This window comes from Tinamus guttatus, unplaced genomic scaffold (assembly GCF_059628265.1).
Source record: "Tinamus guttatus ecotype Peru unplaced genomic scaffold, ASM5962826v1 Tinamus_guttatus_pri_ptg000155l, whole genome shotgun sequence".
Taxonomy (NCBI): domain Eukaryota; kingdom Metazoa; phylum Chordata; class Aves; order Tinamiformes; family Tinamidae; genus Tinamus; species Tinamus guttatus.
In genome coordinates, this window is record NW_028288689.1 from 8,052,313 (window position 1) to 8,282,405 (window position 230,093).

Here is a 230,093-nt window from a genome sequence, read left to right on the forward strand (position 1 = left end):
TTTTTCCCTACTGAATCTTGTTCTTCTCCCTTCTGCATTATTCTCCCAGTCTTTCATTTCTCCAGTTCTCCCTGTTTTCTTTCTTTTTTTTAACTGCTTACCTCTATTTTTTTCTCTCATTCTCTCTCTCTGTGCACTTTTTCTCACATTCTTCCCTAAATGAGACACTAGCTGATCCTTCAGATATTCAAATCACACCATCAAAGCCAGGATAATGAAGTAGGCCTGAAGTTAAGCTACCTGAGGATGCCAGTATACACACAAGGTACATCTGCAGCTAACATCTGAAAGAACTTGGGTGTTTTTTTAAGATGCATTCTGTCACTGCATAAAACTAAACCCCAGCACAACCTTTGCAATAAAAAATATATGCCAGTGGCACAGGTTTTGACACCTACTCTAAAAAACATCAGCTATAGTACTGGTTTTCCCTTTGTTCCTTAGAGATTACAATTCACTCACAGGTCAGCTCCTTAGAGAAGATAGCTAAATGTATAAATAAAGTAATAACCTGTCCTAAGGGAAGAATGTGATGAGAAAAGAAAAGAAAAGAAAAGAAAAGAAAAGAAAAGAAAAGAAAAGAAAAGAAAAGAAAAGAAAAGAAAAGAAAAGAAAAGAAAAGAAAAGAAAAGAAAAGAAAAGAAAAGAAAAGAAAAGAAAAGAAAAGAAAGAACAGCAGTAGAAAAGGTGTGAGAAGAACTTGCAGGAGATAATGAATTTCTGCAAAATAAGAAATATATGCTCAGAGATAGTCCAGGGCATCGTGAGAATTTTAGACAGCAGATCCTGAGTAATGACAAAAGCAGAAAGAAATGAAAAAAATTATGAAACAGAGCAAATTTTGAGGGACATGCCTGAGGACCAGGATGTACATATATTCTCTGCTGTACTTGCAGTGTAGTGATAAAGCACAGTGAGAAAAGCGACATTATAATTCATCTTTTTTTCTTTGCTGGGTATTCCTAGAGGACGGAGCTGAGGAGCTTTCCCCCTGCTTTGAGGGGACTGAGCTTACTTCCGAGCACAAATCAGAAATATTTCAAAGATCTTATGGTGTCTGATAGCAGAAGTTTTGAAGGAACCTGAACATAAATTTGGGATTGGAAGAGTGTAGTAATATCCTCCTTTTAGTATTCCTTTTTCATTCTACCTCGTAATAAAAACTAATATCAGCCTCACACTTTACTGAACAGCAGTTCATGAATACTTGTTAGTATTAGACATCTTCAAAGGGATTGCCACAGAGATTTTTTCCTGCTTCTTCAATTTTATTGTAAAGCCATTGCTTTTCCTTCTAGAGACTGAGATAGAAATAGTTGCTCTTCTTTCTTTTTTCTTTTTTTCTTTAGACCTCCATCAGGTCTATTCATACCAAATTCACTAACTTCTCTTCATTCTAAATGATTCTTGGGGTCCCTTACTCATTTCACTCTCCTCTGAGGCTGAACAGAAAGTAGCTGACTTGTATACTGCACTGGATGGTGATAGAGAGCAGAGAGAGCACTTAAAGGACAGAAAGAGTCCTTTAAAGGTGGCAGTAAAACCATGTTTGATGAACTCTATATGCTAAAATTCCACCTCTACACTCTCTCATTATGCAGAAATATGAAAGGTCTCCAAGAAGGACAGTTCCCAAGGACTTTTTCTGGTTAAATTATGAAAATTACAAGAAAGAGGAAAAAGGATGGAATCTGTAATTAAACATATCCTTTTCCCAATTCATGTTTTATAGTGAGCTTGGTTTTAATACTCAGGGACAAAACATGCTCCAAGATATCATCCATAACTTTCTTGTACCATGAGGTCTCACATGCCTATCCTAGGAGTCATGAGTGAAACTTAGTCTGTAAGGAGAGCCTCTCCAAAGGTTCCAGCCATCTTCCAAATCCCTGAATTTCTTTTTCTGTGTTAAATTCTCGGCATTTCATAGACTATATCACTGTTAAAGAATGTCTAGAGAGAAACTAAATTACCTAAGTTAATTGTATGTAAAGTCCAGGAAGAGAACTGAGAGAGACTGAAGACATAAGACTTTGGACACATTCATAACAAAGAGAATATCTCAAGCAGAAAATCTGTTTCATGGATTTGCAGCACAGTTCACAAGTATGATATAAGGCAAGAAAAGCTGCTCTCAGGAGACTCTTTCTTACCTAAAGTTTTTGAAGTCAATTATTGTGCTAAAGGTAACTTTGAGGTCTGACGACAGAAGCATATGGTCACTTTAGGATAAACTTGAAGATCTCTGCAAAATCTTGCCAATAATTGGAATACCAGCATATTTTTGTTTATGTTTGTAGCTATCTAGGAAGACAGGGTTTTAGTCCCAGAATAGGCTTTCTGGGTAAATTATTTCACTGTTAAAATCCCTCTATTCCTATTACTTCTGCTAATGATTATGCATTTGCAAAGTCCAAAGAAAATGAAAATTCCTGAACCATTTTATCCTTGTAAGGTGAAATTCATGTAATTTTTGTTATTTCCTATTTGAATTACATTCTTATTTATCTTGCCAGCTCTGTAAATGTTGATCACCTGAAGGATTTCTGAAATACCCTCAAAAGTAACATGCAGTCTAGTCTATTATCTTGGTTTTAGCTGAATTGTTTGGGAGAAGATGTAAGGTAAAAGACAACACACTCTGCAAGTCAGCTAAGTACTTTGGTAGTTTCCTGTATCATCACTTGCTGCTTTATTCATTTATTTCTTTGTACCATACACTATAACTTGCAAAGACAACAAGTTCAACACTTGCTGCATTCTGTCTTTTCAGTACAATGAACTTCAGATAAGCTTCTTATTTTCTAAACAGCAGACATGACGCTTTTGTAATATGTTTAATTAACTGCAGTTCCTAGGTCCACATATAATTCTGATTTATATTTTTCTCTGTTTTTATAATATCCGTTTTATAAGAAGCTGATGCCCACATCACACAGGTTAGCGTAAATGCGATGTGTTCATAAACTTAGCCGATCCAAAAAATATTATCAACTGATAAAAGGCTTGAAGGAAATTAAATGTGAGGAAGGAGAGTTAAATATGTATAGCTTATGGAGAAGAAGATGAGGGAGTGAGATATGAGTCTACAAAAATCAAAAGTGTGACAACAATGAAGACAGAAATCTTAGCAGAGACACAGGGCTACAAAACTAAGTATAAAAACAAAAGAGCACAGGGAAGAAGTGAGCAGTATGCAGAAGAAGTGCTGGGGTTTATTTTCATATAGATCTCTGCAAATCCAAACATAATCACAATATAAAAGTATATTCTATAATTGCTTTAGCAGATTTTTGTGAGTATTATGGAGTAGCACAGAGAAAAAAAGTAGACCAGGGAAGATTTAGTAATATTTTCAATCTACTTAATCACTTCTAATTCAATTTTCTCAATTGTAAATCATACTTTAAAAAAAATAATTTTACAGGGAACTACCCCAAATTTAAGGAAAAGTTTTGTAGGTACTGAAAAAAATAACACTCCCAAAACAGGAATTCCAGCTTTTTCTTCAACTTTACACTCATTTAGATGCAGAAAGAGAAAAGGAAAGATGTGAGCAGGACATATGAAGTATTTCACCTCTGCCCTGTAGTTAGATCTTGTACTTATTACTTGTTAAATAGGCATCATAAGGTGAATGATGACTCTTTTGATCATCAACAGATATATGTTTTTGAACTGGCTTGTTTTACCAGACTACTTACTTCTTTATTAAAAGCCCATGGCCTGCTGTTCAGAGGTAACCAAGACATCAGCAATTACTTAATAACTGACAACAGTATTTCAGCTACATGAGGAACAAGAAGACTCACGGGAGCTGCTAATAAACACATAATCATTAAAGCAAGTTGCTTTTGCCAGGAACAGATGTTATTATTTTAGAAAAGAAAACAAGCTGAAGGCAACAGGAGACTTGCCACATATCATACTTAGAGGAAAAAAAAAAAGAAAAAAAGAGAGAGAGTATGTGAAGATAAAACAACTGTGCAAAATAAGAAAGGCTCTATCCCACTGTCCCATAATCCCGAGGCAAGCGCCAGAAGAACTGGGACAGTATTAGCATATGCAGTCAGTATCTCTCTCGAAACAAGTGGATGTTTAGAAAGAGTGTAATGTAACTCCTGGCTTTTACACTAAGGGAAATGCAAGAAGCAGAAAAACATAGGTCTAAGACTGGAAGGGTAACAGAGGACACCATTAAGCTGAGATGAAGCAGGCCAGCTGGACTGTTATAATTTAATTAAGGAGAGCTTGGCTCAGTGGGATTCACACATGGGAGATTACTCTTAGCAAATCTGACAAATTTTGACAGTGATAACAAATACCATAAAGGGAAAAGTCGACATAAAAATGATTTGACACAGTACTGCATACAGTTAAAGTAGAAAGCTGGGGTATATGCAGCATGAAAAAACATGCAAAAGGAAAAAGACTTAAATGAAATACATGAAAACAAAAATTTTAGAACAGATTTTAGTTGACTTCATCTCCATCAAATTATATCTGCCTAACCCCAGAATCTTTTGCTCAGCTAATGGCTGAGGAAGACTACACCTATTTCATTCAGTTAAACTGACTTTCCATGTTTTGCTGAGTTTTACCTAAATGTGCTTAAACTGTACATTACTTAACTGCCACTAATGCTTTCTTTGGTCTAGTCTTGTCTTTTCCCCTTGACAGCTGACTGCCCATCTTCTGTATTGGAAATTTTTCCATTTTTTCACAGAATCACAGAATGCTTGAGGTTGGAAAGGACCTCCGAGATCATCTAGTCCAACCACTGTGCTCAAGGCAGTGTCAGCTACCATCTTTTCCTTAGGCACTGGAGTAGGTCTTGAACATCTTATTCCATAACCTCACCCCATCCCTTCCCTTTAGTTTTTAGTGTGGTTAGCATGCCAAGACTTAAGAGAAAGGGACACACTCCATGCTTAGCTGAATGCAAGAGCTACAGTTATAAATTAAAAAAAAACTTCTGATCTTCTCACGCAATATTTTGGTAACTTATGCCATCTGTGACCTTTGTATTACAAGGAAGTGGTTCTAGTGGAACTACAGGTCATTGCTAGTTACAAAACATCTTAAATGAATGTTCCTCAGCTCTAAAATTCACCTTCCCACCTGGCTTGAAAGAGACTAAGTTTGGTGACTTTTGCCTCAAAACTGTACTTTAACATTGTCAAGTTGTTTGTATAGGCCCAAAACACATTTCTAGATAAGAGTTTAAGGTTGAAAGAACATAGGCAGTCACTTTAGATAACATCAACCAAATATCAAAGAATGTGCAAGTTAGATTCCTCATTTATTTTACCAACAACCATGTTTATGGCAAAGTAATTTGTTACAATGGTCATTTCGAAAGAGCCTGATATTTTGGAGGAAATTAAATGCAGACTTTGACTGTTATCTGTTCTGAAGATCAGAACTGGGCCACACATATTGATTCTCTGTAATAACATTGTGAGTTCAGTTTGCAGAATCTCAGGACTTTCAATTTGGCAGCAAGAAAGCAAAACATCCATCTCTGTCAGGCTGGTATTGCAGTTATTCATAGACAGAAAGGAAGATTGTAGGTTTCTCACTAAGAAAACATACCTAGAGCAATCTAAGTAGTAGTTTTACATGAATTGTAAAATATTTGCAAAATATTTTAGAAATCACATGCTAGTGTGGTATTTGTCTGCATGCATATAGGATACATGTCTTAAAGCTGCATTGCATCATACAGCCACTGTGCCGTTATTCTGGCTCAGGGCAAAAGATGCATAAATCGACTTTAAGAAGTGATTTGTGAATGGAAGAAGAAAGCCAGAGAAGCAGTATTTCTATACCGCTAATGCCTCCAAGTGACAATTAGTAATTACTCTGATGATTTATGCAAATATGAGTATAGCTATTGCTCAACAGACCCAAGGAGGGGATTGTGCAGTACTGACTAAAGGTCAACAAGCAAAAATCACAGCTGCCTGGTGTCAAGGGCATGAAACTGGACGAATTTTCCTGTATGCTCACCATGGACCAGTCATAGCATCATGGGACCCAGCCAGTCTAACAGCTCACCAAACCTGAGCCTCAGGCTCTGAAAATAACTGGAGATTGAGAAGAGGTTGTGTTGGATCTGGGATATGACTAGAATGTTGTGGGGTTTTGTTTGTTTGTTTGTTTTGTTTTGTTTTTTTCCCCAATTTCCAACAATTTTCAATTTTTAAGTAAAATTTCACATCACGTTTGGGCAGCACACTATCTCTGTGCTCTGCTGATATTTCAGAATCTCTGCTCACTTTGTAAACCTGTTGTACTCAGTATCTTGCTGCAGCATATGTTGCTTTGGGAACTTCCTGGACTCAGCCCAGTTGGCATTGGAATAGTTTTGCCAAGCTAGGGCAAGGCTTCCCTAGGGATCCACTGTAGAGTCCTGCCTCAGGCTTCTCTGTGGGATTGTCAAATGCGTCTGCATAGCCCATCCCAAAGCTGTTCCTTACATTTTCTATTCAGACGTGTACCATCCCTTGGCCTCCCACCACTTCTGTGTTGTCTTTGTTTCTACTCTTCTTGACATCTGTGTTGTGACATATGGTATGAAGCCAAAATGCAGATATGTAGAAAGATACTGACTTTTATTACACCATCTCTGCTCATCCTTTATTTTTTTCTGACTTTCATCTACTTCATACTCCTCATACAGTTCTCTATGGCCTGTGTGCAGAATAATGGTAGACAAAACTTTTCATTTGTCCAAAACATCTCTATAGCTTGGTTCAACACCTGAAACATTTATAAAACAACATCCATCTCCTTTTTTAAAATAATCTGTCTGCCTTTGTCTATTCTTATGTGACCTAAAAGCATAGACCTTTCTTATAGTCGGTCTGTTACTGCATGTGGATAGAGTTTACCTTTATTGGTGCTCCACAGAGCAGGTAAGGACTACCTAGAGAGAGGCTTCAGTGAGTTCAAATTAAGACCCAACTTGTAGCTCTCAAATATAAATAAATCACAGTGAAGCATCAAAATGAAGGCAGGCATAGGCTTTGGATAAGAACAAAATGCCCTTGAGCAACAAAACGATGCACAGTGAAGAAGGTGTCAGCAGAACAGACTGATTCGCACATAAGACACGTTGTGAGCTGTGAAGTAAAAGGTGTTTATTGTGCACTGGCACATGCAGTCACATGGGCACCAGTGAGCCTGACTTACCCCATGGCACTGTCACCCTTGATTATAAGGATCTTAAATGACAATCACTCTACAGGAAACTCCTGGACAGTCTAACATAGAAAGAAGGCACAATAAAAGGGGAAACCTGTGCCATAGAAAAGTGATTATCCAATAAATTATTTTCTATCTTTCTCATAGAAGTACAACTCCTACTACCATCTTCTGCTGACAAAGACCCTGAATTAGTTCTTAACATTGATAAATAATTGGCAGACAAGGTGGGGAAAAAATAACAAAAATAAAAGGAGAAATTACTGCAGTTTTTCAGAGGGTTAAACTCCTTAGAAACTCTGGCTTAGAAAACCAATTCTGAAAATGGCTATGTGAGTTTAAGCTTGCACTGTGTCTAATCCATACGAATCTCCCTATTGCTACTATGGAAACTGTTTTTTTTTTAAGAGAAGATAAACACGTCCACTTATCTTCCCTATGGCTCTCTCCACTCAGTCACCCATCCTCTGCCATCCTTGCCTTAAATGTATTACACAGAGGTCCTTCCCTCTGTTATAGCATTGAGATTTCTGGCCTGTTTTCTCTGTTCCCTTTAAGTATCTAGTCCTTTCTTGCAAAACAGTTCCTCCATTTACAAGAATCAGTGCCTATTTCACAAGCATTTCATAGTTTTTATTCTTGTGATGTTTAGTGATTCTGCAAAGAGTCCTATTGCCATGATCTTTCTTCTTTGCAAGGTATTTGTCTCCCTCATGTCTCATCTGTTCCTGACTAGACAGAACTTCACTTCTTTTCAAATTTATTTCCCAACCTACTGTATGCTTCCACTAATTCTGCTAATATTCCTCTCTTCCTTCAGAGTCTCCAGAAAACACTTAGAAAAATCTGTCTGGCCTCATTTTCTGTTTCCTGCTATGTTTTATTGTGCCCTTCAGGCAGTCATTGACCTTTAATGATGCAATTGTCTCTCTCTGATGACCTCTCCCCAAACACACTTTGGTCAGCCACTTCTTAGTTTTAATGTGCTTGAGTTGGAAACTAAACAACTTCAAAACAAAACAAACAAGCAAACAACCTGACTACACCCTAAAAACTGCTAAGGTTAAATCACAGTACGGTACATAAGTAACTGAGTGGGGAAAAATAAATAAAAAAAACTTATGCTACAGTTTCCTGCCAGTATGTGACAACATTTCATGTATACTCCCACAGGAGTGTGTCACACACTTGATTCTATACAGCTTTTTCACTAACACCCAAAATAACACACACTCATAAAAGCTGAGATACGTTATTGGAAGTGCTGCATGTAAGACAAGGGAGGTAATCATTCTGCTGTACTTGTTAGCAGTGAGAGCTTTGATCCTGCTCCAAAAACAATGATACGTTCAAAAAACATAACTTTTTAAAAAAGCATGAAAGAATTGGAATTTTTTAGATAATAAGAAGGTTAAGGGAAAGGCAGAAGCATCTTCTGATATATCAAAGGTTATTACAAAGAAGACAGCAATCGATTGTTCTCCATGACCTCTGAGACAAGACAAGAAGTAATCACCTTAATTTGCAGCAAAGAGGATTTAGGTTATACATTATAAAAACTTGCCACTATAAGCAGAGTTAAGCTCTGGAACAGGCTATCTGGGGAGGCAGTAGAGTTCCTTTAATAGGAAGCTTTAACAACACTTTTGGCTGGTGCATCAGGGATGGTATCAACACATTTATCTGTTCCAGAAGCAGAAACATAGGGGTAAAGGATATTCTAATCTTCTCTTGTACTGCATTTACACATACTGTATGCAGAATAATATAGGAAAAGTCTGTTCATCCATCCTCACTGATGAGCATTTTGACAGAAAGATCAGTGGCAATTATTGTGAGAACATTTTTAAAAAGTTTTGTAAATGGTATCATTGAGTAACCACTCGTTTTTGATATAACCAACCATTATCACATTCTGACAAGGGCCGTTAACAGCAATATTTGATAAGAGTGTTTCATTGCGAACCAAAGAATACTAGAATAAGTTATTTCAAGGCTGATCCTGCTGGAGCTGTCTATCATCTACAACATTTTTGGTAGTGGCCTTCACGATTTTCCACAGTTCTTGTGTGTGAAGTAGTACCTAAAGTACAGGAATGATGCAGTATACATGAAGTCCATAAATGTTTTCATAGCTGTGAATTTTAAGCCATTGATTATGTATTAAAAAAAATGTTGTTTGTGTCTTGTTTTCTTTAGAAATCCTATTTGTCTCCATGTGACACATTCTTGATAATTTGTTTTCTTTTTATTTACTTTGTTAATCTGTGGCCTGCTGCAGTGATTTTTCTTTGCCACTCTGTTTCCCAAGTCCCACATGGTGGCATAAAACATTTATCGCAGCAGCAACTTGCCACTTCAAGGTGGATTTGCATTGCTGGAGAGCAGCCAAAAGCTCCTGGGCAAGCAGTAGCATAAGGACATGAGTTTCTGAATTATTACAGCTCTCCTGCACTGCAGACTCACCCGATCCATTCTCCTGAGCTCCAACCAGACTGATCAGCCATCACTCTCTAATGCATCATGAGCAGCATAAGAAGTCAACGTGCCATTTTTAAAAATCTGTTTCTGACACTGCTTCCTAAACAAGCTTTATTTTTCTGTTGTCCCTTTCTGTGGGGAATGAACTATCACTGACCACATATCCATCTCTGGGCTCTTTTTGTGCCTACTGGTTCTACATCATGGGCTAGTGACTGCTAGTACAGCCTTTCTTCTGCTAATTGCCTTCTCCCTTTACCCAAACCAAATTGTGATACTGGCATCTCTGGTTGCCCAGAACGAGTAGCTGTTCACCTTTTTTTGGAAAAAGGATTACATAGAAGTCTGCAGTCCTTGTACTCAAATCTCACACTGAAAGGATCCGAACTACAGCAAGAAATTTTAAAAGGGGAAAGACTAAAAATCAGAATACTGATTTCAGTAGCAAAATTAGACTGCATAATATTTAATGTGAACTTATGAATAACATACCAATATCTGCTATGCCACAGAAATAAGGTTGCTTGTAGAAGCTTAAGAACAATGCATGAATCATCTTGGTGGAATTTCTTTTTCTGTCTTGCAGCTTCACCTGATTTTCTGACTAGAGGAGTTTGCCAGACTCTGATAACCTAAGGTAAGATGCCACTGTCAAGAATAGATTTGCCCACAGTGTAGACAGTCACCTTTGGGCTAGTTGTCTGGGCTGTCTTTACAGCCAGACAGAAATAGGCCTCTCAAGGGTCACCTCATCTCTTGCAGAGATGGGACAAAACCACTAGAATTTCAGAATAGTTAATTTCTCTCCACTGAATATGAAAAGTGACTCAAAAATTAGATCAGATGCAGACAGGTTAGGTGACATGAGCCCCGCTCACTGCTTCCTAAATTCCTCCCAGCCATTTCTCGTTTGTCCTTTGATAGCAGGGAATACATACTTTCATATTATGCTTTTATTCTTCAGCTACCATTTAAAGATGCCATTTATTTAGGGTCAGCTGTCCTGTCCTTGATACTCTCAGTCCCCAAGATGAGGGGATCAGACCTGAGAACTGTGCCTCCATACTCCACTGTTAAAAAGTGAGCAAATTATTTCTCCATAAGGCTCCAAATTTAATATCTTCTATTTCAGTCTTTAGAGGGCTCATAGCCTTTGAATTCTGCACTGAAGGTGCTGGAGAGTGCTTCTTTCCCAGGCTGCTGCAAGTGTCTTGGTCTGTTACTTGGTTATTTTTTTTGTTCGATTTATTTTTAAATCTTGAATAGCTACTGTTATTTCTTTATCCCATCTCTCCATTTCTGCCTTTTTAATGACCAGTAGTTGACCACCAGCAAGTTCTTCATGATTCTGGGGCCACTGTTTCAACATGTGACCTTATTTTCAAGGCCTTCAATGTTATCCAATATTTAAATTATGTATGTAAAATGAAAGACACTTAGTTCAAGCTCCAGTTTACACAACAAGTGCTTGTAAGAATCTGGTACCAAGCCTAGCAGGCTAGGACTGGAGTCTGGCACAGTTATCACAAGGTAAATTTGCTTTAAGCCTGAGGCACCCTCAGGGCAATGGCAAAACTGTTTTTACTAGGACATTGGGTACGAAAAAAAAAAAAAAAGTTATTTTTTTTACTAGTTATTCAGGACTAGTGTCCAAGCTCAAAACAAGATAATATAATTATATTCCGCTTAGGGAGCTCTTTCTACCATGGGTGCAACAGGTCTCCGATTTGGCTACAGTTGTATTCAGGCCTCAGATATTTTGAGTGTTTCCTTTTCTCTAAAAAAGGCTATCTGCACTTTGGACAGACAGCTGGGATATTTACTCATTACATTAGAAAACAAGGGTTTCATTCAAAGTTGAAAGTTTATTAAAAATAAAAGTTTTAAGTTCACTGAAATTTAAATAGTAGGGCTTGTTTTGAATGAGTGTTCAGAAATACCTAGATTTCTTGCCTGGAGCTGGTCAGAGAAAACAGCTCAAGAAGCAGTATTCATAATCTAGACTAGCGTCCAGCTACATAAAGTCTTACATTAGATATACCCTTCTGAAATTTTTATAAGGAGAGAAAACAGGCATCTTTAATGAAACAACTTATTCATAGTAAAGACTACCACCATCATCAAATACTACATGACATATTTTCTGTAGTACAAATCTATTGCTCCCTTGGTAGCCATTTCCTGATTCCAGTGCAGCATCAGACTTTCTTCATGTCATGGTTCATGTCATTCCTCAGTACTTCTCAGATGTGCTCTTTCAGAATATCTCTTTCAGAATTCTGGATCTATGGAATTGAGTTTTATTATGGAATTGAGTGCCATTTAAAAAAAAAAAAAATCAAGAGCTACCTGCGAAAATTTAATCTTGTATCTATCTTCTCTTTTTCTCATTTTCAGTCAGAGTGACAATGACCAGAATAGCCTTTCCTGTAACCAACTAATCTCAGTCAGACTCTAGGATGACCTCTGGGGAAGTGCAAACTCTTCAACTGTTCTCTCACTTTTATAAGCTGATTTTTTCCTCCCTTAATCTAGCAGAAACTTTTAAATAATTGATATCAAGCCCAAATGTGTATTATCTGGCTGTTTATCCCACAGAAAAAAAAAAAAAAAAAAACATGGACTTGTAGGATAACCATAAAGACAATCTGATGGGTCCTCTTTACAATATTTCACCCAAATTTTAGGAGAATATGCAAGACTAAGACACTCAGTTCTTTTAAATCAAACATTGTTATGCATCTATAAAAGATCTTTCAAATTCTGTCTCTCTTGACTGCTTAAAAGAAAACATTGCAAATGCAAAAATACTTATTTTTCATCATTTGCAGTCAAGAGCTTCCACCTAAAAAAAAAAAGAAAAAAAAAAGAAAAGAAAAAGAAAAAGTAGCGAGAATTTACTTTCACCTCACTCATTTTACAGCAGGAAGTGCACAGCCTATTCAGGACTAAGATTTCAAGCCAAAGTCTGAGAGCAGCTGAGGCTCCATTATTTTGAAACCTTCCTGAAGTTATGGCCTTCTCTAAGATTACTAGCCTGAAATGATATCTAAGGAGCTGATTATTAAAGGATATATTTTTTCTCCCATTTTTCTAGTTTTTTTTTTTTTTTTACTTTTTAAGGGAAAGCTGTTATCTTTTGATATTATAAAATATGCAGAGCATGCATTTTAAAAAAATGCAATGTATTTATTTACCAGAAAAAATGTGGGGGAAGAAGGGACTATTTTAAACATCTTCCTACTATTTAATACTACAGCAACCCCAACATTTACTATTAAAAACAGGAGCTTGACATTATAGCAAAGTAATTATGGAGACTCACATGCACATAGATTCTCTCACAAAGCCCACAACTGACAGCACACATTAAGTCTAACAGTAGAAACCCTCAGTGAGCAAAATAGATTAACACAATGGAGGAAGAAGGCAGAAAGAGAGGGAAAGGAAAAACTCTCCCCAAATCAGACAACAACCTTTCATGCAATAAAGTCCCTCTACTTTCCCCACTCCACTCCCATTGACTGCTCTCTCTCATTAGGCCTAAAGTGTTGATTGGAAGAGACTTTGATCAGGTGTAGCACTAATTGGCCATTAAGCTTTGTATCACTGGGTAACGTTTATGGGTTAAGTGACCACTCTCTCCTATTGTAATCTAGTGAGCTCCGTATTACATCTTACAATGTAAGACCCTCAGCATCACAGTCCTGCTCTAGCCCTTGGGGTGGAGGGGGAAATTACAGAGCTGCAAGTGAAAGGCAGATTACAGGGATAACAAGGGAGCTGCAAATGGGAAGAAATTCTTATTATATAGGTGAAGACACGCGACAACTAAGTCTTTGGTATCTGCCGATTTTGCAGGACATCGTTTGAAATTCAGTGCCTTCTATTAGCAGAGTTATAATTAAATATTTTGTGACTGAGGCAGTCTTCCTCATTAGAACATGTTAAACTCATTCAATTATGTTTCTATTTTTAAAGGTTAGAAATAGAGGTTCATAAGCTTGCAAAATAATTCTCCTGGGTTTCAAGAACCTAATAAAGGAACTTGGAGTTCATAGGCAAAAATATACTGCTATCCTACACAGAAATATTAGAATTTGATCTGTTAGGCCCTTAGATTTGAAGTCTCCAAACACCTATTAGCAGGTGTCACTCTTTCTGTGACCAAATTATTTTTCTATCTCTCTATCAAAGACAACCCCCCCATTTTCTTCTATTCGGAATTTTGACTGCATAGAGAACAAAATTTTCCCTATTCTGAAATATATTAAGCTGTGTATTAAAGAAGCTCAGTTGCATTTAAATGACAAATTCATTTGTAAAATAATGTATTATCCTTTAAAAATAGCATGAATGTGAAGTATTGTAGATAAATCATTAAGGAATAAAATTTTAAGGTAAAAAAAAATGTGGACGCTGAGTTAGTAAGAAATGTAAGATTTCTGACCTGAATCAAAGCAATAATCCCATCCGAGCTGCTCTTTTTCTCCAAACAGTACCCAGTTTCTAGATTCACTGTTTTGGACAAAAGTACATTTTCTTTAAAGGTATGTAAAATGAGAATTCTTGTTGTTTATTTGGGGATCTCCCACAGAAAATGACCAAGAGCATATGTTCAGTGGGGAATATTAAATATTTTCTAAAAGTACCGAACCTATTTTTTAGCAAGTGGCTACATACAATTTTCAGCTACTGACCATTTCTGCAATAACAGAAATTGCAGTTGTGCAATTGTGCACTTCCTGCTGTAAAATGAGTGAGGTGAAAGTAAATTCTCACTACTTATTTTCTTTCTTTCTTTCTTCTTCTCTTCTTCTTTCTTTCTTCTTTCTTCTTTCTTCTCTTTCTTTCTCTTTCTTTTCTTTCTTTCTTTCTCTTCTTTCTTTCTTTCTTTCTTTTCTTTCTTTCTTTCTTTCTTTCTTTCTTTTCTTTCTTTCTTTCTTTCTTTCTTTCTTTCTTTCTTTCTTTCTCTTTCTTTCTTTCTTTCTCTTTCTTTCTTTCTTTCTTTCTTTCTTTCTTCTTTCTTTCTTTCTTTCTTTCTTTCTTTCTTTCTCTCTTTCTTTCTTTCTTTCTTTCTTTCTTTCTTTCTTTCTTTCTTTCTTTCTCTTTCTTTCTTTCTTTCTTTCTTTCCTTTCTTTCTTCTTTCTTTCTTTCTTTCTTTCTTTCTTTCTTTCTTTCTTTCTTTCTTTCTTTCTTTCTTTCTTTCTTTCTTTCTTTCTTTCTTTCTTTCTTTCTTTCTTTCTTTCTTTCTTTCTTTCTTCTTTCTTTCTTTCTTTCTTTCTTTCTTTCTTTCTTTCTTCTTTCTTCTCTTTCTTTCTTTGCAGTTGCACTTGCACTCATACATGCGACACATACACGTGACAAGCTCTGATGTGGTCATTGCCCACAGCAAAAAAGCAAAAAAAGAAACAGATGCTTAATTAGTAATGTTGTTCAGGTGTAAAAGAAATACTGCTTGCTAATGCCTTATATCTAACTGGTGCCCTTCTTGGCCTCATTCATAGTGAGTCATAGTAATCTGCTAGAAAAAAAAAGGAAAAAAAAAAAGGAAAAACAAAGTGAAGTCATTGACCTTGTGACCTTGCTGGATATATTTAAGGAAGAAGTCTACCTACATCACTGTGCATAAAATGTCTTCCACTCACCAAGGAGAACAGTGTACATAATGCAGTTTCCAGAAGGCATCAGCAAAAGCAAAATTTTGCAAAAACAAATGCAAATGTTCCTAAGTCTTCTATAGTGGTACATGGCATTTCATTACAGCTAAAAGCTAGAGACTGATGAAAGAACTTGTGCAGTTTCCCCATTGCATGGTCAAAGTTTCTGCGTGTACTTGTCATGCAGAAGATGACAGATACAAGAATGTCTATATTTTGAAGGGACTGTCCCCACTCACCAGACAGAGAAATGTGAATGGCCACATCTCAAAGTGCTGAAAATGTTGAAATGGAACGCTCTGTGTCAAGCATTGGCATTTTTAACTATTTCATATAACTATTTCATTGCCACAAATCTCACCAATTTACAGCTTCTTCTCACATCTTCTCATGTGTCAAAATCTCCTGTTTTTCTCTAATCATTGCTCAAAGCAATCAGCTTCTGTCTTGGCACTTTCTATGAGGCTCTATTCTACGAATAAGAAAATCAAGGTTAAAAAAAAAGTAGTGTCTTGCTTGTAATGTTAGATTGTAGTGTTATATTAAAGCATACAATTCAGAATAACTGTAGTGATAATGTGAGCGATTTGAAAACGAAGCCACTCTTTTTTTTTTTTTTTTTTCTTTACCAGTGACTGGAAAATCCAGATACTTGAAAGCAGGATTGATTTTGCTGCGGCATCTGCAAGGTCTTGACAATTTCTATTAATTTTCTACTAATTATCTATTATTATTTTATTAAATTATTGGCCCAAAATATTCGTCTGAAATTTTGTTCTACTATATTAAGTATACGAGAGTGCAGAGACAAGGTGACAGTCAATACAGACAAAACATGCAAAAAGCAACAAAAAGATCATTAATATCTCTCTTTCAAAGTCTGGTTCAAAGGTTGAAAGCTGAGGCAAAAAATCCTTGTCTTGTTCTCAGCACAGCTTATGAAAAAAAATGTCATTTACAATAGGCAAATCACTGCACAAGAATTAAAATGCACAAGAATTCCAGTGCAGAAAACCACTGAAGTCTGCATGATAGCATCATGAAGGATATGCCTTAGTGCTTTTGTTCACATGTCTTCATATTTCTGCATGCATAAATCAACTTGGAGCTGATGGTAGATGAAATCAATAACTTCATTCAGGAATAATAAAAGAATTGGCTTGGGCCCCTTCAGAGACTGATAATTTTATCACCTTCTGGAACACTAAATAAAGACTAGTGAAAGAGGATAAATGACATGAATTAGAAAATTATAGGTCCAAAGGGCCTGAAATTTATGCTAGGCAAAATCAAGGAAATAGTGAATATAGTGTGCAAATACTGAAGATTAAAATGAGGATTTTATGTAAAGTAAGTCTTGTCACATAAATGAATGCAGTTTTTTTTTTTAAGGAACATCAGTCTAATTTATAAAGAAAACTGCTAACAAAAGATGCATCAGTTTTTGTGTCTTAGTTCTTACTCAATACTTATCATATATAAGAAAGCTGTAAATTATCTACTATTAAATGGTTTACAACAGGCATAATGAGGCAAGTAACTGTAAATAGAAAATTTTCATCAAAAAAGATGTTTTTCTGAGAATCTCAAGGAGATTATTTCTTCAGCAAGTGCTGCTCAGTTAATAATCTGGAAGAAAATACAAAATTATTTCAGGAAAAGCATGTAGATGGCATATATTGCGTGAACAGAAAATGAGAAGGTCTTGTCAGTATACAGACTGACCTGAATTGATTGGGACGGTGGGGACAACTGAAACACATATACTTCACCAGCGCCAAAGACATCATCTTATGTGATCAGAAATGTAGGTCATGTGTCTGAATAGAGGAATCATATCCGTAACAGCCATCATAATAAAAAGGGCTCTGGGCTAGTTGGCTAATCAGTTCCATTGAATGCTTAGACTCAGTATGTCAGCTAGAATTGTCCCAAGATATATTAAGTGCTGGTCATGGTGCCAGGGAAAGATCAGGAGAGCTAGTAGATGGTTTGGGGGAATGTTTATTTACTCTGTCTTTCTCAATCCTTGCCCCATTTGCCTTTTTAAACTACTAAAAAGGCTGTGAGCTATCAGTTGCCAAAGAGAGAGGTAAATGACTTTTCAAACATTTAAAATGGTTTTCTGAATTGAACTGGGTGACTGAGTAGGTGAGCAAAAAATCAGGTCTAAGTAAAAAATAATTTGGACAGTCTCTCTATTTTGAAATGGACATGGACAAAAATTCAGGCTCACTGAGTTTACCCTATTGAACACTTTGAAATGAGTTGTTGGAGCTGAGGTAGGAAGAGGTAGTATAGGATTTTCACCACCAAATCCTTTATTTTGGCAACACATAGGAAACAAAGAAATAAATAATCTCCCATATGCTTTTATAAAAGGACATAGGATTTTTGGCTGAGCTGCCATATCAGAGGAGAGAACTGGCAGCCCTAACCTTGTCCAGCTGCCCACAGGTGCACACAGATGTCTGCAGAGATATGAGAGAGTTTGGGATGGCACAGGAGGAAAAAGCAGAAAATATGTGAATTTAACACAAGCTCAAACACACCATTACCTGCCATGTGAACATCAGAGCGTCTGGTTTGCTTGCCACCGTAATCCCATCATTGATTAGCAACTCATCTGGTTTTCATTGCCAGCCCAATGTCTTTACACAGAGCAGGTACCAGCAGTCCAAAGCCCACAGACATCCACAGGCAACCATATAGATAGGAGGTCAGAAAGCCTGGACGAGAGCCTCTGAGGTTAAAAAATTTTACTGTATCTCTCCATGTTAAAGTGGAACAACACTTAACAGGACACAGCACCTTTCTAACATTTACCTTGCGGAGCATGTAGCAGGCCTTCAAATGTTTATTGCCACAGCATACTATTTGGGCTACACATTGCTGCATTTGCAGTTTGCCTGTGACCTATTTTTTATTTTCTACCACAGTAGACACTGTGGCACCAAGCAGTTCATGGTGAACTCACTCGCTGTAGGGGTTTTACTTCACAAGTTAATCAATGCAGAGCTAACTGCACCATCAACATTGATCAGGTTGTGAAGGTTTTGGCATTATAGGCACTGCATTATCCTGTTACTTGCAGTTTGATTTACTTGGAGTATGTTTTGCATCAGGCTGTGTGCACATTAATGAACACCTGCACCTACATGGTGTGGCTTGACATGTTCACAGTGGGAGCTCAGCAGTGCACAAAGGGCTCTCAGCAAAGACACCTGATAGGGATTTTAATTCTGCTCAGGTACAAGCAACTGGAGCAATATAACTCACAGGTCAGCAGTTTCTGCCATCAGCCAAACAGCATATTTGACAGCTTTGTGGATGATACGGGCTGTTCATTTTGAAAGCTTGCTTGACCCAGGGGACCATTAGCAAGATCTATAAGCAGAGCAGTCCCCCTTCCTCTGACTGCAAGTAAGTGCACTAAGCATTTAGTGCGCTAAGCAGTTGGTGCACTGGGTTGACCTGTTACATGTTATGTCTCTGATATCTTTCCATGTTGCAGAAGGATTCAGTCACACAGTACCTGCATGTTCCTTGCTAATAAATGTCTGAAATCCCTGATTTTCTCTCCTTTCTGCTTGCACTGTTGGTCAGAATCTAACTGTACGTGACCATCAGAGCCCTTTCATTGAGTGTATGAGATGAATTTTCAGGAAAAAAAATGTATTTTATTTTATTATTTTATTTTGTATTCCTCCCTAAGAACAAAGGAAGGTATTTGCTCTTGGCAATTCTCAATGTATTAGCCATTTAGGGTAAGACAGAGCTTATCTTCTGTATTGCATTTATATTGAGGCTCCAGTAAAATAGGTTAACCAGGCACGGTTATGTGTGTCTTTGGAATGCTCTAGGTAACTTCTCTGTTTCTTGGTAATAGGCTATATTCAGTTATGTAGGGAAATTCCTGAGTCTACGACTAGGTGGTATGATGAGATATACAGACCCTAGGGGGTTAGGAAAAATCTCTTTTTGATTTACCCATCATAAACATTCCTGATCACTTTCTCAAATGTCAGTATCTAAGTACTGCCTAAGCCCCTCTAAGACTTTAATGTTTGCAGACTTGCCTTTTATCTGCCATGCACTAGATCCTCAGATGATTTCCACATTGCAAGGCCTGAGAGCAATTCTGAGTCCCTGTCACACAGACAGATGAAGCTGCCGACAGCTGGGGTTCACAGTGTTGGGAAGAGTCAACTCAGATTCATTACCTGATTCAGGCAGTGTTCATGCTCTTGCATGGCTGTGTCTCTCGCTTGCACTCTTGCAGTGGATTTTTTTTTTCTGTCTTCTGGTATGCTGAAATATCCCATTCACAGATTTTGGCTTTTCATCCTGCTTTTTGAGTCATCATGCTGGAATGGGGTCTCTGCTTGGCATGCCAGTGAAAAGGGCTTTCAATCTTCACATAATATGTTGCTCTATAGGTGTGCCCAACACAATGTATATACCTTATCCCAATGATATCACCATAGGGCAACATTTTTCACACTACAGCCTACATAGGGTATCTTCATCACACAACCCTTCTTCTCCTTGTAGCTCATTATATTGAAGTACAAGTGATTTGAGTGGTTAGAATGAGAACAGATTGATGGCTGTTGCACCTTATGTGAAAATCGGTTTAATACCATCTCTTTATCTGCGCCCTGTTTAGGAAATCTGATTTTCAAGCTTAGTACATTTGTATTATAATGGACTCTGGACATCAGCTTTTAAATGCTGGTGAGCTACTTCCTATCCTTATTCAGACAACAGTTCCATGGCTCTGGACGCTGCTCAGGCAACTGTTTTTAATAGCAGTCAAATAGTGTGAACTGTGAGAGATGTTACTATCTCTCTGTCACGTTTTGGTACTAAAACCTCTGTGTTAGAGTCACTGCATCAGAGCAGTGTGAGCATGTGAAAGGGAATCTATAGCACAGTGTAAGTGCTTTTTTTACCATGTGACAGAACCAATTTAGTAATTCACAATGCAGGACTCTTTATTAGTTCTCTAAGCAGGGTCACCTTGAACACATTGCCCAGGATTGCGTCCATAGGACTTTTGAATATCTCCAAGGAAGGAGACTCATAGGTGCTGCGTAACAACATGACCATGTCACAAAATACATATATATATACATCTACAAGTGCTCTTCAATGTCAATGGATCCTGTAATGAGGGATGGACACCATAGAGAGAAAAAAGAACTCAGGAAAGCTGATAGCACGGCAGTAGCATACCAACAGCTTATGAAAAGCTAATTTATATGCTAGTTATATTGATTTTCCAGTATGTAGGTTTAAGTAGAACAAGGTCATGATTACAGCATCTCCCTTGTTATAACTACACTATGCACTCCTAGCTCGTCCAATCTGCTGTACGAGTACTGTGCAAAGCCAGCCACTCAGGTGCATGTGAGTGTCATACAAGACCTTTTTGTACACAATTTATTGATGCATTGCTTGGAGTATCCTCAGTTTATCCTATGCATTCAAAGGCATAAAATTGCTTTAGGCAGATTAAGCTACATGTGAAGTTATTAAAATTCTGTTCAGATGTTCACTCATTTTTCCTTCAGAGAGATTTAAAGGAAAAAAGGAGGACTTCAGTGCACACTTAATCATTAAAGCCAACCTGTTAATCAAAGGGATGCTTCTGAATATTTACAGGGCTCTTAAGAAAATACTGGACTCTTGGTACCATCTTAAAAAATCTGTGTCAAGGAACAGCCAGTAGTAACAGAGTAACGGCAAAAATGAGGAATCTATTAATTTCTTAGGACTCAAATAAGAAGAATGGCTGAGTGTCTTCCTGAGTGCACCTTATAGGAGACAAAATTACTGCTAGGAGGGGAGTGGGATAAAGGAAGGAAGATTGTATATACTTTATTTTACCCAGTTGTAGACACAAGCTTGGCTATAACCTGGACTAAGATAAGTGAGGCCAAATGTGCAAAAGAAAGGCAGTCCTGACTTTGAATTTTGAGAATGTAATTACATTTAGAGAACAGGCACCTTTAGAAGTACATAAAGCTCTTTCTAACTGAAGCTTTTGGTGGAAGGAAGTAGGAAGAATCATGGAATTTTTTTTTCCTCTATATAAGTTATATAATGATTAGGCAGCTAATAAAATGAGTAGTTTTCCTGTAGGAAACAGTATTTGCAGGAACCTTAAGGCTTTAAAATCTCCAAAAGGGACAAGTCTAGCCAATATGAATTATGTATGTTATATAAATTGTGTTAGTTAATCGTGTACTAATAAGCACTGTTCTATAAAGGTAGCTTACATATCTCCTGGGAAGAAAGTCGATTAACAACCTATCAGCTTCTTCCAAAAATGGAAGTGGTTCTTCAAATACATAAAGAGGCATAAAGAGAATGAAGAGGAAGAGGAAATTAAAGATAATGCTAAAAAATATCAAAGCTGACTGCAATTAATTCCATAATGGATTTTTATGCATGAATTTTGGGAAATGTATTTTGGGCACTACATTCTTCCCTGTACGTAAGATGAGTGGAAAATTTTAATTGGTTGTCCTATGATGTCCTGACCTATATACAGAGCAGAAAGAAACCACAGAAGACTATGTCTTGAAAGTCTAATATAAAATGAGATATTTTCATAAGGACATGATGTGATTAATATACAATATAACTCAGAATTAGAACATAACTGTTCTAAAAATCCATTGTTTGCGGCCACTGAGCTTTTATGCAAAAAACCCCACACTTCCAAAAACAATATACTCATAGTTTAGCACTATGGATTCAACTGGTTAAAATAAATGCTATTTTCCTTTTCAACAAATTCTGCAATACACTTTTGCCTTGCTCATTCTTGATTATCATTGGTCTTGGCCATCTCTGATTCTCGATTCTCATTGTTGGACAGTATTTAAATTTTAAATCTCTAAACTGACGGACAGAATGTGTTACCCAAACTCTGATCCCCAAATCACAGTCCTCCAAAACTTATTAATTCAATAAACCACATTGCTTTCCTCTTCATGGATATCCAAACCCGTGGACAATAATGGTATCATTTGTATATTCGTTTTGAAATAACCAAATTTGATTTCATATATCTCAGTATTCCAGTTATAGCAGAAGATCCAAAGAAGGAAAAATCTTTTACAAATCTGGTGAGACATCTGATTCAATCTCCTGAAAATACAGACTGAATCTGTACAGCATATATTTCATTGCTGCAATCCAGCTTTATTTCAAAGAATTCCAGCAAGAGCATCTCCAGCCCTCTCCCCTGGGAGTTTGCTCTCTCTTCTATCAGACCTCCATACAGGAATGCAGTCTTCATGTATCCTGTTTTTTCCTACCAGGCCATCCAAACAGTCCTAGCTAAACCTCCCACAGTAACCATTTGCAGCAATGCCAGTATTGTCAAATATAGTTTTATGTTTAAACGGGCAAATCAGAAATATGCTGCAGTTCTTGACATGTTCTGAGAGGAGAAAGTCTTCAAACTGGAACACTGATGAAAAATGGAAGAATCAGACTGGCCAGTATAGAGGAAAATGCAAGTACTCAAAAGACAACAGGTGGAAAGATGAGACCACTAGCAGAATTATTGAAAAGTTCGGTTAAAATAAAATAACATAGTAAATGCATTTTAATTACTTTTCCCCTAGTCTCTTATACCTCTGGTCAATTTATTCAATCAAAAGAAAGATGAGATAAAAATGTTAAAGTTTCTTGTAAGAGCTAAATCTGTGTTCTGCATTTTGCCAGAGGCAAAGCAGTTTCGTCGAGGAAAACTACTTTCTGATCTATAGTACAAGACATCAGCACCCTTTGATGTGTTCAAATTAACATTGCAACTCCAGTTTATGAACATTTTGGGAACTCTTGATTTAGGTCACCAAATGGAAAAATAAATTAAATGTACTTACATAGAAAATGTGCATATCATTTGCAAAGCTGAAAAAATTAATAGGTACCCCCTTCCCCTCCATCCCAACACAAGCCTTATGCTTTTTCCTCTTGGAAAGTCTGCAAAACTGAATCAATTCATTTCTTTCTCAAGTAACATTGTCTCTTTTAGTGCTAGTAATAGGAGCCTGGTAGTGAAAGAAGACTCTAAATAAACCACAGGAGGCCATTTGTGATTCATAAGGTTCATGCTCTGTTTTAAATTTCTTTTATTTAAGCCTTACCTTCTGTGATGTCTTAAGACTCGCTGCAGGTCTTAGAAATGAATGGTAATTGACCTATTCTGAACTGTCAGCAGTTTGAGGACTTAAAACATGCAGGGCATGTCTCAAGAAACCCAGTTGTTCTCTTTGATCCTAGATTAAAAGGACTGTTACAAATTTGAGAGCTGTGTAGCTCTTTAAAGAATCTCAGTTAATATGATATTGAGCTTTATTCTGTGAATGTAAAATAAAGTAGAAAACTTATTGGAATTCCCTCATTAGCTATATTCTGTTTAAAAATACATGTATTGGATTTTCTATCCACATCCTCCATCACAGTCAATACTCCATTTATACCCTTAGGTTTAGTAATTCATAGGGCTTTAGCCTCATTGATGCTTATGAATAAATCCCCAAATGCATACATGACTTGATTTAAGAAAGATATTTTACTTGTGTTTCATACACAAAAACTGATAATCAACAGTGGCTTAAAAAATTAACACTACTCCACCTTCTCACAAGTGTACAAAAAAGAAATAATGGATTTACATTCAACAGTAAAGCTTAAAGATCACCCTAATAATAGTTGCATTGACATTCACATACACAAGCACAGAATAAATATTTCAGGATTCTTATAAGAGCATACAGCATACATACAGTACTTGAATTTTACATAATGAGTGTTAGTAGGGTCAGCAATTCATAATCTCATATAAAAGTAAAACTAAAATCAGAAAAGGGTGTGCGGGAGGTAACACCAAGGTACTGCACAGAGCTAGCAGGTTAGTAAATCCATTTGTGTGAGGAGTTCGCTTCTGTTTCTTCATATTAGGACAGTTCATTTGCAAATGTGTATTCAAAGTGCATATTAACGCAAAAAAATTACTGTATTTATTAATACATGCAAGAGGCAGCCCCCAAGTGACCCCACAGAATAAAGCTGTTATTGGCAAGTGGCCGATATAATACAGATGTTTCAGGCAATTTTTCTAAAGCACTTTAATAGCAGCAATTTAATTTATAATGGCTCTAGTCTGACTTCTGTTTGGGTTAAAGGGCATTTTTTTTTAACATTTACAGCTATATTTCTTTATAAATAAATATCTCAAACAACAAATAGCATAGTTAACATGTTTCTTTTCTCTCTCTTTTGCATAAGTGTCATGGAAAACCTCTGACTTTTTCAGAGACATAATGTGCAAAATAATGTTAGAGTGGAAATAGGGACACAGAGCATCACAGTCAGTTACATTCCTGGGATGTCAGCCCTGCCCTTCTTACACTCTGAGGGCTAGCCTTGCCAGGGTAATGCAGGGCTTTAAGGGATAATATTCCCAATGGCTTGGTAAGAGATATAATTTATGGTATCTTAAAAAGCTGTAAATGTGAGGTTTGGTTTGCAGGAGTGTGTACAATACGTCATGTACAGGATTCAGTATTTCCACACAGCTACTTCTCGAGATTTGAAAAGTCTGGTCATCTCCTTTCAGACATTTCCTCCCCAGCCCGAACATCTTTGAACATTTTTGTTCATTAGGTGTTTCCTCTGTTGCGTATTTATCAGCTCTTCTTGCATCTTAAAATCTGATCTCACATCACCTAGCTGACATCTGCACACATATATTTCCAATCAGATATAGGGTGCACAATATTAAAACTTTTAAACCTGTCTATGAGTGTCATCAAGACAGGAGCACAGGAACCACAGTGCAGAGAGTCCAACCTCTCACTGGCTGTACTGTGAAGATTCTCCTTTTCGGCGTAGGAGAAAGGAAACTTGTGTCTGCTTTTTAGATTCTGAAAACAAGCCAGAGTGGAGAAAAAGAGTTAACACCAGACTTAATAAAGCTTTTAAGACAAAACCTGTTAAGCAATTTAGACAGACACTGTGAATTTCCTGCTGATTTTCTGAAGTCTGTACATACAGGAAATTAGTTAACAGTAGGAAGAAGTTGGGAGTTGCTACATAGGAGAAATCTGCCATTATTACAAAAACTGGCTAAGTGGGTTATTTCAGTATAAACCCCTCACTGGTCACTGTTTTCAGTGGTGCTGTTGCCCTTTTCTTTTTTCTCCTGAGTCTTGTTTCCCTTCTTCTTTTTCTTCTTTTTCTTGGTCTCTTCCTTCTTGCCAAAGGTAATGAAGTCACTTTTGTCAATTTGGCTGTTTGGCGGCTCCTGCCGGATGGAGATGATTGCAGGAGATCCTGGGATAATGAATTTGTCTGGCAACTCACCAGGACCACCTTGTTTAGGATTGCCGGGTCCAAATTTAAAGGTCCAGCTGTTGCTGTTCACACCAGCTCCCACTGGGGGGGACACCTCTCCTGCCTCAGGTTCTGAAAAAAAAAAAAAAAAGAAAAAGAAAAAGAAAAAAAAAGAAAGAAAATATTAGAGCATCATTAAAAAACATAGTCAGATGTGACACACACTGTGTTCTTCTATGATAAGGTAGCTATTTTCTCTTTTCTTAAGCTTTGAAAAGTCTTTTAACTTAATATGACTCTCAATTTTGAATAGAAACCATGTATTCCCTTTACTATATCATTTAAAGCACTTAAAGAATCTGGGGAAAAGTTGATGCTTATGCTTTGATTCCTAAACCCTCAAATCTGATAGAAATGTTCCCTCTCTACACTCTAAAAGTGTAATACTACAAATATAGAACCTGTCACACTTGTAACACTCCTGCCTACATACAAATGTTTGAAGTATTGAGTGCAGAGTACCAATAACACAGAATCAGATGACGTTTCAATATCATTTCATTCTGCACCAGTGCTGTCTTGTTGCATAGGCAAAGCTCTTTCAAAGAGGAGGAGGAAGAGGATCCGCATCACTATGAAGAAGGCTTGGAAAAGGGTATGGAGAGGTTCCACGACACTTGGAAGAGGAGGCAGGGCCCAGAAAAGAGGAAAACAGAGTAGTAGGACTCCTTGGTCTCACACTGGAGAAGGAGGGCAGGAAAAGGAACCACAGTAGATAATCTAGGTGGAGATCTTCAGTGTTTGCCAGAGCAGAAGAAGCTATTCAATAAATGTTATGTCCTGATGGTTCTGCACCACTGTAGTGGTAATGAAATATATATGTATATATATGAATATGTATTTGCTTTAGCAAAATGAACAGCATCCCTTGTACTTCTGATTTGTGTTTTATGATTCATTGTCTTCTGGAATGTTCATACAATTATCTACTTTATGAGATAATACGTATGTCAGGCATGCAGACATTAGGCTTTCCTTTTAAAAATAAAAGAGTACAGTTTGCTACTGGACAATCTTTTTCCTGTCTAGCAGCAAAATAAACATCTCTGGAAAGCATCATTCCTCTAGAGCTTTGTTTTTCATATTTATGTCATGGGTCCATGCTCCAAACCCAAATAATTTTGTATACGTGATACATCAGAACCATCTCTGAGGCCACCTGTAAAATATATTTGTTGTATGTTTTGCAAAAAGGGAATATGACTTGACATTGTACTGTTTAATTAAGAAATAGAAGAGCCTGCACATTTCCTAAGATTGTTTCTGATGATGAATATTTGACTTGGATTTCATATTCTTCCCACTATCTGCTGAAGTTGTTTTAGTGATGCTAACCTAGTCTTCCTATTCTCAGATTTCTTTTTATATTTATTGTTAACACGGAACTTCCTGTATTTTTTGTCAATTGTAGCTTTCATGTAATTTTTTATGGCCTTACCTATTGATTTCACTTTTTTTTTTTTTTAAATAATGTTTGTTGTGGGCAATGCCTGCATCCTAACATGCTCTTTCCTACCACCACATTGATACAAGCTTTCAACCTTCATTTCCTCTTAATATTTAGCTACATTTCATATCATTTGTTTCTTTGAAATACTAACTTGCAAAGTAGAACATTGTGTGTCTTGGCCGGCTTCCAAATTATGAACCTATTGTATCTCTTCAGCAACACAAAATTCTGAGCATTCACATGGTACACAATAAATTAAGCCCTATTTGACAAATAAGACTTTTCTACCTCGCAAGAACACCATGCAGCACTTACTCCAGGTAACACTGGCCCAGGTTACTGCTCTTTTGCTGTTAGTGGAGCAGCTGAAGATGCCCTTAAATCAATTTTAAACTTTCCTTGCTCTGGGGAGAGCCCTGTAACAGTGAATAGTCTAGAAACTGCTTTGACATGTATAGGACTACAGCACTTTATGGATCATGGTGCCACTGGACCATATTAAATCGGGGCCAGGACATGAGGCAATGGCAACAACTTTATAATAATGATCCTACCATGTAAATGGGGTAACCAGCAGAACCCAATTAGGGATACAGGTATCCGTGAGGTACAGCGTCTTTTTTCTTTGGGTGAAAACTCTTACTAGCCTAGCAGAGTGTCTATACACGTCTGCATTATTGAAATCTAATTCAAAACAGGATCCTGACCCGTTAATCTGGTTCTGCCTAGACAAATCCACTCACCAGATGAAGTTAGTAGCATTTAGCACAAATCCATCTGACATAATGCAACCAAACACAACAAGCCCATCATATCTACCCTGGAATCACAAATCTGTCAAACTAAATGAAATGGTTTGCCTGAATTTTTGTTTTTTTTTTTTCTTTCTTTCTTTCTTTTTTCTCCCTAGTGCTTGAATGTGTTTGTTGTCCTTATAAACTAAGCATATTAATACTGCTTAATACTCACTAAGCCAAAGGAAACTAATTACGCTTACAGCTGTGTGCAGAAATCACGTACAAAAAGACAGAGGCAGACTGAATGTAATGAGTTAATAATCCTCATTTCCTAGGAGCAGAGCTTCAGTTGTCTTCTCAGGAAATTTAATTTCTGCTTGATTTATCTGATAACTTGCGTGTTGATCTATATTGGCAGGCTGGAAGGTCAGAGTCCAGCTGTACCAGCAGTGCTGTATTTTTAGGCATTTCAGATCAAGGATAAATGTCACTTACCTTCTAGTTTTCAAAGTCCCCTTAAACAAATATTCTGTTTCTAATCAGCGGGAATTTAAGAACAAAAACTTTCCACTTAGATGATGCTTTAAATTTAACAAGATTAGTTATGCTTCTCCTGCCTATTTTCTGGCTCTTATTAAATGCTTTAAAGCTGTTTATTTAACTTAGAGAAATATCTAAATAAAGTAAATCCTTCCTCTATATTTATACCACTTAATTAAAAATGCTATACTTCTTTTCTTCCTGCAGCTAAATATGTTTTTTGTCAAAATCAACACAAAAGCACAGTCTGGATGTTTTTGATGTTTCATAAAAGGTTATTTTGGAGGCTGCTTCCTCCCTCTTTGACTTCCCAAGGAACATGGCAGCCTTCATATTCAGTTGCCATATAATTTATTTTTAAAATGCATGCATGTAGCAGAGCCCTGAATTTAGGCTGCACCTGCAGCTCCTCATGCTTCTTTGCCCATATGTCTGCACATTGAAATGAAGGATGAACTTTTCACCTCTTCCCTTTTTTTTTTTTTTTTTTTTTTTTGTGCTCTGACCAAAATACAAATGTCTCAGCATAATTCTGAGAGAGAGCTACAAAAAGAGAAACTGGTGTCAAGCAGTCAACATGCTTAGTAGGGAAGAAGGACTTTTAAATTATCTTTCAAAATACTTAATTTTCTATCCGGTGACTGTTATCTGAAATGTACAGGTAGGAAAAAGAAAAAAGAAAGAAAGAAAAAAAAACTAAAATCAACTAGCTGAAAGCTTCAGTCACTAGGATGTAGTGTCTAGCTATTTTCTCATCCAGACGCATTTATGAGTGATATGTTGCAGCCTTTTACCTCTCATATTACTTTAAAAAAAAAAAAAACACACAAATTATAGTCACCAAGCATATGTTCAACAAGTCCTAAAAACAACAACAAAACAAACAAACAAAAAGCAAACAACAACAACAAAAAAAGAAAAAATAAACAACAAAAAATAGTGGCATGTAGATACCACAAGCTCAAAGATCTTAGAAAAGGAGCAGGTTGAAAGTGAGATGAGTCTCTGTACTCTGAGAAATCCTGATCTGAACTTTCCTCTTGCTGGTTACAGGGAGCCTAGGAACATACTACAAGGAATGAGATCCCTAAAAGTTAACTTTAGTACTTAAACTGTGGCCATCTATTTTTTTTTTCCCCTAGGTGTAATCCAGAGGATGAGGTTTCCCCATCCTAACTTCAGTAATCTAAAAAGTAGGTATCTAATCTAAACTATATAATCTAGTTCTCAATACAGGCTATAGATAATCACCCTCAGGCAGCAGTTCAACTGACCTAGTTTAAATGCCCATTTTTTTAGATGGAATGAATTATCTGTGTCCCTGTCCTCACTCTCTTGGAGCTGCCTTGCCTTGCTTCATTAACTGCAAACAATGCCTAGACAGCCAGTTTAAAGTAGACAACTATTTTTTGGGTGGCTAATGCAAAGTGCTCTCAGAAGATCTCTCAAAGTGCATGCTCAGAAGGAAAGCAAGCAGCATCATGGCTTGCGGGATATTTTACTGATGACCATGCCAGAGTATTCCAATAAATGAAATAGGAAACTAATCTCTTTGGCAGTGACAGTCATAAAAATCCTGTTCAACAATTTGCAAGATGAGGCCACTTTCTCAGACTAATCTATATATGCGTTTAAGCAGCTATTGCCACCATCTGTTCAGAAATAGCCAAGTGAGATCAGTGATAATGTAAAGGATGCTTCATTTCCACTCCTTAAAAGGCCACATTCCAGTTATGACAGCAATGATACCAGCATAGTTCGGGTCTTGAATAACATTCTGCTGAAAGACTCTGAAATATGGGACTGTCACTGAGATTTACAGTGCTGCCTTTTCAAAGGCAAAATTTGTGAACTCATTTAGTTGAAGGGTTGCCTTTCATCAGCTTGTAAACCACATGAGCTGATACATAAGGGGAGCAAAACTGAAATGCTGAGTGATGGGTACAAACAATCTGAAATTGAAATGTCTCCTGTGGTTGGGGAAAAGTGCCTACTCACAGAACCTGGCATCAGCCCACAAATCCATATCGTATCAAGTCTGGGTAAAGAGTGCAGAGTTTTTAATCGCAATGACAAAGGTCCCTTTTTGAGGGGCTACATGTGCTTTTCCTGTCCCTGTATAGCCCCAAAGCTACAATCTGGTGCTTACGAGGAACAGGTGGTGCTCACTTCCGATAATGTGAGCTGACCGCATATTGCAAGTGTGATATACGTTGCCTCTACCTCCTATGTCTCCGCTGCTTTCCAAAAGAACCTTTGTCAGAAGACGACTAAGTCAGTGTGAGAACAGATGTGTCCTGCTGAAGCAGGGCATGGGAGAGGCACTTCTGTGCAGCTCGCTCTCCCTGTAGAGACATTTTTGATGGCATGACATACTCAGCCAAGACAGCAGCTTGGTTTCATTCCTTACCACCTTCACCATTCACCACTTTGTCTCTAAAAATTTGGTAGCTCACGGACAGAAGAGTTCACTCAGACAAAAGCTTTCAATCACACCATCTAGTCTTACTGAGTTCAAATTAAATCTTTTTGAACAATTTTTCTAGTCAGCAGAAAATGCTGATTAAAGCCTCTATGTGTCTTGGAATAGCCAGTCACTAATCACAGACCCTTCTGTCCCAGGTCAGAGGAGCAATACACTTATTAATTAAATAAATTTATTTGAAATGGAGATCAGGTTATAAGCAGGAAACAAAGTGCAGAGAAAGCTTGTCTTCAACCTGATTTCTCTCTTCCCTGCCTCCTCTGCTGATGCTGTCTGTAGCTTCTGCCTCTGGCAGGTGTAATGAATATTCAGTTATAAAGAGTCTGACATTCTGAGCTTATTCCGAAGCAGCACATCAAATGCAAGCAGCATGCACCAAAAATCATCTCTGTGCCCTCTCTGTGTCATTCTGAGGATCTCTGCAGACATTTTGACTTCACTGATCTTCCCTAAGCCTTCCTGGATTAAAATGTCCATTTAATCTTTTTTTTTTTTTTCCCCCTAAAAAAAAAAAAAGCAAGTAAAAAAAAATCCATCAGCATTAAAAATGACAGATACTGAACTGAAAGAAAGGGAAATGATTCAGCCAGAACAAAGCTGGACCATTTTAACTATCAGTTTGACAAACAATCTTGGCCATCTCTAAGGACCATGCCGGTTTGGATGCTTAAAGAGAAAACACATAAATAATTCTTGCTCTCTTGCCCTTCCATCTGTCTGACCTGTCCTGACTAATGATTTAGAGAAAGGAGGAAAGAACAGAAAGAAATTTTCTCCCCACCAAAGAGTCTGGGCTTTAATCCCTTGTCTGGATTTCAAGTCAGTAACATTAAACAGGGTAATTATAGCACATATGTTGTGTGAGATCCTTAACCCCCCACTGCTGCAGAATCCAGCCACAAAGCAGGGGGCGGGCATGGGGATCATGTCCAGCTCAGTTTCAGGTTACTGTTCATGCTGACATTTAAATTTAATTTAAATAGTGATGATCTATCTCATAATAAGAAAACAATCTTATATGTCTGTGTATTAAACTAGTTATCTAGGTAGCTCTGCCAGTGTATTCTGAGAGGGGAGAAAAAAAGAAAAAGAAAAAAATAAGATTTGCTTGCTAGCACAGACATGCTGCGGCCAGAGCACAACACAGGGAAAATGGCTTCTCACAGCTGCTGAGCAAGCAAGCAGAGTAAAGCTACTGCTGCCCCCAGCTCCTATCCCTCTCTCTTCACAAAAAGAGGCTTTTCCACCAACAAAACCAGCAACCTTCTCAGGTATCATCTTTCTAATGCTGTACTTGCATCCATCCCTGCTCCCACTGGCAGAATTTGCTGGCTACTCTTTACTCAGCAAAAGCTTTAACCTTTTCCTCACCAGAGTGAGAACTACACCTTCATCTGCTGTATTGCTGAAAATGCATGCGCACGCAGCCAGGCTGCTCCGCAGGGTCCTTCCAGCTGCAATCAGGTACTGGACTCTGGGAGGTGCAGCATACAAATATTTGCATCACCCACAAGGGCTGTCAGTGGGAGACAGCTGCTGTAGCCACGGAAGTTAGATTTTTATTTGTTCTTTTGGCAAGATTTTCATCTTAGAAATGCTTTGTAAATACAGTGCAGGCAATTAGCGCCCTTTGTTTTGATGCAAGCCACAAGGCAAAGGGCAGGGAGTAATACAGGAACACAGGCCCAGGTGAGGGGGGCTGCTGTCCCTCTAACCTCTGGCTGCAACAAGGTGAGGCAGGGAGCTCTGAGGTTGGGGATGCCCCTTCCCACGGATCCCCGGCAGTGGATCAGCTTCCCCCTGCCCCAGATCCCTTCCCCGATGGTCAATTTTCAATTGGCAAGAATACAATTTAGATTTTCGCTTTAGGAATAATACCTATAGAAGTTCCTGTACTTTGATAAATTAAACTTGTTCTTAATAGCTATTAGGAGCAAATAGATCTTTCACTACCTGAAAACCTAAAACAAAGTTATGCATTCAAGGCAAAACAACAAAAACATATTGAAAACAAAAAAAGGAATACTAAAAAAAAAGAAAAACAAGCTTAAAGATTGAATATGGACTCTTGTTTAACCATATTTGCTAGCTCCAGCCTTGTCTTCTTTTGAAGTATTTTTTGTTTCCTGCTGTTATCATGTGATTATTGAATTGATGTGCACAGTGCATTATGCAGGAGTCCAGCAGGTCTCTCTCCACTTCAAGAGTCACTCAGGAGACAGAAGGATAATAATTCACATGAGTAGGGGCAGGGAAGGCAGCAGGAAAACTCAGCTTATTTTGTGTTCATATTTAGGCAGATTTAAGGTACTTCTCTACATTGGAATTCCGTTCAGCATAAGCAAATTTGCAGAGCCTTTGAGGAAAGACTTCTGAGTAACACAAGACTGGGCTATCACTATCTTAGGTAAACAAAAAGGAAAAGAATTAGATTGGAAAGTATATAGGTAAAGCTTTTTGTTTACAAAAGCCGGGGCATCATATGAGAACCTCTGTCTGTGAAGGTTATGTTCTCATGGTTTTCATTTAACTGGTACTGTGTAATGGTGTTGCCTCTATGATACAGAATGTGGAAGATTACAAGGAAAGCAAAAGTCATTTCAGAAGCCAGAGCTCCAAACTCTGTGAACAGAGGAGTGCACTGCATGCTCCCTATTACGGAAAGCCAATTCTGGTTACTGTTTTCTGTCAAATTTAAACAAAAAATAATTTAATTATTGCATACAAGCACCCTTACACAGAGGGCAATGGGTTCACAGAACATCATAAATCCTGCTATGGAGGGAGGAAGGAAGCAGCACAGATGGAGCAGAGCTGCTGGCTGGCGCTGCAGCATGTAGCTGCATTCTGCAGACATCCCCTCTATATCCTCTGCTAGATGAGTTAAATCCTCGAGCACAGTAACACTATCTATATAACCTCCTCCGGCCACTGGAGGCCACTCTGCTTCTATGGGGTGATCAGAAGAAAAACAACTTTGACTCTTGTCTGTGGCCAATACAGTCACATCTCATATGTCTATGGCTGTCTGGGACTGATTCCCCAAAGCAGGAAAACTGCAGGAAGGGAAATTCTGGTCAGCCTGAAGGAAAGACAGAAGACAGGGTTAGGTGTTCTCCCAGCAGATAATCCACACCTTTCCTGGACAGAGTCCATGTTATTATGGGTGCATAAAGAGGAAAGAGCCCAGCACAGCTGTTAAAATCCAGCGCTTCTTGGTAAAAGAAATCCCACGTTTTTGACCAAATTATTTAATTATTTAACTGAAGAAATTAATAGAAAGGCAGTAACTAAGAAACCCTGCAGCATCTATTTTAGTCTTTCAAAACAGAACTTCATTTTAAACTACTAATTGGACAATTGAAGTGACGGTGAGAAGAAAAGGGACACATTTACTTCAATGCTTTCAGAAACCTCTGCTTTAAATGTGAATGTTTAGCAAAAATAACAGAGTAATACATCACAGACTCCAAAGAAATGGATCTTCAGAGATAACACTTTTTAAATTCTATGTTTAGCTTACAGGTTTAAGACATTCCCCTCCCATATGTTTCTTATCCCAGCAGCCCAAACCAATATAATCACCAGCCTAGATGACTGTAGTATGAAACTTTCCGCTTGGGTCTTGTAAAAAAAATGCACAACATCTCAGGGAGTGGAAAATGTCTCGTCTCAGAGGTTGGAGGCAGCTCTGTGCTCACAACCTCTGATTTGGCATTTGTTTCCCTCCCTGTGGCACCCTGTGGCTGTGATCACAAATAAAAGGGTAATAATACTGGTTTTTTTTTCCAAGGATTAAGGCTGAAGCTGGTGTTTTCTCTATGGGGACCATAAAGACGAAGGAAAGGTGTTATTGCTATTTAGTGTAGTTTGGGTTCCCACTCCTCCCCCCCCCCCCCTTTTTTTTGGTTACTTTTAATATAAACTATACCATGCAGGTGTTTAAGATCAACGTAGACTTACCAAATCCCCTAGCTGACCTACTCTGGCTAGTTTATCGCAGTACTTGTGTACATGTTATCCCCCTCTGAAAGCCAATTAACTAAATACTAACTGATGTCTATTTTGAATCTCCCTGATTTGGCTGCTAGTCAGCAACCTCGCCTAAACCATGTCTGTTGTTTCAATACCTTCCATAGGAAGCTGAACTCTGCCTGTGAAGATGAAGATACTGCAGACCTCAAAACAGAATCTGTGAGTCCCCTGTTCATTGCACAATATGCGTTTCACATTAACAACTTCCTATCATCTCCTGTTAGGATCATATCCCATTATTTTTCCCTTTTTACTGATGTAGGATGAATGGAGCTAATAATATAACATTTCACATCAGCTAAAAAGGAAACTTAATTAAATGTGATGGGTAACTGCTAATACAATATGAAAAGCCCCCTGGATAAGCATGCTACAAAATTTCTTCATTTTTCAGAATCCATTAAAACTTCTCTGAGGAAAATGTGGAGATGACCTTGAGAAGACACGCCACATTCATCCTCCTACTGCAGGAACAGCTTGGCTCTTTCAAGTGGTCTCATAGCCTCACACTTTGAGGACTACTTGGCTTGTAGGCAAATCCAAATATTGCGTTAATGTGCAGTCATCTGTGCTTTTACCTTTTAGAGGAGATTGTTTTTGTACTGATGAGATGACCCAGATTGACCACCCTGAGAGCTGGAAGTCTGGAACTACTATGGCTTGGCTCCAAACCTTCTACCCATTTGCCTTTCCATCTAGCTTTCTCTTAACTGAGAAGAGAGTACCTGACTGAGCCTTATCAAGGAATTTTGGCATTAGGTTCTCAGTAGATGTGTAAAGATGCACTTCAGTAGAAGTTAAACAGACCTTTGTGCAGTTGTGCTCCAGCTCTCTATTGAAAGATAATTTGTTCAATACTTGTTCTACAGTATATGAATTTGGTCACATGAGCTGCATACTGCTAAATGATGCACTGTAAAGACCATATCATGCTGAAATGAAATATAGTTAAGAAAAAGATTACCTAAGGGGAAATAATATACAGTCAGATTTTTAAAATCTTTAACGTATGGTCATATAAGTAAAGATGAGGTCAAAACTGATGATTACTTAAAATGGATGGCACCACACTGCAACAGCCATTTTAAGGTACAGATCCCATCTGTTCCTCTGTCTCCAGCACTATCCTCTGTTTCTTTAACACTCATCAGATGGTAATGTATAGATTTCAATGCTCAACTTATCTAAGAAAATTGGGTAGAGCCATCTTTGTAATTTTGTTATTGCTATGACCCTTCCAGAATAAAGCCTGTTATGCAAAGACTTACCCTTATAATTCCACTTTAAGAGTTAATAAATTACCTACTTTATATTTTAATCATTTACATCTTAATTATACAGTTCCAGTCAGACTTCAGGCTAAGAATTGTTTCGTCATGACAGAAATGGATCAGACTTCCTTCCACAGAAAATGATGCTTTACATTATACGAAGAAACTGCTCATTTACATGCATTACTCAAGCACTCTTAGCAGTTAATCAGAATGATATTTTAAAAATATGCCTGCCATTTCAGTTGTCCAAAGGAAATATTAAAAGTGAAAGAACTGACTTAAAATGGATATGAAGATCAAATTTGGGAAAGGAATAATTACATATAAAGTTTAGTGGTTGTACAATGAATGCCTGGTAGCCAAGTAAGGAAAATGCACTTTATTTCTGAATTGGAAAAAAAAATCTTACCTAATTTTTAAAAAGTTCACATTTATTGTAGTTATCATTCCTTTAAATCAGATGGGAGGGAGAAAACCTGGATTGATATAATATTTTCTTTCCAGGAAGCTTGTCATATGCCCAGGACAAACCATGAGAGGATACAGACATTCAAAAGATTGTAACAATTACTGAAGTTAAAGGTAATATTGTTTCTTCTTGAATCCTTCACATGAAAAGCAATTTTATACTAACATCTGGTGGAATCTATATGTAAAATATATATTTCAATTTTTAAACAGTGAATGAATCTTTAATCTTTTGATTTCCATTAAATACTGAATTAACCTTTAATCTTTTGTTTCCCATTGTAATGTTATGCATATATATACACATGCACCTAATATTGCTTAATTTGTTTTGAATTATCATTTGATTATTAAGAAGGTGAGTGACTAGCATCTTAATGATTCCTTGCACGCTCTACATGTAAGTGCATTCAAAAAAATGCACACTGCAATGCCTGACAGCAACAGAGATGAACATAAAGTAGCAGCCTTCTGTATGTCAAACTGTAATACTGGCACCCCTCTGAAGAGCAGCAGATGGGGCCCTGTGCAGGGCAGTCAGTTACCAGCATGGGAATAACAGACATGAACACAGATAAAGAAAAGACAAAGCTTCTTTTGGGAACTGCAGGCAAAATGAGATGCTTATCTCTCAGAAACCATTTATGGATGGACTTCAGTTGGAAAAGCAAAGTGAGACTATATTAGTAACTACAACCTGTATGCAACAAGGACCTCCTGCAGGAGTCTTTGGAACCGCTCAAATCTTCTTTCACCTGCCAGAACCTCTCATTTCTGATTCTATTTTCCCAGCATTTTTTCCTCAGTCTACCACTACCAGGCCTGGTAGTGGAGGAAAGTGGGCTTGTTACATTATGGACTCTGTATCTGGAATGGAAGCTTAATGGGTAATTAAGTCCTAGAACGCTTTAATAAATGAGGACCACTCCAAATCACGAGAACCTAAGATGTGATGCTCATCACACGTAACGGGTCATATGATATCACGTATCTATTCCTGCTATACCAAGGAAAGTTGTTCCTTTCCCAGTCAGGAATCCCAAGCGTCAGGCAAACCAATTCATCAGATCTGTCAGATCTGGTGCTGATTTTTCAATATATTCCCTCACTGGAGAGGTAAAAAGCAACTTCTGCAGCAAAAAGTCAACTGACTTTTGCCAGAGAAATCAACATTATAGCCTGGATAGCAGCAAGATCAGCCATTCATTCATCTTGACATGTCTTATCCCACTAAGCACTAAGTATAAATGGCTGCAATCCATACCTTTTTTTTTCTCATATTCTCCTCACGATCCACAAATGTAGCACCGAATCTAGCTTAGATGTATTCCTTTTATGCCAAACTTGAAGAAGAAATGGCCGTGTGTGGTTTGGGGTATCTAGCAGGAACACAGAACCGCAACAAGAAAAAAGCTCTATTTATAGCTTTTCCTGCTGACACATGTAGTAGTGAACATTTCATTCAAGCATACACACAGCTGCTCAGTGGCTGAAATTTCTGCAGTGGTTTATAGACTAGAGGAAGTGCAGTCAAAGCACATAAACTGTGTAGTGAGGGGAAAAGACAGCTAAAGCGTCCTTTAAAATGCTATGTTTGATCAAGTTCATTCTCCTCAAGAGAGGCCCACGATTCTTGATTTTGTATTCAAAAGGATGTGTGCACATTTATTGAAACTAGCACTATCATTTAATATCTCTTCAAGTAAAAACAGGATAATTATGTGTGCAGAATCCAAGGTAGGGAACTATCAACATTTTTGCATCATCAGCTACCCAATTTGTACCTCTAGTGAGACAACCCAGTGAACAGGCAAAGAGATTTGTATCTCTGTGTGGATAAGCAAATCCGCCAGTTGCTTAGAGCTGAGGTAACAGCCTTCAGGAGGGGACAATGTATGGAGAGAGGACAAATATTTAGACTCACTAGCAAATGCTGATATGATCTGCATGGCCTTGCCTACAGTACCTAAGAGGAGCAACTAAAATGAATTATGACTACTATGACATTGCTCTTTTCTTTTTATTTATTTATTTATTTTTTGGACAGAGCTTTGACTTTGGCCCATAAATATTTTTTTAGAGATCTATGTACACTATATAAAGCATAAAAAGTGAGACAGGGGAAGCAAGAAAAAATGCCAGAAAAAAACCCCACATACATTATATATATATATATCTATATAGTATATATATATATATATAAACAGAGAAATAAAATCTGTAAATTGCTCAGTTTCTCTCCTCATCTGGGATCCAATTGCTCATCTAACAATATGAAATAGTGCCAGATGGGATGATTTTTCCCTTTACTGAAGAAACTGAGATAATTTATTTGGTCCAGAACCATACTGGGGCCCAAATTCACCTGTTTAGACCTCTTTAGGCACCTGCATCTGCAGCCAAATCTGCAGTCTTCTTGAGGCAATAAACACTATTTTTCCCACTAAAAATAACACAGGAATCAGCTGCACAATCCTCCCAAATATCCTTCCTGTTTCCCCCTCCTTTGCCTTCTGAAGCAAACCTGAATCACCATTTCCTTCCTCCTAGCCCTCAGCTACCATTAGTGTATATGCAAGTTTTCTGCTGTTCCCCAGATAATTCTGCTTTCAACTCAGTAGGAAAGCTGCATTAATAAATAAAAAACTCTGAGCAGGTGGCACTGCCATAGTGTACGAAGGTCTACACAGAGAGAATGGAGTCAGACTTGTCCCCTCATGACTGCCTTATTTTAATCACAACTAAATAATGAAAGAACATAAACTGCAGACTGGGCTTTCAGGCTCAGCCTGAGCGATCTGGCTTTTTCTGCTCACATGAGATTTTTGTGCTCTAGTCCTTTGCACCATGGGACCAAATCATGCCCATTCACCCTGACAATTATCAAAAAATTAGTAACTTTACTTAAACATCAATAGTTATGTGGTTGTGTCGCACTCTCAGATTTCATGGGAAAAAAAAAGTTATTTTTGACAGTTTACACATCAAAAAGCAAATAAAAAGAACTCATTCTGCATTCCCCAAAAAACACAGAGTTTTAAAAACAATCTCTATTTGAGGCTTAATTTTTGAATGTTTGGTAGCACAGGACAGACCTAGTGCAATTTCATGGTCTGTTTATCCATCCTGTTCTCTGCACCATCATGAATTTAATAACAGGTGCTCTCTCTTACCCAGGCATCTGTGACAAACAGAACATGTCATGCACTACTGCTACGGAGAGAGCAACTGCCTTAAAAAAAATAAACCCAGTCAATGAAGAGCTTGCATCTCAGAATCAGAGTACTGAATAATCAATAATCATGGTTTGCAAGACAGAAAAATACCTTCTGATGGCTTTCTTCAGAGCTATGCGTCATTGTCCTGGCTCTTTTTTCAGAATTCCAGTATTATGCTGCTTCCCTAAAGGCTGTGTGGACCTATACTGCTATCCTGCATAACTGTATCTGGCACATGACCTGAATATGTTTCTCTCGATTAGGCAGTGACATTCTCATCTGGAAACTCTATTTGTACATTCAGACTGTTATCTCAGCATAAAGGTGAACACCAGTTATTCTGAAATCCTAACTGATTATTTATTAGGATTTATGCTCTTAAAACCTTTAGAGGTTTTGGTGATTAATGCAGTTTGGAACCTTTCACTTACAGTCTGTGATGTACATTACACATCCTGGTGGGTCTCTGTTGAGCACTGGATAGAACAAATCTCCATATCACAGATATCTGTGGCAGCATTTTTTTCTTATTAATGACCTTAATAACCCTTATTAACATTAACGCTTATTCACAACGGCTGCAGAAAAATCAAAGGGTGAGACAGGAAAGAGCCAGCAGCTGCTAAAACACGGCTCTTTCAGGTCAAAGATAAGCCCCAAGCAGGTTTGCAAAAGACAGGCGAATTTCTACCCACTTTCACTCCTCTGCAGTAAAGAGCAGACCTTGCTGCCAGGTGGAGGAATTTGCCACCTTTCACAAGCACTGAATTTCATGGAATCAAATATTCTGCTTATTTTAGCCTATGTTATACACCTTCCATATTTACAAAATGGCAAAAAATTGCAGTCTTAGACCACATGTCCAGTATCTGAAAAACCTGCAGTGTTTGCCTCTCTTCAAAGTTAACAGAGGCCACACAAAACACAAACAATCCGCTCTTGTCTCCTCAGCTGCCTGTGAATGTAGAAGTGCTTTCTATAGAGACAAAAATACAGCATCTGAGCTGATCTTAGCTACTAACTCAATATATGCAAAGTAAATAATTGTACGTCCAAAACTGAAGATATAAGACACACAAAAAATGGTATTTCAGCATCAGCACTATATTGTACATTGACTTGACTAGAGTGCCAAAACTGTTCTGGAGAATTGTATTTATACATTCATAATAATCAGTATAATTGGAGACATTTCTATTTTTTACCAGTTGTTATTTCCAAGTCCTCTCATTTAAGACATGATCTATGATGGCTGCCAGATCTTTTGAAGTGGAAGAGACACTTTTAAGGTATGATGTAGGTTTTTTTCTCTGAGCTTTCTTCCTTTTGCACTACAACTAATGGCGCTATTCAGATGCCTTAGAATTCCTCTATTGTCTGCATCAATTGTACTAGAAAATCTTCCAAACCCACCCTTCAAGCATTAGAAATGCCTAACAAAAGCTGGGGCATCGGGTAGCCAGATGAAGCAACTACTTTTGTTTGGCAGAACACAGTCCTTGCACCACAGTCAGGAAGAATGGCTTTGGGTGGATCAGACAGCCTGTTCCCAGGAGGTGGAAATGGTTGAAGATTTTTTCAATGAATGGTCAAATGATATTTCAATTTTTCATCAAAGCTGAATCTCTATCTACCTATAATTTTTGTTTGTGTTTGTTTGTTTGTTTTTAATCAGTGTTCTGATGTTGATCCATTTTTATAATTTTATGGCTATAATGATGCTTCCACTTCACAGATCTCTCAGTTCCTTCTACAGGGGTTTTCTTACATTTGATGGATTTCTGCATTTCCGTACTCATGGACTTGACAGTGGATTTTCTTTTAACTTCAGCTTGCTGTAATAAACAGATCCTTAGAGTGCTTGAAAAGCATAGGTAGAACCCACAATGACTTCTCCTTTCCTCATGTGAACATGCTCATGCAACACTGCGGTCACTTCCAAGGCCTACCCCTGCCAGCTATAAATTCCAAGCAATGGTGTCTCATGGTTAGTAGCTTTCTTCCAGACAGCCTGCAATTGCCCAATAGCCATTAAATAGTTCTGTTATACAACACCAGCATTTGGTCATGTTCTCCAGTTCAATACTGCTGCTTATCTGTGTTGCTGATTATATCGCAGCTGGCAGCACAATCCATCTGAAATTGAATTGGTCATTGATCAAATAGACTAGCTGTGAATATGGCAGCTGAATGCCTGGCAGCTCTCCTCTGACAAGTATATCCACTGATAATGCCTGCATCTGCTAAAATCATATCGCAGGTCTCCACTGGAAGTTTCCACATCACCAGGCACTGCATATGCCTGCCCTTAAATCACCCTGGAGAGTTACAGAATTCAGACTTCGGGTATATCTGTTTCCTTATACTGTGTTTTACCCAACTTGTGTTCCCCAGCAAAATGGAGCAAAATTCTTTGCCTAAACTAAGGATGGAGATGTTGTGCCTCTGCATATTTTGGCCTTTCACTACAACATAGATCTCAACATTTCAGCTAGTCACAGTATACATCTTGAATAACAGTGAAGTAGAAACTTGGTGGACACACTTCATCTAATCTGTTTTAGCCAAACCACATGTAAGCATGTAATTTCTCTCTACTAGAATTTGTTTGCCCAGCTCAGGAGTTTAGGTGACCAACCTGGATGTTGTCATTTACACTGCAGGTGACCAAAGTTGGATAAAAGCAAACTCACTCTCTATTCCTGTCCAGATTCTTCTCTTCTTACATGTTGAGCTGGTATACTTGTTCTATGTTCAACAACACAGCAGACCCCCTATCTTTATGCATTTATGTATTTCTCTGAAGCTGATTTTTTTTTCTGCAATGGCCTCAAAACTGAACTAGATTCTTTTTGTTCACCTGAGGTTGGCCTTAGGCAAACAAGGTAGCATAAATGGGAGAAATATTTGGTATTTTTCCAAGCTCACTGTAATGTGGATGAGCTGTGCATGCTGACCATAAAGCTATGGTATAGCGTAGAGGTAGCCTGTCTCATCTCTACCTCATCTCTACCTAATCTCTAATTTTGAAACTCCTTGCCTCCAGCGCTGGAGGTTCCTCACGTAGATATCTATTCAATATTCAACTTCTTCATCACAAGGAAAAAAACCCAACATATTTAATGATAATTCATCCTGTACAGGGTTACTGTACTTCTGAATCCCCTTATCAAATGCTTCATTCATCTTGGAAATGGTATCTTATTCATTTTTTCTATTCTTCTCACTGAAATAATGAAAACCCTTATCTTTCTTTCCTCTTCATTATCTTTTATAGACATCTCTATAACAAGGTCAGTACTTGTTCCCTCTGCCCGCTATATTTTCACAAGGTTGTTTCTCTACAAGCACAATAGTCCTTTGTTCTGAAGATGCAGTTCCACACAACCGAACAAAGTCTAGACTGCAGCGTCCCTGCTCCTCTTTGTGTCAGGACTAGTTCTCATCATCAGGTAACTGAGTTGAAAACTAACCTTATGAAAAAAATCTCTTCAGCGACATCAGCTTCCTTAACCAGCTAACTCTATAACCAGAAGAAAAACAGTGCCGCTTTGTGAAAGGATTGGATCATGGCAAGCACTTTCTCTTTTGATAAGGCAAAATGAAAAAGCCCTGACTTTGGCTGGTATAAGCTGATATGGAAATACACAAAGCCTGTTCACACGGTCTGCATAGGCTGCCTGAAATGTTTTGTCTACCGATTAAACATAAGCTCTCCCCTACTACTAGCCTCACTATCTTCCTTGCCAGCTGCCACCATATTTCTTGGGGTACAAGCTGGGTAACAGCATGGAATTTTCCTCAGTCTGAAAAATGATTATTAACAAAACATATATGCAGTAAACCTGCAATACTGGTAGGACTACACGCATAGAAACAGAGATAGGCTTCTGTGCGTACCCTCCGAACTGTTCTTTATGTAACCTCTCTTCTTCTCTCCAACTTCCACATACGTCGTCATATTAATCACAAGAAAAAAAAAAAGGGACTAGCAGAAAAATCTTGTCATGCTTTAGATATTCCTATATACTTAAAAAAGAAGAGACTTTTTGTTATGGTTTCCTAGCAACTCTGCAGGCATACGACTTGTTTAACATGGACTGGTTGCAGCTCTTTTTGGAGAGATATTTTGGTCTCTTTAATTGCCTCTTTCTGTCTCTTCTTCAATACATAAGCGTAATGCACTCTAAGGTCTGGCTGGAAGCTTTGTATGTAGCAAACAATGCTGGAGACAGAAACAACTCAATTTCACTTCTACCGGCATCCCAGTTTCTGGTGATTTTTACTCTACATGGAAGAACTGTGAAGAATTTTTAAAATAAAGAGTAATTCTGTGGAAACGAACAAAGGGAAAGAAAAAATCATAGATTACAATGAAATTATCATCAAAGAAGATCTCCAGCCATGGCTGACCTCATTCCATACCTATGAAGGACCTATATGCAGTCTCTATACTGTCCGTTGCAACTACTTGTCATCTGTGATCTCAATAAAGAGAAATACTAGCCAAGTATAAAGATGCTAATTGTCAACCTTGATAAGGATAAAGATGCTAATTGTAAACCTTGATAAGGATTGGGCTTTTAACGTTAGATTTCTGAATACAGACAAACAGACATAAAGAAATGAAGAAACACAAAATCATTATTCATGGATGGGAAGACAAGTTATACTGATAACAGACACTAGGCTGGCAGAAATGATCCACGCTTCCTATCACGCTACCCAGCCAACATGCCTCAGAAGAGATCAGAGGTTGACCTGCATGGATCTGGGCTGCATGTCCCACCCGCTTTTCTGCTAGGACTGCCAATTAGTGTCAATTGTGGTGGTGGTTTCTTTGACGTGGTAAATTGTCCGTGGGGGAAGTGGATTAGCACCATCAAATTATTTTGTCTGTGAGCATAGAGGTGGGGAGTTCCCTTTCCAGTTCTTTTGGCTTTAGCTGCAATTAGGAAGTCTGCACATCGTGACGGAGGCATCAATTTACCGTTTGGACCGACAGAAATGTGTTTTGTTATGCCTCCAAGCTTAACTGCTGAAAATAGTCTCAGCATGTAACTGCACCTGCATTCTTCAGAGAGATGAAGACAGGGAGCCAGGGCAGAACAGCAGTGTGTGATCTTGTGAAAAACCTCTAACCTTTCTTGTCCTGCAGCAAATAAGATAGACTAATAGTAGGAAGGAAATAAAAGGTGATGTTGCCCATGGTGCTTTACTTTTCCCAACTGCACTGAAGTCTGGGGAATAACTGAGGCTGATAAAGCATCTGAGAATAATGCTGCTCACTTCTTTTCGTTCCTGTTTCCAGCCATACCTCTGCCACCTAACCCCTGCTACTTACCTAGCATAAATTTACATAGCAAGATAATAACCTACCAAACACAGGTAATTTTTTTCCTACAAAGAGACAACATAATGCACAATAACTAGAGAGAATAACCCCCTCGGAAACCTGAATTGCACTGTGGTGCTATCACTCTCCCTATTTGGGTTGCACTTCTAGGTTATTTTGTTGGGGCAGCTTAGCCACCTCTCCTAGATACACTTGACTCCAGGTGTTTGGAAGGACATTGATTACAGTTACACTGTCTGCTCCTGCTGTCTGAGATGACAACAGGAGCATTTAGAAACACTGAAAACAAAGGATGCAGTTACTGTGGTCAGTAATTATTACTAGTTAAACACCACTATAGGAATGCATGTTGATTTACCAATAAAATGACAGACAATTGCTCTTGAAAGCCTATAGGATCCCTGAAAAGTAATACAGCCTGGGGCAGTGATAAAGTGACAGCAGAAGGGTGGAGAGGGTAATTTGCAACTGCAGGTTTGAAGAGGTATTTAAGGTATAACGAACCTTTGCAATTGTGTCTTAAATGAAGTACTCCCAAGTTTGTGTGTGGTGCTTGAAAGAACGGTGGGATAGTACATTTTAAAATGTGTGCATTTTAAAATATTAATCTTTTAATTTTAAAAAATTAATATTTTAATATAGTCCTTGACATTTCTCACTACTACCTTTGCTCAAACACTCTGGTTTTACTCCAGGTCTTACAGCATTCTGTTCTTTTCTTAACCTCAGCTACCATATCCAAGTGATCTGCATACAATAAAAAGACCAAAAAAATCGAATCAATAGAATTAAAGAAGGATCAGTATTTGTTTTTGATTGGTTTTGAGCTCAGCTCATGGTTTCTTGATTTCCAAGTGACTCCCTAATATGTTAAAAATCTAGAGGTTAAAAGCCTGAGATTAGTTGGAGAGCTTGCCCTTGGAAGTAATTGTATTATATATATTGTAAAAAAATGAATGAACTTAGAATAAACAATTCATATGACTGGGCATTAGGACAAGGAGGTGAGACTACAGGATAAAAAAGTATAGCTAGAGGGAAAATGCATCAGCCAGCTAATAGCTCCAGGGAGGAATGCACAGTGGGAATGGGGAAGAAACTCTCCTGCCGTTAATTGTCTAAGAGAGCCTAAAAAGATTAGATGCATAATTAGGTACTTATATGGCACCACTCCCAGCCCAGTGTTGTGTCAGCTCTAGGGTTACCCAACTGAGGCTTGGCCATTACTTGCAGCCTCAACTACCTCTGCAGCCCCTCAAACCCACCCCTCTCCACGCAACAGAAAGACAAACATCCAAAAAGAGCCTGTGAACCCACTGGGGCAGGTTTGCTTCCCAATCCACACCCCTTCCTTATTCTGCAGGCATGGGAGACAGGTGCAAGACAGAACTGGGCCCCTCACTAATTGTAAAGATGAAGACGAAGCACTGCGTCTTTTCCCAGCAACAAATTTGATCAAAATGTAAGCAGTTTAGTTTTGCCATGTTCTAAACACAGCCACTGACCGCTGCCCTGGCTCCTGCCTCCTTGGCAGCGTTAGCTGGGGCTGGACTGTTGCTGTTCACAAATTTGCAGTCCCCTCTGATGGTGGGCACAGCTTGCACGGTGAGCTAGGACATGCACAGGATATCGCAGGCTCCGCAAAGGTTCCCCTGCTTCCCTGAGCCTTCTCCTATCTAACCTGTGCGTGCAGAAGCAGCTCACTTTTTTTTCTCAGCACAAACACAGAGAGACAATTTCCACAAGACCACGTGTTTTCTTCTTCTTCCTCAATCCATTTATATTCTGAGCTGTGTCTGCATGCTAAAGCAGGGACGCTTTTAGGGATGGGTGACTGTAATCACACAAGACAAGAGCAGAGAAGCTGCACGCAGATTCATTTCATCCACAGCCTGAGCCTTGTTTTTTTTTCTGATTTAATAAATCCCCATAATGAGGGGGATGCCTCTGCATGCTGCTGTTGCTGTTCTACATCCTTCATTACACCCTCTGAGTGCACACAAGTAATGACTGAATGACTTAAGAGTTTAGATCTTGCAGGAAACTCAGCATCTCCAGGCCAATGTTATGCAAACGGTCAGAGCATGTGCAGAAAAAGCAGGAACGCTAGTGAAGCTCCAGCCTTGGCTCTGCTCCATGCAGCTCTGCTCTTCTAGTCTCACTCCAGCAGACATACAGCAAAGAAATCAGGGAGGTGACCCCAACCACAGAAATGTAACAGCTGAGGAGAACCTGGAGCTCAAGTTGGAGTCAAGTGTTAGAGCCCAGCACTTTAGAAACAGGACTTCAGAGCTGCTGAATGTCTGACCCTGTGCGTGGAGGGTCTGCAAGCACAGCAGTGAAACATGAAGGCTGAGACAGGGATCACACAGGGCTCAGGAAGACCTGACCAAAAGGGCTCTCGGTGGTTCAGCAGGCTGCAGAGCAGCGAGCAAGGACGGCATCAGAAACTTGCTTAAAGCTCTGCTACGCTTTGCTCCCTTCCTTGCTGCAGTGGGAATGTTTTAGAGAGGGCAGATGTTGATGCAGTCCTTGACTTTGCCCCAGAGAATTCTGAGAGGAGATTCTTTTCTTTTTTTTATATACATTTATATATATGTATTTTTAACGGAATAATAATCATTTCATTTCCCTTATTTTCTCAGATTTTGGCTGTCCTGGTCATGTAAATGGCAAATTCCCTAAAGCAAGGCCTTTTTTTTTTTTTTTTTTTTTTTTTTTTTACTATTCATATGGGCTTTTTGTGGGGCTGTCTGACTGAGAGGCACTGCCACCACATTAATAACTGCTGCTGAAGCAGTGCCCAGTTCTGTCTGTGAAGCAGTGCCCAGTTCTGTCTGTGAGGATGTGCAGATTACAAAAATAAACACATGAAAAATACATTCATGACCCTTGTGTGCAGCAAAGTGCTGCAGCAAAGTGCTGCACACAGGCAGATATCCATTAGAAGAGGATGTAATATCACCAAAAGGTCTGCCCTCCCTCACCCTCTGCTTCTTCCATCAGTTGGGATTTAAATATATTTCAGAACAAAATTTCTCAGAATGAGGAGCTTTTTCTTTCTTTCTTTCTTTCCTTTTTTTCTATTTCCCCATTTTCTAGCAGATAAGCAAATAAAGATAGAAAGATAGCAGGTTTTAAATTTCTCTGGGATCATAAATATGAAATGTCAATTTAACATTTTTTTGTCTTTAAAAAAATATCTAACAAGAGATGAATTAAGACCACAGCATTAAACACATCAGTGGAGAAAAAAACAACCAGAAAAGGAGACAAAACAGGGACAAAGCAGCTGTAAGCTCATGTGGAAACAATTTGATTAGCATCAACTCCCCCAAGTACTGACCAGATAAATATTTGTTTAGCTTATAAGTTCTGACAAGATCATAACCCAAGGTAGTACAGCTGCGAGAGAATGAATATTTCTTTATTTAATTATTATTGAAACCCCTGGGAAAATAATAAACACAGGAAACAAAACTCTTGTCTTCTGCATAGCTGCAGAATTTTACCCATAGGCATTCAAGACATAAAATCACTGGTACTATTGTCAGGAACACAAAAAAGGACAAGCCTAGAGTAATGGACAGTGAGACAAATGCAAAAGTTACTTAGATTTGAAAACTAGACATAATTTTTCATTACAAAAAAAATTCCTTCCACATATTTAGGAATCCATTGAATCATCTGACAAATCTGTTGTTTACTAGGAAGCGCTGTGCTCATTTTTGCTTGTTTCCACTGTCATTTGAGATATGAATTACTTCTAGATACTAGGTTAATCAGGAGGCAAAACCTGCTGAACTATCTGGAGCTGTTGGTGTTTTATCTGAATAGTTAAGCAACTATCGGCAATTACAGAGGTAACAAAAATAATCCAAATTAAGTACATTGCAGAGATGTTTGTTCTTTGTTCTTCAAATGAAGAGCAGAGTTAGTAATAGTTGGCAAAAGAGAAGAGTTTGTTCAGATGCAAGTATAACTTGCATTTTGAAGGAGCAAAGGAATGGTATAGGAAAGGATAAACCAAGTAGGTGAGGAGTCACTGTCACACTTTCTCCTAGCCAGCTAGAACTTGCCTGGCAACAGCATAGCAGATATAAGCCCTTAAAGTTAATATAAAGTGTCCTCACTGAATGCCAATTCTGAAATTGGTCATTTGCATGTTTGATCCTTAACAGTTCATCATGCAGGTTTGAACCTCAGTGTTCACTCTGCACATGCTGCTCAGTTTAACTCTGAACAGGACATCCGTGTCCTGAAGACACTGGTTTGGCTGTTTACCTGCAGTAAGCCTGACAGTTCCCATATGCTCTAGTTTCACCATGCATGCACCCCAGAGCTCCTGCACGAGTATTTCTGTTCATAAAAACCCTCATAGAAGCATAGCAGTGAACATAAAGCCCAGTTCTGCATCGTCACTTTTCAACTGCAGGCTGTGCCCTCTGCAAGGCCAACCCCACTTGCCTTTCTCCCATGGCTCTGCATCCCATCTCTCAACACTTGTTTTGTGACCCTTCCTTTCTGCTTTTGTTATATCCCAAGACAGAAATGAAGGTTCCAGGCTGGCTGGCTACTTCCAGGCACTGTGACTTGTACCAGCTTTGAAAATACTGCTCCCTAGAGTGGTTGGTAATTGCCCGCATATAGTCTCTTACCTCCCCACTCATTGAAATAGCAGTCAACAGTTTGGGAATGTGGGAATGTTTACTTCATATTATTCAGTCCTAGAAAGAAACTAGCCTCTTGTCTCCTGATACTCCAGCTTTCATGGGATTTATTTTTTTACAGATATCCTGTATTAATAATATCCCAAATGTAGCTTCTAGTCTTACATAAACCTTAAGAAATCTGTACTGGAACAGTCACCCTGTGTGAAGACTGCAAGTTGGACATGGTCCTCATAGCAGCTGCTTCCAGTCAGAGATAAATACAGCCCTGATCTTAATGAAAGGGTTTTCATGCACAGAGCTTTCACTTTGATTAAATTACATGATGCACAGATATATTCAGCATTGGCCAGGGCTAAGGAGAAAGGTTAATTTTCTAGCATAAATCTTCATAAGAGGTGAAATTAAGAATTCTCCACGATCTATGAAGGCATAGATTCTTCTAGGGCCAGGCTGTTTCATGGACAAAATGAAATCAAAAACTTAGTCAAATATGTCAAATCTTTTCAAGAGAAACAGATAAAACAGATCTGAAGTGGCCAGGATTAGCCGATTAGCCTTTCTCACATTTTGATGAGTTCTCTCTTTTTTTTTTTTTTTAACAATAATCCTTCAAGGACAAAGATATCACACATTCTTAAATCTTTCGTCCATTTAACCTGATCTAGTTTGTTGCCTACACTGAAAAATAATGGGCCCTGCTATAAAGATCACATATATATTTTCAAGGAAATCATTCTTCTTTTTAGAGCTAAGAGGAGAATAACAAAATAAGAGAAAGTAAATTTAACAATAAAGATCATGACTGCAGTTTCTGTAAAATACAATCTGTTGCCCCTCTTTCCATTGCTTACTCACTCAGCTGAACAGAAATTTAAATTAGCTCATTCATTTACCTAGTCCTGGCTGCAAATACTGAGAGGCCAAACTGCTGTTTTAACCATGTTTTGCATCTGGTGAAGCAGATGTGTGCTCCTGGTCAAAGAGATCACCAACTTCTTTAAAAGAATAATCATAATGCCAAGCTGTATCTACCATATAAATATTTAAATCTTTCTGACATATTTTTTGAAAAAAATCTTTCTGATTTCAAATGCTTTTCTTCAGACCAAACAGCATCTGAAATAGTCAGCCTTCTCCAACTTCCAGCGGGCTGTCAGAAATGAGAAGCATTTATCACAGGAGATCCGAAGTTTGATGTGAAATGTAGCAAAGGTCATGTGCGGCCAAGCCAGTGACCTGCTTTTGAGTGCTCATGGAATAAATAATACAGAGAGGAGACACACAGGACAGATGAGTAGGAAGAGATCAGAGTGAAAAGAATAAAGTTCCAAAGAATATGGAAGAGACAGATGCATGCTTGGCAAACCAGAGAGGTAACATGAAAGAGGTAAAAATAGAGGAAAAAGAAGTGGAAAGCAGAGGCGTGGGAAGTGTGCCACAAGTGTGCTGGGAATACAAGTGCACTGAGAATGGGAAAAAGACTGATGCCTGAGCATCACCTCAAATCCTTAAACAACTAGATAGAGTTGACTTGAGACATCGATGATCAAGGTCAAAACATAAAAGGAAAGAATTTAAGCTTTATGCAGTGCTAGCAAATTTTTACTATCTCACTATAGCCTCACTGCGCCAGATCCTACATGGGAAAGTTGGCATGATTTTCTTTTCTGGACTCTGCTGAGCTAGCAGAGATACTGCAGCTCCAAATAATGATTTCAGTGTGATAATGATATTTTACATGATTACAATAGGCTGTGGAGCGGATCTTTATAATACTTCACTATGTAGGGTTAAGATTGGGTTAAACTTCTTATCATCTTCATTTTGAGCATTTATTAAATCCTTGATTAAAAAAAAAAAGAAAAAAAAAAGATTTTTACAAGCAACACTAATGACTTGGCTGTTATGTACTTTACCTATATTCCTCTTTAAAATATTACATCATACAGACAATGTATCTAAGATGTACAGATGTTCTCAGTACAGGTATTTTGATACATAGGTATATTTGGTTTTAAATGCAGGAATCATAAAATTCCATGGAAAATTGATTGCTGAGGGAAATCAATACATAGGACACAAATGAGCACAGCTGCACTTTCTAGCTCTTTCCATTTTAAGCAACTGCAACAAACCAAGATCCCAGTAATGTATTCTGGGTTGCTGATTGTTTATTATGTTTTACAGCCTTAATCAATAAACTGATAAGCCAGATCGGTCTTCTGTGCTGTTTTTTGTAAATTAACCTTTAGTAGTCTCAAGGAAGCGGCACTTTCAGCCCCAGCACATTCTCTGCAGTGACTGCTGGGCTGCTTGAGAAGTCCTAATTAGCCCTTTAGGTAAGGAAGATCATTTGAAGAAGGTGAATGAAAACTCACTGTCATCTAGGAAAATAAAAAGTTCTCCATTTACGACACAACACAAGGCTATATGATATAAAATAAGATATATGCGAGGACTCTCCTAGCACTCCAAGTTGTTATTTTCTTTCTCTTTAAACAGAATTTTTAGAAAGACATTTCAGAAACTAGGATCTTTTGATAATACTGTGGCCTCCCAGGGAGCTGTTACAGCAGTGCTATGCCTACTGAATTTCAAGAAATCTCTCCTGTAGCAAGGAAAGGGTCAAACTGAAAAAAAAAAAAAATCATTCCCTTCCGCAGTGATGCTAAATGGATTCAAAGATGTGGAGAGATCGAAACATTACATTCAGTGGAAAAGAAGAGGCAACCTCAGTGTAGCTTTCTTTCCCCTTTGTCAGAATCTATTGCCCAATCTTAGTGTGACACCTTTCTTCCTCAGGGACCTATTTTGTGTAGTCTCTTAGGAGTCTACTATCCATCCCATTCCTGATGCCATCTGCCACCTATAGAACTTCTATCATTTTCTATTTTTTTCTCTCTTGCAGTTCCTTTCTGCTCACTTTCCTGTTGTCAGCTTTTTCCTCTTCTCTTCTCCATGCCCCTAGATTTCCCTTCTCAGATCTCTCAGTTTCATTTTTTCTGGCCTCTGCTTTGCTTACACTAGTGTCTCCATCTGTTATCTGGGCCTTTCTCATTTCGTTCCACTGCAAGAAAGTGTATCTTTTTTAAGAAATGGTCTTGTTCAATTAGAATTAATTTGCCTGACATACAAATTACTAAGCGGAACATGGAACTATGCTATGCATAAATTCACACTAGATAATTGTAATATTTCCTTCTCCTTCCAAGGCATTCTCGCTATCCCCATTTTTCTTACTCACTTTATTTGGAACCCACCCAAGCCTCCCCTTTCCCTTTCTTTCTTCACAGCTTACTTTTCAGATCATTTTGTCTATATGCTGTATTTAAAGCTAGTTTTAATTCTTATTTTGAGCATTTATCACTTATTCTGCAGTGCATGCTCCATCCACAAATCTCCTCTTCATGCCAGCTAGTTAGAGCACGAGCTAGCTTCAGAGAATTACAGAAATCTATTCCAGGTCAACTGTGGTACCAAGCATAAAACCTAAGAGCACAGACAATCTCTCGGGACAGTCTAAGAGCATGTAGACATGGAAGATCTTAAGCAGTATGGCAAAAAAAAAATGAAAAGATCAGAGAGTAAAGATGTAAGGAACTGCAAGGAAAACAGTGAATAAAGAGAAAAAAACTGGGGTAGAGACAAACTTCAGAGGACAAGTGTTGAAAGACACTTGAGGACATATCTATGAGGACATATCTATCTTTATATGAAGGCTATATACTTACACTTGTGTATGAATATATTAGCATTAAGGTATGGTCCACTTCAGAATCAGACCTGAACTCTGGGTTCCTTAATTACAATATTCTCCTCTACCCTTTACAAGCAGGTATGAAACCCACTGGTAAACTGTCTCTGTTAAGGAATAGTCGACTACTACCACTACTGCCTACTTACCCAAAGGGATAAACATATGCACATATGCACCATGAATTTCCATTATGGAGGACCTCCCACACTGAAGTCCAGAAATTGACTCATTTTTCATCAGAGTGCTTTAAAAAATATGTACCACCGTCTTCCCACAGCTTATTATATTTAAAATATTCTTATAAAAGGAAACAAAAATGACAGAAATACCCAGAAGAATATTCCTACTGCAAAAGCAGAAGCATAAAATTAGCATATCTTAGGACTGCATTTGCCTATGCAACCTTAATTCAGCCTGTCTTTAATATTCAGATGAAAAGGCACTGAAACCCTAGCTTTCTTGAAGTAAGTGGGATCTTTGCCATGAACTTCAGACACACCAGTGTTTCAACCATGATCTTCACCTAGATGTCTGCATATTTCAAATGCCTTTTTATTCCCCCAACATCCTTTTCTCATTCATTCATGTCATTCTCTGAATGGAAATCTTTTTCCTATATATGAAATGTGTGGCCTACTGTCTTATTTACTGCACACAAATAAAGCCTATATCAAACTGAAGATTAAAAAAATGCTCATTGTTGTTTTTTTTCAATCACAAAATATTACAATTCTCCTGAGCGTTATGTTTCTCATGAATACATCTTCAGAATGTTTTTTAAAACAACTTGTATTACCAATTCTGTGTTGCGGATTGGAACATGGAGCACAGAGAAATACAGGCAGATTTATCTAATGGCCACTGACTCAGATCTCTGAGTTTTACATAGGTCTGATTTCTTCCAAAATCTTAGGTGTTGTATGTTTAGAGCATTGGTTTTAGGTCCCATTGATTTTATTTCAAATACGAGCTTCCATCATTTCTGGAAAAGAGGCTACACTTTTTTTGTGTTAGGCATTCAGAATATAAATTTCACAGAAACTAGTGATCACCTACAGAAAGTTTGAACTAATTGTCAAATCTGTTGGATGCCATAGGCCAGAAATCAAAATTCTGCCTGCTGATCCTAGACACACTATGCAGCATGTGAGGTAAATGAGATGCCCTGCAGAGCTGGACTCAGTGTCCATGAAGGGAAGTTTGAGGCTTCTCATCCCACTGTGGTTGGAAGAGTCCTGACCATGAAACTACAATTTCATTGGTGTCTAAGAAAATGTGAAGACCAAGATTTACTCCACCACATGGGTGAAATGCCCCATAAAGTTAATGGGAGTGTTGTCAGTGCAAATAAGGACTGGATTTTGCTTGGATAACATACACTTACTGATACATCACGTGATGATTGGGTAAAGCTATGCCTTAGGAATTAAGGGTTTAGTGATTTAACACTTGACTTGTTCATCCTTCTTAAAGCAATGATGTCCTGTGACATCATCTTTGGATGCTCTCATTGATTAACTCTGAATCTGTCTCTGTGAAGCATCTTAACTGGGAGTTTTGCAGAATGTTAAATTAAATGAAAGATTTAATGATAAAGTGATTGGGAGTAATCAGTTAACTAAAATAACTGCATGGAGCATGTGTGCATGGAATAGAATTGGAAGTCATTTATAGTAATCAGAAATGGAGCCCTGCAGCTGCCATATATGCTGATGATAACAGAGATAATGAATAGCAAGCATATCTAGGGATTTATCTGGACACAGGTGTAACTATTCAGATGCAAATGACATGTCAGGAACAAAAGCTTTGATGACTTTATCAATGTTATATGAATTTCCACTGAGAAGCATTTGTTCTTTATGTTAACCTGACAAAAGGTTAGTCACGACTCTACACAGTATAGAGAACCACGGAAACCGGTATATGTGACAACCTGCAGCTAGATTCATCTAAACTAGAGCAACAAACTGTTAAAAATATGATGTGTGATGATGAACTCAAATGATAATTTAGCATTAACATGTTTTCTTCAGTTCTTCATAGCCATTGACTGTGGCTATGCTAAAGCGCTGTGTGTGGCAGATACGTATTCGTTGTTTTAGTGCTTCATTTACCAGATGGCCAGTATTAGGAAAGAGCAACAGAAGTCAAAGGCTAATGCTGTTTCTCAGACCTGGAGATGTGTAGATTCCCAAAGTGAAAATAAAATAACTCAAAAAGATTAGCACAGAGGAATATCATTAGAGAAATGGGGCTCTAAGACCCAAACGGCAATGAAGATGGCAATGAAGCTCCTGAATACATCCTACTTTTACAAATAGTTATGGGCACTTATAAATTGGCATTACTAGCCATCAAGTATCTAGGTGAATTTTTTGGCCTGATACTGAGTTTGCCATGAGGTAATGCAGTAAGTGCTCAGTCCAAGGTGATTAGTGGAGCTGAAACCTCTTGATAAAGCTAGACTGTATTTGTGGTGACGTTTTCAAATGTATGCTCAACAGTCAAATACATAATGTGCAAAGGTTGTGTCTTCCTGCAAAGTCTAAAATAGAAAAAAGAGCACAGGATAACTGGGTAGTTATAGCCTAGGGGCCAACTATGTCTAGTTTCCAAATCTGTTTAAGCAGTTAACTCTTCTGCAATACCAATACAGGTTTATTAATTCATGCACAAATTGCAAGTGTGAATGCAAATCCTGAATCTACTCTGCAGTTTTTTGCTAAGGTAAAATTCCCATTTAAGTCAAGGGAAATTTTTGCACCTAAAATCATTTAATAAAGCAGCTTTTACATTTTATTCTGCTCGAGAACTGGGCCTTTGACCCAATTCTGTAATATCAGCATTCTGCCCTCATTTGAATTTCTGAAGAACTCATCGTGCTCACATAGTTGTTATACAGAGATCACAACCCTAAGCAGGGTGTCCACCAAGGGTAGACTTTATTTGAGTTATCTCACTGCTCTATTTTGGATGTAACTGTGAAAGTGGCTACCGCATCATTGAGTGGCTACTCCAGTGAGGGTAAATCATCCCGAGACCCAATCATGGAAATTTTGAATCTGAGAGGAAACATCAGAACTCGTTACACAAACGAATATCCTCCAAAGGCAAGGTCAGAGGTAGAATTAATGACTCTCAACTCCAGTGTTTATCTATGCCTGACTAAAGAAAGAAGCATTTTTGCTTGATTACTCCATGCTACCTAGAGTTCACAAAAAAAATTACCAGGTCTTCACTGACAGAGACGAAACATAAGAAGAAATAAGACTGATACATTAAGAAGTGTATTTCAGTTAACATTATTCCCTCATTTATAAAGCCATATTCTCACATCCTTACCTGCAGTAGTGCTGGAGACTGTTGGCCACTGCTGATCAGGCCCTCCTGGTCCTCCACGTAAGATTCCTGCCTCCTCCATATGCACAGCACTGAATAAGCATATATCATGGTTAGATCATACAGTCCCCATCTGCCCTGGGTTTTATAGCACTCTCCTTCTTATTCTTCAAAATGTCATAACTGTTTGTCACTGTGCAAGCATCGTATCATGCTAACAAAGTCTGCTGGATTATTAATTTCTTAACAGTGAGGGTGACAGAGCACTGGAACAGGCTGCCCAGAGAGGTTGTGGAGTCTCCTTCTCTGGAGATCTTCAAAACCCGCTTGGATGCAGTCCTGTGTCATGTGCTCTAGGTGTCCTTGCGTATGCAGGGGGGTTGGACTAGATGATCTCTAGAGGTCCCTTCCAACCCTAAGCATTCTATGATTCTATGATTCTGTGATTCTATGATTTGAAAACTAGCTCTCTTGACTTGCAAAAATCATTTTTGATTATGTACTAAGACATAGTTGTGGCATAATTTATAAAACAAACATATTTCCAGGATGCTTTGCTTTCACTGATTGGAAATTTCTAGCAAGGAAGTCTTTGCTTTTATGACAAATTAGTAGTAAAACAAATTTAAAAAACGGTTCTGTTAGTTCTGAGGGCCTGTGAATGTAGTACTCTAACATACCTTGCTTTCATGGCTTCCTGTATGTGTTTGGTGAACAATTAGAAAAAAAAAAAAAAGAAATTAATCTTATCAAATTCTGTAGCTACCCATTAATTTTTACCAGGCTGCACAGCGAGCAGGTTTTTTTTAAAGCACTATTGCAATTGCTACACATTAATCAGCACCTTATAATAAAGAAAAAGAAAACATATGCTATTTTTTTAATACAAAACTAAGTGCTTATTTGTGTGTGATTCCTTAGAGAAACAGGATTCTGTGACAGTGTTGTCTGTCCCTGTCTCTGCTCAGCCGCCTCTCAGTTCCCTTCCACTTTCCCTGTTGAACTTAATGGGCAGTATCAGCCAATTTGACATATGTAATTGGTCACAATAACACCAAATTCCTACAATTCATATAAAAATCATAAGGTGGACAGATCACAACATCTCAGATCTTGAGATCCCAGGGAGGGACAGGAGTTGCTGATGTGAGAGAGCAGAAGGACACAGACACGGTTTCTCAGAAAGGCTTCACTGGTTTCCCTGCTTGTGGGACCAATTGGTTTAAATGAGCTTTTACTTTTCATTTATTGTACAAGCAACTTCAGGCAAAATCTTGAACTCCTTTTAGAAAAAAAACATGAATCCATAGAGCCAGGCTGGAAATACGCAAGAAGATGCCTGACTCAGTGGATTGGTAGAGAAGATGCTCAGGTAGGCAGGAGAATTCCTGCTTCTGGATCCTCTCCCAGACTCTTTTAATTTTGCAGTATGCAGTCAGGGACTAAAAAATAACAGGAGGAATATAAAAGAAACAAACCAATAAACCCAGATTTTTCTCTGCCCAACAGGCCACAGAATCAAGCTCCTTTCCTCTTCCTTTCCTTCAGTCTCTGAGGTTTACGTTCCTTTTTACACATCTATCCAAAGTCTGCTGCAGAGATGCAGAAGCATATAGGCTCCTGAACAGTCTCGGGGTAGGGAAGGGTCTGAGCCTGAGCATTTTCTTTCTATCTTATGGAGTCTCTTGAGCTCTGTAATGGATAATATTAATGGATAGACAGTTTTCGCCACAGCCCCATCAAACAAAAAATTTGGGGGAAAACATGAAGTGCTGAACATTTAGTGCTATTAGGATTTTTAAAAGCCTTTTAGTTGCCTCTAAACTTGTAATGTGGTCTTACTAATCATGTCAAATTATACCTGAAAATAAGACTATTTTGCTAATTTGCTCAGGAAGAGGAAACAAAGACATTATTTTACCTAAGCTCCATAAAAATAGCTTTATTATACTTTTTGTTTCAGATGTACTGCATAGAAAATTATGGCAGAGAATAGGATGATGAGCAGGGATTTTTAAAGATATAGATGTTTGAAAATGGTATTATTTTGCCTTCTCTGAAAATCTGAGTCTTATATCCTCAAAACATCCTTTTAACTGTGTTCATCACCTTGATTGCACCATATGCTTAATAAAATGCCTGCAGGAGCAGTGTACTTTTATGGTAATGAGAGGCAGCAAGATGGAAAATGCTGCAGAATCAATGTCGCAGACAGCCTATTGAAACACATCAGTATAGATGCAAACAGGGAGCTTAGAAGTAAACATAAAGTGTATAATCACAGTTAAATAATGCAATAATTGTAGCAATTATGTCTTGACATTCAGTATATAAAAAGCAGGAGGTAAACAAAACAAATGTGCACATCTGCAGAAGGACTGTTATAGCATAAGAGGTAGTCAAAATGAATCTGTAATATCTATAGACTGAAAGAGACAGTAGCAGAACTCTGATGCTTTCTGTCTCTGCCTACAGATATCATCGGTCTAGGGCAGCAGTGGAGCTGAACAAAAATAAGGTAGTTCTACAGAAGACACAGATAGAATTGCCCTTCATATCAGGAAGCACAACACATACCTTTGCATTCCTGCCCTGAGGGATGCAGAGTAACGCCAGTCAGGATTAGGGTGTTTTGGCTGTAGAAACAAAAGCCCAAGAAAACATTGTTAATGGGTGTTAAACACGCTGAAAAAAATGTGTTTCTGGCTAGTTTTGTCACTGTTGCCTACACAGAACCTAAAGGCTTCATTGTTACCAAAGTGTCCTAATAGAGATACTCAATTTTTGTGAACAGTTAGAGCAGCCAAATCCTTCTGCAAATCTAAAGAATCTTTTAAATGGACACAAATAAACCATCTGTGCAACTGAAAAAAAAATGTTTGGATGCCAGGACCTTTGACTACAGATGATCTGTGAGGAAAGACATTTAGTATTGGAAACCAGTGGACAATTATTTTGCATATTTGGAAACATTCTGGACAAAGAAGGAAAAAGGTCATAAGCCCATTCTGCTTGTTTACACGATAAAGCAAGGAAACTTGAGCTCCTGGCACTGGATAGCATCTGCATGACTACATATAAAATGCAGTCCTCTGTGCAAGGAGCACGTGGGCTAGTCTGCTGGCTGAGAGGTTTCTGCTAGAGTTTAGTGGACTGCAGAGGACTGCACTAGATTGTATCAGATTTGCAGACTGCAGCAAGTCTTTTATCAAAGGCAGACGTGTTCTTTCATAAAATCAAGAACTAAAACATTTTCCATATTCATAAGAGGGCATAGGAGAAGAGGGGAAATAGACAGCATTTCCTTTGACCGAAAAACTACATATATTGAACTGATGCAGAATGGTGTGCTAAATAAAGAGATAACTAAGAAAGCCCCTGTTGATCAAAAATTCCTCCAGAGAATCTCATTTACATTGTCATAGAACCATAACAATAATTTTTAGCTACAGTCAATAAATGGAATCTGAGATGCTGCAGAATTAATCACTAAAATACAATTCTAAAAACATAACATGTTTATTGGGGGTGGGGAGAGTGGGCAGTTCAAGACTTTATTTTTATGCAATATTGCAATCAGTGCTTAACTTCAGGTGCTTACATTCAAAGTTGTAAGTCCAGAGAAAGAATGGACTGCATTCATTCCTGGTGCAACTTGTACAGTGCCAAAAACACAAATAATGTATGATAGTAATGGTGTAATTCTCTTCAAGCCATTGGAGGCAGCCCAAAGTGAATTTTGTCCCATTACTTGAAAGAGAAAAAAAAAAAAAAAAAGTGTTGAATGTTCTGAATTATTTAAAGCCAGCTCTGCCTTTCCTCTTGAGGTTTGGCAAATGCTCTTCCCTGGATCAATACGTTTTATTCAAATAAAAATGGAGCAATTACAACTTACACCATTGCTCTATCACCATGTTTCCTGGGTCCAGCATTGAGTTTGAAATACTCTTGGATGATGTGCATCTTGGCGTTCTTTATGCTAGGACTTACACAAAAGGGAAGAGGCTGCCACTTGCAACCACACATTAAACATCTGTGCTAGCAATTTCCTTCCCATTTAGGCCCCAGTTCTCAGTTATGCTCAGCTTCTGCTGAGTTTAGCAGAAAATGGCTTGAGAAGGAGCCCGTTATGGTTGCAATACTTTCTGGTTCATTCCATTTTGGCCACAGTCCCAGGGACATTAGGACAACACAAAAGTCAACCACATAGTAATAGACAACTAAGTGGATAGAAAACACCACCCACTGATCAACCTCTCTCTCGGATTTGTCTTTCTTACTGTGCAAAGGGTGCTTACACCAGATTTGACTTTTCCCCCTCTGGGAATTCCCTTGCAGCAAGAGAACTGCCAGTTGAGGCGGGAGGAGGGGAAAGCCCATTTCCTCATTTTTGTAACTAACTGATTTGCACTGAGGTTGTTATTTTGCAGCTGACAGGCAGCCTGAAGAGAAGAAATCTTAACACAGTCCTGGGAAAAACACGGATGAACTGAGCTTACAACAAACGAAGAGCTGGAAAAAAAGTCTGATGCAAGTAGGGTAGGAGTGGGGAAAAAAAAAAAAAAAAAAAAAAAAAAAAACAGAAAGAGGAAGCCAAGAGGTAGAAAGATCTTGACTGGAAAAAAAAAATTCCATGTTCTGGTCTGCCCTACACTTGAGTTATCACAGGCCAACATGCTGCAACTTGCAAAACTGGTAAAGTCCTAGTTTTGCCTGTGTAACCAGATACTTCTTTTGTTCTGCTACAAGTTTTAATTCTTTAATATCCTCTATTCCTAAAAGAAAAGCAGATTGAATATACCTTTAAACAAGATTGGGCAATTAGGAGTGCAGAAAGCAAAAGTGTGATCAGTAATAGAAGTGACAGCATAACAGAAGACAAGCAAACCTGTTCAGTAGCATCATTCCACAATTCAGATGCAGCAGTGTTGCTTCTTACAAGTCCAAAAAGCAATTCATAGTCTGTATACTTGAGTTAGCCTATGTCTCTGTTCATGATCAGTCCACCTTTACCCATAACAGGCCAGCACGACTTTCAGACCTTAATATTTATGGATTAGAACATGACTAGATTTGGTGCTACAGTGCTTTATAGATGCAGACCACAAACTGAAACCTGCCTCATCCAAATGTGCTGTTAGGAGTCGCCATATTCTGCCACAATGTCTCTTCAGCAGAGTCCATGGCATTGCCAAAAGCTGTCAGCAGCTGTCAATCAGGTCCTGTGCAAATCCCCTGTCACAGGTTTTGCTACAAGAAGTGTAGCTGTGTACTAAGTCAGCACCAGGGCAAAGTACAGCTGAGAGAATGGCCAGGAAGTGAGAGTATAGGGAGGAAGGACAAAGAGGAACACAAACTCAGAAGAGGTTGTGTTCTTATCCTCATGCTCTTGCTAGAGTCACATAGTGCTGATGAAGCTAATACTGTTCCTTTTTACCCCTGCAGCTCCCAGCTCTTCACAAGGCTCTGTTTACTACCTTCCAATCCATCCCCCAATTTCAATTTCTTCTTAGACTGCCATCTCCCACAGAGAGTTTTGGAGGCCATGCATCAAATCTAATGGTCCTGTCCTTTCCACTCACCATTGGAGGTGATGAAAATCTCACAGTCTACCCCAGAAATGATCAGTTACACCTTTTTCTGGCTTAGAAGTAGCACATAACAACACACTTGTGAGAAGAGTCAAAAGTCATTCCAGGGACCTATAATAGTGGTTGCTTATTGCACTCTTTGAAAATCTCATGACAAATAACTTGCTCGTCCTGGTTCTCTCAGACACAAGGGCTACTCTCTGGCAACCACAGAACCACAAGCATTAATGTGATTAATCATAAACAGTCAACCTTATTTCAAAGTCTGATAAGCAAAGTGAATATATAACACAAAATCAAGCCACCTTATTAGCAGAAAGGCTCATCACTGAATGATTTTTGAATTACACTGGATGGGTTAACGTAGGGAGGATTTCATCAGTTCATCGAGAAAAGAAATTAATTGAAAATACATTGCTGGAAACACTCTGTCCTGTTTTATTCTTAGTTAATGTTTTAAAACTTCAAGGATTTGTCACTGAAACAAAAGGAAAAAATTAAAACTTTTGATGTTGGCTTGATTGCATATTCATGAAAATCGATGCAAAGCCTCCTATCTGCTACAGTGGGTGTCAGCACAGGGCCTGCCTGAGGTAGAAAAGTGTGAATCAAACATTTATAAACAGTTACCAGATGATGAGACTGATAAAAACATCCCTCTCTCTTCCTGTTTCCACGCAAACACACAACCGAATGATGAGGGATACTTATCAAATATATCAGCCTTGAAGCTGATAAATAATAAAATGTCTTTTAAAATCCCCAACTACATACAGCTCTGCTTATTTTCTGGGGAGACCATGCTGACAACTGTGGAATAACAGAGATTTCTACTGCTGATTCCCTACTGCAAAAGCTTATGATTAATTCAACATGGAGAACAAACTATTTATAGCCTGAACATACATTTACTGTACAAGAAATCAGAATGGAAATGGAAAAAAGACATAATCCAGTAATACACAGTTTGCTTCCTAGGAGTGATCATTTGCATTCCTAACTCTGAAAAAAATTAAGGTGACAAGAACAGGTAAATGCTTCAGGAAAGTTATTTAATAAGTTCCAGGGAGGGAAATCTGCTTTGTCTGCTTAATGCTGGATGTAGATTTCTGCTGGCACAGCAGTAACTCCCAGATTCACACTGACTTCCCTGAAGCACAGAGCACTGCCCTGGCATAGCCGAAAAGGTTCAGATGCTGCTGCTAAACAAAAGAACAAACATTTATAGTTAACCTTTACAATGTCAACAGGGCTAGAGAATTTCTTAAAGGCTTAAGTTCTTGAACTGAGATTGTAAGATATTCCACCATTAATACCTTTAAAGCCCTTGTGGGAAATCTCTGGAAGAGATTGCTGCAGACAATGCTGTGGGCTTACTAGATTTGGTCACTTCAAAACATGCTTGCCTTGAAAAGCAGTATCAAGATGTGTTTAACTCAAGCGCTGATGGTTCTATTCACGTGTTTAGCAGGCTGACTTTGAAGTGCAAAACACGGGGGAGATGCCAGAAGTAGAGCAGTGTGCTTAAAAAAAAAAAAAAAAAGAAAGAAAGAAAGAAAAAAATGCCCACGAATTCCTGGGTCTTACAGCTTTAGTTCTTTCCTGAAAAGTGTGCACAGATCACCAAGCAAAGTTATTCATGAGGATCACATGCAGCTGTATTTCTAAGTCACCCAGTAACCACAGAGAATGGTGGTAAAAAGAAATTTAGATCAGAAGAGCTGATATCTGCTTCTATAAAGACTCCCGAGTGCCTGCTCATTATTATGAGTGTGCTGCCTTCTGAGGCAGGAAATCTCAGCTAAGCCATATGTCAGCCTGACTGCTCATCCTGTATTGAAGAGAGAAGGTTGCAATGAGATCCAAGACATAATCAGTAAGGTTAACTATAGAGAGGGTGAAAACAAAACGGGAGAGATGAAAAGACAGACCAAGGAACAGATGCTTCCCAGTGGCTCTACAGGCACGTGAAGCAAAGAGACTGTAGATTAAGGTGCTGAAACCATTTCTGAAAACAGCAAATCATCACTGCAGCAGTGATTATTTTATTTTTTGTTGTGAGAGGTTCCCACTTGCCTGCCTGGTCATCCCATTGTAGTGATCTTGTTAATTAGAGCACGCTACTCATTAACCCTGCATTCTGACCCTTACCATTAGACTCACACCAGCAGTAAGTGTTTCTAAGCTTTGTGGTGCACATACTAGTACTCTTCCTTTACACAACATCTTTGTTTTGAGACATTCTTATAAACCTATGAAGGACCGTAGTAACAAGCAAGGTAAATGTAGAAGCAGAGACAGAAATAAGCTTCTGCTATACCATTATGACACTACACAGTACAAATCAGAATAACTACACAGAAAAAAAGCACATATAAAAAGCACTTATAAACATATACAAGGAATTCCCTGCCTAACCTTAATACACTGAATTTTCCCTTCCTCTTCATTCATGCAGCAACAAAATGACAACAAAGTTCATCCCATCTTAGCACAAAATAACAGCTTTGACCTTACATTTAAATACGAAAAGGACCAAGCCCTTGTTACACAAAATGTTATTGAAATTATTCCCAAATAACTTTGAGATATCTTCCATCTCACTGTGAAACAGCATTTGCAAAATAGTACTCTGTGAAACCTAAGAGCTATTTTCATGCACAGTATGCATGCATATGAAGCCCTTTCAGCTGGCTCTGTCCTCTTCACTGAAAAGTTAACAGAAGAGTCATTTTCAAAAATTGCCAGAAAGAAAAACCTACTTACATTTTCCAAAAATAACACACAAATCAGAGATTAACTGGATAAATCATTGTAAGGTACAGTAATGCTTGTCACTATGGTTTACAGGTGAAGGGCACGGGCCTCTAAAGACCAATATGAATTCATTATGAATAATAAAGAAAAACATCGCTATCTGAAAAGATCACTGTCTTTAAAAAGAATGCTTTGATGTTGCTAAGCAATGGGTGGCATGTACAGTGTACATCCTGGGCTTGAAACAAGGGAGTACATGATTTTGTAGTACATTAGCTAGGAATTACTGATTAAAAACTATTACACGCACCTTTATCTCATATACAGTCAACACTGATATACTTTTGTGAAATGTACTACCATAAACAAGTTTAATAAATAAAGATCTGGAAAAAAAACATTTGTGATAAGCAGTAATTGTCACAATTTCAACTCTATTTAAATCACACAGAATTACTGGAATAATTGATTTCTCTTCTGGAACACAACTCCACATGGGCAGGCATTTGTATGTTTGTTTGATATATCTCTTTACTTCTGAACTCCAAGTTTGGACCATGAGAGTTGCCTGATCTGCACTGGAGATTTCAAAATTTGCTAATTCATTGTATTCAATAGACTGATTCTTTAAAACGTGACAGAAATTTGCTAAATTAATTTCCTACTGCTCTTAAATCAAGGGAAATTATTTCCAATGATTATCCCTCTATCTTTTAGAAATTCAGATTTAAGATATATATGTATATATTCCATGTTCTGATTCTCTTTCATACATGCTTACAGAGTATATCTCACATAGCCCGCTATGATCAAACAGATTCTAGTTGAAAAACTGTATCCATGGTAGATATTAATAACTACAGCTGCATTGATTCATTGTTCAGCACATTATACTCAAAGTGAGTTTAAGGCACAAAAACTACGGAAAAAGATCCCCCATACCACACCATGGTAATATACAGAGAAACACTGCAGTGATTTTAAGTGGAAAATCACTCTTTCAAAAGAGCATTTTTTTTTATGGAAGCCCTGCTAATCCTTAGGATTTGTATATCTTTAAATACCAGTTGTAAAAGATGCTAACATCTTCCTACTTAAATAGCTATAAATAAACAAAGAAATAGGTCATATTTCTGTGCAAGTACACACAAGCTAGGGTCCTCTCCATCCCCACCACATTTTTTCCTTTCACTTCCCCATTCTTGGATATATACTACACATTAATGCACAAACTGACACATGCACACACAATCCTATGGTACAAACAACTTACAGTATTTGCAAAATGTTCATTTTTGTCCACCATAATTATTCTCTCCGGTTGGGCATTTCTGGATTTGGCTTTATTATCAGTAAACATGACACCGTATAAAACCTACACACCAACTGCAGACTGGCTGCATACTTTACAGAAAGCAACCATTAATTTCTCACCATGGGAAAGTATTGAAGAGGTTAATATACTGCTGGTGAAACCATAGGGATTAAACACTTTTCAGTATCGACTCAGCAGGTTAGAAGTTGTTACACCGCAACATAATGAAGGTAACTTGTTATAATGCTCTAGAAATATGCCACTGGATTATCACAGTCCAGAAAGCACAAAATTTAGTATAATGCAGAAAGATAGTTCTGAAGTCTGTCAAAAGACAGACTGCAGTTTTCAGACAATGAAAATACACCCACACTGGTAAGCAAAGCCCATTGCTGTAGTGATTTAGCCCCAATAACTTTGTCTAGGTATGAAATCAATAAAGTTGCAAATATCTATAATTGCCATAAAGTAGCCTATTGATTTCCAAGCTAATCTCTTTTTATTTTTTTTCCTACAGTACTGGCTATAACATTAAAAATGTAAGACCATGTGTGCCATACCCTAGTGCTCTGTGACAGCAAGCAGTTTTAGATCTCTAGGAGAAAAAGGCAACACTCTATTTAGCACATGCTGAAAAAAAAAATAGCTGACAACAGACATATATGCTGAACTTACCAAATGGACCCTGAAAGCCCCAGTATTTACCTAGAAATAAAATGCACTGCACAGATTAAAATTCCTTAGAGACGGGTTTTGTAGTTATGTTTCAGCAAACCCAAAAGGGAATACAAGGAATTCAGGCCTTCCAGTTTGAATCTCCTTTAAGCATCAATTTGCCCAGAGCACTTGTCATTATCCATGGAGCCTCACCTCGTTAGGAGTAATGGAGTCATTTTTAAGTATAATCAGGTTTTGTGCACTCTGCCCACTCTGTCCTGTCAGATGCCTCTCAGTCATCACTGCAGAGGGACCAGTTCCTGTTGGGCCACAAGTATTGTAAAACATAAAAGTGTCACTTCCTGATCCTGCAGTTAGGCAAGCCTTATAGCAGTAGGTCTTAGTGAGAGACCCGTTGCCCCTCACTTCAATGAAATGGGGCTGCACTTTTAAACCATGGGGCAACCTAGTGTCGATGTTGTTGTTGGCCTGCTTATACATTTCAGCAGGGCACCGTTCTCTGACCCCACAGAAACCGGTGCAGCAGGAGTCCCCGTACAGACTATATCTGTAGCACTTGATAATAGTAAGCCCAATAATTGCAAAAAGGAAAACGAAGGAGATGGCGCTCAAAGCGATAATGAGATAAAGAGTGATTTCTGAGTAATTCCTCGTACTTTTAACATGTCTTCTTGTGTCAGGGATGATTTTGGAAACTCTGTCCACCACAGCAACTGTGATGGCCACTGATGAGGACATCGCTGGCTCTCCATTGTCCCTCACCTCCACTGTCAGGTTGAAAGTAGGTGCGCTCTCTTCCCCCAGTTTGCGAGTAGTCCTAATCTCCCCACTATGGAGCTCCACCCTGAAGAGATCCGAGTCTGAGTTTTGTACCAGGTGGAAAAACAACCAGGCATTTTGCCCTGAGTCCCCATCAATAGCTATAACTTTGGTTACCAAATATCCTGCATTTGCTGAGCGTGGGATCATCTCCAGGGCTGCTGAAGTGTTGGTTGAGGTAGGATACAGGATCTGCGGAGCATGGTCATTCTCATCCGTGACATAAATGTAGACAGTGACAGCGCTGCTCAGTGGTGGGATCCCAGCATCCTGGGCCTGGACAACTACTTGGAACTCCCTTAGTGTCTCATAGTCAAAGGAGCTGACAGCATATATGTTGCCATTATCGGATTTAATAGAGACATAGGAGGCGACAGGTAGCCCTTCAATCTCCCCATCCAGTAGAGAATAGGATACATAGGCATTTTTGGCAACATCCGGGTCGGTGGCTTTGACAGTGCACAGCAAGACCCCAAGGGGGTTGTTCTCAGGTATGTAAACTGAGTACGCAGGTTCCTCAAAGTGTGGGGGATTGTCATTGATATCAGAGATCTCCACATGGATCACCTTCTGGGAGGAGAGAGGGGGTCTCCCAGAGTCGGTAGCTGTAACTGTGATGTTGTAGGATGCTGCCTTCTCACGGTCCAGGTGGCTCTGAGTGACCAGAGTGTAGGAATTCTTGAAGGAGTTGAGTGTGAAGGGGAGGCCAGGAGGAATACGTAGACTCACCTGCTTGTTCAGTCCTGAGTCCTGGTCAGTGACACTCATCAGGGCTACCACAGTTCCTGCCCTTGCATCCTCTGGTACTGGGCTGTACAGGGAAGTCAGCTCCACCTCAGGAACATTATCATTGGCATCCACAATGTTAACTAGCACTTTGCAGTGCCCAGCCATGGAGACAGGGCCCTGGTCAGTGGCTTGCACATAGATCTCATAAAAGGATGCTTCTTCATAGTCCAAGGTACCATTAACCCTTACCTCCCCAGAGTGTGGGTCCACACTGAAAAGCTGTCTCACCTTCTGTGGTGTGTAGCTGCCAAAAGAATAGATCACATCCCCGTTGGAGCCCTCATCAGGGTCTGAGGCATTGAGTTTGACAACTAGCGTGCCAGGTGGGGCATTCTCCAGGAGGCTCACAGTGTAGGTGGAGCGATCAAAGGCAGGTGGGTTATCATTAGTGTCCACAACTCGTACAGAGATCTGGGCTGTTCCAGATTTGGGGGGGTCCCCACCATCCACAGCAGTGAGTACCAGCTGCTGCAGGGCACTCTGCTCCCGGTCCAGGGGCTGCTGCAGCACCAGCTCTAGGAGTTTGCTCCCCCGTTGGAAGCCTTTGAGGTCCAGGGCAAAGTGGTGGCTGGGGCTAAGCTGGTAGCTCTGCACAGAGTTGGTACCCACATCAGGATCCTGGGCACTCTCAATGTGGAAGCGGGCCCCGGGCACAGCAGACTCACTTATTTCCAGCCGGTAGTCCTGGCGAGGGAAGCGCGGCGCATTGTCATTGATGTCCAGCACCTCCACCTCCACGTTGTGCACCTCGATGGGTTGCTCGATGATCAGCTCCAGGCTGAGGAAGCAGGAAGGGCTCAGCTCGCAGAGCGCCTCCCGGTCCATGCGCTCCCGCACCAGCAGCACCCCGCGCTTGGGCTCCAGCTCCAGGTAGTGCCGCCCGCTGCCCGAGGTGAGCCGCGCTCCCCGCGCCGCCAGCCGCCGCGGATCCACGCCCAGGTCGCTCGCCACGTTGCCCACGAAGGCGCCGTGCGGCAGCTCCTCCCGCACCGAGTAGCGGAGCTGCCCGCCGGCCGCGCGGTCGCCGCACAGACCCAGCAGCAGGAGCAGCAGGCCCGGCGCCGCCGCCCCGCCGCGGCTCTGCCGAGCAGCCGCCGCCATGGCCGGGCGTGAGGAGCCCGCCGGAGCCCGGAGCCGCCTCGCCCGGCCCTGGCCCGGCCTCACGCCCCGCCGCCGGCTCCGGGCCGCTTCATGCAAGCGGCGACTTGCAGCCACCGGCCGTCTCCGGCCCCATTGCCGCCGCCGGCCGCGCCGCTGCCCGGTCCATGCTCTCCCACTGCCCGAGACGGCGGCTCCGGCCTTTCTCCCTCCGGCGGCTCGGGGGAGGAGGAAGAGGAGGCGGAGGAAGGAGGAGGGACCGGGAGTCGCTGGATCCGCTTTCTCCTGCTCCAGCTGCTGCGCGGGAGGAGGCGGGGGAGGACGCTAAGCCGCGGCTGGCTCCGGTTCAGCACCTGAGCAGGGAACAGCGACAGTGAGGCCGGCTTGAGGCGGGGGAATGGAGGGCCTTGGGCAGCCAACCTTCCTCTTCCTCCTCTTCCTTCCTGCGGCTGGGCACAGCTCGCCCACGCCACCCCGAGAGCCCCTGCCCCGGTTCGCCGAAGAGAGCGAGGCCGATCCCGGCTCCGCCCGCTGCCCCGGCAGCACCGTCCGCATCCACGTGTTGCGCCGGGCCCCCCTCTCTGCCCGTAGCCGCGCGCTGCGGGGCGCTTGGGGGGCGGCCCCGCTGCGGGAAGGACGCGGAGGCGGCTGCCCCGGCCCCGCTTGTCTCCGCCGCGGTCTCCCTCGTTGCTGGAGGGAGCGCGGGGAGGGGCACCGACTGCCCGCACTTGTGGACCTGCTGCTGCAGTGCAAAAACGCATCCGCCTGGGAGGCTTAAATCAGAGCAGGGCTCCGAAAAAAAAAAAAAAAAGAAAAAAAAAGTGGGACTCCAGCCAGGTCTGGTGCGCTTGCTGGTGCCGTCTCCGTGTTGCTGCAGTACGTCTGATGACCTTCGTGGAGAGCTGCCCCTCTGCTCCCTTGGAGATTCATGCATGCTGCTGCACCAGCCTCCTGCCCGGTCCCTGTGGCCCCCCTCGCCCCACTGCCACCTTCCCCTTCCACAGCATCTCTCTCTCTCTCTCTCTCTCTCTCTCTCCCTTGCTGCAGCAGCCATGCCCTGACAGCAGCGCGACTGGGTGAAATTCTGCAAGTCACACCCAGGAGTTATGAGTATTTAAGGTGGGGGGGGGTTGCTTCAGCTTCTCACCCAGTGCAACAGAAAGGCTCCAGGTGATCTTGGCCAGTTGGAGAGAAGATGTTAGTGCAATAGTATCTGGTTTCTAGTTACCACTTCTTCCCGCTCTGCCCTCATAGTGGACAACTAGCCAAAAATCAACCAGAGCTATGAAATATGAAACTGAACAAACTCAGCAGTGATGGGGCAGCGGAGGGGGTGGGGAGGGGAGGGCACACAGCTGTGCACCAAGGTTCCTACAAGTTTTACCATGATGCTACAAATGCTGACAATAAACTTAAATGTTCATTCATACAGCAACTGAATCACCAACCTGACATGTTCAATGAGACAAACCAAAAGACATGGTCCTCCAGGGGGGCAACTAAGTTGCACTTATTACCTACTGCAGAAATTGCTTCTCCACCAGGATTTTTATTTTCCTTTTGTTTTGTCCTTGCATGCCCCATGCAGTTTTCTGGAATGACTGATGAGTCCTGTCTGGATTGAGCTGGTCTCTCAAGGGGGCTGGAGACACCAAAGTTCAGTTAAAGGGTGTCTCATTGTCCTTAAAGGGGATGGACAGCCACCATCATGTAGAGTGGCTTCTGAAAGCATCTTGGGCTATAAACCACAAAGGTTTTTATTATAATGTAGCTGGTGCCCAAACCTCAGAGAAAAGTTGCCAGCTAAGAATGACTACCCACCTATCAGCTTCTATCAATGACCACTATTATCAGAACAACATTAAGAACACCCCCAAGTAATTGTCCTTGTATTTATTCACATGTCTAGTGTCCAAGCATCTGCAAATACTGCTGTGGCACTACTCAACCTGCTTATATTTTTAAGTAGGACAAATGTACCCTTGTGAGAGTAAGAAGGGCAGATAAAGCTGCCAAGTGCCTAGCGCATCTGGAAATCTGCCTGTTTCATCCAGTTGCCTGAACAGGAGCCAAACACTCAAAGAAAAAGAAAATAGGCCTCAGATCTTTGGCTAAGCACTTGCTTTTAAGATCACAGTATTCAAAGATTCAGAGCAAAATGCCTTGAGGTCCTCATGCAAAAATTCAAATTCATATTTGTGGCCATTTTTGAGTTTTGGAATGCATATCTATAGCAATACTAATACAAGCAGATTAGTTAGCTCCATGTAAAAAACAGCTTGCAGTCATCATATAAAACAAAAACATGAAGGGATAGAGATATATATAACCAAATACTGTCTTCATGCAGACAGTCCACAGAGCATTTCTGACCCACGCTTTCCGAAAGTGTATGGCAACAAAGTCCTGTAACAAATACTGCTCATGAGTAAAATACCAAAAGTCACAAAAACACAGTGCAGCAGGGATGTCTAAAGGGCACTGGCAATGTCTTAGGCCCTAAGGAACATATTTAGCAGAAGTTCTTCAGGAAATGGGAGTGCCCATACTAAGACATGCTGGAAAACCAAAACCGATCTCTGTAGGCAATGCCTTTCTCACCACTAGCTGTTTAGTCACGACGTGTGAACAAATCACAACTACCAGACATCTAGAGGATTTAAATACCATCAAAGATACCTTTTGACTTTGCTCCTAGACCCCAATGATTAACTCCTCTAATACACACTCAGGCTCCACGCTAGTATATACCCGGCAGCATTCCCAGCAAAGAAAGTCTGATGAACCCCAAAAATTTGCTGTAAGTTTACATGCTACCTTGGTTCATCTCACGTCACATCCAACATCCCACTCTGGATAAATAGGACTGTGCACGTCTGAAGTCTGGCAAAACATCACGGAATATAAAATCAAATGGAAATAACACATACTAGACTGAGCCATTTTAGTACATATGTCACAATATATACATTCCCCTCAGACAACATGCATCTAAATACTATATTCTTTAATTTTTTGTCTCCTACTTTCAGAACTCTATCATTTGGCTTCTGGCCTTTTCTAGAAGTTTTATTGTACCAATAAAACAGGTACTTTGATTTCCATTTTATAAATTAATGTCATAGCTTGGTTGGTTACAATAGCACTAACAGCTTTTTTTTTTTTTTTTTTTTTCTCCTGAAAATATTGGTTTTGTATAATTTATGCTGAAAACATACAGTTTATATGTGAGATACTGAAACATGTTCTGAAAACATACTGGGACCAAATAACCATTTGCTGATAGGCTTGCTAATCACTGAATTGATTGGATATACATAGATATGTCTGAATTAACAACAGTGTAAAGCCTAAACAATATTTCTCTGTAGATAGTTCTCTCAAGAGAGATATAATTACACAGAGACATAATTCTGAAGATACAAGTGACATTTGAAAAGGAGTAATTTTGAAACTGCTATGTATCAGGAATGATTTTATTTAATATTGGTATTAGAATCACCTAATTTAGTTGAACTGAAATAAAACTGTGCTCAGGTTACTTCATTACAGAAAACTATACAATCCATTCTCTGGTTACTTATATGAGGCTCACAGCAAAAGGAGAAAGAGATTTTTTGGGGGGCGGGTGCGGGAAGTGACTGTGTAACCGCGCAACAGGTTAACTGAAGAACTCCAGGGCATTGTAACATATGAAAAGACATTTCACTTCTTTTTAAATAATTTCACCTTCAATAAATCACATCCCTTGAACATGGCATCCAGTAACCGAACATCATGATATAGCTCCATTCTGAGCTGACAAGAGGTCAACAACTCCAAGGATTAGGCTCTAGATTACTGCATGTAATCTTGCAAGCGCATAGCTTTTTAGCAATAAAGAGACTTATATAAACACTATATAAACACTCTTGGCTCACATAGATTCTGCTTAGAAATAAAACAGTGTACAAAAATATGGAAACAGGTCTGGGGAATTCATTTAGCTTAGTTATTAACAAACAAGCAAGCTGTGTCTTCTCTAGAAAAACCTGGATTTTGTCTCTGCATATGTATGTGTGCATGCATGCACGCATGTGGGCCTAAGATTGTCTGCCTTACTTCAAATTAAATCAAGTCAAGAGGAATGGCAAAACCATCTTTCACGGCCCAGATTACCCCAAACACAGTGGAAAACAATACTCAGAAATGTAAGGGTAACTTGTACCCTGTCACTCAACCTTGTGAACCTTTCTATTTACCATTTGCCAGTCAGGTGCTGCACCACAGCAGCCTTCTAGCCCACAGGTACTCTTAAAATCTATGAAAAAAAACCACCTTAATATTTTGAACAGATGTTCACATTAATTCCTCAGTCCAGCCCCAGCTCTCACACAGCTCTCCGTGGATTCCTGCATCCTTTTGCATCCTACATACTCCAAACCACCCGTCTTCTCCAAGGAGAATACATACAGAAACTTGTTTCTGGTAGATTCACGTCTCACGTACTATCTTACCAAAAGAATACTGCTTAAAAAAGGTAAGGCAATGTAAAGACAGGCAGGAAAGGGATTCATACCCTACAGTGTGTTTCTGCCTGATAATTTTCCATCAGGTCCTATTCAGCCATCTGAGCTCAGAGATCCTGAAATATGAGTGAGGAAGTTCAGCAGAGTCAGAACAGAGCCACTCAGAAATCCCTTAAACAGCAGCTGAAAAGTCTCTTTCAGCATATGGTCTGGGTTTTCTCTGTTTAGCATTTTTCTGAGGACACAGGATTCTCCCTCCTCCTAAAAATATGACAAAAATGCCTCCCCAGGGTAATGGCACTTTCTTACGTCTAGATCAAATTACTTTGTTCCCATGTTCCAGCTATCTTCTGCACTTGAATTACTTGCTAACAAGTCAACTTTTTACATATACCTTGCCTCTCCTTTGTTTAAAATAGACAAGTACTATGCCAAATTGCTCAGTTGGATCAACTCTTTCATATCTTTCCATGAATTCATCCTTCTCATTGATCTGAATCCAGCTGTTAGGAATCTCCTTTGCAACTCAGATATCTCAAGCCAGATTATTTTAAGCATTGCTGTTATGGGAACCTAGGCTGCTAAACAGGCAAACAAAATCATGCTTGCATTCAGGTCACAATCTCTTTCCTTATGGTCAGCAGCACACTTACTGTTGTTTTAGAAAATGTCATGCAAAGGAAAAAACAAGCAAACAACAAAAATGAACAATCAAAAAACCCAAACAAACAACAACAACAACAACAAAAAAATGGTTGGTTAGGACATGGAGAGGTACGTTGGTGGCTAATCTCAATTCAGACAAACCACAGACAAAATACATATAGCAGAGATGTCTACAAACTTTTTTTTTTTTTTCTTTTTGCCTCTAGTTCCCTGTGTACTCTCAATTATTTTGGTCTTTTGCCCAAAATATAGGGCTGGATATTCCTGATTAATTTTATCTTCTGCTATATTTTTCTGGTGGCTGCAAAGTCCTTCCAGTAAGCATTATGTGACCATAATGTCACACCCTGTGACATTCTAAAAGAGATGACATTAAAGCCTTCGGCATTGCCAAAATAACTTCCACTTTTGTAAAGTCACCACAAGGCCTGAAGTGCTACTTTTACCGCCAAATGTTCTTTTAAGGTTCTGATTAGTATGTTTTCCCTCGTCACCATTACATCTCTCTCCAGAGCCACACTCTTTGTTACTCTTCTCTGCACACTGTGTTTCTTTAACTCAAGCCATCATCACTAAATTTCGGTTCAGTGAACTGTATGTTGCTTTATTTATCCTACTAAACAAGATCTTCTGCTAGGCTTGGATGGTCCTATCAATCTGTAAGTCTCTAGTGAGGACTCCTGAACTCTCCCAATTGGACATCATATTGGACTGACAGCTTTAAAATTGCCCGTATTCTCTACTTGTTCACAGTCTGGTTGTTAAATGTGTCTTGCCCTTCCTGTCTCTCCACTCTTCATACTAAATATGTTTCATATATGTTTCTTTCCCTATTTCTAATCACAGCTTAATTTCAATTTCCCAACTTCTCCACTTGATTCCTCTCACATTCCTTTACCCCCAGTATCTTAGGACTTTTATTCATGACCTTCTGGATGTAAAAGAAATACACAGTGTTCCAAAATGATGCTGATAAGGGCTGCTGATGTCTCCTTCTCCCCTCCCTCCCTGTGTTTTCTGTATACATCTCAAGTAAAGCAGGAAGCTAAGCACCAAACACTGAACCAATGGAAACAGAAACCTAGGTATAAAAATAGAGACCTAGAGACAAAAGTACAGGCAAGGAGTAATACGAGGAACAGTCACCTTCTTTACTGAGAAATACTGAGAACATTTTCTTTAAAGCCTATCAGTGCCTCATTAATCAGCAAAACAGTTCAGAGATGCATTATAAAAGACTCCATCTACCCAAACAGCTAAGTGCTGCCTCAAGTTTAAAAATGTAGCCTGAGTTACATTTAGTAATTTTCTTTCCACTCTCCGCTTACTCCAATGTAACCACCCAAATCTGAAACTTTGGAGTCTGAATCTGAAAAAGAGCTCACAACACTAGATTTTCTACGCCTTGTGGTTACATTGTTTTAATACTGACCTTAGTTTGCCTTTGAGTATGTTAAAAGTATCATCTGTCCAAGCCCTACCTATAAATGATACATCTTGTGATAGATGAGATGTTGCTTTTTAGAACATCAATGCTTTCTCTGCTTTCTCCTTCTTCCTGTGCATTTTTCAGTCTTGGTCAACTGCTTCTCTAACCATTTCTCCTATTTTCTTTTCCTCTTCATTTTCTAAGAGTAATTATTTCCATGAGTTCTGATAGTTCAGGGAAGTATATTAAAAAGTGATAAACACAAAACTAAAATGTGATAAATTCAAGATATACAGAAATTAACCTTAAGATTGCTTGTATTTAAGTTCTTGAGTCCTATATCTAGATAATTCAATTTGGAGCCACCAAACTGCATGAAAGACATTATGTAGGTCTCCTTTCTTTTTGAGAGATGCTCTGCTAACACATTGAGTGACAGGGTAGCCACTCACTATGGATGCTTCATGCTTTTGATACTCAGGGAATGTTTCATTGCAATGTCTTTTTATTGGCCTGTCTGGCTACCTCAAATACAGCAAATCCTCTGCTGAATAAATCTACTCTCTCCCCACAGAAAAGAGACCAGACTCACCCCAAGCTTATGCCACTCTGCCTCCTGACGTTTTGAAGAACTGTTCATTTTACAACTCTAGCTGAAACATGCATTAACCTATTGAACTGGGCTCCTAATGCCAGGCACATTTTCCCTGCAAAACAGACCTACATGCAACCTCAGGCCCATTCAACAGCTTAAATGTTGCTTAAGTGTTTTGTGTTTATTCTCTATACACTGATGCATTTCAGTATACTTCCAATTTATGGCCTAACTCACTCTAGACAGACCAAGATAAAATAGAGATCGAATCTGTACAAAGTAGAGATGGATCAGCCAGCACTTATAATTAAGCAGCCTTCAGATTGCTCTGAATTGCTCTCACTAGCTGAGATTCACAGTTCTGTCTGTTCTTCCCATGGCACATTTCTACTCCAAGGCTGTATGGGAGGTTAGCACTGAGCTAAAAATGTCTGCTCCAAAAGACTATGCTGTTCTAACACAGCAGCAACTCATAACTTGCTCTTGAAGCTAAATATGTAAAGCAGCACTGAAGTGATGAAGGACAGATTTTCTGAATACAAAATCAGACCCAAAATAATACAGTACTGATTTCTACAATGCTGCTCTAAATGTCAGCAATTTGTAAAATTAATAAAATAAATAAGTTGAGTTTAACAGTGTATGAGTTATTTTCCTTTTCAGTGTTGCATTTTAGAATTAGCCGTTTAACTGCTGTTTTCCTGAGGTTGGAAAAAGCCTATGTCAAATTTGCCATGAAAACAAATCATTTGAGCTATGCTTTTTGAGACATAAAACTGAGCCAAATCACCACCTCTGGCTATGCTCATAAACACAACTCCCACGCCTTCTGCAGCTAGGGATTCAGCCAGCACTGTGATAGCTTCTCTAGCCCAGGGTGATCACATCCATGATGAAGAGATTGAGGAAAATCTCTTGTCACAGAACCTGCTGTTTTTAGCATGGACAGGGACAATTTCACCTTGTACACAGTTTGACAAAATTGTCCTGAACAGTTTTGACATGTACCATGTTCTCCAGCGCATGAACAGAAGATGAAAACCTTTAAACTATTTTAAAGAGCAGCTGAGGAGAGCCATAAAATAGGCAGGAGTAGGTTACTGCACTCACCCCACAAAACATACTGATTCTGTGAGGATTTTTATGAGAACAGTAATGTAATGGCTTCTGCTCCACTGTTTTCTGTATTTCATGTATCTGTACAGAAATGGTTGAGCAGGAAAAGTAGGGCAGGCAAATATTTTATTTTGTTTGCTAATTCTCAGCAGGCATTTCTGAGCTTAGAAGATTTTACTTCAAATCCTAATAAAAGAAAAATCCATCTGTCCAAACTGTGTTCTGTTTGGACTATTTTTAGCAGATAACTACATACACGATGGGCAAAATTTTACAGTCCTAGCTTTTGCTGATGTTATCGGACCTCAGGACAAGCCCCATTGATCTCCCTACTCAGCAGAACCAGGAGCATCATTTGACTCTGAATAATCCCCTCTGCCAATGACTTTGTTGTATTTTTGTATTTCTTTTGGGGTCCTGAAGCTCTATGGCATCCCATACCTTCTTTCTCACTCCCTACTCCTCTTTCTTGAATAGACATGCCAAAGTTGGTTCTGGTTTTCCTTTTACTTTTATTTATATCTCAGCCATTGTATGCCCTTCACTGCTCCTTTACCATCTCAGTCATGTTTTCCCTTTAATAAGGTTACCAGAACAGCAGAGAGAACAAAACTCTAACAATGCAATTACAAGTAGTACCTGATAAACTGCCAAAGTACTGTCTGCCAATAATGTCTATGCATAAACACAGGAACATTTTTTGCTTTCTTACTTCTTGATAATATTGCAGTGACAGCTAGAGTGCATTGCATACAACTAATCCAAATCTTTCCTTTCTGTAATTCATGTTATTTTACTTATATCCATGTATCATCTTTCTTTTTACAAGAAAGGATTAGTCAGAAAAATATTAAAATGGGTATGAATGAAATATAAATGTAAGCGTGTGTGAAAACACACGCACACACACACACAAAAAAAAAGGAAAAAGAGGAAAGATATGCATTAATCAATTATCATTCAGATCAAGTGGAACAAAATGGCTTCAGACACAGTATGAAGAAAACAGAGAAAAGGACTGGAGCATTAAAATACCCAGATGAGGCTAACAGGAAAACTGTGAAATTCAAAAGCTTTTCCTAATACTTACGAGGCAGTGAGACTAAAGAAAATGGGGGTGGGGGAATCCCAAACATCTTATTCCTAGAGAGTACTGAAAGCAAGTCTCAAATCAGCCCACTGTCACCAGTTAAGAACCACCCAGGAGACACAATAACCATTGTCCCTTGTATTCTCTGTCACGTACAGGTGATACTTGTTATGCCATTGGGCTCAAAATCTGCGTGTATATAAGGGCAAGTGAGCAAAATCTAGGAGAGGATGAGTGAGAGCAGGAAACTTGCCGAATACCACCAATTTTCCCTTTCATAAGATCTTGCATTCCATTTTCAGTTTTGTTATACTCCTGCATATAAATTTGACATTTTTCTCTGTGAGACAGTGTTTGTACACAAATAGTGCCAGATCCGGAGAGGGTTCAGTCTGAAAGGATGAGACAGAGCAATGGGCAAAAGATACTGTGAGGAAGCAAGAAAGAAAGACTGAGGAGGCCGAAAGAAGAACAGACAACAGTAACTTTTGGAGTCCAGACAGGTTTTGAGAAAGGGTCAAAGGGCACAGCTGGTACCAACTCTCTTCTCCAGATCCACTTCTCTTTCCCCATACAGACATCATCGCCAGGCCCTGCTCCTTCTCCACAGCTCCTCATAGTCTCTGGCACTCGCTGCCACTGTTGCTACTGGAATACAGGGCTGAATGCAGATAAGAACAGAGCAGGAGAGGATGGGGTGCTGGTTGTGACTCACGGCTCACTACCTGAATGGGAACAGCAGCAGAAAAAGCAGCAGTGGCCAATGAAAATATGAGAACTGCAAAATCACATGTAGCATTATTAAAGAATCTGTCACTGTGACATGAAAAATCCTCTGCTGTACAGGCTGAGAGGTCCACCTGTAGGTGCAACAGCTATCAATTCCAGAAGGATAACAGCAGAAAGCTGCTGCCTGCAGCTGCCTTGGTCAGACTCTGCATGCCAAGGTTCAGTGATGGTGAAATAGCTCTGCTCAGATTCATCAATGCAACAATTTCACTTCTGATTTAGAGCAAATGAGAGCATCTGAGACAGAATACCTATAAGTGGCAGCAGAGAGAAGAGGAGAAAGAAGGTGTGTGTGATGGGGAGAGAATATAATCCAGAAGCCCAGAGGAAGAATAAGAAGCAGCGAGTCTCATGCAGCAGTAAAAGGAGAAAAAAGTTCCCTGTAGGCTTTTCAAAACATAAGGCAAGACAAAAGGGAAATGATAACAGTAGCAGCTGATAATGCCATAAAAGCCAGAAGTCAGGAAAACTGGGTCCTGTTCACTGTTACATCAAGGGCTTCATAATTTTTGGCAAGTCTCTTGATTTGTTTCTAAAATGTCAGCAATATCTGGCTCAAATAGCTATGGTGAGGCTTAAAGCACCACTGCAAAGTACACTTGAATATTCTCAAGGAAGAAAGTACATACAATGCAATGTATAATTTATTACTTGTAATGGGTGCTAAAGAGAGAAAACATTTCCTTAAGCATGCATTAAGTAAATCTGCTCTCAAGTTTATCTCCAGGTATCTTAAATCTTAGGCAACACCAAGTATTCATGTTTTGACCTTATTAAAATCTCAGTACTTCTTTCCTCAATATAGAAGTTGGAACTGAATAGGTCAAAGAGGTTGACATAATAAACACCCTTGTAAAAACTATACTATACCCAGTGTTTAGTACTAAATTGCACTGCAGTATTACTGCAGATTTGCTTTAGGCACTTGCAAATTAATTATTGTGTGAAAAGGGAAACCCCATATCATATGCACCTGTTCCTCCAACAGCAGACAATGATTTTTGGATTATTGGATGTCCTGCCTGGTCCTCATCTACTGTTCCAGAAAGGCACAGATGTCCCATGCGTCCTGTGTCCTATTTGCCAACCTTACAGGGACAGCTCAGTAGCCCTTGTCACCCTCAAATGACACCAGACATCCAACTTCAAACTGAACTAAGTTCAGTGTATTTCTTTCATCCTTAAACAGAGATACCAAAGTAGGTCATGTGAGACTCAGAGTATTAAGAAGAGATAATGATATCAAATGTAACCAACAAATCCAATTTCCAATCCTGGTACTAGTCAAAACATTGTTCTCAACAACCAGACATGCTTCAAATGTCTCAGCATGATTCTTTTTTTCATTTGATGTTTTTTTGAACTGTCCTAATTTGGAGATAGATTTAATGAACGAGCATTTGGAATACCAACTATTATTGGCCGCACAGTGAGGAAACCTGAAGTTACAGCATTTTCACTGGAAACAACATCTATCAGGAGTACCAGTGCCCTTCTTCCTGTTTTCTGTAATACACCAAATGATGGTGGAAGGCACCATCAAGTCCTTTCCATGGAGAAGGAGGCCACATTCTCCGATCATTATCAGAGAAATCAACAGACCAGTCTCCAGCCAACAAATGCCATTAATGAGATCAGCAAGGCAGCGTGGCTTTGTGCCTTGGTAACTGTATATAGGTATGGACCGAAGATCCTGGGTCTGATCCCTCTCCCATGGTTTTATACTTTTTAAAACAAATAGTTAAGGGATAAAATAAGCAAACACTTTGGGTAGTAGGAATTAGATCTGAACAAATGGTAAGATGAGATGACCTAGGCTGGCAAGGACATGATGAAGGGAGAAAGAGAAAAACAGAATGTCAGAAATATAGAGAAGGATATCTAGAGACAACCCAATCTGCATTTCTACTCTTTAGGTATTTCAACAATATCACCAGGTTATCTTCAACCTATGCATACACCAGGATTAATCTTGACATTTTATATTCACCAAAGACTAACATTTCACTTCAGTCCTCTGTTCAAGAATACTGGCACATAAACCACCCATATTGAGCATGCTGCCAAATGTTAATACTACTGAGTTATTTTTGCTCTTTTCATATCTATCTATATATGTATATACACATACATACGTACATATACATATATATACACACTGCTGTGATACAAAAGCTTTTAAAGAGTGGGGTTTTTTTTGTATTTTTGGCTATATTTTGTTGCTAGAATCTCTCTAAAATAATGTCTTGACTCTGGGTGCAAAAATGTCATCCATTTGAGACATAGACACTGCCACTCCTGGTACGATGTTGTCAGTTCTCCTCAAGGTCCATTAAAATCAGCCTGGCTGATGCATCTTCTTACTGATGGAGCTTCCTGACAGCTCATGAACAACGTTGCAACCAAAAGATACTTTCAGGTGTTTTCCTTCCTAGGAAACTCATGTCTACCCATGAGCTCGTATCTATGCTGGTTTTTGTTTGTTTAATTCTGCCCCATCATTGTACACCTCTTAACCTGACCACTTAAAGCTGTGTACTTTTTCCTTCAGGACATGCCAGCCTTTCACCTGTCACAACCGCAATTTTGAATTCTATTAAACAAACTACACATATACTTTTTCTGCCACAGTCATAATTTATAAGTATCTGCTTTCGAAATATCCCTCTAGATAAAAAGTTTTGCATCAATGACAGCAATTTAAAGTCAATTCTTTATCTGCTTCAATTTCTCTATCAATCACTGTCATCTTCAGCTTCTTTAATAGCTTCCCATGTGGTACTTTATCAAGGTCTTTGTTGATACCTAAATGAATGGTCTTTCTTCTGAAGTTCTACACACCACTGTGGTTAGACAATCAGGTCTTTATGAAATCTCCTTTCTTCCACTTTGTAAAGAGAGATATATAACAATTTTCCAAATACATACATTACTCTTGATTCCATTTATGCTCTTAGCATAAATTGCTACTGAATTTGGATTTTCATGTGCCATTTTTTCTTTTTATTTCTTTTCCCTTTTTTGGCACCTTTTTCTCCCTTCACATCTTTCTCTCACTCTTTCACCAGTTTCTTTGCTAGTCTCTCAAAGTCCAGCCCCTCAGGCACTTTCCAGCTTCCTCTATTCTTCCTGCCAGTTCTCATCCGAATTTCTTCCCCAAGGTGCTCAGTGGTCACCAGTACTTAGCGCATATTTGGTGCTTCCCATCTGGGTATTGACACTTCTTTGTTTCTATCCTGTCTGTCCTCAATCTCACCCCTCAGTTCCACCTCCAATTCTGCTCTGGATCATAATCATATACAACTGAAAGTGCAGGAAGGTTTTGCCAGCTCTTGGCTGAAATCTGCCTCTATGCTGGCAGGGTTCAGAATGAACTGAGTTTTCCAGCTCTTTCAAATACCTACCAAGTGCAATGAACAAGAATTCTCAAAAGCTTCTAACTCAGCCAATTGGGCAGATCTTAATGGTGACCAAACATGACACAGAGACCACTGCGTAACAAAAAACATGTCCCTCTTCCAAAATGTTACCTGGCAAGGTTTTTGAAAGTGAGAGATCGGCCTCATTTTAAAGAAATAGCAAGACAATTTTTTCACTACCCTTGGTCTGAAGAATCGCCAAACTGTTCAGCTGAACTTGTGTAAAAGATAATTCAAGGCTCACATCCATCACATAGAGCATCATCCCAATTGGCTGGAGGGCTTTATAGTGAATAGCATCAGGTAACTTTAATAGAAAACAGTAGTATGAACATAATAGAAACCCTAAGAGGGCTTTCATTTATTAAGTAATTAATAGAGCTGGAAAATCAGAAGAGTTCACAGCTTCCAGTTAACAGCACGTAACTGTTTTCATTAAACAGAAAAGAGTAGTTGGAAAGTTGCTCACAGTTCTGGAATTTCTTCCATCTGTTACTGCATTCCATATAAGCAGACAGAGTTTCAGAATGACACTTTGGTTTAGCTTCTGCTTAGAGCAAAATATCACCCAGATAAAAAAATACAGGTTTACTATTAGAAGAAAATTCATGTCAAACACAAGACTATTACCTAAAGTGATTACTACTGCCTTGCTTCTCTCTATGACAGAGTTTCCAAAAACATTCCTTTTTAAAGAATTAAAAGTACATTTAAACGTGCTGTATTAAATGATCAGACACTATTTATAATAGTTAGTAAGTACCATCTTTCAGGCAGACAAAAAATTCTCTCAGTTTTATTGGAGGCAAATCAGGCCATGTGCATTAGCAGCAGCCAAATGGTCTTAGAATAGTCTGTTTGTAGAGTAATCTGGCTGATGAAAAGGATAATTCTCCTAGTTCTTTGAAGGTGACTGGAAACCACTGATACACAGAGAATGTTATGTATACTTGTTTGGGATTTTTTAAAAGCATTTTAAATGACAAAAATATGGAAACTTTCCATAATGGACACTAATATCCCTTATGCCTAGACTATTATTTATTTAGATCCAACGTATTTTATACAAATGAGGAAAAATGTAGCAATGTTTTCAGAATAGGAAAATAGCTATTGTAAATCTAGTCTCCTGTTACTTCTGCTCTAACTTGTCTTTTGGTCTACAGGATGAATTAGAAATGAATAAGAACATTTAAAGGTTGCTGAAATTTAGCATTTTTGCCTTAAATGCTTTAGACTGTCATGAGATAGAAAGCCAAATGCTTCAAGTTCAAGGTCAGAAGAAAATGCCATGCCATTAAACAAAAGACCACCTCCCCTCTCTAATAGGAGAAGAGATTTGATGGTAGTTCAGAAAAGCTGCAAACTCTCTTATCTTGACTAGTAGGTCTCTTGAAAAGCTAGACTTTTCTATGAGTCTCAGAGGAATGCAATCTCAGATGAGAACTCCAGTCTGTGAAGTGAGCTGAAACATGCTTGCAGATGTTCAAAGGTTTCTTTCACCACATTTTACTAATGAATAAAAGATCGCTTAAAATACAATGTATGAACAAAATCAGATAAAATTAATTGGAATGCTGACTGCAACAGGTAAGTGAGCAGACAGAAGGGCATTAAAAAGGAAATGTATAGTTTATACATCAAAAAAGACATTTATGAATCATTCCAAAAACATTCTGGCAAGAGCAAAATGAAATTAAAACATTCCTTAGTCATGTCTATTCAGAGGGACATATGTTGCTGACACCACCACAGATAAAGCTACCTCCTAGCTGGTATCAAGGATAAAATTCAGGCTTAGCTCTAGGCAAATACAGATTCATTTTGCAATATTAGTAATTTTTTTTCCTAGTATACTGAATTTTACATGAAATGAGATTGATATTTAATCTACATGTACAAAGGAAAAAAGAATCACACATACAGACTCTGGTATTTATGCCCAGACAGAAAACTCTATCCCATTAACCTGCATCCCTTTTGAGCACTGCTTTCAGCAGTTTCACAAAATGTCATCCAGTAGAGGGAAAAACCATTAACATAACATATCACTAGTTCTTCTAGGTGCCCAATTAAATGTTGAGTATGGACTAGGCCACCACCTCTCTGGACTGAAATTTATAGGGAAGAATTTCTTCCTCATGGCTAGTGAGAATTTCCCTTGTTGAACCTGTGACCATTTTCTCACATTCTTTTATGGTACACCCCTATAAAGACTCTGGGGCTCTGTCTTTTCTGTATTGCCTTTCAGATAGTGGAAGATTGCTGTTAGGTTCTCTGCCTCACCCCAATGTGTCCTTTTTTTTTTTTTTTTTTTTTTTTTTAATCAGGTTTAACTCTGCTATCAGATGCCTTCCGAGTTGGCTTTTTTTTTCTTTTTTTTTTTTTCAAGAATTTGAATAGCCTAAAGAGCACTGGACCATTTCCTAGACGATAAAATATAAAACACAGAAGAGAACTACCTAATGAATAAACTATTAATTCATACAGTGGGGGATTACAGCTTCAGCACCACATGCTTCAGACCACATTTTATCCAAAAATATCTGGTTCCTCTTTCAGTTGCTCAAGTAAAGAAAAGCTTTTCCCTGAAATATGTGGTTGCAGTGTAAAAGGACATCACTAAGAATGCCGAAACGATAATATTCTTCAGTTTTGACCTGTACTTTACAGCTCCTTTCTGAGTCTGACCAAGCTGGCATCTTGCCATGTTCTGCATTAGCCCAAGTTAATTTTTCTTGTAGTTTTACAGATAAGGTGAGACGCATTAGAGAGATTGAATATACTATAGAGAAGTGCGGTGTCATTAAAGAGAAGACAGGAATTCACTAATTCCAATCCTTAGACAAATACATAATAAAATTAAAACAAACAAAGATGAAATAGCACTCCTAAACCAATAAGCCTAAAACCTTTAAAGGAGTTTCAACTGACAACTCAATTAGATTAGGCAGATCTTTTGCTAGGACAATTTTACTTCATCAGACCAAAAAAAAGCAAGACAGAAGACAGTCATAACTTTTCTGATTTGAGGAAGCAATGCATTTTCTTTTTACATCAGGTTTACTTATCAACAATATAATTTCAAAAACAGTATCTCCTAAAGTTTAATTATTTTTAGGGTATGCAGTTGCCCAACACTCATCCTTCCATGTCACCCTCAAAAACCCCTTTAAAATATTGGGATAGGTAATGAAAGCCAGTGGTACTCCGGCTACTAAATCTGAAAACTTCCCAAATAAAATAAAATAAAGTAAAATAAAATAAAATAAAATAAAATAAAATAAAATCACTCTCAACCTACAGTGTTCTAAGAATTATAAATGTTTACAGTATAAAATGGTATGATGCCCTGTTTCAACACTTAACATCATGGTGTTCTTGGCAAAATTCATGCCCTTTCACAAGATTTGGTCACCAAACAGTTAACCTTGAACAGCTTTATTCCTGCTTATTAATATGCACAGGTTTCCCATCTTCTACTAAACAAACTTTATTAAATACTGCAGTTCGAGGTCTAACCAAATGTCAGATGTTATGGGTTCTTATTACCAATGTAATAACAAAACATGTAATAACATGTAACCACATAATAACAGAACATACAGAAGAGTGTATCTGAGCAAACATTAAACAAATCTATGGTGTGTAGAGAATCAAATAGAAATTACTCGACCCCAAAGACCTTTCAGATGGATGGCACTCTCAGAGTATCCAGTGGTTACATTTTTTCTCATGTTAACCCATTTTTCCAACCTCATTTGTTTCTAGATCCCTAGTGCACTAATTTTATTTGAGCAACAATTACCAAGAACATTTTTTGTACAGAGCAGCATGCTTGGCCCATGCCTTAGGCACAAACACGAATGGTACTGGTTTTGGAAAAAAAAAATCTATTATTTTGTTTCTTTGTTTTACAGTTGTTATTCTTTTGATTAGGATAAACAACAGGCTTAAGCTTGTCAAAGTCACAACAAAAGTTTAAAAAACTTTAACTGCCTCTCTGCAATCCTCAAGCTTCTGCTCACATTTCACCAGCCCCTCTCTCAACTTCTGCAGTCCAGTACTGCACCCTCTAGCCCTTCCACAATGCAGGCAGTCAGTTGGCCTCAGAACACTGGGATCAAGGAGCAGAGACAGATCATATTCTGAAATCAGGCTGAATTATATAGCTCTGCTCACATTCCTGTGATTTAACAGTGTGCAGTGAAAGCAGCTATAACCTTAAGTATATTGCAGTAATTGTTATATAGCTGTTTGTTAGAAAGCAGAGTCGGATAACTATTCCAAGTAGATTCCTAAGGCATACAGGAAACAGCTGTATGGTTCAAAAGGTGAAGAGCCCATTCAGCTGTGAAATTATTTTGCTCAGTTCGGTCCCTTACAAAGGGTAACTGGTAAAGGATGAGCAACAACAAAAGGCCTCTTGGAAGCAACAGCCTCAAGGTTCTTAAATGACCATAATAAACCTTGATTTTGCAGAACAATAATGCAAAGGTATTTGACTTCTAAAAGGAAAATTTGGTGGAATAAAAAGGAAAATGAAAAGTCACTAAACAAGGTGCCAGGGAGGAAATAACCATCAGAATGCCCAAAGCCCAAGGAAAGATATAAGAGGTAACAGGACAAAACAAAATCATTCCTTTGGAGAAGATTTGAAGGAACAAGAATGCATCAGTGTGTCTGATAGAGACTGGTCAGAGACTAGAAATTCTTAACGCATCTTCCTTCTCAGATATTTATTTTTCATTGGCTACATTTTTCAGGTCCACTTTTATTACCCAAATACCTCTACTAACATTTTTCTATTGTTCTGATGAGTTTTTCTTTGCCTTAAAAGTCTCAACTGAATCTCTTAATGCTTATGGGCCTTTCATCCACCGCTTTCAGTTTTAGTGTTGCATTTTATTCCTATTCTTTTGATTAATCTCGGATTTCAAAGCAGCCTCAACAAGTTGCACTCTTAGTAGTATTTCTTTCATTGCACTGGCCTTGTATGGCTTTATGAATCAGTCCTAATTTCCCCAAAGAGGAAAAGCATGAATCTGCTATAAAGATAATATACTGAGGTGTCTTCTAGAATTCCCTTGACTACCTGAATCACAGTGTTGCAGTATTTCTTTCGCTCCTCAGACTTTGTTATATCTCAAGGAATTACATTAGTATCTTTGTAATAAATCTTTCAAAGGTTTACTCGTTGTGCCAGTACTAAATACTCAGTCTTTACCAATAGACAGCCTCATGTACCAGTACTCTGCCAGTGCATAGATGGAATACACCCAGCTTCAGTCTGCACAGAGAAAGTTTGAGACAGCAGGATTCACTGGTTCATATATAACTACATAAAGGTAGCTCTGGATTTCAATATCTTCTGAAGACTAGAGCGCTAGCAAGCTCAAAGCAGAGATTTCAGGTGTGTCTCAGCTCAAGCTCTACAATGGGCCTGCCAATCTGCTATGCTGGCCATGGATACAAGTGCCTTTACTCCTTCATACTGAACATTGCTGGTCACATTGCTGGTTCATGGTCAATCTATACTCCACCAGAACTCCCAAGACCTTCTTTACAGAGCTGCTCTACATAAGGCTACCCAGAAGTAGCCTGTGAAGAGAATAAGGGTTACAAAAGTCTTGCTAAGCTGTTTACTGACATTAATTACAAAGCGTCTATTTCCAACACAGTGGGCTGTGTTGCTGGGCTCCTCAGCTACTCAGGTCATCAGCTCAACTAGTGTCTCGGGGAAAAAGAAGGGGCGGATTCAATTCTTGAAGCTCTGAGATGAATTGACTTGATCCTTCCAAACAAAATCTCATTCCCTTCCAACAAAATCTCAGTGAAATATCTATAGCATATACAGTAAAGTTAGCAATTTTTTTTTTTTACTTTGTAAATGCTCTGTGAATATTCTTATACATTAAATTGCTGGATATTTGGAAAAGTGGGTTTGAAATTTGCGTGAGCAAATTTCGGCCTTGAGGTTGCTCAAAAAAAAAAAAAAAAAAAAAATCTGTATCTGCCCCCTTGAAATACCACATTAAGCTGTGTAACTGGCAGTGAAAGTCAAATGGTCTTTATATAGCTGCTCTCTCTCAAGTGGGGCAATAAATATTTCATAACTGCTATTAAAATGTCCTCTAAAATAATTTTGACATGAATTTTTGGAGAAGTGTTAAGAAATTATTCTTCCAGGAACTTTCAGCGCTCTGCCAAATCATCTTGCCCTAGTAAAACATTCACACAGCCCTTTCAGAGAGCAAATGAAAAAAGGTGAGAATTCTATTCAAATAAATGCAGTTTAAGATTTGCTGAAAATATTAGCAGATTTTGCAGTACGGTATTAAGGAGCACATAAGAATGCATGAACCCCTCCTAGAAACGTACTTTTTAAATTAAATGACATATAGCATGAAGTGTTATGTATTTATATTTTGCATTAATTTCTGTGCTTCCACAATCTTGCCTTAAAAAATCCAGCATACAAAACCTTGGAAAATAAGATACATGTTCACACTAGCGTTAATTTTTACTGTCTGAGAGTGAAACCTCCTGTTGTCACCTCCACCACAGGTACTTTCTGACTTGCACCACACTGTTAGGAACCGACTATTGTCAAACACTGAGTCTACTCCATGGAGGGAAAAATCTGTTGACTTTATTTTCCTTTTAAAAGTCCCACAGGATTTTGACCAACATTGTAGCACGATTTTCCTATCCTTAAACACAAATAACCTAACCAATGTCAGTCCCACTGGCAAGATGACCCCCTCTAGTCTTAAAGCAGTAGAGACTCCCATGAATTTTCACCTCTCAGATACAGTCAAAAATAATTTCCTTTCTCCAAGGACATGTCCCTCCCAGGTTGCATCTAAATGAGAACCCTGTCCATCTACTGCATTTAATAACTCCACATCTCTCTGCGGTTATCCTGACATAGCAGAAGAAGCTGGATCAAATACAGACTATTAGCTACAGCAAGCTTCAAGTGAGAGTTGTACAGGAGTCTCTCTCCTCCAAATGGTGTTAAGCACCACCTAGAAACCTTCAGCTGCAGGGAATGAAAGGATGTGCTATAAAACTTACTGAATCACATGAACAAATTTATTTTCACAGCGTTTTTCTGGAATATAATTACTTCTATTTTACAAATGGGAAACTGAGGCACAGAGATATTAAGGTCAATAATCCACACAAAACTTTGTCTATGTTCATAATGTCTACTTTTTTTTTTTTTTTCAAATGAATTAATTTTATAACGTATTTATGCATTCAAAATGTAATTCCAGTTGGCATTAGATGTCATTGTCAGTGTTCAGTATGTTTGCAAGCAGATTTCAAGGTATCAGACTAGGAATCTAGAACATGAGTCACAATTTGGAGCTACCTTAACTCACCCATCGATGTCCTGGAACTGAATGCCAGCATGAGATTTGCAATCTACTTCTCTAGACAGGCCTCAACTGTTTTCATCCCCCCTAAAAAAAGACTTTTCCTTCCTTCCTGTAGTCCTCTAGTTCACCTACTGCACATGTTGAAAGCTTCAGCAATAACAGAACAAGTTATCTTTTGAATTAAAGGTTCCTTCATCATGTAACCCCACTTTTTTGTTGAATTACAAGGTATCTTAGTGCCAAATAGGATAGTGTTGCTGCATCACAGAAGAAGAAAAAAGTGTATAAAGACCATACAATGTACATGAAATGCAGAGAGAAGGAACAAACATGGCCACATAAAGTAAATTTTGGGTTAAAAGCAGAAGGGGTTAATTCACAGAATCACAGAATGGTTAAGGTTGGAATGGACTTCTAGATATCATCTAGATCCAACCCCCTGCTCCAGGAGGGACACCTAGAGCACGCAGCACAGGGTGGCATCCAGGCACATTTAGAAGCTCTCCAGAGAAGCAGACTCCACAACCTCTCTGGGCAGCCTGTTCCAGTGCTCTGTCACCCTCACAGTAAAGAAGTTCTTCCTCACATGGAGATGGAACTTCCTGTGTTTTGACTTGTACCCATTACTCCTTGTCCTATCACTGGCCACCACGAAGAAGAGTTTGGCCCCATCCTCCCTACAGTCACCCCTCAGGTACGTACATGTACTGATCAGATCTCCTCTCAGTCTTCTCCAGGCTAAACAGGCTCAGCTCACTTAGTCTTTCCTCATATGATAGATGCTCCTGTCCCTTAATCATCTCTGTCACTCTGTGCTGGACCCTTTCTAGAAGCTCCACATCCCTCTTGTCCTGGGGAGCCCAGAATTAGCCCCAATACCCAGCTGCAGCCTCACCAGAGCTGAGCAGAGGGGCAGGATCCCCTCCCTCGACCTGCTGGCAACACTCCTGATGCAGCCAGGAGCCCATTGGCCTTCTTGGCCATGAGAGCACATTGCTGACTCATGGTTAACTTGTTGTCAACCAGGACTCCCAAATCCCTCTCCACGGAGCCACTTTCCAGCAGGTCAACCCCTAATCTGTGCTGGTGCCTGGAGTTATTCCTCCCCAGGTGCAGGACTCTGCACTTGTCCTTGTTGAATGTCATGAGGTTTCTCTCTGCCCAACTCTCCAACCTGTCAAGGCCCCTCTGAATGGCAGCACAGCCCTCAGGAGAGTCAGTCACTCCAGTTTGGCATCGTCCGCAATAATTCCATTTAAATTAAGCAGAATTTAAATTAAACAGAAAAATAAACAAAAAAGATGCCTACTTATTATTAAATAGAGAAGTGAAAAGTTTAACACGAACATGGAAAATGCCTGCTATCTTTAAGTCAATAGTGCAAAAATTCTAGAGCTTTCATTGCAAAGCAAAAATCCTTATGAAGAATAATAAAGAAAATAGGATACACGGCTTCTATAATTATTATGGCACAAATAAGCAAAGACTCCAAAAGGACTAGAGAGGGAAAAAAAAAGTTTTCACCAGCTGAAAAAAACAACAGTTGAAAGTCCTGGAAGCATGGAGGAGGGGAAGGGAGAAAGAAGAAAAAGAAAGGAGCAAAAAAAGAAAGAAAAATTAACCCAAGTCAAAATTCATGAAGAAACTGAAGTTGCACAGCAAAACTTTCTCCACTACATTATTAAAAAGAGAGAGAGAGAGAGAGAGAAAAGAGAAAGAAATGAGATGAGACAACTGCAGGAAGGAGTGTATTAGGGAACAAGTTAAGTGCAATCCCCAAGAAACATAGTATAAAGAATTGTTATATTGGGTTACATTAAAAGCACAGTAGACTTTCTGCAAGAGGAGACAGAGGATGCATAGGCAAATAGTACAAAAATGTGGCATTTGTAGACCAATATTTCTCTTGAGACATCATGCTAACTTATGACAATAAATCTGTATTTTTCTCCATTTTCAATATGCTGGGTATGACTGTTATCAAAATGAAAATAAACTGACTCTCAGGTAATGGAAACTGCTACCACAAAGGCAGAAGTAAAATTCTGAGACCTCAGCATCCTGAAATTCCCGCTACCTGATCTCCATCTGAAATTTCAAAAGGAACTGGCAAATGAAATCATGGGAATGAGGTTTGGTTTTGTTTTTCAATAAAACTGTTGAGTCTGGAGTACAAGAATCAGATGGGAAAAAATAAAACACTCAAAAAAGTGTTACATTAAAACCTTAATGATAGCACAAGAAATCAGGCCATTCTAATCACATTTGCTGAAAGCACAATTTGGTTGGCATCATTATAGGAAAAACTTGAGCCCTGTCACAGAAATGGATGACAACTAACAACCCGAACATGAAAGTCCCGCAGGACTTTGTTGCTCGTATAACTTAACACTTTGGAAGTTAGGCATCTAATCTGAGCACTATCTGCAGATGGTCTTGAAGCTCAATGAAAAGAGACCATTTATTTTAAGTCTAAGGTAGACAGATGATTTGCTCTCAGCAGGTGGCAGCAATTTTCTAATATCTAACATCAAACCAAAGAATATTCAGAGGACTGAAGGCATGCAGAAGAACCAATGTCTTTGAAACCACGTGTCTGTCTTCCCTGTTCCCCCTAGAAAGTTCTGCAATCACCTTTGACTGAGCAATCAATATGTTACAAGTCTGGAGAAGGTAACTGCCATCCCATGAAATATTAGGTGATGTATTTCCAGCATATATAGGGAAGCACTCATATCACTTTGTACGAAGCACTTTGAAATACTATGTACAATTCTGGTCACATATTCATAAGAAATATATTTCTGCAAAGGAAGAATGGATACAAAGAAGGGATATTAGCATGATTAGACAAGTGCAGAGATGATCTTAAAGAAAAACTAAAAGAAAATGATTTGTATAGCTTAATCAAAGTCTGATTTTAAAAAAAATGTAGTTGCTTTATAAACTATATGAAGACAAACTATATGAGGACAAGCACTGGATAGGGTCATAAAATATAAATACAAGCAGCAAATAAGGAGGCTAGATGAGGAAAGGATATTAGAAGAACTCTTCGAAACCTAAGAGGAACAGCTTCCCAACAGGAACAGCAGGCATCAAAGTGTTAGTGAATTTTACAGTTAAAAGGTGTTTAAGATTAAAAATTCAACAACTTAAATTTAAAGATTTAAGATCAAGTGTTGTCTGATATAGAAAAAGCATAGACTTGAGGATCCAAATAGCATTTTCTTGTCCTATGGTCTATTGCAAAATGAATTACTACTTGCACATCCACTTATTGTGGGCTTCTCCCACGCAGCTTTTAACAAAACCTCAGTCTGAATGCCCTATCAGTCTCTCTCTTCCCACCCCTCAGCCCAGCTTCTCATCTAAACTTTAGCCTTTCCTGACCGTAATTTCCCTTTGCCCTTATGCATCTCCATACACAGTCACATTTTTTTTTTACACATTCCCTCAAGCCTTTTGTCTCAAGCTATTCCTTCTGTCACTTTCCCTTTCACTACCTCTAAAAATAGTTCTCTGAAGCAGACATCAGACACGCAAGGTTTCAACATCGGCATTTGAAGCCCTTCTAGCTCACTGTTCACTCAATGAACTCTGAAGCGGGACTCTTCTTTGCAAAAGGTAATTGGAGCGGTCAAAAAGAGGGAAATATACAGAATTTTCCTGTGTAGGATTTTTTTTTTTCTTTTTCTTTTTGCTCTTTCTAGGATTTTCTTGGCAGGAGTTCAAGATTAACTTCGGTAGCCAGAAAATTTGCTTACCCAACTGAATTCTTACAGTTTGGGCATGAGGTCACAGTCTTGGGAAAGGTTCTTATCCATGCAGATTGTAAAGGGTGTGAAGGTGCTTTACCATTATACACTTGGCAATGTTATGAAGCACATTCTCATCAGAGGCAGATACAGAAAGACTGTATTCAGATGCTTGGTCTTGTGCAAGTAAACCATTGATGCTTTGCCTACAGCAGTTTAGCCTAGATTGCATGGCACTGTCAAAATGAAAGGGCATCAATTTTTGTCTTGACATGCATGCCACATTGAATAAAATGATTCCACTCCTATTGCAGTTTAGCAAGAAATATTCTCTGTTGCTAGGTATGTGTCTATTTTTGGATGTAACCTAAATATTGCATATAAAAAGCACACAGAGGTCACTACACTCTGAATGTGCAAATATCTTACAAGCCTTTTATGTGGCACAATGGCTAATGTTACTGTCTGCAACACAGTCTAGTAGCAGAGCAGCGTAAAGTGCTTTTCACTCAGCTGTCACATATGCTACATCACACAAAAATGCAGCAAGACATTGAAAAATATACAGTTACAGTTTAGTGTATTGATAATACGGCCATACATAGTTCTATTTTTGGCTGCAACCTAAATAGAAAACGTGAAAGGACAGAAGGGTCTCACTTTCTTATGACTAAAAATAATGTATGTGTATATTTTAATTCAGTAGCAAAAGAAAACCAGTAATAAAGAAATCAAGCTGAATCTTAAAAAATACTTTTCCTTTCTCGAACTTCAGTTAACTCCTATTATATCAAAATAATTTTTACAATTTCTGGGTACTAAAAACTGTAATATTAAATATGTTGAAAAAGGCAGGGATTAAAGTTATGCTTAAATTGTAATTACAGAGCTGCTCCAAGTGTCTTTTAAATATTTGATACTTTCATTCTGTTACACACATATTTTTAGGAAACAATACAATGAGCCCTGTTAGAAGTTCAGAGGGTGATACACATTCACATTTCAAACACCAAATGCATCAGTGTGAAAGCACTTAAAGGCTAAATTTTGGTTATAACCAAACTTACATATTTTATTTTTTTGTGAAGTGATTAGGGTAAATATTGAAAAAAAATCCTACTATTTTAATATAAAATTAATGAAAGCATCAATGAAAGCATTGATCTTTCTGCATAGAAATAACATTTAAGTCCACAGGAATTTACATTAAGGAATACATTCTAAGAATGAGTGATAGTTTCCTTTCCAAACTCAGATCACAGGAAACAATTCCCCAGTATATCTTTAACATGATTCTACCTTATTTTAAGTATTAGAAAATCTAAAGCACAAATAGAGATGAAAGCACACAAACTACAGCCTCCGTCCTTTTCCAATTATTTTAATACAAGCACCTTTTTAATGGTCTGCATATTTTAGAAACTTGTAAGTTATAACGAATATATAGTTGATTTTCCAGTAAATTAATGTTTGCGATCACAGCACCAAACTAACAATAACGGACATCACTTTGTTTCTAAGGATAGGCACAGCTTCACAGTCTCTGACTGTGTTCCCCTGTACACACATTATTCTTGCTTATGTAATACACAGCCTTTGGACTTTCTATGGGAATGTCTATCCACCTCTGCTTATAGGGTTCTCTGCAGAAAAAATTGTCAAAGGTGATATCCATCATTTTTCCCCCCACTTTCAAATGCTTCTGAAAATGCGTACTACATTTCATGCATGCAGTTTAAAAAAAAAAAAAAGTCATCTGAATGAGTGAAATACAGTGAAATCCAATGGGATGCATTTTGGTTGATCCATTTATAGAGATCAGGGATAAACTTCAATTTTTGTTATTATTTAATCTAATAACATGCTAATGACATGAGTTTCAAGATCATGCTCATAGAAATGCAAAACTTAAGATATAAGTCAAGTCAAAGGAATGGCACTACCTGAGCAATACCTTTGGCTCATATTCACAATGGTATTTTTCAGGCACATAACTGCCAACTACACAATTACCTTCGTGCATGCATACTTGGGAACTTCAATAATCCACAGGCAAAGCATTCAAAAACTTCACAAAAATATAAACAGGATTTACTACACTTATTAAAAACTGAGTTTTGGACAAATGACCCAGTGATACCCAGCAGATCAGAGCTACCCACATATCTTGCAGCCCTACGCTATGATCACACTGAGATGTTTATTCCTGCAAAGCCATCCATCACACTATTGAAAATAAACCAGCTTGATCAGAGGAGCAGAATATACTTTGCTTTTAGTTTCACGAAGTCTGCAGGTTGTTTTGAGATAGAGAGATGAGAACTGCAAGTAATATTTTCTAATACAGTACAGTACAGGATACTGAATTCCTGCTATTCCACCACAAGACCTAGACTGGCTACTTAGACCAATATCTCGGCTTAGAAGACTACTAACTCCTCATTGGAAGAACCTCAAGAAGTAGAATAGCACGGTCTCCATACGATATGTATAAGCTTTCCATAGATCAGAAACTAGAGAAGACTCATTTGCCACCCCTACTTAGCTCTCTGACTAGGATGGATGAACTTACAAGGTATTTAACTTTCACTTACACTTTCTTTATGCTAAATGCTTATGAGAGAAATTTTATTTTGCCAACCCATGATCATGGTACACCCAGAGTTTCCGAGTCAGTTCCTGGCTCTGGAAAATACATTCAAGAGTCCTGAAATTTCTTCCAGGTGCCATGAAATGACTCCTGTTGTCCTGAATACAAAAAAAAAGTGTGAGCACTTTCCTCCACACTGACATCAGCCCAGTGCAAACATGGAGTCATATGCCAAGGATCGAAAAAGCAATAGGTACTTACCACAAGAACAGCACTCAAGCGATTACTTTGGACCTGCTGCACTTGGATGCAAGGTCCTGGCATTTGTAACCCGGAGCCACTGGGATGGTTCCCAGCATCACCATTTGGGATGCTGCCATTACCAGGCCCAAGGCCTACGGATGCCCTGTACAAGTAGGTATGAGTCAGTTTGCCTACACCGGTAACTTCCAGCATATCTGGTGTGAAGTGGGCGCTAGGGAGCATGTGGACATTGTAGCAATACTTCTCATGCTCATCCACTGGGCAGCAGTGGCAGCAGCTGCAGCATCCACAGTGATGAGAAGTCCGGCAGTGGCACAGCCATGCAAAGACGAGGAAGAGCAGGAATGCTGCAAAGACACAGGCAACACAGGCAAGGGAAACAATCAGGTAGAGGTTTGTGGTGTTCAGCAGAGGTGGTGGCTCCCCACTGTCATCAAAGTCCGGCAGTGCCTGGGGCAGGGAGTCAGCCAGCAGGATGCCCACAGTCACAGTAGAAGAGAGTGGCGGGTCCCCATGGTCCCGCACTACCACGACCACCTTGTGCTTGAGGAAGTCAGTGGTGCGCATGGAGCGTGTGGTGCGCAGCTCACCGGAGTGTGGTACCAGGTGGAACAGTGTGGAATCAGAGGACTGGGCAAGATGATAGGAGAGCCAGGCATTCTGTGCATTGTCATCATCATCTGCCACCACTTTGGTCACCAGGTAACCCTCATCAGCCAGGCGGGGCACAATTTCCACAGCTACCGAGCCATTCTGGCTAATGGGATACAGGATGGTGGGGGCGTTGTCATTCTGATCCGAGATGTAAACATTCACAGTTATGGCAGTGCTCAAAGCTGGTGACCCATTGTCCTTGGCTTCCACTTGGAAATGGAAACTCCTAAACTGCTCAAAGTCAAAGGCACGTTTTGCATAGATGCTCCCATTGGCCAAGCTCACAGATAAAAAACTGGCCAACGTATTGCCTGCAACCGTGGAGTTCCTCAGCATGTAAGAGACCCGTCCATTTTCCCCCACATCTGGGTCAGATGCTGAAACACGGTAGAGAAAAGCACCAAGTGGATTGTTCTCCTCCACAGAAACGTTACATGCGTCAGCAGTGAAGACAGGGGGGTTGTCATTCACGTCAGAAATCTGTACCCAAAGGGTCTTCTGAGTGGTAGTAGGAGGGGATCCCAGGTCTGTAGCAGTAATGGTGATGTTGTACTCACTAATCAACTCTCGATCCAGAAGCCCACTAGTGATCAGGCTATAGTAGTTTTCAAGGGAGGGTTTTAGCTGGAAGGGAAGGTTATCAGGAATCTGGCAGGTTACCTTCCCATTCTCCCCAGGGTCTTTATCCATAATACTGAGAAGAGCTATCACAGTGCCAGGTACAGCATCTTCGGGGATGGGACTAGAAAGGGATGTAACTGTTATCTCTGGGGCATGATTGTTCACATCAGTGATTTCCACCAGCAGTTTAGCTGTGCTGGACAGGCCAAATGCCCCTTTATCCCTTGCCTCAATAAACATTTCAAGAAGAGGTCTCTGAACAGCTAAAACGCCATTGACTGTCACTTCCCCAGTATGAGGGTGAATTAAGAACATTTGCTGTAGATCAGCAGCAGTGCTATTGCTAAATGAATACCTGATTTCTCCATTTAGACCTTCATCCAAATCTGTGGCATGTACTCGGACAACCAAAGTGCCATTGGGGGAGTTTTCCAAGATACTTGCCCTATAGACTGAGTGCTCAAATTCCGGTGCGTTGTCATTAGTATCCAGCACAGTCACAATGACCTGGACGTCACCAGACTTTGGGGGATTCCCACCGTCTTTGGCTGTAAGGATGAGTCTGTGAGTGGCTTGCTGCTCCCTATCTAAGGCTTTCTCCAGCACCAATTCAGGATACTTACTCCCATCCCCGTGTGTCTGCATTTCCAAATGGAAATGTTCATCAGGGCTCAGAGTATAATTCTGGACACTGTTGGAACCTTCATCCAAATCTTGGGCCGTGGGGAGTGTAAACCGTGCCCCAGGTGACAGGAACTCAGCCACTTTTACATGATATTCACTTAGGGGAAAGCTGGGGGAGTTGTCATTTATGTCCAGGACTTTAAATTCCATCCTATAAAGCTCTAGAGGGTTTTCTAGCACAAGTTCGTAACTCAGAAAGCAAGTAGATTTTAATTCGCAAACCTGCTCTCTGTCTATGGGCTCCTTAATAGTTAAAGCCCCCGTGCTTAAATCTATATTAAAATATTGCTTACTTGAACCGGTGATCATGCGAAATTTCCGTGAAGAAAGAGTAGCAGCATTTATTCCTAAGTCTTTTGCTATATTTCCAATGGACACTCCACGCTCCGTTTCCTCGGTGATGGAATACACTATTTGCCCGCTCGCGGTGCAAGAAATAAGGCAGAAGACCATTAAGTAGACCCGCATTCTTCCTCCCCTGGCTCAGCTCCCCGCAGCCCGTCTCAGCAGTAACATAATCCAATAGCTCGGCGCGAACCTGAAGCTCCCGAGGCCAGAGGAAGCGGCGCGAGGCTGCCCCGACGCAAAGGCGGCAAGTTCGCTGCAGGCGCGGGGAGCGCCCCTGCCCCGCGGCGGCTCCCCCGCAGCCGAGCGCCGAGAGCCGGCAGCCGCTGCGCCCGCCGCGCCGCTCGCTGTGGCGGCCCCGCGGCCGAGCGCGCGGGCTCCGCGCGCGGCGGCGCCACCCAGAGGCCGCGCGGAGAGCGGCAGGGGCTGCGGCTCCCCCGCGCCCGGCGGCAGCTGCTGCTGTTTTCCCTTTTTTTTTTTTTTTTTTTTTCCCCTCCCTCCTTTCTCCTTAACGGCCCTCGGGAGCTGCGAGAGGCCTCTGCCCCCCCAAGTCTGCAGCATGGACTTGCTTTCGTGAGAGACACCAAGACGCGCTCCCTCCCTCCTCCTTGCGGATTCGCAGCAAAGCCAGAGAGAGGATGCGCCCATCTCACGCTGTCAGACTAGCCGGGTGGAAGGGAAATGCGTATGAGAAGTGACAAGCATCGGCTAAACACGGGTCAGCACAATCCCGGCACACTCCAGCTGAGCACAACATCTCCCCGAGGGGTCTTGAGAGCGCAATTAAAGCCGGCAGCCGTCTCTGCTCTTTCAAGCAAAAAAGTACTAAAATAGTAAACATGACAAAAATAACGATAATAAAACTATAATAAAACTCTCGCCTGATTCTCTTTCTAGGCAAGACAAAATAACTTCGATTATTGGAGAAAAGGCTCTCTCGTCTGACTGACCCAGTGTGATCACCTGCAATCACAGAAGAGCTCCATCCAAACCGCCAGAGCAGGATCGGGACAGCTCGGGTCAGCAGGGGGAAACCGGGAAGCTGCAACAATCGAGTTACTTGCACAGAAGTAGGTACCAATGTCAGGGAGGTCTGGGGTTTAGGACATGTTCGGGACCACTGCCGAGAGACAAGCCGATACCACACAGAAATAACAGATCATGCGTGGAAATCAAACATCTCTACTCCCCTGATTTCCCGCACCGAGGGTACAGGTAGCACCTGCTTGCTGAGGGTATGGGAGAAGGCAGAATGCATTTCAAAGTACCTTCCCTAAAAGCAGGGATCGCTCCCTTTCCACAGCAATTTTTATAGTCTGCTTTCAGCTGGTGAAAACTCCCCATTCTCCTCCGTTTCCAGCTTTCTTCTGTGAGAGCCTATTATAGTCATATCCTCATCAATCAATAAAGGAAGAGGCCATAAATAAAAGGCAAAACTTAACCATTCTTGTACCGTCTGTGAATCTATTTATTTCAGATGAGAATTTCCAGGCCACTGAAAAAGAGCATTTCAATTACACAAACTAGCAGTGTCTCTAAAAATAAGAGAAAACCGGGAGCACAGCCAGAAATGATTCATTAAATAAAAATTTGATACATCTGTCTGTATCCTTAGCTCAGCAAATCTTCCAAGAGAGGTCCCTATCCTTCTGGCACTAGAGCAAGCCTTTGCTCACCACAGCACAAGTGTCTGTGATTATTAGGATTTTCCTGGTAATGTTTAAATGCTTCATTTTCCATTTATTGCATTGATGCTACAGCACCTGTGAGAGCTGCAGGGGTGGTTTATATCTGTCTTAACCCACAGACCTTGTAAATTTCAGCAGTTGCCATTGTACACAATATATAACAAACATAATATTTACAGCCTGCTGTTTACCTGGGCTTCTCCTTCCCCAGTAACTGTAGAAATCCTTAATTCCCACTTAATTACAACAAAATTATAATCTAGACACAACACACACGCACACGTTTCCCGATTTCCCCAGAATTCCTACCTACCAGAATGTGATGTTCTCAATAATATGGAAAAAGATACTGTTTTTAGCTCTCTGTAAGAAATGTGAAGTTACTATAAACACACTTGACCGATGTAATATCACCTGCTGAAGTGAAAAAGAAGATACCAAGAGGTTTTCCTTGGCCTTGGCCAATGGCACTAGTCTTTTACTACGTGAGATAATTTCTTCAGCTTTCTGCTACATTTCTTCTTTTTTTTTCCCTGTACTATTTCCTAACATTTGTCTATAAGGCTTTAAGGGGTCCTGCCTACTATTTTTTTTTTTCATAACATTACAGCCCTGCTTCAATATTTTGGCATTTTTTGTCCCGTTGCTTGTTTCCACTATCGACTGTGGAAAGAAAATGATGTCCCTGGAAGTCATACGGTATCGAACATAACTTACCGGAACATAAATATTGCCGGGAATGTATTATTAATACCTAACCGCTCCTCCCATTCCTGCCACTTCCTTTCTGGTCCAGACGAGACGAGTGTCTGAACGGGTTGATTGCACGATTAATATATGGCTCTCGTGAAAAGTCCTGGATCACAGCCAAAAATAAAACTCTTAATAATAGTAATATCTATGGTCAATGTGTCTCGCTCGGATCTCCAGTGTCTCAAGGATGTCACAACATTTAGTCTCTCCACTCTCGCTCTTGTTTGGCCACTCTTTGTGTAACCACTTACAGGTCCCGTCACTTCAGGCTCTGTAACCTTAGGGTGTCTCATTGCCACGCCCCGTTTCTTTCTCTAATTGCTTTATTTGCACAAGCCCCATTAATCACCTTTAAATGCAAACGCCTCCCCGGTAACTCATCATAGGGGACGATGTAACTGCTTCTAAAAGCTTCATCTTTGATGTCGCCTTTGCCTTCAGTTTGCCTTCTCTGAACAGTTTCCTACTCCCTTCCCTCCAGGTTACCCACTCATCGAGCTATTTTGTCACCAATCGCCCAGGAGTCATTTTTTTCTGATACTAAGGGCACATCCTGCATCCTCCAAGGTCTCACTGACAGCTTCCCAATCCCTCCATAATCTGCTCCCAGGCGTGCTCACAGAACACTTATTTCGTGTTCTCCCACCCCTTTGGCTGCTGCATCGTTGTATTTACACTGCCTCGGAGTCCTGAGCATTCCTTACGTCCTCTTTCTCCCGCCCCGTCCTATATTCTCAGTCAAACACGCCTATTTTCAGCAGTAAGACGTCATTTCTCCGGTCGTGCATACTGCGCTTGAAACAATGGCAGTAGCTAGAAGAAAGAACAAAGGGGAGAGTAAAACCGAACTATACTGGAATTCTGGAAGACACGGCTGCACCACGCGATGATTATTTCAACGCCCTATTATCCTAGGGCAATGCAACAAAATCCATGCAGGCACAGATCGGATCGGCGGCTTTAGAGGAGGCTTGAAGATCACAGACACCTCTAGATCTATAGCGAGGTTAGGGAAAAGGCGAGCAACAGAACTTGCTCCGTTTCTTCGATGCCCTCTACCGAGGGCACCCACTGATGCTAGACCAGGTCGGGGCGCTGCTGCCGCAGCGGAGTGTCTGCCGGGAGAGCCGAGACATCAGAAAGGGTTGGATCCGCCCGGAAGAGCAGATGGACATACAGCCCTGCAGTTTCTCCACTAAGGTGAACGCATGAGCACCCCACGGCGGCAGGGACAGCTGGCCCTGGACACGCAGGCAGAACCAGCTCTCATTTCCACCCGGAAAGACACATGAATAAAAAGCTCGTACCCTAACGGGTGTCACGAGAATCCATCAGTAAACCGGACCTGCATCAAGAAGATCGGAACCAGTGTTGGGGCTCCTCGCAGGGCAGAGCCCGAATGCCGGCATGGAGCTGGGGCGTAATAGCTGCCGACGGAGGGACCCCGCTACTGCCTTCCCCCGTGAACTCCCCCGGGCAGAGACGAAGACAAAGGAGGTGACAGCCCGAGCGCCCAGACCACCGGGCTCCTTAGCTCGGGACTCCAGGTGGTCACAGTACCCGCTAATGTCTGTGGCCAGTGGGACCGCGCCGGGCGGCGTCTCTGCCCTCTGTGCAACGCGCAGCGCCTCTGCCCCGCGCATCTCTCGCTGTTGGCTGCAAGGCTGGGGCTGATTTCACCAGGGCTCCGAGCCCGTCTTCTCCCTGTGCGCAGGCAGGCTGTGACTGCTGCCGGAGCGGGTACCGATGTCGGGATGCCCTTCAGCAAACCATGGGAGGTGGCCGTTACCATGGGGGGAAAGTTGGGAACTGAGATTACTGAAAAGGAGCCCAGGAAAATGCCCCATACGCAGAGAAATTCTAGATTTCAGCGACACCCCTCCCCCCCCAGCAAGTTCCTCCCCCCCCCCCCTACATCAGGCAATAAAAACACTCGCACCGTGCCATCGGCTACACCGCAGGCAAGAACAGCATCAGTTCCGAGACTCCTCTATTTATCCTGTGAGACACCACAGAGCTTTCCGGGAGCTGCCGGGGGGCACCTGCGACAGCGGGTACGAGTGACAAGAACTGCCTGTGCAAAAGCGCGACTGCAAGCCGACCACTCAGTGGCAGGTCTGGCCGCGGCGGCGCTCGTCATTTCCGTGCAAAATCGCCTGTTTTGAGGCTGCGAAACAGCCTCCCGCCGGCGGGTCAGTGCGGAGCGCGGGAGCCGCCGCTCCGCCGCTCGCGGCCGCCCCTTCCGCTCCCGCCTTCCGGCTGCCGGGGCCGCCTACCGATGAATGGCTGCAGCGCGCCCGGCTCCGCTCCGTGAAACCGAGGAAACGCTTGGAATTACGCGAATCTCTTCAAGAGACACAAAACTTCTCTTAAACGCAAACGATCACCATTAAGAAATCCCTAGGTTATGGCTTTTAATCTTAGCCCACGGAAACAAGCTGACTCCACGCGACTTCCGCGGGTGGTGGTGTGGATATCACATTATTTTAAAGCCCGTACTCGTTGTGAGGGAATCTCGAGCGGGAATTGTTTTCGCAGCACTTCTAGAAAGAGTAAAAATTTCTAACAATAAAGCAAAAATAATTTCTCTACTAAATTTTCATTTAGAAAATATCGGGTATTTCCCCTAGGAAACGTTTTCTGTCAGATCCTGCCCGAATCAAGGAAAACTATTTTAGCACTTCTATGGCACTATGATAACCCTTGGGGCTCACAAACAAGTGAAGGCAATTCACACCTACTTAAGAAGTGACAAAGGGTAATGAGCCTCTCTCTGCTGCACAACTACCTAATCTATCTAACAGCTAGCTTCAATTAAAACACCCCTTAAAGTACTCAAACAACTCGAAATTCAGGTGTTTTCTAAACGAAGAAATCCAACCAAAAATGAAACGGGGACGCGCTGTAATGTTTTACGGAGAGGTCGGGTCCATCATAATTTATATAGAGTGGACGTAAATATATCCACTTTCTTTACCCAGTTTACCTCAAAGCAACAATCGTGCCAACATGAGAAGAATAGATCTATCATTTCAATTTTGGGGTACCTTTCTTGCCTGGAGTATTTTATAGAATTTCGCCTTCATGGCATTACAGAGACAAACCACCTAGTGAATTCCTCAACCAGGGAGGCAGGAAAAGACTAAGATACATATGCAGGCAATATCTATTAACACGAATCGCATGCACAACCGGATTCGAAGATAATCAAAACCCTATGTGCAATAAGTCTGAGCAGGTGATCAACTTCCGAGCACCGGCGAAACAGGCAGACATAGAAAGTCTGGCTAGATATAGGAACAGCGATGCTTCAGTAAAATCAGTGGGAAAAAAAAAAAGACCTAATAACATTTAATCATTTAACGGTCAAGACAAATGAGTTTTACCACACGAGAAAGACGGGCAATTCCAAAACCAAAAGGAGGAGACTAAATCTGAACCACTCAGATCACAAAAGACGAAAATAAGACACGGACTATACTTGTACAAAAATCAAACAACGCAAGATGTTTCAATCGAAAAATAACAAAAAATAACAAAAAAAAAGACAACACGAAATAAAAGTCCAAGATCAGGAAAGCATATGGGAACACTTACCACACCTGAAGAACAGGGGGTCAGCAACGCCTCCTTCCCAACAAAACCATTTTCTGCCGGAAGGGGAAAGTTGGGGCTGAAAACCATGAGGTCGCTCTTGCCCGCGCCCTCCGCCACGCACACGCTCCGGCTCTGGCGCTGCGAGTACGACCAGCTCCCCACTTCGCTGGCGCACACCAGCGTCGTCGGACCGGGCCCCGACAGCACGGACGCCCGCGGCGACCACCGCGACGCCGCGTACAGCACCACGGCCAGCAGGAACACGCTCGACACCGCGCAGATGGCCACCACCAGCCACACGTTCGTCGTCGCCGACGGGGACGCGCCGCCATCGACGACCAATGCCGACCCCGACGAACCCGCTCCCACGCCCGCCGCCAGCGCCGCCTCGGCGCCCTCGCCCAGCGACACGCTCAGCGTGGCCGTGGCCGAGCGCGCCAGCTCGCCGTGGTCCCGCACCACGATGAGCAGCGTCTGCCGCGGCCCGTCCGCCTCCTCCAGCGCCCGCGCCGTGCTCACCTCGCCGCTGTACAGACCCACGCGGAACGCGCCGTTGCCCCGCGCCTCCTGCAGCTCGTAGCGCAGCCACGCGTTGTAGCCCGAGTCCGCGTCCACAGCACGGATCTTCGCCACCACCTGCCCCGCAGGAGAACCCCACGACGCCCACGCCGACAACGACCACCCCGATGAAGACGACGACGACTCGCCCGCGCCGCCGCCCGCAGGCGGCAGCAGCGACGGAGCGTTGTCGTTCTCGTCCACCACGAAGAGCTGCACCGTGGCGTTGCCGCTCAGCGACGGCTCCCCCGCGTCCACCGCGCGCACCTCGAACTGCAGCACCTGCAGCTCCTCGTAGTCCAAGGGCTGCAGCGCCCACACACGCCCGCTCTCCGCGTCCACCGACACGTAGCTCGACGCCGAGCGCGACCCCGACGCCGACGCGCCCTCCCACAACGAGTAGCTCACGCGCCCGTTGCCCGCCTCGTCCGGGTCCCGCGCCCACACGCGCGCCAGCTCCGCGCCCGCCGCGTTGTTCTCCCGCGCCAGCACCGTGTACACGGCCTGCGCGAACGCCGGCGCGTTGTCGTTCACGTCTGACACCGGCACCCGCAGGGCGCGCCGGGCGCGCAGCGGCGGCGCCCCGCCGTCCTCCGCACGCACCTCCACCTCGTACTCCGACACACGCTCCCGGTCCAGCGCCTCACGCAGCACCAGCGAGTACGAGCCCTCGAACGTCGACACCAGACCGAACGGCGACGACGGCCACACCGCGCACCGCACGCGCCCGTTCGACCCCGAGTCACGGTCCGACACGCTCAGCAGCGCCACCACCGTCCCCAGCGGCGCGTCCTCGGACACCGGCACCGACAGCGACGTCACCCACACCTCCGGCGCGTTGTCGTTCACGTCCAGCACCTCCAACTCCACTGTGCAATGTCCGGTCAGCGGAGCGTGTCCCTTGTCTTTAGCTTCCACTTGTATCTCGTAAACACGAACATCTTCATAATCCAGGGGCCCCTTCAACCTCATCTCCCCTGTCCTTGGGTCTATTACGAACAGGTCTGTCCCAGTAGCAGGGATTACACTGCTCACTGCATACGACACTTGACCATTAATCCCCTCGTCCGGATCCGTGGCGTTAATGCGCACAACCGGTGTCGCCTCTGGGGTGTTCTCCGTCAACCGCACTTTATAGACTGACTGATTGAACTTGGGGGCGTTGTCATTCACATCCAGCACCGAGATCACCAGCTCCATTGTGCCCGACAGTGACGGTCTGCCTCCGTCACTCGCCGTCAGCAGCAAACGGTGCTCAGCCACCGCTTCGCGGTCCAGCGTCTTCGACAGCACCAGAAACAACGATTTCCTGGTTTCATCTACGGTTTTTACTTCTAGAGTAAAATGCTCGCTGGGGCTGAGTTTGTAGGAGAGCTGCGCGTTCGCTCCGATATCCGCGTCCGACGCGCCCTCCAAAGGGAAACGCGAGCCAGGAAGCGTTGTTAATTCCGTGACACTGAGGTTTTTTAGTGGAACGGGAAAACGCGGAGCGTTGTCGTTGATGTCGGTGACCTCCAGCTCCACGTGAAAGACGCGCAGCGGCCGCTCCACCAGCACCTCCAGGCGCAGCGTGCACGGCGCGCTCTTGCCGCACAGCTCCTCCCGGTCCAGCCGCGAGCTCACCACCAGCGCCCCGCTCGCCCCGCTCACCTCCACGCTCGCCGGACGACCCTTCGCCACCAGACGCAGCCGACGCGCCTCCACCTCGCCCGCCTCCACACCCAGGTCCTGCGCCAGCCGGCCCACCACCGTGCCGCCCTTGGCTTCCTCCGGCACCGAGTAGCGCACCTGACCGCCGACCAGCGCCCACGCCGCCTGCAGCACCAGCACCCGCACCGCGGACCGCACGCACACGCCCATGGCCAGCGCCGGGCCCGCACCGGCCCCGCGCGCTTCCCCGACACCCACGTCGCTCGCCGCCGGCGCGGCCCTCCGCGACAGCCCTGCCCGCCTCATCCGGGCTCCGCAGCCTCCGGAGCTCGCGGGAAGACGCGTCGGCGGCTCGGGGAGGAGCTGTCTCCTTTCTCCCGCTCATGGCGCCTTCGCGGTCGACAGCGGCACCGTGTGTTCAAAAACGGCTACGGCTCTTGCAAGAAGACTCCTCCCGTTAGCTTGTAGAGGCTTCGCAGCGGATTCCAGTCCGGTGACATTGAAAAGTCGCTGTGCCCGCTCAGGCGACAGATCTGCTATATACCTTCAGAACATTTCTCTCTGCCGAACCCGTATGTCTTCTAATACTTTTTTTTCCTCGTTCTTTCCTTTTCCTAGATTATCTATTATTGACCACTACTATCAATTGCATATGAACTGCTTGCATTCTCTTGACACGAAGCAGGTCCGTGGCTTTAGACAGAAATCCTCAGGTCTATTTTTTCCTGTTTTCCATCAAGCCTTGCATAAGAGTGCATCAGACATCAGAAATACCTTTAGGTGGTGACTCTTCTCCCACGAATGCTCTTCATCCAGATTCTTGTGCACTCATAGATTTTGTGCCGTGGATTACACTCCTAGGATGGGCTTCACTGAATACAGCCTCCTCCACTTTTGCTCCCTTTGAATGTTGGCAATACATTTCCCTCAGGTGCTGTAACAAAGTCTCTTGGTTTATTTCATTCTTTGCAAAACATCCAGGTTCCCCCTGCACCTCTTGTACCACAGAAGAGTGCACTTTTGGGTCTCTACCCATGGGAAGGACCAAGGTCTGCAGAAGATGGTTTTTGTGCCTAGCACATCATAGCTAAAAACAAAAATAAACTGTATACTGTTGTATTACTTCGTGGCAGTGATGATGATGAATGATTCCATGCATTCACCTTAAGTTTAAACACCAGATAGCATGAGGACATCCTATTGCAAAGAACATTTCTGTCACACTGTGGTTTCAATCTCTGACATTTTGTATGCATAGATGGCATTTTTTAGGATGCCAAAACACCATCTCTAAACACGTTTTTGTTGCTTGTTTTTTAGAGTCTCAACTCCAACAGTGACTTCCAAGTTTTGTAACTCAAACTGAACATTGCCCAAATTCCATAAATCCTCAGAGGGTGAAATAACCTAGCGGGAACCACAGCTCTCCAAACACAATAATCTTTATGTGCCTCAGTGCATTATTTCCTGTGAATTTTGTTTCCCACGTGTAGCTGGGCAATGAAAGTCAAGTTCCTGCTTACCTTTCGAGGTAAGAATTCAGGTAGTGTACAAGAAAGCGAGATTATTTCAATTACCAGTGGGAAGTAGTCCTCATAAAATGTCTCTCATTCATTGAAGTGATCCACACATCACATAACCAAACAAAACCAGAAAATAAAACAAAACAAAAATCAACGGCTACATACTGCTCTGGCACTCTTTGTTTGAAAATATCTCCCCAAACTCTCAGCACATCCACAGAGATAAAGATATCATGGTCCCTTCTCTATAAAAATGTGCGGACTTGCTGCCACGTATGATTGAAGAAGCACGAGTGGGATGAATACACACATTTGTTCATTCTTTCAAAGAAATATTAGTCTCACAACATGAGGTTGAACCAACATAAAGATATTAAATATTAATACTAGTATGTCTATCAAACAAGGATGGCAAGAGGGACAAATTCTGAAATCAGATAGTCAACTATGTTTGGCAACATGTCTTCACCTCACAATTACTGACATAGGTCCTGGGAGAGAAAGCCTAAGTTGTGGTCTTTGCACAGGAAGGGAGAGTATCAATCGCAGTCCAAGCTGATGTTCACATGATCAACATAAGGCAAAAAATATGTTTATTTTTTTAAAAATACTATCAAACACACATATCATACTTACCACGGTAGGTTACATGGAAGGAGTGCATTCAGGAAACATGAATGAGGTGTCTCTATAAAGGCATTCCTCCATTAAGAACGAATCCTCTAGCAGGACATTAGCTTAACATGGCAACAACTACATATCTCTTATGCCTCTCTTGGTTTGAACTCTTCTGCTAGAACTGCTCTGTATTACAAAGTAAATGAACTTCATATTTGGAAATACAAAACAGTCTCATTATCTGTTCCACCTACAAAGTTATTTGTTCTTGAAGTACTGCACAACAAGCAGGGGAAGGGAGAACATCAGGAAATAACAACAGAGGTCATCCAGCATCAAGGAAAGAACGAAACAAAGAAGAGAACTGTGTTTTCAGTAAGAAATAGGACTGCAAACCAGCACTCCGCGGGAGCATCAGCAGACCAAAAATCAAATATATATTAATTACGATTGCATGTAAAACAGGAAGATGTATCCAAATGAGAGCACTAAAAAAAAATGAAAGAAGGCTAAGAGAGGCACTAAGATGTATAATTTAACCACACCATTGTCAGGAAGGCCACGCTAACCACTTCAGCAAAATCAGAAAGTCATCACTGGATTTTGGGTTTTTTCTGGAGAGGGGGTGGAGGAGGAAGGCCATATGGAGTCTCCACAAAGGATCTGAAAGAGGCATGGAGAAGTACATAAGAAAGATTTCAGAACATATTCCTGTATTGAATCGAGTAAAAAAAAAAAAAAAAAAAAAAAAGTCTGCTCTGAAAAACTGTAGAAAAGATTTACAATACTGAAAAACCTGGCGGGAAAATGGTAAAAGAATTTCCATGAAAAACTTGTAAAATCGAGCAAATTAGGAATAAAAGCAGAATTTATAACAGGCTCCGAGTTAAGGGTTTAAAAATCTGAAATTACATATCTTGGATAGGAAAGACAGCAACATGGGTATGTTACCACAGTATTCAGTGAACATCAAAAGGTTAAGACGTTTGAAAACAGAGAATATGTTAAAAAAGGAAGGGGGGAGGGGATCCCATTCCACAGTATGTAAATGCAAGATTCAACGAGGGTTTGAATTCTGCGAGCAGTTCATCACCTACCTCATACGATAAGGAGAGAAGAATGGCGAGAGTTTCAAAGAGGGCGACAAGCTAATCAAAATTTGGAGGAATTTCTGCTTGAGGAACAATTCCTCAAGCTCAAAAAGAAACGAGTAAAACCGGCACCTGGCAGAGGTCTTAACAAGGAGGGGTAGAAGGAAAAATGACAGTAAAATGCGGATCTAGAGTAGAAGATATTATCAGCAATCTTACTCAACTTCTAAATTGTACGATAAGCAAAGAGAGGGAAGTGAGCGAGGGAACTACAGAGTTCTAAATGTCATTTAACATCCCAAATTATGCTCTGGATCTCTCCTTAAACGTATGGTCCCATAAAAAATAAGGAAGCAAAAGCAAACACTCCCGTAACAAATGAGCTAAAACAAGAAGGACCGCCCATGCAAAACACCTCAAGGTGACACTATAGAAATATTTTACAGAGAGAATATTACCAAGGGTCAGAGTCCAAAAGTTAGCCTACTTCTAAGAGCAAAAATAAACTGTGAAAGCGGTGACCATTTACAAGTGAAAGGAGAGAATTCAAATAACGTCGCCAACAATCAGACATCAAAGAGGTGACAAGTACCGGTCAAATAGAGACGCTGAGAGAAGAGCCCACATCCAAGAGGTGTTATCAAAGAAGTCGATCAAAAAGTGAGAACGACTCTTTGCGAAACCGAGAGACAAGAAGGGCTCGAAAATAAAGTGCCACTGACCGTATCCAGGAGAGCAGGGGGATCCTGCGGCGTCTCCTTGGGCGCGGAGCCCGCGGGCGGCGGGAAGTTGGGGCTGAAAACCATGAGGTCGCTCTTGCCCGCGCCCTCCGCCACGCACACGCTCCGGCTCTGGCGCTGCGAGTACGACCAGCTCCCCACTTCGCTGGCGCACACCAGCGTCGTCGGACCGGGCCCCGACAGCACGGACGCCCGCGGCGACCACCGCGACGCCGCGTACAGCACCACGGCCAGCAGGAACACGCTCGACACCGCGCAGATGGCCACCACCAACCACACGTTCGTCGTCGCCGACGGGGACGCGCCGCCATCGATGCCCCATGCCGGGCCTCGCACAACCGACCCCGACGAACCCGCTCCCACGCCCGTCGCCAGCGCCGCCTCGGTGCCTTCGCCTAGCGACACGCTCAGCGTGGCCGTGGCCGAGCGCGCCGGCTCGCCGTGGTCCCGCACCACGATGAGCAGCGTCTGCCGCGGCCCGTCCGCCTCCTCCAGCGCCCGCGCCGTGCTCACCTCGCCGCTGTACAGACCCACGCGGAACGCGCCCTTGCCCCGCGCCTCCTGCAGCTCGTAGCGCAGCCACGCGTTGTAGCCCGAGTCCGCGTCCACAGCACGGATCTTCGCCACCACCTGCCCCGCAGGAGAACCCCACGACGCCCACGCCGACAACGACCACCCCGACGAAGACGACAACTCCGACGAGGGCGACCCTCCCGCGCCGCCAGCCCAGGGGCCCGCGCCGCCGCCCGCAGGCGGCAGCAGCGACGGCGCGTTGTCGTTCTCGTCCACCACGAAGAGCTGCACCGTGGCGTTGCCGCTCAGCGACGGCTCCCCCGCGTCCACCGCGCGCACCTCGAACTGCAGCACCTGCAGCTCCTCGTAGTCCAAGGGCTGCAGCGCCCACACACGCCCGCTCTCCGCGTCCACCGACACGTAGCTCGACGCCGAGCGCGACCCCGACGCCGACGTGCCCTCCCACAACGAGTAGCTCACGCGCCCGTTGCCCGCCTCGTCCGGGTCCCGCGCCCACACGCGCGCCAGCTCCGCGCCCGCCGCGTTGTTCTCCCGCGCCAGCACCGTGTACACGGCCTGCGCGAACGCCGGCGCGTTGTCGTTCACGTCTGACACCGGCACCCGCAGGGCGCGCCGGGCGCGCAGCGGCGGCGCCCCGCCGTCCTCCGCACGCACCTCCACCTCGTACTCCGACACACGCTCCCGGTCCAGCGCCTCACGCAGCACCAGCGAGTACGAGCCCTCGAACGTCGACACCAGACCGAACGGCGACGACGGCCACACCGCGCACCGCACGCGCCCGTTCGACCCCGAGTCACGGTCCGACACGCTCAGCAGCGCCACCACCGTCCCCAGCGGCGCGTCCTCGGCCACCGGCACCGACAGCGACATCACCGACACTTCCGGTGCGTTATCGTTCGTGTCCAGCACCTCAACCACAACTTTACAGTGACCGATCAGCGGGGGGTTTCCCTTGTCCTCCGCATCCACCTGCACACGATAGAGAGGAATGTCCTCGAAGTCCAAGTGTCCCGTAAGACTGATCTCTCCGCTGTTCCTGTCGATCCTGAATATATCCCTCCCAACTTCGGGAAAAATATTTCGGAGCATGTAGGAAATTTCACCGTTCGTTCCCGCATCGCGATCTGTAGCGTTTAATCTAATCACTAAAGTTCCTGATTCCTTATTTTCCACCAGTTGCACTTTATAGACCGATTGGTTGAACTCGGGGGCGTTGTCATTCGCATCCAGCACCGAGATCACCAGCTCCATTGTGCCCGACAGAGACGGTCTGCCCCCGTCACTCGCCGTCAGCAGCAAACGATGCTCAGCCATCGCCTCCCGGTCCAGAGTCTTTGAAAGAACCAGGAACAACGACTCTCCATCCTCCTCGCTTTTTTCTGACTCCAGAGCGAAATGCTCACTGGGGCTGAGTTTGTACGAGAGCTGCGCGTTCGCTCCGATATCCGCGTCCGACGCGCCCTCCAGAGGGAAACGCGAGCCAGGAAGCGTTGATTCCGCCACACTGAAGTTTTTTCGTGGAACGGGAAAACGCGGAGCATTGTCGTTGATATCGGTGACCACCAGCTCCACGTGAAAGACGCGCAGCGGCCGCTCCACCAGCACCTCCAGGCGCAGCGTGCACGGCGCGCTCTTGCCGCACAGCTCCTCCCGGTCCAGCCGCGAGCTCACCACCAGCGCCCCGCTCGCCCCGCTCACCTCCACGCTCGCCGGACGACCCTTCGCCACCAGACGCAGCCGACGCGCCTCCACCTCGCCCGCCTCCACACCCAGGTCCTGCGCCAGCCGGCCCACCACCGTGCCGCCCTTGGCTTCCTCCGGCACCGAGTAGCGCACCTGACCGCCGACCAGCGCCCACGCCGCCTGCAGCACCAGCACCCGCACCGCGGACCGCACGCACACGCCCATGGCCAGCGCCGGGCCCGCACCGGCCCCGCGCGCTTCCCCGACACCCACGCTCCCCGCCGGCGCGGCCCGCCGCGTAGCTGACCGGGCCAGCCCTGCCCGCCTCATCCGGGGTCCTCTGCCTCCAGCTGCTGACGGGCAGCCGTGTCAGCGTTTCGGGGAGGAGCTGTCTCCTTTCTCCCGCCTCTTGGCGCCTTCGCAGCCGACAGCGGCATCGTGTGTCCAACTGCCGCTAAGGCTCCTGCAAGCAAATCCTCCCGCCGGCTTCTAGCGCTTTTGTTGTTCCAGTCCGTTGACGATGGGATGTCCCGTTCGGGAGAAAGATCCCCTATTTCCTTTCAGAACATTTTTCTCTGACGAAAAACAGTCTGCATATTCCGTGTCTCGTCGCTTCTCTTTTCTCCCCTCCACTTTCCTGCTCTTTTTGTCCTTTAACTTTTTTCTTCTTTGCTCTGCCCTCCTCTCCTCTACTTTCCCTTTTCCTTCCTGTTTTCTTTACTTTAAGTTTTCTCATACACACCGTATACTCCACCTATGCTTACCAAATACTTTCTGAATATTTACCACACCCTTTAGGGAAGCAATGGCCATCACACTGCGCAATGCCTCTCGTGCGTATTTGCTCCTATTTCCACCAAAACTTGTGTTAAGTGCTCATTCATTGTGAAGTTCTCAGAACACCTGCTTTTCCAAAAAAACTTTCTCTCTCCGTGTGCCTGTTGACTCACAGATACTGCATCAGGGATCGATCATACTTGAGAAGGCTTTCAGCAGAAGAAACCTACTCTACTTCTCCCTATGACTTTGTCTTTACGAAACATTATTGGGGAGGCTGAGAAGGTATTACCTTTCTTTAATTCCTCCTGGACAGATCATCTCCTCATCCACTTCCTTTACAGAAGAAAAAAAGTCTTGGGCCTCCATCCATGGCAAGATTCAGCCTTCCACCAGAAGGACGGTCACACAGAAATGATTTTTGGCATGTCCTTCATTTTTAGTAACAGGTGGAAACTCCTCCCCCTCCCCCCTTTTTTTTTCTTACTGGATTTCCAGCACTGATGTATTAGAGCTCTGCCTCTGTCTTTCAAAAAGCAAAATCCTAGAGCAAAGAAATCACATTTCAAAAACAACTCTGAGGAAAACAGAAGGTCCCAGCCTCTGAAGCACAGGCCTAAGAAAGAATACCAGTAGTGCAGAGAGGTTCCTATGAGACCAAAACTCCTCCAGTGAGTCTTTAATTTGGGATGTTAGACTGAATATAGACAAATGCGCAAATGCTCAAGGCATAGTGAAAAAATGAAGGGGAACCAAAGTTCTTCAAGTATCCTCACATACCTCGTGGAAGAGCTTTTTCTTCCTCGTTGATTTGGAGCTTCACAGTTATTGTCACGTTTCTTATTATCTAATTGGACATTAATTATCATATTGCACAAAAAAGCCACATTTCATTCTCCAGAGCAAGTTATTCACCATGGAATATCTCGAATACATTAAGATGATCCACGCTTCACATAACCAAACCAACGCCACACAGCTTACACTACTATGTGGGCAAGGACAGTAAGAACATATCTCAGAGCTTCACCACCTGTACAGTCAGGAAGTGCCATCCACTACTTAAGGCAATAAGCCACTTAACACTTCAACTGATATCACAGAGAAAGATGAAAGGGACAATTTCACAGAAATACACCATGCTGCTTCAGGCACAGAATCATCACCCATATTATATGACGCCAATGCAGAAATATCATACCAAGAAAAAAATTGAAGCAATTTAGGTACCACATCTGTCCTTTCATCAGAGATATCAGTGTTTACTACTGCAGTACACATTTCGCAGTTTTGAAAGTGAACTTGGTTTGCTTCTTTGGACGGAGGAAAAAAAATGGTATTTATATCTGAAGGGATTTCAAGGACCACCTTCCATGACAGCTCTTGATGATGCCCCAGGAATAGGACTGGAAAAAGGAAGCTGCTCTTAATTCATTGCCTTATTGCCACAGTTCCTATATTCACTTCAGCAAAGGGGAAGCAGGAAGCCTGTAAATAGGAAACACGTAAACTGGTGGCATTGTGCACAGCTGAACTTCAGCTTGAGGCTCTAGAAGAAGCGCAGTTATCCACAGGGACAGCAGAAGGATCAAATTCTGAAATTGTTCACTCAAAGTCGGAAGTATGGTCATGCTCACAATCCTTGACCCATTTCTGGGGAAATGCAAGCTAAATCATGCTAATCACAGGGGAAGAGAGACTTTTGGGTGTTGTTTCTCTTGGTAGTCAGAAGCCCACTGTAATGCACAAGAAAATAATCATAATCTATTTGAAAAGGCTCTCAGAAAGTGAAAGAAAAAAAAAATCAAAGCCTAGAAGTGCTATGTAACTGTTATAGGCAGGATGTGCTTCTGCTAGAGTAATCAATCACCAAAGCCAAGTCCTTTAGCAATACCGCTGGGCTATTAACAGCACAGAGTCTCTCATTCCTTCACCTACCCTGGGTCATGCTCTTCTGTCTCAGCCTCTGTTCATTACAAAGCACTGTAATATCCTTCATGAAAGGGACTATGCCTACACCTATGTGTGTTCCATCGACATGAACTCTATAGTACTCCTCAAAGTAATTTATGCCATGTAAGGAAGAGAAAGTAAATGCAGAAGTGTGCTTAGTGTGCTGGAGTATTTAAAAAATAGGACTACTGTACAGAAGTACAGGGAGCAAGGGTATGCAGAACTAGCAGCTACCCCATCTAACTTCAGAGTCAGCCTTCTTTTCAGCACAGGATTACACTATAAAGAACAACTCAGCCCCTCAAACCAAGTTATACAGGGTTGTTTGTTCATTCCCCCCATACAAAAAGGAAATGGAGAGTACACCCCTAACCTCTTCCCCCCACCAAAAAAAAAAAAAAGGAAAAAGAAAAAAGAAAAATCAAATAAGCAAACTCAGACTCTATTCAAACAAAATGTAAATCAGTTCTAGTCTTCCTATTCCAATAGTTGTGTATTCCAGAAGTCTTCACATGAGGTCAGACACATCGAGGAGTAGAGACAGAAAATACAAAATAACTTGTGTATTCATGGGGTAAATCAATGGGATGGAAGTACACTGAGAGCAGATCAGTAGCAATTAGCTTCCCAAGACCCTAAAAGTCTCGCAATTCAAAGTCTTGAAGAACCAGATAGGATCCGGGACAAGCATCAGCATGTACCTGTGCTGTTCTACTTTGATATGGACTTCAGCTATCCCAGACTCTTAGAAACGGAATCCACAGCACTGTGTATTTTTTCCTGTTCTTGTGATCTGAAACAGTCTGTGTTCTACTCATCACCATGGGTTCTCTCCACTGATCAAAAGTCACCCTACACAACAGGAGATGCCTACAGAAAAGCACTTACCTCTAGTAGCCCTCCTAAGGCAGGCTCACTGCCATAGCAGGAAGAAATTTCTTTATTCCATCAAGATGCCACCGCATTAACCAAAATTTTGATGCTCACACAGTTCTTGCAGATCGACATAACAGCATATACAAAAACGATTTGGCAGGCTCTCTGCGCTAGATCATTCACAGCTTGCATGGTTGAGATATATCACGGGGAAATGTTACATTGCTACAAAAGACGAGTCTAAAAGCAGTGTTTTGACAGCACTGTTCACCGCAAGATTGACCGTTCACTCCACCAAATGATACAAATACGCCAAATAAAGAGTAAAATTTCCCACAAACGATGTATACCGAGTAGAATAATCCGAAAACAAGGAAAAAAGAGACAAGATGCTCCTCTAAAAAGTAATATATTATAAACAAAACCATTCAGTAAAGCAAGCAAGCAAGCAAGCAAGAAAAAGAAAGAAGAATTGTTTCCTGCGTTCCCATGTCTGATTACAACTTTCGTGAGGAGAAGGAACCGATATTACAAAACAATGAGAAGATGCACAAGCTGAAAAAAACTCTCAAACAAATGATAACAGGCTGAGCTCCCAACAACGCCGCACTCAGGAAAAGGAAGAGAAAACTCTAACTGAAAATGTTCTGGGGATATCACGAGGGAAGACGTTAACAGAAGGAATCCTATCGAGCCCTAGTCTTAACAACTTAGGCAGGGAGTTTAACAAAAAAGCAAACATTCTCTCAGAAACATGAGAGCATTGGTAAGTGAAAGGAAGCGCAATGATCATCTCTGCCAACAGTCAGACATCAAAGAGGTGACAAGTACTGGCCATACACAGGCACCGAGGAAAGAGCCCGCATCCAAGAGGCATTATCAAAGGGATCGATCAAAAACTGAGAACGACTCTCTGGCGATCCAGAGGTGAGAATGGCTCGAAAAGAAAGTGCCACTGACCGTGTCCAAGAGAGCGGCGGGATCCTGCGGCGTCTCCTTCAGCGCAGAGCCCACGGGCGGCGGGAAGTTGGGGCTGAAAACCATGAGGTCGCTCTTGCCCGCGCCCTCCGCCACGCACACGCTCCGGCTCTGGCGCTGCGAGTACGACCAGCTCCCCACTTCGCTGGCGCACACCAGCGTCGTCGGACCGGGCCCCGACAGCACGGACGCCCGCGGCGACCACCGCGACGCCGCGTACAGCACCACGGCCAGCAGAAACACGCTCGACACCGCGCAGATGGCCACCACCAACCACACGTCCGTCGTCACCGAGGGGGACGCGCCGCCATCGATGCCCGATGTCGACCCCCGAAACACCGACCCCGACGAACCCGCTCCCACGCCCGCCGCCAGCGCCGCCTCGGCGCCCTCGCCCAGCGACACGCTCAGCGTGGCCGTGGCCGAGCGCGCCGGCTCGCCGTGGTCCCGCACCACGATGAGCAGCGTCTGCCGCGGCCCGTCCGCCTCCTCCAGCGCCCGCGCCGTGCTCACCTCGCCGCTGTACAGACCCACGCGGAACGCGCCCTTGCCCCGCGCCTCCTGCAGCTCGTAGCGCAGCCACGCGTTGTAGCCCGAGTCCGCGTCCACAGCACGGATCTTCGCCACCACCTGCCCCGCAGGAGAACCCCACGACGCCCACGCCCACAACGACGACCCCGACGAAGACGACTCCGACGAGGGCGACACTCCCGCGCCGCCAGCCCAGGGGCCCGCGCCACTCCCCGCAGGCGGCAGCAGCGACGGCGCGTTGTCGTTCTCGTCCACCACGAAGAGCTGCACCGTGGCGTTGCCGCTCAGCGACGGCTCCCCCGCGTCCACCGCGCGCACCTCGAACTGCAGCACCTGCAGCTCCTCGTAGTCCAAGGGCTGCAGCGCCCACACACGCCCGCTCTCCGCGTCCACCGACACGTAGCTCGACGCCGAGCGCGACCCCGACGCGCCCTCCCACAACGAGTAGCTCACGCGCCCGTTGCCCGCCTCGTCCGGGTCCCGCGCCCACACGCGCGCCAGCTCCGCGCCCGCCGCGTTGTTCTCCCGCGCCAGCACCGTGTACACGGCCTGCGCGAACGCCGGCGCGTTGTCGTTCACGTCTGACACCGGCACCCGCAGGGCGCGCCGGGCGCGCAGCGGCGGCGTCCCGCCGTCCTCCGCACGCACCTCCACCTCGTACTCCGACACACGCTCCCGGTCCAGCGCCTCACGCAGCACCAGCGAGTACGAGCCCTCGAACGTCGACACCAGACCGAACGGCGACGACGGCCACACCGCGCACCGCACGCGCCCGTTCGACCCCGAGTCACGGTCCGACACGCTCAGCAGCGCCACCACCGTCCCCAGCGGCGCGTCCTCGGACACCGGCAACGACAGCGACGTCACCGACACCTCCGGCGCGTTGTCGTTCACGTCCAACACCTCCAACTCCACGCTGCAGTGACCAGACAACATAGGTGTACCCATGTCTTTCGCTTCCACTTGTATTTCGTAAATACGAGTATTTTCAAAATCCAGAGGACCTTTGAGCCTCAGCTCTCCTGTGCTTGGGTTTAGCACGAACAGGTCTAGTCCGCTGGCAGGGATTACGTTACTCACTGTATACGACACTAGGCTATTAATTCCCTCGTCTGGGTCCGTGGCGTTAACGCAGGCCATCAGTGTCCCCTCTGGGGTATTCTCCGTCAACTGCACTTTATAGACCGACTGGTTGAACTGGGGCGCGTTGTCATTCACATCTACCACCGAGATCACCAGCTCCATTGTGCCCGACAGTGACGGTCTGCCTCCGTCACTAGCCGTCAGCAGCAAACGGTGCTCAGCAATCGTCTCCCGGTCCAGAGACTTCGACAACACCAGAAACAACGATTTCCTGGTTTCATCTACGGTTTTTACTTCTAGAGTAAAATGCTCGCTGGGGCTGAGTTTGTAGGAGAGCTGCGCGTTCGCTCCGATATCCGCGTCCGACGCTCCCTCCAGAGGGAAACGCGAGCCAGGAAGCGTTAAGGACTCGGCGATACTGAGGTTTTTTAGTGGAACGGGAAAACGCGGAGCGTTGTCGTTGATGTCGGTGACCTCCAGCTCCACGTGAAAGACGCGCAGCGGCCGCTCCACCAGCACCTCCAGGCGCAGCGTGCACGGCGCGCTCTTGCCGCACAGCTCCTCCCGGTCCAGCCGCGAGCTCACCACCAGCGCCCCGCTCGCCCCGCTCACCTCCACGCTCGCCGGACGACCCTTCGCCACCAGACGCAGCCGACGCGCCTCCACCTCGCCCGCCTCCACACCCAGGTCCTGCGCCAGCCGGCCCACCACCGTGCCGCCCTTGGCTTCCTCCGGCACCGAGTAGCGCACCTGACCGCCGACCAGCGCCCACGCCGCCTGCAGCACCAGCACCCGCACCGCGGACCGCACGCACACGCCCATGGCCAGCGCCGGCCCCGCACCGGCCCCGCGCGCTTCCCCGACACCCACGCCGCTCGCCGCCGCCGCTCCCTGCACCGCCGCCCGCGGCCTCACGCTCCCCCCGCGCTCACAGCCGGGCTTTCCGCCGCACCGGGGCGGAGCCGACGCGGACGCCGCCGTTTCTGAGCCTGCAGCGACACCGTGTGCCCCGCCGCCTCACACGCGCCCGCGGAGCCGCCTCCTTCCGAATGGCAGCTCTGGGACCGCCGCAACCGGCACCTGCCCCCGCCGCCCCGAACCTCCCTGCGCTGCGACACGATCCTGCACCGCCGCTCCAGCAGCAGCGCTGCGGCTGACCTCTCGGCTCAGACGATTCGGAGTTCTCTTCTCGACCCTTCACACGGAAACACCATCACAGATTGGGGACCTCTTCCGGGATATTCCACCTCCCCCGGAACAGGACTTTTTCAACGGCCAGTTTAATCTCCCGGGACACAGTTCAGGCTCTTGCTCCTTAGAAGACAGAGTACTGTCTTATTGCACCCATACAGTCGAGACCGAGCGAGTACCCATTTCTTTTTCTGTCGTTTGTTCCCTTTTTTGCCTATAGCCGATCGAGAAGGACTCGAAAGTGATGTAATACCTGCAGTAGTGGCTCCAATGGGCTGCAGGAAAATACTGGAAAAGATTTGAATCTGCATCAAAAAAAAAAAAAAAACACCAAAGGATGCAGAGAGAAGAGGAATGAGACATCTGGTACCTCATTCTGCACCGGAACGTTATGGCAGGTTATGCAGACAACGGGTAAGCTCCCCCACTTTGTGAAAAGGTCGGGATGAGTCGAAAAGCAGAACAGATGCAGGAGGAAAACCAAGCACGTGAAAAAATCGACTTCCTCGGTCTTGTCTTCCCTTCATGCCGAGATGTCACGGTTCATGCTGGTGAGTTATGCAGTTGTCCTCCTTATTCTGTCATTCCCGACATGTTCTATTCCTCCCCTTCTATGTCCTTCCATTCTCTTCTCACTCCGAGAATGCCTTTTTCTTCTCTTCATTTCTCCTCCTTTTTGACATATTCCATTTTCTAAAGGGTTTTCTAATTTTCTATGCCACTCTTGACATGAACCACAGACAGGATTTCAGGCAAAACCTCTCCTGCCTCTTCCTCATCTTATCTTCCACGAGGTCCTGAGTCATGATGATCCTGAAGTAGTCTCAGATCTGCTTTTTTGGAGAAGTCTCTCTTGTTCTAACTCGCTCTGTCTTTCTGTGTATGAGAGCCAGTGGACTTAGACAAGTTATGGTATGGAGTAACCCTTGAGATGCCTTCAATGACAAGAACCTACCCTCACTTCTCCCATACCTTGTCCTCACTTCTCTGCTTTGCAGACTTAACAGCTCTCCAGGTTTCCCATAGGCCATGCGAAGCCTGCACACTTCCCTAAAACCTCAGCTGCCTTTCTGAAAAAGGAGCTTTCTCTTCAGACTCCAGATGTGGCAAAGATTGAGGCTTGCACAACAAATGTAGTCAAAGAAGAATGATATCCTATTCCCCAATGAGCACTGCTAACAATAGACACAGTTTTTTAACCTCCTGCAAGGTTAGGTTTGAAACACAGATGCTGCTCAGTAGTTTCATGCAGTCCCCTTTGTCATCAGATACTATGGCACAGAAGAAGAAAAACCTATTACAAAGAACATCTCTTATGAGGATACAACAGACTCATCTACCCTTTCAGACCCAGGACACAATCTGTACAGGAGATTTTAGAAATATCAGAAATTCTGTACTTCAGAAAGACAACCTGGATGCACGTTGAAAAGGTAACCCTCGGAGAAGATTGAAAAAAAGAATGTGTAGGTGAAGACCAATAATCTAGTGTTCTATCTTTTGCACAGGGAAGATTTTTTTCTATCTCTTCTTTTCCACTTGCCTGTCTTTGCAGGCAGACATCCACTACCAGGACAACAGAGCCAGCACTTCACTTCTAGGACCAGTACAGGAATTAATCCCCACACGTTGTCTCACACCCATTAGCATCATCCACCCAGCCCGTAAGCAAAAGAAGCCATAAAGGTTGCCCTACTGCATTTTCATGGGGAACATCCACCAACCCTCCCACCACATCCAGAGATAAATGCATGAGTCACCCTCCCACACTCAATCACATGTGCTCCCTCTCCCACCTCACAGTGGGTCAGGAAGCCACTTGGAAGGCCTGAGATCACTCACAACTGCCACTGACTGGGTCAAGCCTGTGGGCATCACCCAGACAACATTACAACCATCCAAGTTAAAGATCCCAGGACTTAAAGGGATCAGAGAGGCATCTGCCTGTCAAGCACATGATCTACTGCTGCAGATGGAGATAACAGAGAAACAAAAATAAAATGGATCATTCCTTCTGAAGGGGTTCCAACAGAATTCTCCCAGAATCGAGAACAAGAATAACTTCCAGAGAAGTAGGCCTTACAAGATATTGCATATCTGGTCAAACTCTGAACTCATTGTATGTATGACAATGTTCCCTTTGCTACTTCTGTGGAGACGCATAAAGGAAGTAAAGCTGAAATTTGATGTTGTTCTCTTGAAGTCTAATGAACTTCCGCACGGGGAGAAAGAAGTTCCCATGCTACCAACACACAGCAATCATTCCAAAATCCCTCTGACATTAAAGTAAAAGAGCCTGTGTCTTGGACATAGACACTGAAACATCTCTTAAATCAGGTTGGCACATGGAAAGGGACTGGTTCTGGAGGGGGTAACACTGTGCCAGCTGGTAAACGCATGCATACCTTCACCCACCAAGATATTATCACAGCATATTTATCTGTGCTCTCAAGAAATCAAGCATGGCCAAACACCCGGGTAGCCATTAGGAGGCACAGTCAGGAGCAACAAGCTTCCACCAGGAAACCCATATACCCTGGTTGAGAGCAACATACTTCTCCCTTCCCACATCTGTAGGGTGCATTAGCAGGGAAGGTAGGGGTTAAATAGCTAATGTAGAATAAGCTGAGTCTTAGAGCACAAGGACCCATGATAACTGGCAGAGTCCGGATGTCTTGCTCATGGCAGGGGCAGAACCCTTGATAGATGGCAGGGTCAGGATGCCCTGCTCATGGCAAGGTCTGGACCCTTGATAGGTGGCGGGGTTAGGGTGCCCTGCCCTCAATCAGGATGATAGGGGGGCTGCTTATCCAGATGTTTTAATTCAGCAAAATAGATAACATTAACAAGAATGCAAAACAGGAAAACGGGAGGGGGAACACTCTTGGGTAAGAACGGTATAAAAGAGGGACGCTCGAAGTGGTCGGGGTCCGTGGTGTGACCCCTGCGTGGGAAATCCCGGACCCCAGCTAGCTGGTAATACTTATTATCTTTCTTCTATTAATAAAAGACAATATATATCTATGGTGGTTGTCTCTCTCCCTGTCAATTCGGATACCGGACCTAACAATCTACCTTGAGATTTTCTCTACTGCCAGTACCCTGTAAGGAACTATGTACATTAGCACTGTCCTGGAATTGAGGCTTTACCAAAGACAGACTTCACTTCCTGAGACATAAGTAAAACTACTGCTCCTTCCCTGGACAGAAAAGAATCTTTTCCACTTCCACCACTGAGTTGCGTAATACAATGGCCATAGGGAAAAAAAAATAGATCTCAAGACACTGTGTAAGCATTCTGTTACAGCAAAGATTAGCTTAACAGGCCTGCCATCTCTGGTATAATGACAATATGTAACACTCTAAGCATGAATATATAGGCAAATGGAAGGCCAGAGAGGGAAGCCTGTACTTCTGTTGCACAAGCGGCACACAGGAAATCATACACAAGGGATAAAATATTCAAGATAACAAGTAAAGATGCAAACTGACCATGAACTATGTCTGTTGCAGTTATATGTACAGAACACCTGGAATGCCGTTCTGCTTCTCACAGGTGATAACTCATGAGTGTAAGTAGAATTTAGGCAAAAATTCTGAGGACTCTTCCTTCCTGATTTCCACCAACAAATTTATTTTCAAGACACCTCTCCCCTTGCAAGATCAGTAAGGCATCCAACTCCAGGCTCATGCTACCTGCGAAATGATCAGGGAAAGGCATCAGTGAGCACTCCTTTTGACTCTCACTCTTCTGCAAGCAATCCGAGAAATGCAAAAGCCATGCTTTCAAAACAAGCAGGCATTCTCCTCTTCTTAGACAGACACATTCCACATCCTCCGTGACACATCCATGCCCATCGGGAAGCCTCTGCGTTGTTCAAGTTCACCCTTCAAACTACGACGTGGCCAGGACACACTCAAGGCCATTCCCACGATGCTAAGAAGTGGGGGCATCTCAAACTCTCTTTCCCACTCCCACGCTGATTTAGGCTTCCACAGGTCCTGACACGAACAGTGACGTTGTCCCCCAGAAAATCTAATGGCAGCGTCTGCAAGATTCCCTCAGACAGAAACATCATTATTTGCAAGGAAGCATCAAATGCAGCTGTAAATACTACACATCAGAAAACAATAACAGGTGTAAAGGAAACACAGCGACAGCTCCAACCATGCACAGCCAGATTTTATTCTATGCGACAACAATCCAAAAGGGGAAGAGCGAACAACAGGTGTTAGGCAACAGGTCGATCTCCTGTTTTTTTTTTTTTTTTTTTTTTTTTTAAACAGGAGTTTTTAAAACAGTCCTGTTTTTTTTTTTTAAAAAAAAAAAAAAAAGGTAGGAGAAGGATCTTGACCTAAATCTTATTGGAAAACATGTCTGAGAAAGAGAAGGTCCCATATGCAAAACTCGATGCAAACTCCCAGCACCACTGCTGACAAGAATACGCCCCCTGCCCGCGCAGCACCGCTACGAAAAGATAGAGGGAAATGCTCGCGAAAAACGTCCCAGGGTTAACACTAGGAAAGAATTTCACAGAGGGGATTCGACCGAGCCCCACCGGCCTCCCTCTCTCATTCACTCACTCACTCCCTCCCTCAGCCCCTCCCTCCCTCCTGCCCCGAGGAGCTCTCGAATCGCCTCCACCTGGCGCCCGAGAACATCAAACACGGAGCCATCAACGCTAACTACGGGCGGCAGTTCCCTCGCATGGCCCATTCACACTCAAGAAAAGGTAAACGCATTACGGATTAATGGCATTTAGTAGAGGCAGGTAATGTCGTTAATGAAGGCAATCGCTTATGTTTCTCTTGCCAGAGGCTGAGTCTTACACAACGAGCGTATTTGCATAAGAAAGATTCATGACTCAGGCTTCACTAAGAATACACACAGACTTTTCCTTTTACTCAGAAATTTCAGGCACGCTGCTTGGCTACCAAAGAACAGACTACAGAGTAACGAAGTCATGTTATAAACAATATCTCAGCGACAACGCAGTGGTCCGCCTTCTGAGATACAATATAAGTGTGGACAGATCCCAGAGAGACCTGACAATTACATAGACTCTGTAGTTTGCAAGTTACACTGAGCACAGACCAGCAAGTGAATGCTAAGAAAACGTTTAACAGGGAAACATAACTCTACGGCGGTCTTTTTCTCCTCCACCAAAGCCGTTTTGTACCTCCTTTATAACATTCGTTTTCATTCAACTCCTGAACGAAAGTCAAAAACTACTGTTCTCGGAGGATCATGCATGAAAAGTGTTTCTCCAAACCTTCCACTGTAGACCTCTAAGCCCACTTAGTATGAGGACCTCTGAGTCTGCGGAGACTTCCCCTGCAGAAGTTACACCCCTTCTCAAAGCGCACAACCGTTCCGAAACTAGGGAATAATTGCAAGCGCAAGGGGGCAAAACAGACAACACTGCCTACAGGCACACATCAAAGACGTGACCGGCCCCCGACAAGAGCCGAAGGAAGGGTCCAAATCCAGAAAATGCCGCGAAAGACAGTGGCATGAGAGGACAAGGAGTCTCGGAGAAGGGGAAGGATGGGGAAAGAGAGGGCAGAGAAAAAAAAAATGACACTGACCGTGTCGAGGAGAGCGGTGGGATCCTGCGGCGTCTCCTTGGGCGTGGAGCCCGCGGGCGGCGGGAAGTTGGGGCTGAAAACCATGAGGTCGCTCTTGCCCGCGCCCTCCGCCACGCACACGCTCCGGCTCTGGCGCTGCGAGTACGACCAGCTCCCCACTTCGCTGGCGCACACCAGCGTCGTCGGACCGGGCCCCGACAGCACGGACGCCCGCGGCGACCACCGCGACGCCGCGTACAGCACCACGGCCAGCAGGAACACGCTCGACACCGCGCAGATGGCCACCACCAGCCACACGTTCGTCGTCGCCGAGGGGGACGCGCCGCCATCGATGCCCGATGTCGACCCCCGAAACACCGACCCCGACAAACCCGATGCCCCCGCGCCCGTCGCCAGCGCCGCCTCGGTGCCCTCGCCCAGCGACACGCTCAGCGTGGCCGTGGCCGAGCGCGCCGGCTCGCCGTGGTCCCGCACCACGATGAGCAGCGTCTGCCGCGGCCCGTCCGCCTCCTCCAGCGCCCGCGCCGTGCTCACCTCGCCGCTGTACAGACCCACGCGGAACGCGCCCTTGCCCCGCGCCTCCTGCAGCTCGTAGCGCAGCCACGCGTTGTAGCCCGAGTCCGCGTCCACCGCACGGATCTTCGCCACCACCTGCCCCGCAGGAGAACCCCACGACGCCCACGCCCACAACGACCACCCTGACGAAGACGACGACAACTCGGACGAGGGCGACCCCGCCGCGCCGCCAGCCCAGGGGCCCGCGCCGCCGCCCGCAGGTGGCAGCAGCGACGGCGCGTTGTCGTTCTCGTCCACCACGAAGAGCTGCACCGTGGCGTTGCCGCTCAGCGACGGCTCCCCCGCGTCCACCGCGCGCACCTCGAACTGCAGCACCTGCAGCTCCTCGTAGTCCAAGGGCTGCAGCGCCCACACACGCCCGCTCTCCGCGTCCACCGACACGTAGCTCGACGCCGAGCGCGACCCCGACGCCGACGTGCCCTCCCACAACGAGTAGCTCACGCGCCCGTTGCCCGCCTCGTCCGGGTCCCGCGCCCACACGCGCGCCAGCTCCGCGCCCGCCGCGTTGTTCTCCCGCGTCAGCACCGTGTACACGGCCTGCGCGAACGCCGGCGCGTTGTCGTTCACGTCTGACACCGGCACCCGCAGGGCGCGCCGGGCGCGCAGCGGCGGCGCCCCGCCGTCCTCCGCACGCACCTCCACCTCGTACTCCGACACACGCTCCCGGTCCAGGGCCTCACGCAGTACCAGCGAGTACGAGCCCTCGAACGTCGACACCAGACCGAACGGCGACGACGGCCACACCGCGCACCGCACGCGCCCGTTCGACCCCGAGTCACGGTCCGACACGCTCAGCAGCGCCACCACCGTCCCCAGCGGCGCGTCCTCGGACACCGGCACCGACAGCGATGTCACCCACACCTCGGGCTCGTTGTCGTTCACATCCAACACCTCCACCACAACTTTGCAGTGCCCCGAAAGCGGAGGCGTACCCCTGTCCGTTGCATCCACTTGCACACGATAGAGAGGAACATCTTCAAAGTCCAGGTTTCCCGTAAGACTTATCTCTCCGGTATTCTCGTCGATCTTAAATAACTCCCTCCCAACTTCAGGAGAAATATTTCGGAGCTTATACGAAATTTCACTGTTCGTTCCTCCATCGCGATCTGTAGCGTTCACTCTTATTACTAATGTTCCTGTTTCACTGTTTTCCGTCAATCGCGCTTTATAGACCGATTGGTTGAACTCGGGCGCATTATCGTTCACATCCAGCACCGAGATCACCAGCTCCATCGTACCCGATAGCGACGGTCTGCCCCCGTCACTCGCCGTCAGCACTAAACGGTGCTCAGCCATCGCCTCCCTGTCCAGAGCCTTCGACAACACCAGAAAAAACGACTCTCCATCCTCCTCGCTTTTCTGTGACTCCAGAGCGAAATGCTCACTGGGGCTGAGTTTGTAGGAGAGCTGCGCGTTCGCTCCGATATCCGCGTCCGATGCGCCCTCCAGAGGGAAACGCGAGCCGGGAGGGGAAGTCTCCGATATGCTGAGGTTTTTTCGGGCGGCGGGGAAGAGCGGGGCGTTGTCGTTGATGTCGGTGACCTCCAGTTCCACGTGAAAGACGCGCAGCGGCCGCTCCACCAGCACCTCCAGGCGCAGCGTGCACGGCGCGCTCTTGCCGCACAGCTCCTCCCGGTCCAGCCGCGAGCTCACCACCAGCGCCCCGCTCGCCCCGCTCACCTCCACGCTCGCCGGACGACCCTTCGCCACCAGACGCAGCCGACGCGCCTCCACCTCGCCCGCCTCCACACCCAGGTCCTGCGCCAGCCGGCCCACCACCGTGCCGCCCTTGGCTTCCTCCGGCACCGAGTAGCGCACCTGACCGCCGACCAGCGCCCACGCCGCCTGCAGCACCAGCACCCGCACCGCGGACCGCACGCACACGCCCATGGCCAGCGCCGGGCCCGCACCGGCCCCGCGCGCTTCCCCGACACCCACGCCGCTCGCCGCCGCCGCTCCCTGCACCGCCGCCCGCGGCCTCACGCTCCCCCCGCGCTCACAGCCGGGCTTTCCGCCGCACCGGGGCGGAGCCGACGCGGACGCCGCCGTTTCTGAGCCTGCAGCGACACCGTGTGCCCCGCCGCCTCACACGCGCCCGCGGAGCCGCCTCCTTCCGAATGGCAGCTCTGGGACCGCCGCTACTGGCACCGGCCCCCGTCGCCCCGAACCTCCCTGAGCACCGACTGTACTCGGCACCGCCGCTCCGGCACCAGCCCTGCGGTGACGTCTCGGCTCAGATGATGCGGACTTCTCTGTTCGGCATTTCACACGGAAACACCACCATAGATCAGGGACATCTTCCGGGATAATCCTCCTTCCCCGGAACAAGACTTTTACACCCGTAAGATTCGCTTCCCTTCATCCAGTTCAGCATCCTGCTCCTTCCGAAGACAGGAAATTTTGTTGGCTGCACCCGTATAAACGAACAACAGATAACACCGTACTGTTATTTTGGGGCTTTTTGTTGTTGTTTTTCTTTTTTCATTTAACGGATTGAAGACTCAAATGTGCTCTAATACCTTCGAATTGCGGCAGCGGGTCCAATGGGATGCAGGAAATCATTGGCAAGGGGCAGAATCTGCACGATAACAACAAAGGATGCAGAGGGAAAAGGAATAAGGTATCTGGTACCTATTCTTGCTTGAAGACCTTATGGTAGACTATGCAGAGACCGTGGAAGCTCCCACTCTTTTCTTTGTAAGAAGATGGCAATGACTTGAAAGAAAAGCTCGCCGGGAAATCAGAGTACGTGAAATATGCCCCCCTTCGGTCTTGTCTTCCATCAGACGTTCTCTCACGATTCATGCTGGTGAGTTGTTTTTTTCTTCCTTTCCCCCCACCCCCGCCTTCTCTATACAGCCTTTCCCTCCATTTCCTACTTCATTACTATACCCTTCCATTATGCTCTCATCCCGAACATTCTCCTCTTCTCTACATTTCTCCTTCTACATTTCTCCCCTTTTGCCAAAATGTTTTGTAAATGCCGATGCCAATCTTTACTGGAAGCACGGACAGGACTTTAAATAAACCTACCATGCTTCTTCCTGCTGCTTGCTCATCATAACCTGCGTGAAGTCCTGAGGATTCTGAAGGTCTCTTGAGAACTGCTTTGCGGGGGAAGTCTCTCTCTGCATGTGATGCAGAACCACTGCAGCATGGAGCACTCCAGGGAAGGCCTTCAGCGATTCGACCCTATGCTCCCTCTGGCCTTAACAGCTTATCCTCATTCCTCTTTGCTCAGAAGGCATAAAATCTCCTGGCTTGCGACGGCCTGCAGGCCTTGGCAAGCACACACTCCACACATGCACCTCAACTCACTTTCTGGAAGATAAGCATGCTCTGCAGTCTCCATCCACGACAAAGATTTGGCTCTGCAATTTCATGCACTCCCTTTAATTGTCAGGAAGAATAACACGAAAAGAAAAGAAAAGAAAAGAAAAGAAAAGAAAAGAAAAGAAAAGAAAAGAAAAGAAAAGAAAAGAAAAGAAAAGAAAAGAAAAGAAAAGAAAAGAAAAGAAAAGAAAAGAAAAGAAAAGAAAAGAAAAGAAGAGAAACTTTAGAATCTGCTTGTCCATAACAGAATCACCCAGCCTTTTGAAGACTGCCCCAAACATGTTTCATGGTCCTAAAATAACCCAAGAATTTCCTTACTTCAAGAAGACAACCTGAAGGCACATTGACAAGGAAATCCTCAGAGAACTGTGTAAATATGTAGGGTCTATGCCAGCGATCTAGCGTTCTTCCTTTGGCACAGGGAAGACGTTATTTCTGTGCCTTCATTTCCATTTGCAGCTGCATGATTCATTTACAGCTCCTGCTTATCATTCCAGGTGGGGATCCACTACCAGAATAGAGACAGGACTTCAGGTCCAGTACCAATACAGGAATTAGTCCCCATGCACTTTCTCACATCCATTAACACAATCAACCTAGCCCATAACATTAAGTCATTAAGGTCATCTTAAGAGAATGCAGAGGCATGTGCCTCTCAGACACATCATCCTCTTTTTCAGTTTGAAATAACAGAGAATAAAAACATATCATTCTTCTGAAGGGGTTCTAACATAATTTTCAGGGAACAAGAGCAAGGATATCTTCCATAGAAGTAGTGCTTGAACAGACGGCACATGGTCTCAGTTTCAAAAGCTCACAGACATCACATTGAAAGAGTCTGCATCTTGCACACCAGTACTGAAACATCTCTTAAATCAGTCTAGCAACAGGGAAAGGGCCTGGTGGGGGAAATATTGTTCCAGCTGCTACATGCATGCTCACCCTCAGTCATCACAATATTATCCCAATATATGTAATTGAACTCTCAAGAAATCAAGAGAGGCCTAACACCAGGGGAGCCATTAAGGGCAGAGTCAGGAGCCATGAATGAAAATTGAGGCCTTATCCAAGACAGAACAGGAGCTTTTCCATTTTTCCACAGAGGCAATGGAAAAAAGTTCATCCTGAAACACTGTGTAAGCATTCTACTGGAACAAATAGTAGCATAACAGGTCTGGCAGCTCTAGAATAATAACAATATATAATATATATAAGCATGAATACATAACCATGTGAACACCAGAGAGGGAGACCTGTCTAACGATCAAACAAACAGCACACAGGAAATCACACAAAAGGATTAAAATACTCACCACCCTTTACTAGCCAACCAGCCTCACACACAGTCCATATGGATGGTCCTAGCAATGTCAGGGACTTGTTACTTCTGCAGATCAACCTGGACACACGTTCTAACGTAATACTCCAGGGATCAAGAACAAGGATATCTTCCACAGCAGTAATCTTTGCACAGATGACACATGTGTGTTCAAAATACTGAAATTACTGAATTATGGGAATAGTCATATCACTAGTTCTGTGAAAACAGATACAGAAAGGAAAGCTCTAATTTGGTGGCATTCTTTCAAGGTTGAATGCTCTTTAATACAGGAAGAGGGAAGTGCACCCACTGTTGGCACATGGCTTCATTTTCAAAAGCTCACAGACATCACATTGAAAGAATCTGCATCTTGCACACAAATACTGAAACATCTCTTAAATCAGTCTGGCAACAGGGAAAGGGGCTGCTGCTGGTGTGGGAAATACTGTCCTAGCATGTCCATGCATGCTCACCCTCAGCCATCAAGATGTTATCCCAATATATGTAACTGTACTCTCGAGAAATCAAGCAAGGTCTATCACCAGAGAAGCCTTTAAGGGCACAGTCAGGAGCCATGAGTGATGATGATGTTCCACCAGTGTAGAGAATTAGGTATGCTAGCAGTGTCCTGGAATGGAGGCCTTATCAAAGACAAAACAGGACTTTGCCAATTTTCCACAGAGGCGAGGGAAAAAAGTACATCTTGAGACACTGTGTAAGCATTTGACTGCAGCGAAGAGGACTGCCAGCTCTGGAATAATGACAATATTTAATATATGTAAGCATGAATATATAACCATATGGAACAGCAGAGAGGGAGACCTCTATTATGGTCCGGCAAACAGCACACAGGAAAACACACAGAAGGATTAAAATATTCACTGCCCATTACCAGTCAACCAGCCTCACACACAGTCCATATGGATGGTCCTAGCAATTTCAGGAACTCATTTCTTCTGCAGATCAACCTGGACACAGGTTGACAAGGAAATCCTCAGAGAAAGGTGAATAAAATGTAGAGGAAGAACAAGGTTCTAGTACTCCTCCTTTTGCACAGGGAAGAAGTGCAAATGATTCATTTCAAACTCTAGTATTCCAGGTAGGCATCCCCACGCAGAACAACAGAGACAGGAGTTCAGAACCCAGCATTCAGGACATTCCAATACAGGAGGAAAACAGTGCTCGCACTGCTCACACTGCACATGTCACTGAAACCTTTCGAAATCCTCCTACCGACAAATTAAGAGAGACTACATCTTGCACACCAATACTGAAACATCTCTTAAATCTGGCTGGGAACAGGGAAAGGGGCTGGTGCTAGTGGGGGAAACGGTGTCCCAGCTGGGACACACGTGCATGTCCTCAGTCACCAACCTATTATCAGAGCATTTTCATCTGTACTGTCAAGAAACCAAGGCCTACCCACCAGGGGATACATTAACGGGCACAGTCAGGAGTCACAGGCGATGAACTTCCACTGCTGTTGCTGGAGATTGAACATGGTGATCAACTTGCAATTAGTCCTTGGACAATGAACCCCAGATGACAGAGCACCATACTTTTTCTTTCCCAATCTTTCCTGTGTCTTGCACCCACCTTCAGATTTGCTCTTCTGCTGCTACCCTGTAAAGAACTAGTTATGCTACCAATGTCCTGGAATCAAGGCCTTATGAAAAAGCAAGCTTCACCTCCTGAAACGTAATTGAAACTCTTGCTTCTTCCTTGACAGAACAGGAGCTTTCCCATTCATCCCACCGAGTCCAAATAATACAGAGGCATTCGAAAAAAGTACACCCTCTGTCAGCATTTTGTTACAACAAAGCTTAGCTTAAGAGGCCTGCCAGTTCCAGGAGGATGACATTAGGTAACATTCTAAGCATGAATATAAAACCATATGAAATCTCAGAGAGGGAAACCTGTAGCACTGTCACACAAAACCCACACAGGAAAACACACACAAGGAATAAAATATTCAAGATAATAACCAAAGATGCAGAATGGCTGTGAAATATGGCTATTACAACAGTAGACTGCATAAGAAACAGCTGTGGTTTTCTCCCACTTCTCACAGGTGGGGACTCAGGAGTATGAGTAGTAGTTAGGCAAAAACTCTCAGCACTCCTTTCTGATTTCCACTGAGCCTTGGGAAAGGCCAAGGCTTCCACAATGAACATGTTTGCGTGGGAAAGATTCATCACTCATGCTTCAGTATGAACAGGAGCAGGCTGCGTTTGAGACAGTGACAGAGCTCAGCAGTTTCAGGGAGTCTCCTTGATTGTGAAAGAACATACCATAGAGCAGGGAAATCATATCACAAACACCACCACCTTGGTTACACTGTGACACAGTGATCCATCTCCTGAGATACATCAGCAACCTGAGAGATGGTCAGGGTGGACAGACTCCACAGAGATTTGACAACTCCAGGGAATCTTTACTTTGATATTTTTATTCTACATAGCCCACCAAGCAAACGCGCAGAGAAGGGTGACATTGAACCCAGGAGGCAACACTCCCCAACACTCTTTCCTTCCCCCAAGTAAGACTCCATACCTCCTTTTCCACTTGCAGCTACAGCATGACAGTCAAGATGCTTTTCAGGCAGGCCTGTGCATGAAAAGGGGCTGTCTCCAGTCTAGAGCACCACATGCCCTTACCAAACTCTGTTAGTTTAAGGCCCTCTGAGTCCATGTGGACTTCTCTTACAAGGTTTTCCCTCTCCATCCACTGTGGATGCCAGATGTCCTTCCATGGCTTCATGAATACCTGCTAGCAGAGGGGGACACTTCAAGATTTCTTTGAAGAAGAAGGGAAGATTCATACAATGAAAGGATGAGGGTGCTTTTCAACATCAAGTACCCTCTCAAGATCAGCAAGGCCTCCACCTTCAGGCTCTTGCAACTGCAAAACAATCACTGACAAGCATTCTTGAGCAACTTTCTCGAATCAGGCTCTTCTCAAAGCATCCCCAACATACCACTTTGGGAAATGGGTTCTCACAACAAGCAGGCATTCTCCCCTTCTTAGGTTATGGTATGTGCCATGTCCTCCCCAACATCTCCACATCCCTTAGGCAGGGCTTGGCACTGTTCAAGACCACCCAAGCCTCATTCAGCACCATTTCCATGCTACTAGGAATTTGTTAGACAACAACCAGCTCCCTCATCTTCCCACTTCCAGGCTGACATGGTCTTCTGCAGATCCTTAGCCTCACAGCAACAATGTCACAAAAAAAAAAAAAAAAAAAAAAAAAAAAAAAGATGTATTGTACCAAACATGCATTTTCAAGCAAACGAACCAGCAAACAGATATTTCATGATTTATAACAAGGGAACAAAAACAGCTAGGATGCCTACTAACAGAATTTGTAAAGGAGATATTCCCGCTCAAACCCCAGTGATAAGTGGTGCAATGTCTAGTTGGAAGCCAACTAGGGCCAGTTGTGTCCCCCAGGGGTCAATACTGGGCCCAGTCTTGTTTAACTAATTCATCAATGATGTAAACGAAGGTACAGAGTGCACCCTTAATTAGTCTGCTGGTGATGCAGACCTGGGAGGAGTGGCTGATACACTAGGAGCCTTTGCTGTCATTCAGAGGGACCTCAGTCAACTGGAGAAATGGGCCAATGGGAACTTCTTTAAACACAGTAAGGGCAAGTGTAAAGCCCTGCAGCTAAGGAGAAATAAACCCTTGCACCAATGGAAAGTGGGACTGACCTGCTGGACAGCAGCTGCAGAAACAGACTGGGAGTGCTGCAGGGACAAAAGTTCACCACGAGCCAGCAATGTGCCCTTTGGCTAAGAAGACCACTGGTATCCTGGACTGCATGAGGAAGAGCACGTCCACTTCTGGAAAACTGTGTCCAGTTCTGGACTGCCCAATACAAGAGAGCCATCATTGCCTTGCCAGCACTGTTCCTAATGAGTTATGGAACAACAGCACTACACTGAGGCAGGCAATGTCAGGTAATGATGCCAACCACTTTCTTTCTCTTAAATCTTCCTTTCTTTCATTTCCTTGGCATGTGAACAAAATTTACATGTTTGCATGGGAAGGATTCATGGCTCATGCTTCACCAGGAATACACACAGACTTTTGCCTTCTGCTCAGAAGATTCAGGCACACTGCTTGGTTATCAAATACCATATGAGAGAGCAGAGAAAACAGGTTATAAACAACACCTCGTTTATCCCATTGCAAGCACCATTACTCATCCACGTTGCCAGGCGTCCTTGACATCATATACCAGGAAACACAGCACCACAAAAAGCAGGTATTCTGCTCCTCGTTCTTGGGGAAAGACACATGCCATGTTGTCTCTCAATATCTCATGTCCCTTGAGTAAGCCTCATTGACACACTTCAAAACAGGAAAAGGACAGGTTTCATTCAGGGCCATTATCACAGTGCCAAGAGATTTCTCAACTGCAACCAGCTCCCACCATTCTGCTTCCTAGTCACAGGCATACACAGCCACCAGGATCATCTTAAAAAAAATGGTATGACAAGCAGCAGTGATTTTACTCAGTGTGACAACAAACCAACTCTGGAAGAGTGAATGACAAGTATTAGGCAGGGGTGGGTTTTTTTGTTTTTTTTTTGTTTGTTTGTTTTGTTTATTTGTTTCATTGGTTGGATTTGAAAACTAAAAAGAAAATGTTCCAGAAGAAAGTCTTCCTGGGTAAGATCAAAGAAAGCTATAAAACTTTTTACAGTAGTGCTGTGACTGCTCTAGTCACATGAATCTTTACCATTCACTTTATCAAATGATGGAAATACATCAAATAATGAAGAGGAAGGGTCCTCACAGGCAATGTATCATGAATAGGATAATTTGATACTGAAGACCCTCTCATGAGCAGCAAGGCCACCAATTTCAGGCTCATGCTACCTGTGAAATAATCAGGCGCAAGCCTCGTTGAGCAACTCCCTCGCTTCTCACTCTTCTGCAGGCAATTCAAGAAATGCAAAAGTCGTGTTTTCACAACAGGCAGGTATTCTCCTCTTCTTACATTATAACACATTCCCCCTGACAACTCCAGCTGCATGCAAGAGGGAAGCCTCTGCATTGTTCATGTTCACCCTTCAAATCAGGACGTGGCCAAGAAATACTCAAGGCGCGACGCTAAGAAGTGGGGGCATCTCAAGCTCTCTTTCCCACTCCCACGCTGATACAGGCTTCCGCAGATCCGAATACAAACAGTGGCATTGTCACAAAAAACTAAAGAATGCATCTAACGATAAGTGCCTGCAAGATTCCCGCAGAGAGAACCGTCAAAATTTGCAAGGAAACATCAAATGCAGCTATAAATACTACACATGCAACAACAATCCAAAAGGGGAAGAGCGAACAACAGCTGCTAGGCAGGAGATTCGGTCAGCCAGTTTTTAAAACAATAGGAAAAGCGTCTTGTCTTAAATCTCGGTGGAAACTGCACAATGTGACGCAACATCCCAGCACTACTACTGACAAGACTACCCCCTCGCAGCGCCTCTAACCCCGCCCCCCCCCAAAAAAAAAAAAAGAAAAAAAGCTCGCGAAAAACGTCCCAGGGTTAACACTAGGGAAGAAGTTCACAGAACGGATCGTACCGAGCCCCACCGGCCTCCCTCTCTCATTCACTCACTCACTCCCTCCCTCCCTCCCTTCGCGAGGAGCTCTCGAGTCGGCTCTACCTGGCGCCCGAGAACATGAAACACGGAGCCATCAGTGTTAATTACGAGCCGCACCTTCCCCGCATGGCCCATTCACACTCAGGAAAGATAAACGCATTAGGGACTAAAGGCATTTAGTAGAGGCAGGTAATGTCTTTAATGAAGGCAATCGCTTCTGTTTCTCTTGTCAAAGGCTAAGTCCTGCACAATGAGCGTATTTGCATAAGAAAGATTCATGATTCAGGCTTCACCACGAATACACAGACGTTTCCTTTTACTCTGAAACTTCAGGCACGCTGCTTGGCAATCAAAGAGCATATTACAGAGTTTAGGAAATCATGTTACTTACAAACAATATCTCAGTGATAACACAGTGGTCCACCTCCTGAGACAGAATATCAGTGTGGACAGACTCCAGACGGACCTGATAACTCCAGGGACTCTTTAGTTTGCAGCTTACAATGAGCATAGACCAGCGAGAAAATTCTCAGAAAGAGTTTAATAAGGAAACACAGCTCTACAGGGGTCTTTCTCTCCTCCACCAAAGAGGTTTTGTACTTCCTTTTTCACTTGGAACAATTGGAAGAAAGTCAAAACTCCTGTTCTATGAGCCTTAGGCATCAAAACGGGTTCTCCACAGCTTCCACTACACACTTCTAAGCTCATTTTGTATGAGGACCTGCGAGTCCGAGGGAACATCCCCTCCAGAACTTAACCACCTTCTCAAAGCACACATCCGCTACAAAAGCGGAGAGCATTTGGAAGCGAAAGGAGATACAACAGCCTAGAGGGAGACATCAAAGTGGTGACAACTAACGGCTCCCCGAAAAGAGACGAGAGAAGAACCCGGAATCGAGAAAACGCCACGAAAGAGAGGGGCAAAAGCGGGCAAGGTGCCTCAGAGAAGGGCAAGGACGGGGAAAGGAAGGCAGGAGAAAAGAAAGTGCCACTGACCGTGTCCAGGAGAGTGGTGGGATCCTGCGGCGTCTCCTTGGGCGCGGAGCCCGCGGGCGGTGGGAAGTTGGGGCTGAAAACCATGAGGTCGCTCTTGCCCGCGCCCTCCGCCACGCACACGCTCCGGCTCTGGCGCTGCGAGTACGACCAGCTCCCCACTTCGCTGGCGCACACCAGCGTCGTCGGACCGGGCCCCGACAGCACGGACGCCCGCGGCGACCACCGCGACGCCGCGTACAGCACCACGGCCAGCAGGAACACGCTCGACACCGCGCAGATGGCCACCACCAGCCACACGTTCGTCGTCGCCGACGGGGACGCGCCGCCATCGATGCCCGATGTCGACCCCCGAAACACCGACCCCGATGAACCCGCTCCCACGCCCGCCGCCAGCGCCGCCTCCGCGCCCTCGCCTAGCGACACGCTCAGCGTGGCCGTGGCCGAGCGCGCCGGCTCGCCGTGGTCCCGGACCACGATGAGCAGCGTCTGCCGCGGCCCGTCCGCCTCCTCCAGCGCCCGCGCCGTGCTCACCTCGCCGCTGTACAGACCCACGCGAAACGCGCCCTTGCCCCGCGCCTCCTGCAGCTCGTAGCGCAGCCACGCGTTGTAGCCCGAGTCCGCGTCCACCGCACGGATCTTCGCCACCACCTGCCCCGCAGGAGAACCCCACGACGCCCACGCCCACAACGACCACCCCGACGAAGACGACGACGACTCTCCCGCGCCGCCAGCCCAGGGGCCCGCGCCGCCCCCCGCAGGCGGCAGCAGCGACGGAGCGTTGTCGTTCTCGTCCACCACGAAGAGCTGCACCGTGGCGTTGCCGCTCAGCGACGGCTCCCCCGCGTCCACCGCGCGCACCTCGAACTGCAGCACCTGCAGCTCCTCGTAGTCCAAGGGCTGCAGCGCCCACACACGCCCGCTCTCCGCGTCCACCGACACGTAGCTCGACGCCGAGCGCGACCCCGACGCCGACGCGCCCTCCCACAACGAGTAGCTCACGCGCCCGTTGCCCGCCTCGTCCGGGTCCCGCGCCCACACGCGCGCCAGCTCCGCGCCCGCCGCGTTGTTCTCCCGCGCCAGCACCGTGTACACGGCCTGCGCGAACGCCGGCGCGTTGTCGTTCACGTCTGACACCGGCACCCGCAGGGCGCGCCGGGCGCGCAGCGGCGGCGCCCCGCCGTCCTCCGCACGCACCTCCACCTCGTACTCCGACACACGCTCCCGGTCCAGGGCCTCACGCAGCACCAGCGAGTACGAGCCCTCGAACGTCGACACCAGACCGAACGGCGACGACGGCCACACCGCGCACCGCACGCGCCCGTTCGACCCCGAGTCACGGTCCGACACGCTCAGCAGCGCCACCACCGTCCCCAGCGGCGCGTCCTCGGCCACCGGCACCGAGAGCGACGTCACCCACACCTCCGGCGCGTTGTCGTTCACATCCAATACTTCCAACTCCACGCTACAGTGACCAGATAACGGAGGAGTGCCCTTATCTCTCGCCTCTATGCGGAAATCGAATACGCTGACCTCTTCAAAGTCCAGAGCGGCCGTCAGTGTAATCTCCCCCGTGTTCGGATTCACGTCAATAAGATCCTTTCCGTGGAGTGGAAGGAAACGCGTGGCTGCGTAGGTAATTTCGCGGTTAATTCCCTCGTCTGGATCCATGGCACTCACGCTCACAACTAGTGTCCCCGCTGCAACGCTTTCTGCTAGCTGCACTTTATAGACCGACTGGTTGAATACTGGCGGGTTGTCGTTCACATCCAGCACGGTGATCACCAGCTCCATTGTGCCCGATAGCGACGGTCTGCCCCCGTCACTCGCCGTCAGCACTAAACTGTGCTCAGACATCGTCTCCCGATCCAGTGACTTCGTTAATACGAGTTCGAGTAGGTTGTTTCGCTCATTCACCTTTTGTAAATCCAGTCTAAAATGCTCGCTGGGGCTGAGTTTGTAGGAGAGCTGCGCGTTCGCTCCGATATCCGCGTCCGATGCGCCCTCCAGAGGGAAACGAGAGCCGGGAGGGGAACTCTCCGATATGCTGAGGTTTTTTCGGGCGGCGGGGAAGAGCGGGGCGTTGTCGTTGATGTCGGTGACCTCCAGCTCCACGTGAAAGACGCGCAGCGGCCGCTCCACCAGCACCTCCAGGCGCAGCGTGCACGGCGCGCTCTTGCCGCACAGCTCCTCCCGGTCCAGCCGCGAGCTCACCACCAGCGCCCCGCTCGCCCCGCTCACCTCCACGCTCGCCGGACGACCCTTCGCCACCAGACGCAGCCGACGCGCCTCCACCTCGCCCGCCTCCACACCCAGGTCCTGCGCCAGCCGGCCCACCACCGTGCCGCCCTTGGCTTCCTCCGGCACCGAGTAGCGCACCTGACCGCCGACCAGCGCCCACGCCGCCTGCAGCACCAGCACCCGCACCGCGGACCGCACGCACACGCCCATGGCCAGCGCCGGGCCCGCACCGGCCCCGCGCGCTTCCCCGACACCCACGCCGCTCGCCGCCGCCGCTCCCTGCACCGCCGCCCGCGGCCTCACGCTCCCCCCGCGCTCACAGCCGGGCTTTCCGCCGCACCGGGGCGGAGCCGACGCGGACGCCGCCGTTTCTGAGCCTGCAGCGACACCGTGTGCCCCGCCGCCTCACACGCGCCCGAGGAGCCGCCTCCTTCCGAATGGCAGCTCTGGGACCGCCGCTACCGGCACCTGCCCCCGTCGCCCCGAACCTCCCTGAGCACCGACTGTACTCGGCACCGCCGCTCCGGCACCAGCCCTGCGGTGACCTCTCGGCTCAGATGCTGCGGACTTCTCTGTTCGGCATTTCACACGGAAACACCACCATAGATCGGGGACATCTTCCGGGATAATCCACCTTCCCCGGAACAAGACTTTTTCACCCGCAAGATTTGCCTCCCTTCATCCAGTTTAGGATTCCGCTCCCTCCACCCTTGTTGGTTGCACCCGTATAAACGAACAACAGAGAACACCATACTGTTATTATTATTTTTGTAGTGTTGTTGTTGTTTTTGCCTTTTTTTTTTTAGCGGATTGAAGACTCAAAAGTGCTTTAAGAACTGCAACTTGCTGTCGCGGGTCCAATGGGGTGTAGGAAATCATTGGCAAGTGGCAGAATCTGCACGATAACAACAAAGGATGCAGAGGGAAAAGGAATGAAGTGTCTGGTACCTATTCTTGCTTGAAGACGTTATGGCAGACTATGCAGAGAACGTGGAAGCTCTCGCTGTTTTCTTTGTGAGAAGACGGCAATGACTTGAAAGAGAAGCTCCCCAGGAAATCAGAGTATTTGAAATATGCCCCCCTTCAGTCTTGTCTTCATCTGAAGTTCTCTCACGATTCATGCTGGTGAGTTGTTTTTTCTTTCTTCTTCCCCCCGACCACCCTGTCTGTACAAGCTTTTCCTCCATTTCCTTCTTCATTTCTATGTCCTTCCATTATGTTCTCATCCCGACCATTCTCCTCTTCTCTACCTCTCTCCTTCCATATTTCTCCGCTTTTACCAAAATGTTTTGCAAATGCTGATGCGAATCTTTACTTGAAGCATGGACAGGACTTAAACCTACCACGCTTCTTCCTGCTGCTTGCTCATCATAACCTGTGTGAAGTCCTGAGGATTCTGAAGGTCTCTTGAGAACCGCTTTGCAGGGGAAGTCTCTCTCTGCATGTGCCTGTGAACGCAGAACCACTGCAGCATGGAGCACTACTGGGAAGGCCTTCAGCGATTCGACCCTATCCTCCCGTCTGCCCTTCACAGCTTATCCTCATTCCTCTTTGCTCAGAAGCCATAACATTTCCTGGCTTCTTGCAGGCCTTGACAAGCACACACTCTACACATGCAGCTCGGCTCACTTTCTGGAAGATAAGCATACTCTGCAGCTTCCATCCGGGATAAAAATGTGGCTCTGCAATTTAATGCACTCCCTTTAATTGTCAGGAAGAATAACACACACCATTAAAAAAAAAATCACCCTTAAAAATCTGCTTGTCCATAACAGAATTATCAAGGCTTTTGAAGATAGGACTGCCCCACACATGTTTCATGGTCCTAAAAAAACCCAAGAATCTCCTTACTTCAGGAAGACAGTCTGAAGGCACATTGACAAGGAAATCCTCAGAGAACGGTGTAAATATGTATGATCTATACCAGTGATCTAGAGTTCTTCCTTTAGCACAGGGAAGACGCTTTTTTTCTGTGCCTTCATTTCCATTTGCACCTGCATGATTCCTGTACAGTTCCTGCTTATCTTTCCAGGTGGCTTCCACTACCAGAATAGAGACAGGACTTCAGTTCCAGTACCAATACAGGAATTAGTCCCCAACACACTTTCTCACATCCATTAACACCATCAACCTAGCCCATAACATTAAGTCATTAAGGTCATCTTAAGAGAATGTAGAGGCATGTGCCTCTCAGACACATCATCCTCTTTTTCAGTTTGAAATAACAGAGAATAAAAACATATCCTTCTTCTGAAGGGGTTCTAACATAATTCTGCAGGGAACAACAACAAGGATATCTTCCATAGAAGTAGTGCTTGAACAGATGGCACATGGCCTCAGTTTCAAAATCTCACAGACATCACATTGAAAGAGTCTGCATCTTGCACACCAATACTGAAACATCTCTTAAATCAGTCTAGCAACAGGGCAAGGGCCTGGTGGGGGAAATATTGTTCCAGCTGGTACATGCATGCTCACCCTCAGCCATCAAGATATTATCCCAATATATGTAACTGTACTCTCAAGAAATCAGGCAAGGCCTACCATCAGGGGAGCCATTAAGGGCAGAGTCAGGAGCCATGAATGAAGAATCGAGGCCTTATGCAAGACAGAACAGGAGCTTTTCCACTTTTCCACAGAGGCAATGGAAAAAAGTACATCCTGAAACACCATGTAAGCATTCTACTGCAACAAATAGTAGCATAAGAGGTCTGGCAGCTCTGGAATAATGATAGTATATAATATATATAAGCATGAATATATAACCATGTGAACACCAGAGAGAGAGACCTCCATTACGGTCCCACAAACATCACACAGGAAATCACACAAAAGGATTAAAATACTCACCATCCTTTACCAGCCAACCAGCCACACACACAGTCCATATGGATGGTCCTAGCAATGTCAGGGACTTGTAACTTCTGTAGATCAACCTGGACACTCGTTCTAACATACTCCAGGGATCAAGAACAAGGATATCTTCCACAGCAGTAAACTTTGCACAGATGACACATGTGTGTTCAAAATTCTGAAATCACTGAATTATGGGAATGTTCGTATCACTAGTTCTGTGAAAACAGATACAGAAAGGAAAGCTCTAATTTGGTGGCATTCTTTCAAGGTTGAATGCTCTTTTATATAGGAAGAGGGAAGTGCACCCACTGTTGGCACATGGCCTCAGTTTCAAAAGCTCACAGACATCACATTGAAAGAGTCTGCATCTTGCACACAAATACTGAAACATCTCTTAAATCAGTCTGGCAACAGGGAAGGGGGCTGCTGCTGGTGTGGGAAATACTGTCCCAGCATGTCCATGCATGCTCACCCACAGCCATCAAGATGTTATCCCAATATATGTAACTGTACTCTCAAGAAATCAAGCAAGGCCTATCACCAGGGGAGCCATTAAGGGCACAGTCAGGAGCCATGATTGACAAGCTTCCACCACGGTAAAGAATTAGGTATGCTAGCAGTGTCCTGGAATGGAGGCCTTATCAAAGACAAAACAGGACTTTTGGCACTTTTCCACAGAGGCAAGGGAAAAAAGTACATCTTGAGACACTGTGTAAGCAATCGACTGCAGCAAAGTGGACTGCTAGCTCTGGAATAATGACAATATTTAATATATGTAAGCATGAATATATAACCATATGGAACAGCAGAGATGGAGACCTCTATCATGGTCCCACAAACAGCACACAGGAAAACACACAGAAGGATTAAATACTCACCACCCTTTACCAGTCAACCAGCCTCACACACAGTCCATATGGATGGTCCTAGCAATTTCAGGAACTCATTATTTCTGCAAATCAACCTGGACACACGTTGACAACGAAATCCTCAGAGAAATGTGAATAAAATGTAGAAGAAGAACAAGGTTCTAGTACTCCTCCTTTTGCACGGGGAAGAAATGCAAATGATTCATTTCCAACTCCAGTTCAGCATCCCAGGCAGGCATCCATACATAGAACAACAGAGCCAGGAGTTCAAAACCCAGCATTCAGAACATTCCAATACAGGGCAGTGCCCACATTGCTGCACATGTCACTGAAACCTTTCAAAACCCTACTACTGACAAATGGAAAGAGACTGCATCTTGCACACCAATACTGAAACGTCAGGCTGGCAATAGGGAAAGGGGCTGGTGCTAGTGGGGGAAATGGTGTCCCAGCTGGGACACGCATGCATGTCCTCAGTCACCAAGCTATTATCAGAGCATTTTCATTTATACTCTCAAGAAACCAAGGTCTACCGCACAGTCAGGAGTCACAGGTGATGAACTTCCACTGCTGTTGCTGGAGATTGAACATGGTGATCAACTTGCAATTAGTCCTTGGACAATGCACCCCAGATGACAGAGCACCAAACTTTTTATTTCCCAATCTTTCCTGTGTCTTGCACCCACCTTCAGATTTGCTCTTCTGCTGCTACCCTGTAAAGAACTAGTTTTGCTACCAATGTCCTGGAATCAAGGCCTTATGAAAAGCAAGCTCCACCTCCTGAAACGTAATTGAAACTCTTGCTTCTTCCTTGACAGAACAGGAGCTTTCCCATTCATCCCACCGAGTCCAAATAATACAGAGGCATTCGAAAAAAGTACACACTCTGTCAGCATTTTGTTACAGCAAAGCTTAGCTTAAGAGGCCTGCCAGTTCCAGTTAAATGACATTAGGTAACATACTAAGCATGAATATAAAACCATATGAAATCTCAAAGAGGGAAAACTGTAGCACTGTCACACAAAACCCACACAGGAAAACACACACAAGGAATAAAATATTCAAGATAACAACCAAAGATGCAGAATGGCTGTGAAATATGGCTATTACAATAGTAGACTGCATAGGAAACAGCTGTTGTTTTCTCCCACTTCTCACAGGTGGGGACTCAGGAGTATGAGTAGTAGTTAGGCAAAAACTCTCAGCACTCCTTCCTGATTTCCACTGAGCCTTGGGAAAGGCCAAGGCTTCCACAATGAACATGATTGCACAGGAAGGATTCATCACATCACTCATGCTTCAGTATGAACAGCAGCAAGCTGCATTTGAGAAAGTGACAGAGCTCAGCAGTTTCAGGGAGTCTCCTTGATTGTGAAAGAACATGCCATACAGCAGGGAAATGATATCACAAACACCACCACCTTGGTTACACTGTGACACAGTGTTCCATCTCCTGAGATACAAAACGAGCCTGAGAGACAGTCAGGGTGGACAGACTCCACAGAGATTTGACAAATCCAGGTAATCTTTAATTGGAAAGTCCTGCTCAATGTAACCCACCAAGCAAATGCCTAGAGAAGGGTGACATTAAACCTGGGAGGCAACACTCTCCAGCGCTCTTTCTCTCTCCTAATAAGACTCCATACCTTCTTTTCCACTTGCAGCTACAGCATGACAGTCAAGATGCTTTTCAGGCAGGCCTGTGCATGAAAAGGGGCTGTCTCCAGTCTAGAGCACCTCATGCCCTTATCAAACTCTGTTAGTTTAAGGCCCTCTGAGTCCATCTGGACTTCTCTTACAAGGTTTTCCCTCTCCATCCACTGTGGATGCCAGATGTCCTTCCATGGCTTCATGAACACCTGCTAGCAGAGGGGGACACTTCAAGATTTCTTTGAAGAAGAAGGGAAGATTCCATACAGTGAAAGGATGAGGGTGCATTTCAACATCAAGTACCCTCTCAAGATCAGCAAGGCCTCCAGCTCCAGGCTCTTGCAACTGCAAAACAATCACTGACAAGCATTCTTGAACAACTTTCTCGAATCAGGCTCTTCTCAAAGCTTCCCCAAAATACCACTTTGTGTTGGTTCTCACAACAAGCAGGCATTCTCCCCTTTTTAGGTTATGGTATGTGCCATGTCCTCCCCAACATGTCCACATCCCTTAGGCAGGGATTTGCACTGCTCAAGATCACCCAGGCCTCATTCAGCACCATTGCCATGCTGCCAGGAATTTGTTGGACAACAACCAGTTCCCTCATCTTCCCACTTCCAGGCTGACACAATCTTGACACAATCTTCCGCGGATCCTTAGGCTCACAGCAACAATGTCACCAAAAAAAAAAATATATATATATATATATATATATATGTATGTATGTATTGCAGCAAACATGCATTTTCAAGCAAATGAACCAGCAAACAGATATTTCCTGATTTATAACAAGGGAACAAAAACAGCTAGAATGCCTACTGACTAAGAGAATTTGTAAAGGAGATACCCCTGCTCAAACCCCAGTGATCAGTGGTGCAATGTCTAGTTGGAAGCCAACTAGAGCCAGTTGTGTCCCCCAGAGGTCAATACTGGGCCCAGCAAACTCAGTGAGTTTGCTGGTGACGGAGATCTGGGAGGAGTGGCTGATACACCAGGAGCCTTTGCTGCCATTCAGAGGGACCTCAATCAACTGGAGAGATGAGCCAAGGGGAACTTCGTTAAACACACTGAGGGCAAGTGTAAAGTCCTGCAGCTGAGGGGAAATAAACCCTTGCACCAGTGGAAAGTGGGACTGACCTGCTGGAGAGCAGGTGCAGAAACAGACTGGGAGTGCTGGAGGGACAAAAGTTCACCATAAGCCAGCAATGTGCCCTTTGGCTAAGAAGACCACTGGTATCCTGGACTGCATGAGGAAGAGCACGTCCACTTCTGGAAAACTGTGTCCAGTTCTGGATTGCCCAATACAAGAGAACCCTCATTGCCTTGCCAGCACTGTTCCTAATGAGTTATGGAACAACAGCACTACACTGAGGCAGGCAATGTGAGGTAATGATGCCAATCACTTTCTTTCTCTTAAATCTTCCTTTCTTTCATTTCCTTGGCATGTGAACATGTGAACAAAATTTACATGTTTGCATGGGAAGGATTTATAGCTAATGCTTCCCCAGGAATACACATGGACTTTTGCCTTCTGCTCAGAAGATTCAGGCACACTCCTTGGTTATCAAATACCATACAAGAGAGCAAAGAAAACAGGTCATAAAAAAAACCACCTCGTTTATCCCATTACAAGCATCATTACGCATCCACGTGCCTTAGGATTTTCTCCAGGCGTCCTTGACATCATATACCAGGAAACACAGCACCACAGAAAGCAGGTATTCTGCTCCCCCTTCTTGGGGAAAGACACATGCCATGTTGTCTCTCAATATCTCATGTCCCTTGGGTAAGCCTCATTGACACACTTCAAAACAGGAAAAGGACAGGTTTCATTCAGGGTCATTACCACAGCACCAAGAGATTTCTCAACTGCAACCAGCTCCCACCATTCTGCTTCCTAGTCACAGGAACACACAGCCACCAGGATCATCTTAAAAAAAAAAAAAGAAAGAAAAAAAACAAACAAAAACAAAACAGAAAAAAAAACAGAAAAAAAAACAGAAAAAAGCAGAAAAAGCAGAAAAAAGCAAAAAATCAGAAAAAAACAGAAAAAAACAGAAAAAAGCAGAAAAAGCAGAAAAAAGCAAAAACAGAACAGAAAAAACAGAACAAACAGAAAAAAACAGAACAAACAGAAAAAAACACAGAACAAAGAGAAAAAAAAACAGAACAAACAGAAAAAAAAAACAGAAAAAATAAACAGAAAAAAAAACAGAAGAAAACCAGAAAAAAAAAACAGAAAAAAAAACAGAACAAACAGAAAAAAAAACAGAACAAACGGAAACAAACGGAAAAAAAAACGGAAAAAAAAAAAACAGAAAAAAAAAGCAGAAAAAAAGCGGAAAAAAACAGAAAATAAAACAGAAAAAAAGAAAAAAATAAGAAAAACAGAAAAAAGAAAAAAAGAAGAAAAAAGAAAAAAAAGAATGGCATGACAAGCAGCACTGATTTTATTCAGTGTGACAACAAACCAACTCTGGAAGAGTGAATGACAACTACTAGGAAAGGGTGTGATTTTTGTTTGTTTGTTTGTTTGGATTTGAAAACTGAGAAGAAAATGTTCCAGAAGAAAGTGTTCCTGGGATAAGAACAAAGAACTTTTTATAGTAGTGCTGTGACTGCTCTAGTCACATGAATCTTCACCATTCACTTCATCAAATGATGGAAATATATCAAATGATGAAGAGGAAGAGTCCTCACAGGCAATATATGATGAATAGAATAATTTGACACTAAAGACTCTCTCATGATCAGGAGGCCACCAATTTCAGCCTCATACTACCTGCGGAATAATCAGGCACAAGCCTCATTGAGCAAGTCCCTCGCTTCTCACTCTTCTGCAGGCAACCCGAGAAATGCAAAAATCGTGTTTTCACAACAGGCAGCTATTCTCCTCTTCTTAGATTATGACACATTCCCCCTGACATTTCCAGCTGCATGCAAGAGGGAAGCCTCTGCATTGTTCAAGTTCACCCTTCAAATCAGGACGTGGCCAAGAAACACTCAAGGCCATTCCCACGATGCTAAGAAGTGGGGGCATCTCAAGCTCTCTTTCCCACTCCCACGCTGATACAGGCTTCCGCAGATCCGAATACAAACAGTGGCATTGTCACAAAAAACTACAGAACGCATCTAATGATAAGTGCCCGCAAGATTCCTGCAGAGAGAACCGTCACGATTTGCAAGGAAATATCAAATGCAGCTATAAATACTACACATGCGATAACGATTCAAAAGGGGAAGAGCGAACAACAGCTGCTAGGCAGAAGATCCGGTCTGCTGGCTTTAAAACAATAGGAGAAGCGTCTTGTCTTAAATTTCGATGGAAACTGCACAACCTGCATCATCCGAGCACCACTATTGACAAGACTACCCTCTCGGAGAGCCGCTACCCAAAAAAAATAAAAAAAAGAATTGCTCGCGAAAAACGTCCCAGGGTTAACACTAGGGAAGAAGTTCACAGAAGGGATTGTACCGAGCCCCACCGGCCTCCCTCTCTCATTCACTCACTCACTCACTCACTCCCTCCCTCCCTCCCTCCGCGAGGAGCTCTCGAGTCGGCTCTACCTGGCGCCCGAGAACATCAAACACGGAGCCATCAGTGTTAATTATGAGCCGCACCTCCCCCGCATGGCCCATTCACACTCAGGAAAAGAAAAACGCATTAGGGATTAATGGCATTTAGTAGAGGCAGGTAATGTCGTTAATGAAGGCAATCGCTTCTGTTTCTCTTGTCAAAGGCTGAGTCCTGCACAACGAGCGTATTTGCATAAGAACGACTCATGATTCAGGCTTCACCACGAATACACAGACGTTTCCTTTTACTCTGAAACTTCAGGCACGCTGCTTGGCAATCAAAGAGCATATTACAGAGTTTAGGAAATCATGTTAAAAACAATATCTCACTGATAACACAGTGGTCCACCTTCTGAGATAGAATATCAGTGTGGACAGACTCCAGACAGAGCTGAAAACTCCAGGGACTCTTTAGTTTGCAGCTTACAAAGAGCATAGACCAACAAGAGAATTCTCAGAAAAATTTTAATAAGGAAAAAAAAAGCTCTACAAAGATATTTCTCTCCCCCACCAAAGAGGTTTTGTACCTCCTTTTTCACTATTGGAAGAGAGTCAAAAATCCTGCTCTATGAGCCTTGTGCATGAAAAGGGTTTCTCCACAGCTTCCACTACACACTTCTAAGCTCATTTTGTATGAGAATTTGCGAGTCCGAGAGAACATCCCCTCCAGAAGTAAACATCAACGAGGTAACAACTATCAGCTCCCCAAAAAGAGCCGAGGGAAGAGCCCGGATCCAGAAACGGCCACGAAAGAGAGGGCCAAAGGTGGGCAAGCTGCCTCAGGGAAGGGCAAGAACAGGGAAAGGAAGGAAAGAGAAAAGAATGTGTCACTAACCGTGTCCAGGAGAGTGGTGGGATCCTGCGGCGTCTCCTTGGGCGCGGAGCCCGCGGGCGGCGGGAAGTTGGGGCTGAAAACCATGAGGTCGCTCTTGCCCGCGCCCTCCGCCACGCACACGCTCCGGCTCTGGCGCTGCGAGTACGACCAGCTCCCCACTTCGCTGGCGCACACCAGCGTCGTCGGACCGGGCCCCGACAGCACGGACGCCCGCGGCGACCACCGCGATGCCCCGTACAGCACCACGGCCAGCAGGAACACGCTCGACACCGCGCAGATGGCCACCACCAGCCACACGTTCGTCGTCGCCGACGGGGACGCGCCGCCATCGATGCCCGATGCCGACCCCCGAAACACCGACCCCGACGAACCCGCTCCCACGCCCGCCGCCAGCGCCGCCTCGGAACCCTCGCCCAGCGACACGCTCAGCGTGGCCGTGGCCGAGCGCGCCGGCTCGCCGTGGTCCCGCACCACGATGAGCAGCGTCTGCCGCGGCCCGTCCGCCTCCTCCAGCGCCCGCGCCGTGCTCACCTCGCCGCTGTACAGACCCACGCGGAACGCGCCCTTGCCCTGCGCCTCCTGCAGCTCGTAGCGCAGCCACGCGTTGTAGCCCGAGTCCGCGTCCACCGCACGGATCTTCGCCACCACCTGCCCCGCAGGAGAACCCCACGACGCCCACGCCCACAACGACCACCCCGACGAAGATGACGACGACTCTCCCGCGCCGCCAGCCCAGGGGCCCGCGCCGCCCCCCGCAGGCGGCAGCAGCGACGGAGCGTTGTCGTTCTCGTCCACCACGAAGAGCTGCACCGTGGCGTTGCCGCTCAGCGACGGCTCCCCCGCGTCCACCGCGCGCACCTCGAACTGCAGCACCTGCAGCTCCTCGTAGTCCAAGGGCTGCAGCGCCCACACACGCCCGCTCTCCGCGTCCACCGACACGTAGCTCGACGCCGAGCGCGACCCCGACGCCGACGCGCCCTCCCACAACGAGTAGCTCACGCGCCCGTTGCCCGCCTCGTCCGGGTCCCGCGCCCACACGCGCGCCAGCTCCGCGCCCGCAGCGTTGTTCTCCCGCGCCAGCACCGTGTACACGGCCTGCGCGAACGCCGGCGCGTTGTCGTTCACGTCTGACACCGGCACCCGCAGGGCGCGCCGGGCGCGCAGCGGCGGCGTCCCGCCGTCCTCCGCACGCACCTCCACCTCGTACTCCGACACACGCTCCCGGTCCAGCGCCTCACGCAGCACCAGCGAGTACGAGCCCTCGAACGTCGACACCAGAGCGAACGGCGACGACGGCCACACCGCGCACCGCACGCGCCCGTTCGACCCCGAGTCACGGTCCGACACGCTCAGCAGCGCCACCACCGTCCCCAGCGGCGCGTCCTCGGCCACCGGCACGGACAGCGACGTCACCCACACCTCCGGCGCGTTGTCGTTCACGTCCAACACCTCCACCACTACTTTGCAGTGCCCCGAAAGGGGAGGCGTACCTCCATCTGTCGCTTCAACCTGTATCTCGTAAACATGAACGTCTTCAAAATCCAGGGGACTCCTCAGCGTCATCTCCCCTGTGCTTGGGTTTAACCCGAACAGGTCTATTCCACTGGGAGGAATTACATTGTTCACTGCGTACGACACTTGGCTGTTTATTCCCTCGTCCAGATCTGCGGCGCTCACACGATTCAAAGGCGTCCCTTCCAGAGCGTTCTCCACCAAATGGACTTTATAAACCGACTGGTTGAACTCGGGCGCGTTATCGTTGACATCCAGCACCGAGATCACCAGCTCCATCGTGCTCGATAGCGACGGTGTGCCCCCATCGCTCGCCGTCAGCACCAAACGGTGCTCAGACATCGTCTCCCGGTCTAGTGACTTCGTCAGCACCAGAAATAACGACTCACTGTATTGCTCGTTTTTTTGCACCTCCAAAGTGAAATGCTCACTGGGACTGAGTTTGTAGGAGAGCTGCGCGTTCGCTCCGATATCCGCGTCCGACGCGCCCTCCAGAGGGAAACGCGAGCCAGGAAGCGTTGTTAATTCCGACACACTGATGTTTTTTCGTGGAACGGGAAAACGCGGAGCGTTGTCGTTGATGTCGGTGACCTCCAGCTCCACGTGAAAGACGCGCAGCGGCCGCTCCACCAGCACCTCCAGGCGCAGCGTGCACGGCGCGCTCTTGCCGCACAGCTCCTCCCGGTCCAGCCGCGAGCTCACCACCAGCGCCCCGCTCGCCCCGCTCACCTCCACGCTCGCCGGACGACCCTTCGTCACCAGACGCAGCCGACGCGCCTCCACCTCGCCCGCCTCCACACCCAGGTCCTGCGCCAGCCGGCCCACCACCGTGCCTCCCTTGGCTTCCTCCGGCACCGAGTAGCGCACCTGACCGCCGACCAGTGCCCACGCCGCCTGCAGCACCAGCACCCGCACCGCGGACCGCACGCACACGCCCATGGCCAGCGCCGGGCCCGCACCGGCCCCGCGCGCTTCCCCGACACCCACGCCGCTCGCCGCCGCCGCTCCCTGCACCGCCGCCCGCGGCCTCACGCTCCCCCCGCGCTCACAGCCGGGCTTTCCGCCGCACCGGGGCGGAGCCGACGCGGACGCCGCCGTTTCTGAGCCTGCAGCGACACCGTGTGCCCCGCCGCCTCACACGCGCCCGCGGAGCCGCCTCCTTCCGAATGGCAGCTCTGGGACCGCCGCTACTGGCACCGGCCCCTGTCGCCCCGAACCTCCCTGAGCACCGACTGTACTCGGCACCGCCGCTCCGGCACCAGCCCTCGGGTGACCTCTCGGCTCAGATGATGCGGACTTCTCTGTTCGGCATTTCATACGGAAACACCACCATAGATCGGGGACATCTTCCGGGATAATCCTCCTTCCCCGGAACAAGACTTTTTCATCCGTAAGATTCGCTTCCCTTCATCCAGCTCAGGACCCTGCTCCTTCCGAAGACAGAAAATTTTGTTGGCTGCACTCGTATAAACGAACAACAGAGATCACCGTACTCTTATTTTTTGTTGTTGTTGTTGTTGTTGTTTTTCTTTTTTCCTTTAACGGATTGAAGAGTCAAAAACGCTTTAAGACCTTCGACTCGTGGTAGCGGCTCCGATGGGTTGCAGGAAATCATTGGCAAGGGGCAGAATCTGCACGATAACAACAAAGGATGCAGAGGGAAAAGGAATGAGGTATCTGGTACCTATTTTTGCTTGAAGACGTTATGGTAGACTACGCAGAGAACGTGGATGCTCCCGCTGTTTTCTTTGTAAGAAGATGGCAATGACTTGAAAGAAAAGCTCCCCGGGAAATCAGAGTACGTGAAATATGCCCCCCTTCAGTCTTGTCGTCATCTGAAGGTCTCGCAGGATTCATGCTGGTGAGCTGTTTTTTCTTTCTTCCCCCCTCCTCTCTTCTCTGTACAACCCTTCCCTCCATCTCCTGCTTCATTTCTATGTCCTTCCATTATCTTCTCATCCCGACCATTCTCTTCTTCTCTACATTTCTCCTTCTATCTTTCCCCCCTTTTGCCAAAATGTTTTGTAAATGCTGATGCCAATCTTTACTTGAAGCACGGACAGGACTTTAGATAAACCTATCATACATCTTCCTGCTGCTTGCTCATCATATCCTGCGTGAAGTCCTGAGGATTCTGAAGGTCTCTTGAGAACTGCTTTGCAGGCAAGTCTCTCTCATGTGCCCATGAATACAGAGCCACTGCAGCATGGAGCACTCCTGAAAAGGCCTTCAGTGATTCGACCCTATCCTCCCCTCTGCCCTTCACAGCTTATCCTCATTCCTCTTTGCTCAGAAGGCATAACACATCTCCTGGCTTCTTGCAGGCCTCGCCAAGCACACACTCTACACATGCACCTCAACTCACTTTCTGGAAGATAGGCATACTCTTCAGCCTCCATCCATGACAAAGAAGTGGCTCTGCAATTTCATGCACTCCCTTTAATTGTCAGGAAGAATAACACACCATAAAAAAATAGGTAGATAGGACTGCCCCAAACATGTTTCATGGTCCTAAAAAAACCCAAGAATCTCCTTACTTCAGGAAGACAACCTAAAGGCACATTGACAAGGAAATCCTCAGAGAACAGTGTAAATATGTAAGGTCTATACCAGCGATCTAGTGTTCTTCCTTTGGCATAAGGAAGAGCTTTTTTCTGTGCCTTCATTTCCATTTGCAGCTGCATGATTCATTTACAGCTCCTGCTTATCATTCCAGGTGGGCATCCACTACCAGAATAGAGACAGGACTTCAGGTCCAGTACCAATACAGGAATTAGTTCCCATGCACTTTCCCACATCCATTAACACCATCAACCTAGCCCATAACATTAACTCACTAAGGTCATCTTAAGAGAATGCAGATGCATGTGCCTCTAAGATACATCATCCTCTTTTTCAGTTTGAAATAACAGAGAATAAAAACATATCCTTCTTCTGAAGGGGTTCTAACATAATTCTGCAGGGAACAACAACAAGGATATCTTCCATAGAAGTAGTGCTTGAACAGATGGCACATGGCCTCAGTTTCAAAATCTCACAGACATCACATTGAAAGAGTCTGCATCTTGCACACCAATACTGAAACATCTTTTAAATCAGGCTGGCAACAGGGAAAGGGCTGGTGGGGGAAATATTGTCCCAGCTGGTACATGCATGCCCACCCTCAGCCATGAAATTATTATCCCAATATATGTACTGCTCAAGGTCACCCAGGCCTCATTCAGCACCATTGCCATGCTGACAGGAATTTGTTAGACAACAACCAGTTCCCTCATCTTCCCACTTCCAGGCTGACATGGTCTTCTGTGGATCCTTAGCCTCACAGCAACACTGTCACCATAAAAAAATATATATATATATATGTATCGTACTAAACATGCATTTTCGAGCAAATGAACCAGCAAACAGATATTTCATGATTTATAACAAGGGAACAAAAACAGCTAGGGTGCCTACTGACTAACAGAATTTGTAAAGGAGATATCCCCGCTCAAACCCCAGTGATCAGTGCTGCAATGTCTAGTTGGAAGCCAACTAGAACCAGTTGTGCCCCCAGGGGTCAATACTGGGCCCAGTCCTTTTTAACTATTTCATCAATGATGTAAATGAAGGTACAGAGTGCACCCTCAATGAGTTTGCTGGTGATGGAGATCTGGGTGGAGCGGCTCTTTTCCACAGAGGCAAGGGAAAAAAGTACATCTTGAGACACTGTGTAAGCATTCAACTGCAGCAAAGAGGACTGCTGGAATAATGACGATATTTAATATATGTAAGCATGAATATATAACCATATGGAACAGCAGAGAGGGAGACCTCTATTATGGACCCACAAACAGCACACAGGAAATCACATGAAGGATTAAAATATTCACGCCCTTTACCAGTCAACCAGCCTCACACACAGTCCATATGGATGGTCCTAGCAATTTCAGGAACTCATTACTTCTGCAGATCAACCTGGACACACGTTGACAAGGAAATCCTCAGAGAAAGGTGAATCAAATGTAGAGGAAGACCAAGGTTCTAGTACTCCTCCTTTTGCACAGGGAAGAAATGCAAATGATTCATTTCCAACTCTAGTATTCCAGGTAGGCATCCCCACGGAGAACAACAGAAACAGGAGTTCAGAACCCAGCATTCAGAACATTCCAATACAGGAGGAAAACAGTGCCCACACTGCTGCACATGTCACCGAAACCTTTCGAAACCCTCCTACCGACAAATTAAGAGAGACTACATCTTGCACACCAATACTGAAACGTCTCTTAAATCAGGCTGGCGACAGGGAAAGGGGCTGGTGCTAGTGGGGGAAACGGTGTCCCAGCTGGGACACACGTGCATGTCCTCAGTCACCAAGCTATTATCAGAGCATTTTCATCTGTACTCTCAAGAAACCAAGGCCTACCCACCAGGGGATACATTAACGGGCACAGTCAGGAGTCACAGGTGATGAACTTCCACTGCTGTTGCTGGAGACTGAACATGGTGATCAACTTGCAATTAGTCCTTGGACAATGAACCCCAGATGACAAAGCAACATACTTTTTCTTTCCCAATCTTTCCTGTGTCTTGCACCCACCTTCAGATTTGCTCTTCTGCTGCTACCCTGTAAAGAACTAGTTTTGCTACCAATGTCCTGGAACCAAGGCCTTATGAAAAGCAAGCTTCACCTCCTGAAATGTAATTGAAACTCTTGCTTCTTCCTTGACAGAACAGGAGCTTTCCCATTCATCCCACCGAGTCCAAATAATACAGAGACAATGGAAAAAAGTACACACTCTGTCAGCATTATTTTACAACAAAGCTTAGCTTAAGAGGCCTACAAGTTCCAGTAAGGCGACACTAGTAAACATACTAAGCATGAATATAAAACCATATGAAATCTCAGAGAGAGAAACCTGTAGCACTGTCACACAAAACCCACACAGGAAAACACACACAAGGAATAAAATATTCAAGATAACAACCAAAGATGCAGAATGGCTGTGAAATATGGCTATTACAGCAGTAGACTGCATAGGAAACAGCTGTTGTTTTCTCCCACTTCTCACAGGTGGGGACTCAGGAGTATGAGTAGTAGTTAGGCAAAAACTCTCAGCACTCCTTCCTGATTTCCACTGAGCCTTGGGAAAGGCCAAGGCTTCCACAAGGAACATGTTTGCGTGGGAAAGATTCATCACTCATGCTTCAGTATGAACAGGAGCAGGCTGCGTTTGAGACAGTGACAGAGCTCAGCAGTTTCAGGGAGTCTCCTTGATTGTGAAAGAACATAACATAGAGCAGGGAAATCATATCACAAACACCACCACCTTGGTTACACTCTGACACAGTGATCCATCTCCTGAGATACAACAGCAACTTGAGAGATGGTCAGGGTGGACAGACTCCACAGAGATTTGACAACTCCAGGGAATCTTTAATTTGATATTTTTATTCAACGTAGCCCACCAAGCAAACGCGCAGAGAAGGGTGACATTCAACCCACGGGGCAACACTCCCCAACACTCTTTCCTTCCCCCAAGTAAGACTCCATACCTCCTTTTCCACTTGCAGCTACAGCATGACAGTCAAGATGCTTTTCAGGCAGGCCTGTGAATGAAAAGGGGCTGTCTCCAGTCTAGAGCACCGCAAGCCCTTACCAAACTCTGTTAGTTTAAGGCCCTCTGAGTCCATCTGGACTTCTCTTACAAAGTTTTCCCTCTCCATCCACTGTGGATGCCAGATGTCCTTCCATGACTTCATGAACACCTGCTAGCAGAGGGGGACACTTTAAGATTTCTTTGAAGAAGAAGGGAAGATTCCATACAGTGAAAGGATAAGGGTGCTTTTCAACATCAAGTACCCTCTCAAGATCAGCAAGGCCTCCACCTTCAGGCTCTTGCAACTGCAAAGCAATCACTGACAAGCATTCTTGAAAAACTTTCTTGAATTGGGTTCTTATCAAACCATCCCCAACATACAACTTTGGGAAATGGGTTCTCACAACAAGCAGGCATTCTCCCCTTCTTAGGTTATGGTATGTGCCATGTCCTCTCCAACATCTCCACATCCCTTAGGCAGGGCTTTGCACTGTTCAAGATCACCCAGGCCTCATTCAGCACCATTGCCATGCTGACAGGAATTTGTAGGAAAACAACCAGTTCCCTCATCTTCCCACTTCCAGGATGACATGGTCTTCTGCAGATCCTTAGCCTCACAGCAACAATGTCACAAAAAAAAAAAAAAAATCAGATGTATCGTACCAAACATGCATTTTCAAGCAAACGAACCAGCAAACAGATATTTCATGATTTATTACAAGGGAACAAAAACAGCTAGGGTGCCTACTGACTAACAGAATTTGTAAAGGAGATATCCCCGCTCAAACCCCAGTGATCAGTGCTGCAATGTCTAGTTGGAAGCCAACTAGGGCCAGTTGTGTCCCCCAGGGGTCAATACTGGGCCCAGTCCTTTTTAACTATTTCATCAATGATGTAAATGAAGGTACAGAGTGCACCCTCAATGAGTTTGCTGGTGATGCAGACCTGGGAGGAGCGGCTGATACACTAGGAGCCTTTGCTGTCATTCAGAGGGACCTCAGTCACTTGGAGAGATGGGCCAATGGGAACTTTTTTAAACACAGTAAGGGCAAGTGTAAAGTCCTGCAGCTGAGGAGAAATAAACCCTTGCACCAGTGGAAAGTGGGACTGACCTGCTGGACAGCAGCTGCAGAAACAGACTGGGAGTGCTGGAGGGACGAAAGTTCACCATGAGCCAGCAATGTGCTCTTTGACTAAGAAGACCACTGGTATCCTAGACTGCATGAGGAAGAGCACGTCCACGTCTGGAAAACTGTGTCCAGTTCTGGACTGCCCAATACAAGAGAGCCATCATTGCCTTGCCGGCACTGTTCCTAATGAGTTATGGAACAACAGCACTACACTGAGGCAGGCAATGTCGGATAATGATGCCAAACACTTTATTTCTCTTAAATCTTCCTTTCTTTCATTTCCTTGGCATGTGAACAAAATTTACATGTTTGCATGGGAAGGATTCATGGCTCGTGCTTCACCAGGAATACACACAGACTTTTGCCTTCTGCTCAGAAGATTCAGGCACACTGCTTGGTTATCAAATACCATATGAGAGAGCAGAGAAAACAGGTTATAAACAACACCTCGTTTATCCCATTCCAAGCACTCATCCATATTGGGAAGAGTCCTGGACATCATATACCAGGAAACACAGCGCCACAAAAAAAACAGGTATTCTGCTCCTCGTTCTTGGGGAAAGACACATGCCATGTTGTCTCTCAATATCTCATGTCCCTTGGGTAAGCCTCATTGACACACTTCAAAACAGGAAAAGGACAGGTTTCATTCAGGGCCATTATCACAGTGCCAAGAGATTTCTCAACTGCAACCAGCTCCCACCATTCTGCTTCCTAGTCACAGGCAAACACAGCCACCAGGATCATCTTAAAAAAAAAATGGTATGACAAGCAGCAGTGATTTTACTCAGTGTGACAACAAACCAACTCTGGAAGAGTGAATGACAAGTATTAGGCAGGGGTGGGGTTTTTTTTGTTTGTTTGTTTGTTTCGTTGGTTGGATTTGAAAACTCAAAAGAAAATGTTCCAGAAGAAGGTGTTCCTGGATAAGAACAAAGAAAGCTATAAAACTTTTTACAGTAGTGCTGTGACTGCTCTAGTCACATGAATCTTCACCATTCACTTTATCAAATGATGGAAATACATCAAATAATGAAGAGGAAGGGTCCTCACAGGCAATGTATCATGAATAGGATAATTTGATACTGAAGACCCTCTCATGAGCAGCAAGGATACCAATTTCAGGCTCATGCTACCTGCGAAATAATCAGGCACAAGCCTCATTGAGCAACTCCCTCGCTTCTCACTCTTTTGCAGGCAACCCGAGAAATGCAAAAGTCGTGTTTTCACAACAGGCAGCTATTCTCCTCTTCTTAGATTATGACACATTCCCCCTGACATTTCCAGGTGCATGCAAGAGGGAAGCCTCTGCATTGTTCAAGTTCACCCTTCAAATCAGGACGTGGCCAAGAAACACTCAAGGCGCGACGCTAAGAAGTGGGGGCATCTCAAGCTCTCTTTCCCACTCCCACGCTGATAGAGGCTTCCGCAGATCCGAATACAAACAGTGGCATTGTCACAAAAAAACTAAAGAATGCATCTAACGATAAGTGCCTGCAAGATTCCCGCAGAGAGAACCGTCAAAATTTGCAAGGAAACATCAAATGCAGCTATAAATACTACACATGCAACAACAATCCAAAAGGAGAAGAGCGAACAACAGCTGCTAGGCAGGAGATCCGGTCAGCCAGTTTTTAAAACAATAGGAAAAGTGTCCTGTCTTAAATCTCGGTGGAAACTGCACAATGTGACGCAACATCCCAGCACCACTACTGACAAGACTACCCCTCGCAGCGCCTCTACCCGCCCTACCCGCCCCCGCCCCAAAAAAAAAAAAAAAAAAAGCCCCACCGGCCTCCCTCTCTCATTCACTCACTCACTCCCTCCCTCCCTTCGCGAGGAGCTCTCGAGTCGGCTCTACCTGGCGACCGAGAACATCAAACACGGAACCATCATTGTTAATTACAAGCCACACCTCCCCCGCATGGCCCATTCACACTCATTTAGAAGAGGCAGGTAATGTCGTTAATGAAGGGAATCGCTTCTGTTTCTCTTGTCAAAGCCTAAGTCCTGCACAACGAGTGTATTTGCATAAGAAAGACTCATGATTCAGGCTTCACCACGAATACACAGACGTTTCCTTTTACGCTGAAACTTCAGGCACGCTGCTTGGCAATCAAAGAGCATATTACAGAGTTTAGGAAATCATGTTACTTACAAACAATATCTCAGTTATAACACAGTGGTCCACCTCCTGAGACAGAATATCAGTGTGGACAGACTCCAGACGGACCTGATAACTCCAGGACTCTTTAGTTTGCAGCTTACAATGAGCATAGACCAGCAAGAGAATTCTCAGAAAGAGTTTAATAAGGAAACACAGCTCTACAGGGGTCTTTCTCTCCCCCACCAAAGAGGTTTTGTACTTCCCTTTTCACTTGGAACTATTAGAAGAAAGTCAAAAGTCCTGTTCTATGAGCCTTGCGCATGAAAAGGCGTTCTCCAGCTTCCACTACACACTTCTAAGCTCACTTGTATGAGGATCTGCGAGTCCGAGGGAACATCCCCTCCCGAACTTAACCACCTTCTCAAAGCATACATCCGCTACAAGAGCGGATCCAGAAAACGCCACGAAAGAGAGGGGCAAAAGCGGGCAAGGTGCCTCAGAGAAGGGCAAGGACGGGGAAAGGAAGGCCGGAGAAAAGAAAGTGCCACTGACCGTGTCCGGGAGAGCGGTGGGATCCTGCGGCGTCTCCTTTAGCGCGGAGCCCGCGGGCGGCGGGAAGTTGGGGCTGAAAACCATGAGGTCGCTCTTGCCCGCGCCCTCCGCCACGCACACGCTCCGGCTCTGGCGCTGCGAGTACGACCAGCTCCCCACTTCGCTGGCGCACACCAGCGTCGTCGGACCGGGCCCCGACAGCACGGACGCCCGCGGCGACCACCGCGACGCCGCGTACAGCACCACGGCCAGCAGGAACACGCTCGACACCGCGCAGATGGCCACCACCAGCCACACGTTCGTCGTCGCCGACGGGGACGCGCCGCCATCGATGCCCGATGCCGACCCCCGAAACACCGACCCCGATGAAACCGCTCCCACGCCCGCCGCCAGCGCCGCCTCGGTGCCCTCGCCCAGCGACACGCTCAGCGTGGCCGTGGCCGAGCGCGCCGGCTCGCCGTGGTCCCGCACCACGATGAGCAGCGTCTGCCGCGGCCCGTCCGCCTCCTCCAGCGCCCGCGCCGTGCTCACCTCGCCGCTGTACAGACCCACGCGGAACGCGCCCTTGTCCCGCGCCTCCTGCAGCTCGTAGCGCAGCCACGCGTTGTAGCCCGAGTCCGCGTCCACAGCACGGATCTTCGCCACCACCTGCCCCGCAGGAGAACCCCACGACGCCCACGCCGACAAAGACCACCCCGACGAAGAGGACAATTCAGACGAGGGCGACCCCACCGCGCCGCCAGCCCAGGGGCCCGCGCCGCCCCCCGCGGGCGGCAGCAGCGACGGAGCGTTGTCGTTCTCGTCCACCACGAAGAGCTGCACAGTGGCGTTGCCGCTCAGCGACGGCTCCCCCGCGTCCACCGCGCGCACCTCGAACTGCAGCACCTGCAGCTCCTCGTAGTCCAAGGGCTGCAGCGCCCACACACGCCCGCTCTCCGCGTCCACCGACACGTAGCTCGACGCCGAGCGCGACCCCGACGCCGACGTGCCCTCCCACAACGAGTAGCTCACGCGCCCGTTGCCCGCCTCGTCCGGGTCCCGCGCCCACACGCGCGCCAGCTCCGCGCCCGCCGCGTTGTTCTCCCGCGCCAGCACCGTGTACACGGCCTGCGCGAACGCCGGCGCGTTGTCGTTCACGTCTGACACCGGCACCCGCAGGGCGCGCCGGGCGCGCAGCGGCGGCGCCCCGCCGTCCTCCGCACGCACCTCCACCTCGTACTCCGACACACGCTCCCGGTCCAGCGCCTCACGCAGCACCAGCGAGTACGAGCCCTCGAACGTCGACACCAGACCGAACGGCGACGACGGCCACACCGCGCACCGCACGCGCCCGTTCGACCCCGAGTCACGGTCCGACACGCTCAGCAGCGCCACCACCGTCCCCAGCGGCGCGTCCTCGGACACCGGCACCGACAGCGACGTCACCCACACCTCCGGCGCGTTGTCGTTCACATCCAAGACCTTCAACTCCACGCGGCAGTGACCTGATAACGGAGGAGTTCCCTTATCTCTCGCCTCTATGCGGAAATCGAATACGCTGACCTCTTCAAAGTCCAGAGCGGCCGTCAGTGTGATCTCCCCCGTGTTCGGATTCACGCTAATAAGATCCTTTCCGTGGAGTGGAAGGAAGTGCGTGGCTGCGTAGGTAATTTCGCTGTTAATTCCCTCGTCTGGATCCGATGCAGTCACGCGCGCCACCAGTGTTCCCTCTGCAGCACTCTCTGCTAGCTGCACTTTATAGACCGACTGGTTGAACTCGGGCGCGTTGTCATTCACATCCAGCACCGAGATCACCAGCTCCATCGTGCCTGACAGCGACGGTCTGCCCCCGTCACTCGCCGTCAGCACTAAACGGTGCTCAGACATTGCCTCCCGGTCCAAAGCCTTCGTTAAGAGGATTTCAGGCAGATCATTTAGCTCGTTCACCTTTTGTAAATCCACTTTGAAATACTCGCTGGGGCTGAGTTTGTAGGAGAGCTGCGCGTTCGCTCCGATATCCGCGTCCGATGCGCCCTCCAGAGGGAAACGCGAGCCAGGAAGCGTTGTTAATTCCGACACACTGAGATATTTTTGTTTAACGGGAAAGAGCGGGGCGTTGTCGTTGATGTCGGTGACCTCCAGCTCCACGTGGAAGACGCGCAGCGGCCGCTCCACCAGCACCTCCAGGCGCAGCGTGCACGGTGCGCTCTTGCCGCACAGCTCCTCCCGGTCCAGCCGCGAGCTCACCACCAGCGCCCCGCTCGCCCCGCTCACCTCCACGCTCGCCGGACGACCCTTCGCCACCAGACGCAGCCGACGCGCCTCCACCTCGCCCGCCTCCACACCCAGGTCCTGCGCCAGCCGGCCCACCACCGTGCCGCCCTTGGCTTCCTCCGGCACCGAGTAGCGCACCTGACCGCCGACCAGCGCCCACGCCGCCTGCAGCACCAGCACCCGCACCGCGGACCGCACGCACACGCCCATGGCCAGCGCCGGGCCCGCACCGGCCCCGCGCGCTTCCCCGACACCCACGCCGCTCGCCGCCGCCGCTCCCTGCACCGCCGCCCGCGGCCTCACGCTCCCCCCGCGCTCACAGCCGGGCTTTCCGCCGCACCGGGGCGGAGCCGACGCGGACGCCGCCGTTTCTGAGCCTGCAGCGACACCGTGTGCCCCGCCGCCTCACACGCGCCCGCGGAGCCGCCTCCTTCCGAATGGCAGCTCTGGGACCGCCGCTACCGGTACCGGCCCCCGCCGCCCCGAACCTCCCTGAGCACCGACTGTACTCGGCACCGCCGCTGCGGCACCAGCCCTGCGGTGACGTCTCGGCTCAGATGCTGCAGACTTCTCTGTTCGGCATTTCACACGGAAACACCACCATAGATCAGGGACATCTTCCGGGATAATCCTCCTTCCCCGGAACAAGACTTTTTCATCCGTAAGATTCGCTTCCCTTCATCCAGCTCAGGATCCTGCTCCTTCCGAAGACAGAAAATTTTGTTGGCTGCACTCGTATAAACGAACAACAGAGAACACCGTACTCTTATTTTTTGTTGTTGTTGATGTTGTTTTTCTTTTTTTCCTTTAACGGATTGAAGAGTCAAAAACGCTTTAAGACCTTCGACTCGTGGTAGCGGCTCCAATGGGTTGCAGGAAATCATTGGCAAGGGGCAGAATCTGCACGATAACAACAAAGGATGCAGAGGGAAAAGGAATGAGGTATCTGGTACCTATTTTTGCTTGAAGACGTTATGGTAGACTACGCAGAGAACGTGGATGCTCCCGCTGTTTTCTTTGTAAGAAGATGGCAATGACTTGAAAGAAAAGCTCCCCGGGAAATCAGAGTACGTGAAATATGCCCCCCTTCAGTCTTGTCGTCATCTGAAGGTCTCGCAGGATTCATGCTGGTGAGCTGTTTTTTCTTTCTTCCCCCCTCCTCTCTTCTCTGTACAACCCTTCCCTCCATCTCCTGCTTCATTTCTATGTCCTTCCATTATCTTCTCATCCCGACCATTCTCTTCTTCTCTACATTTCTCCTTCTATCTTTCCCCCCTTTTGCCAAAATGTTTTGTAAATGCTGATGCCAATCTTTACTTGAAGCACGGACAGGACTTTAGATAAACCTATCATACATCTTCCTGCTGCTTGCTCATCATATCCTGCGTGAAGTCCTGAGGATTCTGAAGGTCTCTTGAGAACTGCTTTGCAGGCAAGTCTCTCTCATGTGCCCATGAATACAGAGCCACTGCAGCATGGAGCACTCCTGAAAAGGCCTTCAGTGATTCGACCCTATCCTCCCCTCTGCCCTTCACAGCTTATCCTCATTCCTCTTTGCTCAGAAGGCATAACACATCTCCTGGCTTCTTGCAGGCCTCGCCAAGCACACACTCTACACATGCACCTCAACTCACTTTCTGGAAGATAGGCATACTCTTCAGCCTCCATCCATGACAAAGAAGTGGCTCTGCAATTTCATGCACTCCCTTTAATTGTCAGGAAGAATAACACACCATAAAAAAATAGGTAGATAGGACTGCCCCAAACATGTTTCATGGTCCTAAAAAAACCCAAGAATCTCCTTACTTCAGGAAGACAACCTAAAGGCACATTGACAAGGAAATCCTCAGAGAACAGTGTAAATATGTAAGGTCTATACCAGCGATCTAGTGTTCTTCCTTTGGCATAAGGAAGAGCTTTTTTCTGTGCCTTCATTTCCATTTGCAGCTGCATGATTCATTTACAGCTCCTGCTTATCATTCCAGGTGGGCATCCACTACCAGAATAGAGACAGGACTTCAGGTCCAGTACCAATACAGGAATTAGTTCCCATGCACTTTCCCACATCCATTAACACCATCAACCTAGCCCATAACATTAACTCACTAAGGTCATCTTAAGAGAATGCAGATGCATGTGCCTCTAAGATACATCATCCTCTTTTTCAGTTTGAAATAACAGAGAATAAAAACATATCCTTCTTCTGAAGGGGTTCTAACATAATTCTGCAGGGAACAACAACAAGGATATCTTCCATAGAAGTAGTGCTTGAACAGATGGCACATGGCCTCAGTTTCAAAATCTCACAGACATCACATTGAAAGAGTCTGCATCTTGCACACCAATACTGAAACATCTTTTAAATCAGGCTGGCAACAGGGAAAGGGCTGGTGGGGGAAATATTGTCCCAGCTGGTACATGCATGCCCACCCTCAGCCATGAAATTATTATCCCAATATATGTACTGCTCAAGGTCACCCAGGCCTCATTCAGCACCATTGCCATGCTGACAGGAATTTGTTAGACAACAACCAGTTCCCTCATCTTCCCACTTCCAGGCTGACATGGTCTTCTGTGGATCCTTAGCCTCACAGCAACACTGTCACCATAAAAAAATATATATATATATATGTATCGTACTAAACATGCATTTTCGAGCAAATGAACCAGCAAACAGATATTTCATGATTTATAACAAGGGAACAAAAACAGCTAGGGTGCCTACTGACTAACAGAATTTGTAAAGGAGATATCCCCGCTCAAACCCCAGTGATCAGTGCTGCAATGTCTAGTTGGAAGCCAACTAGAACCAGTTGTGCCCCCAGGGGTCAATACTGGGCCCAGTCCTTTTTAACTATTTCATCAATGATGTAAATGAAGGTACAGAGTGCACCCTCAATGAGTTTGCTGGTGATGGAGATCTGGGTGGAGCGGCTCTTTTCCACAGAGGCAAGGGAAAAAAGTACATCTTGAGACACTGTGTAAGCATTCAACTGCAGCAAAGAGGACTGCTGGAATAATGACGATATTTAATATATGTAAGCATGAATATATAACCATATGGAACAGCAGAGAGGGAGACCTCTATTATGGACCCACAAACAGCACACAGGAAATCACATGAAGGATTAAAATATTCACGCCCTTTACCAGTCAACCAGCCTCACACACAGTCCATATGGATGGTCCTAGCAATTTCAGGAACTCATTACTTCTGCAGATCAACCTGGACACACGTTGACAAGGAAATCCTCAGAGAAAGGTGAATCAAATGTAGAGGAAGACCAAGGTTCTAGTACTCCTCCTTTTGCACAGGGAAGAAATGCAAATGATTCATTTCCAACTCTAGTATTCCAGGTAGGCATCCCCACGGAGAACAACAGAAACAGGAGTTCAGAACCCAGCATTCAGAACATTCCAATACAGGAGGAAAACAGTGCCCACACTGCTGCACATGTCACCGAAACCTTTCGAAACCCTCCTACCGACAAATTAAGAGAGACTACATCTTGCACACCAATACTGAAACGTCTCTTAAATCAGGCTGGCGACAGGGAAAGGGGCTGGTGCTAGTGGGGGAAACGGTGTCCCAGCTGGGACACACGTGCATGTCCTCAGTCACCAAGCTATTATCAGAGCATTTTCATCTGTACTCTCAAGAAACCAAGGCCTACCCACCAGGGGATACATTAACGGGCACAGTCAGGAGTCACAGGTGATGAACTTCCACTGCTGTTGCTGGAGACTGAACATGGTGATCAACTTGCAATTAGTCCTTGGACAATGAACCCCAGATGACAAAGCAACATACTTTTTCTTTCCCAATCTTTCCTGTGTCTTGCACCCACCTTCAGATTTGCTCTTCTGCTGCTACCCTGTAAAGAACTAGTTTTGCTACCAATGTCCTGGAACCAAGGCCTTATGAAAAGCAAGCTTCACCTCCTGAAATGTAATTGAAACTCTTGCTTCTTCCTTGACAGAACAGGAGCTTTCCCATTCATCCCACCGAGTCCAAATAATACAGAGACAATGGAAAAAAGTACACACTCTGTCAGCATTATTTTACAACAAAGCTTAGCTTAAGAGGCCTACAAGTTCCAGTAAGGCGACACTAGTAAACATACTAAGCATGAATATAAAACCATATGAAATCTCAGAGAGAGAAACCTGTAGCACTGTCACACAAAACCCACACAGGAAAACACACACAAGGAATAAAATATTCAAGATAACAACCAAAGATGCAGAATGGCTGTGAAATATGGCTATTACAGCAGTAGACTGCATAGGAAACAGCTGTTGTTTTCTCCCACTTCTCACAGGTGGGGACTCAGGAGTATGAGTAGTAGTTAGGCAAAAACTCTCAGCACTCCTTCCTGATTTCCACTGAGCCTTGGGAAAGGCCAAGGCTTCCACAAGGAACATGTTTGCGTGGGAAAGATTCATCACTCATGCTTCAGTATGAACAGGAGCAGGCTGCGTTTGAGACAGTGACAGAGCTCAGCAGTTTCAGGGAGTCTCCTTGATTGTGAAAGAACATAACATAGAGCAGGGAAATCATATCACAAACACCACCACCTTGGTTACACTCTGACACAGTGATCCATCTCCTGAGATACAACAGCAACTTGAGAGATGGTCAGGGTGGACAGACTCCACAGAGATTTGACAACTCCAGGGAATCTTTAATTTGATATTTTTATTCAACGTAGCCCACCAAGCAAACGCGCAGAGAAGGGTGACATTCAACCCACGGGGCAACACTCCCCAACACTCTTTCCTTCCCCCAAGTAAGACTCCATACCTCCTTTTCCACTTGCAGCTACAGCATGACAGTCAAGATGCTTTTCAGGCAGGCCTGTGAATGAAAAGGGGCTGTCTCCAGTCTAGAGCACCGCAAGCCCTTACCAAACTCTGTTAGTTTAAGGCCCTCTGAGTCCATCTGGACTTCTCTTACAAAGTTTTCCCTCTCCATCCACTGTGGATGCCAGATGTCCTTCCATGACTTCATGAACACCTGCTAGCAGAGGGGGACACTTTAAGATTTCTTTGAAGAAGAAGGGAAGATTCCATACAGTGAAAGGATAAGGGTGCTTTTCAACATCAAGTACCCTCTCAAGATCAGCAAGGCCTCCACCTTCAGGCTCTTGCAACTGCAAAGCAATCACTGACAAGCATTCTTGAAAAACTTTCTTGAATTGGGTTCTTATCAAACCATCCCCAACATACAACTTTGGGAAATGGGTTCTCACAACAAGCAGGCATTCTCCCCTTCTTAGGTTATGGTATGTGCCATGTCCTCTCCAACATCTCCACATCCCTTAGGCAGGGCTTTGCACTGTTCAAGATCACCCAGGCCTCATTCAGCACCATTGCCATGCTGACAGGAATTTGTAGGAAAACAACCAGTTCCCTCATCTTCCCACTTCCAGGATGACATGGTCTTCTGCAGATCCTTAGCCTCACAGCAACAATGTCACAAAAAAAAAAAAAAAATCAGATGTATCGTACCAAACATGCATTTTCAAGCAAACGAACCAGCAAACAGATATTTCATGATTTATTACAAGGGAACAAAAACAGCTAGGGTGCCTACTGACTAACAGAATTTGTAAAGGAGATATCCCCGCTCAAACCCCAGTGATCAGTGCTGCAATGTCTAGTTGGAAGCCAACTAGGGCCAGTTGTGTCCCCCAGGGGTCAATACTGGGCCCAGTCCTTTTTAACTATTTCATCAATGATGTAAATGAAGGTACAGAGTGCACCCTCAATGAGTTTGCTGGTGATGCAGACCTGGGAGGAGCGGCTGATACACTAGGAGCCTTTGCTGTCATTCAGAGGGACCTCAGTCACTTGGAGAGATGGGCCAATGGGAACTTTTTTAAACACAGTAAGGGCAAGTGTAAAGTCCTGCAGCTGAGGAGAAATAAACCCTTGCACCAGTGGAAAGTGGGACTGACCTGCTGGACAGCAGCTGCAGAAACAGACTGGGAGTGCTGGAGGGACGAAAGTTCACCATGAGCCAGCAATGTGCTCTTTGACTAAGAAGACCACTGGTATCCTAGACTGCATGAGGAAGAGCACGTCCACGTCTGGAAAACTGTGTCCAGTTCTGGACTGCCCAATACAAGAGAGCCATCATTGCCTTGCCGGCACTGTTCCTAATGAGTTATGGAACAACAGCACTACACTGAGGCAGGCAATGTCGGATAATGATGCCAAACACTTTATTTCTCTTAAATCTTCCTTTCTTTCATTTCCTTGGCATGTGAACAAAATTTACATGTTTGCATGGGAAGGATTCATGGCTCGTGCTTCACCAGGAATACACACAGACTTTTGCCTTCTGCTCAGAAGATTCAGGCACACTGCTTGGTTATCAAATACCATATGAGAGAGCAGAGAAAACAGGTTATAAACAACACCTCGTTTATCCCATTCCAAGCACTCATCCATATTGGGAAGAGTCCTGGACATCATATACCAGGAAACACAGCGCCACAAAAAAAACAGGTATTCTGCTCCTCGTTCTTGGGGAAAGACACATGCCATGTTGTCTCTCAATATCTCATGTCCCTTGGGTAAGCCTCATTGACACACTTCAAAACAGGAAAAGGACAGGTTTCATTCAGGGCCATTATCACAGTGCCAAGAGATTTCTCAACTGCAACCAGCTCCCACCATTCTGCTTCCTAGTCACAGGCAAACACAGCCACCAGGATCATCTTAAAAAAAAAATGGTATGACAAGCAGCAGTGATTTTACTCAGTGTGACAACAAACCAACTCTGGAAGAGTGAATGACAAGTATTAGGCAGGGGTGGGGTTTTTTTTGTTTGTTTGTTTGTTTCGTTGGTTGGATTTGAAAACTCAAAAGAAAATGTTCCAGAAGAAGGTGTTCCTGGATAAGAACAAAGAAAGCTATAAAACTTTTTACAGTAGTGCTGTGACTGCTCTAGTCACATGAATCTTCACCATTCACTTTATCAAATGATGGAAATACATCAAATAATGAAGAGGAAGGGTCCTCACAGGCAATGTATCATGAATAGGATAATTTGATACTGAAGACCCTCTCATGAGCAGCAAGGATACCAATTTCAGGCTCATGCTACCTGCGAAATAATCAGGCACAAGCCTCATTGAGCAACTCCCTCGCTTCTCACTCTTTTGCAGGCAACCCGAGAAATGCAAAAGTCGTGTTTTCACAACAGGCAGCTATTCTCCTCTTCTTAGATTATGACACATTCCCCCTGACATTTCCAGGTGCATGCAAGAGGGAAGCCTCTGCATTGTTCAAGTTCACCCTTCAAATCAGGACGTGGCCAAGAAACACTCAAGGCGCGACGCTAAGAAGTGGGGGCATCTCAAGCTCTCTTTCCCACTCCCACGCTGATAGAGGCTTCCGCAGATCCGAATACAAACAGTGGCATTGTCACAAAAAAACTAAAGAATGCATCTAACGATAAGTGCCTGCAAGATTCCCGCAGAGAGAACCGTCAAAATTTGCAAGGAAACATCAAATGCAGCTATAAATACTACACATGCAACAACAATCCAAAAGGAGAAGAGCGAACAACAGCTGCTAGGCAGGAGATCCGGTCAGCCAGTTTTTAAAACAATAGGAAAAGTGTCCTGTCTTAAATCTCGGTGGAAACTGCACAATGTGACGCAACATCCCAGCACCACTACTGACAAGACTACCCCTCGCAGCGCCTCTACCCGCCCTACCCGCCCCCGCCCCAAAAAAAAAAAAAAAAAAAGCCCCACCGGCCTCCCTCTCTCATTCACTCACTCACTCCCTCCCTCCCTTCGCGAGGAGCTCTCGAGTCGGCTCTACCTGGCGACCGAGAACATCAAACACGGAACCATCATTGTTAATTACAAGCCACACCTCCCCCGCATGGCCCATTCACACTCATTTAGAAGAGGCAGGTAATGTCGTTAATGAAGGGAATCGCTTCTGTTTCTCTTGTCAAAGCCTAAGTCCTGCACAACGAGTGTATTTGCATAAGAAAGACTCATGATTCAGGCTTCACCACGAATACACAGACGTTTCCTTTTACGCTGAAACTTCAGGCACGCTGCTTGGCAATCAAAGAGCATATTACAGAGTTTAGGAAATCATGTTACTTACAAACAATATCTCAGTTATAACACAGTGGTCCACCTCCTGAGACAGAATATCAGTGTGGACAGACTCCAGACGGACCTGATAACTCCAGGACTCTTTAGTTTGCAGCTTACAATGAGCATAGACCAGCAAGAGAATTCTCAGAAAGAGTTTAATAAGGAAACACAGCTCTACAGGGGTCTTTCTCTCCCCCACCAAAGAGGTTTTGTACTTCCCTTTTCACTTGGAACTATTAGAAGAAAGTCAAAAGTCCTGTTCTATGAGCCTTGCGCATGAAAAGGCGTTCTCCAGCTTCCACTACACACTTCTAAGCTCACTTGTATGAGGATCTGCGAGTCCGAGGGAACATCCCCTCCCGAACTTAACCACCTTCTCAAAGCATACATCCGCTACAAGAGCGGATCCAGAAAACGCCACGAAAGAGAGGGGCAAAAGCGGGCAAGGTGCCTCAGAGAAGGGCAAGGACGGGGAAAGGAAGGCCGGAGAAAAGAAAGTGCCACTGACCGTGTCCGGGAGAGCGGTGGGATCCTGCGGCGTCTCCTTTAGCGCGGAGCCCGCGGGCGGCGGGAAGTTGGGGCTGAAAACCATGAGGTCGCTCTTGCCCGCGCCCTCCGCCACGCACACGCTCCGGCTCTGGCGCTGCGAGTACGACCAGCTCCCCACTTCGCTGGCGCACACCAGCGTCGTCGGACCGGGCCCCGACAGCACGGACGCCCGCGGCGACCACCGCGACGCCGCGTACAGCACCACGGCCAGCAGGAACACGCTCGACACCGCGCAGATGGCCACCACCAGCCACACGTTCGTCGTCGCCGACGGGGACGCGCCGCCATCGATGCCCGATGCCGACCCCCGAAACACCGACCCCGATGAAACCGCTCCCACGCCCGCCGCCAGCGCCGCCTCGGTGCCCTCGCCCAGCGACACGCTCAGCGTGGCCGTGGCCGAGCGCGCCGGCTCGCCGTGGTCCCGCACCACGATGAGCAGCGTCTGCCGCGGCCCGTCCGCCTCCTCCAGCGCCCGCGCCGTGCTCACCTCGCCGCTGTACAGACCCACGCGGAACGCGCCCTTGTCCCGCGCCTCCTGCAGCTCGTAGCGCAGCCACGCGTTGTAGCCCGAGTCCGCGTCCACAGCACGGATCTTCGCCACCACCTGCCCCGCAGGAGAACCCCACGACGCCCACGCCGACAAAGACCACCCCGACGAAGAGGACAATTCAGACGAGGGCGACCCCACCGCGCCGCCAGCCCAGGGGCCCGCGCCGCCCCCCGCGGGCGGCAGCAGCGACGGAGCGTTGTCGTTCTCGTCCACCACGAAGAGCTGCACAGTGGCGTTGCCGCTCAGCGACGGCTCCCCCGCGTCCACCGCGCGCACCTCGAACTGCAGCACCTGCAGCTCCTCGTAGTCCAAGGGCTGCAGCGCCCACACACGCCCGCTCTCCGCGTCCACCGACACGTAGCTCGACGCCGAGCGCGACCCCGACGCCGACGTGCCCTCCCACAACGAGTAGCTCACGCGCCCGTTGCCCGCCTCGTCCGGGTCCCGCGCCCACACGCGCGCCAGCTCCGCGCCCGCCGCGTTGTTCTCCCGCGCCAGCACCGTGTACACGGCCTGCGCGAACGCCGGCGCGTTGTCGTTCACGTCTGACACCGGCACCCGCAGGGCGCGCCGGGCGCGCAGCGGCGGCGCCCCGCCGTCCTCCGCACGCACCTCCACCTCGTACTCCGACACACGCTCCCGGTCCAGCGCCTCACGCAGCACCAGCGAGTACGAGCCCTCGAACGTCGACACCAGACCGAACGGCGACGACGGCCACACCGCGCACCGCACGCGCCCGTTCGACCCCGAGTCACGGTCCGACACGCTCAGCAGCGCCACCACCGTCCCCAGCGGCGCGTCCTCGGACACCGGCACCGACAGCGACGTCACCCACACCTCCGGCGCGTTGTCGTTCACATCCAAGACCTTCAACTCCACGCGGCAGTGACCTGATAACGGAGGAGTTCCCTTATCTCTCGCCTCTATGCGGAAATCGAATACGCTGACCTCTTCAAAGTCCAGAGCGGCCGTCAGTGTGATCTCCCCCGTGTTCGGATTCACGCTAATAAGATCCTTTCCGTGGAGTGGAAGGAAGTGCGTGGCTGCGTAGGTAATTTCGCTGTTAATTCCCTCGTCTGGATCCGATGCAGTCACGCGCGCCACCAGTGTTCCCTCTGCAGCACTCTCTGCTAGCTGCACTTTATAGACCGACTGGTTGAACTCGGGCGCGTTGTCATTCACATCCAGCACCGAGATCACCAGCTCCATCGTGCCTGACAGCGACGGTCTGCCCCCGTCACTCGCCGTCAGCACTAAACGGTGCTCAGACATTGCCTCCCGGTCCAAAGCCTTCGTTAAGAGGATTTCAGGCAGATCATTTAGCTCGTTCACCTTTTGTAAATCCACTTTGAAATACTCGCTGGGGCTGAGTTTGTAGGAGAGCTGCGCGTTCGCTCCGATATCCGCGTCCGATGCGCCCTCCAGAGGGAAACGCGAGCCAGGAAGCGTTGTTAATTCCGACACACTGAGATATTTTTGTTTAACGGGAAAGAGCGGGGCGTTGTCGTTGATGTCGGTGACCTCCAGCTCCACGTGGAAGACGCGCAGCGGCCGCTCCACCAGCACCTCCAGGCGCAGCGTGCACGGTGCGCTCTTGCCGCACAGCTCCTCCCGGTCCAGCCGCGAGCTCACCACCAGCGCCCCGCTCGCCCCGCTCACCTCCACGCTCGCCGGACGACCCTTCGCCACCAGACGCAGCCGACGCGCCTCCACCTCGCCCGCCTCCACACCCAGGTCCTGCGCCAGCCGGCCCACCACCGTGCCGCCCTTGGCTTCCTCCGGCACCGAGTAGCGCACCTGACCGCCGACCAGCGCCCACGCCGCCTGCAGCACCAGCACCCGCACCGCGGACCGCACGCACACGCCCATGGCCAGCGCCGGGCCCGCACCGGCCCCGCGCGCTTCCCCGACACCCACGCCGCTCGCCGCCGCCGCTCCCTGCACCGCCGCCCGCGGCCTCACGCTCCCCCCGCGCTCACAGCCGGGCTTTCCGCCGCACCGGGGCGGAGCCGACGCGGACGCCGCCGTTTCTGAGCCTGCAGCGACACCGTGTGCCCCGCCGCCTCACACGCGACCGCGGAGCCGCCTCCTTCCGAATGGCAGCTCTGGGACCGCCGCTACCGGTACCGGCCCCCGCCGCCCCGAACCTCCCTGAGCACCGACTGTACTCGGCACCGCCGCTGCGGCACCAGCCCTGCGGTGACGTCTCGGCTCAGATGCTGCAGACTTCTCTGTTCGGCATTTCACACGGAAACACCACCATAGATCAGGGACATCTTCCGGGATAATCCTCCTTCCCCGGAACAAGACTTTTTCATCCGTAAGATTCGCTTCCCTTCATCCAGCTCAGGATCCTGCTCCTTCCGAAGACAGAAAATTTTGTTGGCTGCACTCGTATAAACGAACAACAGAGAACACCGTACTCTTATTTTTTGTTGTTGTTGATGTTGTTTTTCTTTTTTTCCTTTAACGGATTGAAGAGTCAAAAACGCTTTAAGACCTTCGACTCGTGGTAGCGGCTCCAATGGGTTGCAGGAAATCATTGGCAAGGGGCAGAATCTGCACGATAACAACAAAGGATGCAGAGGGAAAAGGAATGAGGTATCTGGTACCTATTCTTGCTTGAAGACGTTATGGTAGACTATGCAGAGAACGTGGATGCTCCCGCTGTTTTCTTTGTAAGAAGATGGCAATGACTTGAAAGAAAAGCTCCCCGGGAAATCAGAGTACGTGAAATATGCCCCCCTTCAGTCTTGTCGTCATCTGAAGGTCTCGCAGGATTCATGCTGGTGAGCTGTTTTTTCTTTCTTCCCCCCTCCTCTCTTCTCTGTACAACCCTTCCCTCCATCTCCTGCTTCATTTCTATGTCCTTCCATTATCTTCTCATCCCGACCATTCTCTTCTTCTCTACATTTCTCCTTCTATCTTTCCCCCCTTTTGCCAAAATGTTTTGTAAATGCTGATGCCAATCTTTACTTGAAGCACGGACAGGACTTTAGATAAACCTATCATACATCTTCCTGCTGCTTGCTCATCATATCCTGCGTGAAGTCCTGAGGATTCTGAAGGTCTCTTGAGAACTGCTTTGCAGGCAAGTCTCTCTCATGTGCCCATGAATACAGAGCCACTGCAGCATGGAGCACTCCTGAAAAGGCCTTCAGTGATTCGACCCTATCCTCCCCTCTGCCCTTCACAGCTTATCCTCATTCCTCTTTGCTCAGAAGGCATAACACATCTCCTGGCTTCTTGCAGGCCTCGCCAAGCACACACTCTACACATGCACCTCAACTCACTTTCTGGAAGATAGGCATACTCTGCAGCCTCCATCCACCACTCCATCCACGACAAAACATTTGGCTCTGCAATTTAATGCACTCCCTTTAATTGTCAGGAAGAATAATGCAGACCATATTACGAAAAAAACAAACAAACAAAAAAAAAACAAGCAAAACAACAACAACAACAAAACTACCTGTCCATAACAGAATCGTCCAGTCTTTTGAAGACTGGACTTCCCCAAACATGTTTCGTGGTCGTAAAAAAGCCAAGAATCTCCTTGTTCCAGTACCAAAATAGAAATTAGTCCCCATGCACTCTCACAGCCTTAACACCATCAACCTAGCCCATAATTTCAAGTCATTAAGGTTAGCTTAAGAGAACACAGAGGCATGTGCCTCTCAGGCACATCGTCCTCTTTTGCAGTTTGAAATACCAGAGAATAAAAATAGGTTCAGAAGACCTTTCTTCTGAAGAGGTTGTAATGTAATTCTCCAGGGAACAGGAACAAGGATACCTTCCATAGAAGAAGTGCTTGCACAAATGGCACATGGCCTCAGTTTCAAAATCTCACAGACATCACATCGAAAAAGTCTGTGTCTTGCACACCAGTACTGAAATATCTTTTAAATCGGGCTAGCAACAGGGAAAGGGACTGATGTGGGAAGTATTGTTCCAGCTGGTACATGCATGCTCACCCTCAGCCATCAAGATATTATCCCAATATATGTAACTGTACTCTCAAGAAATCAAGCGAGGCCTACCACCAGGGCAGCCATTAAGGGCAGAGTTAGGAGACTTGAATGAAGAATTGAGGCCTGATCCAAGACTGAACTGGAGCTTTTCCACTTTTCCAGAGAGGCAATGGAAAAAGTACATCCTGAAACACTGTGTAAGCATTCTACTGCAACAAATATTAGCATAAGAGGTCTGGCAGCTCTGAAATAATGACAATATATAATATATATAAGCATGAATATATAACCATGCGGAACACGAGAGAGGGAGACATCTCTTAGGATCCCACAAACAACACACAGGAAATCACACAGAAGGATTGCCTGGCAACCAACCAGCCTCACATACAGTCCATATGGATGGTCTTTGCAATATCAGGAACTTGTTACTTCTGGAGATCAACCTGGACGCATGTTGACAAGGAAATCATCAGAGAATGGTGAAGAAGATGTAAGGGAAGACCAAGGATCTAGTATTCTTCCTTTTGCACAGGGAAGAAGTGCAAATGATTCATTTCCAACTCCAGTATAGCATTCCAGGTAGGCATGCCCACATAGGACAACAGAGCCAGGAGTTCAGAACCCAGCGTTCAGAACATTTCAATACAGGAGGAAAACGGTGCTGCTCACACCCAGCACATGTCCCTGAAGCCTTTTGAAACTGTACTGCCAACAAATTAAAAGAGTCTGCATCTTGCACACCAATAGTGAAACATCTCTTAAATCAGGCTGGCAGCAGGTAAAGGGGCTGGTGATAGTATGGGAAATGGTGTCCCAGCTGGGACATGCATGCTCACCCTCAGTCACCAAGCTATTATCAGAGCATTTTCATCAGCACTCTCAAGAAACCAAGGCCTGCCCACCAGGGGAGACATTAAGGGCATAGTCAGGAGCCACAGGCGATGAGCTTCCACTGCTGTTGCTGGAGACTGAACACAAGTCCTCGGCCAATGCCCACCAAATGACAGAGCAACATACTTTCCCCTTCCCAATCTTTCCTGCATCTTGCACCTACCTTGAGATTTGCTCTTCTGCCGCTACCCTGTAATGAACTAGTTATGTTAGCAATGTCCTGGAATCAAGGCCTTATAATAGACAAGCTTCACCTCCTGAAATGTAATTGAAAATCTTGCTTTTTCCTTGACAAAACAGGAGCTTTCCCATTCATCCCACTAAGTCCAAATAATACAGAGGCAATGGAAAAAAGTACACACCATGTCAGCATTTTTTACAACAAAGCTTAGCTTAAGAGGCCTGCCCGTTTCCATATAATTATATGCTTCATACAAAGCATGAATATAAAACCATATTAAACCCCAGAGAGGGAAGCCATGTAAGCACTGTCACACAAAACGCACACAGGAAAACACCTACAAGGAACAAAATATTCAAGATAACAACCAAAGATGCAGAATGGCTGTGAAATACGTCTGTTATAAGAGTAGATTGCATAGGAAAGAGGTGTGATTTTCTCCCAGTTCTCACAGGAAGGGACTAATGGGTATGAGTAGAAGTTAGACAAAAACTCTCAGCACTCCTCCCTGGTTTCCACTGAGCCTTGGGAAAGGCCAAGGCTTCCACGATGAACATGGTTGCATGGGAAGGATTCATCAGTCATGCTTCAGTATGAACAGGAGCAGGCTGCGCTGGAGACAGTGACAGAACTCAGCTGTTTCAGGGAGTCTCCTTGATTGTGAAAGAACATACCATACAGCAGGGAAATCATATATATATATATAAATCCTTGGTTACACTGTGACACAGTGATCCATCTCCTGAGATAAAAAAAACAGACTGAGAGACGGTCAGGGTGGACAGACTCCACAGAGATTTGACAACTCCAGGGAATCTTTAATCTGAAATTTTTATTCCACTGAGCCTAGCAAGCAAATGCTCAAAGAAGGGTGATATTAAACCCAAGAGGCACCACTCTCCAGCACTCTTTCCTTCCCCCACGTAAGACTCCATTCCACTTCCATCTCCTTTTCCACTTGCAGCTACAGCATGACAGTCAAGATGCTTTTCAGGCAGGCCTGTAAGTGAAAAGGGGCTGCCTCCATGACTCCAGTCTAGAGCACCTCATGGCCTCCTCAGACTGTTAGTTTAAGGCCCTCTGAGTCCATGTGGACTTCCCTTACTAGGCTTTCCCTCTCCGTCTGCTGTGGATGCCAGATGTCCTTCCATGGCTTCATGAGCACCTAGTAGAGGGAGGAAGCTTCAGGACTTCTTTGTCACGAAGGTTCATACAATGAAAGGACCAAGTACCCTCTCAAGATCAGCAAGGCCTCCAATTCCAGGCTCTTGTAACTGCAAAACTATCACTGACAAGCATCCCTGAACAACTCTCTTGACTCAGACTCTTCTCCAAGCATCCTCGACATACCACTTTCAGAAATGAGTTCTAACAAGAACCAGGCATTCTCGTCTTTTTAGGTTATGACACATGCCATGTCCTCCCCAATATCTCCACGTCCCTCAGGCAGGGCTTTGTACCACTCACGATCACCCAGGCCTCATTCAGCACCACTGCATAGTGCCACGAATTGCTGGACAGCAACTAGCATCCTCATATTCTCCCTCCCAGGCTGACAGAGTCTTCTGCAAATCCTTAGATTCACAGCAACAATGTCATTTAAAAACAAAACAAAACAACATAAATGGATTGTACCAAATATGCATTTTCAAACAAATGAACCCCCCAAAGAGATTTCACATGATTTACAACAATGGAACAAAAATTACTGAACAACAGTACAGAATAGATACACTAGGTGTTTTTGCTGAGATTCAGAGGGACCTCAACAGGCTGGAGAGATGGAGCAGTGGGAGGATCACTAAGGGCAAGTGTAAGATCCTGCAGCTACGGAGAAATAAACCCTTACACCAGTACAAATTGGGACTGCCCTGCTGGAGAGCAGCCACAGAGAAGAACCTGGGAAGGCTGGTTCACCATGAGCCAGCAAAGTGCTCCTTGTGTCCGAGAAACCCAACAGTATGATTAAGGGATTGCAGCACCTCTTCTGTGAGGAGAGTCTAAGACAGCTGCGCCTGCTCAGCATGAAGAAGAGAGACAAGAAGAGTGTTCGGTGGTCGTGGCAAATAATAGCAATGTTTACAAGTATCTGAAGAGAGGGAATAACACCAGCTGCTAAGCAGGAGATTGGGTCTCCTGGCTTTCAAAACCACAGGGGAAGGGTCCTTAAGTCTCGCTGGAAAGCATGTCTGAGATGGAAAAGGTCCCACATCACAACCCCGACAACTGCACAGTTTGTTGCAAAATCCCATCACCAGCACTGACGAGAAGACCCTCCTCCAGCACCGCTAGAAAGAGAGAAGAAGAAGAAAAAAAAATATCCGGGGATAAAGGGAAGAAGTTCACAGAAGGGATCCTACCGAGCCCCTCCGCTCTCCCTCTCTCATTCACTCATGCCGGAGAACATCAAAGACGGAGCCATCAGCGCTAATTACGGGCAGCACCTCCCTCGCATTTCCCATTAACACTCAAGGAATGGAAAACGCCTTACGGAATTACCTGCATCTACTGAATGCGGTTATGCCATTCATGAAGGCAAACACTTTTCTTTGGCAAAGGCTGAATCTTCTATAACGAGCATATTTGCATGAGAAGGATGCACCGCTCATGCTTCACCACGAATAGGCACAGACTTCCTCTGTAGTCTCAGGCACTCTGCTAGGCTATCAGACGTTTTTGTACTTCCTTCTTTGATTTGAAACTGACGAAAGAAGGTCAAAACTCTTACTGAGGCAGACCGGTGCATGAAAAGGGGCTCTGTGCAGATTTAATAAGACCTCTAAGCACACTTTGTGTGAGGATTTCCGTGGGGACGTCCCCTCCAGAAGTCACCCTCCTTCACAAAGCACACATCCGCTCCGAAAGCGGGGAGCATTTGCAAGTGAAAGGAGATACAACAGACAGCACTGCCTAGAGGTAGACATCAAAAAGGTGACAAGGACCAGCCCCCCGACAGGAGCCGAGGGAAGAGCCCGGATCAAGGACACGCCACGAAAGACAGAGGCAGAAGCAAGCAAGGAGTCTCAGAGGAGGGGAAGAACCGGAAAGAGAAGGGCAGAGAAAAGAAAGTGCCACTGACCGTGTCCAGGAGAGCGGTGGGATCCTGCGGCGTCTCCTTTAGCGCGGAGCCCGCGGGCGGCGGGAAGTTGGGACTGAAAACCATGAGGTCGCTCTTGCCCGCGCCCTCCGCCACGCACACGCTCCGGCTCTGGCGCTGCGAGTACGACCGGCTCCCCACTTCGCTGGCGCACACCAGCGTCGTCGGACCGGGCCCCGACAGCACGGACGCCCGCGGCGACCACCGCGACGCCGCGTACAGCACCACGGCCAGCAGGAACACGCTCGACACCGCGCAGATGGCCACCACCAGCCACACGTTCGTCGTCGCCGACGGGGACGCGCCGCCATCGATGCCCGATATCGGGCCTCGCAGCACCGATCCCGACGAACCCGCTCCCACGCCCGCCGCCAGCGCCGCCTCGGTGCCCTCGCCCAGCGACACGCTCAGCGTGGCCGTGGCCGAGCGCGCCGGCTCGCCGTGGTCCCGCACCACGATGAGCAGCGTCTGCCGCGGCCCGTCCGCCTCCTCCAGCGCCCGCGCCGTGCTCACCTCGCCGCTGTACAGACCCACGCGGAACGCGCCCTTGCCCCGCGCCTCCTGCAGCTCGTAGCGCAGCCACGCGTTGTAGCCCGAGTCCGCGTCCACAGCACGGATCTTCGCCACCACCTGCCCCGCAGGAGAACCCCACGACGCCCACGCCCACAACGACCACCCCGACGAAGACGACAACTCCGACGAGGGCGACCCCACCGCGCCGCCAGCCCAGGGGCCCGCGCCGCCCCCCGCAGGCGGCAGCAGAGACGGCGCGTTGTCGTTCTCGTCCACCACGAAGAGCTGCACAGTGGCGTTGCCGCTCAGCGACGGCTCCCCCGCGTCCGCCGCGCGCACCTCGAACTGCAGCACCTGCAGCTCCTCGTAGTCCAAGGGCTGCAGCGCCCACACACGCCCGCTCTCCGCGTCCACCGACACGTAGCTCGACGCCGAGCGCGACCCCGACGCCGACGCGCCCTCCCACAACGAGTAGCTCACGCGCCCGTTGCCCGCCTCGTCCGGGTCCCGCGCCCACACGCGCGCCAGCTCCGCGCCCGCCGCGTTGTTCTCCCGCGCCAGCACCGTGTACACGGCCTGCGCGAACGCCGGCGCGTTGTCGTTCACGTCTGACACCGGCACCCGCAGGGCGCGCCGGGCGCGCAGCGGCGGCGCCCCGCCGTCCTCCGCACGCACCTCCACCTCGTACTCCGACACACGCTCCCGGTCCAGCGCCTCACGCAGCACCAGCGAGTACGAGCCCTCGAACGTCGACACCAGACCGAACGGCGACGACGGCCACACCGCGCACCGCACGCGCCCGTTCGACCCCGAGTCACGGTCCGACACGCTCAGCAGCGCCACCACCGTCCCCAGCGGCGCGTCCTCGGACACCGGCACCGACAGCGACGTCACCCACACCTCCGGCGCGTTGTCGTTCACATCCAAGACCTTCAACTCCACGCGGCAGTGACCTGATAACGGAGGAGTTCCCTTATCTCTCGCCTCTATGCGGAAATCGAATACGCTGACCTCTTCAAAGTCCAGAGCGGCCGTCAGTGTGATCTCGCCTGTGTTCGGATTCACGCTAATAAGATCCTTTCCGTGGAGTGGAAGGAAGTGCGTGGCTGCGTAGGTAATTTCGCTGTTAATTCCCTCATCTGGATCCGATGCAGTCACGCGCGCCACCAGTGTTCCCTCTGCAGCACTCTCTGCTAGCTGCACTTTATAGACCGACTGGTTGAACACGGGCGCGTTGTCATTCACATCCAGCACCGAGATCACCAGCTCCATCGTACCCGATAGCGACGGTCTGCCCCCGTCACTCGCCGTCAGCATTAAACTGTGCTCAGACATTGCCTCCCGGTCCAAAGCCTTCGTTAACAGGATTTCAGGCAGATCATTTAGCTCGTTCACCTTTTGCAAATCCACTTTGAAATACTCGCTGGGGCTGAGTTTGTAGGAGAGCTGCGAGTTCGCTCCGATATCCGCGTCCGACGCGCCCTCCAAAGGGAAACGCGAGCCGGGAGGGGAATTCTCCGATATGCTGAGGTTTTTTCGGGCGGCGGGGAAGAGCGGGGCGTTGTCGTTGATGTCGGTGACCTCCAGCTCCACGTGAAAGACGCGCAGCGGCCGCTCCACCAGCACCTCCAGGCGCAGCGTGCACGGCGCGCTCTTGCCGCACAGCTCCTCCCGGTCCAGCCGCGAGCTCACCACCAGCGCCCCGCTCGCCCCGCTCACCTCCACGCTCGCCGGACGACCCTTCGCCACCAGACGCAGCCGACGCGCCTCCACCTCGCCCGCCTCCACACCCAGGTCCTGCGCCAGCCGGCCCACCACCGTGCCGCCCTTGGCTTCCTCCGGCACCGAGTAGCGCACCTGACCGCCGACCAGCGCCCACGCCGCCTGCAGCACCAGCACCCGCACCGCGGACCGCACGCACACGCCCATGGCCAGCGCCGGGCCCGCACCGGCCCCGCGCGCTTCCCCGACACCCACGCCGCTCGCCGCCGCCGCTCCCTGCACCGCCGCCCGCGGCCTCACGCTCCCCCCGCGCTCACAGCCGGGCTTTCCGCCGCTCCGGGGCGGAGCCGACGCGGACGCCGCCGTTTCTGAGCCTGCAGCGACACCGTGTGCCCCGCCGCCTCACACGCGCCCGCGGAGCCGCCTCCTTCCAAATGGCAGCTCTGGGACCGCCGCAATCGGCACCTGCCCCCGCCGCCCCGAACCTCCCTGAGCACCGACTGTACTCGGCAACGTCGCTCCGGCACCAGCCCTGGGGTGACCTCTCGGCTCAGATGCTGCGGACTTCTCTGTTCGGCATTTCACACGGAAACACCACCATAGATCGGGGACCTCTTCCGGGATAATCCACCTTCCTCAGAACAAGACTTTTTCACCCGCAAGATTTGCTTCCCTCCCATCCGCTCCTTCCACCCTTGTTGGTTGCACCCTTATAAACAAACAACAGAGAACACCATAGTGTTTTTTTTTCCTTTTAGCGGATTGAAGACTCAAAAGTGCTTTAAGAACTGCAACTTGCTGTTGCGGGTCCAATGGGGTGCAGGAAATCATTGGCAAGGGGCAGAATCTGCACGATAACAACAAAGGATGCAGAGGGAAAAGGAATGAAGTGTCTGGTACCTATTCTTGCTTGAAGACACTATAGCAGACTATGCAGAGAACATGTAAGCTCCCGCTGTTTTCTTTGTGAGAAGATGGCAATGACTTGAAAGAAAAGCTCCCCGGGAAATCAGAGTACGTGAAATATGGCCCCCTTCACTCTTGTCTTCATCTCAAGTTTTCTCACGAATCATGCTGGTGAGTTGTTTTTTCTTTCTTCTCCCCCCTGACGCCCCTCTCTGTACAACCTTTTCCTCCATTTCCTTCTTCATTTCTATGTCCTTCCATTATTTTCTCATCCCGACCATTCTCCTCTTCTCTACCTCTCTCCTTCCGTATTTCTCCGCTTTTACCAAAATGTTTTGCAAATGCTGATGCGAATCTTTACTTGAAGCACGGACAGGACTTAAACCTACCACGCTTCTTCCTGCTACTTGCTCATCATAACCTGTGTGAAGTACTGGGAAGGCCTTCAGCGATTCGACCCTATCCTCCCCTCTGCCCTTCACAGCTTATCCTCATTCCTCTTTGCTCAGAAGCCATAACATTTCCTGGCTTCTTGCAGGCCTTGACAAGCACACACTCCACACATGCACCTCAACTCACTTGCTGGAAGATAAGCATACTCTGCAGCCTCCATCCGCGACAAACATGTGGCTCTGCAATTTAATGCACTCCCTTTAATTGTCAGGAAGAATAACACACACCATTAAAAAAAAAATCACCCTTAAAAATCTGCTTGTCCATAACAGACTCATCCAGCCTTTTGAAGATAGGACTGCCCCAAACATGTTTCATGGTCCTAAAAAAAACCAAGAATCTCCTTACTTCAGGAAGACAGTCTGAAGGCACATTGACAAGGAAATCCTCAGAGAACAGTGTAAATATGTATGGTCTATACCAGTGATCTAGCGTTCTTCCTTTAGCACAGGGAAGACGCTTTTTTTCTGTGCCTTCATTTCCATTTGCAGCTGCATGATTCATTTACAGTTCCTGCTTATCTTTCCAGGTGGCTTCCACTACCAGAATAGAGACAGGACTTCAGTTCCAGTACCAATACAGGAATTAGTCCCCAACACACTTTCTCACATCCATTAACACCATCAACCTAGCCCATAACATTAAGTCATTAAGGTCATCTTAAGAGAATGTAGAGGCATGTGCCTCTCAGACACATCATCCTCTTCTGCAGTTTGAAATAACAGAGAATAAAAATATATCCTTCCTTCTGAAGGGGTTCTAACATAATTCTGCAGGGAACAAGAACAAGGATATCTTCCATAGAAGTAGTGCTTGAACAGATGGCACATGGTCTCAGTTTCAAAATCTCACAGACATCACATTGAAAGAGTCTGCATCTTGCACACCAATACTGAAACATCTCTTAAATGGGGCGAGCAACAGGGAAAGGGCCTGATGGGGGAAATATTGTTCCAGCTGGTACATGCATGCCCACCCTCAGCCATCAAGATATTATCCCAATATATGTAACTGTACTCTCAAGAAATCAAGCGAGGCCTAAAGGTCAGGGGAGCCATTAAGAGCAGAGTCAGGAGCCATGAATGAAGAATCAAGGCCTTATCCAAGACAGAACTGGAGCTTTTCCACATTTCCACAAAGGCAATGGAAAAAAGTTCATCCTCAAACACTGTGTAAGCATTCTACTGCAACAAATATTAGCATAAGAGGTCTGGCAGCTCTGGAATAATGATAATATATAATATATATAAGCATGAATATATAACCATGCGGAACACCAGAGAGGGAGATCTCTATTACGGTCCCACAAACAGCACACAGGAAATCACACAAAAGGATTAAAATACTCACCACCCTTTACCAGCCAACCAGCCTCACACACAGTCCATATGGATGGTCCTAGCAATGTCAGGGACTTGTTACTTCTGCAAATCAACCTGGACACACGTTCTAACATAATACTCCAGGGATAAAGAACAAGGATATCTTCCACAGCAATAAAATTTGCACAGATGACACATGTGTGTTCAAAATTCTGAAATTATGGGATTGTTCATATCACTAGTTCTGTGAAAACAGATACAGAAAGGAAAGCTCTAATTTGGTGGCATTCTTTCAAGGTTGAATGCTCTTTTATATAGGAAGAGGGAAGTGCACCCACTGTTGGCACATGGCCTCAGTTTCAAAAGCTCACAGACATCACATTGAAAGAGTCTGCATCTTGCACACAAATACTGAAACATCTCTTAAATCAGTCTGGCAACAGGGAAAGGGGCTGCTGCTGGTGTGGGAAATACTGTCCCAGCATGTCCATGCATGCTCACCCACAGCCATCAAGATGTTATCCCAATATATGTAACTGTACTCTCAAGAAATCAAGCAAGGCCTATCACCAGGGGAGCCATTAAGGGCACAGTCAGGAGCCATGATTGACAAGCTTCCACCACGGTAAAGAATTAGGTATGCTAGCAGTGTCCTGGAATGGAGGCCTTATCAAAGACAAAACAGGACTTTTGGCACTTTTCCACAGAGATGAGGAAAAAAGTACATCTTGAAACACTGTGTAAGGAATTGACTGCAGCAAAGCAGACTGCCAGCTCTGGAATAATGACAATATTTAATATATGTAAGCATGAATATATAACCATATGGAACAGCAGAGAGAGAGACCTCTATCATGGTCCCACAAACAGCACACAGGAAAACACACAGAAGGATTAAAATACTCACCGCCCTTTACCAGTCAACCAGCCTCACACACAGTCCATAAGGATGGTCCTAGCAATTTCAAGAACTCATTATTTCTGCAAATCAACCCGGACACACAAATGACAACGAAATCCTCAGAGAAAGGTGAATAAAATGTAGAGGAAGAACAAGGTTCCAGTACTCCTCCTTTTGCACGGGGAAGAAATGCAAATGATTCATTTCCAACTCTAGTTCAGCATTCCAGGCAGGCATCCATACATAGAACAGAGCCAGGAGTTCAGAACCCAGCATTCAGAACATTCCAATACAGGGCAGCGCCCACACTGCTGCACATGTCACTGAAACCTTTCAAAACCCTACTACTGACAAATGAAAAGAGACTGCATCTTGCACACCAATACTGAAACGTCAGGCTGGCAATAGGGAAAGGGGCTGGTGCTAGTGGGGGAAACGGTGTCCCAGCTGGGACACACGTGCATGTCCTCAGTCACCAAGCTATTATCAGAGCATTTTCATCTGTACTCTCAAGAAACCAAGGCCTACCCACCAGAGGATACATTAACGGGCACAGTCAGGAGTCACAGGTGATGAACTTCCACTGCTGTTGCTGGAGACTGAACAGGGTGATCAACTTGCAATTAGTCCTTGAACAACGCACCCCAGATGACAGAGCACCAAACTTTTTATTTCCCAATCTTTCCTGTGTCTTGCACCCACCTTCGGATTTGCTCTTCTGCTGCTACCCTGTAAAGAACTAGTTTTGCTACCAATGTCCTGGAACCAAGGCCTTATGAAAAGCAAGCTCCACCTCCTGAAATGTAATTGAAACTCTTGCTTCTTCCTTGACAGAACAGGAGCTTTCCCATTCATCCCACCGAGTCCAAATAATACAGAGACAATGGAAAAAAGTACACACTCTGTCAGCATTTTGTTACAACAAAGCTTAGCTTAAGAGGCCTACCAGTTCCAGTATAATGACATTAGGTAACATACTAAGCATGAATATAAAACCATATGAAATCTCAGAGAGAGAAACCTGTAGCACTGTCACACAAAACCCACACAGGAAAACACACACAAGGAATAAAATATTCAAGATAACAACCAAAGATGCAGAATGGCTGTGAAATATGGCTATTACAATAGTAGACTGCATAGGAAACAGCTGTTGTTTTCTCCCACTTCTCACAGGTGGGGACTCGGGAGTATGAGTAGAAGTTAGGCAAAAACTCTCAGCACTCCTTCCTGATTTCCACTGAGCCTTGGAAAAGGCCAAGGCTTCCACAAGGAACATGTTTGCACAGGAAGGATTCATCACATCACTCATCCTGTATGAACAGGAGCAAGCTGCATTTGAGACAGTGACAGAGCTCAGCAGTTTCAGGGAGTCTCCTTGATCGTGAAAGAACATGCCATACAGCAGGGAAATCATATCACAAACACCACCACCTTGGTTACACTCTGACACAGTGTTCCATCTCCTGAGATACAAAACCAGCCTGAGAGACAGTCAGGGTGAACAGACTCCACAGAGATTTGACAAATCCAGGTAATCTTTAATTGGAAAGTCCTGCTCAATGTAGCCCACCAAGCAAATGCTCAGAGAAGGGTGACATTAAATCTGGGAGGCACCACTCTCCAGCGCTCTTTCCTAATAAGACTCCATACTTTCTTTTCCACTTGCAGCTACAGCATGACAGTCAAGATGCTTTTCAGGCAGGCCTGTGCATGAAAAGGGGCTGTCGCCAGTCTACAGCACCTCATGCCCTTACCAAACTCTGTTAGTTTAAGGTCCTCTGAGTCCATGTGGACTTCTCTTACTAGGTTTTCCCTCTCCATCCACTGTGGATACCAGATGTCCTTCCATGGCTTCATAAACACCTACTAGCAGAGGGGGACACTTCAAGATTTCTTTGAAGAAGAAAGGAAGATTCCATACAGTGAAAGGATAAGGGTGCTTTTCAACATCAAGTACCCTCTCAAGATCACACTTCAAGATTTCTTTGAAGAAGAAAGGAAGATTCCATACAGTGAAAGGATAAGGGTGCTTTTCAACATCAAGTACCCTCTCAAGATCAGCAAGGCCTCCAGCTTCAGGCTCTTGCAACTGCAAAACAATCACTGACAAGCATTCTTGAACAACTTTCTCGAATCAGGCTCTTCTCAAAGCTTCTACAAAATACCACTTTGGGAGATGGGTTCTCACAACAAGCAAGCATTCTCCCCTTTTTAGGTTTTGGTATATGCCATGTCCTCCCCAACATGTCCACGTCCCTTAGGCAGGGCTTTGCACTGCTCAAGATCACCCAGGCCTCATTCAGCACCATTGCTATGCTGCCAGGAATTTGTGGGACAACAACCAGTTCCCTCATCTTCCCACTTCCAGGCTGACACAATCTTCCATGGATCCTTAGCCTCACAGCAACAATGTCACCAAATATATATATATATATATATATTTATATGTATTGCACCAAACATGCATTTTCAAGCAAATGAACCAGCAAACAGATATTTCGTGATTTATAACAAGGGAACAAAAACAGCTATAATGCCTACTGACTAACAGAATTTGTAAAGGAGATATCCCCGCTCAAACCCCAGTGATCAGTGGTGCAATGTCTAGTTGGAAGCCAACCAGAGCCAGCTGGGTCCCCCAGAGGTCAATACTGGGCCCAGCCTTGTTTAACTAATTCATCAATGACGTAAATGAAGGTACAGAGTGCAACCTCAGTGAGTTTGCTGGTGATGGAGATCTGGGAGGAGCGGCTAATACACCAGGAGCCTTTGCTGCCATTCAGAGGGACCTCAATCAACTGGAGAGGTGAGCCAAGGGGAACTTCGTAAACACACTAAGGGCAAGTGTAAAGTCCTGCAGCTAAGGAGAAATAAACCCTTGCACCAATGGAAAGTGGGACTGACCTGCTGGACAGCAGCTGCAGAAACAGACTGGGAGTGCTGCAGGGACAAAAGTTCACCACGAGCCAGCAATGTGCCCTTTGGCTAAGAAGACCACTGGTATCCTGGACTGCATGAGGAAGAGCACGTCCACTTCTGGAAAACTGTGTCCAGTTCTGGATTGCCCAATACAAGAGAACCCTCATTGCCTTGCCAGCACTGTTCCTAATGAGTTATGGAACAACAGCACTACACTGAGGCAGGCAATGTTGGGTAATGATGCCAAACACTTTCTCTTAAATCTTCCTTTCTTTCATTTCCTTGGCATGTGAACATGTGAACAAAATTTACATGTTTGCATGGAAAGGATTTATGGCTAATGCTTCCCCAGGAATACACATGGACTTTTGCCTTCTGCTCAGAAGATTCAGGCACACTCTTTGGTTATCAAATACCATACAAGAGAGCAAAGAAAACAGGTTATAAACAACACCTCATTTATCCCATTACAAGCATCATTATGCATCCATGTGTCTTAGGATTTTCTCCAGGTGTCCTGGACATCATATACCAGGAAATACAGCACCACAGAAAGCAGGTATTCTGCTCCCCCTTCTTGGGGAAAGACACATGCCATGTTGTCTCTCAATATCTCATGTCCCTTGGGTAAGCCTCATTGACACACTTCAAAACAGGAAAAGGACAGGTTTCATTCAGGGTCATTATCACAGCGCCAAGAGATTTCTCAACTGCAACCAGTTCCCACCATTCTGCTTCCTAGTCACAGGAACACACAGCCACCAGGATCATCTTAAAAAAAAAAAAAAAAAAAAAGAATGGTATGACAAGCAGCACTGATTTTACTCAGTGTGACAACAAACCAACTCTGGAAGAGTGAATGTCAAGTATTAGACAAGGGTGTGATTTTTTTTTTTTTAGTTGGTTGGTTGGATTTGAAAACTCAGAAAAGAATGTTCCAGAAGAAAGTATTCCTGGGATAAGAACAAAGAACGCTATAGAACTTTTTATAGTAGTGCTGTGACTGCTCCAATCACACCAAGCTTCACCATTCACCTTATCAAATGATGGAAATACATCAAATAATGAAGAGGAAGGGTCCCCACAGGCAATGTATCATGAATAGAATAATTTGACACTAAAGACTCTCTCATGATCAGCAAGGCCACCAATTTCAGGCTCATGCTACCTGCGAAATAATCAGGCACAAGCCTCATTGAGCAACTCCCTCGCTTCTCACTCTTCTGCAGGCAATTCGAGAAATGCAAAAGTCGTGTTTTCACAACAGGCAGCTATTCTCCTCTTCTTAGATTATGACACATTCCCCCGACATTTCCAGCTGCATGCAAGAGGGAAGCCTCTGCATTGTTCAAGTTCACCCTTCAAATCAGGACGTGGCCAAGAAACACTCAAGGCCATTCTCACGATGCTAAGAAGTGGGGGCATGTCAAGCTCTCTTTCCCACTCCCACGCTGATACAGGCTTCCGCAGATCCGAATACAAACAGCGGCTTTGTCACAAAAAACTAAAGAATGCATCTAATGATAAGTGCCTGCAAGATTCCCGCAGAGAGAACTGTCACGATTTGCAAGGAAGCATCAAATGCAGCTATAAATACTACACATGCGACAACAATACAAAAGGGGAAGAGCGAACAACAGCTGCTAGGCAGAAGATCCGGTCTGCTGGCTTTAAAACAATAGGAGAAGCGTCTTGTCTTAAATTTCGATGGAAACTGTACAACCTGCAACATCCCGGCACCACTACTGACAAGATTACCCTCTCGCAGAGCCGCTACCTCAAAAAATTTAAAAAAAAAAATTGCTCGCGAAAAACGTCCCAGGGTTAACACTAGGGAAGGAGTTCACAGAATGGATCCTATCGAACCCCACCGGCCTCCCTCTCTCATTCACTCACTCCGCTTCTCCGGCCTCCCTCTCTCATTCACTCACTCACTCCCTCCCTCCCTCCTGCCCCGAGGAGTTCTCGAATCGCCTCCACCTGGCGCCTGAGAACATCAAACACGGAGCCATCAGTGCTAACTACGGGCAGCAGCTCCCTCGCTTCAGGAGCTTCAGGAACTTCAGGCACGCTCCTTGGCAATCAACGAGCATATTACAAAGTTTAGGAAATCATGTTACAAACAATATCTCAGTGATAACACAGTGGTCCACCTCCTGAGATAGAATATCAGTGTGGACAGACTCCAGACAGACCTGATAACTCCAGGACTCTTTAGTTTGCAGCTTACAACGAGCACAGACCAGCAAGAGAATTCTCAGAAAGAGTTTAATAAGGAAACACAGCTCTACAGGGGTCTTTCTCTCCCCCACCAAAGAGGTTTTGTACCTCTTTTTTCACTATTAGAAGAAAGTCAAAAGTCCTGCTCTATGAGCCTTGTGCATGAAAAGTTTTTCTCCACAGCTTCCACGCTCAGCATACAAAATTCCAAGCTCATTTTTTTATGAGGATTTGCGAGTCCGAGGGAACATCCCCTCCAGAAGTTACCCACCTCCTCAAAGCAAACATGCACTACAAAAGCGGAGAGAATTTGCAAGTGAAAGGAGATACAACAGCCTAGAGGGAGACATCAAAGAGGTGAAAACTATCAGCCCCCCAAAAAGAGCCGAGGGAAGAACCCGGATCCAGAAACGGCCACGAAAGAGAGGGGCAAAAGCGGACAAGGTGCCTCAGGGAAGGGCAAGAACGGGGAGAGGGAGAGCGGAGAAAAGAACGTGTCACTGACCGTGTCCAGGAGAGTGGTGGGATCCTGCGGCGTCTCTTTGGGCGTGGAGCCCGCGGGCGGCGGGAAGTTGGGGCTGAAAACCATGAGGTCGCTCTTGCCCGCGCCCTCCGCCACGCACACGCTCCGGCTCTGGCGCTGCGAGTACGACCAGCTCCCCACTTCGCTGGCGCACACCAGCGTCGTCGGACCGGGCCCCGACAGCACGGACGCCCGCGGCGACCACCGCGACGCCGCGTACAGCACCACGGCCAGCAGGAACACGCTCGACACCGCGCAGATGGCCACCACCAGCCACACGTTCGTCGTCGCCGAGGGGGACGCGCCGCCATCGATGCCCGATGCCGACCCCCGAAACACCGACCCCGACGAACCCGCTCCCACGCCCGCCGCCAGCGCCGCCTCGGAACCCTCGCCCAGCGACACGCTCAGCGTGGCCGTGGCCGAGCGCGCCGGCTCGCCGTGGTCCCGCACCACGATGAGCAGCGTCTGCCGCGGCCCGTCCGCCTCCTCCAGCGTCCGCGCCGTGCTCACCTCGCCGCTGTACAGACCCACGCGGAACGCGCCCTTGCCCCGCGCCTCCTGCAGCTCGTAGCGCAGCCACGCGTTGTAGCCCGAGTCCGCGTCCACAGCACGGATCTTCGCCACCACCTGCCCCGCAGGAGAACCCCACGACGCCCACGCCGACAAAGACCACCCTGACGAAGACGACAACTCCGACGAGGGCGACCCTCCCGCGCCGCCAGCCCAGGGGCCCGCGCCGCCCCCCGCGGGCGGCAGCAGCGACGGAGCGTTGTCGTTCTCGTCCACCACGAAGAGCTGCACCGTGGCGTTGCCGCTCAGCGACGGCTCCCCCGCGTCCACCGCGCGCACCTCGAACTGCAGCACCTGCAGCTCCTCGTAGTCCAAGGGCTGCAGCGCCCACACACGCCCGCTCTCCGCGTCCACCGACACGTAGCTCGACGCCGAGCGCGACCCCGACGCCGACGCGCCCTCCCACAACGAGTAGCTCACGCGCCCGTTGCCCGCCTCGTCCGGGTCCCGCGCCCACACGCGCGCCAGCTCCGCGCCCGCCGCGTTGTTCTCCCGCGCCAGCACCGTGTACACGGCCTGCGCGAACGCCGGCGCGTTGTCGTTCACGTCTGACACCGGCACCCGCAGGGCGCGCCGGGCGCGCAGCGGCGGCGTCCCGCCGTCCTCCGCACGCACCTCCACCTCGTACTCCGACACACGCTCCCGGTCCAGCGCCTCACGCAGCACCAGCGAGTACGAGCCCTCGAACGTCGACACCAGAGCGAACGGCGACGACGGCCACACCGCGCACCGCACGCGCCCGTTCGACCCCGAGTCACGGTCCGACACGCTCAGCAGCGCCACCACCGTCCCCAGCGGCGCGTCCTCGGACACCGGCACCGACAGCGACGTCACCCACACCTCTGGCGCGTTGTCGTTCACGTCCAACACCTCCACCACCACTTTGCAGTGCCCCGAAAGGGGAGGCATACCCCCGTCTGTCGCTTCCACCTGTATCTCGTAAACAGGAACGTCTTCAAAATCCAGGGGACTCCTCAGCCTCATCTCCCCTGTGCTTGGGTTTAGCACAAACAGGTCTATTCCACTGGGAGGAATTACACTGTTCACTGCGTACAACACTTGGCTGTTAATTCCCTCGTCCAGGTCCGCGGCGCTCACACGATTTAACGGCGTCCCTTCCAGAGCGCTCTCCACCAAATGCACTTTATAGACCGACTGGTTGAACTCGGGTGCGTTGTCGTTCACATCCAGCACCGAGATCACCAGCTCCATCGTGCCCGATAGGGACGGTCTGCCCCCATCACTCGCCGTCAGCAGCAAACGGTGCTCAGCAATCGCCTCCCGGTCCAGAGCCTTCGACAGGACCAGAAACAAGGTTTCACTGTATTTTTCGTTCTTTTGCAGCTGCAGAGCGAAATGTTCGCTGGGGCTGAGTTTGTAGGAGAGCTGCGCGTTCGCTCCGATATCCGCGTCCGACGCGCCCTCCAGAGGGAAACGCGAGCCGGGAGGGGAACTCTCCCAGATGCTGAGGTTTTTTCGAGCGGCGGGGAAGAGCGGGGCGTTGTCGTTGATGTCGGTGACCTCCAGCTCCACGTGAAAGACGCGCAGCGGCCGCTCCACCAGCACCTCCAGGCGCAGCGTGCACGGCGCGCTCTTGCCGCACAGCTCCTCCCGGTCCAGCCGCGAGCTCACCACCAGCGCCCCGCTCGCCCCGCTCACCTCCACGCTCGCCGGACGACCCTTCGCCACCAGACGCAGCCGACGCGCCTCCACCTCGCCCGCCTCCACACCCAGGTCCTGCGCCAGCCGGCCCACCACCGTGCCGCCCTTGGCTTCCTCCGGCACCGAGTAGCGCACCTGACCGCCGACCAGCGCCCACGCCGCCTGCAGCACCAGCACCCGCACCGCGGACCGCACGCACACGCCCATGGCCAGCGCCGGGCCCGCACCGGCCCCGCGCGCTTCCCCGACACCCACGCCGCTCGCCGCCGCCGCTCCCTGCACCGCCGCCCGCGGCCTCACGCTCCCCCCGCGCTCACAGCCGGGCTTTCCGCCGCACCGGGGCGGAGCCGACGCGGACGCCGCCGTTTCTGAGCCTGCAGCGACACCGTGTGCCCCGCCGCCTCACACGCGCCCGCGGAGCCGCCTCCTGCCGAATGGCAGCTCTGGGACCGCCGCAACCGGCACCTATCCCGGTCACTGCGAACCTCCCCGGGCACGGACACGACCCGGTACAAACACTCCGGCACCAACGCTGTGGCTGACCTCTTCGCTCAGATGACGCGGACATCTCTGCTCGACCCTTCACGCGGAAACTCCGCCACGGATCGGGGACATCTTCCGGGATAATCCACCTTCCCCGGAACAGGATTTTTTCAACGGCCAGTTTAATCTCCCGGGACACATTTCAGGCTCTTGCTCCTTACGAAGACAAAGGAACTGTCTTGTTTCACACGTACAGTCGAGACGGAGCGAGTACTTCCTTCTTTCTCTCCTTTATTCACTTTTTTTGCCTATAACCGATCGAGAAGGACTCGAAAGTGATGTAATCCCTGCAGTAGCTGTTCCAAGGGGGTGCCGGAAAACAGTGGAAAGGGGCAGAATCTGCACAAAAGCAGTGGATTCAGAGGGAACAGGAGTGCGAGATCTGGTACCTCGTTCTGCACAAAAATGCAACGCCTGAGCTGCCCCGTTTTCTTTGTGAAAAGGTCGAAATGAATCGAAATACAAAACAGCTGCAGGAGAAAAATGAAGCAGGTGCAAAGGAAAAGCCTTCTTCAGTCTTGTCCTCCCTCCATACCGAGCTGTCATGCGTCATGTTGGTGAGTTCTGTATTTTTCTTCCTTAATCTGCCTTTTCTGTCATTTCCTTCTCCTTCTATCTCCTTCCATTCTCTTATCACCCGGACAAGTTCATTTTCTTCTCTTCACTTCTCCTCCTTCTTGACATCTTCCTTTTTCTGAAGGGTTTTCTAATTTTCTATGCCATTGTTGACATGAACCAAGGACGAGACTTCAGGCAAAACCCCTCTTGCCTCTTCCTTATCATATCTTGTACAAGGTCCTGAGTCCTGATGATCCTGAAGTACTCTCAGATCTGCTTTTCTGGAGAAGTCTCTCTTTCTCTAACTCACTCTGTCTTTCTGTGTATGAGAGCCAGTGGATTTAGAGAAACTGTGGCAAGGAGCACACCTGGAGGTGTCTTCAATGACAAGAACCTTCCTTCACCTCTCCCTTGCATTGTCCTCACTTCTTCGCTTTGCAGACTTAACAGCTCTCCAGGTTTCCCATAGGCCATGCGAAGCCTGCACACTTGCCCAGCACCTCAGCTCCCTTTCTGAAAAAGGAGCTTTCTCTTCAGACTCCAGATATGGCAAAGATTGAGGCTTGCACAACAAATGTAGTCCGAGAAGAATTATATCCTATTCCCCAATGAGCACTGCTAACAACAGACACAGATTTTTACCTCTTGCAAGGCTAGGTTTGAAACACAGATGCTGCTCAGTGGATTCATGCAGTCCCCTTTGCCATCAGAAAGTACAGCACAGAAGAAGAAAAACATATTACCAAGGCTACAACAGAATCATCTACCCTTTCAGACACAGGACCAGTCTCAGCCACAGTCTGTGCAGATGATACTAGAAACATCAGAAATTCCCTACTTCAGAAAGACAACCTGGGTGCACATTGAAAAGGTAACCCTCAGAGAAGATTGAAAAAAAAATGTAGGGGAAGACCAATATTCTAGTGTTCTTTTTTTTGCATAGTGAATATTTTTTTCTGTCACTTGCTTGTCTTTCCAGGCAGACATCCACTACCAGAACAACAGAGCCAGCTCTTCATTTCCAGGACCAGTACAGGAATTAATCCCCACACGTTGTCTCACACTCATTAGCATCATCCACCCAGCCCATAACCAAACATGGCAGCTGCAGAAATTGACATGGGAGTGCTTGTGGGACAAAAGTTCACCACAAGCCAACAACATGCTTTTCGGCTAAGAAGGCCCATTGTATCCTGGGCTGCATGAGGAAGAGCATGTCTACTTCTGGAGAACTGTGTCCAGTTCTGGGCTGCCCTATACAGGAGAGACATGAAGCTACTGGAGTGAGTCCTGGGAGGATCTACTAAGATGACTAAGGGACTGCAGAATCTCTCTTATGAGGAAGGCTGCGAGACCTGGGCCTGTTCAGTGTGGAGAAGAGAGTCTAGGGGAGACTGGGTGGGGGATGGGTGTCCTATCCATTTTTATAATTATCTGAAGGGAGGAGATAAGGAAGACATGGCCAAGCTCTTCCAGGAGTGTCCAGAGAGAGGATGCGTGGCAATGGGCAAGACACAGGAAGTTCCTTTTGGGCATGAAGAAAAGCTTGTTTACTGTTGGCACTGGAACAGATTGCCTAGAGAGTGTGTGGACTCTGCATTCCTCTCTGCACTTGATCCTGGTCTATGTGCTCCAGCTGGCCCTGCTTGGGCAGGAGGCCTTTCGCTACATGATGTCCACAGATGTTTTCTAACCTCAACCCCTCTGTGATTCTGTGACAAACAGCACTGATTTCTCTCTGTTAGAGGACAACTCAACTCTGGAAGAGCAAACATCCACATCTACCAAAAGAAACACACCAGGCACCTTCCCACATTCAGTCACACGTGCTTCCTGTCATCCCTCACATTGTGAGGAAAGTAACATGGAAGTAAAATAAAAGACATAAGATCACTCACAATTGCTGCTGGTTGGGCCAAACTTGCAGGCATAACCCAGTCAACAATACAGCCATCCAAGTTAAGACCCCAAGACTACAAATGAACAGAAAGGCACCTGCCTGTCAGCCTCAACATCCTCCGTGGTTAGTCCAAGGCTCCTGGAAGTTCTGTCAGTGGCTACTTCTTCAGAAAACTAAAATAGATCATTCTTTCAGAATAGGTTCTGAACAAGCAAAATGTCTAGAGATCGAGACCAAGGATTACTCCCATGGAAATGGGGTTTGCAGGGATGACGGACAGCTTCTGAAAGCTCTGAAATAATTGCATCACTGGCAGTGTTCCTGGTTATTACAGAATAACAGCACTACATATAGGCAGGTTGTGTGAGTTAATGATGCCAATTTCTTTCTTTCTCTTAAACCATCTTTTCTTTCATTTCCTTGGCAAAGACTGGACTTCCACAAAGAACATATTTGCATGGGAAGGATTCATGGGTCATGCTTCACTGTGAATACACACAGACTTCCCTCTTGCTCAGAAGATTCAGGCACTCTCCTAGTTATCAAATACCACACAAGAAAGCAAGGAAATCACTTTACAAACAACAACTTGGTGATCTGAAAACAAGCATCGTTAGGCATCCACGTTGCCTTAGAATCTTCTCTAGGCATCCTCAACATCACACAGAGGGAAATGCAGCAGGAAATGCAGCATCACAACAACATTCCCCTCCCTCCTCTTGAGGGATGACACATGCCATGTTGTCTCCCAATATCTCCACGTTCCTTTCGGTAAGGCCTAGCATCACACTTCAGAACAGGAGAAGAACAGGTTTCACTCAGGGCCACTGCCACAGTGCTAAGAGATTGCGCAACCACAACCAGCTCTCACCCTTCTGCTTCCTATTCAGAGCCAGACATAGCCTTCGGGGTCATATATAAAAAAATAAAGATTGTACCAGTTGTGCAGAGTCGGGATGATTCCCCAAGACAGTTCATTCACATTTTGCAAGCAAGCCCCAAAGGCAGCTGCAACTACTGCACATCTACAAAAACGTTTACATGTAAAGGGACGGTACAACAGCTCCAAACACAAGCAGCACTGATTCTACTCAGTGTGACTACTACCCAACTCTGGAAGAGTGAATGACAACTACTAGGCAATTTGTTCTGTTTGATTTGAAGACTCAGGAGAAAGTGTTCTCTGGATAAGATCAGGAAAGAACTGTATAGAACTCTTTATAGTACTGCTGTGACAGCTCTAATCACATGAATCTTCATTCACTTGATTAAATGATGGAAATACATCAAATAATGAAGAGGAAGTGTTCTCACAGACATTGCCTGATTAATAGGATATTTCGATCCTAAATATCCTCTGGAGATCAGCAAGGCTCCCAACTCCAGGCTCACGCTACCTGCAAAACAGTCATGGACAAGCATCACTGAGCAACTCCCTTGCCTCTCACTCTTTTGCAGGCAACCTGAGAAATGGAAAAGCCGTGTTTGCACAACAGGCAGGCATTCTCCTCCTGTTAGATTATGAGACATTCCTGGGCCTTACTGAAATCTCCGTGGTTATCGGGAAAACTTCTGCACTGGTCAAGCTCAACCTTCAAATCCGGACACGGCCAGGACTCACGCAGGGCCATCGCCACAATGCCAAGAAATGGGGGAATCTCAGGTTCTGCTTCCCACTCCCACGCTGATATAGGTTTCCACAGGTCCTAAAACAAACGGTGACATTCCCACAAAAAAATACAGAATGCATCTAATGAGAGTGTCTGCAAGCTTCCCTCAGAACCTTCTCGATTTGCAAGAAAACATCATATGCAGCTATAAATATTACACGAGAAAACAAGAAAAGATGTAAAGGAAATGCTGCGACAGCTCCAACGACACGCAGCACTGATTTTCTTCTATGTTACAAGAACCCAAAAGTGTAAGAGCGAATAACAGGTGCTAGGCAGGAGTTTGCATCTGCTGACTTTCAAAAGAACAAGGAAAGGGCATTCTCTTAAGCCTGGCTGGGAAGCATGCCTGAGAAGGAGTAGCTCAACGGGAAACTTTCGCGGGGAGGGAAGAAGAAGAAAAAAGGAAAAAAAAGAAAACAAGAAACAAAACAAAACCCACTGTTCTAGGGAAACTGTTACAGGGATTAGAAGATAAATTCACAGAAGGGATCCTATGGAACCCAAGGGTTTCTCCCTTCCGCCCCGAGCAGCTCTCGAATCGCCTCCACTTGACGCCCGAAAACATCAAAGACGGAGCCATCAGCGCTAATTGCGAGCAGCAGCTCTCCCGCATTGTCCATTCACACTCAAGAAAAAGTAAACGCATTAGGGAGTGTCCCCTTATCGTAGAGGCAGCGGATGTCGTTAATGAGGTAATCACCTTTCTTTCCTTGACAAAGGCTAAGTCTTGCACAACGAGCGTATCCGCATGAGAAAGACTCACGGCTCATGCTTCAGCCTGAATACACACAGACATTTCCTTTTGCTCTAAAGTCTCAGGCACAAATCTCGGCTATCAAAAGTATACTACGGAGTAAGGAAATCATGTTACAAAAAATATCTCAGTGATACGTAGTGGTTCGCCTCCAGAGATACAAGATCAACGTGGACAGAATCCAGATAAATCTGACAACTACCGGGACTCTTCAGTTTGCAAGCCCTGCTAAACAGAGACGGCAAGTGAATGCTCAGAAAAAAAAAATCAAACAAACAAACCAGTTACATAAGGGAAAAGAGCTCTACGGTGGTCTTTTTCTCCCCAGCAAAAGAATTTTTTATACCTCCTTATTCACTTGAAACTGCTGACTGAAGGTCTAACCTCCTGTTCACGTAGGCCCGTGAATGAAAAGAGACTCTCCAAAAAACCCTCTACAAAGATCTAAGCTCACTTCGTGTGAAGACCTCTGAGTCCGTGGGGACTTTCCCTCCAGAAAGAAAATTCCTTCTCAAAGCACACACGCCCTTCTAAAGTGGGGAGCTTTCGCAAGCGAAAGGAGGCACAACAGACAGCACTGCCTTCAGGCAGATATCAGAACATGTGACAAGCAGTCCCCGCGACAGAAGCCGAGGGAAGAGCCCAGATGAAGAAGGCAAAAGTGAGCAAGGAGCCTCAGAGGAGGGAAAGAACGGGGAAAGGAAGGACGGAGAAAAGAAAGTGCCACTGACCGTGTCCAGGAGAGCGGTGGGATCCTGCGGCGTCTCTTTGGGCGTGGAGCCCGCGGGCGGCGGGAAGTTGGGGCTGAAAACCATGAGGTCGCTCTTGCCCGCGCCCTCCGCCACGCACACGCTCCGGCTCTGGCGCTGCGAGTACGACCAGCTCCCCACTTCGCTGGCGCACACCAGCGTCGTCGGACCGGGCCCCGACAGCACGGACGCCCGCGGCGACCACCGCGACGCCGCGTACAGCACCACGGCCAGCAGAAACACGCTCGACACCGCGCAGATGGCCACCATCAGCCACACGTTCGTCGTCGCCGACGGGGACGCGCCGCCATCGACGACCGATGCCGACCCCCGAAACACCGACCCCGACGAACCCGCTCCCACGCCCGCCGCCAGCGCCGCCTCGGTGCCCTCGCCCAGCGACACGCTCAGCGTGGCCGTGGCCGAGCGCGCCGGCTCGCCGTGGTCCCGCACCACGATGAGCAGCGTCTGCCGCGGCCCGTCCGCCTCCTCCAGCGCCCGCGCCGTGCTCACCTCGCCGCTGTACAGACCCACGCGGAACGCGCCCTTGCCCCGCGCCTCCTGCAGCTCGTAGCGCAGCCACGCGTTGTAGCCCGAGTCCGCGTCCACCGCACGGATCTTCGCCACCACCTGCCCCGCAGGAGAACCCCACGACGCCCACGCCCACAACGACCACCCCGACGAAGACGACAACTCCGACGAGGGCGACCCTCCCGCGCCGCCAGCCCAGGGGCCCGCGCCGCCCCCCTCAGGCGGCAGCAGCGACGGAGCGTTGTCGTTCTCGTCCACCACGAAGAGCTGCACCGTGGCGTTGCCGCTCAGCGACGGCTCCCCCGCGTCCACCGCGCGCACCTCGAACTGCAGCACCTGCAGCTCCTCGTAGTCCAAGGGCTGCAGCGCCCACACACGCCCGCTCTCCGCGTCCACCGACACGTAGCTCGACGCCGAGCGCGACCCCGACGCCGACGCGCCCTCCCACAACGAGTAGCTCACGCGCCCGTTGCCCGCCTCGTCCGGGTCCCGCGCCCACACGCGCGCCAGCTCCGCGCCCGCCGCGTTGTTCTCCCGCGCCAGCACCGTGTACACGGCCTGCGCGAACGCCGGCGCGTTGTCGTTCACGTCTGACACCGGCACCCGCAGGGCGCGCCGGGCGCGCAGCGGCGGCGTCCCGCCGTCCTCCGCACGCACCTCCACCTCGTACTCCGACACACGCTCCCGGTCCAGCGCCTCACGCAGCACCAGCGAGTACGAGCCCTCGAACGTCGACACCAGATCGAACGGCGACGACGGCCACACCGCGCACCGCACGCGCCCGTTCGACCCCGAGTCACGGTCCGACACGCTCAGCAGCGCCACCACCGTCCCCAGCGGCGCGTCCTCGGACACCGGCACCGACAGCGACGTCACCCACACCTCCGGCGCGTTATCGTTCACATCCAACACCTCCACCTCCACGCTGCAATGTCCAGTTAGCGGAGCATGTCCTTTATCTTTCGCTTCCACTTGTATCTCGTAAAAACGATCATCTTCAAAATCCAGGGGACCTTTGAGCCTCAGCTCTCCTGTCCTTGGGTCTATTATGAACAAGTCTGTTCCACTAAGAGGGATTACACTGGCCACAGTATACAACAATCGGCCGTTGATTCCCTCGTCCGGATCCATAGCGCTAACTCGCAGCACCAATGTCCCATCTGCTATGTTCTCCGCCAACTGCACTTTATAGACGGACTGGTTGAACTCGGGCACGTTGTCGTTCACATCCAGCACCGAGATCACCAGCTCCATTGTGCCCGATAGCGACGGTCTGCCCCCATCACTCGCCGTCAGCACTAAACGGTGCGCAGACATCGCCTCCCGGTCCAGCGACTTCGACAGAACCAGGAACAATGATTTTCTTTTTTCATCCGAGGATTTTACTTCTAGAGCAAAATGTTCGCTGGGGCTGAGTTTGTAGGAGAGCTGCGCGTTCGCTCCTATATCCGCGTCAGATGCGCCCTCCAGAGGGAAACGCGAGCCGGGAGGGGAATTCTCCGATATGCTGAGGTTTTTTCGGGCGGCGGGGAAGAGCGGGGCGTTGTCGTTGATGTCGGTGACCTCCAGCTCCACGTGAAAGACGCGCAGCGGCCGCTCCACCAGCACCTCCAGGCGCAGCGTGCACGGCGCGCTCTTGCCGCACAGCTCCTCCCGGTCCAGCCGCGAGCTCACCACCAGCGCCCCGCTCGCCCCGCTCACCTCCACGCTCGCCGGACGACCCTTCGCCACCAGACGCAGCCGACGCGCCTCCACCTCGCCCGCCTCCACACCCAGGTCCTGCGCCAGCCGGCCCACCACCGTGCCGCCCTTGGCTTCCTCCGGCACCGAGTAGCGCACCTGACCGCCGACCAGCGCCCACGCCGCCTGCAGCACCAGCACCCGCACCGCGGACCGCACGCACACGCCCATGGCCAGCGCCGGGCCCGCACCGGCCCCGCGCGCTTCCCCGACACCCACGCCGCTCGCCGCCGCCGCTCCCTGCACCGCCGCCCGCGGCCTCACGCTCCCCCCGCGCTCACAGCCGGGCTTTCCGCCGCACCGGGGCGGAGCCGACGCGGACGCCGCCGTTTCTGAGCCTGCAGCGACACCGTGTGCCCCGCCGCCTCACACGCGCCCGCGGAGCCGCCTCCTTCCGAATGGCAGCTCTGGGACCGCCGCTACCGGCACCGGCCCCCGTCGCCCCGAACCTCCCTGAGCACCGACTGTACTCGGCACCGCCGCTCCGGCACCAGCCCTGCGGTGACGTCTCGGCTCAGATGATGCGGACTTCTCTGTTCGGCATTTCACACGGAAACACCACCATAGATCGGGGACATCTTCCGGGACAATCCACCTTTCCCGGAACAAGAATTTTTCAACCGCTTCTCCTTCAGAAGACAGTTTTTTTTTTTTTTTTTGGTTTCACCCATATAAACGAACATCAGAAAACAGCCTACTGTTATTTTTCTGTCTTTGTTGTTGTTTTTCCTTTTGTTTTTCTTTAACGCATTGAAGACTCAAAAGTGCTGTAGGACCTGCAACTTGTGGTAGCAGGTCCAATGGGGTACAAGAAATCATTGGGAAGGGGCAGAATCTGAACGACAACAACAAAGGATGCAGAGGGAAAAGGAATGAAGTGCCTGGTACCTATTCTGGCTTGAAGACGTTATGGTAGACTACGCAGAGAACGTGGATGCTCCCGTTGTTTTCTTTGTGAGAAGATGGCAATGACTTGAAAGAAAAGCTCCCCGGAAAATCAGAGTACGTGAAATATGGCCCCCTTCGGTCTTGTCTTCATCTGAAGTTCTCTACGATTCATGCTGGTGAGTTGTTTTTTCTTTCCTCTCCCCCCCGGCCCCCCTCTCTGTACAACCTTTCCCTCCATTTCCTACTTCATTTCTATGTCCTTCCATTATCTTCTCATCCCGACCATTCTCTTCTTTTCTCCCTTTCTCCTTCCATATTTCTCCCATTTTGCCATTTTTTTTTGTAAATGCTGATGCCAATCTTGACTTGAAGCACGGATAGGACTTTAGATAAACCTACCATGCCTCTTCCTGCTGCTTGCTCGTCATAAGCTGCGTGAAGTTCTGAGGATTTTGAAGGTCTCTTGAGAACTGCTTTGCAGGGGAAATCTCTCTCTGCATGTGCCCCTGAACACAGAACCACTGCAGCATAGAGCACTCCTGGGAAGGCCTTCAGCAATCCGACCCTGTGCTCTCCCCTGCCCTTCACAGCTTATCCTCATTCCTCTTTGCTCAGAAGGCATAACACATCTCTTGGCTTCTTGCAGACCTTGCCAAGCAGACACTCTACACATGCAGCTCAGCTCACTTGCTGGAAGATAAGCATGCTCTGCAGCCTCCATCCACCACTCCATCCACGGCAAAGATGTGGCTCTGCAATTTAATGCACTCCCTTTAATTGTCAGGAAGAATAGCACAGATCATATTAAAAAAAAAAAAAAAAAAAAAAAAACAACTACTTGTCCATAACAGAATCTCCAGTCTTTTGAAGATTGGAGTTCCCCAAACATGTTTCATGCTAAAAAAGCCAAGAATTTCCTTGTTCCAGTACCAAAATAGGAATTAGTCCCCATGCGCTCTGACATTCTTAACACCATCAACCTAGCCCATAACGTCAAGCCATTAAGGTCAGCTTAAGACAACGCAGAGGCATGTGCCTCTCAGGCACATCATCCTCTTTTGCAGTTTGAAATACCAGAGAATAAAAACAGGTTCTGAAGACCTTTCTTCTGAAGAGGTTGTAATGTAATTCTCCAGGGAACAGGAACAAGGATATCTTCCATAGAAGAAGTGCTTGAACAGATGGCACATGGCCTCAGTTTCAAAATCTCACAGACATCACATTGAAAGCATCTGCATCTTGCACACCAATACTGAAACAACTTTAAATCAGGCTAGCAACAGGGAAAGGCCTGGTAGGGGAAATAGTGTTCCAGGTGGTACATGCATGCCCACCCCCAGCGATCAAGATATTATCCCAATATATGTAACTGTACTCTCAAGAAATCAAGCGAGGCCTTCCACCAGGGGAGCCATTAAGGGCACAGTCAGGAGTCATGAATGAAGAATCGAGGCCTTATCCAAGACAGAACTGGAGCGTTTCCACTTTTCCAGAGAGGCGATGGAAAAAAGTACATCCTGAAACACTGTGTAAGCATTCTACTGCAACAAATAGTAGCATAAGAGGTCTGGCAGCTCTGGAATAATGACAATATATAATATATATAAGCACGAATATATAACCATGCAGAATACCAGAGAGGGAGACCTCTATTACGGTCCCACAAACAGCACACAGGAAATCACACAGAAGGATTAAAATACTCACCACCCTTTACCAGCCAACCAGCCTCACACATAGTCCATATGGACAGTCCTAGCAATGTCAGGGACTTGTTACTTCTGCAGATCAACCTGGACACATGTTGATAAGGAAATCCTCAGAGAATGGAGAAGAAAATGTAGGGGAAGACCAAGGATCTAGTATTCTTCCTTTTGCACAGGGAAGAAGTGCAAATGATTCATTTCCAACTCCAGTTTAGCATTCCAAGCAGGCATCCATACATAAAACAACAGAGCCAGGAGTTCAGAACCCAGTGTTCAGAACATTTCAGTACAGGAGGAAAACAGTGCTGCTCACACCCAGCACATGTCCCTGAAGCCTTTTGAAACTGTACTGCCAACAAATTAAAAGAGTCTGCATCTTGCACACCAATAGTGAAACATCTCTTAAATCAGGCTGGCAACAGGTAAAGGGGCTGGTGCTAGTGGGAGAAATGGTGTCCCAGCTGGGACATGCATGCTCACCCTCAGCCACCAAGCTACTATCAGAGCATGTTTATCTGTACTCTCAAGAAACCAAGGCCTACCCACCAGGGGAGACATTAAAGGCATAGACAGGAGCCACAGGCGATGAGCTTCCACTGCTGTTGCTGGAGACTGAACACAAGTCCTGGGCCAATGCCCTGCAGATGACACAGCAACCTATTTTTCCCTCCCCAATCTTTCCTGCATCTTGCACCTACCTTGAGATTTGCTCTTCTGCCACTACCCTGTAAAGAACTAGTTACGTTAGAAATGTCCTGGAATCAAGGCCTTATCAAAGACAAGCTTCACCTCCTGAAATGTAATTGAAACTCTTGCTTTTTCCTTGACAGACCAGGAGCTTTTCCAGCCATCCCACTAAGTCCAAGTAATACAGAGGCAATGGAAAAAAGTACACACTGTGTCAGCGTTTTGTTACAACAAAAATTAGCTTAAGAGGCCTGCCCGTTTCCATATAATTATATGCTTCATACAAAGCATGAATATAAAACCATATTAAACCCCAGAGAGGGAAGCCATGTAGCACTGCCACACAAAAACCACACAGGAAAAAAAAAAAAGGAATAAAATATTCAAGATAACAACCAAAGATGCAGAATGGCTGTGAAATACGTCTGTTATAAGAGTAGATTGCATAGGAAACAGTTGTGATTTTCTCCCACTTCTCAAAGGTGCGGACTAAGGGGTATGAGTAGAAGTTAGACAAAAACTCTCAGCACTCCTCCCTGATTTCCACTGAGCCTTGGGAAAGGCCAAGGCTTCCACGATGAACACTGAACCATAGTATAGAACAGATACACCAAGTGTTTTTGCTGCCATTCAGAGGGACCTCAACAGACTGGAGAGATGGAGCAGTGGGAGCATCATTAAGGGTAAGTGTAAGATCCTGCAGCTATGGAGAAATAAACCCTTACACAGGTAGAAATTGGGACTGCCCTGCTGGAGAGCAGCCACAGAGACGAACCTGGGAAGGCTGGTTCACCATGATCCAACAAAGGGCAACTTGTGTTCAAGAAACCCAACGGTATGATTAAGGGATTGCAGCACCTCTCCTGTGAGGTGAGGCTAAGACATTGCGCCTGCTCACCATAAAGAAGAGAGACAAGAAGAGTGTTGGGTGGTCGTGGCAAATAATAGCAATATTTACAAGTATCTAAAGAGGTGGGATAACACCGGCAGCTAAGCAGGAGATTGGGTCTCCTGTCTTTCAAAACCACAGGGGAAGGGCCCTTAAATCTCGCTGGAAAGCATGTCTGAGATGGAAAAGGTCCCAGCGTCACAACCCCGACAACTTCACAGTTTGATGAAAATCCCATCACCAGCACTGACGAGAAGACCCTCCTCCAGCACCACTACCAAAAGCAAAGAAGAAAAAAAAAATCCGGGGATAAAGGGAAGAAGTTCACAGAAGGGATCCTACCGAGCCCCACCGGCCTCCCTCTCATTCACTCACGCCGGAGAACATCAAAGACGGAGCCATCAGCGCTAATTACGGGCAGCACCTCCCTCGCATTGCCCATTCACACCCAAGGAATGGAAAACGCCTTACGGAATTACGTGCATCTACTGAATGCGGTTATGCCATTCATGAGGGCAATCACTTTTCTTTGTCAAAGGCTGAATCTTCTATAACGAGCATATTTGCATGAGAAGGATGCACCGCTCATGCTTCACCACGAGTAGGCACAGACTTTTCCTCTGAAGTCTCAGGCACTCTGCTTGGCTATCAGACGTTTTTGTACCTCCTTCTCTGATTTGAAACTGATGAAAGAAGGTCAAAACTCTTATTGAGGCAGACCGGTGCATGAAAAGGGGCTCTCTGCAGATTTAACAAGACCTCTAAGCACACTTCGTGTGAGGATCTCCGTAGGGACTTCCCCTCCAGAAGTTACCCTCCTTCTCAAAGCACACATCCGCTCCGAAAGCTGAGAGCATTTGCAAGTGAAATAAGATACAACAGACAGCACTGCCTAGAGGTAGACATCAAAGAGGTGGCAAGGAGCAGCCCCCTGAGAGGAGCCGAGGGAAGAGCCCGGATCAAGGAGACGCCACGAAAGACAGAGGCAAAAGCGAGCAAGGAGTCTCAGAGGAGGGAAAGAACAGGGAAGGGAAGGACGGAGAAAAGAAAGTGCCACTGACCGTGTCCAGGAGAGCGGTGGGATCCTGCGGCGTCTCTTTGGGCGCGGAGCCCGCGGGCGGCGGGAAGTTGGGGCTGAAAACCATGAGGTCGCTCTTGCCCGCGCCCTCCGCCACGCACACGCTCCGGCTCTGGCGCTGCGAGTACGACCAGCTCCCCACTTCGCTGGCGCACACCAGCGTCGTCGGACCGGGCCCCGACAGGACGGACGCCCGCGGCGACCACCGCGACGCCGCGTACAGCACCACGGCCAGCAGAAACACGCTCGACACCGCGCAGATGGCCACCACCAGCCACACGTTCGTCGTCGCCGACGGGGACGCGCCGCCATCGATGCCCGATACCGCCCCCCGAAACACCGACCCCGACGAACCCGCTCCCACGCCCGCCGCCAGCGCCGCCTCGGTGCCCTCGCCCAGCGACACGCTCAGCGTGGCCGTGGCCGAGCGCGCCGGCTCGCCGTGGTCCCGCACCACGATGAGCAGCGTCTGCCGCGGCCCGTCCGCCTCCTCCAGCGCCCGCGCCGTGCTCACCTCGCCGCTGTACAGACCCACGCGGAACGCGCCCTTGCCCCGTGCCTCCTGCAGCTCGTAGCGCAGCCACGCGTTGTAGCCCGAGTCCGCGTCCACAGCACGGATCTTCGCCACCACCTGCCCCGCAGGAGAACCCCACGACGCCCACGCCCACAACGACCACCCCGACGAAGACGACAACTCCGACGAGGGCGACCCTCCCGCGCCGCCAGCCCAGGGGCCCGCGCCGCCCCCCGCGGGCGGCAGCAGCGACGGAGCGTTGTCGTTCTCGTCCACCACGAAGAGCTGCACCGTGGCGTTGCCGCTCAGCGACGGCTCCCCCGCGTCCACCGCGCGCACCTCGAACTGCAGCACCTGCAGCTCCTCGTAGTCCAAGGGCTGCAGCGCCCACACACGCCCGCTCTCCGCGTCCACCGACACGTAGCTCGACGCCGAGCGCGACCCCGACGCCGACGTGCCCTCCCACAACGAGTAGCTCACGCGCCCGTTGCCCGCCTCGTCCGGGTCCCGCGCCCACACGCGCGCCAGCTCCGCGCCCGCCGCGTTGTTCTCCCGCGCCAGCACCGTGTACACGGCCTGCGAGAACGCCGGCGCGTTGTCGTTCACGTCTGACACCGGCACCCGCAGGGCGCGCCGGGCGCGCAGCGGCGGCGTCCCGCCGTCCTCCGCACGCACCTCCACCTCGTACTCCGACACACGCTCCCGGTCCAGAGCCTCGCGCAGCACCAGCGAGTACGAGCCCTCGAACGTCGACACCAGACCGAACGGCGACGACGGCCGCACCGCGCACCGCACGCGCCCGTTCGACCCCGAGTCACGGTCCGACACGCTCAGCAGCGCCACCACCGTCCCCAGCGGCGCGTCCTCGGACACCGGCACCGAGAGCGACGTCACCCACACCTCTGGCGCGTTGTCGTTCACATCCAACACCTCCACCTCCACGCTGCAATGTCCCAATAATGGTAGGGCCCCCCAGTCTTTTGCTTCAATCTCCAGGTCATAGAATTCTATGTCCTCAAAATCCAGCGTCTCTACAGTACTTACTTCCCCTGATTTGGGGTCTATTCTGAACAAATCCTTCACCCTCGCAGCAGTGGTGTCGCTAAAGGCGTACGACACTTGCTGATTAACGCCCTCGTCCTTGTCTGTCGCTGTTAGCTGGAGAATCACCTTTCCCGGGGGCGTATTTTCAGGTAACTGTACTTTGTAGACCGTCTGGTTGAATTCGGGCGCGTTGTCGTTCGCATCAAGTACCGAGATCACCAGCTCCATTGTGCCCGATAGCGACGGTCTGCCCCCGTCACTCGCCGTCAGCAGCAAACGGTGCTCAGCAATCGCCTCCCGGTCCAGCGACTTCATTAATACAAGCGCTACAGATGTTTTTTTTTCGTCTTTGGATTTCAGTTCCAGAGCGAAATGCTCGCTGGGGCTGAGTTTGTACGAGAGCTGCGCGTTCGCTCCGATATCCGCGTCCGACGCGCCCTCCAGAGGGAAACGCGAACCCGGCAGACTTGATTCTGCCACACTGATGTTTTTTCGTGGAACGGGAAAACGCGGAGCGTTGTCGTTGATGTCGGTGACCTCCAGCTCCACGTGAAAGACGCGCAGCGGCCGCTCCACCAGCACCTCCAGGCGCAGCGTGCACGGCGCGCTCTTGCCGCACAGCTCCTCCCGGTCCAGCCGCGAGCTCACCACCAGCGCCCCGCTCGCCCCGCTCACCTCCACGCTCGCCGGACGACCCTTCGCCACCAGACGCAGCCGACGCGCCTCCACCTCGCCCGCCTCCACACCCAGGTCCTGCGCCAGCCGGCCCACCACCGTGCCGCCCTTGGCTTCCTCCGGCACCGAGTAGCGCACCTGACCGCCGACCAGCGCCCACGCCGCCTGCAGCACCAGCACCCGCACCGCGGACCGCACGCACACGCCCATGGCCAGCGCCGGCCCCGCACCGGCCCCGCGCGCTTCCCCGACACCCACGCCGCTCGCCGCCGCCGCTCCCTGCACCGCCGCCCGCGGCCTCACGCTCCCCCCGCGCTCACAGCCGGGCTTTCCGCCGCTCCGGGGCGGAGCCGACGCGGACGCCGCCGTTTCTGAGCCTGCAGCGACACCGTGTGCCCCGCCGCCTCACACGCGCCCGCGGAGCCGCCTTGGTCCGTCCGACCGTCCCCAGATCGCCGCAGGGGGCACTGGCCCCTCCGCCCCGAACTGCCCCAGTCACAGACATTCCGACTCCGGCTGCCCTCTCTGATTCTCCTCTTTGCACCCACGCAGTTGAGCCAGAGCGAGTAGCTGTCCCCCCGCCTCCTTTTTTTTTTTTTTTTTTTTTTTTTTTTTTTTTCCCACCGTTAGCCGATAGGAAAGGACTCTAGAGTGATTTAAAGAGTGATTTAAGACCTGCAGTAGCTTCTTAGCTTCTCAGTCATGGTGCAGGGAAACACTGACAAGAGGCAGAATCTGCACAATAACAACAGGATGCTGAGCGAATGGGAACAATGAATCTGAAAATCAGAACATATTTCTTCTTCTGAACGAAATGACAGACTATGCAGAGAACAAATGAGCTACCCGCACTTTCTTTGGTGAGAACGAGGCAATGACCCAAAAAGCAGAAGCGAGCAGAAAGAGGAAAAGAGAGCACAGGAAAAACCCGGCCACTTCTGTCTCGCCTTCCCTCCATGAGAAGCTCTCTGTTCACCTCCACATCCGCAGCTAAAACTACCACAGAAACAGCTGTCAATGCTAACTATGGCACATCAGCTCCCTGGGATGGTACAGTCATACCCAAAGAAAGCAATCTCGTTAAGGAGTACCAGTATTCAGCAGAGAGCCATAATTTTCCTTTCTGCTGGTGAGTTCTTTTGTTTTTCTCCAGTTTCCTGTGCTTCCTTTCTCTCCATTTCCTACTCTTTCCCTTTTATCTCCTTCCATTTTCTTGTCACCCCTACTATTCTCTTCTTATCTCCATCTCTCTCGCTTCTTTATATCTTTCATTTTCGAAAGAGTCTTCTAAATGCCTATGCCACTCTCGACATGAAGCATGTGCAGGACTTTGCTGGTGCAGGACTTTATGCAAAACCTCTCCTGTCTCTTCCTCATCGTGTCTTTCATGAGATCCTCAGTACTGCAGGTTTTGAATAGCTCTCAAAACTGCTTACTGGGAAAGTCTCTGTCTATCTTCTAACTCTCTCTCTATATGCATTTGCCAACGACTCAGAGTCACTGTGGCATGGAGCACACTTGGGAATACCTTCAGCGACAGGACCTGGTCCTCTCCTCCACCTTCCATGACTTGTTCTCATTTCTCTTCACTCAGAAGGCATTCCAGGTCTCCTGGCTATGTGCAGGCCCTTCAAAGCACACTCTCTACATCTGCATCTCAGCTAGCTCAGCTCACTTTCTGGAAGATGAGCATTCTCTGCAACCTCCATCCACAACAAAGACCAAGCCTTGCACAACACAGTCACAGGAGAATGATTTCTGAATGATCACTGCTAACAGCAGGGATGGATTGTTCCTTCTTGCAAGGATGGCCTTGGGGTGTGGTGCAGCGGTTTCATGCACTCTCCATCATCAGAAAGTATAGTACAGACCAAAGAAAGCATATTGAAAAAAAAAAAAAAGTCTACTAATTTACTAGTTTGTAACAGAATCACCTACCCTTTCAAATACAGGAATGTGCACCCCTCCCCACCTGCGACCTGTTCCATATGAATGGTCCTAAAAAAGCCAAGAATTTCCTTACTTCAGGAAGGCCACCTGGATGCACTTGACAAGGAAATCCTCCGAGAACAGTGTAAAAATGTAGAGGAAGACCAGCTACCTAGTGTTCTTCCTTTGGCACCAGGAAGACTTTTTTTTTTGTGTGTGTGTGTGTGTGAGCCGCCTTCTCCACTTGAAACTGCATGATTCATTTACAGCTCCTGCTCATCTTTCCAGGTGAGCATCCCCTACCAGAACAACAGAGCAACAGAGCCAGGACTTCAGTTCCAGTACCAATACAGTAATTAGTCCCCACACACTGTCTCACACCTATTAACATCATTCACCTAGCCCATAACCAGAAGCCATGAAGCCATTTGCGTGGAGAACATCCACAAATACTCCCTCCACATCCACTGACAAAAACACAAGCCACCCTCCTACACTCAATCACTCGTGCTTCCTCTCACACCTCACGCTGTGCCAGGAGGCTGTATGGAAGGCAAGAGATCACACACTGGCTGGGTCAAACCTGTAGGCATCACCCTGGCAATATTACATCCATCCGAGTTAAATATCAGAAGACTTATTCCTGCTGAAGGGTTTCTGAAGAGATTCATCAAATTAATCTTGAGTATGCATCTTGAACAGAAATACATCTCTTGTAACAGGCTAAGAATGGAAAGGGGCTAGTTCTGGTGGGGGAAATGGTGCCGCAACTTGTACACGCATGCTCACCCTCATCTATCAAGATATTCTGACAACATATTTACCTGTATTCTCAAGAAATCAAGCAAGGCCTACCACCAGGAGCACCATTAACAGGCACAATCAGGAGCCATGAGTGACGAGCTTCCACTGGTGTTTCTGGAAACTGAACACAAATCCTCGATCAATGCACCCTGGACGACAGAGACACATACTTTGCCCTTCCCATACTTTCTGGCATATTACACCTACCTTGAAATTTGCTCTTCTGTCGCTGCCCTTCAAAAATTAAGTATATTAGCAGTGTCCTGGAATTGAGGCCTTATCAATGACCAGCTTCATCTCCCGAGACGTAATTCAAGCTCTTGTTCCTTCCCTAGACAGCAATGTTTCCACTCACCCCACTAAGGCAATGGAAATAAGTACATCTTGGGACAAGCCTGCCAACTCTGGTGTAACAACACAGATAAGCCTGAATATATAACTATATGGAACTCCAGAACAGTAAACTTGTAGTACACTCACACAAATACCACACAAGAAAACAAGGAATAAAATATTCAAGATTCAAGATTCTCTCATGCTTCTCACAGGTCAGGACTAAGGAGTACAAGTAGAAGTTAGGCAAAAACTTTCAGAACTCTTCCGTCTTGATTTCCACCGAGCCTTGGAAAAGGCCAAAGCTTCCACAAGGAATATGTTTGCATGGGAAGGATTCATGGCTTATGCTTCACCACGAACAGGCACAGGCTGCATTTGATACAGTGTCAGAGCTCAGTGGTCAAGTCTCCTTGGTTGTCAAAGAACACACCATACAACAGGGAAATCACATTAAAAACAACATCTTAGTTACACTGTGACACAGCGGTCCATCTTCTGAGATACAACACCAGCCTGAGAGATGGTCACTGTGGATGGACTCCAAATGCACCTGACCACTCCAGGGGCTCTTCAGTCTACAAATCCTACTGAATACACAGACCAACAAGTGAATGCTCAAAAAAAGGAAAAGATAAAGAAGGGAAGCAAGCTGTACTGTGATGTTTCTCTTCCTCAGGAAATACAAAAAAAGTATCTCCCTTTTACTTGAAACAGCTGGATGAAGGTCACACATCTTGTTCAGGCAGGCTTGCATTTGAAAAGGGGTTCTCTAAAGGCTCCACCATAAACCTCCACATGTTCTCGTGGACTCAGAGGTTAGAGGGAACACAAGCGGAGGTTAGAGGGGACTTTCCCTACAATAAGGAAAGGGATCCTAGAGCAAGCAGCAAGTAGGACGTCCCCACAAACACAATGGGCTAAAATTCACAAAACGTAGAATTCAACTTTGGTCTCAGCTCCATACTCTGTGGATGCCAGATGTCTTTAGACACAGTCAAGCACATTCAGGAAGGAAGAGGATACTCAAGGATTACCTCAGTGGACGTAATTATATAATACAAGGACGTGGTAGGATTTCAACATCAAGTCCTCTCTCAAGGCCTTAGGATCTTCTCCAAGCCTCCTCAACATCCCCCAACAAGCAGACATTCCCTGTTCTTGGGTTATGAAACACGCCACATCATCCCTGACATATCCACCTCCCTCAGACAAGGCTCAGGATCACATATCAAATCAGGACAAGGCCAAGTTTCATTAAAGGAAAATATATATCAGCCTGATATATATATATATACACATATATATATGTCACATATATATATCAGGCCGATTATTCACAGTTTGCAAGCAAGCACCAAATACAGCTGCAAATACATATCTAGAAAGACAATTATGTGTAAAGAGCTGTGACAGCTTCAAACCCAAGTGGTACTAATTTTATTCTAGTGACAACAACCCAGGTCCGGGAGAACGAATGGCAACCACAAGGCAGGAGGTTTGTTATGTACACTTTGAAAACTCATGAGAAAGTGTTTCAAGGATAAGACCAAGAAATAACGTTATGTAACTTTTTATGGTGATGCTGAGACCTCTCTAATCACACCATTCATTTTACCAAATGTTGGAAATACATCAAATAACAATGATGTAAGAGCAATGCTTCTCACAGACCATATCTACTGGATAGGATAATTTGACATTAAGGGAAAAATAGAGACGGGGTGTTCTGCTAAAAGCACAAATGAAAATGTTCAGGATGGTACATCTACAACAAAAGAAAGGAAGGGGGAAAAAAAAGATTTTGCCCCTGCCTCCTTCTCCATATGTCTAGCAAGAATACATGTATCCAACAATAAGGCACAAATACCACAAGACCATTTAAAGGTTGTACAAGCTGAAATTAGCTCCCAGACCGAGAAATTGCAAAAGCATAAGCTCCCACAACTGTGTTCCCAAAAAGGAAATATTAACGCTCATCAGAAGGTATTGTGGTGATAAAAATAAGGAAGGCATTAACAGAAGGGATTCACTCACCCAAAAATAGAGCCTCCAGAAGTTGGACTCCTTCTGAAATCACGCTATTGGCTCTGAGACCTGCCAGTATTTGCAAGAGAAACAACAACGAGCAAGTATTCCCCCTTTCTTGGGGAAGGATACATGCCATATCTCCAATATCTCTGCGTGCCTCGGATAAGGCTCACTGACACACTTCAAAACAGGAGTAGGACAGGTTTCACTCGGGGCCATTGACACAGTGCCAAGAGATTGATCGACCACAACCAGCTCCCACCCTTCTGCTTCCCAGTCGCAACCAGACATAGCCATCAGAGCCATATATGTACAGACATACATATATATATATATGAAGATTCCATCACATGTGTAGTAACTGGAAGATTCTCTAAGCCTGATCATTCAAGTTTTGCAAGCAAGCACCAAAGGCAACTGCAGCTACTGCATATCTAGAAAGACAATTACATGTAAAGGGTTGGTGCAACAGCTCCAACCACAAGCAGCACTGATTCTACTCAGTGTGACTACTACCCAACCCTGGAAGAGCGAACGACAGCTACTAGCCAGGCTCTGGGGTTTGGAAGATTTGAAAAATCATGAGAAAGTGTTCCCTGTGTAAGATCATGGAAAAATTCTACAGAACTTTTTATAACAGTGCTGTGCCAGCTCTATTCACATGAATCTTCGCCCTTCACTTTATCAAATGGCAGAAATAGATCAAAAAATGAAGAGGAAGTGTTCTCACAGACAATAACTAATGAATAGGATAATATAAATACCTTCTCAAGATCAGCAAGGCTCCCAGCTCCAGGCTCGCACTACCTGCAGAACGATCATGGACAAGCATCATTGAGCAATTCCCTTGCCTCTCACTCTTCTGCAGGCAACCCAAGAAATGGAAAAGCCGTGTTTGCTCAACAGGCAGGCATTCTCCTCCTGTTAGATTATGAGACGTTCCTCGGCCTTACTGAAATCTCCATGGTTGTCGGGAAAACTTCTGCACTGATCAAGCTCAACCTTAAAATCCGGACACGGCCAGGACTCACTCAGGGCCATTGCCACGATGCCAAGAAATGGTGGCATCTCAAGCTCTGCTTCCCACTCCCACGCTGATATAGGCTTCCACAGATCCTAAAGCAAACAGTGACATTGACACAAAAAACCCTACATGCATCTAATCACAGTATCTGCAAGACTCCCTCAGACAGAACCTTCACGATTTGCAAGGAAGCATCAAACGCAGCTGTCAATACTACACATCGGAAAATAACAAAAGCTGTAAAGGAAATACAGCGACAGCTCCAGTCACACACAGTAATGATTTCCTTCTATGTGACGAGAACTCGAATGCAGAAGAGTGAACAACAGCTACTAGGCAAGAGATTGGGTCTGCTGACCTTCAAAACAACGGGGGAAGAGTCTTAAGTCTCTCTGGAAAGCATGTCTGAGAAGGAGATGGTCGCAGCGTCCCAACCCGGACAACTACACAATCCGATGCAAACTCTCAGCACCACTACCAATGAGAATACCCACTCCCCCGCAGCACGGCTACCAAAAGCTCCACGGCAAACGCTCACGAAAAACAAAACAAAACAAACCACAGCAACACAGAACAAACTTCCAGGGATAAAGGGAATAAGTTCTCAGAAGACATCCTAGGAAGCCCCAACGGCTCCCTCTCTCATTCACTCCCTCCCTCCCGCCGCGAATAGCTCTCGAATCGCCTCCACCTACTCCCCAGGAACATCAAAGACGGAGCCATCAGCTCTAATTACGGGCAGCAGCTCCCTCGCATTGTCCATTCTCATTCAAGGAAGGGTAAACGCGGTAGGGAGTAACCGCATTCAGTAGCTGCAGCTAATGTCGTTAATGAGGTAATCATCTTTCTTTCCTTGGAGAAGGCTAAGTCTTGCAGAACGAGCACATTTGCATGAGAAAGATTCACGGCTCAGTTCACCACGAATACACACTTTTTTTTTTCTTTTGCTCTGAAGTTTCAGACACACTTCTTGGCTATCAAAGAGCATACTACAGGGTGTTAAAGCAGGCACAAATTCCCATTGAGCTGTTACTTACACTCGGAGAATATATCTTCGCTTGAAGTGAGTTTACTGTCGCTGCTGCTTATCTTCCTTTCTTGCCGTCATTGTCAGTACATGTCGCCTAAATGTGATCTTTGATACTTTTTCTTTTGGGACCACGGGAGAAGTGAAACGGTCATGTGATGAAATATATTGAATGTGTTTGGCAGTTAACATGAAAATTTCGGAGATTACCCTGATCGAAGAGCTTTCAGGCGATATTGTCTGTTACCCGCCCGCTCAGCTGATATTGCAAGCTCACAGAGACGACCAAAGCAGTGTGACTCTGAAACAGACAGTAGAGAGGGAACGCGAAGAGAGCGCAAGTGCTCAGAAATGCAAGTCAAGCCGCACTCCCTCCTACTCAAAGTCATAGAAGGACAGCGGTGAGTAGAAGTACATTCAACACCCTTGGTAACTCAGGCTCCGCGGGAGGAAATAGGAAAAACAAGAGTCATGACATCGGCGAGATCACCCCCTTAAAAGACACAGGACAGAGCGCCTAGGCTTTACCAGTATCTCTGTTCTCCATTCGTGCTCACCACCTGCTCGAGTCATGCACGGGAATCCGCGCATTGATTTCGCCTGAAACCGATGCTAAAGGCTACCTTCCTCCCCGCCCACTCGCCTCGAGAAAGTCGGTGCGGGACTGCGGGAAGATTTTCGACCACATTCTCTACCTTTAGGGCGCAATGAGGTCACGATCCAGCTCCTGCCTACGCAGCTCTTCACTATCCACCTTTGCATCCACCTTCATCCACTGCCCCCTCTTCTGCCGATACCCTCTGCCGCTCTGCCTCCCGGCAGCAACAGTTGACATTACAGCAACTTAAGTTGCAAACGAGTTGCAGCTCGTTTTTTTTTACCAACTTAAGTTCGAAAGAGCGCTGAAACACGATCATTCTCCACTGACTCGAATTACATCCCTTTGGCGATCCGACTTAGCTCCACAGAGCTTTATTCTCGACATCTCCATTATGAAAATCTGACCCTGAAGGGAGTCAAATTTTGGGTCGACAGAAGCAATGTCTTGAGTCCAGATCCGCATTTGCCCACTGCTGTAACTTCTGTATAGCCTATGTCATCTGAATTTATCAAGAGTAAAGCACATACTCAAAGGCAAATTCTTCTGTGTACTTCATCTTTGCAATCTTACTTGCTTTTCCTTATTCCAAACAAGCAGAGGCTCATGTCCCCGACGAGGGCTTTCAAATAGACCACGTTTTCTGTTCCAAATCTTTCAACAGTGCAGGTAGAGCCTTTGAAGTTGGAGCTCGAAGACCATTTCCTTCCAGCACAACTCTTGAGTGAAGCACCTCGCCAGAGATTGTTATAGGGAGCCCTGTGTCCAGCTGCACCTCTGGGCTGGTTCTGCTGCTGCCGATGAGTAGAACATATTAAGGGCATTAGCACATTCCCGTCGCATTCAAAACTTCAGTACAGGATTTTTCAATTCATCCTTTATGCTTCTGTTACCAAGAAGAGGGATTCAACGAGTAAATCGATAAGGCTCGAACTTGTAAAATAGCGACTTTTTTCCTAACTGGAGAATACGATCCACATGAAATTTCTTGACAACTTATTCGTGTAGCAAAAGGAACGGATGGAGACCACTGCTTTCATTCGTGAATGGAAAGAGGTGCTGCATTAGATCTTCTATGTGCATAGCCATCATGCATATCAACACTAATCCAGGAAAAGTGGTGACTAAACAGTTTTTTTTTCCTACTTTCCTTTTTACACTTACCTTCTTGAGCAATCATTTCACAACATACTCAAAACGATGAAAAGATGCTTGCAGATCCACATTAAGTATGCTGTAAAATGCACTGGGACATTTTAATCAGTAAAGCATTTGTTTAATGAAAATAAACAAGTATTGTTATCAAGTGTACAGGACAGAGCAATATAATGTCCCTTTTCCTATGCTCTGTATAGTTCCTTGCACCATTTCCATATCCATCGAGCTGCAAATGCAATGAATGCTTCCAAAAAATCAGAGACCTGATCTTAAATGCAACTAAAGCTGTTTCTGTACACAAAGCAGCAGCTAAATAAGAAATCTATCATTTGGAAGAATTATTTCTTCCTTATCCAGGTCCAGTTTTCAAGCAGAAGGTTAACCTCATTCTAATTTCTGATTAAATTAGGCTATTTCTACCCTTTGCCAGATGTAGAGAACACCATACACTATAAATCCTGAAGCATACAAGAACTGCACTGCTAACAAAGATGTATAACTAACTTGCCTGTTCTACCACATGTATCTGTACTGAGAAGCTGCGAAAACCATAGGATACAGCTGAGATGATTATGCAAAAGGCCCACAAGTTGGTGCAGTTTCTATTGATAAAAAGGCTTAGTTCAACTTCACCGTCTTTGGTCAGCTTCAGTGTATGCCCTGTGCCTCTGACCAAGAAGCAAGAGCTACGAAGAAGTGATCCATTATCAAGAAAGCTAGAGAATCTGTACAGACAATCAGTTAAAGGTTCTTGCCAGGCAGGCCGGATGGCACAAGTACCTGTGTGTTACTCTGCTAGCCTCCTGTATTAGATAAAAAGGGTGACCGAGTAATTAAAATAAACTGTTACAAAATATTGGTGCTTCTTGTCATCCCGAGTTTAGTTTTTCCATCACCAGAGAACATGCGCTTGGACGCTGGGTTCTTAGAAGAGCCATTTTTGGATGTTTTCCCACTACATAATGCAAGGAACTTATAGAAGCTCTGACCAGTCTCGCAACGTTTAGGGAATACAAAAAAACAGACAGGCAGACCTTTTTTTTTTTTTTTTTTTTTTTTTTCTTCCGGGGAAATTAGGGAATCTTTATTTCCTCCACTGAACTCCAAGTATGACTTTAATTATAGGTTGAAATGTGTTGAAAAAAAAAACGGAGAACTAACAAGGGGGAGAGAAGCAGCAGTCTCAGCAAAATTGCTGCGCTGTGAGGTGCAGCCAGGGAATACGGAGCATTTCCAGCTTTCTCATCACCGAAATGAGAAAGTGCTGACCAGCAGCTCCATATCAGCCAGCTCAGGGCAATTGATGGGCATCTGAAAGGAAGACTGTCCCCTTCTAAAGGGCAGGAGAGCTCCAAGCTTGCTCTATTGTACTCGTCTTCCTACAAAGCGGGTCCTTATTGCCTCTTAATAGAGCCTAATGGTTAGAGCTTGGCGCAGAGAAGGTGAGATCAGATTTCAAAGAGAATGGGACCTACAAGGTTTGTAGGTCCTACAAGTGCTTCTCCCATCATCTGAGAGTGCCGTAATCACAGGAAAGGAGACTGTCCGTATGGGGCCGCACCAGCCCTTCTGCGGGACTCTCTGCAAAGGGCCATGCCGGAGGAGAGGCTGGGGAAGGACGATAACTTCATCACTTAGCAGCTGAAGCACCCGCCTCCGCGGGGTCTAGTCTTCGCTTCTTCATTTTACTTTTAGCAGCCAGAGAGGATAACGTAGGCAGGATTAGAGAGCTGGGAACGGAGAAAGAATCTGTCCTTCTGCATTCAGGGCGCTGTCAGAACTGTGACGTTCCCACTGTTTCCTGGGAAGCGGTTGGCAATATCCCCTGCTTGCATTTGCCTTTGGATGGGTGCCACCGGCATCCAGCCTCTGCTCCGGGCCTCACCGCCGTGATCTGCCGCCCGCACGGTGGGCAGCCCTCAACGCCGCCTCGGCTCAGCCTCCCAAGCTGCCAGCCTGGAAAAAGCAGAGATGGTCGAGGTCGGAGTGGGCATGAAAACCCAGCCACCTCCAAACTAACACCCAAGGCAGCACCTTGCCCTCGCTGGGTGCGCCCGGAGCCGCTTCTTGGCACTCGCTGGGTTCCGCGGTGCTGGCAGCGGCCCGCTACAGAGCAGGCGAAAATCCCGCTGTTCGCTTCCTCTCCTCTTCCTCCTGGCGCAGGAAACATCCCGACAGCCTTTGCTTCCGCCGCAGCGCCCCGATAGGCGACAGCGGCAACATCTGGCAGCGGGCAACAGCGGCATCGTGAGCACGGAGCGGTCATTGCAGCCCTCGGAGGACAGCGGGACCGGCAGGTCTGGTCTCGCCGCGGTGGCCCCGGCCCGGCTGTGCGACGCCGCCCCTAAGCCCGAGCCCCTGCTCGGCTGCCGCCCTGCTCGGTGCCCGGGGCCACGGCGGTTTCAGGCAAATTCAGCACAAGTCGCCCCTTCAATATCCCCCACCTCCCAGAGTGGGGGTTATCAAAGCGGGGATTTTTACATCCATCTGGATTTTAGAGACGGGGTGCTCAGACTGCTCAGGTTTATATGCTTCTTCTGTGGAAAACTTTCCTCTTTCACAATCCGTCAGGGGCATGTCTCTCACCACAAAACCCACTCTCTGAAGGCACCTGCGGCCATACACAGACCTCCTTCATCAATAAGCATTTTGGCTCTTTGTGCCTTGGCAAGAGCTTAGATAATAGCTTTTTCATAATACCACTTCTCTCCAGATCACATCAGCGACCTCATTTTCGCAGCTGGAATAAGGCACTGGGAGCAGAGGGGCCACTGAATATTAGTTGCATTGCTTACACCTCCACGTATGGGTGCAGACATCTGCATGGTGTTATAATCACTCCGCTGGGGCAGTGCGCCCCTTCACCCAGCCCAAAATTCAGAAGAGCTGAATCGGACCCCCTCGGCAGCTGCTCCGAGAGGCAGAAAACATGAGGCATCATTGGAGGCAGAGAATAAACCTTGGAGGATGCTACCTGCGGGTCAGCAGTTAGGAGGCATGGAGATCAAAGGTAGATGAGCCGCTGGTGCTGGGGCAACCCCCCCAAGCTGGCAGCAGGGGGTGACACGGCAGTGCACAGAGCGGAGGCCACAGGTCCCAACACTGCCTGGAAGCAGGGCTCTCCCTGGGCCGGGACCCTTTGATGTCTGTGAAGCATCTCTAAAGAGAGAGCAAAATCCCCAAGGGGATTTCAGCGCTGCAGCATTTGGGAGAGGGTGCTCCAAACTGGCCAGAATCCAAGTCAGCTGCTGCCATCCGCAGCCTCAGGAAGACACCTTGCAACTGATGGCGCCGGGAGGCAGCTCAGGACCTTGGTGCCTGGTGGCTGATCCCATCTCTTTCATTTGCTAAGTTCATTCCCCAGGCACCATCAGAGCTACTCCTCAGTAGCAGATGGATCCCTGAGTCCTGAGATTCATCTCAGACAGATTGTATACAATTTATTAATAACTCACCAGATGCTCGGGCACTTTCCAGCTCAGATTATATTTCCTGATTGCTCAAATCTGGGCGAGGGCTGGAGTGGGAAATGGGGGAGTGGGAGCTGCTTATTTACCTTCTTCTGCTGCCCTCTCTCCCTGACCAGCACTGACCTGATGAAGAGGCAAAGGGGGAAATTTGTGCATCCTACACACTCTGCCCACATCCTGGCTATAAAGGTGTGAAACCGACCTTGCTTTTGGCCCTGGTGCCGGGACCAGACTGCTCCCTGACAGGCATGGGAGCACCCTTCTGTGCCCCGCAGGGAGCCAAGGAGTCCCCATCGCAGCCTGTCCCAACAGTGCCTGGCAGGCAGCAACACGTCAGGACTCCGGAAATGTCAGGAATCAGGATTTATGCCCATTTTAATTTCCCCGGAGGTTGTGCTAGCTGTATTGTAGGATTCCCTCTCCTAGAGCTGTTTTCCAAACTGAGAGTGGAGGAGGGGGGGATGACACAGATGCTGTATAAAAGTAAAATTAAAGCAGTTCATCAAGAAAAATCATACTGCCCCTGACATGACCTCCCCAGCCACGGATGAAGCAGCCAGAGCTGAGGGTTTGTGCTCCCCTCTTCTTCCCAGGAAGAAAGTCTTAAGAGAGCAGGGGGAGGTACTGGGAGAGACTGGTTTTGCCCTGTGAGAGCCCTCCCCGAGGTAGGCAAGGCACTCCAAGCTTCAGGAAAAGTCATCACAGGCCTTTCAGCAACTGTATGTTCAGTTTTAATGCATAAAATGGGCTTTTCTTTGCTCTGCAGGGAGAAGCACAAAAGCAACCAGTTGTTTATGCTACTGAATAAAATAAATGTAGTCTCCGAGGGATGGTATGCCAACCACTTACCTTGAAGCGTAACCCTGGGGGGATGTGAGCTATGGAGAGATGCATAGTTAATGCACTACATCTTCAGAGAGGTATCCAAGGGGCGGGCTCAGCACCAGTTATCATTAAGTAGCACTGATGGTAGGAGCTGCATTTATGATTTGGCATGTGGAGGTCCTCATAAGGAATAAACACCAGAGCTCTGTGGGCTGAAGTTTATAGTAGGATGAGCAAGACGTAGGGGCTAACCACTAAGGCTAAGGACTTATACTGAAAAGTTGGAGGTTAAGTAGTAAAGAGGGAATTCGGAGGTGAAGTGCATTCATCATTAGCAATGCATGGCACAGCCCAATTTTAAAATGAAAGTGCAAAGCATGGAAATCTTTTCCTGCTCGATGGAGGTTTGGCTCAGTAAAAGGCACTTCGCTTACCGTGTGTGAATGCAGGTGAGAGACTCTCAGAGATAATAGCAGAAGAGCGTTAGTCCACCGCATTTTTTATAACTCCTGGCATTTGAACTATAATTCACTTCCTTGCTTTACCCCTCCTGTTCAAAATATTTAGTGCAGGGAAGAGTTTTCTTCATTTCAGTCTAGGTAAATATGAGAGATCTATATAACTACTGTAGGAAAAAAAAAATCCTTACCTCTTTCTTCTACAGAAAGATGGGAGAACTGCAGCAAATGATGCCAGCATGGCTTACTGTGGTTTTAAGGGAAGTTGGGGCATAAAGGTTAGGGATGCTGTGCTAAGGTGTCTAGTGAATATAGTATGAAAGGGAGGAGTAGGCTATCAAGAGCCTGAGCTGGTCCAGTTTCACGTGGAAGTCATGCAGGGCCTTGCATTCTGCTTACGATTTCACTTCCTATTGATAAGTTATTCTAAAACCTCTCATCCCCTGAAATATCCACTTAAAGGGGCCTGGAAGGGGTTTTAAAGGCTAGTAGAGGGTTCCCAGTCATATCACAGTTATTTTATCAGGTTATAAATGTTCTTCTTATCTTTCTGCCTTCTTTCTGGGACAATGATTGAAAACTTTGTCCCACAGCAGGAATTCCTGCAGGCTTTAAAATAGACAAATCTCCCACCATATTTTTTTTTTTCCATTTCTTTCTACTACAGCATGCCAGACTTTCCTGTATCCCCCTCATGGGGAATTTGCCTGATGTGCAGGTATGGAACATCATCCCTCTTTATTCCTTGCAGCCCTCCAGGTATAGATCCTCAATGAGTTGCCCAGACCAGGTTACAGAATGAGAAACAGAAGGAGAAATAGAGCAACAGCACCAAAAACATGATTTGGGTTGATAGAAGAAGTTCTGGGATCATGCAGCACGTGCCTCTAACAAACTTTCACCCCCGTCTGTAAAGCTCTTTAAATAACATATACGTGGAAAGACTTTATGGTCTGTTGTCTTGCCTTTTTTTTTTTTTTTTCTTCTTCCAGTTCTGACTTCTTCACTGCTAGCTCTTCCCTTCCAAACTTGGAAGCATCTTGCTGGTGAGCAGCAATGGCCCATCCTCAGTGTGTGGCTCAGAACCAGGGTAGTCAGATCCTGCCAGCTCCTCCTACATAAGGCATCAAAATGATGAAGAAATGGTGTGAAACGGCAAAGGACATACAAGAAGACACACCATCCTTCCTCCCCTTCTCCTTGACCCTAACAAGGTGCTCAAGCACTGTGATGCTGAACACAAGACGGCTCAGTAAACACACACAGCAGATGTGATGGTTGGGTTCCGGCAGCATTGGGGGGCATGCGGACAAAATGAAGGGGCCACAGTTTCAATAGGGATTTGGCAGTTTATATTTTGGGATCTTCACGAATTCATAGAATTCATGGAAGTCATTGGGGCAGCCTCCTGCCCTGAACAGGGTCAGATTTGACCCAGCCTCAGGAGGGCAGTAGTGCAGGTATAAAATGGAAGACAAAAGAAAGGAGGAGAAGTAAAGAAGGGACAAGTGTGGATGCAGCAGTGAAGACAGAAGCATCTTGAAGTGTGTTCAGACATTGAAAGAACATCACCATCAAATGAGGGGCACTTGATAGGCATTCAGGAAGTCATATCGTTCATATTACTTGACATAAACAGCCCGGAGGACCCCTGGGGAACATGCCAGCATTCAGGAAAGGGAATTGGTCCATCTGTAGAACTGATTTGACCCTGAGGCAACTTTAAAGAAGAATTGTAACTGAAAAAAATTGAGGGTTTCAGGGAGCAATCTCGATGTGATATTGTATTCCCCACCATTGGAGCAATTAAGCCATAGGCCAGGAGTTGACTGCAGGACTATATCCTTAGAGTTGGGTCTTCTAGGGGAGAATGCAAGCAAAGAGCAAACTTGTTCTTCTGGTCTCTGATAAACTGTCACTGAAAGACAGGTGCTGAAAGCACATGTTTTTCCTCTACTTCTGGAAAATGATATTAAAAGAAGAGCAAGGAACAGATTAAGGGCAAGTGGGGGACAGAAAGGATTCAACTTCAGAAAGGATTCAACTTCAGAGCATCTATTTTTACATCTATTTTAGATCAGAGAAGAATTAGTCAAAAGACAGAGTGACTGCAGAGCAAGAGCACCGGTAAATCTGAATGAAGAGCAGTTCCCTGATGGAAAACATGATCTAGAGTCCTCAGGACTCACACCTGGCAGTTTGAAAACACATTTCTCTTAACAGAAACACTCAGAAATATGGATATGGAAGATAAGAGTAGATTCACCAAATTGTAAGGCCTGTAAGGCTGATCTGAGCTCAGGATAGGTGGGATAGTCCACAGGCTTACTGACAATCTTCCCCATAACTGCAGAGGAGATGGAAAGATATGCAGGGAGGCATAGAGGAAAAAAAATGGTGACACAGCAGGAGCACTGTGGTTGCAGCTGTGACCAGTGATCTGAATAGGAGAGATCACTCACATATATATGGTGAAGAAGGGCTGCAAAAATGGGACAATCCTTAGCCTGCTTCAGCCAATGAGGCATTACAAATTTCCCTTCATTAAGACAATGAACTGAATCTGGCCCAAATAGTAATTTTTTAGGGCAACCCCTCTCTATTCAGCAACTCACTTAGAGGAATGTAACTACTCCCACCTCCCTTCTCTCAACTCTCAGAGCAAAAACCAAACTCTGAATTTCAGATAGACTTGGGCTGAAGACCTTCTGTAAAGGTTTTCCAGATCCTGATGTATTGTTTGTACCACTACAAAATGCAGAACTTCAGGAGAAGTTATTTCGGGAGAAGATTTGGATACAGAAATGCAATAACTCATTATTAGGAAACAGAACACATTCAGACAGTTCATCCTCTCTGTGGGTTCACATTAGCAATTTAACCCCAGTTTTTCTATTTCAGACACGGACTCCCATCACACACACTCTACATCTTGGCCTATCTGAAATCCTACCAATGCTTATAACGATTGCCCAAATGCATGAATACATTCTCGGAATCGATGTATTGCATGGCCAGTCATTGGACATTGATGGAACGTTGTGGAATTTTGGGACCATGCAGTGGGTGGCACAGATGATATAAGTGGGGCAACTTGCACAGCACGCTGATATACCTGTGGTCACTCAGCCTGTAAATCTGAGACAATACTGAATTTCTGGGGGTATTATATGGAATTCGGGTAAACAGGAGATACCTGAACAGGTACAAAACTCCATCTGGGATTGGCCTACCCCAGAAACTAAATAGCAAATACAACAATATTTGGGAACCGTGGGTTTCTGGCGTGCCTACCTTCCCGAGTTAGGCAATGTTCTGAGGCCACCGTATAAGTGTACGCAGAAGAAAGCCCAGTTTGAATGGGGTGGAACGCAGCAGGAAGCGTTTGATAAATCAAAATTACTAATCCAGGAATACATGGAGCTTCACCCCATCCTACCTGGGCCAGTAGAAATATCTGTATCCCTTGAGGCTGATGTGGCAATATGGAGTATGTGGCAACTGCAAGACGCTAGACACAGACTATTGGGTTTCTGGTCTCGACAGCTCTCCAATACAGAAGTAAGGTATACCATGTTCGAGAAGCAACTTCTGAGTGTATACTTGGCCCTTATGGACACAGAAGCTTGGACGTCGGAGCATGAGGTAATAGTATGAACTCCTTCGCCCCTGGTTTCCTGGGCCACTGGATCTGTTGGTACCCATAAAATATGGCACACTCAAGAAGCCACCATAATGAAGATGCGGTGGTACGTACAGGAGAGAGCAAAACCCCATGCTATCCATACCTTGCATGAGCAGGTATCACAGGAGTAAAGGGATTTCCTGATAGTGCCCCATAAGAGCTAGAAAACTTCCAAGTGGGAAAGTGCAGCAACCTATGCCTGAGCAACGGCAAATGGCCTGGTTTACTGATGCAAGTGAGGTCGCACAGGGGAGGTGGAAAGCCGTAACCTATAATTCATCTACACAGACTCGCCTGGTAACTACAGGAGAGAAAGGCAGTAGCCAACTAGCTGAACTGGTAGCGGTATGGCAGGCTATCAATGCTACCACTGTTAATCACATTTGTCATGCATATACTGATTCATGGGCGGTAGCACAAGGGCTTGTATATTGGCTCCCAAAGTGGAAAAAAAAATGAATAACGGGATCAAAAGAAGTATGGGAAAAGGAATTTTGGGACAGAATTGACAAGGCCCTGCAGGACAGGGGTGTATGGGTTTTCCACATGGATGCACATATGAGTCAGGCAACGGAAACTATGCTCGGAATGTGAGAGTGGGCAGGTTGGTAAAAATCCGGTGGGTCGAAATGAGTATTACAGAAGAATAAGCCATGGTGCGGTGGGCCCATGAGAAAAGTGGTCATGAGGGGTGAGAGGCCGCTATATCCTGGTCACAACAACGAGGTATCCAGCTGTCTCAGAATATAGCACAGGCAATAACTGCTGCCTGCGAGATGTGCACCTTGCTGAAACAGAGAGAGGTGTTCTTGCAACCTTTAGGCCATATTAAACAGGGAACAGTAGGAGGAGAGGTCGGCAGATAGATTATATTGATCTACTCCCAAAACACCGAAGACAGCGTTACCTATGTGTGGCAGTAAGCCTTACAGTAGCCCTTACTCAGGCCTCATGGTGGCCACCGTCAGCCGATATGCCAATGCACGCACAACCATCAAGTGCCTAGAAACCATAGAGTGCATTAGGGTACCCCCTCAGAGATACAAGCGGATAACGGATCTCACTTTAAAAATAAGCTGGTGATACAGTGGGTGAATGATGGTCACATTACCTGGACATATCACCTGCCATATCACCCTCAAGGGACTGGTCTGGTGGAACGTATGAATGGTCTATTGAAACAGAAGTTGCAGAGGTTGGGGTACAGAAAATATACTAAGTGGGTAGATCATTTACACAAAGTAATCAGAGTGCTC

At 46.0% G+C, this 230,093-nt stretch overlaps 1 protein-coding gene and 6 pseudogenes across 1 annotated transcript; all 7 read right to left on the reverse strand.

Moving 5' to 3' along the window:
* Positions 1–23,927: 23,927 nt before the first annotated feature.
* On the reverse strand, positions 23,928–184,291 carry LOC104564571 (protocadherin alpha-2-like). The gene is made up of 4 exons (XM_088522729.1): positions 181,832–184,291; positions 59,682–59,740; positions 57,108–57,196; positions 23,928–25,841 (listed from the first exon to the last, which is right to left on the reverse strand). Exons 1-4 carry the CDS (start codon positions 184,289–184,291, stop codon positions 25,531–25,533), a joined length of 2,919 nt encoding a protein of 972 aa, XP_088378855.1. The 3' UTR covers positions 23,928–25,530.
* Positions 118,988–121,522, reverse strand: LOC148595081 (protocadherin alpha-2 pseudogene; annotated as a pseudogene).
* LOC148595082 (protocadherin alpha-8 pseudogene) lies at positions 156,414–164,685 on the reverse strand (annotated as a pseudogene).
* Positions 167,304–175,575, reverse strand: LOC148595083 (protocadherin alpha-8 pseudogene; annotated as a pseudogene).
* An 8,884-nt stretch (positions 184,292–193,175) lies between the features above and the next one.
* Positions 193,176–195,773, reverse strand: LOC148595084 (protocadherin alpha-13 pseudogene; annotated as a pseudogene).
* Positions 195,774–200,081: 4,308 nt separating this feature from the next.
* Positions 200,082–203,591, reverse strand: LOC148595085 (protocadherin alpha-13 pseudogene; annotated as a pseudogene).
* Positions 203,592–210,081: 6,490 nt separating this feature from the next.
* On the reverse strand, positions 210,082–211,705 carry LOC104566609 (protocadherin alpha-5 pseudogene; annotated as a pseudogene).
* Positions 211,706–230,093: the final 18,388 nt, after the last annotated feature.

Bases quoted from the DNA above. Each gene is read 5' to 3' on its own strand.
- LOC104564571 (XM_088522729.1), bottom strand. From the start codon at position 184,291: ATGGGCGTGTGCGTGCGGTCCGCGGTGCGGGTGCTGGTGCTGCAGGCG. The intron at 57,197-59,681 runs GTATGTGTTGTG...ATGCTTATTCAG, and splicing joins CTCAGGGCAGGAATGCAAAG to TGCTGTGCATATGGAGGAGG. The intron at 25,842-57,107 runs GTAAGGATGTGA...TTTTTTTTTCAG, and splicing joins AGTCTCCAGCACTACTGCAG to AACCTGAGGCAGGAGAGGTG.